The sequence below is a fragment of the Melopsittacus undulatus genome, chromosome 1 (genome assembly GCF_012275295.1).
Source record: "Melopsittacus undulatus isolate bMelUnd1 chromosome 1, bMelUnd1.mat.Z, whole genome shotgun sequence".
In the NCBI taxonomy this organism is placed as follows: Eukaryota; Metazoa; Chordata; class Aves; order Psittaciformes; family Psittaculidae; genus Melopsittacus; species Melopsittacus undulatus.
In genome coordinates, this window is record NC_047527.1 from 151,296,888 (window position 1) to 151,585,245 (window position 288,358).

Sequence of the window (288,358 nt, forward strand, 5' to 3'; positions counted from 1 at the left end):
TGAGATGTTTGATCAAGTAATTGAAAAAGCACTGTCTGTGTGTCTGGGTAAAAGGAGTTCACAAACTTGGTGATATAACCTGCACTAATATAAATGTGTGTTCTGACCATGAGTGAAACCTTTCTTCTATTGTCATCCATCAAAACTCTGCCAAACACTTTATAAGGCTGGGAGTTAAGCCTGGGGTTTATGGTTCTTAAGATTCTTGGATCTGGAAATCCCTGCATGCAACTGGGGCTATGAAACTCCTAAATGGGAAACTAAACCAGTAAGAAAGTTTATGTGGAGGTGGAAGAGTATGGGGAAAGAGGTTGATAAGATGCTGCTCTTACCTGTTGTGCACGTTGGCTTAACACAAGATAGGGCTCAAAATCCAGTTTAACAGGGCTTGATCTCAGGGCCTGAGTTCAGTTAGTCATTAACCTATGGGAAGATATATAAGAGGAAAGTTCTGTTCTGCTGCAGTTACACAAAGACCAGCCTCTTACTTTGAAAAAAGCCCTTTAAGTTGCCAGCATTGATTCTTCTGGAGATGCTTGGTATTCTAATGTGAAATGCATGGTATTGTAATGTGTAATGCATGGTGTTCTAATGTGTAACTTCACACATCTTCATGCAGATGAAAGACATTGTTATGTGAGCAGTTAAAATCACAGACAAAGTCTTTATTTTCACTTTGCCCCCTGGTATTTAAGGCATTTGAAGCAGGAAGAGTCATTTTTGAGGCAGCTGAACATTTCTCTTAGGTTTTATCTGAAAGTGACAAATCCTGGCAAGGTCAAAGATCATTTGAATTGATCTTTTAAATCCCAAATCTTCACACACACTGTCAGGATAACCATTCCCAGTTATGTGATGGAGATGGGGAAGCTTCATGACCCGCTGGCTGTGTTAAAGGGGTGAAGGGGAGCAGCAGATAGAGCAGCCTCGGGATCTGGCTGCAATATAACCCATGCAAACCACATTCAGATATGCTTCCTTTTAATCTGTATCCTTTCCTATAGAAAAAGGCTTTATGAACCTGATCCAAAGCTTGTTGATACCAACAGAAGCCTGTGAAATACTGATAACTGCCCAGTGTACTTGCAGTTGTGACACCAGTTTGCCCACGTTAGCACATTCGGTCCCATTTTTCTGATCTCTGTGAAGTGAGTTTTTCCTCCTCTAACCCTCCAGAGCTGCCCTTTGGCTTGGCAGCTCCCACAGGAACACTGCTGAGACAGGCAGGGCACTGCATTGCTTTCCAAGCCTTGCCTCTGGAAAGTGCCATGCAAGCACCAAATGCTGCTGTGGATCCATGCCAGTGCAGACAGCCCAGCGAGGAGGTGGTTTGAAGAGGAACACTGAGCTTGCAGACACACATCAGGCTCCCCATGGGAGCTGTCCCCACCACAACTGATTGTCTCTGCCTCTCTCCATCCCTTTCTCGCAGTGGGGATGTTGCTGGGTGTCCATAGGAGTATCTGAATATGTACTGCATTGCTCTCAGTAGTATCTGGGAGAAGCCAGTCTGAGTTGTCTGAGGTTTACATTAAGGATCTTTCCCCTCCTTCACCTTGCATTCTTGCACTGTCTTCAGGTTCTCTGCTTTCTCAGCACTCTGAATGCCCCAGTTTGCTTCAGCTGCTTCCTCCATTTGTCTTTTCCAATATCCTTCATGGTGCTGTCAGATGAGGAATGGTTCTGGACAAGAAGTACACCTGTCTGCTGTGTGCAAGGAGCAGTCCTAATTGCGTGTGGCACTGCAGCACAGGGTGAGATAATAGCTAGAGGCAGATCTTGTACATACGTTCATGATGGTAAATCTGCAAGTGCCTGTAATGATGAAGGAGGCAAGCGTCAATGAGAACTGATACTTGTACTCCTTTGGTCAGGAAGGTGATTTACTGGATGTCAATCATGCCTACAACCTCTATCTCTTAGGAATCTGGTTCCTGCTTTCAGAGAGATTTGGGGTGTCTGTAGCTGCTATCCGGTTGGACTGGATGAGCTTAAAGGGCTTTCCCAACCTGGCTGGTTCCCTGATTCTGTGATCTACTTTAGGGAAGGCTCAGTGTGCACTCTATGTGTATGTTGTCGATGCCAGAAATTGCCAGGTAAAAAGCAGTGTAATGCAGGTAACGGGATACAGAAGAAGGAAGATAAATCTAAAGATGCTTAGTTCTTACTTCCCTTTGGTGGATCCTTGGTCCCACTATTCCAGGTTACAGCTTTTGACACGATTCAACTTGATCCTTAAAGCTGAAAGTCTCAGGTTAGAGGTTTACTTGAGCTTTTGACCACTGGTGCTGCTCTCTCCCAGTAGTTTATTTGCCTTTTGAGGAGCAAACAGAAAAGCTTCCCTCCATTGACATTCTGCCTCCCCAAGTATCAATAATAGGATTTAATAGCTTCTTGTCTTGAGCTTTGGTGCATTGTTGCAGTTAAACTCCTGTCACGTTTCATGCCAGAGCTGGTTCTGCAGCAGTGATGGATGGAGTGTTGCATTTTGATGTACTGTATCTCAGCCACAGACTGTAAACTCTGTGCTATGCTCTGGGGGCAAAAAGCACTTGGTAACAATTGGCATGAATCTCTGTATGTAATATCTAGCTGCAGTTATTGCTGGTTAGGTATTCACCTCACATCAGAGCGCAGAGATTTAGAAGACAGGCTTAAATAAAACACAATTAGAAAGAAATCCGCCTGGTTTAAGAGTTTGCATCACTTAAAGCCATTTGCATGAAGGTAGATTGGGGTTTTCAGCTCTATAGTCAATCCTGTTTCCTGCCGTGGCTCATATGGTTTTCTTTTACCTTGCTTGTTGTAATTCTGTTTCTAAGCTGAAAAATCATTAACCCCTTTCTCCCTCCCATTGGATTGGGAAAGAGAATTAGATTGACCCCCAGAAATTACCTGAAGAGTAGTATTCAACAGAACAACTTCCAGAAAATAGGATATCCGAGGAATATTGTGGTACACTTGCAACTGATGTGTTTGCTTTGTGAAGCATAGGTTCACTGCTAGTCATCCTGGGCAGACAAAAAGCCATCATACCAGAAACAAATGATCACTTCAGCATTCCTGGTTGGAGTTTGTTGGCATGTGCATGGATATATTTTGGTGTTTGGTAAGTGACCACACAACCACAGATAAACCGAATGCAAACCCCAGAGCACATTAAAATGAATTAATACCAGATAATACTAAGTCCTGTTATCTTCCAAGCATCTCTGCACCTTGTCAAACCACTATGATTTTCTGGTGTAAGCTCATTATGAACAAGAGAAAGAATGTTCCTGGCTGAGGGAGAACCACACAGCCAGTATCAACATGTGAAAGGAGCTTCCCTGCAGCTCTCATTATGTGGTCCAAAGATGTGTGTGAAGGAGCAATGCAAGCATCATAGGAAAACTGAGGGAAGCCAGAAACAGACACTCTTTCCCAGTAAGCTGGTGCTGCTGTGCTCTCAGCACTCTACACAGCAGTCTCTGGCATCCCTGGTAAACCTGATGCAGTTCTAGGGCTTCTGTGTATAAAAGATGCATTTAAACATGTTTTTTCCTCCAAGCCTCCACATAATGCCCAAGAATGTCATGCTTGGTGTTGAGTATCTAAAAAACATCCTTGTGATGCCACAGGAGGTCTTTCCACCTTTAAAACCACAAATGGCAGATACCTCATGCTAGACCACATCATCCAAGGCTCTGTCCACCCTTGCCTTGAGCACTGCCAAGGATGGGGCAGCCACAGCTTCTCTGGGCACCCTGTGCCAGCGCCTCAGCACCCTCACAGGGAAGAACTTCTGCCTTAGATCTAACCTGAACTTCCCCTGTTTCACTTTGAACCCATCACCCCTTGTCCTATTGCTACAGTCCCTGATGAAGAGCCCCTCTCTGCATCCAATTGCTATTTGCTTTCTTCTACCCAAACCCACTTTTTTGCTGCTATTATTATTTTGTTATTATTATTATTATTATTGCTACACCTTTTTCATGGCAGAGATTTAAATGTAAGAACTTTACCAGCCTTCTCTCTAGAGCTGGAGGTAACGAAGGGCTGAAATCAAGCAGGACTGCCTTCCAGAGGCAGTGCTTTGTTACACCAGGGCTGTGTTGTCTGTTCTTTTCCCCCCCAAACCCCAGATTTTGTGTGTCTGGCAAGTTGGCCAGCAGCAAATATGCTGTAAGGGGCATCTAAAATCTGAATGAATAGCAAGACAGTGACTGGCTGGGCAAGTGCCCAGTGCTGTCTTATTAGCATGCAGGAGGCCTGCCAAGATGTTAAGAGGTAAAAGCAGGGAGAGGGGGATGCTGGAGAGGATGAGGCAGCAGTAGAGCAGGGGAACTTCTGGCTGTCAAATATGGGTGCAAGATGAAGCTGAGGGCAGAGGGTGCTCAGGCATTGGAACAGGCTGCCCAGGGCAGGGCTGCAGGCACCGTCCCTGCAAGTGTTCACACAGCTGGAGACGAGGCCTCAGTGCCATGGGTTAGTGGTGGCCTTGGCAGGGCTGGGAATGGTTGGACTGGATGGTTCATTCTGTGGTTCTATGGGGCAGACCCTGCCAGATGGGTAGTGCTTGGTCCCTGCTATGGGACCTGTAATCCAGGAGAGCAGCCTGTGGCACCCCATACCCCTCTCACCATATATAGTATCCCTGCCCCCTGAACACTTCCTAGACCCTCTGTTTGGGTAGTGGAGCTGGAGGAGGTCATATAAGGCTTTGTATGGGGATTACAAGCTCAGTGCCCCCAGTGCAGAACCTGCCAGGCTCCTGTGGCACCAGGTATTGTGTCAACATGTTACCTGGCCAGCCCCCAGTTTTACTGGGAGAGCCAGTGTGGGTCTCTTCTGTTGTTAATAATCAGGGTTATTTGGCCATCTTTTAATCCCAGTTAGGCCCTGTTGGATGGTAACACAGTGCTACACAGCATAGCAGAAGGACCAGGAACAGTGATTTCAAACAACAGTAGCTGGTGGTAAGCAGAGGAGTGGCTGTGGCCAAGAGCATCACTGCCTGTGCCAGCACAGTGTTCTGACTGCTCTTGGGCCTAGCGGTACTGTTGGGATACTGGGATGCTTATGGAGTCTGGCAACATGGCTGTCTCCTCTTTCCATTAGGTTTTGGCTGACTGATTTGGGGAGGAAAGTGGGGTTTTGGAAGAGAAAAACTGGCTGTTAGGTCTCAGGGGCTGGGAGCCTAACCTGCAGGTGTGTGGGTTCGGGCTGTGCCATCAGCTTGGAAAATCAGCTTAAAGGGACTGAAATGAAAGAGAGAAACTAAGGTATTTCCTCTATGAAAAACCAGTGTTGTATCAAACACAACTTGGATACCTTGCCTTGAGCCAGCCCTGCTCTTGAAAAGGGGGGACAGCAAAACCCACAAGCAGAGTCTATAGCGGTCCAGAGATGCACTCCGGAGCAGAGATTTGCACAGAGCCATGTGCTGTCATCAAAACCTCTTAAAAAGGAGGGCACTCTTGGCTTTATGTGTGATTTCTCCTCTTCAGATGTATTCCTACCAGTATTTCAGGGCATGCTTTTAAAAACTTGTGGCTTTGTAGCTTTGGGAAGGATAGAATAATATCTGAAATGGAATTGGTGGGGCTATGAAAGCAGTTCAGAATGGTGTATTTACTCATCTCTTCCCCTGGTGCTAAACTGCTGCTCTTTGAAGACTCCCTTCCTTACCTCAATTTACATATCATTTCAGCTTGCCTGGGATATTTGGCTGCCTTGGATTTTAATTGCCTTTCTGTGCGTGTGGAACGGTGTGTTTGAGGTCAGTAGTTGTTATTATTACACTTGCTGATGATAAATGGGAAGTTGTGCTTTCTTCCCATTAAGAAGAGGGGTTTCATCTCTTGAAAGCAGCTTTTGCTGCAGCAGATGACAAGAGGCTGTTAGGCTTTTTATTTTGGGGATGTACAACAGCCTTGGCTGAATAATGAGTAGGGCAACAGTAAAATTCATCAGCATTCATCATATACCTACCCCAGAGGTGGCATATTATGAGGGTGCCCAGAGAAGCTGTGGCTGCCCCTTCCCTGGCAGTGTTCAAGGCCAGGTTGGACACAGGGGCTTGGAGCAACCTGGTCTGGTGTGAGGTGTCCCTGCCCATGGCAGGGGGTTGGAACTGGGTATCTTAAGGTCCTTTCCAACCCAAATCATGCTATGATTCTGTGCCATTGAAAGGCTTGTGAGCAGTGTATGTGAGGTTTAGAACACCTTTGTTTTGGTGGGCTCTTGAAAACTCAGCTCTTTCCAGCTTAGGGAAGGTTGTGCCTGGCAGTTTCCTCTCATTGTCTGTGATCCTGGCTTTCCTCACTTGTGCATATACTTGAGAAGTAGCTGCTTTGGTCCTTGAACAGGGAATAATCCTCAGGAGCTGCAGCTTTATTGCATAGTACTGCTAAATGCAATGGTTGTGTCATTAGATTGTAAGAACTGTGCCTGCTTCTTCCACATTTCCTTGTATAAATCATTCACAAAGTGGAGATACATTGAATTGTATATTGTAAGGATAAGAACAGTGCCCATAGAGAGCCAGCTGTCTTTATTAACAACACTGTCAAGCAATGCTCCTGTGGCTAACCTCATCTCAGTCTTCCCATGGGTGCTTATGTTAAGAAAACAGAAAGTGGATGTGGATAGCCAGCTGACTGGGAGAACGTGAGTGACTGTCGATGCAGTGTGACTGTGACAGTGTCTGTAGGCTGTTTTTCCTGTCGCACACCTGCTGAGTTGGAGCTGTCTACAGGAGTCCCTAAGCAATGGCAGAATGTTGCCAGCACTGCAGTTCTGCATGCCCAGACTGGACAGAAATGGATTCAGCCCCTGCATGCACTGCAGAAGGCTGAATTGTTGTTTACACACACAGATTATGGGAATGGCAGAATTCTATATTGGGATTTTAACTAAATAGCCCCAAAGTGTATGAAAATGCCTGTGGAAAGCATCCTGTAATCAGAAACAGGAAGAATAACCTGCAGGCACCCCTGAATTTCTATCAGTTTCTTGCAGAAGATTCTGATATACAGGGACTTTCCATGGAAACTAAATCAAAACCTTTAGGACAGCATTATTATAAATGAATTAATTACATCTAAACATGCCCATCTAGCTAAGAGGTAAGACAAGGAGCATTACTTTGTTACAGTACAACCACCATGTTCTGCCTCTCAGAGTTTCTTGCTTATATATAAATAACTTACTGATGGTCAGCCTGGAAAGAAGCATTCGGGATGAAGGGTGCATGGGATCCCAAACAGGTATTTCATGCTCTTTGTGTTGGTTCACTGTTGATTGACTGATCTTTGAACCATCTCTTGTTGATTTGCACCTGGGGCCTCCTTTCTCCCCATTTTCTTCTTGTAAGCCCATTAGTACCTTCTTTCCTCTTTCAATATTTGATGTCATCCATTCCCATCTTCTTGGCATCTCATTGCATACTTACAGTTGTTACCCTGTGTCATCTGTCAGATTCTCTTTTCCTAGGGTAGAGACTGTCATTTTCCAGTTTTCCTACAGTGATAGAATCATGGAACCAACCAGGTTGGAAAAGCCCTTCAAGCCCATCCAGTCCAACCATTCCCCAGCACTGCCAAGGCCACCACTAACCCATGGCACTGAGGCCTCGTCTCCAGCTGTGTGAACACTTGCAGGGACGGTGCCTGCAGCCCTGCCCTGGGCAGCCTGTTCCAATGCCTGAGCACCCTCTGGGCAAGGAACTGTTCATCACCAGTTGTTGATACCCATTTCTCCTTAGCAGTATGTATCAGCATATTCTTCTGGGACAAAGCTGTAGTACCTGAGGACCTTCTGCCTGTAGTTAACCATTCTCTGTCTTTTAACAGAAGCCCAGATGTTAGTTGGCACCACTTTTGTCAAAGCCTGGTAAAGGTTGTCTCTGGAAACCTTTGGTTCTCACTTAACTATGCCTTTTTTTCCACCCTACTTCATTCTGAAGCACTTGAGAGCTGTTGTGCTATTGTGCATGTTGATAACAAGCTGTAGTTGTTGGGTTATAGGGTCTGGAGAAGAGATTTGAGTGAGGTTCTTGCCATGGAGGCAGAGCAGTTGCAGCTCCATGGACCACGTGAGGGCTCCCTGTGAAAGCACTTCTCTGTGTTCTGGTGTATTTGTGCTTTGGGGTTTGTTGTTTATCTCTTGTTTGGTCAGGGGTGTGGGAGGACAGGGGGTTAGGGGTTGTTTATTGGTTGGTTGGGGTTTTGGGCTTTCATTCCTCAGCTGAGCTTATTGATTGAAGAGCAGCATCCTTTTTCTGACTCTGGAAAGAGAGCTTCCTCTCTAGATCTAATAAACCCCCAGTTTTAACAGCAAGAACTTAGCTTTATTACTGTGGAATCTTTGCTTCAGTTATGGAGAAGTTAATGTGATAGAAATGACAAAAGGTGGTGGCTCAATGCAAGTGCCCAAAGCTCCAGTATTGTAGGATCACAGAATCCCAGACTGGTTTGGATTGGAAAGGACCTCAAGATCATCCAGTTCCAACCCCTGCTATGGGCAGGGACACCTCACACTAGACCAGGTTGCTCCAAGCCCCTGTGTCCAACCTGGCCTTGAACACTGCCAGGGATGGGGCAGCCACAGCTTCTCTGGGCACCCTGTGCCAGCGCCTCAGCACCCTCACAGGGAACAGCTTCTGCCTTAGATCTAACCTGAACTTCCCCTGTTTCAGTTTGAACCCATCACCCCTTGTCCTATCACTACAGTCCCTGATGAAGAGCCCCTCTCCAGCATCCTTGTAGCCCCCTTCAGACACTGGAAGCTGCTCTGAGGTCTCCACGCAGCTTCTCTTCTCCAGGCTGAACAGCCCCAATGTTCTCAGCCTGTCTCCATACAGGAGGTGCTCCAGCCCCTGAGCATCCTCATGGCCCAGGCGTGCCAAGCACACACATGTTTCTGTAGCAGTGGTCAACAGTTTCCATTCAAAATGAGCAACTTACTTTTTTACATATAGATTTTTCATCAAAACGGGAGCTCCCCCATGCCCTTTCTTTACCTTTCTGCTTTTAAACGGGAAATCAAAGGAACATGGATAAGTCTGGGGTTTTTTTTTCCCCATCACTTTTCTCTTTCATATTTTTCTCTTTGACCTTCTGCAGCTTTCTTATCTTTGGAGCTGGCAAAAGGAATTATAGGCCAGTCTAGCTCTGTGCTTTGGCTGAGGTCCTGACCTGAGAGAAAGGGTTGAAAGTCAACAGGAAGAATGAAAAGCAGGGGGAAAAGAAAAAGAAACCCTTGAAATAAACCCCTCTCTGGATAGCATTGCTGTATTTTCCCCCATAGAGAACCCTGGAATCTTTTCCTTCCAGCTAGATCTGTAGAGAAAACCTCATCAGTGTTTCCTTAGCAAAGATGCAGCTGTAATAAATATTAACTGAATATTGACTTCGTTGGAGTCATTGAGATGTAAATGTGATAATGGGATGCATGATAATGTCCACATGAAGTCCCTAAATCTTTCAGTGGGCATCAAGGACTACTCTGATTATGCATGAACCTGCAGCCCAGGCTCCTGGAAACAGGAGGGAGAAACAAGGGGAAAGCATCCCCCTGCTTGGACAGGAATAAACCTCTCTTCCAAAGCAGGGATCTGTCCTGTGTCCCCCCCACAGTCCAGTGGGACCAGATGTGGGGTCGCTATGTTCCAAGGACCTTTTACATCCTATTTCCTTCCTTATCTGGATAACCCTGAGCTGGCTGTAGCATCACACAGGGTGGCACTGTCTCCACTGCTCTGTGTTTGTGCCCCAGGCTGCCCCATGGATATCTCCCATCTCTAACACAGGCTACAACGAGCTCCTAGGGGCAGGGATGAGCTTTCTGCTTGGCACAGGGGGGCTGGTGCTCATCACCAGAGCTCACAGTGTTGCAGCAGCAGAGGTGTTCATTGTAACTAACAGGCAGTGACCTTCACCTCCATGGGGATCTTCAGTAGCACTGGACGTGGCAAGGCAAGGACCCATCGGCACTGGTCCCCTCAGCATTCCCGGGGTGCCAAGGGCTCTTTGCACCCATAGCAGTGACTCTCACTCCTTCCACTGTGACCCTTCATAAGCTTTTTATCTGCCCTGACCCTCCTCTGAGCTTCCTGCTTTGAAATGCCAGCACAAATGCAGTTGGTGCACACTTGGGATGCTGCTCTGAGCTCCAGAGCCAGTGCTGGTGCATAGTGCTGCAGATGCTGCAGCCCTGGGAGGTAAAGGAGGGCAGAGAGAGGGAAGGCACATGTGGAGGAGGGGGGTGGAAGGCAGAGCAGATGTGTGGTCGCAGAAAATGAAGATAGGTTTGGTGTAAAAGAACCTAAAATGCTCTTCTCTGAAGGGATGAGGTGTCTGTGTTGGACAGTTTAACTGAGAACGTTGCATAAGGTTGTCTGCGTTTATAGCGATTAATTACCAAAGAAACTGGATTTAGATGTGTTACCATCACCTGTAATTCCCACCAGTAAATAGGGATATATTCATAGTCCTACCTCCAGTGAAACAGCCATGGGCAAGTCTGATAATTACAAACCTCTGCTTGCAAAACAACCCTGCAGTTCATCTGCAGCTGAATACTCAGTTGTTGTGAATGCAAATAGAGTGGTTTTCCATACCAGCATGTGTGGTTAAGCCTTACCCAACTGCTTATCTAAGTATAGCTCTCAATATATGGTAGTGCTAGTAATAACAGGGTAATGTGATTTTCTCTCACTATATGTTAGTGTTAGTAATAACAGCAATGTAAATTCTGGTGCGTTTTAATCCTGCTTTGAAATAGTAGATTTGGCATGGGATGTGTTTTCCTATGTAATGAGCCAAACAAATTGTTATTCAGATAGAGGAAGAGGTGGGAAAAGACAAGTTCTCTGAAATACCACATGAGAGTTGTAAGTGGGTAGCATTAAATGATAGCGGGATGCTTGAATTGCTTAATTTTGAGTCACAAAGCAAGAGCTCTGCTGAAGGTATGGTTTATGGCAAGTGGTTTATCCCGAGGTCAGGAGTCGAGAAAGCAAATCACATTAGTGATGAAATCTAAAGACTGAATGTTTTTAGTGACCTCAAAGTCATTTGGATGTGAAGTGGGTATTAGTTGAGTTGCAGAATTGAGGATGCTGCCAATCCTGAGTTTCTTGGCCTGAGATACCTGGATGTGCCAGGAGCTAGCGCAAGTGCATCCGCTTGCACATCCGATAGAAGTCTTTGCTGGTATGCTACCTATAGAGCTCCCATCCTTTGAGCCTTGTCCTCTCAGAATGTCAGCAGAAGCCCTGTGAAGTGAAAGGGTGCAGGACACAGCCCTCAGGCTGGGTAACAAATAGTGCAGGGCTTGGTGTGGATGGTTCCTCCACCAGGAATTGCAGCACAGACATCCCTTTCTGCTGCTGGAGTACAGTGGTCCCCAGCAGGGACTTCTCGGCTGGTCAGCTGGCTTGCCCCAGACAAGGATGGGAACTGTGTCCTGATCCAGGGAGGCTGCCAAGGGATATGGACAGCTCCGGTATATCCTTGTTCTTCTCACAGGGAACTCGGGTCTGTATTTACTCCATCTGGCTTACCTGGAGCAATCCTTGCTGCATCAGCTTTGCCTGCATGGGGGAATCCATCCTGTTGCCTGCCTGTCCAGCTCTCTGAATAGAAACCTGACCCACCAGCATCCCACTTGTTCCCCATCTTGTGAACTTGCTGGGACCTCACTCCATTCCCCTGTTCTGGTGTTGTCAAAGGTGCTAAACAATATTGGCACAAAGATCACAGGGCTGCCAGATGGATGTTATTCTGCTTGTCACAACCCTTTGAGCAGAGAGGTTTCTACACACCTTATATTCCAGTTATCAGTTGATACCACACCAGTCTGCTTATAAGGAGACTGTAGGAGACAATGCTAAAGGCCTTATTAAGTTCAATATATGCAATATCTAGTTGCTTAATCACAGGCTATGGAAGTCCAACGCTTATGAAAAGAGCCTTTGAGCCTGGTGCCATGCTGATACAGCCACACAGCCTCCAGTTTGGCACTGGTTTGGCTGGTATTTCTGTCTGGCTTAGACAGAGCACAGGCTCCTGTTTCCTAGACAGTTATTCATGCAGCTCTCTTCCTTCCATCATCAGCCCAAACAGCCCATCCATAAACAGAGCAGACAGACAGGCAGCATGTGGCTCAACACTGACAAGATGCAAAACTGAACTGGCCTCAGGGAAATGGCTGAGTCAAGCTCATCAACAGTGTTTAAACAAGGATTACAGCTTTTAATATTGCTCTCAGTCCCAGGAAGGCTTGCAGTGATTTCTGTGAAGTCTCAATGTTGATCTTGACCATTTTTAGCTCAGATGAACTTTAAAACATATTGAAAGCTCAGGTGTGATTCCTTTGGGGTGCAGAAAGAACAGACTCCAGATAATGTTGATAAAACGTTCTGTTCACCATAGTCAATGGGGTGGTTCAAATACAGACCAGAAATCCCCACAGAGTATAAAACCATGAACTGGAGTTTGCTGGTTGGGTAGACCTAGGTTGCTGCTTTTATGGTCAGGATTTTATCTCAAGCAATTTCCACCTGGTTTGTATTCTGACTGGAAGATGCACAGACAGTGCCCAAGCAAACAGACACAGAATCACAGAATCCCAGAATGGTTTGGGTTGGAAAGATCATCCCATTCCAACCCCTGCCATGGGCAGGGACACCTCACACCAGACCAGGTTGCTCCAAGCCCCTGTGTCCAACCTGGCCTTGAACACTGCCAGGGATGGGGCAGCCACAGCTTCTCTGGGCACCCTGTGCCAGCGCCTCAGCACCCTCACAGGGAACAGCTTCTGCCTTAGATCTAACCTGAACTTCCCCTGTTTCAGTTTGAACCCATCACCCCTTGTCCTATCACTGCAGTCCCTGATGAAGAGTCCCTCTCCAGCATCCTTGTAGCCCCCTTCAGACACTGGAAGCTGCTCTGAGGTCTCCATGCAGCTTCTCTTCTCCAGGCTGAACAGCCCCAATGTTCTCAGCCTGTCTCCATACAGGAGGTGCTGCAGCCCCTGAGCATCCTCTGGAGGAGATCAGCACTGCAGTGCTGTACCTCTGGTTTTCAGAGGAAGCCTGGTATAGTCTTGCAGGAAGAGCTCTCTGACAAGCCCTGGAGTCTTTGTTCAGGACCTGCAGAGTTTCCTAAAGGTAAAAAAGAAGGCATGTACCAGCAGCAAAACACATCAGAGATGCTGGTATCCTTATGCCTATCTCAAACAATGCTGTCATGCAGGATAGATTTTAACATGGAATATTATGAGCAAGCCACGTGGATGACTGTGGTTCATGGACAGAGCTATGACATTACACAACTTACTTTGTCACATACAGTTACAACATCCAAAATACATACCAGGACTGTGTAAGGAGGTATTTTGTTGCTGGTAATGCATGAGTACTGTTGATGAGTATTTAATCAGAGCAGCTGAGTGCTGGGGACTGTATTGCAGATCTGAAAGCTGGAGCTGATTTGTTATGCTGCCCTATTTGAGTAGGAAAGCTACAAGCTGAACACAGTTCTATAGGTGAGAGCTGGGAATCTGTGTGCTATAGGAAAGCAGGATTCATTGACAGTTTAATTGTCTTCCTCTTTGCACATTTAGGTAAGGAGTAGTGGAAGGTAAGAAGATGCTTTTAAATGTTGTGGCAGATGCTTTTCCTGCAGGATAGCTGAGTTTGCCTGAGCCCTGGTGATTCCCACAGTTTCTAAGGACCAAGATGATGCTCCAGGGCTGTACCTCTTGCTGTGCCTTTGATCTGCCTTCTGCACCTTGTGGTGGAGAGTCCTGCAGCAAAGCATTGTCTTCATCAAGGCAGGACCACAGCTAACACCAGCCTAGGTACCCTTTGTAGGGGCTGAGTTCAAAGCTCTGCTGCCCTCAGGTTAAGACTTAACCTGAGTTTTGCTTAACCTGATACTGCTTAAGCTCTACAAAGGAGTTCTTAATGCAGCAAGGCTTGGAGGCCAGGGGTCATTTTGCATGTTAAAATCATACATAATTCAGTTGCAAGTCAGAGGTGCATAAGCCTGAGGGCTCCTTCCAGTGTTTAATGCAGTAGCTGACTCAGGCAAACTCAGATTTGTTGATGGTTGCTGCATTATCCTATAGACTCCTGGGGGATGTGACTGGTCCATGAGAGGACCAACATCCATGTTTAAATGCTGCAGTTTTGCTTTCTTGTTTCATTTCTTTGCCAAAACGAGGTATGTAGGAGCAGGGTGCCATGGTCTGTACTTCAGGCTCATATTAGGGTGAAGGAGCTCAGCCTTTGATTGAACAGAAGCAGGCAGATAGGACAGGTTTTCTACATAAGCACAGCACACCATCTTGCTTCTCCATACAGTGCAAGAGTGTTTCTTGCTCTGTAGCATCACCTTTGCAGAACAAGTTGAAGATTCCATCTATTCCTAACCACAATCCAGAAAACAAAGAGAAATCCTGAATTAGGAAACTGAATCCAGAGTGAGCTGATGCATATGAGGATTTGCACACTGTGGTCATCAAAAGACAAGGGCTCTGGTGCTGTAACCCTCTGCAAGCCCATGGCCCATCAATACCCGCTGCAGTCTAGGGCTTGGCACCATTTACTGCAGTGTTGTGTGTACTTAGAGGAGAGGCTGCTGCAAACAGCACCATCACATGAAAGGCAAACCCCAGCAATACTGAGTTGTTAATGGCAGTTGTGTTGTGCTGCAGCTCTAATGACCGGTTTAGTTCTATAGTGTGATTAATTTGCTGCCACGGAGGAGGTTTTGTTAATCTTGGAGGACACAGAACTGCAAGGGGGGAGGGAGTGGAAAATTGGCATTTTAAGCCTAGAAATTTAATTGCAAGATAATGCCTGAAATATAAATTGATACCTAGAACTGCTCAGAGAGATAAGCAGCACCAGTGACGGCTGTTTCTGGCAGAGAGGATCAGCACACTGCTATGAACACAGTACTGCTGTGGGCTTTACTTTATCATTTATATGGGCATGAATTTGCTTGACATCATTCTCTTGGCTGCCTGTAACACAGCAGCAAAGCTCTGCAATTGCACTATGGGCCCATGGCTTTGTGAAAGAGGTGGGAATCTGATCTGTTTGCAGACACAGACCGGGTTTGAGCTTTTGGAATGGGTGCAACTGTTAGTGTTTGCTTGTTGAACTTCGAAGGCAGGCAGCAGAACACACACTTAGCTGATAAGCTTGTCCTGGGAATAGATACTTAGTGGGTGTTTTTATTCAAGTTTGCATCTGTATCATAGGTTTTAAGGTTTTTTTGAGGCAGGTTGGGCGATTTAGAGTGTATGAGGCAGTGTTTCAATCCAATGGTATTCTCAATTCTTTTCATGTTATTCCCATGCAAGCTGCTTTAAAATCTGACTTCTGCAATTAATATTAAGAAAGAGGGGAGACTGAGCTGAGCTCTTAGGCAGAAGCTGTTCCCTGTGAGGGTGCTGAGGCGCTGGCACAGGGTGCCCAGAGAAGCTGTGGCTGCCCCATCCCTGGCAGTGTTCAAGGCCACGTTGGACACAGGGGCTTGGAGCAACCTGGTCTGGTGTGAGGTGTCCCTGCCCATGGCAGGGGTTGGAACTGGATGAGCTTTAAGGTCCCAACACAAACCAATGTGGGATCTATGAAATGCTCCCTGAAATACCCAGTTGTGGGAATCAGGTTTATGATGGTTTTTTTCCAGTTGCTTTAAACCAAGTACTGACTTCAAGCTCCTGCACTCTCTGTTCTCTGTAGCCTGGTGTAAGTCCTTGCAGCAGCTGGGCAATGCCAGGATAAGGGATGTCAATTCCTGTCTATTGGGATGTAGCTGAATTAGCTCACAATAATTAAAACCATAAATGGCAGCATGCACCTCATTTCTTTATTGCTCTTCAGTGTTTGACTTTCTAAGCTCCTGGGGTGCTGGTCCTTTGGCTGCTCCTTTCTGCTCTCTCGGGCAGTCAGTGATGGGTAAGAGACACACACAAAGCGTTTTCACATGGCAGAGCAGGGTGAAGTTTACCAGTACCACTGGAAGTCTGAGAAGGGATTCCCACAGTGATAATGGATGGAGAGTCTGTAGGAGCTGTTCACCTGCAGGATTTGACCTTTTCTCTGTTGGAAGGCTTTAAGTGGTTATGTTTTTAAAGCCATGACTTCTGAATCATGCTTAAAGTGGACAGGTTTGAATTCTCAGCTGTGTTGCCTTCTGCCTTTCTTGGGATGCTGCTGTCAGTCACCTGTGGAAACTTAAGCCTGTATCACCTTTCTGGTACCACCTGGATTTAATCCACTTCTGAAAGCTTGTCTTCTGTTTGGAATGCTGTTTTCAAGTGAGTAGATCCCATGTTGTATGTCTTTGCAATCTGTTGTAAGCAGGAATTGTGTGTTAAAGGTACAACTACAAGCCAACAAGGGGAAAACAGCTGGATTTCCAGCTTTGTCTCCTTGGGTTACCTGGGACCTCACAGTCTGTAATTCCTTTTCATTGCACCTCCAAACCCACAGTGCTGTTAAAAGTACACTGCTCTGTATCACAGAAGCCTTGATGAGGTTTGCAAGAGACCAGGGGCAGAACTGCTTGCTGTCTTCCTAGATGGATTTCCCTAAGGAAAAGGTAGGTGGTTGACCCACGTCCTTGAGGCATCTTTGCACCAAAGACTTTGGATTGCAAGACATCTGAACCAAGCATGTTGTCTGATCCCACCATATATAATCTTAATCCTACCCTTAGGAGACATCAAGAGGAAAGGGCATCATCTGGGATCAAAGCAGGGAAGTGCAAGAGGGTCTCAGATGAGCTACCTCAAGTTCTGCCCAGGCTGAGACCAGATATTAGCCGAGGCCTGATCAGATTGACTTGATTTTGCTTTCTGCCCTGCTTAATTCCAGCCATTGCACGAGGTACAAGATGCAGCTATCTGCAGGGGCTTGTGCCTACTGTGTATGTGTGTATATTCCATCTCTGCAAAGTGAATGATGAAAGTAAGGGAAGGATAATAATGTTTCACTTGTACATAAGAACTTGGGCAAGAAAATACCGTGTAAGCAAACTATTTTGGTTGTAATCTTCCTATTGCAATCACAGCCCTTTCTTGACACTGCATCTCCAGCAGGTTATGTAAAACTATTGTAGGGGGCATGATTTATTGCAGTATTCACAATACTCAGTAATCAGATAAGTGGTGTATTCACAGGCAGGAAGACATTATAGCATTCAGCTCAAAAATAGCTCAGATGTTATAAAAAGACATGATTGCAGGCACTTACTGGCGCTGGGTTCAGTGCTATGCAGTGCATTGCTGGACGATATAAAAGCCATTTGATACTTAACAAAAGAAAACCACAGTGGCTCAAACAGGCCAAATACACCCAAGTGGCCACAACAGAGCTGGATCAATAACTGCTGGGCAATTATAACTGGCACTGATTTCAGTTGGCAAGAAACTAAGGGAGGAATTGCAGTTCTTGAGCAAGAGGAAACCTCCTCAAGCTTTGTCAGCCTACCCGTGAGTCAGACACTTCATTATTGTTCCCTTACATGGGTTTAGCTGATGTCCTCTTTAACCAGCTTAGAAGCTCATGAAGAGGGAAGCATGCCAATCTAGCTTAGGCGTGTGGGCATTAGCAAAAGGCAGAGCAGAACACTGCTTTGGTCTTGCTGGGTATAGCAGGGGCAGCATGCCAAGGTGATGCAGGTTGGTATTGCTGCCTCCCATAGTGCCTGCCCAGCAGCACTGCATGAAACCCTTTGAAGCTTGCAGCCCAAGCCTTTACCTGGCCATGGACATAATCCTTCCTTCAGACCCAGCTTCCCTTTGGCATAGACTTTGTTGCTTCCAAACCTGAGGTTTAGCCCAGGAGCACCTCTTGATCCCACACTAATCCCTAACTCCAATGAAGACAGAATTCTTTAAACCAGTGTTACCATTAAAGCTAGGTTCGTAAACTGGTTTTAAGTTCTAAGAACAGGAGTGTTTGAGATTAAGCACTGGACCAGGGGCTTTGGTGTTGGTGCCTGTAAAGGTTTGATTTGACTGTGTGCAAAAATAACACTGGGGTCAGACTGGAATCTGTGCTGAAGGATGAGAGAAGAGTGGTTTATAACTGGTCTCAATATGTTAGTGGTTGTCTTTCCAGTTTGAACATGGGAATGGCACATTAGAAGTGAGGGGTTCTCTCTAGAAGGGGCAGGTGTATGTGGTAGAACACTGGGTGGGTTTAGGGCTCACTCCAGTAAGCACAAGTTCATAGGATGGAGATGACAGGGGTCTAAGGGGGTAGAGCTGATGTTGGACTTCTTCACCTCATCTTTAACCCCCAGCTGCAGCTGGAATTTTGCTCTAAATCCAGAAGTGCCTACTTGTACTAGATCTAGAAATAGAGATGAACTGCATTTTGGCCTGAGTCATAAACTTTATCTGTCAGCTTCTTTGGGGCTCCATTGAGCTCCTAACTCATCAGCTCCTGATCACATTACAAGTATTTCCCTAAATTCCACAATCCAGTATTGTTTTCAGAGGATAGGCTGCATAAGTGAATGTTTCCAGATTCCTCATTCTTTACGAATGAGCTCCTTGGAAGAAGGAACCGGGTATCTTAAGGCTCTGCTATGCTAGATGAGTCAGTTGTTGAATCACTTCCATTTTGGTTGTGCTGTTGCTGCTGTAGCTTTCTTTATTCCCTGTCACATTAATGACTTACCCCTGTCCTGAAACTGGGCATAAAAGATAACAATCTTATTACTAACTGCATGGTTTCAGTTTGTTCTTTGCTCAAGGAGCATGTAAAAGTAATGGACATGAGTGGAGGTGCCAGGAGGCACCAGATTCCTGCAGAGCAAAATAGCCTGGGAAAGAGTCTTTAGAAACATGTTTAATCAAGAGTTCTGTATCTCTGGTGATTGCCAAAACCTAGGACCAAGGCATGGCCAGGATGGCCAGAGCAACATGCTCTAGTGGAAGGCATCCCTGCCAACCAGTTCCAGTTGCTTCAGGTAGCGCTTCCCAACCATCTGCTCATGAAGAGCCTCATGTGTGTACTCCAGGTGGGTCCATCCCACCTACATGTTGCCAGATTACACTCATACATGGTAGAATCAGGACAGAATAGTCAATACCTGTGGATGCCTCTGCTAATCAAGGTGCATGGCCTAATGTGCTACTACAGCCACTTTGCAGAGGGCTGGTCAAGAAGCTTGGGGCATTCATCTTATTCCTCAGTATTCCTTTCAGTGAGCTGCTGCCTCAGATGGACACTCCAGAACCATGGAGCTGGGAGGCACTCCTGGCACCACAGCTTTGGATGAGAGGCAGCTGTGCCAGCCTGTTCTTGCTGAGCAAGCTCCATATGAAAAGCAGGTAGGATGCTTTCCCCAGCTGTTGTTTTTCTAGGCTGGTTAGCTCAGATCTTTCCTATCCCAAATACAGATGTCTCCACTTGTTATCCTCACAGGTTATATTCCAACTCAGTTTGAATTTCCTTAGCCATTTCAAAGAGCCCAGGGATGTGTCCTGTGCTCTATATGAGGCAGCAGCAGAGCTGCCTGTGCAGTACCATTGTTTCCTCCCTCTCCTAAAACACCTTTCCTGATACATATTAATTGCTTTTGGCTTCTGCTTTGTCAGCTCCTGTGTCAGCATGTACTGATTTCACTTCACCCAGGAGATGCCAGGTGACCTCCAGAAAGCTTTGGAGAGCCTGCTATGCTGGGGAAAACCCACCTTGTCCCATTGGAGTTCATGGTATCTGAGGGATATTCCAGTATTTTGCTGGTAGCCATCATTTGCTGACATGAACTGAGGTTATACTGACAGTTCAGCTGCAGTTGAGCTGTGGGAGCAGGTAGGACTTCCTAACAGCAGCAGCATCTGGGGGCTGACCCCCAGATATGATAGCACAGGCAGAAAGAAAGGGAGAAGGTTCAGCTGCATATTGCAGCAGCAATATGGGCAAAGCTAGCATGAAGGTCCCTCCTGCAGTGAAAGCTGCTCTCCTGTAGGAAACACAGTTGGTCCTTCCTTGGAAGCAAAGCCCTGTATTAGCTTATTAGCCCTATTAGCTTGCCATGACCCCACACTAGAGACACTTGCTGTTTCCTATTGTATACTACTGCAGGTTCACCCAGCTCTGCTTTGCAACCACTTTAATCTCTAGCTACAAGTTTCCATGGCTTTATAAGATTTAAAGCACAAACATAGCAGTTTGGGGTTTCTTTTCAGTGGGAAGTGGAGTCTCTAATAGCTTGTGTACCTCCCATCTGCTCTCTCTTGCTGTATTTCACCTTTACCAGTCCTGGTAGAAGCTCATGCTAGATTAAATGCTTTAAGATGTTTCTCACAACTTGTATTTGTTAATAAAGAAGCTGTCCAAGTAGCTGGATGGATGAAGAGAGGTTTGCTCTACTCTGTGTACTTCAGCTCTACTGGTGAATAAGTTATTGCAATTATTGGTCTGATAGTGTAATATGTTGTCTGAATACTTAGAGGCTGAATATTCATAGGAGGTGAACGTTTCTGCTGCCTGCAGAGTGAATACAAATGCAAACCTTAACAGCCCAGACCCATGTCTGCTAGAAACCTCTGGCACAAAACAAGAGGGATTTGAAGTGACAGCACTTTCACCCATCACAAAGGTGAAACCCAACAGCTTCATTATGCTATTGGAAACACTAAATATTAAGGCTTTGATCAGAATTTCATTCAGAATTGCAAATGAACGTGTACAAGTGGGACATTGGGAGCTCACTGCTGGTCACCCACACGGCATCCTCTTCTTTGCTGTAGTCTTGCCATATTCCTTCCTGAACGCTGATGGAGCAACTCAATGCATCCAAGTTGTTGTGATCATTCACAGTAAGTTTAAATCTGCTAGAGCAAATGGAAAACTAAGGCAAGGAATAAGAAAGAACTTCTGGAGTTTGGCTTGGATTCTTCAGTTTATTTCCTACCCCGGATAGGTTTATTACTGCTGTGTTTGATTGAACACAGTCAGATGGCACTGCTGCCTTGAAATACATTTGGAGGAAAGAATGGAACTTGTAGGGTATTTATGGAAAGATTGGGTTGAATGCTTTTGTTCTAGGGCTCCCACTAGAGTTGTTTTGTTCTGGTTGTGGGGCATGATTCTGGTAGTGAGAAGGACTGCGATTCAACTTTCATCAATGCATTTAATGCAGTAAATCAGCTCTCCTAAGAGTACAGGGGTGGAAGCATTGTCATAACTGATGTGGCATTTTTTGCCCCAAAGACAATGAGATGAGGTGAGATACTGCAGCCAGGACAAAAAGACAGAAGCTGTGCTTGCTCTCACAGATCCATGGGTTCATGTTCCGGGTTGGATGGTGTGGTAGTGTTAGAGTCCTTTCCTTAGGGACCACTGAGTTTCAGTTGGAAACTCACTTCTGATTTTAAAGGTCTCCATTATCTCCATGTCTTGAGACTTGACTTTTCCAAGCTATCCTGGCTAAAGGATGACTGCATGGAACATTTTGGGTGCTGCCTGCACTGCCTTGTCCTTATACCACCTAAAAGCCATGAACAGCATCATCTTTCATACCACCTTTAAATGCCTGACCTGCCCGAAGCTGACAACAGGTAATCTGCTGGAGTGCCAAGTTTATTCACTATTGTCTGCACCAACATCCCTTCCTCCCAGTGCTACCTCTTGACATGTTGGAGGACAGGAATCCTCTTTGCATGTTTCATTGGAGTAGTTCCTGGTGAGCAGCCATCTGCCATGGTGCTCCTCAGCGTGTCAGTGGTGCAGATGGGATGTAATGTTGGCTCAGTGCTCTGCAGGTTTGGCTCACTGCTGTAAAGATGTTTAATACAAATGAAATGGGCTCCCCTTCAAGGCATGGCTGGCTGGCTGCACAGAGGCAAGGAAAGCCAACCCTGCCCCTGCCATGCTCCTCTTCATCATCTTGGATGTTAATGCAAGAACCAGATGTGTTACTCACCCTGCTTCTGAAGGTAGGGCTGTCACAGCTTGCAAGAGAGTGGATGGAGCCTGACAAGGAGGTGGTGAGAGGTGCTGGTGGCAGGGACCAGGAGCCAGGATGTCACACTCTGTGCATGGGAGCCCGACTCACCTAGACCTGTTCTAAAGGATGGGAAGGTGCCATGTAAGAATGTAGGGTACTTCTGGGTGGAAGATGGCTTTCCTTTTTCTTTTATAACCATCTGCAGCATGGGGATTATAGAATCATAGAATGGTTTGGGTTGGAGAGGATCTTAAGATCATCCAGTTCCAACCCCCTGCCATGGGGACACTAAACCATGTTACCCAAGGCTCTGTCCAACCCAACCCTTTCATTTAGGATGGTTATTTTGGGTTGCCCTGCTCTTGGGCAATGACTCAAGCTGAGAGAGGCAGGGTAGCATCATTCTCTCCTAAAGCTTGAGAGCTGAGAGAGGCAACCTGAGCCTGCAAGGCTGAGAGCTCTGTTTCCAACTACCACCATTGTTTTCCCTGTTTGGGACATACACTACCCTGCTGGGTACGACTTTGCCACAAACTGCCCTTTTTAGGCCCATGAATTACCTTCCTCAGCTATTACTGGTATTAGTAATAGGGACCTGAGCCAAAGACATATCTGGGTGCAGAAGAACAGAGCTGACTGAAACACCAAAGATCTCCAGTAATACCAAAGGGGCTGAGGGAATACAGGAAATGAATGGGAAAGGAAATGACTTTGTGCATAGATTTTGATGGTGAGGTTTTTGTTTGCCCTGGTGTGAAAATCCCTCTTTGAAGTAAAATTAGCCGTGGTTAATACTTTGTGTTTAATCAATATTAACCTTCCAGTGAAAAGAAGGTTACATGGAAAATAGTGGTACAACCTGAAGGAAACAGTTGCAGTGATTATGTGAAGAATTACGTGACTTTGGACTTGGACAGGGAATGAAAATGCATGAGGTGCAAAGTTTACTTGTGAGAACATAGATGGGGTGAAATGCCATTGAATGACTGTTGTCTGTGTGATGTTTTGAAGAAGATAGGGGTATGTTTCTAATGGATAGAGAGCTCCAGTCTGAGAAAATACAATAAGCTGGACAGGGAACTGCAAAGCATCATTGTTTTATTCAGTGCTGAATTTGATGCTAGTTGAACCAAAAATTGGTGCCAGTGGATAGAGGCAACAATACCTTTTGGGTGGTTGGTTATAAATACTGAATTAAAGGTATAAACTATTATGGTGAAGAAAGGGAACGTTCCCTGTTCCTCATGTCCTTGTGACTTAGTTTAGCACTGAGCTAAACTAAGCTCAGTGCTAAATAGGCACCATGCAACAACCTAAGGAAACGTGTCTCTCTAGAGCATGTTTGATCTTCAGCTGGGGCTGGAAAGCAATAAATCAAAGCAACTCCAGCAGATGGCAACTGTTGAGATTCTGCTTCCTTTGCTGTGTATAATGCAGGATGAAATGCTCTTACATTTCTCCTAGCAGGAGCTAGTAAAATAGAGGGAAGCACAAAATGTACCTATTAGAGTCTGGGGTGGCAATGAGAGCACCTGGCTTTTGGTCTCACTTCTGACAAAGATGAGTTATGTGGCCCTGGGAAAGTAATTTAACTACTCCATGAGCTGTGAAGATATAACAGCCTCAGCACATAAGACACAAGTGGGTAGAAATCTCATCATGTCAGCACCTAACAATGGCAGGAGCACCAAATAAAGCCTCTGGGCACTGGCATTGCAGCATCATATTTTATTTGGGAGTAGCTCAGTCTATCTAAACAGATATAAAATCATTGACTGATCAGAGTTTATAAAGCTGCCTGGTCAGGCTTTATGCTGTAGAGAGGGTCACTACTCATAAATGGCAGATTTCTTCCTCTGAGTCTTGTATTCATTTAAGTTACCTGCATTCAACCTGCACCTCATGCAGTAGACCAAAGGCTCCGTCCCCAGGGCATCCCACCACTGACATACCACTGCACAAGGGTCTGTTCACTGAGCCTGGTCAGAACCCACTATCAAGTCATTAGAGTTGACTTGGAGTGAGGTGGGGTCGGTCTCTGCTCCCAAGGAACAAGGGACATGACAAGAGGAAACGGCCTCAAGCTGCCCCAGGGCAGGTTTAGATGGAGCTGAGGAACAATTCCTTGCCCAGAGGGTGCTCAGGCATTGGAACAGGCTGCCCAGGGCAGGGCTGCAGGCACCGTCCCTGCAAGTGTTCACACAGCTGGAGACGAGGCCTCAGTGCCATGGGTTAGTGGTGGCCTTGGCAGGGCTGGGGAATGGTTGGACTGGATGAGCTTAAAGGGCTTTTCCAACCTGGTTCAGTCTGTGGTTCTGTGACTTGCTCTGTGCCACATCCACACCTATGCGTGTCTGTCGCTGCCTCTTTTGCACTCCACGTGTGAGTGTTTTGAATGACCAATATTAGTCACAGCAGGGAAGGTGTCTTGCTTCTCTTCTCCCTCTGCTTTATCACATCTTCCCCATGGCACTGCATGTCTCAGTGCGAAGCATTCGAAGAGACTGCACTGGCATTCCTCTGAAGTCCATGGGTGGCATGGACTGACTGTGGCTGGAGAGTGACTTGCTTAATACCAGGACCTCCTCAAAAGTGAGCAAACCTACTTCTTCCGACTGTCCATGGGTGAATTCGGTTGCTCTTGTGTTGTTAAATCACTTTGGGTTTCCTGTTTCTCACTGGTAGACCAAGGAGGTCCTTTCGTCTTCATGAATTCATTTCACATTCCTGCAGAGAGAAACCACTTGTGAAGGGATGTTCAGCCTGATCTAGGTTTGGCAGTGCCCCTATAGCAACCTGAGCTGTTGCAAAGGGAAGCATTAATTCATAGCAGTTGTACTGTAAGTCTAGCTGATCCCTGATTAGGGATGGACTAGATATCCCTATGAAATGATCCTTTCCAACTCTGTTTTATCACGGTGCAGCAGCACAGTAGCTATTTAATTGCTCTGCTTAATTCTGCAGCAAAAATGGATGTGATGTCTTCCTGTGGTGTGAAATCCTGCAGGACTGAGTGAACCCTATCTGTATGCAGGAAAATGAGGTGCCTTAGGCCTGAAGGATAGTGTTTGATCGAGGTCCTGTAATGCTTTCATTCATTATATTAGTGTTGCAGTATCACTCAAAGCAAGCTGGGAAGATCACTTTATGAACTATTAGTTGGGTCATTTATCCTTTTGCCTTTAAACGATGAATACCTTCACCCTCTGCTAATAAAACCTTTCCCTCAGGGACTTAAATAAGGGGATGTTAAATGATGGTAACTTAATGTTGGAAACGTGCAAATTGGCCACGGAGTTTCCAGGTCGGAATTTCCTTCCCATGTGTTTCACACAGGTCAATGTAGTTAATGCTGTAGCAGGGCTCAGGAATGGCAGGGATTAGCAGGGCAGAAAGATGTGGCTCAACTGAATTGTTAGGTGACTTCCATGGGGCAAGGCCTGACTTCCAGAGGTACATTCTGCTCACATAGCCCTAATTGGAGACAACTGGTATTGACTGGCTTTGCTTGCACAAGGAAGTGTCCCACTTCTTCTGTTTAATGACCAAAACCAAGGGCAAGTTTCTGCTCTAACTTGCTGAGGAGGAAAGGAGGCTGTGATAGCCCTCCCTGGGTAAGGATGGCCGTGTAAGAGCGTGTGTCCCCTCGACAAGGCAGCCTTCAAGGGGCAAGAGAAACAGCCCTAACCCTTAGCTTAGCACATGCACAACCTAAAGAAGCATCCTGAGTATTGCTTTGATAAAGAAAACAGTATTTCCTGCGCCATTTTCTTCTCCATTGTTTTTTAGCTTGCACATTCTCTTTCATCTTCCATGTTTCCTCAGCATCACTGGTGTCATGACATCTGGTGAGGTGATGGATGGAAGGAGACACTTATGTGGCCTGCCATGGTGGTACCCTCTGTCCCTCCTGTGTCAGCAGTGCCCTGGAACCACACTGTCACCCTCTCACTTTGTTGCCAACCAAGATGGGGCAGAGAGAGATCAGTTTCCAGGCTTGTGGTCATTGCCTGGCTTCTTCTTTGGGTGCAGAGAGGCTGGTGTAAGGCTCTGAATGCTGAACCATGCGAGTCTGACACCTACTCCCTTCTTTCATCCCTAAAACCCCCTCAAATAACTTTAAGAGTCAAATTGTAAAGGTCTTGCCACAGTAGAGTGTGTGGGATGAAACAGACATTATTTCTCCCCTACCTTCATCCCTGTTTGATCTTTATGGCTCTCTTGCTAGCCTAAAGCCTTCTTCCTGATCTGCTGTGACAGGTCAGAACAATGTATGCTATTCAGGGAAACAGCAACGGGCCCTCCTGTCACCTTTGCCATTTAATCTGGCCCTGAAACCATTGGCTCAGATGATTAAATCAGAGCTAGAGCCTATGAAGGGTTGGGATTAGCAGTTAAACATGTCATTTTCCCCCTGGCTGTTGATGCCATGCTTGTGGACTTTCATATCCTGGTGTTCTTTTGGGCCTTAAAAGGTGGCAGTGAAACTTCACATGTCGAAGAGCTGCTGATAGAAATGCCCCTGTGTTTTATGGAAGGGAAGGCAACAAGGGTGGCTGGGCTGTTTCTTATGCCTCTATACTCTTCCAATGAGGAAATGTCCCTGCAGGGACAGTAGGAATGTTTGTGCTACCTGTGCCCTCCTGACATATGCCTCTTGGGACAACATGAACTGGGTGTTGCAATCTGAATGGGACTGAACATCACCCAACAAATGCTCTTGATGTGAAGACCAAGGACCTCAAAGTGCACAAGAGATCAGGGTACCGGTCTCCCCACGTAACTCCAGTTCCAGCTCTGATGTTGCAGAGACTTTGATGATCTAACTCAAGGTATTTGATGGGATTTAATGCAGGAGGTCAGGTCTTTGCAAGGAGGCAGAAAAGCCAGGCCAGAACCAGGGAGCCTAGAAACAGTTGTCTCTCACATCACAAGTCTGTCTTGATGCATCACATTTTGTACAGCATTTTTTGTTCAGTTCTGTGTGTATGTGTGTGTATGTATTAAATTATGCTAAATAATAAATAATGTTAAATAAATAAGTTATGGGAAGTGCGTAGGAGGGCTTTTATAATGTGTCTGGCCATAGGGGAGGGCTCTTCTTGAGCAATCCCAGCGGGTTGGAACTGGATGAGCTTTAAGGTCCCTTCCAACATGGAAATGTGTTTGCGTTCTATCTACTCTGGGATGTTGATGTGCTCCTAATCCCAGACCTATGGGTTGGAACTGGATCCAATCCTGGGTTGGAACAGGAGCAGGGCAGTGTGTGCTGGGATAACACCAAGCAGTCCTGTCTTTGGGTGGCTGTAAGCAGGGGTTTGTCATTCTCCATCTCTTATCTCCATCTGCTTTGCCTGTATTCATTCTTCAGAAATGAAGTATTTTCACTGCCTCTCACTTCTTGTTAATATTCTTACCTCTCCTAGAAAGGATTTTATTTCACTGCCAGCATCTGAGGGGGAAAAGAAAGCAAAGACTTGGAAATCAGCTTATTTTGGGGTGTTTTTTGCCTCCTTCAGCTAGCAGGTTTTACAACTGCTGCATCTCTGCAGGACAGGTTTCAATCCTCTGAGGTCTATGTGTATTTTTCCTGAGACAACATCTTCTTCCAGAGGGAAAGTAAAGAAGCAATCTATGGTCTGTGGTTGGCAGCTAAAGAGCAGCCAGCTCTTGTTGAAGCCCAGGCCATACGTATCAAAACACATAACTAATGGCAAACAGGAGTGATTCGCTTAGATTTAAACAGAATCGAAGGCTTCAGAAAGCTTTGCATACCCCTTTGATTAGTTTCTTTTCCAGCAACACGATGGTTACTCTGCAGCAGTTGAAGCTGTTGTGTTGGTAACAGATCCAAGGAAAGCTGTTTTCCTATAGATTTGGATCCTTTGGCTTCCTGTGTTTTGTGTCTTGCAGAGCCCTGCAAGTGTCTCTGGGGCAGTGGGATGTGCTGGCCATGTGTATGCTACCTTCACCTGCATCTTTCCATCCTTTGCTGGATGTGCTCTGCTGCCCCTCTGCCTTCCGCCCATCCACACACACATTGTCACAGGCTTTGAGGCATCTCCTCCTCCCTGGGATGTGGTTGGAATTGTCCTTTGGATTAAAAGTAGTTCTGTGGGTGCTCATACGCAGGTAAGACTGTGTAATACCTCCTGTCTTTGGGAAAACAGGGTAAGAGAATGTGTCACTGGCCAGCAGCATAAAGCGTTTGCATTGAGGAATGAGAACAGCTCTGGGCTGTCAGGAAAGGAAAATCAGGTAGTACAGAGCCTGAAATATAATTACAGGACATACTCTTTTGCTTGGGTTTGTTAATAAAGTGCCTAACACTGGATTTTACTGTAAAATGGGATTGCACAACTGGGGAGCATCACAAAGGCCACCCTAATGCACCATCAGCAGGGATGTGTTTTTACTGCCTCACCTCAGAGTGCCTCTGCCAGTGCTTTGTTTTCTCTGGTATGCCCCTTTTTAACATAAATATGTCCAAGTGATGGTATCTACAAAGAGTAAGCAACCAAAACTACTTAGGGTGGTAAAATCAAGTGTGTATCCACGTTCATGGGGCAATGATAGCACAAACCATCCCCAGAGGAGAACACCTCCTCTCTCACCATTTCATTGCTCTAAAGCAAGAAATACTGAAACTTCTAGTGTAACAGATGTAACCAATTTGAAAGGTTTTGAATGGAAATTGTGAGGATATTTGACCAATGGGCATCACAGCCTGGATGCTGTACCTGCCTGCAAACATCAGGTTCAATCGCTGTCTGCCAGACTTCAGGGCTGGGTGATGCTGGCTGGGTTCAGATGACTGTCAGGTTGGTGGTTGGGGTGTTAAGGGGAATGGTGGCATAGTGCTAGCACCTTCCTTATGGCAATGGTGTTTTACCTTTCATGGCTTCTTTTGACACATTATGAATTATTAGTGTGGCTGTTCTGAAACAAGAGAAATGTGATCTGGATTTTGGAAACCTAAATATACGATGATAGAGCATTGGGTGACATGGTTTAGTGTGAGGTGTCCCTGCCCATGGCAGGGGGTTGGAACTGGATGATCTTAAGGTCCTTTCCAACCCAAACCAGTCTGTGAATCTATGATCTTAAATCTCTTTATAGAAATGTCTGTTGCCATTTTGATGTCAGCCTTATACAAAGGTTATTCTTGTGCTTATGTCTAGTGTAGCCTAAAGGAGAGTGTTTGCAAATACTCCAGCACGAAGGATCTGTTACTTCTGTAAAGCCCTTGTTTTGCCACAACAGCCTTTTAATATAAGGACAAGGCATTTTTCTCTATCTCCTTTAATCTCTAAGAACAGCCTTGTTCTGGCAGCTTTGGGGCTGGTTGTAGTGCTGAGCAGCTCCAAGGAAAGGAAAAGAGGTAGAAGAGACAACAAGGTATCCAAATACCAAAGGGGCTATGTAGGGATTACCTTGTTAAAAGATGAAACAAACCCAATAGCAAATTCCACATGGATCAAGCCTAGCTCTGAACTTGGATGCAGATGAGCAAATCCAACCAGGTTGGAAAAGCCCTTCAAGCTCATCCAGTCCAACTGTTTCCCAGCACTGCCAAGGCCACCACTAACCCATGGCACTGAGGGAGAGGGTTTCACTTGAATTGGGAGTGGAAAACCAATGTGGTTCCATCTCCAGCAAAACCCATAGAAGGAATGGTCCCAGATCCCATCATTGTGACTTGTATTGCACAGACCAAATTAAAACCAGAGTTTGTGAAGTTCCTGCACGGAATGAGTCATTTGTGTGCAATTAAGAAAACACAAAGCACTTAAAAGCATTGAATTGGGCAGGCTGGGTGTTTGTTACCTCTGGGCTCAAGCAATAAAGAAGTCTGCTCTACTTCTGTGCTCTAACTGTAGGGGCAATGGCCTTGAGGGACTGAAATGCTGCTGTTTTCCAACTTGAGAACCTTGGAGGGGCAGGCAGCACACAGACCAGCTGGACAGCAACATGGTTAGTCCAGAAGGAGAACCTATGTGCTGATCTACTGCCCCACAGAGCCTGTCTAGTGGCACCTTTGGGTGCCTGCAGTCTAGCTTTGTTCACTGCAGATGCTTCCTGAAACGGGATGGGCTCTCTTTACACTACAGCTGTGCGAGGATGCTCTCCTTTGGTCACAGGCATGCTGGAGATACAGCTTCAGTGACCACCCTGTACAGCGACACAGAGGCTTTGAGCAGCTCCATCAGTTTAAATCCTTGTGGGGAACTTTCAAGTGACACTTAGAAACCTGTAGATGCTTGGAGAGATTCTTTGTTAAGATAAAATGTGCTTGTTTTGTCTATGGGTGTTCAACCTGTGTTTTGGAGTGTTTCTGTCAGTTAGGGCCTGCAATAAGCTTTTGGAAAGAACACTTAACAATTGAATGTGCCAGTTCACACCAGTGGGTTGTGCCATCCACTCTGTTCTTCTGCCAGATGTACTCACTGCTCAGGATCCAGCCCTTTAATCAGGAGCCTGTCCTCCCAGAGCTACTACATCACTGCTCTCCAGACCCTGGGCTTCATTCCTCGCCATGCCAAGTCAGATGGAAAGCTGTGGGAAGGAGAAGGTCAGCTGTATAGACACTGTGACATTATAAAAGCAGACAGGTTGGAAGAGGGTTTGCTCTTTAAGACACACACAATTAGAGTGGCTTTGCCCCTCCAGGCTCAAGCAAGCATGGCTTTGCTGGAGGAGCTAGAAGGTGGATGTAGGGACAGTGAGCTGGGCATGGCAGAGCCAGGCCACATCCACACTATCCAGCACGGGTTTATAGCCCATCCCATGTTCTTACAGAGGTAAGTAGCAATGTGTAACCTAGCTAAGTAAAACCCCCCTCTCTTAACCCCAGCCAGTGAGGAGGGCTCACAGCAGAGCAGCTTGCTAGGTATGTTTCATGGGAAGCACTGGGTGCTCCAGAGCAGCATTCAGCATGTGACTGCAAACGTGTAGGTGTGTGTGAGACAGAAAGAAGATTGTGGGGGGACCAGTGGAAGAAGATGCTGCTTTTCTTGCACTTATTATTTCGGATCCATCTGGTGTTTAAAGCAGCCTTGCCAAGTCATAAGGAAAAGATCTGCTCTTCAGCAGCACTGCGGTGGGTTCCAGTTGATTTATGTTCATTAGGGAAGGATGTGGAGAGGAAACAGCCCTTTCAGGACCTGGGAAACCCTCACAGCTTCCCATGTCTTATGCTGTGTGAAAGCAGTGCAAGGTTTATAGGGCCAGCCGTCCACTCTGACTTCACTGCTACCTAACAGGAGCTAAGAATAGGCTTCTCTTAAAGTATTGTATAATCAAAGGTGGTCACACCTCAGTGGGGTCAAAACACCAAAAGAGTCTTTACATAGGTAAAATCCACTTTCTAAATGTAATGTAGATAAGCAAATGTAGCCTATTTGTAGTGGTTTTGTTGCCATATTAAAGCTTTATCTAAGCTGATGATGTTTCTCAGCCTAGCCCAGGAGCACAGTCTGTCCAGGCTGGAACAAATGGTGGTATTTTCTATAAATCCATGAGTTGAAATCTAATTTTCTATGGAATAATTGCCTGTTTCTGAAGAGTTTTATATCTTTTGAAGAGCAATTATCTGGGGACGGTTTCTACTGTAAAGACTTGGTCCAAGGCTTCGTTCAGAATGTTCCAAGCAGTCATCGCTGCTGTATCAAATATATGGGGAGGTAGAAGTTAAATCCATGAACCAAAAAAGAAGTGGAAACATCTATCTTTAAAGACTGAACATTGCACAGCTTCTAATTTGCCCATGTGAGGGAAGTCAGCTTCAGAAAGGTTTTGGCTTTTTATCCCCCCTTTGAATAAAGAGTTTTCACATCCTTATAAATTGTAGGGATTATTAGAATAAACTAGGAAAAGAAAGGGAATGATGGAATGGGTCAATCTTTGCTGTGCTGCTCTTTCCCAAACTATAAGACTTCCCTTTTCTGTCTCCTAATGAGTGTTTTAATACCCTCAGTCACACTTTGTATCAGTGTGAGATTCCAGGGGCGTTGTCTGTGAACAGTGATTCATCCATCGTTCCTTCCTTAAAGCTTCCAGGTAGAAAATGTAATCTGGAGCATTTTGCTTGATGGGAACATAATTCCAGGTTTTCCATGCAGCAGGAGGGAGCAAATGACATGAAATCCAAGTCATCCCAGGCTGAGCATCTCTTGGCACTTTGCAGCACTGGTCATTTCAAGCCTGTGAGCAGTTCTGCTGAGTCAGACTGTGTAGCTTGATGGGGGATGCCTGTTGGCAGGCATAGAGAGATGCTTTCTATAATGGTCCTAGTGAAGAAAGGCACTAAAGGTAAGACTGGCTTGAAACATATCAGTAACCTTATATTTATGTGGCAAGCACTCCATAAGGATGTCGTAACTCTAGTTGAACCTAAGCCTAGGCTTAATTTCAAAGCATCTGCTACTTGTACTAATGCAGATATCCTGTTTTTCCAAGTAATGTTGTTATTGCTTCCAGGATGATGAGTCTGCACCCTCTGTTGTTGATATCTCCCCTTCTTTATTACCCTTTAGAGAAACAAATACTTCTAACTAATCATTTGTCCTTTTAAACAGCTGACTTGAGCTCTTTTGGCTCTCTTGCTTGTGCTCTTATTGCAGCCTTCCTCAGGCATCCACTACCAGCCACTATGAGACAGGACCCTGGGCTTGTCAGTGCTCTGGCCAGGCCAAGGCCACTTGTTCTGCTTTTTTAGGAGGTAGATATTACATTAGAACTTCACAGCATCATAGTTATTTTGTTTGTGCAAGTTTCCCTAAAATTCACAAGGTTTGAGTGGAACAGCTTCATTTCTCAGCACTGCAAGTAGTGAATCTGTCAGTCTTGAGAACCCATGTAAATGGGAAGTTGTGTCTCCCATTTATCTTAAAGCAGAAACTCATTTGAAATATAACCTAGGGAAAAGACACACAGTTTCTACCCAAACCTTTTGGTCAGTTTTCTCCAATCCAGACTTGCCTCCAAGCACAACAGGCAGGAAAACATCCAGATATCATGCATGGGTTAGCAGTGGCCTTGGCAGTGCTGGGGTAAAGGTTGGACTGGATGAGCTTAGAGGTCTGTTCCAACCTGGTTGATTCTGTGATTCTATAAGATGTGTTTGCTGGAAGAAGGTATTGTAGGCAAATGATGTGCTATGATGTGTCTGCAGTATAACTGATGAGTACCAGGTGGTGGCATCTCTACCTGAGCTCTGTAATGCTGTGGACACGAAGGAGAAAACCAGGTTGGACACGTGTTTTATTCCCATGGACAGATCCATCTGCAGGAATGAGGAATACTCTGAAGAGGAAGTAGGGGGAAGAATGGAAGAGGAAAAGAGTAATTCTGCACAGTCTGGGGAGAGGCACCTGTCACTGCTGCTATGCTTTGTGCTTGTGGTTGCACAGCATCTCAATGAATCCCTTTGTGTAATGATGAAGGGTAACATTGCAGAAGCATGCAGACTTCTTTAGGCTGGATCAGCTCCTCTTTGCACATGGGAGCACAAATCACATCTCTCATTTAAGGAAAATAGCATGAGAAATTAATGTTGCTAAGGCCAAGATTTAAGGCTCTGGCACAAATGGGGGATGTTGAATCTGCTTAAATCAAAGAAAAAACAGTGGCTGCCCTGACAGCAGCCAACTATTGAAGTTCAGTGCAGAAGGAGCAGCTCACTCCACATCCCAGCATCTCAGTCTATAGCTGGTGTGGAAAAAAGATGCGTGTAAAGAACCAGACAGACACCCAAAAGAACAAGAAACATGTCCTGACTCTACTGCACCTGCCTTTCCCCTGCTATTCCAAGCAAGCATTTTTAATGCTTCCTGCATTTGTCTATTCCCCATCCATAAACCCAGGTAATTGTTCCCAATCTGCTGCAACCAGTTATGGAAAGAACTATCAAAACAATATCAGTTTTCTGTTCTCCTCTCTGGTGTTACATGCATCTTCCCACTGCCCACCTGGGTGTCAGCATTGGCAGTTTCAGTCTGGAGAGGAGATGTATGGAACAGTCTCCTCATGCTGGGTCCTTTGTCTGAAGGAATGGGTTCTTGGTGATGGTTCCTTCCCTCTCACTTGGGTATCATTGTGTTGAGGTCAGTTTCTCTGTTTACTAATACACTCTTCACCACTCCCTTTCTTCATCGGTCTCCATACCTACATTACATCCAAATTGACTGTGTGCTGTGGTTTTCATGTGTGTTGGACACATGGTCTTTGCTCTCTGTTCTTCCCTGAGCTGGTTATACCCAACTCCCATGGCTGCATTTCCCTAATGTCCAGTAATGGACCATTAATGAGCTGTTTATAGCCCTAGGACCTCTGATACCATCCTGTGGTACTGCTCAATGTTGCCTGTACCATACAATGTTGCATGTTATTCTGTGGTCATAGACAATAACTATGTATTATCGCTATCGGTCACAAAATCAGTATCATAGTGTTAGATCACACAGTCTTACAATGCTAAGTAGGAACAAATGACAGGACAAGAGGAAACAGCTTCCTTTCCCTTCATTTCCTTTCTCTTTCCTTTTCCTTTTCTCCTTTTCATTTTCTTTCTCCTTCTCCTTTCCCTTTCCCTTTCCTTTTCCATATTTTCCCTTTTCATTTCCCCTTTCCCTTCTCTTCTTTCCTTTGTTTTTCCCTCTTTTCCATGGAGCTTGCTTTGCTTCAGAGAAGTCAAGCACATCCATTTAACCCAGGTGATTTAAGACTGACAGGTCGCATTACCAAGAACATGCTCAGCCTCATGTACCCTAGCAGCAAGGTAACATCTGTATGAGGACCTTTGCCAGTGCATCATTACAAACCTTGCTCTGGGAGACATGCAAAGGTTGGAGGTCCCAGAGGAGAGGCTGTTTGCCTGACTGTGTTCATTGCTCCTCAGCACCTTTTAGCTGAAGGATTTAAGTGCTGGAAAATGCCTGGCTGCTCTACAAGGACACAAAGAGCAAGTGAGAAGCAGATCCTGCTTTGGGACCAGAGGGGTCTCTGATGGAGAAGCTGGAAGGTAGCTTTAGTGGGGGGGAAAAACCCATCAACCCTACCACTCAATGCCTCCACACAAAGGGCATCCCCTCTTAAGAGGAACAGAGGGTGACAGACACCTTACCCTGTGCTATGGAGTGAAAGTCTCCTTATAAATAAGAGAGAGGTCTCTGCTTAGACTGAATCAATCACAGCCGAACAAGCAGCAGACTGGTGCTCCTGCAGTACAGCCTGTGGGTGGTTGAGCTCCTCTGAAGGAGTGAAGCAGAGGAAGGGGAATTTATAAAGGTGTGACTTGGGAGAGGGAGAAAAGGGACGTTTGATCCTGCAGCAACAATAAACTGCATAATGCATTAAACTGGGGATTTGTTGGCATGGGTTGAGAGGAAGGGTGTTCAGGAATAGTTGGTTTATTAAAATGCCTGTGGGTAACAAGTTTATCAAGGAACATTGGAAAGCAAGAGTCAGATGTAGAAGGGAAAAATGTTACATTGAAGGTATTTCAGCTAGGAATTGTTGTTAGGAAGGGTTTGTGTTCTTATTGCTTATATAAAATGGATAAATAGCACTGGCTTCAGCTAGACACGGGCTACTTTTAGTTTCTTTTCCAGATTCATTCTGGTATTGGCTTGTGGTTGCAGTGCTCGGTTCCTTCTGGATAGTAAATGGCTCTGAGCAAAGATCACGTCAAGTGTTTCATTCTGTAAAGAGGATTGCAGCCACTACAGTCATTTGCTTGTTCTCAGCTGATGTCTGAAGCCTCCAGGGTTGAAAGGAATCCCTGTCCTATTGCAGCAGAATTCCTTTGTCTTTATTCCCCCTGTTTTTCCTAGTGATGCTCACATTCCTCCAAATGTTTTTGTTGGAATAGTCCTTTCAGTTTTGGTAGTTGAGGGTAGGGGAAGGCTTTCTATTACAGTCAGTGCAAACACAGCGTGAGTGTCTATGTGCATATCCTTCAGAGATCTACAGAAACATTATTTCTTCTGTGCAGTAATCATAGGAACCATTTATATCCTCTTCTAGATGTCATCTGCTGCTCTCCAACAGCCCAAAATGTGATTCCTTTTTAACATGAAGGAGGTGAGGGAACTTCCATTGTTTCTTCTGGGACTGTGTGGCACACCCAAGTAGAAGACACCTCTTCCTACCTAAGCCAGCTCATCTCCACTGACACCTTGGACTTCTGGATAGGTAGGAATCAGGCCTATATGTCCACTACATTACAGAAGCAATATAAACATCAGAGGTCCATTAAAAGTCCCCAACAGATGTGGGGCTGGTTGTGCTGTGCGGATAAGCCAGCATCAGTGCTGGGTGAATTGCTGCAGGACTACCAAAGTCCCAGGACTTTGGTATCTATCTATCTATCTATCTATCTAGGAATATATATCTAACTATAATGCTCCTGAACTCCTTTCACAACAGTTATCTATGTCTTAATGCCAATAAGAAACGTAACTGGCCTTGTACAGCCTTATACTAACCTGTGGTTAGAAACTGATTGAAAGGAATTGGGTATCATCTCCTTATAATTATGGATGCCTTTTCCCTGGTAGGCAGAGCTGAGTGTGTCAGTCCTGTCCAGCAACTTTTAGCTGTAATAGACCAACTTTGAACTGATTTTAACCTGATCTTTCCAACCAAGCCCAGGCTGTGCCATAGTCTCCACTAAAGCTGCTGCTGAGGAGTATTGCAGGCAAACCCCACAAGCTGGTTGTCAATTGTGTGCTTGATTGATTAAAGAGATTGTGATCCTGTGCACGGTGCCTGTTATTATAAGGAGGGAGACAAAACTCCTGAGACTCATATATATTCCTACAGTGAAAGGGGGAAATGCCCAGGCAAACACTAATGCAGCCCCACTCTATTTCCAGTTCTTCATCTGTCAAACTGGTCTGTAGTAACTGATGAAATGTTAATTCTCCTGCTGCAAATACATCAGGAAACTGTGTGATGAAGGCAGAAGGTGCATGATGAGTATGCTGGTGGTTTTGTGCTCTGCTGGAGGAGTGGATTAGGATCCCAAGCCATGAAGTCCTTGCATTCTGACAGTCACCCAGCAGTGTGCATCACCTTCCTAGTTAAATACCTCCAGTACATCATGTGGTGACACTGGTGGCATTCATGTGGGGGGAGGAACTCCTTAAGTCTCCCTTTCTGTACCCTTTGCAGCACATCTGGTTTTAAACCCTCACAGAGGCCTTTGCCCTGCCCTTTCCAGAGCACTTGTGCCTCAGTGCTGCTCCCACTGACTGGGGTGACTTGTGGAGGGAGTTCAGGAAGTAAGCAGACAGCAAGGACACAACATGAGCACTGTCAGGGGCTGGTGGCAAGCAGCTTTAAGCCATGGTTGGAAATGGTATTGAGTTTATTTCCTCTTCTCCCACCTTGCTGCTGCCTCTTTCTCTTTCTCTTTTTCTCTTTCTCTTCTCTTTCTCTTTCTTTCTCTTTTCTTTCTTTCTCTTTCTCTTTCTTTCTCTTTTCTTTCTTTCTCTTTCTCTTTCTCTTTCTCTTTCTCTTTCTCTTTCTCTTTCTCTTTCTCTTTCTCTTTCTCTTTCTCTTTCTCTTTCTCTTTCTCTTTCTCTTTCTCTTTCTCTTTCTCTTTCTCTTTCTCTTTCTCTTTCTCTTTCTCTTTCTCTGTGTTTCTTTTTCTTTCTTTCTTTCTTTTTCTCTTTATCTTTCTCTATTTCTTTCCCTTTTTATTTTCCTCTTCCTTTTTCTTTCCATTTTCCTTTTTCTTTTCCTTTTCCTCTTCTTCTTCATCTTCATTGTCTTCATCATCGTTGTCTTCTTATTCTTCTGTTAAGACTTTGCAGTTCTGCTCAGGACTGTGGTAGCTAATGCTCCAAAAGCAAGATGGGCTGGAGGAAGCTGGGTGAGGAGAGGCAGAAGCACAATGAAACTGCTGAGAAGATGAGGTTGGGTCCAAGGCCAGGTTGGACACAGGGGCTTGGAGCAACCTGGTCTGGTGTGAGGTGTCCCTGCCCATGGCAGGGGTTGGAACTGGGTAAGCTTAAGGTCCTTTCCAACCCAAACCAGTCCAGGATTCCATGACTCTATGATCCATCACTTTGCTATGGCTGTTTGACACCGGTGCAGGTGCCATTGAACCCACAGCAGAACGGCAGTAACACCCAAGTGAGCTGCCAGTGGTCCAGGGCTGAGGTGTGCTGTGCAGACAGGGGTTTATCCAGTTTATCCAAATGCTGATCACAAGTTAAGTTCATGAGACTCGAAGTGGGTCCTTGCAGCCATCAGAAATCAAGCAGGGTATTAACCTGCAGGATTAAACATCTCTAATTGGATGAAGAGAAATGAGCAAATGGCAGCCAAGCAGGAAGCTCTGGGTATAACTTATTGTGTGCCATGGCTGTCTCCCAGGGCCTGTCTGAGCCATGCCCACAGTTCCTGCTCTCCTGGCTTAGCAGCTCACAGCTAGACACCCTGAGCACATCCCTGCCTGGTCACAGCATGTCCCTTCCTCAGGCACAGCCAGCTCCAGTGGCATTTCCCTTCTCCATTTGCAGCTGGCTCTGGATCAGACCCGCTGTGTGCACACGCTCCCGGGGCAGGGGGTGGTTTTGCTCCTCATCTCTGTGCCCAGTTGCTCTATTTAAGCACTGTGGGGAGCACAAGGGGCAGGTTTCATGCAGCCAGCACTCGTTGGGAAATCAAAGCTTTCTGCTGACTGTCTGGGTGGATAAAGGAGGATTTGGCACACGCTGCAATCCTCATCCCTTACCCTGTCTGATGGCAAAGCCACGTCTGTTCCCTGCAGCAGACTGCTGCTCTCTTGCTTCCTTACCCACCCATTTCATCTTAGCATGCAGGGATGGACAACGTGTGATCAAACACCTTGGAGGGAGCAGGAAGCTGGAAGTCTCTTTGAGCAGCCCAGGCACTTTGTTAGGACATGTCACTGCCATCCTCAAACCAAGCAGTGAGAAAGAACACAGGGTCTGTAATGAGAAAGCCTCATACCCTGGTTTTTAACTCAACCCAGACAGCTTGGTTACATTTCAGCACATAGCTGGGAGCTGGGAGCTGAGATTCTGGCCAGGCTGGGCCCTTCAGGTTTAATGAATTATCTTTAATGCAGCAATAGGAACTTCAATTTAGGAGAGCAAGGCCTGGGCTTTAAATCCCCCAGGTGCTCAGTGCAGCCACAGCCTCTATCTGCCTCTGCTGCAGGAAGACTGGGAGTTCTGCTGCATCAAGTAGCACAGGTAAAGGGAGGAATACCATGGGTCTGCAGGTTGTGATGCTCCTGAATGGCTTCCCTTGGTCCCTGGGATGCAGGCTGCCTGAGCTGCATGGGGATGGGAGATGAGGATGGGTGGCTGCAGTGCCCTGGGATGTGCAGGAATGTGTATCCCAGCATGATGGCATGGGCTGACCCCTCTCAATGGTACATGACAAGAGTCTAACCTGGAGACAGGCACCTTTGTACCTTCCCTTGCTTGTGCCTATTTAGAGGCCAAAAAGCCCTACAAGTGACAGCATGTGAAATCCTGCCATGAAGATGTGCTGTCTCACTACCTGTTTCTGCTGTTTGTGCATTGGCCACATGGGTTTGGCTGCAGCTGGGTTTTTTCCTGCCTCAACTCTTGGCTACCTTTCCAAATGGGGATTAGCTTTAAGCACTTGCTCAGCCATCCTTGATGCTGAGCTTGCTGCCTTCCTTCTAGCTTACCAGTCTTTTCTTCTTTGACAGCAAGGTTATGTGCTTTCTTACACTGTCAAGTAGCTGCTTCCTTTTCCCTGAGCTCCTCAGCAAACATTTCACACAGGTATAAACACTGGGGTTTTATGCTTAGTTTTGGTCATATTTTTATTCCCCCCCTTTATCTGCACTCAAAGCTGCAGGCTGTGGCAAGGGGACAAAAGAAAAAGCCATTAAGTTAAGCCCTGAATAACTGGGTTTGCTGAGGTTGCATCAGTAAAAGCAAAGCAGCCTGTAGTGCAGGAATGAGCTGGCTTCCCATGCAACTTGGGAAGCTTCCCCTATGGCTCTGCTCTCCCTGACCTGCTGTTTGTGTGAATGCAGTGGGTTCCTGCTGCAGGAATACAACTGCAGTGTCCTGGTGCCATGGGGTAGCAGCCTCTGGAGGAGATCATCTTGTTTTATGGCTGTGAACAGAGGGAATCAGTAACTCAGGCATTCATCAGTGGTAGACAGGGAACTTGTCAATGAGCCATGCTGAAAATCAGTGTTTCCTCTGTCGGTTAGGGAAAGGGATCACAGGGAAGATGGATATTCAGGGTGTGATCTGAGCATCATCTGTACCAGCCCATTCCCCTGCATCCCGTGGGGAGACCTATTTAAGAGCAAGGGGGCAGGCTTCAGTGTTGGCATGCTTACCTGAGTGTTGGTGCTGAAGGTTAAAGGACACTTCTCAGGCACAAAGCACGTCTGAACCAGGGATGGAGTGAATAGCTCCTTGTGGAAGGAGAGCACAGGACATGTGGTAAATGAAATTAGGGCTCTATTAAAGAAGGCACTTTTTGGCCAGACCAGTTCCTTGGGCTAGGTCATTGTGTGTACACAAAGCAGAGAGAAACATAACTGAGGAGGAACTTGACTGGCAACTTTATATGAGTTCAGCCTCCATCCAGGCTGGCTTCTCTTCAGGAAACTCCCCAAAGGAGACTTGGTGATGTTCTTGCCTTTACAATATGTTTAAATGACAGTTGTCCCTCACTTTCCCCCATTCCTATGTTCCATTTTCCTTAGGAGAGAGCAAACCTCAAACTGAGTAACTTCACTCATCACTTGACTGAGGTTCAGGATGCTGTATTAATCCTAGCATGGTTTGGGTTGGAAGGGACCCTAAAACTCATCCAGTTCCAACCCCTGCCATAGCAGGGACACTTTCCACTAGAGCAGCTTGCTCAAGGCCCTGTCCAACATGGCCTTGATTTGTGGTTAATTCTCATGCTACCACATGACTCTTAAAGCTCAAATCCCTATAGAGAGGAGGTGTTTAAAGAAGACATAGCATAAATATGGCCAGATCATTTAAGATGCTTGTTGTCCCATTCATGAACTCCAATGGCATGTGGTTCATTAGTGCCACAGAGAATGAGCTCCGGGGCCATCGTGCTTTCTTTGCTGTATTACAAAGGTCAGATATTAATATGGAAGGCCTTGAAATTCCCCATAGGAAAGATTCTGTTTCACACCAGTAGAGGGAGAAAGCAGGCCAAAGACATAAATTAGAGGTTTTAATTAAGATTTATGGTGGAAAGAAGTCCAACTTATCTCCATAGTTAGAGTGCAAGGGCAGTTGTTCACTTTGCTGTAGGGTTCTTTGCTGATGCCTTTTATTATTCCAGTTACTAAAAGGCTGATGGATAGCAGCTATATGCAACATTTGCCTGTCCCGACAGGGGAAATAAACCAATGTAATCTGAGAAGCAGATTTCTTGTAGTCAGTAACTGAAAAGTACATTTGAATGTTCAGCAAGGTAAAAAGGAACTATTTGCACGCATGAAATGTTTGCTGTGGCTCAAGCATGTTAACCTGAATGAGTGTGTAAGGTATAAAGTCACAGGAAACCATTCCAAAATCCTCAACTTTGTAAAACCTAATAATAAGCAAGCTAATAAATGTAGTTACATATAAATGTTGCTAAGTGATTTGCCAATATTTCCCAAAGGGTTTATTTCTGCTTGAAATGCTTGTTCTTATCCATGATACATTTGGTACAGTATAGGCAGAGAGGGGTAGAATAATTGTCATGGTCAGACCCTGCAAGACAAGGAATGGGGGTTTAGGATTAGGACTACCAAGGTAATCACACCTGGAGAGTAATGCAGGTGTCTGCTAGCTGAGCTGGTCTCAGCTGGTACCTGCACCATTTTGCTGTTGCTTTGTTCTTGTATTTCTCTAGTCAACCATTCATCTGACTTTAGATAATAAACTTAAGTAATCCTATATGTAAGTAATAGTCTTTCAAACTAACCCAGTCACACAAAGAGAAGTTGGACAGGCATGAGTTTATTTTCTGCCTATGGCAATCACTGACTGTATTCTCTCCCATCACTTATAACTCTCATAACATATTGGTCATGGTATAAACAGAGATGGGAAAATGAAATTGGGGACTATGTGAGTTTTCTGTCTGTGTAGTGGCTTTAAAGTGATACTGACTGGGTCTGGAAAGACAGATAGAGGTGTGCATCTCCATACATGAGGGAGGGGGAGGTATTGGTTGAGGTGCTGTATTAGTCACAGCCTACCAGGAAAAGGTTGTAAAAGTATTAGCAGATTCCCCATAAATCTAGAGACCTTCCTTTAGCCTTGTGAAGAGCCTTGATATTGCCTTTTCAGTTGTTTGATACTTGATAGGGAGATGTTTTGTTTCCCATTTGTGCATCCAGTATAGGTAAGACTAAATAGCAAGAAAGGACAATCCAGCTGCAAATGGAATGAATGAACCTCAGATATAAAAGCAAAACTCTTATAGCACCATTGGCTTAGCCATTTATTTGTTGTTCTGGTTGGGTTGGGTTTGGGGGTTTTTCTGGGAAAGAATTACAGCTCACTATAAAGCTACTTACATCGAGAACATCAACTGGGATTTGGTATTAAAGCTGTAACTGACTCTATTCCTGCTAATGTTGTTTAATACGGACCATCGAGTGGTATAGGAGTAGTGAAATCACGTAATACTTAGGGTGTACTCTGGGTCACCACTAATAGTTGCTGTGGAAACCTTAGTGTCTCTTCTCTACCACAGCAGTACATAACTGTAGTGGGTTTGTTTTCCAAGGATTATATTCCATAGCACTTGTAAAGAGAAAGGAAACTGAATGACCTTCACTGGAAGCAGTTTAATTAAAAGAGAGTGAATTCCTTGCTTTTCTGCACTAGTTGTGGGATGAGGAGGAGGGCTGCATTTCAGATGCCACTGCAGGACCACTCCAACTGCACTGTTCAGGCACGAGTCTTAAAGTTACAGAAGCAGGAGCACTGAAATGAAAAAGGCTTAAGGGTTCTCAACATGAGAAGGACATGGAGTTGTTGGAGCAAGTCCAGAGGAGGCCACGAGGATGCTCAGGGGCTGCAGCACCTCCTGTATGGAGACAGGCTGAGAACATTGGGGCTGTTCAGCCTGGAGAAGAGAAGCTGCGTGGAGACCTCAGAGCAGCTTCCAGTGTCTGAAGGGGCTACAAGGATGCTGGAGAGGGGCTCTTCATCAGGGACTGCAGTGATAGGACAAGGGGTGATGGGTTCAAAGTGAAACAGGGAAGTTCAGGTTAGATCTAAGGCAGAAGCTGTTCCCTGGGAGGGTGCTGAGGCGCTGGCACAGGGTGCTCAGAGAAGCTGTGGCTGCCCCATCCCTGGCAGTGTTCAAGGCCAGGTTGGACACAGGGGCTTGGAGCAACCTGGTCTGGTGTGAGGTGTCCCTGCCCATGGCAGGGGTTGGAACAGATGCTCTTAAGGTCTTTTCCAACCCAAACCAGTCTGATTCTAAGTTTCCAGTAAGAACTGTGGGCACCTGCTGTTCCAGAAATCAAGCCATTGAACACTGATGGCTGTAATAGCTTAATTGCATGTCAGTGGAGGCCTGATCTAAGGGTGTTTGCATACAGGGAGGATCCAGACAACAGCAACTTGTTACAGGGAATACGGTAACACATGTACAGCACACTGGTACCAACACATGGAAAACCCGGAAGGCTGTTGGTGGCCATGCTTGTGCCTAGATGTATTTAAAGTAAATAAATGTTGGTCTGCCCCTTTATATTTGTTTTATATACAGGGTCCAACGCTTGCCCTCCTGGGCACTGAGCTGTCTGCCCTGCTGAGCCCTGCTGCGGGGGTCATTGGCATCTTTCTTGTGGGCAAACAGCCGATCCATCAGAATAGTCCCTCATAGGAATGACCACAAGAAAACAACCGAGGCCTTCCACAGTGGCTGTATGTGAAAGGATCATTGTATCAGAAAGGCTGTTTAAGACTTGGCTGCAGAGCCTTCTATTCCCGGTACCACAGACCGCCTGGGCACCAGAAGACTCACATGCTCTGTGCTAGACCTTGCTTCAGTGCAAATCATCTGTAATTGTTTTAATGCCTTTGTTAATGATTCACAGATACCTTGTGTGCACTGTTGACTCAGCTTTCTTCATTACCCCACGGCCTATGGTGGAGATGCCACTGAGGAGAACAATAATAACTGGCCCCCATGGGGAAATGAACAGTTTGAGCTGTGCAATTAGAGACCAGGCTCTCCCCTTCAATTCTGAATGAATAAATGTGGGTATTTAAGGTTTTTAAATGGCAGTGACTGTGGTTTTGTGCATTCACCAGGAACCTGCATGAGGAAATGGAGTTTGGTGTATAAATATTTGTCTGGAGGGACACACCTTGGGCTGAGGGCTGAGAGTTTCAGAGCTGAGCAAAGAGGATGTATGGAAGCAGGTACTGGGTCTATCAGCAGTTTGGTCTATTCCAGTTTCCAAGCTGGAATAGTGGTTCTCATAGGAATTACATAAATGACAGCTTCCTCAGGTCTGCTTTGCAGTAAGATGATGTTGGGCAGAGCAGAAGGAGGTGAGGACTGAGCCTTAAAGGGCTGATCCTGGTCTTGTGGAAGAGTGCATCTGCGTGGTGCCTACAGCCCTGGGCGAGCCAAGGTGAAATGAATGACACGGTCCTGTCAGACACGGTACCTTTAGAACAAGATTGGAAAGTAAAACCAATGGGAGGTCCCAAGGTAGATACACAGCAAAGAAACTTGTGTGGGTTTAAGACAATCCCTGGAGGATTTGCTTTGCATAATACCACACAGTCATTGCAGCAGCTTGTGACAGATATAATCCTGCTCCAGTGCGCCCCATGCTCTTTTTGGGGGAGTTAAATAAGAAGAACTTTACTTTGTGTGTGAGAAAGCACCAAGGAACAAACTGATTAGAGAAAATCCAGGTTGGGGAATTAGAGGTTTCATGGGGTAAGCTCTTTGAAACAAGCCCAGTGTATTTTCTATGGGCTTGTATGGAACATGGCTGCAAGGCTCCTGAGCATAATCAAGGCATGTGAGAGGTTGTGCAAGAATATATCAAACAATAATGTCATTAGATGTGCCAGCATCTGACGCATCTACTTTCATAATACTTTGACTCAGTTCTTTTCTAGGAAGGGATGTTGGCAGGCAACCTTCTTTTAATTGCCTTAACTGTTGCTGCTGTGTGTTTGTCTCTAAGCTTTGGGTTTGGCAGCAGAGAAACTACCTTGATGAAAGAGGCATCCAGGAGATAACTTTAGCCCAATATCCGCTTCTGCTGGATGCACTGTGGAGAGAGGCTTTCACAATAGCTGTTCCTAGGTATTTTTATGCAGCAGTCTTATATCTGAGTCCCTACTTCTGTGATACCCATCTGTTCAGTCACTGCACATCTGTTCAGTACCACATCTGTCAGTGCCATGTCTGTCCTTAGACTGGAGCTGAGGAACAATTCCTTGCCCAGAGGGTGCTCAGGCATTGGAACAGGCTGCCCAGGGCAGGGCTGCAGGCACCGTCCCTGCAAGTGTTCACACACCATGGAGATGAGGCCTCAGTGCCATGGGTTAGTGGTGGCCTTGGCAGGGCTGGGAATGGTTGGACTGGATGGGCTTGAAGGGCTTTTCCCACCTGGTTGGTTCTGTGTCAGTGTATCTGATTGATGTGCTTGGCTTCCAAGGCTCAGAAACATCCATGAACTCACCTGTGTCATCTGCAAAGAGCTTGCCTCGCTGTCACCAGGTGTTTTTGCTGTTCATTTTTAACTCATCCATGTGGTACTGACTCTCAACAGGTGAATGTCACAGAAGTAGGGACTTAGATATAAGATAGCTACATAAAAGTTTTGTAAATGCGTAAACACTTGTATGGATGAAATTGTGCCTATTTCCATCCAACAGGCTAATGGGATGGGGGGAAAGTGAGCAAGCTCACTTTACTCTTTACCCCAGAAGTGGTTCAATCTTCAGTCCCCTAAATAAAAGCGTGGAAAACGCTGCTCTGCTTTTGTGTTGACCCCATTTCCATGCAGAAATTGCTGTCAGGATTAATGTTTCTTTCAAAAAAGGGAAAAAAAGTCATTCTGAAAACAACTTTGCTCAGGATGTACTCAAATACAGGACGTTAATAGGAAGTATTCTAATCAGTATTTACATTTTGACTAATGGTGCTTAAAGGAATTCCCTGGTTTCATACTGCCCAGGATTTTAAGACTCTCTTCATGAGGATTTGTTACTTTATTGCTGTGGTTTTGCTTGTAAAAGATTAGCAGAGAATTATGTCCTGTGTACTTGCTGCATGTGAGGACAGTTCGTCTGTATAGAGTTATAATAAGGGGGAAAGAAGCTCTTAACACCATCACCTTCATTTGTCAGCTTTAGCCCAAGGCAGTTGGCTTGATGACAGCTTCTAAAATGTGATTTCTAATACTTTCAAGTAATGAAAAAGCTCAATTTATTTGAACAAGGCAACCATTTAGATCTTCCTATGAAAGAACCTACTTGACTGTAGGCTGGCTTTAGGCATCAGAGGCATTAATAAGAGTTAGATTTGAAAGCAAGTATTGGTAGTGCTAGAGAATTGAACCAGTAAAAACACCAGAGAGTAACTCTAGAAGCAGCTGCAAGCAAAGTGGTTTTAGTTGGGTTTGTTTTAACCCTCAGACATCACAGCCACCCATTGATTCTGGTACAAAGAAACCAAGTGAGGCTGAAAGAAAGTACCACTGAACACAAGACCTAAACCAACAAGTGCTCCTGTTTGTTCAGCACTTGAATCTGTGAAGTCAAAGCTGTCTTGACACGAGCATTTTCCTGTTTAGCTGCAGTCTTGCATGGGTTTTATTAGTCCTCCCCTGGGCACCAGGCAGCTTTTCCTTGCCTCTTTCCCAGTTTGTAAATAAGAAAGCACTGCTGAACCATATAAAAGATGCTCCCACACTCTCAGTGCTGCTTTGCACAGGGCAGAAATGAAGGTCTAAAGCAAAGCTTCAGTGGACCACATCCCTCCTGCTGCTGCTTGTCCTTGGTTTGATGAGCAACAGGGAATTACTGCATGAAAGGTGGAGCTAAGCGGAGAGAAAGGCTGATATGAAAGAATCCACTGGGAATGAAAGACACTTCCTTGTGTGTTTGAGCCACTGTTAGGAAATGAAGTTCATTCCTCAGGGAAATTGAAGACCACATGTTTTTAAGGATTTCCTTTTTACTTTGGATCTTGACCTCACCCATTTGGTGGCAGGCGTAAAGCACTGAAAGAGCCTTCATTTCCCTGCAGGCAGCATCTTCTGCAGGCACCTTCAAGCTTGCTTGTATGCACCGGGTGTGAATGAGATCTGCAGTAACAGTGGTACAGTCAGCAGCACGTTCTCTTCCGGAACTTACTCCCATCTGGATTATTCTTTCTAGTAACCATGGGTAGCTCTCACCACTCACCACCATGGTTTTTGTTCTCTACCATCTCTCTTACTATCTCTTGTTCCCATTGTTATCATCTTTCAACTGACCACAAATCCACCACCACCAGAAAACCTCTGCTTGCCTTCCCCTCAGTGACTGCAACAAGTCATTTTTACTGCATCCCTTACAGTTTATCTGCTGATGCTTCCATTCCAGTGGTGAGATTTTGGGGTGTTTGTTTGCTTTCAAAGTACCTAAGTTCTGCTGCTGGCTAAATAGCAAAATGTCTTCAAGCTGTTTCCTTTACTAACACATGTAGAGGATCCCAATTCTGTCTTCTCCCAGATTTCCTTTTTCTCTTCCCACTTAATGTTTGTCAGAGCTCCTCCATACATTATGGGGCTTCTGGGGCACAGAACCTGACTTGAAATCATTGAATCACAGAATGGTTTGGGTCAGAAAGGACCTTAAGATCATCCAGTTCTAACACCCTGCCATGGGCAGGGACACCTCACACCAGACCAGGCTGCTCCAAGCCCCTGTGTCCAACCTGGCCTTGAACACTGCCAGGGATGGGGCAGCCACAGCTTCTCTGGGCACCCTGTGCCAGCGCCTCAGCACCCTTATAGAAAAGCCATAGCAAAGTGCCATATCACATTGTATGCTATACATGTTAAATACTGTTAAAAACTGTCCATTCTTCTCAGCTCTTTCACCTCTTTCTCAGTTGCTGATGGGCTATGAATTACTTAAATGCTTTAAGTGATTTATCACAGTACTCCATGTTTTGCATAGGCACTTATTGAATTATTTGTATTTAGGAAGTTCTTTGAGAGGTAAAAGGTTGCATTGACTTCCAGGTTAGTATCAGCAAATCATTGTTTGCTACATCTTGTGGCAACACTCCGGGGTCTTAACAGATCAGTTGAGAGACTTAGTCACCAATTACTGCCTTTATGTTTTGCCCAGTTACTGCCTTTATATTTTGCCCTGAGATAGCAGTAGGCTGCAATAAATTCAGTTGATTCTGAATAAATAGAACTTTATTCTGAAATATTTTCAATAGAAATGTAATAAAATGTAATAAAATGTAATAAAATTTAATAAAATTTAATAAAAATTCTAAATAGACTTTTATTCTGAATAAGTAGAAAGAAACAAAACTCTGGCAAACCCAGTGGCTTGTGGCTTTCCAGCAGGTACTGCCCACCTTTGCACATCCAATTTCCTCCCTAAAATCCCCTTTATTAATGAGGTTGGGACAGTCAGAAAGCAAACTTTGCCAGGTCCTTCTGGAATGATCTGTGATAATCATGGATAACCCACTGTGACTGGGACACTTGTGCAAGGAGGGTTTTAAGTTGGTTCTGCAGCACAACTCAGGGACAGGCTGAGGAGTCACCCATTGGTCACCACAGCCCTGCAGCCACATGTAGTTTATGGCACAGTGGGATTTAGTGCTGAGCTTTCCAAGCAAAACCCACCTGCTTATTTCAGTCTATATTTGGATGGCTTTTCTGTATGAAAAAGGCTGCATTGTGACAAGAGAAGCTCACCATCAAGAAAACACACATTTTCTTGTCCTGCATCCTGTTATTACCAGACCCATCATCTTTTTCTTTACAAGACTTTTTCCATGCTGCAGCTTATTTAGCACTACGTGGCAGAATGGTTTCATACTGGGGGGCTGACTTCTTATTTGCTTGTCTCTATTCCCGAGGTTATTATCACTGGAAGATTGCATGGCCTGCAGTTTAACTGAGCTCTGCCATGTACATAAGGACTGGGAATGTCAGAGCTGTAGGAAGTGAGATACACATAGAGGGCATTCTCCTTTCCCTGGTGACCACCCCACTGTTGCTAGCATCCCTTGTACCTCTTGGTGCCCTGCTGCCCTCTGGTCACCAGGCACTGGGTGGGAAGGTGTTTGGGCACATCTCAGTTTCACCCATCTCTGCCTGACGAGTTTGCCTGTAGCTGTGCAAAAGAGACTGGAGTCTGTGTTTTCTTTGACTGTGAATAGCAGCCATCAGAAAGTGCTTGCTATGGCTGCAAACAGAAGTTGATCTCTTTCCAAGTGAGACAACACAAGCTGTAGATGAAGACAAACAGAGCATCCAACAAGTAGGGAGGGGGATGCAGGCAGAGAAGTCCAACATAGCATCCATAAGGCCATTACAGTATTTCTCCACTTATGCACTGTTCTTCTCTTTCCCCTATCTTAGTTACCATTCTGAGTTGTTAATGGTTGGTTTAAGCGTGCCCTAAGTTAATACCTTCCCCATGGGGTACTGATGCAGAATAAAAACATACTGATTCCTGTCTGGTGTGGAACAAAAGAGCCCCAAGTCCAACTCTTTGTCTCCTGTAGAGAAGAATGTGAAATACAACAGAGAAAAGCATAAACTCTCTATGTACCTCAATGCACAGGGCTGAGGCAAGGATGAAACCTCACTTTTGAACGTAGCATTAGCTTATTGAGTGTGAGGAGCAGGGCACAGGCAACCTGTTTGATCTCGTGCTTGTGTAACCAGAACCATTATAGCTAATTGGTATTGACAGATGATTTTAAACCATGTTATACTTGCAGGGTTTCAGCAGCAGTAGTAAGGCTGAGAGGGGGTTCTGTATGGTTGGTTCTTCACTCATTGGCAATGCTTGGTGCATGTTACTTCTAATCGAGGCAATGATGACCTTTAGTTTGAGTGAGTCCTTGCTTTGCTGCCATGGACAGGACTGCTCCTTTTCCTTGTTTTCATTTAAAGAAGTTTTTCCCTTTGGGAAATGTGTTATTTGTTTTATAGGTGCATTTGGGACATAGGAATCAATATGGGATGCAGAACACTTCCTAAAGCTGTCCAGGGTTTTGGTATCAAGGTGGTTTCTGCCTCATACAGCAGCACTCATTCTGCACATGGGTGGCACAAGGAATAACCCAGTCTGTTTATAACACTACACAATCAGTGTAAACAGAGGTGTTGCAGACGGCATCTCCCTTGAAAACCTGCCAGGGTGTATTGAACACATGTGCCTTGACAGAGCTCTTCAGCTGAGATCAAACAAACCCTTCCTCGCACCCAACAGCTGCAGCTATTTTAAACTGAAGTTAAGCAAGCCTGAAGGGGGAAAAACCCTACAGAACAGGGATGAAAAATAACACTTTGGGTAAAGTAATGATGTGGATGCAGCACGATCTGCAGGGACACAAGCTGGCATGGTCACTTCAGCCTCACTGGTGATGGGAATCACTGACCAGGCCACACCAAGCGTGCTACATCCATAGGGATGCAATTCCCATCCTTTAGCATCAACCGGCTCCCTTTTACCTCCGAAGACACCGCGCCCGGCCTGCATCCAAGGCAAGGTCCGTCCGGTCGCTTCTCCTCTCTGTTGGTGGCCGGGCGGCTCCGAGGGACCCCGCTATGGGGATGGATACCGGTACCGGTCACCCCGCTATGGGGACGGGTACCGGTACCGGTCACCCCGCACCGAAGCCCGGCCCCACCACCACCCCTCGCACCGCCCTTGGCCCGGCCCCTCCGAGCCCATTGGCCGCCGTTGGCCGGGCAGGTGCCGGTGCGCGGCGGGGGCACCGCGGCAGCACCCGGCGCTGAGGGGAGGACGAGGAGGAGGACACGGCTTCGGGCTCTCGCCTTGCCCCGGTGCGGAGCGGGGCACCCTCGGCTCCACGCAGGTGTGTGGCCGTGGGGCGGCCGCAGCCCCATCCCTGCATGAGGGACGGGGCGCTGGGAAGTTACTGCCCGCCTGCCATTTTGGTGCAGCCCTCGTCTCTGGCTGAGGGTGAGTACGGCCGCGATGGGCAGGGGGTGCTGGTGAAGGGGGTTCGGTCGGTGCTCGGTTCCCCCCCACCCCGACCGGTCCCTCGGGCCTTGAGGGCTGAGGGGCCGCCGCCTTCCGCCGCTGCTCCTTGGGCACTTGGTGACGGACGGGGCACGGTGCGAGGCCGCTGTAGTCAGCGGGGTGATGTCTGAGGAGCTTCATAGCCGGCGGCGTGGCTGTTGCAGCGCTGTCTCTGCAGTGCATCATCATCATCATCATCGTTGTTATCGTTATACCGGTTTAGTTTCGATCAACTTCCCCGTCAGCACATGGAGGGCTTCATCGCGGCTCTGCCTCTGCCCCCTTTTACCACAGGAGCATCCCGGCGCTCCGCTTGTAATGTATGTATGCCTCAGACAGACAGACACAAGCAGTGTGCGTTTCCTTAGTATCAAGGTCAATTTGTCGTAAGGGCTGAGGAAAATACCAGCTGGCTCGGGCTGACTTTGGGGAGGGAATCTAATTACAGGAGCGTGTGTTGTGCTGATGGTTGTGTGGTGGTTGAGGCGAACGTAACAGAATTAGATGGCAGAACGCATGAAGAGCGGGTGTGCATCCCTCCTGCAAGGATGTTAACTGTGTCTGACCGTCTATTTAGACAAATGGTGGCTTTTGCCTTATACCGACCGTCTGCCTGGTTCCTGTGCTGCTGGAAATGCGGGCGGCTGGCTTGCTGTGGAGCATGGAGTTTGTTAGAGCAGCCACAGCAAGGATATTGGCAAGGGAAGGTTTTGCTCCTCTGATAACCCTTTTCTGCAGAGCTACAAGGAGGAAAGAGGGAAAGTTAGTTTGGTTCTTCCATTACCAGACGTTGTTCTCACTGTCATCAGGCTGGATGGGGTTTTATAGCCGCTTATTAATGGTGATAGCGGTTCCCTGTGAGCCGCACTGAGAGCACTGGCTCTGTCCCTGCAGTGAAGTGTCAGAGAGGAGCGTTTGCTGCTTGCTTCTAGCTTGGGAAAGTGAGCAGAGCTGTGTAAGAAGCAGAAGGTGCTCTATGTTGTACGTAATCCCTCAGGCTATTGCCTTACCCATCCTTACTCAGGACCTGGATTGCATCAGAGCATATTCACTAATGCATGATGCCTAAATGTCCAAACATGTACTTGGTGATCCTGTAGCCTTCCTATGGAATTTGTCAGTGAACTTAATGCAATGCATGTAGCAATCACAGTGTAGCGTTTTCAGCAGCTGTGATACATTAATTGCCATTGAGAACTCCCAGAAGTCAATTTCACCCTAGTAGCCCCTATGAGCATGAGGGAGCACTGCCCCCATGACAGGATGTGTGTCTTAGACCTCCTGCTGATTGCAATGCTACAATATTGTCCTTTCAGACAGGTTAATGCTTTTTAGCAGGTTGTCTTCACCCGAACCACTGCCATTCAGGAGCAATATGAGACTGAGAAAGCCAAGCTAAAACTCGTGTTTATTTTCCTGAGTCGGCTTCCTGCTTCCACTCTAACCTGATGAATACAGCTGAGTGTGCTACAGAGGGTGTACCCACGTGTTAGGAACACAGCAGTAATTCACCTTTCTAACTGAACAGTTGCAGTAAACAGAACACTTGAAGAACTTGTGCTTAAACAAAGCAGTTCCCTAAACTATGCATGGGTGATGCTGAAGAAAAGCTGCAAATACCAAATATGCTATTGTGCATAAAAGTACATCTGTATGAAAATGGGACTCCTTTGTGTTGCTGCCAACATTAACATGCCCTATTGTTATCGGACTGCAAACTGCTGTTTGGCAGTGTGAACTGCCTTAACTTGCCCATGGAGACTTGGACAAGTTAAAAGAAACTGGTTGAATGTAGTTCCATGAAATCCATAGGAATAATTTTCTGTAGGCTAAGTCAGCCTTCCTATGGAATTCTTTATTCACCTTCCTTTTGGATCCAGGTAGGATATTAACAGATTCTTAGAGATATTAAAGGCTTCTGGCTTACCTGTCAACTACTGACAGCCAGAAAATAAACCAGCCCCAAGTTTCTTACATTCAGAGGTTTATATCAGCTTATTTTCAAAAGAAGCTTATTGGAAGAGGAAGATAACTGCTGTATTTCAGTGTGGAGTGAAGCATACCAGACTGTTGCTGAGATTACCAGGGAAACTTGGCCTTTATCTATGGTATATATAAGGAATTTTGTAGAAGGGCTAAATGTGCTGTAGTTTGATAAGATTTCAAACCGTGGTTTAGTTTTGTCTGTCTCTGAGATCTGGCAAAAATACCTGTCTCCAAATTTGATGTGATTTGGCAGACAACCCAAAGAAAGACCCCTGTTATGTGGCTAGCCCACTAGTAAGAGTCCTATGGTACAGCCTAGTGATTGTGACCTGCTTGCTAGTTAACATTCAGTTGAAATGTGTTACCCTATTACTTGTTTTAAACCATCTTACAGAAAAAGATTAGGCTGCAGGTCTTAAAATTGCATTTTCAGACAAGAAACAGGATGTTTGATATGTTGTGTCTTGAAAATAAAGACATAAAGCACGCTATAGTGGAAAGCTTTAGCATAGAAGAACAGCATAAGGGCTGCAGTGGCTTGACTGGACAAAAGCTAGTCTCAGCATTATTGCAGTAATGGCACAAAGTTCGATCTTATGGATGCTATTCTGGAAATAGGAATACATCAGGAAAATATCAGTTTTCCAGGCCAATAAGCATTGAATTTCAACAGCAGTGCAGTATGTTTATTTATTTATTTAAGAATGTTACACTGACAAAACCCCATATCTTGCAAATTTTTACTGACATATTAGTCCCTGAGCTGGGTGAAGGAAACAAGAGCTCTTGTTACTTCCTCTATGCTTCATTTACTTATTGATCAACTGATGAGCATGAAACTAATATCAATGTTTATTCAGATCATTGCAGTTACTGCTGTCTACTGGTTGACTTTAGATATAAAGCATTACCGCAGGAAGTAAATGTTGCATTCTTCAAGGCAAAGTACAAATATAACCTCACCTATTCAAGTGGAGGAGCTAACTGCTGTGGAGATTAATCTTCAAGATGAGATGCTTTCAATGGCATTGTCTCAAGTTGACTCATGGTAATCAATTAAATAGTCTCCCTGGGTATTGCTGGTACTGCTGGCAGGCAGGAAGGGAGCTCTGGTACTGCTGAAGACCCAAGCTCAAGTTCTGCTGTGCAGTGCTTCCAAAAACCTTTTCTGTCTGGATTCTTCCTTACAACATATGCTGCTTTTTGATGGAGAAGAATAAATGGATAAGTGACCTAATGCAGCCATCATTTCTGGATCAAGTCTGTTTAAAGGGTGCTGAGGTCATTTACTGTAGAGAGTGAGATGTAGTCTCTTCTTGTGATAGCAATCTGAAATGTTGAGCCTCATTCAAAGGCTGTTAAAGACTGTGCATTCCCATTGGCTTTAATGGGTCTTGAATCTGGGAAACAGCCTGAAATCTTTGGGGTGTTTTAGTAACAAAACTGTCCCTTCTCCAACACCCTCCACCTGCCTCTATGTGGAATAATCCATGGCTCTGCTGTTATAAACCAACTTTCTATCCTTGGAGGAAGACAGTACAGGATTTGTTTGCCTTCAAGAGAGGAAAGAAAGCAAAACATTTACAACTTGAGGAGTAAATTTTATGCTCTGCTCTTGTGATGAGGAGTTTTATCTCTTCTGAAACTAACTCAAGAAGGACTTCTGTGCTTATCAGGCATTACCTTTGATGCAGAAGGTAATTCTAATGTGGTTTTCTTTTGTTCCCCGTTGGCTGTATGAACAGGATGTTGTGTCACTGGCCAATCCAAACACAGAAGTGCTGGTTTGTGCCATTAGCATTAGTTGCTAGGACATGGATGCTCAGTGCGTGATTTATGTGCTGTTTTCAAAGATGCAGCTAACACTGCCCTCAAATACCTCGAGCTGCAGAATGTACCTGTTTTTCTAAGCATCATTAATCTTGCAAGAGGTTCGTTCCCTTTTTTCCCCTTTAAGAGAATGGATCTTTCTGCCCCTCAGTGGTCATCCCTGGGAGTGCTTGGTGTAGCTCTGGAAGTTACCTCAACACTTGAATCTAGCGGTCATCAGTGCTTTGATATTTGTTTGATGGAGCATGAGTTGGATTTAAATCAAACTGTAGTGCATGAATTGGAGCAACACTAGGCTTTAAAAACAATGGAAAGAGCTTTGAGGAGGGTTGTAAAAGGTGTCTTCTGGTGATGCTGTTTTTTACAGCCTTAGTTGGGCTTGACCTAAAAGGCAGTGCTAGAAATTGTCCGTAAATTAATTACTGCAAGCACAAAGTCATGGTTTGAGTTCCAGATAAGAAGAAAACAGTTTTCCTCTAGAGAAGATCAACCTGCTTCTTCCAGCTCCTTACACTTTTAATGTTTAATGATGAGGCTTCAGGTTCTTGCTCCATCACAGGTAAAAAGAGGGGAATCAATAGATGAAATACGGGGTCCCACACATGCTTAAATGAACTCTACCTCTTCCTTGGAGATATGTCATCTATGGAGTTGTGGCAGATGGAGAATAGCTAAGATTGTGCTTTCAGTTAGGGGAGAAGTTGCTGTCAATGTCATATCAAGGTCCAGAAGCTAATGTAGAGCAATAGAGACAGGAATTTTCTTGGTTTATGTAGGAGCTTATCAAAGGAGTATGCTATGTAGTGTACTGGTAATGCCACTTCGATCTTCAAGATTGGGCCCTGATAAAGGGAACTGCCTTGGAAAATGAAGGAACTAAGCTACAAATGAGTCCAAGCTAGTTCCTAATGATAGTGGCTTAGCATAAGCTTATCAAATAACAGCTTCTGTGGGACCCAAAAAAGGTGTCTGTGCTGGCTGGATGATTCTCAAAACCTGTAAAAGGATGAACTGCTTTGGTTCTCTAGTTTAAATTAAAGGAGCTCTGAGGCTGCTCCAGTTTGGATTCAAATATGAGTGAACCAGCAGTCAAAAACTGGTAATAAAGTTGGCCTTTGAGCTCCAGAAAGTGCCTGGCTGTGTCTTATGCTTGAATGCAAGTGTTCCTTGTTTGTATGAACTTGGGATCCAGAACTTCAGGTTCATGTTTGTTGGCCAGGGCTCAGATGCTGTTTTTATCTCCGTGTTGTGCAGTGTCAATAGAGGAGGAAGAAAACCTAGTAGCCAAGCTCAGGCCCAGAGCACTGTGTAGAGTAGCTCCCAGTGTCAACAAACTAACCCATTAACTCCCCCCACCTGAGAGATTAACCAGCTCCTATTTGGTTTCCAGAGGCTTTCTACAGGCCTGGCTGTATGTTACTCTTGTTCTATGTTACTTAACAAATGCTTATCTAAACAACTGAAGGACAACCTGCTCCTGAAACCCTTTTTTCCCATGCATGGGGCTCAAGTTGTGTGCCAACCAACCACAGCTCATCACTAAGTCGTAGTGAAATAGGACATGTGGCTTTACAGACATCACTCTTTGTTATTGTATCTCTTATGATTCTTGCTTGTTCTAGCGTAAGTCAGGGTTAGAAGCACTTTGTGGGTGTCAGAACGAATGCATAAGGCACAGTCTTATGAAACTATTTTGGGTTTATTTTGTTCATTTACTTGCTAATCTAAATGGGTCCCACACATGGGACTAAAATGCAGTAATTTGCAGTGGGGTTTCCTGTCAGTGCTTAGAGTTAGCAGTGATTTACAGCATGAAGTTTGTTCTCACATCTGGCAGCACTAGAGAACATGGTCTCATCGTGGCAACTGCTGTTGGGAGAATTGTCTAACCTCTAAAAATAGTCTGTCCTAGTCCTGCAGAAAGATTCTCACAGCCAGAGGTTAGTTCTTGCATTAAACTTAAGGCTATGCTGAGTGGTATTTAGTAAGTGGGATGCAGAATATCAATTAGTGCAACATATGTTGTGGAGGGGGAAAAATCCATTTCATTGTGTAGGATACTTTAGTTATGGCTGTGGTGTGTTTGCATATTGGTTGGGGTTTATACTACGGATGTTTTGGTAGCAGTCAAGCAATCCACTTAACTGTTTACTTTTGTAGCTTGCATGGGTTGATCACAATATGGCTTCAAGTAATGATGAGATGCTTAATATATTGTAACCCTTTTGCCTGTATTACTGAAATGCAAAATGAAACTTATATGCATATCTAAAATGTAGAGTTTCCAGAGCTGTTTGAGGTTTTAAAAATGCTTCACCTCTTTTCTCAGTGCTTTCTTCCCCTAAATAAAGGTGTGAGTAACTTGGATGAGAAGCCTTAACCACCACTTTATGTAGTAGTGATGCTTTGGCATCTTGCACTTGGAAGAGTTGGAAGGACCTATATTTTCTTGCTTAGTTTGTGGGATTTTATCTGTAGGATGCTCCTCTATAGCTGTTTGTACAAATAGTGACTGCTGTGGTACTGGGGAAGACATTTAACTGCAAAACACCTCTTGTCATGTGCTGCTCCACCGCTCGTGTGGTAGTGGACCTTTGTTTTGTTCTTCAGATAGTACAAGAAGATGGGATGTTGGCATCTGAAACAGAGGTCTGCACAGGAATATCCTGAGTTGTGTTATCTTATAGACCCTTCCACAAGGAGGGAGATAGATATTTGGACATTTTCAGGCTTAACATGGCATTGAACCGGAGCTCTTTTCTGGGTGCATGTGTCAGACTGCTGCATAGATTAAAGCGAGTGCTCCCTCTGTGCCTCTTAAAATGAGATGGAAACCACCATCAGTTCTCTGGAGGAGCAGAGAAGGATTTGCTGTTTCTTTCGTCTCCCTTCAACCTTTCATCTCCCTTCAGTTTGGGTGATATGGTTTAGTGTGAGGTGTCCCTGCCCATGGCAGGGGTTGGAACTGGATGATCTGAAGGTCCTTTCCAACCCAAACCATTCCATGATTCTGTATTTAAACTGTGTAGCTCATTTGAGGGCCATTGTTTGTGAAATGCAGAGACTGGCAGGTGTCTGGGGAGAAGCATGTGGTGTGTGTAGTGCAATACAGATGGGTGAATGTGATTTTTGCAGTCTTTGAGGTAATGCTGAGCAGAGGTAGCAATGCAGATGTGCTTTTTGCTTAGTGTTTCCTTCATGCTCTCTCAAGCTTAGAAAGTACAGTGAAGATGGGTTTGCCAGGTGTGTTCTGCTGTGGGTTGTACCATGGGAAGGTGAAAGAAGGGATGTTACTGTTCAGTGGCTGCTGTTCTTTCTGTACATGGAGCCTGGGTATGAAGCAGAAAGCTTTGAGCCCCACTTTGCAAGTCAGGCATCCAAAGGAAAGCCCTTGCAGTCTGGTGCTTAAAGATGTGGAATTTTGGGTAGTGTTGGGCTCTTCAGATGCACACCCTAAGCGCATGTATGGGCTGTCATGGTTCACCTTGGGGGTTGGTTGACAGTCTGTTATAGAATGAGCTGCATGAGTGCTTTAAATGGAAGGTATGTGGAAAAGAGACCAGCTGCATCATCCAAGATGCAGTTGCATGTCAGCACATCACCGCTCCAGTTTTGTGTTTGTCTCCGAGCTGTCTTCCTCATTCTGGGAAGCGTAACAGTCAGTCTCACACAGTCAGAATACTGTCAAGACCCATCATCTCCACTACACATTCTCCCATAAGACAGTTGCTACTAAATAGAGAACACAGAGTTGCACATGATTTGACTAAATCCTGCATAAACAATGGAAGATGAGACTGAAGTAAAATGAGAGCATACTGGAAAACAGTGAATTTCCTGCTCATTGCAGGGGATTGGACTAGATGACCTTTGAAGCTCCCTTCCAACCCAAACTATTCAATGACTCTATGCAATATGTGCTAGCAGTATCTGCCAGATGACCTTTGATCTTTAGCAGCTGTAGAGCCAAATCTTGAATAAGCCTTTCCTCTAAGGAGTCCACTGTTACCAGTGGGGAGATTATTCTGGTCAATGAATTTGGCTTTTGAATTGCCAATGGGGTTTATACTTGTGTGTCAGTTATAGGCCTGATATGTAGCTATAAAATGGTCATGGTTTATTATGAAGATTCTCTTTTTAATGTGACCTTTTTCTTTAATCTGTCAAACATAGATGACAAATATTTCCTCTCTGTAATCTTGAGGCTTTTCTGTAAAAGTAAAGTTTACAATGCAAACAAAATAGCTCATTTTTTTTAGTTACAGTTTAATATGTTCTGTTCTGCCTCTGGGAGAGTGCTTAGATGAGAGATGCCATTCTTATTAAACTAAAATGTGACTTTCGTGGAGCTTTTCTGCTTCTGCTATTTCATATTCATAGTACTTAATGTAAACTATAGAAGCAAGAAGCCTGTGAAACTCCTATTTATTTCCTAAATAGATTAAAATTGAAACCCGCTCAGCACTACCCTTTGGACTTGAAGATGTATAAATTCCCCCACTATAGTATGTCCTGGCATTCTAGATAAGAAGCGCACACAGTTACTGCAGTAACATGTATTAATGAGGACTATTTATCCCAGAAGAAAGTGAGTGAACTTCATGGTCCTTTTAAAACCTCCTGCTTCACCCTGTGCATCCCCCCGAGAAAGAAACCTGACTTGGTCCAGGCAATTGCAAGATGTTTGCTTTTCTAAGCAAATCTCATTGGTACAAGGTTGACAGGAGGAGGATGTTCTTCTTTGGATCTAGTACAGGAGACATGTGCAGTAAATATCAGGTTGGTACAAAGAATAACATCATCTTTGAGATCCTGGTCTTGCATCTCATTTAAAAAGTGGATGCAGGTCCTCATGTTAAAGTCAATGGGGCTGTGCTTCAGTTTTCATCCAAAGAGGTGGCTTTGTATTCCTGATGAGTATATTTTCCCTCTTGTTATTTTGGGGCATAAGTTTATTTCCAGTGAAAAGGGATGAATATCCACAGTGATGCTTACTGCAGCTTCTAGAATTCCTTAGAATTAAAAACCCTATGAAATTTGTGACCAATATTAATTATGCCTAATCTTAGACTTATGGATGTGCTAGCTCTAGTAGAAATTACTTAGGATGGTAATGCTCTTTAAATGTTGTCTTTTGTCTAGTCTGTTTTGTTCAAGTGTGTTGACATAAATCAAAACACAGGAATTCCCTTTACAGTTTCAACACTAGGACCTTGTTTTTGTCACCAAATAAATGCTGTGACACTTGATAATTTCTATATGATATGTATTGTGACAATTACATTAAAAATGAGTGTGATGGCCTCTTGCTAGCAATAGGATTGCTTATTTCAGGCAGCCATAAACATAACTCTTTAAAATACAAGGTATGGTGAAGGAACTGTTGTGGACAAAGTGCTTGTCTTCCTTTGTGGCATAGAAAGATGCCAGTCTTGTCTGATTTAAACAGGCAAAATGTTCATCAGTAAGATTATAGAAAGAATGTCTTAAGGAACTAAAAGACTCCTGCAAAAGCTGGTCAAATGCCAAGTCATAATGGCAAGGCAGATCAAGCAGTATTTCTTAGGGCCTGACAGGCTGCTGAAGGAAGTACAGATGAGTTGGTTGGCAACAGAATCGAAAGATTACTAGCAGATTTTGTTTCTTCTTGATTTTTCTACCTGGAAAATACTGGAAGTTGTAGAGTAGCAGAACAGAGCAGAAAAACTGGTGTTTGGTTTGGTGAATAAAGCTGAGAGCATCTGAGGGAGACATATTCTACATGAAATACTCGAATTGAAAATAGCTGGGTTGAAGGTGTCTGTGATACTGGCTCCTCAAGTACCACATTTCATCAGTGGGCTTCAAGGAGCAGCATTTTATAGCAAAAATGATACTGTGTTGTGGAATCTTGATTATAAATCTACTCAGGAATGGGAAGAATGATAGGATGTTCTTGTTTGTGGTGCCAGGGGATTGGAAGCATCTCTACCAGATACAAACTATAGTCCTGCCCTGAGACTTTGCAGCTGTGGAGATCCCAGCATCTTGTATGGTAAAGATGCTCCGGTCCCTTAACTGTGGCTTTGAGCTGAAGGTTCTCTCTTAAGTCTGTATCTTGTACTGGGGAGCCCAGACTGGATGCAGATGCAGTCTGGCTAGTGCTGATTTCCTTGCTGCAACATTAAGATGCCCGTGTTGTACAGTACTCAGTGTGGGCACTTGCAGAATCAGCTTCAGAGTGTGGCTCACTGTCAAGCAGTAAATCTGTTTGAAATGTTAGTTGGTGCTCTGTGGGCTTTCTCCCCACCCTCCTCGAATGCTAATCTTCTGCTGAGGCTGCAAGTCTGAACAGCTCAGCTGTCATATGAGTGACTAGGAAATATCCTACTTGCCCTCATTTCTTGGGTGGATGCTCTTGTCCATTTTAATATTCAGAAGCATTTGAAACTTTTCATTTGCTCATCACATTGTGGGGATTTTTTGGGTGTTTCAGTGTTCTGGTTTTTAAGGTTAAATCCAAGAAATGTTTTTGTTGTGGAAGTTTTAATTTTATTTGAAAACCGACTGTAAGAAGCATTAAGATTGCAGTATTACTCAAACAATAATTGTGTATTGCAAGCTTAGGCTTTCCTCTTACAGTGGGTTAATTTGTTGAGCAAAAGTTTTCTAGAATCCCAGACTGGTTTAGGTTGGAAAGGACCTTAAGATCATCCAGTCCCAACCTCTGCCATGGGCAGGGACACCTCACACAAGACCAGGTTGCTCCAAGCCCCTGTGTCCAACCTGGCCTTGAACACTGCCAGGGATGGGGCAGCCACAGCTTCTCTGGGCACCCTGTGCCAGCGCCTCAGCACCCTCACAGGGAACAGCTTCTGCCTTAGATCTAACCTGAACTTCCCCTGTTTCACTTTGAACCCATCACCCCTTGTCCTATCACTGCAGTCCCTGATGAAGAGCCCCTCTCCAGCATCCTTGTAGCCCCTTCAGACACTGGAAGCTGCTCTGAGGTCTCCATGCAGCTTCTCTTCTCCAGGCTGAACAGCATTAGAAACAAGTATTTATTACTCCTGAAAGCAAACACCTAAAAGCAAACGTATGAACAGCCTCATGTAAGTTATTTCAGTTGAGGCCAGAAGTTATTTTAGGCTGAGAAACTATTTTGTTGTCTGTTTGTTTTTTGGTTTTTAATGTAACTTGTTTCCCTTCCTCTGGAGGATTTACTGTTGTGCATTTCCAAATGCATAATGAGGATCTACTGAAAAAGAGACGTCTGAGCATTGTTTGTAAGTGCTTTTAAACTGCTGTGATATTCCCAGATCAGAGATATTATTTCCTGGGGGGAAAAACCCACACAAGTTCCTTAGAGGTTTATGTACTGTTGGAATACAGGCTGAGTCTTACAGGTAAGTAAGTGTGAGGTGTCCCTGCCTATGGCAGGGAGGTTGGAACTAGATGATCTTAAGGTCCTTTCCAACCCAAACCATTCTGTGATTCTAAGTATACCACATGAAAATCAAATTAAAGTCAGTGGTGATTTCAAAACATGTTTTTACGTCAAATTAAGTCGTTTCTGACCCCAAAAATCAAAGGTAGTGGGGCTGCATGCTTCCCCCTTCTAATACATTTAGGGTTAATTTTCCCTCTTCTAATACATCCTCATTGGTAGTGGCAGTTGCATCAATGGGCTGGTTTTCCTTCCAGGTTTGCAGGTGTGAAAAACCACTATTAATTTTGACAATGTTTCCCAAAGCATCTTGCTGAAGACCTGAAGGGAGAGCTTATTATGACAGTGCTCATCACAGTTGTTATCTTGATGCTCAAGAACAGCTGGAACTACATCTTTGATCTCTTCACTGTCTTGTGTCTTGGTCAGCTGTAGCCATACCATGGAGGTGTCTCCATTGGCTCCAGCAATTGTTTTAAATAGATGTTTTGTTCCTTTCAGTTATATCCTGAGTTTTCCCTATAAAGTGTATGGGTGTGAATAAAAGTAACTGCTTGTGGCAGCAGTGACATCTGCATCTTACCAGTTACACTGGGAAATGCATCTGAAATGATATCTGTGTACTTTTAATGATGATTTTAAATCCTGGTTTCTCTGCTGGAGGTATTCAAAAGACCTATATATGTGGTGCTTAAAGCCATGGTTTAGTGGTGGACTTGGCAGTGTGAGGTTACTGGTTGTGCTCCATGATCATAAGGGTCTTTTCCAACCTAAATAATTGCAGGATTCTATGATGTTCTTCTCTGATAGCAGGAACTTTTTGTTGGGCAGCTGTGCTTGTGATTTCAACACACTTGGGGAAAATACCAGTGCTTTCAATTGATTTTGCATTTGGTTGTTCTGTTTCTGATTTCAGATAGTCCTCATCGCTGTTCCTGTCCAGGACAGAGTATACAATGGGGAGAAAGCTGGATCTTTCAGGCTTGACTGATGAAGAAGCAGAGCATGTGCTCCAGGTGGTTCAGCGAGATTTCAGCCTTCGGAAGAAAGAAGAAGAAAGGCTAAGGTAAGAATAACAACATGATTAAAAATACTGGTCTCTCTGGATCATTACAAACTGTTCTTGGGGGGGAAATGGAGAACACAGCTCTTTTATGGTGTTCCTGTCACAGAGGCAATAAACATCCAGACTTCTCTACATGAATTCAATTATTAAGTAGTAATTCAGTTTTGTTTAGTCTACCCTGGCCTAAACCACAGCAGTGGTCTCTGAATCATCTGTGTATGTCAGTAGGTTAGAGACTATAGTAGTAGTTGGCTTTAAGAAACACAAGGTTAGGAGAATTTTTTTGCTTGCTATAGTCAGTTCCTTTTATTCAGAAACTTAATCTATATGGAGACATCTGAAGGTGAAGAAGTTCAGTGCGTTTCCTTCCTCCAAAATAATCAGTGGGACACATTATCCATTGTATTGAGAAGTTAGCTATGCTTTCAGTAGCCTCTATACAAAATGATTGCAAGCAGAAACAACCCAGAAGCAATTAAATGGAACTTGTTGGCAAGGTAGCTTTCTCGGTCCAGGGACTTCAATATGTGCCAATGGGACTGCTGAGAGAGACCTGAATTGGTAGATGCAGTATTTCTCTTGTAGTTTCAACAATATTTCCTCAAACTATTATATCTGACTTTTCTTATAGTCTTTGAATGTATTATTTATTCTCTAGAACAGTCTGAAGACTCTCTTTCCAGTTGGCAAATGCACATCTTACTAGCCTTATAGATATCTATTTCTTTATCATTTAGCATCAAGCTGATGTCAACAGAGCAGGAAGATGAGTGAAATAAGCACAAAACTAGGCATATATATTAGATGCAGTTGGAACTGAGAGGAATCCTGTGTCAATTTTATCTTCCTGTTTTCTGAAACTACTTGAAACGTTCGGAACAAGAAAGGCAGCTTGTGGCATAGGCCTAATTCAGTGTTGGCATGCTGTGCAGGCTCTTGCTTGGGTTGGTACTACAAGCTTGCCACAGGGAAGAAGGACTGGAGGAGGATGGCATGCACATTACTTATTTGCCTGTTTGTTTTGCTGTGGGTAGCACTGATTCCTTTTGGGTCCTTCACAACAAAGCCAGGAGTTTAGAACCAGCTTCAAGTGTGGAGGCTTTTTCCTTATGTGACTGGTTGTATCTTACTGGAGCGAGTGTATCACAGGTAGCAAGTGCTGGGGCATCTTGCCTATGCTATACAGAGATGCTGTACTGAGGGGAGGAGGGGGAAGGATGTAAAGCATGCCCACAGAAAATTGACTGGAAAGTTCTTGCTGGTGTTTGTGTTTTACCATTCTGCTGCTAAATCTGTCCATTAGGCTTGATAATTGAGTGATCACAAGTAGAAAACTGGTGTGGGAAGGGAGATGAAACACTGGAAAGGTAGGAAAAACACATAGACTCAATGCAGCTTGTATTGTAGTATCCTCTTGAATGTAGTATGTTATGTAAGCGTGCTAAGCTGGAAATAATGAGCTGTACTGACAAAGTCCAACTTCTGAAATGTAGGCTGATACTGAAATGGTTTTAATGTCCTTAAAAATGACCAGTGCAGTTTAAAGCTTATTCTCTCTTTTTCTTCTTTGACAAAATGCAAAGCTAAAAGGATGTAGCAACACATCTTTTTGTCATACTCTGTAATAGAAAATGTTGTTGTATAAAACACTTGAGCCTTGCTCTAGATGAGAATTTTCAGCCTGTAGCAAAGCAGATCAGTACTTGTGTCTGCTTGGATGTTCTTGGCTGTTTTGCATTGGGTTTTAGAAAGCTATCAACTGCAGAGTCTCCAGTATATAGTTCACTTCAGAAGTATTGTCATCTTTTATATGTATTTGTATTGTATTTGTAATCTTTTTGTAAGAGAAAAAGCTGCTTTATATTAGATTGCCGTTAATACAAGTATTTTATATATATATATATATTTTACATATCTACTATTGTATATGGACTGCTGTTAAGAAACTGAAACCCAACTTGTATTTGTGGGTTCTGTCCGCCCCTCCCCATAATTAATTCCAGGTAGCAACTTTAGTCTTTGGATGGAACTGTTGAAGCTTTAATGTGTGATACTTTCTTAAAATAGTGTTTCTGAATAAAGCTTCATACAATAGTTCTATTTTGGGGTGGTTTTCCCCACACAGATTTAAATAGCTGTTTGACAGATCTCTCTCTGGATAATTCCTACTGGTACCAATTATTTCTAAAGATCAAGAACTACTTAAAGGACTATATGGCAGATTTCTACAGTATTGGCAGAGCAATGAAAACTAAGAAACCTCCAGGTGGTTGATAGCTTCAGTTTCGCTTTGTTAGCAGAAGCTGAAGAGTTAAGTAACATACGACAAGGAATGAAGTTTATCTTCACTCCTCATAAATGTGCTTAAGATAGTAAAATGTCACTTGTTTGAGAGCAAACATGCTGATGTCTGTTATTCCCTGTTAATTTATTGTTCCATATTCTGAAACCAAAATGACATGATGAATGTATGGAGAAAAGCTGTGCTGATCATCTGCATTTTCTGCTGCAAAGCTGTCTGGGATCCCTCTGCAGTGAAGATTCTTAGCATTGGTTCTCTAATCGAAACCTTTCTTCTAACTTCATGCTCCTGTTAGCAGACAGGCTGCTCTTGTATGTTTTGTGATGGTGTAGTGGGCTAAAAATAGATGACAATAAGATATAACCATATGTAAATAGTGATTAGTGTGGCTGATTTATTATGCCTTATTGCTTCATATTCAGTTTCTTTTTTGCTGTCTCTTGGCCTGATCCCAGATGAATAATATTTACTGTTCTTTGTTGTTTGTTCACCCATATTCTATTTTGATTGTGTTGGTTCTGTTCTTTGGCAGTAGTGTTGTGTTTTTATTGACTGCAATGTTAGTGTAATCATCCGGAGTCACTGAGGCTGAAGCGATAACACACACTTGTGAATAGATGGGCTTGGTGTTCTGTGAATCAATGGAAGCAGGCAGATCAGACAGACTTAGGAAGGGGATGGCTTTGAGTTGCTTGGCATGTGTGCTCAGCTCTACAGCCTTGTGCCCATCACCTCTGCCATGGAAGCTCTGCAATAGGAAGGATTGGGTTGTTTTGTGGGTTGAGCTTCTGATGTTTTGCTGTGTCTTTGTCATATCTGCAGTTTGTGTTTTGGTTTTTAATGTTTTAAAGAAATGGCAGAAGAGAGCTTACAAGGCAAATATGTGTTCGTGTTCGTGAGATAGGCCTCTTTATGTAAGCAGATGTGTAAAAGAGAGTGCTGCTTTGTATTTGTTTCTATTTGCTGCCTGTGTATTCAGTTTTCCAGACAGTCTAAATGTGCCACTGTTTATCCTCCTCTGCCCTGGGCAAAATCAATTCCCCCTTTGGTTTTCTTCTTGCTACTGTCTTTATAGAGATGCTTGCCCATTTATTTGAGGTCAGGAATGCTGAGAAGTCAGGGTGTGGTAAAATAGTGAAATCAGAATTTTACAGATCATCTTATTGTGGCAGATGGTCCTGACCTGCTGTGTTTTAGCCATGTAGGCAGTAAGGAGATGGATGCTCTGATAACTGAATCTAATATTCAGAATGACTGCAAAAGCCCAAGGGGGCAGGTATAGAAAAGGCTCAGTGCTGACCAGCTGCCAACAAAGCAGACGCTTTACCTGTCAGCAGCAACTTTACTTTAGGAGGCCATGGCCTAAGTGACTTGAGCCCTCTTCCTATAACCATTAACTAAAGTTTCCATCACCGCAGTAAATGCTGAGTCAGCATTTTAAAGGAGTAAATCTAGTGATAAACCTTAGAAATTTGCATTTCATTTGCATTTGTGCAGGGATGAAATGTTTCTCTGCAGGGACAGGGTTCTCTTTTGTTCAAGCCACTGCTGTTTATCACCTGGGAAGATGCATTTACAAGGAAAAGCTGCTGACCTTCTGGTACAACACGGACATGTGATCATAGAATCACAGAATCAACTAGGTTAGAAAAGACCTTTAAAGTCATCAAGTTCAAACCATGTCACTAAGGGCATGTTAAGCACTTAATAGGGTTCCATGGAGTCACCGGAATAGCACAATGGAAGAGTTGGGAGTTGACTGTCACCCACAGGCAGAAACATCACCATGTCTTGCCTGATGTTGTGTCTTTGGGAGCTTGGTTGGTGAATATCAGCTTTGCTGTCTGTCTTTATGCAGTTGCATTTTTAGTTGTGGTAAAGACAAACTGCAGTGATTCAGGTTCAGATCTCCAGCAGGACTATATCTGCAGAAAAGAGATGTGTGTTCTTACTAGAGGGTCCTCTCCACTTTGCTTCTTGTTGGTAAGGGGCTAGAATAGAGCCTTGCATAGAAGATGAAGAAACGTTGTAGATTAACTGAGTTGTTTTTGCCTGCTTTCTCCTTGCTGCTCTTTTTACATCATAGCCCATTGCAGCATTAATAGACCTGTGAAGAGGCTTCTTAAGAAACCAGTTCTCATACCTGACAAAACCCAGAAGCCAGTTTGATGCTTTTTTCTTGTATTTACAGTCTGTGTCATGGGTCTTGCCCTGGATAAAGTATTAAACTCCTTCCAGCTTCTGATAATTGAAATACCTGTGTGAATCCCATCGAAGTGGCAAAATGCCATGTCAGCCATTTGTTAGCTCTCTGTTGATTCTGCATATTGGTTCTTGTTCCTCCTTCCTGGGACAGGTATATATCAAATACCTTAAAAAACCCCAACAAAACCCATCCCAAAACCCCTGTCTTTCCTCTTCTCCTCACCTCCAAATGAAGCTGTTTTCCTGCAGAGGAAGGAATGGGAGATCAGCCTCATCTTCACAAGCTTCAGAGTTCCAGCAGATGAACTTCTGATCAATACCTTATTGCTCCAAGTGATTTTATAAGGTCAGCCTGCCTGCCCTTCCCTCTGATGAGCAGCATGGGGAGAGCACAAATATTCCTGTTTATCACTCTGCTTTTGGTTTGTTGTTTTGTTTTAGCAGGTAGGCATCATTCTGGTTCCTGTACTCAGGGGATCCAGAGGAAGAGGCTGTAACATACCACTTCATACCCTGCTTCTATGCCCATGAGGCTTGAGAGTGCTAAGGAGAATGGCCAGCACTTCTTGATGGGCTGTCCTGACACATGTATTCTCTCCCTGTGATGAAAGGTCTTAGAGGGGTTTGTTCCTTCTCAACGAAAGGTGCTTTTTGTGATCCCAGTGTTAACCTAGCTTTACTCTTCTCCAGTGCAAGGCTCTGCTGAGCTGTCATAAGTTTAGCACTCACATGTCTAAGCTTATTTTTGAGTGCACTGCATGATTCAACACAATCATAACTGCAACTTCATAGATTATATTGCTATTTGGCTTATGGAACAAGAGTAAAATATATCTGAAGGAGGACAGCTGTTTGTTGGAAGTAAAAGTTCATTAACAAGATTAGGAAAGAGCAAGACATCTTTATTTGTAGATAATCACCAATTTTGTTACATCATGTTCCAAGATGGAAAGAAACCTGTTTCTTAGCTCATGCAAGCTGTCAGGATTGAATTGACAGTAGCTTTGCTTGTGTACTAGATGCTTTACACTGTTCCTGTGCAGCCCTCTCTCAACTGCAATGTTTAATGTTTTAGCAGATATCCCTTAGGCATCTTCTCAGGTCAGGGTGAATGACTTACCAAAACCCAGTTAGTGACCTGGATGAATTCTGCATGAGAGCCAGAGCTAATGGTTGGTTTTGCTGCAGTCAGTAAGGATGCACTTTAAAATGCAGCTAGAAACTCTTCTTTGCCTCTGATTTCAGGAAACACTGATGCAAGAATGCTGCTTGCTAGCAAATAATGCTGTGTCTGGGGTAGACAAGGAAGCAGGTATTCCATCCTGCATCATGTGCAGTGCAGCAGTTTAGAGTCCTTTTTTCTGTGATTTGCTCCAAACTCCCAAATCCACAGGAACCAGGTACAAAGTTAATGCATAGGTTCTGCTGACTCAGAATTGGTCCACCTATAAGCAGAGAAGGTGACTGCAGCTTCTATGCTTTACAGGAGAGAAATCTGACATTAGTGTTCACATCCCTGTGTAAGCACTTGCAGGGACGGTGCCTGCAGCCCTGCCCTGGGCAGCCTGTTCCAATGCCTGAGCACCCTCTGGGCAAGGAATTGTTCCTCAGCTCCATCTAAACCTGCCCTGGGGCAGCTTGAGGCCGTTTCCTCTTGTCCTGTGCCTTGTTCCTTGGGAGCAGAGACCGACCCCACCTCACTCCATCCTCCTGTCAGGCACTTGTAGGGAGCCATCAGGTCCCCCCTGAGCCTTCTCTTCTCCATCTGAACCCCCCAGGTCCCTCAGCCGTTCCCCATCTCTCTTGTGCTCCAGGCCCTGCACCAGCTCCATTGCCCTTCTCTGGCCCCGCTCCAGCCCCTCAAGGTCTCTCTTGCAGTGAGGGGCCCAGAACTGAACACAAGATCCGAGGTGCAGCCTCACCAATGCCCAGCACAGGGGCACAATCCCTGCCCTGGCCCTGCTGCTGCACTGGGATGCTCTAAATTCATTCCCATTAAGCATCCACTAAGTTCTAAGCAGTATGTGCCAAGTCTCACAGTTTTGGAAGAAGTGTTATATTTAAAATGAGCTTTGTTTCTGTTTTATGCCAGAAGCGAATGGTTTTACTGTGAGTTTCTATAGCAACATGCTGTAGACCTGTTCTTGGCTGCATCAGTCTGGATGGATCTGTCTGAAGCTGTCTGACTTCCTATCTTGAATATACTCACCTTTGGCCTTCAAGGAAATAAGAGGTGCTGCTCATCAGAAGGAAGTTTGCCAATCTGAAATGCTACTCAGCACTTAAATTTGAAGTTTGACTTGTTAATACTTTTTTTCCCCCATAAGCATATGTATAATACAAGTTTAAAAGCACTTTGAGAATTTAAGAAACACTGATGTCTGTGAAAGGAAAAGATTTCTGCTTCTCCCTACAGAGCTGTTGCCATTCTTAAAAAGTATTGTTGTATTTCATAGTTACTACATTTAAGGCAAATAATATTGATTGGAAATAGGGTTTGCTGATGTTTTTATTTCAAGGGTTAGTCTTTGCTTCCTTACAGGATTTTATGTTCTTCATAGAAAATGAAATGACAGGACAAGGGGTGATGGATTCAAAGTGAAACAGGGGAAGTTCAGGTTAGATCTAAGGCAGAAGCTCTTCCCTGTGAGGGTGCTGAGGCGCTGGCACAGGGTGCCCAGAGAAACTGTGGCTGCCCCATCCCTGGCAGTGTTCAAGGCCAGGCTGGAGCAACTTGCCTATTAGAAGGTGTCCCTGCCCATGGCAGGGGGTTGGAACTGCATGATCTTAAGGTCCCATCCAACCCAAACCAGTCTGTGGTTCTGTGTTCATGGCGAGTTCAAAGGACAGCTTCCTGAAGTGAAGGGAGCTGCCTGAGTTCAGAGGTGCATGTTAGACATAGCTGATCTGTGCTTCACAGATGGCAGTATTCTCAGCATTTTTCCTTCTAGATGAAATGGAACATTTTCAGCTAGAGGAAAAAGGGGTATGGGTGTGTGGGAGAGCTCCAAAGATGTCAAAACACTTTGTCAACACTTCCAAAGTGGTGCTTTCAGAAATGCCTTTGGAGATACTTTCTAACTGTAACAGTTTCTAGCACTTGTTGGTTGCATATATGAAATGAAATGGATTTGGTTTTGTTACCCTACTGAAAATAATAGTATAAATGAAGATGTGAAGTTTTGCATTTGTAATGTTTTGGGGATGCAAAAACTATCAGCTGTGTCTCAGCAAGTTAATATACCATAAACTATTGCTGGAATGGGTGCTAACAGATGTGTATGATCCTACCTTGTCATAAATGTGAGCTAAATATGATTTACCCTTGAGGGGTATGCTAAGGAGCTTCGTGTTTGCTTAGGGGAAGGAGCTAACATATGGGCAATTGCTGCAGTCATACTTTTCACTGTGAGTAAACTTGGGGTAAGTTCTTCATCTGCTATTACCTTTATTTTGCGGTTGGTGTATATTTGGCTCTCTGCCTGAGGCTGTTTGAGCTGCACACCCAAGAAGACTGTTTCTTTGGCTTTGATTGGGATGGATAATATTGGTTTATGCCTCTCTTCCCTTATTGCTTTAATCCTTTGTTTCTCTTTCTGGTTATGACTTTAAATTCTCGTGAAAGCAACAGAACTCAAACATAATGCAAACCTCCTGCAGCCTTACAGCAAATATGGTGTGGTTCTTGATACACATTAGATTATAATTTGGCTAGTGAATATGGGGGGATATAGGCTGCAAATGGTGTTTCTGCAGCACTTCCAGCTTGAAAAGGGATTGTGAAATTACCTTGTTTTTATCGAGCACATTGAAAAGAAAGTCATTTGGAAACAGCACAGAACTCAGTGTTTGCATCTCAATCAAAAGGACTTGAAATCAAGAAGCAATTAAAAGGGAAGCCTGTTGGAGTGACAGGGATTTAATCAAATGTTACTGCTGCTCAGAAGCACTTTGAGACTTAAGAGTCTCTAGAAGTGACAGGACCACTGTGTTGTGATAGAAGATGTGTCAGCACAGGATGGCAGTTCATTAGTGTTGCCACTGTGGTTCCATGTTTTCATTATGGTTCTTGAACCTGCAGGAGGTGATGAGTTCCTTGTTTCCATTTTGACTGGTTTGGGGTTTTTTATTTCCTTTCCCATTTAAGAATATGAAATAAACTTGTGTGCTTCTGTTAGGAGGGTTGAAAATAAGCTTCATTTTAAAGGCTTTTTTGTAGCTGCATCTAAGCTGTCAGTCATCCTGGAGGTCATCCTATGCTAATCCTTCCATTACCCCAGTCACACAAAAGAATGAACCTGTCTCTTCAGTTGATGTCCCTTCAGTTGATGGCAGGATGTCACCTGTCATTCTGCCTTTTGAAAACAGTCTTTGAATGCATTGTGGCCCAACACGGAAGTAGTCAAATACTTGTATGACAGGTCTGGAATATCTCTTGTTAGATAGGGACTGTATCCTTAAAAATGTTGTCACTAGTAAAGAATGATGGGTTCAGACGGAAACAGGGGAAGTTCAGGTTAGATCTAAGGCAGAAGTTGTTCCCTGTGAGGGTGCTGAGGCGCTGGCACAGGGTGCCCAGAGAAGCTGTGGCTGCCCCATCCCTGGCAGTGCTCAAGGCCAGGTTGGACACAGGGGCTTGGAGCAACCTGGTCTGGTGTGAGGTGTCCCTGCCCATGGCAGGGGAATTGGAACTGGGTGATCTTAAGGTCCTTTCCAACCAAACCATTCTGGGATTCCATGATTATATTATAAAGTTATATATAATACTAATAGTATATGATATATATTATATAACCTTATATAATTGAATACTAATTATATATTAGATTATATATTATATTTATTGTTATTATAATATATATGTATTATATAATTGAATACTAATCAGCACAACAGCACTGGTGAATATGCTTTCAGAGTGCCAGGGCAGATAAGGAATTTGAGGAAGTCAGCCTTGGGAATAAGAGGTTTATAACAAGTCAAACATATAGAATCATAGAATGAACCACACTGGAAAAGACCCTTAATATCATCAAGTCCAACCATTCCCCAGCACAGCCAAATCCATGACTAAACTGTGTCACTAAGGGGCTCATATACATGGTTTGTGAACACTTCCAGGGATGGCGACTCCATGATTAATACAGGCTAAACTTGTAGCTCTCCAAAGATACAATCTTTAGATTTGAAATGCTAGGTTAGAACCTCTACAGAGGCTGGACACTTGGACTGAATTAACATTCATGTGTTTGGGATAGTGTAAAACATAGAGTCTTTCGGATGGCAGTTTTGTCAGCCAGCTGTAATAGAGGATTACCTGGCTTATAGTGTATCTGTTGTCTGTGGGTACCTGCTGGAAGAGGGTCTAAGGAGGAATAGCCTTTACATTTCTTTACCTTTACCATGCTCTTAATTTAGTTCCAAGTTGGTATCTTCATTTTGTTGCATTCTGAATAGAACTGAGGACAGAAAGTAAATATTGGTAGCACAAGAGTGAATAGTTTTTCATTCTAATCAAGCAAAATACTATTGTAGTCCTTAGCACAGTCTGTGACAATCAACAAGTGTTCTGCCCAGCAGTTCTCTCAGGATGGTCATGGGGAGTGTTGGGCAGGGAATTCCCAACACCACATCTCTACACAGAAGTGTTCTACACATACAGTCCTGGCCAAACACCACCTACTTGGAACAAATTAGCAAAGAGGAAAGGGTTGCAGAGAGTGTGCCCATCCGATGCGATCCCTTTGAGCAGAAATGGTGATCTTAACCACACGTTTCTCTTGGTATTGCAGGCGTTGCTGCTTTAGCATTAGTTATTAGCATTGCCATTAACGTGATGAGTAAATGAGCAGTATATAGGTGTCTGTGAACAGACAGGCATTTTGGACACATCTATGATGCTTCTTCCAATCAGTGAAGAAATCTAATGCTGATGTTTGCTGCAGAAGAATAACCTCAGAAACTGGCAGACCATTTCAGGTGTATCTGATGTCTCCACATTTAACTTGCTTAGTGGGGTGCTACTTTCCTTTGGTTGCTTCAGTACTTTACAATGCTTTGTAATGGTGATTGGGGTTATGTGAGAGAAGGGAGGTTGGGAAAAGGGGGGAAGAAGAAAGAATGTCACAGAAGCCACTGTTATCTGGTGAAATGAAAGGCTGATGTTCCCTTTATACTGCTTATGCTCTCATGGTTTGGCTGTCTTTTATATGGTTTATGACTGTAGTTCAATTGGCTTTGCATGGATAAAACTTCAGTACTGTGGATTTCTTTCTTTGCTCATAAGCAAATGCTTTTGGTTTAGGTAATAGCAGTTAGCATGGAGGATTGAAAGTCAAGGCTTAGTCTCTGTCTTTCAGAATAGGAAAAACCAAACAGCAAGACACTACAGCTCCAGGATACAAATGGATTTGAGTCTTTGCTTTGGGAATCTGGTCCTATCTCCTACTGAACTTTGTAGGTGCTAATGTAACAAGACTTGAGACAGAAACAACTTGCCCTAGAGATGCTGATGGATATTGGCTTCTGTGAAGCAGTCACAGATTAGATGAGAGGAATCATAGAATAGTTAGGGTTGGAAAGGACCTTAAGATCATCCAGTTCCACTGTATCTTGTTATATGCTGCCAGTCATGGAAAAACAAACATCCTCCACAGAAACTTGTCATTAGAAAATACATCCTGGCTTAGGAGCAGTTATACTTGAATGTGGCCATGTTCTGAGCAGAACATCACCAGATACCTTATGTCCGAGTATGATAAACCAACTTTAACTATGACTTTTCTATTTGGGAATGCAGAAGAAAAGTTGGAGGCTACAACGAACCTCCCAGACCTCCCTCTTTTCATTTGAGCAGTTTTCTTAGGGGACAGATGAATTCAGATCCTTTATTGCTGCTGAAGTATGTGTGAAGGAGAAAAAAGACTGCTACTGCTGAACCCAGGACAGTCTCCCCCATCTCTGTTCTTCCTTGGGGAAGAAAGGGAGGTAGCTCCATGTCTTTGGACTGCAGTTGAGCAAGGTGCATAGGGTATGATCACATTTGGGTGAAGAAGAACCTTTAATGTACACCTAGTTCAAAAAGCTTAAATGTAAAAATGCTTGTTTGAAGTCCCGTAGCTCCTGTTTTTTGGTGTTCTCTTCCAAAATGCCTCCTCTGTCCCTTTAATACTAACTGTCCCTTTAATACTAACTGCAAACTTGACTCCTGTTGCAGAAGTTAAGCTGAGTTTTTTCATGCCTTATTGTCATCTTCAAGTCCCTGCAGCAATGGCGAGATGGAAAGAATGGCTTATGCAGCCTTCCCATCACTAGTAGTGTTGCATGATTGTGAGTAAGGAGGGTTTTTGTGACAGACTGCACAGGAAGCAATAAGCCCATCTGTGTTTCAGTTTAGCAATGCTGTGTCCTCAGGGCTTCTAAGGAAGAAGAATTTATATACTGATTTTTATCCAACAGGTATGACTGAATACTTGGTGGGAGTAAAAAGGAGAGTTGTGTTTCAGTTCAGGTTACTGATTGTGGAAGCATCACCCCACAAAGCCACCCCTGCAGTGCTAGCGCTTCAAAGGTCAAAACTGTAGACACACTGAGTCTTTTAGTTAAGCCCTGTTACTTACAGGTGTCTTAATGGTTTTAGTTTCCATGGTTTAGATGCAAATCAAATACCATTTCTCTGTCTGTCAGCTAAAATGAACCTTTTGTGTGAAGGATTTTAGCTTTCATTACAGACCTGGGTCTTCAACAGTTAGAGAATTGGGATTATTGCTATTTGTGTTTTGCCCATTTACAACTGGATGTTAAGTAAGTGTCCCTTGAAAGGTAGATTGCAGTTGATTGCAGACATGCATGTAGTGAACAATGCTCAGATTTCCTCTCCATCAGCTGGTTTCTTTCCCCCTACTGTTGGTGGATAATCAATCCATTATTAGCTTCTGTTGGAAAGGTGAATTTGTTATTACAATGGTAACAGTGAAGTAGGCTTTGGAGGACTTTGCCTGCTCATGTTTGTCTAGGGCAAGAAGCAGAATAGACAAGACCCACATGACATTGCAAATAAATGCTTTCAGGAAGTTGCTTTTTACTTTGGTTTCTGGACTCCTCACAAGGATGTGGTAAGCAAATATGTGAAACTTCAGTTTTGTTTCTGGAGACCTCAGAGCAGCTTCCAGTGTCTGAAGGGGCTACAAGGATGCTGGAGAGGGGCTCTTCATCAGGGACTGCAGTGATAGGACAAGGGGTGATGGGTTCAAACTGAAACAGGGAAGTTCAGGTTAGATCTAAGGCAGAAGCTGTTCCCTGTGAGGGTGCTGAGGCGCTGGCACAGGGTGCCCAGAGAAGCTGTGGCTGCCCCATCCCTGGCAGTGCTCAAGGCCAGGTTGGACACAGGGACTTGAAGCAACCTGGTCTGGTGTGAGGTGTCCCTGCCCATGGCAGGGGTTGGAACTGGATGATCTTAAGGTCCCTCCCAGCCCAAACCATTCTGGGATTCTAACATTCAAGTGGATGCCTGTCTCCTGTCAGAGCAGCGAGGGGATTGTAGCTTCCAAGTTTTAAACTATTTCTTTTCTATAAGCAGATAAACTGATTCAAACATTCATTTGCTGGTGAGGATAAACCTTTGGCCACCTAAAGCTGCCTTCAGATGAGCTATTAACCTTTTACCTCCTAGGTAGGTAAATACCTTTCCAGATGTATACAAGGGACAACAGTAAAAATGTATTCTATGATCAGATGAGGAACTGCTGCAGAATACAAATTCTGAGACACTTTCAACCTTAAGTCATCGTTTGTACTTTCTCTACAGCAATTTACTGCATGATGTATAGAGAAATATGTAATTATGGATTGCACGAAGTAACAGTCACAGTACAGCTCAGTGCTCAGAACACATGGAATCACAGACTGGTTTGGGTTGGAAAGGACCTTTCAACCCAGGGATGGGGCAGCCACAGCTTCTCTGGGCACCCTGTGCCAGTGCCTCAGCACTCTCTCGGGGAACTTCTTTATGTCTAACCCACATCTCCCCTGTTTGAGTCTATTACCCTTTGACATGTCCATATAGTACCTAATGAAAAGTCCCTCTCTGGGACTTGAATGTTCTTGAAGCATTGCCATGGCCAGTTTTCCAGCGCTATGGAAAGATGATCGGGACCAACTTCGTGGGCTCAGGCGCTCTTCCAGGGACAAATCAAAGCTCCATTCACCCAAATGCATTTTCCTGTACTTCTTTCCAGCCAGTCTGATACTGTTCCATTATCTCTGAACTGAAGAGAATGGAAGATCATAATCAATGTGGTAAATAATTCCCAATAATGAAGAGAGTCTGCTTGTCTCCCATCTGTCTCTGCCTACTGCTGGGAGGTTGAGAAAACTTGTAGGGGAGAGTTCTTTTCTTGCATTGAGTGACAGATGCTCCCACCTCCTTCCAAAGCTTTTCTTCTTCCCTACAGACCAGTGCATGGGTTGCAGTGACTGGAAGATGTGCCTTGTTATCTTTAAGCCCATCAGCATGCTTGTGTGTACTTGCTTAGGGAACCCATCCTCGGAACAGTAAAGCTAGCAGAGACTGCAGTCAGGCTCTGGAGTAATAGCAGGTCCTGCATTGTTTTTGGAGTTAAGCCAGATCTTTGTGATACTTTTACTGTGCTCCAGTGTAGATGCAGTCCTAACAGAAACATGTGCAAAGTGCCTGCAGTCATAGAATGCTAGCTTGGTTTGGGTTGGAAGGGACCTTAAAGCTCATCCAGTTCCAACCCCCTGCCATGGGCACAGACACCTCACACCAGACCAGGTTACTCCAAGCCCGGTCCAACCTAGCGCTGGAACAAGAACAAGAAAAGGCTTTGCAACAGAGTGTAAATGGTGTTTCACTGCAGTTGCATGTAAAGAGAAGTTAAAACATTTGGTGATGTCAACCCAGGTATCAAAAATACAACCCACCTTCCAGTAAACAGTTTCTTAACACCTCTGCTTAAAATGATAGATGCAAAATCCCTTTTACTTGCTTTCTGGAAGGCAAGAGTTATTAATAAAAACCCACCCTGTTGTCTGTCCCTTGGAGTATTTGGAGCTGTACATTACTGGACTTCCCTTCAGACAAGTGGGGCTTTGCCTTTTGGGAGTCTTCCTGTCATCCTTTGGAAACACTTGGGGATAATCAAGGAATATAATGTAACTTTCCAAGTTTGTATTTGTCTCATTCTATTAGAGCTTGAAGTGTGTCACATCTATTCCTAATCTACTAAAAGTGAATGAGTGTGTAAATATTAAACCATGGCTGATGGTTTTAAAGCATGTTTATTATTGTAAGCACCATATGCAGACTTATGTCCATTGCTTTAATGTCGTTATCTTTATGCCAGTTGGAAGAAGAGACCTTTACAGTGGGTCAGGGAAGTCTTTGGTGAATTCATCACAACTGAAGCAGTGCAGTAATGAATTGGTTCCAATATATTAAGCTGCCAAATATGTTACAGTGGTCTTTGTGAGTCACACATACCCCACAGGGATAAATGCAGGGTCTTTCAGGGTTAGTTAAGTTCTATGAATTCCCTTGTCATGGATTTAATGGTACTTGAGGGTCCATAGGTGACAGTGGCACTGGTCAGAGAGAGTTCAGAAAGGTTTCTTTGTTTGGGGGGGGGATAAGCTTAGTGAGCTGAATGTGCTGTTTGTTTCCCCCATCCCCTGCAACTGATTTCTAAACCAGAGTTTAGTAGTTACTGGAATCAAGTATTTCACAGGACAAATGGAACCTTCATGCTTCTTCAATGTCAGTGTGATTGCTTGTATTTGCAGGGCTGGTTTCTGACTGCTTTGGCCTCATCACTGCAAAGTTCTTCTGAAGGTGCAAAGTTCACGCTGAAGGTCTAATTCTGACCTGTTTCTGATTAATCTTTGGGTGCTGTCAGTCTGACTTTCTACCACTTAACTTGCAGGCTCACAGCTTTTCTTTCCTTTACCTTTTGGCATGAGTCAAGAAGCAGAAGACGACTGAACCTGTCCAGGAGCTGGGTGTACCTTTCTGACTATAACCAGCAGCTCTAGTACAGCATAAGTAATGTTGTTTCATTTGAAGTCGCCTGTTCTATTAGATTCCACATTTCTTGCACCAATCCAATACTGGTTTTAACTTTGCTCTGCCTTAGGGGAGTGTGGGCTGAGGAACCAGTTTGCTTTTGTGTGTCTTTGGTCCTTCTCTGGAGCTGGCAGCCCTGTCTGGTTCTGAGCTGTGCTGCTTCCTGGAGATGTCCTGCCTGGTTACTGACCCTTCATACAGGGATTTCAAACTGGGCAAAGATTGTTGTGAATAGAGGAGAAGCTGGGAGCCAGTTTAAGCACCCTGGGAAGTGAAGCTGATCCTTTCCTAATAGACTTGCAAGCTTAGCTGAGCACATACTCGACCTGAGCAGCGAGGCCAGAGAAGGGCAATGGAGCTGGTGCAGGGCCTGGAGCACAAGAGAGATGGGGAACAGCTGAGGGACCTGGGGGGTTCAGATGGAGAAGAGAAGGCTCAGGGGGGACCTGATGGCTCCCTACAAGTGCCTGACAGGAGGATGGAGTGAGGTGGGGTCGGTCTCTGCTCCCAAGGAACAAGGGACAGGACAAGAGGAAACGGCCTCAAGCTGCCCCAGGGCAGGTTTAGATGGAGCTGAGGAGCAATTCCTTGCCCAGAGGGTGCTCAGGCATTGGAACAGGCTGCCCAGGGCAGGGCTGCAGGCACCGTCCCTGCAAGTGTTCACACAGCTGGAGACGAGGCCTCAGTGCCATGGGTTAGTGGTGGCCTTGGCAGGGCTAGGAATGGTTGGGCTGGATGAGCTTAAAGGGCTTTTCCAGCCTGGTTTGATTCCATGATTTTATGACACCATCACTGTTCTGTGGGTACCAAGACTGTAGCTGGGCTGACCTTTACTTAGCAAGGGATTAGCTGGGTACAGCGTCCTGGGCTCCAGCCTCAGCCTTCCTGAGAGTGTCTTGGGTTTGTTCTTCATTAATTTGAGTTTAAACTTTGGCATTTCCTGAAATAAGCTTCTGTGTCTGCTTGAACAGGGGCTTGTTCTTGCTCTTTGTGGTACTAATAAAAGCTAAAGGCTTAATCTTAAAGATGCAAGCTCTCTGGAGCCGTGCACCCAGGGAGATTTGTCAGCTTTAATCCTGTGTGCAACCTTCTCAGCAGAGCATAAGAGGACTGTTGTTGCTGCTTTGGCTGGTGCTGTTTGCACATTATAACAATGGTTCCAGTGATTTAAACCTGAGGTTATTTGCCTTTTTTTAATGTATTAATTATATCAATAAGCTGTCAGGTCTCTTTTAATGGTATTGTATAGAAATAAGTACTTTCTGTTTGCATTGCTGCTCTCCAAATGAAGGATGCTCAGTGAAGAGAACAAATAAATGAGCATTTATGAGGCTTCTGGCAGAAAGACAGACCTTGTCAGGCCAGAAGAGTTTCTTTGAGGTGATGGGCAAGGAGGAACAAGTAAGTTCTCCTGTGTTAGGCTGCACTAGAGGAAACAAAGCATGACAGATTAGTGTCGCTTACAGATTTACCCCTCTGGAACATCGGTGTGTCTTACTGCGACACACTTAATATTGGTGCTGAATGCTAGAAGAGCTGTGACAGAAAAGCTGGGTAATAATCATACGAAGCTGTGAAGTTTTTGGTGGGGTTTTGGTAGACCGACTTTGAACTGAATAATGGTTTATGTCTATTTTGCTACTCTCTTTATCTCCATCCTGTTTTGTTATCTGAATCAGTTTTGTGATCTGAATGAGGGTTTTATCAGTTGCAGTTGTGTATTGCATTGACCTTGTCCTTTATCATCTATTAATTGTGGTTCACTTTAAAAGGAAGTGGTATGTGCATGTAATAGAAATATAGTCAATTCCACATTATTTGTGCTTCTGTTTAGTGTGTTTTTATTCTGTTTTCCATCCTCTTACTAAGAATTGAAGTTAGTTGCTGGCACATACCCACAGGTTCATTCCCAGCTGGTTTCCAGCATTGTTTGCTCCAGAGTATTTCTAAACCCTTAACATTTCCAGAGGTGTGTTTGTCTTCTGTGTTTGCAGCTTCCACCCTCAGCTAACAGCTTTCAACTACAGCGTTTCATGGGCTTGACATGTAGCGCTTAGCAGATGCCTGTGAACTTGAAGCATCCAGATCCTGCTCTCAGAACAGATATATTACAAGTGACAGCTTGTCCATAAGTATATATGTTGTTCCTTTAAAATCTGCTAGGGACAGGTTCTCTGCTGGGCTTGGTATGAATACCTGTATAAAACGCAATCAGAATACAGAGCTGGAGTATCAGCTCTTGTGAACAGTAGATGGAGGACATGAGTTTGGGATTCCCTTCACAGTGTTCCACTAAATTTTGGACCTTTAGTTTTTTAATGCTTGGGAAATGCTTTCTAGCGTATCAAAGACTGTCAGTCCTTTGTGATCTCTGTAGTAAACTGGAGTGAGTGCTGCAGTAATTCACAGCAGGCAGAGGTGCAGCAATGTATTTGATGGGCATTTAACCTTCTGCACATCCAGTAGCACAGGTGTCTGATTTCTATTAAGACTTTAGCCTTGTTACTTATGCACAGGGTGGGTTTCACTTCCTGTTTTTTTCCAGTATTGAACCTCATGCCTTCTTGGTTATGGATCCAAGTTTCCAGACCTGAAGCCAAACCTAACTGTGTCGTCCCACATGATCTCATTTCACAGCATACTTGGTCTCCTGCTTATGTGGTAGCAGTACTCAGGTGAAGGTTCATTTCCTGCAGAAACACTCTTACCTTGTGAGTTGCACTAGCTGGGGCAGTAATGGCTGCACCACTCTCAGTGCATGGAGTAGCTCTGTCAGCAGAAGCTCACAGAACCATAGAATGGTTTGGGTTGGAAAGGACCTTAAGATCATCCAGTTCCAACCCCCTGCCACGGGCAGGGACACCTCACACTAAACCATGTCACCCAGGGCTCTGTCCAACCTGGCCTTGAACACTGCCAGGGATGGAGCTTTCACAACTTCCTTGGGCAACCCATTCCAGTGCTTCACCACCCTTACAGTAAAGAACTTCTTCCTTATATCCAATCTAAACTTCCCCTGTTTAAGTTTGAACCTGTTACCCCTTGTCTTCTCACTGCAGTCCCTAATGAAGAGTCCCTCTCCACCATCCTTGTAAGCGCCCTTGAGATACTGAGAGACTGCTATGACCTTAAGTTCATCCAGTTCCAAACCTCTGCCATGGGCAGGGACATTTCACATTAGGCTGTGTCATCCAACCTGGCCTTGAACACTGCCAGGGGTGGAACATTCACCACTTCACATCACCATGATGGCTTGTGCTTCTCCTTAGCAAGCCTGGCTATGCAGATTACCTTTTTCTGGCCTTTTTAATATATGAATGTGAATGCATATCCTCCTGGCTGAAAGTATCAGGAAGCAGATCTGTTGAATAAGAATGTGCCTTTTTTTTTCCCTCCTAGAAGTAATTTTGCAGAGAGTAACTGTTCTTTTGGTCTGTCTGAAGCTGGCATGTATTATTCATAAAGGCTAGAGTGGTTTTAATAAAGATAATTCTCTTCAGATAGCATATTAAAAAGACTTATTTATTAGGTTGAGGCTCTTCATGTTCCTAGGGCACTGGGCATGAACACTAACTCTGATATTGTAAGTTTTCTCTTTGTGTTAGGTTCGGTGGTTTGGATTTTGTTTCTTCATTTACTGTTTGAGTTTTTCTTCTGTTTAGGTAAATCCCTTCCATAATGAAAACTCACAGCCTTCCTCCTTCAGTATGTTGGCAAAACAATCCAGAAAGTTAGATGAAGTAGCATGGGAGATACAGGTTTCTTTGTCAGATCCTTTTGGGAGACCTTTATATCGGGCTCTATCTTTTTAAACTTATGAGAGTTCTTTTCTTGTAAGCAAAGTTGGTATCTTGGTTCTGCCCTATAGAAGAGTTGCATCAGGCTTCTGATAGCAATGGCTTCTGACAACAGAATGGGATAAGGAAAGCTTCATACTGTAAGTATCTGATTCAGGAGTCAAAATACTCTGAAGGCCATCAAGACTGTGTGAATCAGTGGGAGGTTTCAAGAGCATCTTGAAGCTGTAGCTTGAGATAATGGAATTGAAAGCTGACTCCTAATGTGGAATTAATTTATCATAGAATGGTTTGGGGTGGAGGGGACCTTACAACTCATCCAGTTCCACCCTCTGCCATGGACAGGGACACCTCACACCAGACCAGGTTGCTCCAAGCCTGTGTCCAACCTGGCCTTGAGCACTGCCAGGGATGAGGCAGCCACAGCTTCTCTGGGCACCCTGTGCCAGTGAACATGATACATTCTGTATGAACATCTGTATTTCCTGTCACTTGCTGAACAGTTCAGTTGTGGCATGTTGTGGTGCTGCTTTGTTCAATGAAGTTCTCATCTGTTCTTAACTGGAAGTAAAACTCTGAGACGTTATAATCAGAGAACACGTGAATAGTGTTGTCCTTTACAAATTGAGATGGATGTTAGAGCTAGTGGGTTTGAGCCTAAGCAATATGCTTGGAGTACTTAAGCCTAACTAGTGGCTTTGTGAGCTTTTCAGTAGTGCTATATCCTTGTTAGCTTCTCTTTGTGTTTTGGTCTGTAATTCTGGAAGGTTTTTAAAAGAATAACAATATATTTACTATGATAGATGACTGCTGTTGCAGGCTGGAAAATGTATGGAAAATATGCTTGTAAAAGCAGGATCAGTGGTTCTCCTGAATCCATCTCTGATGATGTCCAATGTGACATCCTATTCCTCTGCATGAAACAGCACAACCCTCTTCACAGCGCCCAGTGGGGAGAAATATTGACATGATTCAGAACATTAATATAAGTTGGGTTTAGGCCAAGTTAATTGCTGTTAGTTATTGCATTTGTATTTATAGGTTGTAAAGATGTCTTATTATTGCAGCAAGTCACCCTGGATACTAATGCACAGTGACTGAAGGTCCTAATGGTGAAGCTATTATAGAAAGCAAAAGAAAATGCATTCCTTGAGTTTGGATTTGGGTAGACTTGTTGCTTTGGTTATTTCTTGCTAACCAGCTGTGTTTCTATATTGAAACAAGCCAGGTTTTTAATCTTGTGAGTCATCTTTTCTTGGCAGCAGAGCAGTTGTGTTCCACCGAGTGTCAGAGGAACTGTCTTTGGGGAGCTCGTTCTTATGCTTTCACAGAGCTATGTGTGCCACACAAGTCTGGGGTGTAGTTCAGATGGCAAGGCTGAGCCTGAGAGGTCACTGAGGAAGTAGCAGTAAGAAGGGTGAATAAACTAGAAGCTTTTAAATTGCATATTCACATAGTAATGGGGAATTCAGTGACAGCGAAATGTAGACAGTAACAAACCTGTGATAAATAAGTAAACTATTAGGCTGTAGAAAATGGTCTTATGTGTTTTACCTAATTTAGCAAAACAATATCAAGCCACATACGTTTGTCTTGTGGTTTGCTTGATTTTTCCACTGAGTGACTCCCATTCTGTAGTGATTTAAGACATTTGCTCTGATCTTTAGAGGCAATGACTTAGCAAACTTGACTGTAGAGGAACAGAACACAAAAGAGCTGGAACTTCCAGTAACCTTTCTTACGCATAGAAACGCATTGCATTGTGAAGTCTGTAAGTAACCCTGGAATTGTGTTATCAGGACACAGTTATAGAATCATAGAATGGTTTGGGTTGGAAAGGACCTTAAGATCATCCAGTTCTTACATGTGTTTTGCCTGAGACTGATGATGCTGCTGAACTGAAAGGCCTTTTCTTGTTCGCCAGCAGTTTCTGCAGAGGATGGCATGCTGCTGGACCACCCTGGCTTTACTTTGGTCTAGTGGTTAGAGTTATAAAAAGGGTTTTAATACAACAGAAAATCAAGGGAACAGCTCAAAGTGAGAGTGCTTGGAGTCAGGGTGAGTGATGTTGAAAGGTAGAGGCTCAAGTAGATGTGTCCCACCAAGGAAAGGGAAAAACCTGAAAAGACCAAAAGGGAAAAGTGTTAGGAATAAAGACAGCCATAAAAAATGGAGAAGGAAATAAAAAGAACATAAACTTTGACATTTTAAAGATAAAACCACAAAAAAGAATTCAAAGCCAAATTTGTAAGTGCGTAACAGCTAATAATAAATACAGAATAAGCAAGAAACAGCTTTGGCAGGGAAGTCATCAAAGCTGATCATTATTAGGATGTAAAGGAAGCATTACTAGTGGATGATGTGACTGCAGCACATGTAAATTAAGCAGCTTTTCATTGGAGTTCATGTCTGAAGAATTCAAGGATGTTTCCCCCATTGAAACGTGAGACAGAAGGTTGATATGTTGTCATGGCAAAAGATTCCTGTGAGTCTAAGCCAACTATGGAGACTTCTGAGGGATCTTGCGGTTTTGGTAATTAAATGCAGACAAGCTTAAACTTTCCTAAGTGCTAAGCAATGTACATAGTGAACAGGAAAACAAACCTTAACTTTTACATTAGTAAATTACCTGTTACAGAATCCCAGACTGGTTTGGGCTGGGAAGGAGCTTAAGATCATCCAGTTCCAACCCCATGCCATGGGCAGGGATGCCTCACACTAGACCATGTTACCCAAGGCTCTGTCCAACCTGACCTGAAGAAGGACTTGCAGATAATGTCTTAGGAGCTGGTTCAGTACTCAGTGGTACTGAACGACTGAATCTAAAAGCGCTGACAATATAGTAGGAAAGAAATGGAGACCAAATCAGAAAACATGACTTGCATGAATGTGTAAATCTGTACCACATCCACTTCTCAATACTATATGCACTTCCCTAATGGTATAGTTATTTTTAAGCTATTAAAACAGTAGTGAATGTACAGCAAAGGCTGCTATGGTTGATCAAAGGTGTGGAAAATTTTCTGTTTAAAGCCAAATATTTTGACTAAAACTTTTCAGCTTAGTAAAACCTCAGCTGTATGGGAGTAGCTCAAATAGGTTTTTAAAATCCTGAGTGGAGTAAAGAATGTGAATATAGACTTGAGCTTTCACCATTTTGCATTAATGATGCAAGAGAGAGTAGACAGTTGAATAAGGAGGAAAAGGTTTGGGTAGAGCAAATGAATGAACAAACCGAAGAGTGTCTTCTTTCTAAGTCCTTAACCTGATTGTACTAGCAGTGTAGTCCAGACTGTCTGCAGAAAAAACAAGATAAGGTTCATAGCAAGAGAGCATATTCTTTATTACACCACGAGATATGGTTATTAAAAGCAGAGTAATGTGAAGAAAGCCCCACGTGCTCACAAACCATGTGTTCCCTCTTCACCTCCCCTGCTGCATTGGCTGCTCACATAACCCAGTTGTGGAAGTGACCCTGGATTCAGTAATCATATAAACTGTGTATAGCTGTGTAGCTGAAACAAAGGAAAAGCATTTCCTTTGCTTGCAGGTTTTCTTGCATCTGCAGTTGATTCTTTAGATGACTCCTTGCTCTCCATGGTGGTGTAAGCATTACATAGAATCATAGAATAGTTAGGGTTGGAAAGGACCTTACATGATGTGTTTATGTCGAAGGCCCAATTGTTTCACTTAATCTTTGTGGCAACTGTTTTGACAGGAATGTATTTTATTATAATCTTGGTTTTGGTAGACTTTTCCTTTTAAACTGAACCAAGTTTTAACTGGATCATCCCTGTTTCCAAATGTGTGGCCTTGCTGTTCCAAGCCCACAGGTTTTTAATATGGGTGATGGTGAAATGGTGTACAACGCTGTACAATGTGTACCAAATGATCAGATCCATATTTACGGCTAGCTGTGGTCTGGCAAAAGGTGAGATGCATCTCGCTTTGCTTGCATCTCTTCCTTGAGAAAAGCCACAGTCTGGTCTGAGTCTAGACTGTCTCCGTTTGATATTGGTTTGCTTTTGTGTAGCGTGACTTCAGTGTATTTGATGGTGGTCAGTTCAGTTTTAAGTGTTTTGATGGGCATTTACTGCAGGTTTGTTAGGTTATTTAGTTGCTGAGGTGCTAAAGAAGAGAAGGGAACTGAAAGATAACCTCATTGTTATGCCTGTTAGAGAATATGAAGAGTCGATTTTGAAAGAGAATTAAAGGAGACCTATTAAGCAGGGATCTGTGGATGTGAATCATCTAACCTGTATATCAGACAGAAACCCTGCGACTGTTCCAAGTGGCAAACAGATCTGCACTCTCCTTAATATCTGTGAACATCCTGAAGCTGAACCTTTCTTCTTGTAAATGAGACTGAGCTAGTTCCTGCTGCTCCCACAACCTTCAATGAATGCTCTGTAATCTTTCAGTCTGGAAATAAGAACAACACTCTATGTAAATGCAGCAGTGATGTACAATTAAAGTAGGGAACAGATAACCCACTGGCTTGCCAAAGTATATTCATTAAATGTGGATACTGTTCAATAAAAGGACAGCAAATTTCTTCCCTTCTCTTTAAAGTTAAAATCTGACATACTCATTTCCTAACAGAAAAAGACAAGAGAGCATTTTAATACACAACACATCCCTTTATCCCAGTGGGTTTGTGCCCTGCCGGATTTCAGTTTAACTAGTTTTTGTCCACTTTTTCTGCTAATATACATAGTTTTGCTCTAGTTGATTCTGCTATTTAGTTGGTCTCTTAAGCAGTTACTGTTTTGTTTCTTCCTCCTCCTTAAAGTTTTCAGCTTTTTGGCCTCAAATGATAGATGATTTTCCTGGTTCAGAATTGTACCGTTCTTCTGCCTTACAAGAACAGCTTCTGACTTCTGAAATGTTGTGCCTAAGCATTTCCTTCCTCCAATTGTTGCTTACCTCACTGAGCAATGAAGAAAATCACGGCTAGGAAATTACTTGACCCTTTCAGTCAGTCACAGTTCACAGTTAGCCATATTTCTCAGGTTGGAAAATTACAGCAGCAGTCATTCTTACTTGAATACAGCATTGTTCTATTTGGAAAATCCCATAGAATATGAAGTCAAATAAGCAATCATACACTTTGAGAGAGCGTATTTATGAGTTTAACTCATTCTCTCGGGTGTCACTCACCATTTTAGTGTCATTTTCATTTCTTTTAGCATTGATTTTCTCTATTCTGGTCTGCTCACGCCTTGAACTCTGCATGGACTGTGCTGTGCAGCAGGGGCTGCTTGAGTGGCAGTTATTGCTGTGGATACTGATGGGGATCTAGTCACTCAGGAGGAGATAACAAATAATATCCGCTGCTTCAGGAGGCCTGAAAGGCATGGTTCAGAACCAGGGTGCTGAAGCACTGTTTTGGTTCACAGCCACCATGGTGGGAGCAACTTGTTGGTTGGTTACCTTGTAGCTAGAAATCTGTCTTTCCAATTGAACTGGATGGGCATAACCCCTTAAAGGGCATTTAGGGTCCTCCATCACCCTCAGGAAGAAGCCTGTGAGGTGGGCTCTGTCATGCTGGATGTGCAGAACTGCCAAGCAGACACAGAGTATACACAGCTCCTTCCTTTCCTAGTGCACCATGTGCAACCTCACCTCAGTATTCAGTTACAAACCTGCTTTAATCTAATAGGAGCCCTTATACCCTATTAAGGTGTCAGAAGATGAGTTATGCTTTTACATGGCTAACATAGATAAGCTCCTGTTTAATGATCTCAGGGTGCAGATGGCCTCAGATGTTCTGTGCAGAGATGCTTGTCTGGATATGAAGATGCTTTGACTGAGGCCAGAATGGATTCTAACGGTGCCCTTAATGTAATGGCTTGATTAGAAAAGACAGGCTTATTTCAGCTGATACTTTCAATTGAGACATGGAACTTTTAGTGTTCTGGTTAGTTTTATTTGTTTGCTTTCATTTTGCTGTATCTGGCTCTTAGAGGAAGCAGGCTCAGTGAGCAGTGAGGCTGTTTAAAACAGTGACTGCTGTAGCTTGTAATAAATGTTTAGTGGGGCCAGGATTGGAGTTGTTTGCAAAAGTGATCTGAACTGGGGCTTTCTGCTCCTGCTCCCACCATTGGTAAGCTTGTTCCTTGTGGTAGTTAACTGTATTTAGGATGTCAGGATTATGTGTGTGTCCTTGTGTTACATGTCAAACAGCGTGGACTGCATTGGATTCACTTTTTACTGCAGTGAACCCAACCCATAGGGAAGCTGGTGAGTTTGTAATGTGTGAAGTGTGAGAAGAAGAAATCATAGACTCATAGAACCCCAGACTGGTTTGTATTGGAAAGGACTGTGGGGAGGGACACCTTCTGCTAGATCAGGTTGCTCCAAGCCCCTGTGTCCAACCTGGCCTTGAACACTGCCAGCAATGGGGCAGCCACAGCTTCTCTGGGCACCCTGTGCCAGCGCCTCAGCACCCTCACAGGGAACAGCTTCTGCCTAAGATCTAACCTGAACTTCCCCTGTTTCACTTTGAACCCATCACCCCTTGTCCTATCACTGCAGTCCCTGATGAAGAGCCCCTCTCCAGTATCCTTGTAGCCCCTTCAGACACTGGAAGCTGCTCTGAGGTCTCCACACAGCTTCTCTTCTCCAGGCTGAACAGCTGCTCTCTCATACCATCAGACTTGTACCACCATCCAGTGCTCCCTGAGGTACATAACAGTTCTGGTTAAAGACCATCAGAATTCACCAACCAGATCTCACCAAATTAGCTTGATCCTGACCTAAAGGATGATGAAGAGTAAACTTTTGTCCTTGTACTGACAGCATCTTTTCAAACTGGAATTTGAGCCAAGCATTAGTGCACTTTGTTTGTTCTCCTTTAGAAAAAGGAGACTAAGTTGCTGTTATTTATATTTAATCAAAGATATAAAGACACCCATTGTGTCTATTTATAAGTGCAATGTTTAAATATAGTGCGAACTGATTGCTTCTTGTCTTTTTGAGTACCACACAGTAACATCTGGGAGTTTATTTTTGGAGGAAAAGAACCCTAAAAATCAATAGAATCTATAAACTCAGAACACAAGTGGCTCTTAATAGAGGGTGATGGTGCTGACTGGTAGTTCACAGGACTACCAGTCTCTGTGGCCACTGATGTCTGAACCCTCCAGGAGCAACCTGGTCTAGTGTGAGGTGTCCGTGCCCATGGCAGGGCTTTGGAACTGGTTCATCTGAAGGTCCTTTCCAGTCCAAACCAGTCTGGGATTCTCCAAGCAAATACTGGTGGCTTTTGTAACTGTCAAATTCATGTGTATTTCCAGTAAAGCAGCTCAGCTGATTCAGTTCGGATGGGTTGGGTTGTGCAGCTGGCAGTGCTGAATGGGCCTTCCATCACCCTGCTGACCCAGCTTAGCTGGCCCAGCAGTTAATGCACAGTCTTCCTACAGTGACAGTATTTGGTGATGCTCTCATAGAATGGGATAGGAAATCATCCTTGGCTCTCAGCAGGTGGTGTACATTAGAGCAGCCTAAATTATGGGAATGAAGGAGAAGTGAGAAGAGGGGATAAGCACAAAGAGGGATGTATTCTTGGAATGGGTTTGAAGCATGTGCCCTGCAGTTTGTGAAATACCGTGAGTATTGTGATGGCAAAATACACATGTGAATAGCAGTGCACACAATGCAAAGGACTTTGAAATAAGAGCATTTGCTTGTAAATGGATGTAATAGTGCAGCATGCAAAATGCTGTTTATAAAATAGGCAGGAAGCTGTTTCCACAGTAATTGTGGGAATTTGGTAGTGTCAGGTTTGAAGAGTGGTATTAGAATTTGCTTGGCCAATTCTCCACTGGGTTCCATTTGTTTTAGAAGTCAACAGGAAACATTTCTCCAAGGTTTACAGTAGCTGATTCATTTATATTCTGATAATGCATTGATAATGAATGCAAACTACTTGTTTTCTTCAGTGTCCTGATATTTTTCCATAGTCCTTATGGAAACCAAAGCTGGTTTGATTCTCATTACTTCCTTAGCTAAGATAGCGAATTCGGACTGCTGTTGCCTAGTTTGGGTTTGGGTTTTGGCTGGGTGTTCTTGCTTGTTTTCCTGTGCAGTGTGTATTGTAATGAACACTCCTGCTCAAGGCTGCAGGTTTTTACTGCATTTAGGGTGGAACGAGGCTGTACAAGGAAGGGATGTTCATTAAAAGCCCACCACTGCACCTCCAGTGCTGGAACCAGGGCTTAGTGTGTGTTTGAGACATGAGTTTACAATCTGTAAAGCTGGTGGAAGGTGGCTCACAGGAACTACTCTTTTATTAGCCCTTTCTGGAGGTTTGCAAGCTTATGTTTTTTAACCTTGGGTTGAGTCTTCAAAGGGAACATGCATCTTTCTGCATGTGGGTACATGCATGGGGAAAATGAGCTCATCTGAGCTGTTTGGTGCCTGGCTGGTTCCTTGTTGTGCTGGAAAAGGGAATGTATAGGTGCTTTTGTGGGGAGTGTGATTTATAATACAAGAAGACCTCATAGCATGTGAGACCTCATATGGAGACCTCAGAGCAGCTTCCAGTGTCTGAAAGGTGCCTATAAGGATGCTGGGGAGGGACTCTTCGTTAGGGACTGTAGGGATAGGACAAGGGGTAATGGGTTGAAACTGAAACAGGGGAAGTTTAGATTGGATATAAGAAGGAAATTCTTTACTGTTAGGGTGCTGAGGCACTGGAATGGGTTGCCCAGGGAAGTTGTGAATGCTCCATCCCTGGCAGTGTTGAAGGCCAGGTTGGACAAAGCCTTGGGTGCCATGGTTTAGTGTGAGGTGTCCCTGCCCATGGCAGGGGGGTTGGAACTGCATGATCTTAAGGTCCTGTCCAATCCTAACCATTCTATGATTCTGTAACTGTTGTGCTGCTTTGAGCAGCACTAATCTCACTCTGCATTGTGGCTGGGAGAGCAGAAGCACACTAATGCCTACTGTAATGGAAGGCCAAGAACAGCCCCATGCACTGCTCCAGGGCTGGGGCAGAGTGGATGGAAAGCTGCTTGTGGAAAAGGCCCTGGGGGTGCTGATTGATGGAGCTGAACATGAGCAGCTTGTGCCCAGGCAGCCAAGAAGCCCCCAGCATCCTGGCCTGTATCAGCACCAGTGCGGCAGCAGGGCCAGGGCAGGGATTGTGCCCCTGTGCTGGGCACTGGTGAGGCTGCACCTCGGATCCTGCGTTCAGTTCTGGGCCCCTCACTGCAAGAGAGACATTGAGGGGCTGGAGCGGGGCCAGAGAAGGGCAATGGAGCTGGTGCAGGGCCTGGAGCACAAGAGAGATGGGGAACGGCTGAGGGACCTGGGGGGTTCAGATGGAGAAGAGAAGGCTCAGGGGGGACCTGATGGCTCCCTACAAGTGCCTGACAGGAGGATGGAGTGAGGTGGGGTCGGTCTCTGCTCCCAAGGAACAAGGCACAGGACAAGAGGAAACGGCCTCAAGCTGCCCCAGGGCAGGTTTAGATGGAGCTGAGGAACAATTCCTTGCCCAGAGGGTGCTCAGGCATTGGAACAGGCTGCCCAGGGCAGGGCTGCAGGCACCGTCCCTGCAAGTGTTCACAGAGCTGGAGACGAGGCCTCAGTGCCATGGGTTAGTGGTGGCCTTGCAGTGCTGGGAATGGTTGGACTGGATGGGCTTAAAGGGCTTTTCCAACCTGGTTGGTTCTGTGCACCAGAACTATTATGGGTTTTTCCACAGGATGTTTCCCTGAAACCTGGGAAACACTTTTCCACAGTGAGGGTGACTGAGCACTGGCACAGATTGTCCAGGGAGGTGATGGAGTCTCCATCCTTGGAGATAAGCAAAAGCCATCTGGACACAGACCTGGAGAATGGACAATAGGCAGCCCTGCGTGAGCAGAGGGATTCAAACAGATGAACCCCAGAGGTCCTTTCAAACCTCAACCATGCTGTGACTCTGTGATATGTAAGTGCTATTCTTGTCATAGTCTCTAAAGGTAGCAGGTTTCATTGCACAGTGTTAGAATAGTGAGTAATGGTAGAGTGTGAGAGGAATTTGTAGCCCAGCCTGAAAAACCACTGGGTTTTGAATTTGAGAGCCACTGTAGGAAAAGGCAGGCAACAGTGAGAGGAGTCTACGTGGTCTTAGATGTAGATGGAAAAGCACAAAAGAAGAGGTAACAGCCTATTGTAATGCTGTTGCATGTACTATGATAATATAAAGGACAGTAGCAAACAGATGTGCATACATGTGTCATATTCACTCATTCTGGGGATTTATTGGGCACACTGCCTCATTAAAATGAATTGCAAAATAGAAAAGTTGACAATCCCATGTCATTTGTCACTCTTTGAATATGAAACTCGTGGCAAGTAATGAAGCTGCCAGTCATAAAGCAGTACAGTGGTTAAAAAAGTCTCACTTTAATTGGGTAGGATTGTATTTTGTGATAATCAGTAAAATATGAGCCGTGTTTGCTCTTTAATCTTTGGGGCTGAAAAAGGCAGGGTGCATACATCATCTGTGTTACCCTATGGAGGGAGCCGCAGCTAGCACAAGGATAACAGCAGCAGAGGAATAGAGTGACTGAAAGGGATGTTGCAGTGCATCAGGCTTCATGGCAGTGACTTTACAGACCCCTTCCCATTCTGTGGATGGCCTTTGGTTATATTCGTTGTGCTCCTGTGCTTGAAGAACTAAATAGTTTTCCTACACTGCTGACAGGATAGGAAGCCCTTCACCTGGAGATCACCTGTTCCAATTCACATACAACTGGCAGTGACACAGTCTCTGCCCTCTGCTCAGCAGCCTGTCTTGCAGTGAGGTGTTGGTCCTAGCCTCAAGCTCTGTGCATACGTGAAAGGAGGATGGAGTGAGGCTGCCCAGGGCAGGGCTGCAGTCACTGTCCCTGCAGGTGTTCATACACCGTGGAGATGAGGCCTCAGTGCCATGGGTTAGTGGTGGCCTTGGCAGTGCTGGGGATGGTTGGGCTGGATGGGCTTAAAGGGCATTTCCAACCTGTCTGTTTCATTCTGTGGTTCTGTGTGGCTGTAGCACATGGCATGGGAATGATGAAGCTTGCCAGAGGGTAAGAACTGAATGGGCATCTGGACATGTAATTATTCTTTGACTCCTACAGAGTTTTTACCTTGGCAAACAGGTGGTCAGACAGCAGTCAGACCTCACTGCCTTGCCTCTGAGCATTTCCTTTGCTTCAGAAGTCCTTCAGAAGCTGAGATACACTGCAAGCACAAGTTCATTGATGTGTGCATGCTTCTTTAATGTAAAGTGTAAATGGGTGTATTAAATAAGATCTGTTTAGGGAGGTTTAATTCTTCATGTGGTTTACTTGAACAGAGCGGCTTCACTAATGTCAGCTGTAAAGCTGTCCTGCCTCTTAATCATAAATAATGTCCTCTTCGTTATTATTCATAACTTTAAAACCCAGCCAGTTGTTTGGATGAGATGAACTGGTTTCTTTTTAAGTATTAATGAAGAGGTTTTTGCTTTTACCAGGCTTTTCTTGGTAAATAACAAAGTAATGACCATTACTTTGTGTCTGAAATGTGTGCCTGTAAAAGGCCTGTTACCCACTTCTGAATCTGATAAAAACATCAACTGGCATGATTGAGACCCACAGGGGAAACCTGGGGTTAAAACTGGCTCTTTGTGCTACAACTGAAATCTTCAAAGAAGATTTTAATGTTGCCCTTTTTTGCCTCTTGCTTGTATTTCAAAGCTTTATTTTGTTTGAGGCTTTCTTTTGTTTGGTTGGTGGGATTTTGGTCTTGCTGTTTAAAAACCATGCCATGGTTTAAACAGAACCATTCCATGCTGCACCCGGCAGCGCAGCAGTCACAATACCCAGGGACAGGATAGAAGGGAGCCTCGTGTGTCCCCTGGCAGAGATGGCCCTGGGCAGCCCATAGACATCCAAGAGCAAGTCCTCTGAGTTCTGGTGAGTTACTTACAGGGGCTGGGGCAGGAAGCACAGCTGCTGGTGGTTCTGGGCTACAAGGGCAGCTCCTGGTGGGACCAGTTTGTTAGCCCCTGGGTTGGATAGCAGTCCTTTCCAGCTGGAGAGCCATGACTACACCATAGGGATGCCTTCTTGAGGAGCACTGCAGAGCTCCCTTTTGAATTAATACAGATAGCAGTGGTTTTGTTATTGTGCTGACTTAGAAGGTTGCAGCCCTCATTTGGTTTAGACTCTAGCCATGGAGACAGAAAAGGTTCTCATCCAACATTTGGATTTCCAGCATGAAACAAATGACTATGGACACATTTGTAATATGCAAAGTACTGAATGCAGGGAGGTACATGCTTTTCTGCTGATTACATGCTTGGAACTGGAGAGCTAAAGGCACAAAATTAGGCAGAAAGTAAGAGCATGGAGGTTGGTTTTCCTTATGCCATCAGGTTTCCAAAACACTGGAAGCAATGACTTGGAAATTAAGGGGGTTCATTTCTAAGGTAAGGTCACGCTGCAATAATGCAGTTCAAGTGGAATAGTTTATACCACAAAGAAAGTCCTCCTTGTGCACAAAAGCAATAGCTTCTAAATGGGTGTGCTTTAGTCTCTGATATTTTCAAGAGAGAATTCAGCATCTTGATACTTCTCTGGGAGGATTCATCCTCCCAAGAGCTGCTGCTCCACCACTGCCTGCATCCTGTATTGACACAGCCGATTGTCTCCCTGTCGTCAACCTTGCTTTGTCCCTTACTGAATTTCTCAGAGGATTCTTTTCAGATGATTTATCAATAATCCTGATCATTCTGGGTTGCTTCTGGCTGCCTTTGGCAGCTGGGAATCAGCATATGCTTCCTTCAGCTTCATTAAGACTGACTGGAACAGCTTGCAGTGCCACTTGATACATCTTTCCATTTTGAGAGGTCCATTGACAGACAGCTTCTCTGTAGTTCTGCCAAGTAGTTCAGCATCTACATTAATGGGAAGACTCCAGCACAGTTTAATTTGTCTTGATTTTGTTAATGCTTTTATAAAGGACATCTAAACACCTAGCTTGAGAGGCTGTCTGTGAGGGAAATGAGAAGCTGTTTTGAAGATCACTGCAAAGCTCAGACTTGTTTCTTGCTTTAATAGAAGCTTGTGAAAACTGTTTTTTCTGGCAGATGCAGTTACTGTAAATTACATAAGGGAAGTTGGTGAGGTTGGATTTTGCTGTTGGTTGATTGAACTTAAATAGGACACAGTGAAAGAACAAGTGTTGCCACAATTTCTTGTTCTCTGTTAGACTGACTAAGCTACATCACCTGTTCACCCAAATGGGCGAGATGCTGGATTGTGTAGTGAGGTTCTATGGGAGGCCCTATGAACTAAAGTAATTTTGTCCCCATATTCCTCACTCTAACAAAAACTCCTCAGTCCCTACATCAGCTTTATCCAGCCTTGGTTTGCACCCAAAGTTTCACAGAAAAGCTGGGAAATCCTGTGACCAGGACTGAACTGGGAGTCTTCCCTATAAACTTCACTGAGTGAGCTTGAAGAAGGCAGTTGATCCCACCCTTTGGAGGTATCTGAAGTCCTTACTTCCATTGATTTCCCTGAGTTAAATGTCTAAACACCTTTGAAGTGCCAAGCCTGACAGTAGAGTTTGGCTTGTTGAAGTCCCCTGGATGATCTTAGGGTCCTTCCCAACCCAAACCAGTCTGGGATTCTATGGAGCTGATGTAATCAGGCAGTGATTATTAGTGATCCCATCACCATGCTTAGCTAACTAAAATCTGACCCTCCAAACCAGAATTAGCTTTCAAGTGTCTCTTCATCTTCACAGCACCTCTGAATAATGCACTAAAGAAGATGGGAGCCCAGATTATCCAGGCTATATAGTCCTCTAACACCAAAGTTAGTAAGGGGAAGATGCTGAACAACAGGCAGGTGCCAAGGTTCAGAGAGAGCTAAGAGAGATTCTGGTTTTTAAATGTACTATAGACTTTATTTCTTCAATTGTTTCATACCTCTTAAGGGATATCCAATATACTTGTATCTTGTCTTGACGTTACAGAAGAGCAGATTTGCTCACAAAGGATGAAGCTTGTTCTTCCCATGGAGTTATTTTGTCATCTTTTGGGGTTTTTTGGTTTTGCTTTTATTTTTCTTTCTTCTTTCAAACACTTTAGGGATTTTTGGGTAGAGAAGGAACTATCTTGCCTCAGTCTACTGCCCTTCAGAAAGCTTTTTCTGGGGGAGATAATCAAGCTTGTGTAGTAGTAGATAACTTGTAATACTGGCGTGAACAGCCTTTCTTCACTTGGACTTCCTTCATGATGTTGGTAACCAAAACCCACAGAATCCTTCCATCTTTTCACCATGGAGTTGTGTTGAGCATTTCCTTCATCGTGTAAAGAATGAAGGTGCTTGCCTTGTGTCCTTGTGTACTTCATGACATTTGCATTTGGTTTGAACTTAGATCTCTTGGGAGGTCCTACAAAAGCAGCTTTCTTCTGAAGCTGTTTATGTTTCCTGCTGTGTCTGCCACTATGAGACAGATTGAAGACTTGGATGAGTTCTCTGTAGTCCCTTTCAGGTTCAGGAAGTAAAGCTTCTGTGTCTGATGAGTTTTCAGGTGTTTGTTGATGGATCCTGTATAGGTTGTAACTTTACTGCAAGCCAGTAAGGCTGACTTTGCAACAGGCAGTTTCCTCCTGTATCAGCCTACTCCTGATGAATGATGTCGGTTTGAGGTATCACCTTTATGACTGAGAGAACACAGCAGCAGTGAACATGGATGGTTTTATTTTTGCAGTGGCTATTCAATACTATTTTAGTTAGTTATCATTAGGGAAAAGCCAACTTGTCTGCAAGCACAGTTCTACTTGTCTTTATGGTTTAATAGTTAATTCTATTGGGATCCCTATGGAATTGTGAATTATGCAACCACATCTGTGTGTAAATGACTCCTTATGACTGACACTTTAACATCGATATAGGCTGAGGGTGATAGGTGTTGTGCTAAGGGTGATGGGTGTTGTGTTGTGCTGTGGGTTTAAGGAAGACAGTTGAAATCAATGTGTAGAGCCCTGGTGCAGAGATGCTGGGATGCTGGTTTTGAGTACCAAGTGTTGGCAGCAATGCTATTTGTGCAGGGACTTGGCTCTTCTCCATTCTAGCACCTGGGCCCCTGCCTGCATTATGTTTTCTTGCTTTCTATTAAGGTTTTATAATCTTCAATACAAGATTTTCCATCTATCTCGCTTCAGTATTTACTTAATCCTTAATCACTGTAGCATCTGGGTACTTGAATCTTTAGGCTGTGTGACCTTTTATGCGGCCCTGAGACCTTAGGATAGGTAAATTCTGGGATATAGGTGGGACCGAGAGGCCAGAAGACAAGCAGTGACTTGTCAGATGCCTCAGGGGAGCTTTCCACAGCACAGGTCACTGTTTTTCAGCTATCATCATAGTATGGGGAGAGATAATAATGAGGAGAATTACATCTCATGTTTGGGGGGTCCCTCAAACTGCAAGTGATGTAAAAGGAGATGGGCTCCAGGGCAACAGTGTTCACTTTTGTCTTCTTGTTTGCTTGTTTCTCCCCCATGCACCCATCCACATGTTGTTTAGGGCTGTGCAGGCATGGAGCAAGGATGGGATCACCATGGGACAGCTTTAGGTGTTCCTCCTCTCTGTCCCAGGCTTTTTGAACCGCTTCTGAGATTCCTGTTACAGAAAGAGTAGCTGTTCTTTATTCTTGGGTCCATAATGTACTTGGAGCTATCTAGCATCAATATACATTATTCAGACTATATAATAGCAAGCAACCAGCACATACGTAACCATAAGATCAAAGAGATTTGGAAAAGAGCAGAAAATGAGCTTGTTCCTTGTTAAATGTAGAGGTAAGGCAGAAGTTGAAGGAAACTTTTTACAGCCAGGGGATCCCAACTGCTCTGATAGTGCTGGGCTTCAAAGTGCTTGCAGGGTTTGTGTTCTGCATGCCCCTTTCATTCCTAATGCGCCTTCCCTGGAGGCTATAATCCCTGTGAGAAGGGGACAATGTGACCCAGAAACAAGGCAGCTGTGGCCTTGGGAAAGCTGGGAGAACATTGTGAGCTCTGTGACCAGCTAGGTGTGAGTCTTGGCAAGTTAATTCTCTCTTTGTTTTGCAGTGCTTTGCCCAACTAAGCAGAGCAGACAGCACCAGTTACTGGCAGAGCGAATGTGTCTTACTGTACGTATGCGTACTGCCTAGTACAGCACATCCCTAGTTAGAAAAGGCCTCAGTTTCAGAAACAACGTGTGTTGTAAGCTGTGCAAAACACACACTGCATGCTGAAAATCCTCAGGAAAAGCAGAATCAAACTATGTCAGCCCACCAGATTTCTTCATCAAGCAACAGAACTTGGATGTCTCGTTTGGTGAGATCATAGAATCATGGAATCCCAGACTGGTTTGGGTTGGGAAAGACCTTAAGCTCATTCAGTTCCAACCCCTGCCACGGGCACGGACACCTCACACCAGACCAGGTTGCTCCAAGCCCCTGTGTCCAACCTGGCCTTGAACACTGCCAGGGATGGGGCAGCCACAGCTTCTCTGGGCACCCTGTGCCAGCGCCTCAGCACCCTCACAGGGAACAGCTTCTGCCTTAGATCTAACCTGAACTTCCCCTGTTTCAGTTTGAACCCATCACCCCTTGTCCTATCACTGCAGTCCCTGATGAAGAGCCCCTCTCCAGCATCCTTGTAGCCCCTTCAGACACTGGAAGCTGCTCTGAGGTCTCCACGCAGCTTCTCTTCTCCAGGCTGAACAGCCCCAATGTTCTCAGCCTGGCTCCATGAAGTGAGGAAACTAATTTCTTTGGAATATTTCCATGCTCTTTGTTTCCTCTGTAATTAGAACTCAGTGAAATATTTGAAGTGGGTTCCAGCCCCTTTGGATCAGAATGGAAATGCTTGCAAAAACTGAGCATAATCAGGATTTAAGCTCCCGTGTCTTCTTGTTCATCATGAGGCCTTCCAGGTTCTCCTCCTCCCCAGGGAAGTCTTGAGTTTATCCTGCTGAGTATTTGTAAAATTAATTAGCCCTTTGTAATTTGACCTTCTCTGTTGCAATTCAGTTAACTGAAGCTGTCAGGAGTAATTAGAGATGGAGATATGTAAGAAGGGAAGGAAAAGCATTTCCTCGTTGCCACTTTGTTGTTGGATGTTGTGAATCTAAAACAAAAGATGCTTGGTTTTGATTTATGTTCTGTAGTTTGCTGTGTAATAATTCAAGCAGCATTAAAACTACTAAAACAATTGTTAGTCAACTTCTGGAGACAAAAGGAATATGGGGAAGCAATGGAGCTGGTGCAGGGCCTGGAGCACAAGAGAGATAGGGAACGGCTGAGGGACCTGGGGGGTTCAGATGGAGAAGAGAAGGCTCAGGGGGGACCTGATGGCTCCTACAAGTGCCTGACAGGAGGATGGAGTGAGGTGAGGTATAGTGTGTATAGTGTTTGCTTGAGTCAGAGGTGTTAAACTGTCCTAACTCCAACATGGCTAAGATGTTTATCATGCACTATTAGCATTTGGATAGACCATGAAATAGACACAAATTGTTGTGCATTCCCTTTCCATTGAGCAAGTCACCAAGTGGGGCAGGGGAGAAAGAGAAGGTGGCATGTGGTAAGTTTTGTGTGTTATGGACCTGATTGGAACACTTACAGAAAGCAGATAGTTCTCCAATCAGACTTAATTCACTGTGTCTCCCAAGACACAACATACAAGCTGCTACTTTACAGTTTCTTAAAGACAAAGCTTGTTTTGCCTGACAGTAAGGTGTGAAAGGCATTGTGTGAACTCCTCAGGGAAGGATGAATGATCCTGAACCATCACACGGAAAGAAGGAAGGTTAAAGTGTATTGAATTAGAAAACATGAGCATGTGTGGTCTTCCCATGTCCTCTTACGTTCCCCCTGTTTGAGCATTTGTGATGTACTGTGAAAGATGTGGGAGCTGTCCTTTGGTAGGCTTAGGTAGCTCGGGTAGTCCCTGATGTTAGAGCTAATTCAGGTATCTGCAAAGTAGCAGAAATTGCATGGAATGTAGTGTCAATACACCAAAGTGTGTATTAGCATCACTTCATGGTGGGGGGATCTGGGCTGCCCTGCGTGCAGGGATGGTATTGTCTGCCCTGCTAAAGCCAGCTTGGACACTTCTTAGTGTGGTGGTGATGAATGTGGTGCAGCCTCCACCTAGCGACATGCTCAGTTTGTGTGTATCCCAGTGTGCTGGAGGTAGTAGCAGGCAGGGGAAGTGCTCTTGTGGCAAGGCTTAACTTAAGGTAGCCCAGCCCTTGTGGACACCTGAGGTGAAGCCAGGCTTAAGTGAGCCGTGTTCTCACTGCTGGGCAAGCAGGGAAGTGGTAACTGACAGGCTGAGAACATTGGGGCTGTTCAGCCTGGAGAAGAGAAGCTGTGTGGAGACCTCAGAGCAGCTTCCAATGTCTGAAGGGGCTACAAGGATGCTGGAGAGGGGCTCTTCATCAGGGACTGTAGTGATAGGACAAGGGGTGATGGGTTCAAACTGCAACAGGGGAAGTTCAGGTTAGATCTAAGGCAGAAGCTGTTCCCTGTGAGGGTGCTGAGGCGCTGGCACAGGGTGCCCAGAGAAGCTGTGGCTGCCCCATCCCTGGCAGTGTTCAAGGCCAGGTTGGACACAGGGGCTTGGAGCAACCTGGTCTGGTGTGAGGTGTCCCTGCCCATGGCAGAGGGTGGAATTGGATGAGTTGTAAGGTCCCCTCCACCCCAAACCATTCTGTGATTCTATGTTTCTGTTAGTTTCCTTGGAATGAACACGTTTCCACATGCTCTCCTAATAACTAAAGCCAAAGATGTTACCCCAGGTATTTAATTAATCCTCCTCATAGAAAAAGTTTTCATATGTATTGAAGAGACCTGTATTTAGGAAAAACACTAGGCTTAAACTTGCAGCTTGTGATTTTTGCAAGCTTTGGCACCAGCATGCTGCCCATAATTGCACTGACCCATCTGGCTGCCTTCCCTTGCAAAGGGTAAGGAGGTATTGCTGTTTTCTCCTAAAAGAGGTAGGTTATGTTCTGTTAGTTCATGTATCCTTCTGCTCAGAATATACTCATTGAGTGTGTTCCTCACTGTTACTCAGCAAAAGCTTGTAGTGCCATCTACTTGATACAGTGACAGATCCCAAACCCAGGAGCTCTAGGCAGAGTGAGACAGGAAGGTGGCTGGATCAGGATCTGTGGGTGTTCACTGCAGGTTTGCATTCTGGGCTGGAGGCTTTGCTTCTGCTGGCTTCACATTTGACAGATGGCATTTATGGAAGCAGTGCACATCGGGGTGAAGCAGTGTGAGTCACGATCCAACCTGGGGCTTTGAGGGAGGGTGTCACCACTGTCGGAAGGAGAAGCCAAATGCTGCTCCTGTGACTTCTGCTCTGCACAGCTCTCCTGTAACATCATCACTTGGTGTCACCTGCTGAAAGCAAATGAAGCTGGGTTAGCCGCAGGTTCCCAGCACAGCTCTCCCCTTTAGTAGGTGTGCTATGATCAGTTGCTATCCCTCTTCACACCAGCTGGCTTTCGAGTTAGTGACTCTCAGCAAAGTTAACTTCTGTATAATTTATTTAAATCATCCCAATGATCCCCACAGAAACTTCCCAAATATCCTTCTTTTCTGCATGAAGGGTGTTTTTCCCATCTGAAGTCACAAGAACATGGAACATCTGGCAGCAGTGGTGTCATCCTACCCATAAGGAGTAGCTGAGGAGGAATGGGGCAAGACACTGCAAGAGGGCACCCTCAGTACTTCCCAAACAACTGGCCAGGCATGGTGTGCTCTGCTTTTCTCACAAGCCTGTTAGTAGCTCTCTTCTATCAAAGGTGCTTAAAGCCTGAGTTAGGGTTAGGTTAGAGTAGGAGTTACAGGTGTACTTGTGTAACTCGGACCGTAAGAAATCTGGATGTCCCGTTGAGCATGTCAGTGGTATCTGGGTTGATGTTGTAGACATGAACTTTATGGTTACTTAAAATAGGAAACTTTGGTTTTAAAGCATTAGGTGAAGTTTTTTACGAGGGTCTGTAGTGATAGGACAAGGGGTGATGGGTTCAAACTGAAACAGGGGAAGTTCAGGTTAGATCTAAGGCAGAAGCTCTTCCCTGTGAGGGTGCTGAGGCGCTGGCACAGGGTGCCCAGAGAAGCTGTGGCTGCCCCATCCCTGGCAGTGTTCAAGGCCAGGTTGGACACAGGGGCTTGGAGCGAGTATGGTCTGGTGTGAGGTGTCCCTGCCCATGGCAGGGGTTGGAGCTGGATCAACTTTAAGGTCCTTTCCAACCCAAACCAGTCTGGGATTCTATGAAACTTACTTTTTCCTACTTTGAGATCCTTTGAAGAACCTTCTGGGTTAGAAACCATAGTTTGTATGGGCATAGTCTCAAGGGTCACAAGTTGTGGTTTGGTGAGTGTCACATTACTGTAGTATTTGAATGTCTTTTCTGATCCTTGAAAGGAAAAGGAGTACAGTCTTTCCTCCTTCTCCATTCACAATTGATTTGCTTACAAGCAGATTTTCACTTGGAAAAGCTGTGTAGAAGTCTCACCAGTGCATCAAAACAGCTGAACTACTGTGAGACTGTGGGAACTGATCAGGTGAATTGTGCTTGATTTGGTAGGGGTTAGTCCAGTGTTATTCCTCACGGCATGTAGAATATCCAGGCTCAAGCTGTCTTTTCCTGTTTCGGGTTACACTCCTCCTCATACTCAAGAAGCCTGAATGTTCTGAATGCAGAAGCCCACAGCAGGTTGAGTCAAGCTTTGATTTGCCCTGCGTGGTGCTGGAGTGTTTCTCAGTCAGAGGTGTTTTTCTCACTGAGAGACAGACCCTAGCAGTGAGAAGCAGCTATTCCTGCAAGACATCAAGGAACCAGGACCTGCTGGGAAGTGCCTTTCCCTTCTCTCCTAGGGCTCTGTGTCAGGAGCTGAGTGGGAGGGTCTGCATCTCAGTGTGTTTCTTATGGCTGGGATGGGGACCTTGAGCTGCCTACAGGAGATCTGAAGAACCTTTGAGTGGGATATTGTATGGCTGGTTCTTCTGTTTTGCTTTGATATTAAGGTTTTCAGACATAGCCCTTCATTACAAAGGGGCAGGATGGAAGAGGGTTGTGAGAGATATGTTGTACTTGCCACAGGCTGGAAGTGTACATCTGGGAAATGCTTTCCTTGCTCCACAGTAGATGGAGCTGTTTATTACACGCTTGAAACCAGCTCCATTAAAAATGTGGTTGTGAAACAGTTATTTGCGCTGATGGAGTGCCATGTCCTAGCATCCTTAAGATGCTAATTCATTACAGATGCATCAGGTTAGAAAGAAGATGTAAGTAAACTGGTTTTGTAAAAAGCACTACAACTTCTTGAATGCTGCTTTATCTCTAGTTTTTATTCTGGCATTCATGTAACTTTCCGTACAGATCAAACAGAGCAGTCCTGTCCTGTTGTGCTGCATGGGACTCTTCCAGTTTTCTGTCTTCTTTTTGCAAGCTTACATAGCTGTTTGCAATTTAAAAGTATATATTTCTAATATCATTCATTCTGTTATCATAGAATAATTTGATATTGGTCATATGAAGAAAGGCTGAGAACATTCAGACTGGAGAAGAGAAGCTGAGTGGAGACCTCAGAGCAGCTTCCAGTGTCTGAAGGGGCTACAAGGATGCTGGAGAGGGGCTCTTCATCAGGGACTGCAGTGACAGGACAAGGGGTGATGGGTTCAAACTGAAACAGGGGAAGTTCAGGTTAGATCTAAGGCAGAAGCTGTTCCCTGTGAGGGTGCTGAGGCGCTGGCACAGGGTGCCCAGAGAAGCTGTGGCTGCCCCATCCCTGGCAGTGTTCAAGGCCAGGTTGGACACAGGGGCTTGGAGCAACCTGGTCCGGTGTGAGGTGTCCCTGCCCATGGCAGGGATTGGAACTGGATGAGTTTTAAGGTCCCTTCCAACCCAAACCAGTTTGAGATTATATAGCTCACACCACTTACAAAGGCTTCTATCTGCTTCCCTGTTTGATGATCTGCTCTGTGCACTGCAGGCCTGTTGGAGGTTTCCTAGGAGAGCTTTCTCAATACCTTTTGATGGTGAAGTCTCCTATGGCATTACAGTAAATCTGTCCAAAATGTAACAGAATGGCTTAATGGAAACCAGTACTGGAGCTGAATTTAAATTGAATACTTTGATAGTTAAATTAAACTTCCCAGGGCAGGGCTGCAGTCACCTCCCTGCAAGTGTTCACACAGCTGGAGACGAGGCCTCAGTGCCATGGGTTAGTGGTGGCCTTGGCAGGGCTGGTGAATGGTTGGGCTGGATGGGCTTAAAGGGCTTTTCCAACCTGGTTCGTTCCATGATTCTATAAACATTTCTGTTGTATTCCTGCAGGCTCAAATAGCAGAGCAAATGTTACTGCATTAAGTCATAGAATACTTAGTAGTAAGATACATTCATGCTGTTTTCTTTTGCTGATGAAAGCCAGTAAAATGGTAATTGCAGTATCATTTGCCAAGCTGTGCTTAATGATAGCCTTTGGTATAAATGAACTTCTTTCATGTAAGGGCCTTCTTTGCACTGTTGGCAGGTGAGGAAATTCATGGAGTAAGCATATAATGTGACTTTCTGGAGCAGGTAACGCAGCAGAACTTCACAGTACACAACCAGGAGCACATGCAAGATACTACTTTCAGTCTTTATTTTCTTAGTGTTGTACAGGACCTTAGTTAATAAGGTTTAGGGGTGGAATAATCAAGTTTGCAGGAGAAATAATAACCAATAAGCAGCAGTCTGTCACTTACAGACCCCCCTGGGTTCTTGCTTTGTTAATTGTATACTCAGGAAAACTATTCTTGGAAACCAGAGGGATCTGCTTCTGCAGGATTGCATAACGAAGGCTGAAGTGAGGTATGTGAAGCACCAGATCAGCAGCTCGTTTTAAACAATATGAAATTGCCTAATGACTTTGAAAGTGAATTACTCAGTAATGAAAAAATCACAGTGCAGCGTTCATTATTGCTGCTGCTCATCTTAGCATCAGCTCTGGAGGAATTCAGGAGGTTTGACATGGCTGAGAACATTGGGGCTGTTCAGCCTGGAGAATAGAAGCTCTGTGGAGACCTCAGAGCAGCTTCCAGTGTCTGAAGGGGGCTACAAGGATGCTGGAGAGGGGCTCTTCATCAGGGACTGGAGTGATAGGACAAGGGGTGATGGGTTCAAAGTGAAACAGGGGAAGTTCAGGTTAGATCTAGGGCAGAAGCTCTTCCCTGTGAGGGTGCTGAGGCGCTGGCACAGGGTGCCCAGAGAAGCTGTGGCTGCCCCATCCCTGGCAGTGTTCAAGGCCAGGTTGGACACAGGGGCTTGGAGCAACCTGGTCTGGTGTGAGGTGTCTCTGCCCATGGCATAGGGTGGAACTGGGTGAGTTTTAAGGTCCCTTCCAACCCAAACCAATCTGGTATTCCATGATTCCATGAATAAAGGGTTATATTTTATTCCAGACATTTAAAAGCTCCTGTGTAGGTGATGGTGCCCTTTTGTAAGTCAGTGATAGCAGGTCATGTCTGAAATACTTTTTGGCATGTCATTGGGATGTGGGTTTTTTCATATAAGAAGAATTTCACGCAGACAGCTCCCCTTTTGATTTTGAAAATCTGAGTAAAACATTTGACTGCAGCTTTAATAGTTCATACTTTTACAAGGGAAATGTCTCTCCCCATCTTTCTTATAGGCCCCTTTTAAGAACTGGAAGGCTGCAGTAAGGTCTCCCTGGAGCCTTCTCCAGGCTGAACAACCCCAACTTCCTCAGCCTTTCCTCACAGAGCTGCTCCATCCCTCTGATCCTTTTGTGTCCCTCCTCTGGCCCCTCTCCAACAGGTCCATGTCTTTCCTAGAAATCATGGTGAAAGATAACATTGATAGTGTCACTGTTCTACTGTGCAAACTGAAGGTGCCTTCTTGTCTAAAGTAGTTATTGCTTCTGATGAGTAAAGGAGCTAATAGATAATCCTGAGAGCTTTCATTAGCAGCTTTCTTGTTAAAAGAAATATGAAAGTGAGTTTGCCTTATAGAAGAGACAAGAGGGCACAAGGTAGAGAATGGTGGTTGAGAATTAAGTGCTCTTGCAGTTCCTTTTGATGATAAATCATAACATTATTTGTGCATGGTTAGGCTAGAGAATTGATTTCCCAAATGATGCTGAGGTTCAGATTTAGCAGGGTTTTCAAACAGACAAGCAACAAAATCCCATGTTACAGCTCATCAATACAGGAGCAACTTTAGCTCTTTGAAGAATAAGGCTATTCCTACAGCCAGGGGCAGGGAAGGATGTTACAGATAAACCTTGCTTGTTCCAGTAACTCCTGCCCATCTGGTCAGACACCTGACCCAAGTGTTACATTGACCACAGCCCATCTCAGAGTTTACTTTCTAAGCTGAAGTCCATCACTTCTCAACTGTAGCCACTAAACAGCCCATGATGCATCCTTGACAAACCATTGTAATGCTGATAGCAGGTTCTGATGACATGAGTTTCAAAGGAAAAAGGTGGTTGAAATGTAGTTCTAAGGTTGGGTTTTGAAGTGAAGGCTGACTGAGAAGCTGTTGAGGTCAATTGCTCACTATTGTTTCACCATAAGTTAGGAAAAATCAGGTTTAAGAAGTTTAAAAGCTTCCCAAGCTCAATATGGGTGAAAATCCTAATTCTGAGTCATATAGACAACCAGAGGAAGGGAGGAAATGATAACATGACTGAGTAGCAGCAACAAGAGCACTCTGTACTGTGTGTAGTAAGTAGTCTATACATCACCTGCTTTAAACAAGTGGGTTTGGGCTGGTGTGGGAAAAGGCATGGCTTATCACAGAAGCATATTGATTATCTATTTAATAGACAATAAAGTGCTGTCTTAGAGGATCTTTGCAATATGATGATGAATTCTTTGGGCTCTGGCAGCAATTAACAATGCCAGTGCTCTAGAGTTAGTATAAAGCAATGCACTGGATGCTCTAATCCTCAGCAGACTGATGGAAAGCCCTAAGGGAGACAGGGGGTTTTCAATTGACTCAGATTGCTGCAAAAAGATTGTTGGAAATCTAAAAAAGAATGAAATTAAAAACTTTGGTGAATCCCAAATGAATTTCTGCTCTTAAAACCCCAAAACTGAACAAACCAGATAGAATTTTGCTGTTCCTTAAGGAAGTGGAATGCAGGGTGTTAGAAATCAGATGTAAAGTTCATAAGGGTGAAAAGTGTGACAGAGGGACAATGTGTTGAGTGGTATTTCGGTGAATAAGCATTTTGCAGTGGTGAAATCCATTTTCAGAGGGCAATACTGCATTGACACCCTCATGATTCCTTTTCTGTTAGCGACATGGAGTGAAATGGGAATCGTTGCTGTGTAGTTTGGCCTAATGTAAGGAGGTAAATGTTACTGGGCACACATCTCCAAGGTGATATTCATTGCTGCTCTCAGAAACGCATCAGTTCCCATGACTTCTTTCTGGATGCTCGAGCACAAAGTCCCACCTGAGAGCGGTTGTGTGTGGAGTTGTCTCTTGGATCCGTTATGGGATGTAGCAGGAGGTAGAAACACAGGAGGGGGAAAAGAGAGGCAAGAGGACTGACAGCAAGTAGCTGTAATACAGAGAAATAACACTTAAAGCAGCTTCTCCCTTTGGTTTCCACTTGTTTGAATGAGTGGAGGGATAACGTGCCTCAGTCTTTAGGAAGGCACAGCATCCCTGTGATCTCTCAGAAGCACATGGTTGAGACCACTGATGTATTGATATGAAATCTTCCTCGCATCAGATCTGGTGGAAGGTCCATTGGTAGCGACAAGCTTACCTGATGTAATAGGGGAGTAAAAGGTTATTTAGTCAAATACCTGGTTTTAAAGGCAGATTTGAGTCTTTGCTGTGATTTGCTGAAACAAAGGCTCAAGCTTGTTTTGGACACTGTCTTTATGCTATTATAATTAGGATTGATTTGGGATAGGGTTGTTGGGGGGGGGCAGGGGAGGGTGCAGGGAAGTGGGTGTTGGAGTTTCTTATGGCAGTGTTAGAGCATATGTACTGTTAGCTGATGACCTGAAAACATGCAGATGAAGGAAAAGAAGCCACAGTGGTTGTTAAAGCAAGTATAAATTGATGATTTAGGAACAGTATCCTGGGTAAAATGCTGAATCTTAAGTAGTATGATTTAATGTGAATATATGTGGAAGATGGGGAGGGTATTTTACAGTGATTTAAAGGGAACTTGCATAGCTTGAGCTTCTGAACAATATAATTACCCTTAAAGATACACTTTGAATGGCTTGGTAAAACAGTACATACCAGGAGAATTGGCACTGAGGTGCCAGAGACCTCTTAGGAATACCCAGCCTGCTAATGAAAATCAATGCCATTACTCTTCCTTCTTTCCTTCCCTCTGTTACGCTTGCTGTATGTAATGTACTGTGTAATATGAAAGTACTGAAATAGGTGAATCTTGTGCTGACAGCTCTCAGGTCACCTGCTTTCATGACAGAGTGTTGTGAGCTGTGCTGAATGGCTTGAATTGCACTCTTATTTCAGTGAAGGGCAAAGCCCATCTACCTTAGAGGTGCGGATCAGGGCTCAGATTCAATTTAAGTGGTTGGGGTTGGACTCTTGGTTGTTAGAATTGGATGCACACAAACGTAGCAGGCACATAATGTGTATTTCAGATTGCTTATCCAAATCATGGAGCTTGCTGCTTTTCTGACTGCATCTCTAGTTCTTTGCTCTTTTACAAACTGCCCTTTTTGTTCTTCTGATTCAATAATACATCTGGGGATTTCTGCCCTGTTGTAAATAAATGTTTAAGAGTTAAGGATTTTGAAGAACTTAAAGTCATTGGAGACACTTGAAAAGATGCTGAAGTTTAGAGGCAGTTTGAAGACAGTTGTTTACTTCAGCATGTTTTCTCCTACTTGGATATTTGTAATGTGCTTTTAAGATAGCAAAAGGATGCAGATATTGTGGGTAAAATAGAGTGTGTTGGCTATAACCCATGGTATGAGGTGTGACAAAAAGCAAATCAGATTAACAGTAGAGGGTAAAAATCTCTACTTGAGCTATGCGTTGGGATGGTTCAAATTTGAGGTATGCAAAGGGAGGAGAACAAGGTATTTAAGGGATGGATTTTCAAGGGCTAAGCCATCACTAAAACCCAAACTCCTTAAAGTACCTGTTACTCTGCATCCACAACTGAGAAGCCAAAACTCTGACCTGAATCGTCCAGCTCCATATATGAAGTGCATAAAAAGTATGATTTAATATTCACATCTTTATCCTGATATATAGATAAGGTAATAGGTCAATAACAAGGAATGAGAATTGCTTCTTTTGATATTAATGAGCAAAATCATACTCCGCTAAGAACTGAGCATTTGTGTTTTACTTGGTGAGCTTGTCCTTTCAGACTTACCCAGTGTGAAAACATTCAGCATGGGGTTTTGAAAGACTGGTGCTGAGAGTGCAGATGACCAAACCCAGTGGTGAGGTTGTGCTGGGTTGGTTTCCCATGCCAATGGAAAGGTATTGCTATTTTCATAATGGCAATAACCCAGGGCAAAGCCAAAGTGGGTATGTAAGCCCACTGATGCTGGAGGTTTTCCTTGTTTTAGCATCTGTGGCCCAGGTATGATGCAGATCATCCATCTGTTGTACTGCCTCTGGTTTCTGTAGACCATCTCTAGCAGGTGTCTGGCTTTCTTGGCCTCTCTCAGCAGACAAACAAGAGTAAGGAATATGAATGATGATCTGGTTTTTGAAGGCCTCCTGTGGCTCTCATGGAGGTTTCTCAGTTGGTGGAATATACCTCCTCCAACATCAACGACATGGAAGATGTAAGGAAATGAGGAGAGCTCCGAAAAAAGCTGCATAAGGGTGGGAGGTGGGAGAGCAGAAAGCTTGGGAGAGCAACTTGAGCTGTAACTTCATCACTTAAATATAGGTGGTAGAGTTGATGACATGAGGGATACAGCACTTGGTGTTTGAAACTTCTTGTGCCAGAACACAAATCTTGAGGCACGAGTTGGTATTTCGGCAAAGCTAGAGATAGATTCAGCTATTTAAGTGAGCTGGGAAGCTTAACTGGATGTGTGGAATGGTTTAAGGACTTCTTGGACACATTGTAGCTTCAGTATTTCCTGCAAGGGGGAAATCTGTCAGGTGAAACAGCTTTCTCAGCCATTGATTGTGTGTTGGACAGCCTGTGCGTGCTTCGCTTTGACAAGCCCATGCACAAGCCTTGTGACTTGTCTACTGATGTGCTCCTGGTGTGCTCTGCCAGTTCAGATGGAGCCAGGGGGGCTGTGCAGAGTACATGAACCAAGTCTAGAGTCTGACTGTGCCAGGAGCTCCCCACAAGAGACATTGAATCACAGAATCCCAAAGTGGTTTGTGTTGGAAGGGGGCTTGAAGCTCATCCAGTTCCAATCCCCTGCCATGGGGAGGGACACCTTCTGCTAGCCCATGTCACCCAAGACCCATATCTCTTCCATCTGCTCCTCTTCAAAGAGAGAAAATGCAAGAGGGAGGGAAGAGGAGAAAGCCATCAGCTATCTGAATGGCACTATCCACAGAAGGACTGAATAATAGTATTTCCAACTCTTTTATTAGCAAAAACTCAGAACAAAAGTGATTCTGGGTTATTTCAGTTGTTTTACCATGCACCAAAACCATCCTACTGAGGCACATTTGCTGTAGTTTAAATTGATAGCTACCTGCTTGGGCAGAGGCAGAGAGTACATGTGGACTGAGAGGAGGCATGAAAACTGCAGGGGTCTGATGTTCCCTGCATCCTATTCCCCTTGAGAAGGCTGACTGTGATTAGCCTTCTGTGTCAGCAGTGAGGCATATGGTCAAGAATGGGATAGATGGGAGCATCTGCACAAGTGGACTTCATCACTAGTTCCTTACTATCCCACTGCTCTGGTACCCTGGCTGTGTTTCCTCTTCTCTAGCTGAACTGCCTTTTCAAGGACAGCCTTTAGGACTGTTTCCATGGGGATGGGGTATGGAGAGTGCTAGGTGGGTGAGATTCCTTTGCAAGGAATATGGAATAATGCAGTTTATCTCTATGTGTACGCATGCATGCTCGCACAGATACACTGGGTAAAGCTAAATAGCTGCTCTTGTAGTCACAGCTACAAAAAAAGACCATTATTTTCTATATCAATTCCATATAATCAGTGGTTTACCTCTGTTGTGGTTGCTTGATGATTTCCTTGCCTTCCATTAATGTCTATCATATGTTAACATAGCAGTATGTTATTAAATTTGCAGAAAGATTCCCTTAACAAAAAGCTTCTGGATTAAGTTCCCATGAACTGTGAGACATCAGAAGGATTGTAACAGTGCTAAATGAAGATTGTGTCTTTGTTAGCGTTACTTCATCAATAGCATATGCCAACACCTTTTAATACATGTGTTTGCTGGAGAGGTAGAGATGCTGTCAGTGTTTTCCTATTTGGATTGCAAGAAGGAACACGATGCTGCTTCCAGAACGTGTTAATATTGTTGAGATAAAAGGCACCAGGGTAACATATCACGTTAAATATAAAACACATCCTGTGAAAACAGATTCTTTTGTCTGTCAAAATACTTCCTTGTGTATAATCGTGTGGTAATTTGAAGCTTTGAAGGCTGACTTTGAACCAAGCAAACAAAGCCTACATGGATATTGCAGTTTCTGTACTTAAGAAAATCATTGTTTATAGGCTTAAATTGACTTAAATATGGAGCTGCTATTTCTTGACTCATATGTTGGTTGGAATTTCAGGGCTTGCAGTGTTTAAGCTGCTTGAATTGCAGAGGCTATGTGGGATATCTAAGAGCTGTATTTGCTATGTGTTGAGAGCATGGGCAGCATGAAGAGCTGGGTTAGGGAAGTGTAGTTATTCAGTGCAATTCTATGGGCTTCTCTGTGTTTCTGGGAATTATTTGGAAAGGGCATTGAAAGATAAAGTTGTACTGAAATTAGCTAAGAAAAGAGGCAAGAAATATTGATATATTAGTTATAGATACCGGACATGCAGTGAGAAATGTGCTTCTGGGAGAACAAAATGACATTTATTGAGCAGGAATGAGATAGAGGGGAATGTAGCAAGTGTTTATATAACTATAAATCACTATCAAATATGGGAAGGAGGAAATCAGGGAAGGGATGTAAGAAAGGGGCTAAGCTGTAAGGATGTTTTGCTGGGTTGTCAGGATGTTTGGTAGGGCAGTATAATACAAAGTAGTGCATCTTCATAATCTAAGAGGAAGGTGTCTAAGCTGCTAATGTAAATGATAATCAAAGTTTACTATGTAGTCGCAGTGTAGGGCTGTATAAAGGGAATGAAAACTGGCTGGGTGTGTAGGCTCAGATTGTCATGGTCAATGGTTCAGTGGGGATGTACTAAGTAGATACACTGGGGATGCAGTAAAACTGACTGGGTGTGTAGGCTCAGATTGTCATGGTCAATGGTTCAGTGTGGATGTAGTAATGAGCAAAGGGGAAAACGTTTTAGCTTATCATCACTTGTGGTTGATGTCCGACATGGTGGCACACCTTTTGGCCCTTCTCAATGGATCAATTAAACCCAGGATTAACCAGAAGGTCCTGCCCCAGTATTGGGGAAGTATTTCACCTCAGAACACCTTACCTGGCTGCACAGTGGTCTTTGAGATAGAAGAGCAGATGCAGAAGAAGAGTGAAGGGAGGAAACTATCTTAAACCACAGATTCTTTTCTCCCATGGCAGTATTAGAACTGGAGGGCAAAGGAGTCTGTGCTCACAGCACTGCTGCTTAGAACAGATCATTGCAGCTTCCATGTGGAGGTTTCTGATGTCCCTAGAGCTCCTTCCATATCTGCTGTGTAATTCCAGAGCTGCTGCTTCCTCGCTGCCTCATCTGCCTGCTTGATTTCAAAGCCTTCAGTTAAACATGGTGCAGTCCAAGGTAACAAAGAAAATGGGGTTAAATGCAATGCCTTTTGACAGTTTATGTGTTTACAAAGTGAGAAAAGGAATTGAATTATACTGGTATATTCTTTATTTCCTTTATCTACACCCTGACACGTCAGTCAGATCCAACTGATGGTAGACACTGATTGACAGCGCTTGTGCCAGCAACAGAAGAGGAAGCTTCCCTTAAGAGCCACTAGCACAGGCCTGTAGAGTACTATAGCATCAATCATTCCTTTTGTGAAACAGCTTCACCTGAGCATGAAATTGTTCTCAGATTAGAATAGAGCCTGGTACAAGTGAGGTGCTGGCCTGGGGCAAGCGAACCACGATTTACTTCAATGCTGGCTGAAGCTGTGCTCTCTGGAACAAATGCAGTGCCTGAGATGGGGTTTTTAGTATGTTGGCTTTTTTCTGCTTCTGCCAGCACTTGAACTGGTTCAGCACAAAACTACCACAGGTTGGGTTTCACAGCCTTTATTTGATGGTATTTAATAGGAATTGACACTTTCGTCTTTCTTAGTATCAGAAATGGCTGCAAATGTAAACCCATCTCCCTGGTTTTTGGTGAGTGACTTCCTCATAACTCTCTGTGAGCCTTAGTGCTGAATGCTGAGGTGCTCCATCTGTTGTCCCCCTCTGAAGACGTTGTGCTTTGCTTTTGGTTGGCTTTGATGTTAGTTTCTTGTTCCCCCCTCCTTTATGATGCACTCCCTGCTGACTGTCAGCTACTGCTGCAGCAGCAATACCCCTCAGCATAGGTTCAAGTGATGTGTGTTCCTTGAAGGCTCCCCAGCTGCAAGCAGTGTGTTTGTATGCATGTAACCATGGCTTTTTGACAGCACCAGTATACTAATACACATACTAAGTGTTAAATACAGCACGAGGCACAATTGTGGCTGCATTGATAGGAGCTGAGGAAAAATTTGGCCATCATTTTGAGGTAATGAATTAAGTTAGCATTGCTATAAAGGGACATAGTACTATCCTGAGCTGTGCTTCTTTAAGAGAACAAGTATCACCAGGGACAGTTTAGCAAAGACATAAGAGAAACAAAAGGTGTGTGTGGTGATGGTGTAGCACTGCCTGGGACTGGAGTTGTGTTACATGTCCATCCTGATGGAAAAGAATAAACTGCCTGAGAAGAAGAGGCATCTAAAAGAAATGAACACTGAACCCTTAGAGAGTAAATCAGTCATCGTGCCATGTGCCTGCTGGCAGCATTTGGCTCTTATTGAATATAGTGGGGGAAAAGATATGTGTTAGGAGGAGAGAGGAAACAAGGGCAGATGTGGGAACCACTTCTGATAATCAGTCTGCTGACTTTGAACATCAGATTGAAAACACATGAATGGGAGAAGAAATCATGGGTGTAAACCAGAGCCTACTTTTCCCTTTGCTTATGTAATTTTCCTCAAACCAGACACATTGAGTTGCTTACGAGTGTTATGCAGCACTTTGCCTTCATATGGAACCTGTGTTTGATTTCCAAGGAGAGAGTGTGGAGTGAAGCCTTTTGGCTGCCAAGTCCTATGGACAGTCTCTATTGCCATTTGACTCCTGATAGAAACTAGAACAGCCTTTGGCAGGTGGTGCGTGAGGGCCTTGATTTGTTACAGCCATCACAGGGATGTGCATTGCTTTCTTCTCTGTTCTGCCTGGCTTCCTCTGGAAATGAGGCCTTTTCTGTCAGGCTGTCTCTGTGCCAGCCTCTCCAACCCTATCCTATTGACTTTCCGAATCATTGGCCCATTTTAGCCCAGTTTAACAGCGAGGCAGATGCCTTGATGGTATTAAGGTTCTACCACTGTAATGAATGTTGGCAGCCAGAGAGAGAAGAGAGATGTAATTAATGCCTGTATTGATGAAAAGGCTTCAGTGTGTGCTCAGCTTTTTGTAGGTATAGGGCTTTATTAGCTCTGTTGTGAAGGAAGCTGCCTGGTTTTATATTGTGTGAGCATTGGTTTAGTGTCTTTAATAGGTGGCTTTGCTTCTGTCGTTTATTTCACTGTCATTCATGAAAACCTAATGAAGGTTCAGATGTCATTGGGCGTGCTGATGTTGAATGTGCTGATAGTACCAAATACCAGTGTTACTAACTGTGGGAGATAACAGCTGCATGAGAAGGAAATCTCTTCTTTATCTGCTCTTCCTGACCTTGACTCCTTAGCTGTCCTCATCTTGGGCAGGGAGAAGGGGCAGCATCTGCTGCCTGGGGTCCCCAACCTGAAGCAAAGGTTGCAGCATCTTGGTCTGCTGGCACTTGCCTGTGTATATATATATATATGCATATATATATGTATACTTCTGTTGTATAGCACTTGCCTTCACCAGCTTCTCTCCTGGGATCTGGGGTTCCTGCCTGACCTCTGTGCTGCAGCATTGCGCTGTATTGTTCCATTGCTGTGGAGCAGGATGGGTGCTGTGGATGGAGGAGTGATGTGGGACCAGCCCACTTCCTCTCCTGTTTCCCTAGAGAGGTTGTCTGTGTGGTACCATGGTAGGAGGGAGTAATGGGGATAACATAACTACTCTAACCATCCCATTTAATGTGTGGGATGGTTTATCAGTTTACCAAGGAAGCCAGTTTGACTTGCATAGCTCAGACTTCTTCTCTTGCATGATAATCTCACATTTTTCACCTTCAACATTCTGTCAATATGCAGAAAACCAAGTGAAGTTTTGCCATCTGGACAAAAATCTTCAAGAAAGATTATTTTACTTGAAATTCCAATGAGTATTTCCTTGGGTTTGAGCAGCTGGTGTAAGAAACCTTTGTACAGGGGACAAACAACAGCAACGTACATTGGTTTCAAGTTTATGATTCATAAAAGGGGTACAGCAGGAATATGGTTAAATATGATGTATATGCAAGTTCAATAATGATATGCTTTAGAGCACTGCCTTGATAACCCTTTAGACCTGAGGTTTAGAGTTGACCTGTATAAAATGGGCTGTTTATGTTATGAGTGATGAATCTGAGGCAGAAATTGCAAAGAAGAAGATGTATAGGCCAGCAAGGCGAGTCGTTTTAACATTCCAGGCTTGGCTCATGCGGATGCTTATAGATGATCTTGCTTGAGCTCCTGAATAAGTATGCAGTAAGAGTATTCCTTTCCTTTTTTCCCCTCTAGCAAGATACTTCAGCATTAATTTGAGTATAAGTCAGCATGTTGAGACTCTTTCCTCCTGCAGAATTTAAATGTACCTCGAGATACAGCTTACTCTGTCTCTTGTGGTACCTTTACATTCTGTTTAGAGTTTTGTGCTACTCTACTAAGTGTTTCCCATCAGCAATGGGAAATAGTAAGGTGGCCACCACTAATTTAGAGAATCATAGAATAGAATCATAGAATAGTTAGGGTTGGAAAGGACCTTAAGATCATCCAGTTCCAACCCCCTTGCCATGGGCAGGGACACCTCACACTAAACCATGGCACCCAAAGCTTCATCCAACCTGACCTTGAACACCGCCAGGGATGGAGCATTCACAACCTCCCTGGGCAACCCATTCCAGTGCCTCACCACCCTCACAGTAAAGAACTTCCTCCTTATATCCAATCTAAACCTCTGCTGTTTAAGCATGAAGATGTGTATGTTCTATAAGCTTCTGCTTCACATGATTTTCATGAATTAAGGGGTTTTTTTTGGTCTCTTAATGTAGATCCTAGTTGTACGTGCCAGGAACTGTGTGATGTAGACGTGTCTACTTATACAACTGTTCTTTCTGCGTGTGTTTTATTACTCTTACCATGGAATATATATTCCCTTGGTTAAAAATATCAAAGGCAGTGTAAAAGGAGGTAGCAAATGGCTCAATACCACGCACACACAGAGCTCTATAATTATTGTTTCTTCATAAATGAGTTCTCCTGCTGGAATACAGAAGACTTGAGGGGGTCTGCAACAATTGGCAGGGGGCTTAGTATTGGTCCTGACTAGTAAAACACCCAAATCTCTCTGAAATGAAGTATGTGATTAACCACCCATGACAAATTGGAGCTATTATGAATAATATGACCCCACTGGGTAAGAACAAAGCAAACTTGGCACTTCTGTTTTCAAACCTGCTCATCAGTAGCATTTTCTGCTGCTGTGCATTGAGCCTTTTGACTTTCCTAGATGGAGCTTTCAGTTGTAAAGTGCTCTGAAAGCAGCCCTGAAGCCTCAAATGGTGCTGTGGCTGTGCCCAGCTGGAGTACCTGGAGCAGCTCTCCTAAGGGTTCCCTTGCTGGAGCTGAATGAAAGGAGATTGCTTTCCCTGGTTCGTGACTCAAAGCATTCAGATGAATTGCAGTGGGTAACTCCAGGGAATACAGGAGGTTTTGCTCCCATTCTGCATTCAGAATACACATTTCCTCCACTTATTTCACACCTGCACAAGTTATTTAGAGTGTAACATGAAGATGTGCAAAGAGAAAGGTGAAGGGGAGATATCCTATTGAAATTTGCCTTGTTCTTTTGCTTTTCATTCCAGTGAAATGAAGCAGAAGTTGGATGAAGAGGGTAACAAGTGCAGCATCCTTTCCAAGCAGCAGAAGTTCAATGAGCACTGCTGTATTCGCTGCTGTACTCCTTTCACATTCCTTATCAACAGCAAGAGACAGTGCCAGGACTGCAAGTACAACATCTGCAAGAGCTGCAGTACTTACCAGAAGAAGGAGAAGGCTTGGATTTGCAGTGTCTGCCAGCAAGCAAGGTAAGGGCTTATTGTTCAGCAACCTGTGTAAAGGAGCTGTGGCCTGACCTGAGCCTTTCCTTCTGTTTGTCAGCAGTTAACAGTGGTGGGCTAGGACACAGAGTGCCTGTTTGTGTAGGGATTGATTTGTTCCTGAGGTGTGACGTGCCTCGTGTCTATAGAGGTTAATTTGTTCTGAGAGTGTTGGGTTACCTGGTGCACTTTGCAGGCTTGCTTAGCTGGCCTGGTGAATCAGCAAGCAGTAAGTGGATTTAGCCTGAGCAGGGCTGGGGTCTGAAATGGGTTACTCATGGGACCTGGGCACAGATGGTGGGAAGGCAGTCATCCAGTTTGCAGCAAATCCCACTGAGGGGTAGGGATGGGAAGGGAAACTCTTGGTGAATGGATCATCCAGCTGCAACTGTGTTTTGGAGTGCTGTTCGAAATGCCAGCTCACTGACAGCAATGCTTTGGGCTTACTGGCAAGTAACCAATGAAAACAGCAGTGCAACCTGTTCTAATTCTTAACATCTATTAAGAATATGTTGCCAGGCTTCCATTTGTAGAGGGTGTCAGGGTTTTGCTGTGTCCCCTTTTTGAGGCTAACAGAGCCACAATGTTTAAAGGCAGTACCACAAAACCAAAGCAAATTCAAGCAAACACACAGTAGCAGCTAAGGGGTCATTCCATGGATGGTGACTGTGACAATGCTTCTTGTCTGCATTGCAGGCTAGGTTCCAAAAGCAGCCTTAGCTGTGCTGATGTAGCACTGACCAAGGCCCATTTAGACAAGAAGGGTGAATGAAATCACTTGATTCCCAGTAGTTTAATTTTGACCATTGTTGACTAAAGCAGCTGAGCAAATGTAACAAAGATGGCAGTTTATTCTTTGTGGCTCCCTTCAGTGGAGAACACAGGATGAAGACAAGAGCTGACTCCCTTTCCAATGCTATATGATATTGCAGTGCTTGTCACAGACTCATTGCTCCCACTTGTTCCCCATTCACACTCACATGAAATGTAAGTTTTCACGCAGTATCTGTGAATGAAGTGTGTTCCCTTTCATACAGGGCCTTAAAATACTAGCGATCCCAGATGGATGAGGCCATGTTTCCAACTGGCAACCTTAGAACCTCAATGAGGTTGTATTCTGCAAGGCACCTGTGCCTTCTCTGCCTTTTACCTTAGAAAACCTATACACACATCCTCTTTTCCCCCAGTGAGGAGGCACAAGAGCAACAGGAGCATCTTCCCCAGCAGCACAGAGAGCTGTAGAGCCAGTGCTTGTATCCACTTTAGTCATTCAACCATTTCATTTTACACCTCTTTCTTCCCCTTCGCCTGAGTTCACCCAGGAGTGAGGATGCTGATGAAATGCACTTAAAATAGTTTTTGCTGACTCTGCAAAACAAGTCTCAGAAGAACTTAGTTCCAGCAGAAAAGTCTGTAGTTGTGTTATAAAAACACTATTTCTGACCCTGGAAGTCAGTGCTTTGCCCACAGTCCTATGTAGACCTCAGAGCACCTTTGTTGTTGATGATACCTGACACACGGCTTGAGTTTCAGTGAATACATTAACTAACACTGCTGAAAATCATTTCCTGATCTGGTTTATTGATTGGACTATGTGAAAGCAGGGTTTGGCATTCCTCAGGGGCCATTGAGGTGTTTAGGTTTGGTTTTGGGGGGCTTTTGGTCATAATCCTCAGTATTGCTTCCAGGGGGAAGCACTGCAGTGTGTTGTGAGTTCCTGTTGCTTTCTCAGTGACTTACCCTCCCATGGAGCATGGACTGTGCTCTCCTGTCCCTCTGCACCTCTCCTTATGTCTCTGTATTTGCCTTTATTAAGACAGCACAAGTAGTGGATGTGATTGTCATGTTAGCTTCTGCTTGTCTGTACACTTTGCTGATGGTAAGCTAGAAATACCTCAGGTAATACTGCATTTTCAGGTTGTTCTCCTTTTTTCCCCCCCTTCCACTATGTTTTTTGGTTCTACAAGAGTTAATGTTGTCATTCTCTGCTGGGCAGAAAGAGCTTAGACGAACTGGATAAGTACAGGTATCTATAGTTCAGACTTCCCATAGTAACCTGTTTGTGCTCTTCAGCTTTAGATCAGGGCTTGAATAATCCTGCGCTTTATTTCTAGCCTGTATTTAGAATGTGTCAACGAGTTCTCCAACATCAGAACCATTTTCTTGCTGTACAAAAGGCTTTTAAAGCATTCTCAGCATACGTTATGATTGTAAAGATGGTCCACCCCATACATTAGAGCTTGAGACTAGCTGAGTTACTTGGAAGATGCATTTTGTTTCTCTGCACATGTGAAAATGCTGAAAAGCTCCCATATGGTGTGAGAGTTGGAACCAATGACTTGGGGATGGTTAAGTTTGTTTTGAAAGCAGTACATGGTAGAAAGATCCCTTGGGTTTGGGTTGAAAACCCTTCCGGGAGCTGTACCCTTTTCTTTAGATCTTATTTCTGATAATCTTCTGGTTATTTCTGATCTTCCTCCAAAAGAGGAATAATCAATAATCAAAGAAGAATAATCAATAATCAAAGAGGAATAATTGCCAGCTTTTGCTGGGTTTAAGTATTCTTGTATATTGCTGTACCAGAGTGATATTGACACTGGGGAAAACCTGACCTCTTGAGTTAGTCTCCCAAGGCATGACCCTAAGGGAGATACCTGTTCTACAGCAGTTGCTTTTCATCTTCCAAGGCAGAGATCTACATTGACATATAGCAGAGACCAAATATGCAGGTCAGTGTTTGAAACACAGGACATTTGTAGAGAATTAGACCAAAAAGTTAGTCTGTGCTTCTTCCAAAAGCAGAAAACTCATAAGCCAATGAAAACATTGGTGTCTGAACCCCCTTACAGCACATCTCCTGTTGCATCTTTTAAATGTCAGAAGGTTCAGCTCAGTATGGAATCTCACTGCTCAGTAATGTCTTCACAGCAGTGTCTGTATAGACCTTGTGATGAACTGGAGAACCTTCCTCCAATTCTCTGATTTTCCAGATCTAGCACATGTTCTCCTCATGCATTTTATTCTAGATTTATCTCAGGTGCCATTATTAATGTTCTAGGGGTTTTTTTCCTCTCATATATGTATCTTCTCTATTTTAAAGTATGTTATGATAAAACTGTGTGTTACTAATTTCAAGCTCTCAGTTGGTTTATAGGGCATTTCTGGTTCTTTCAAAGCTTTATACCCTGCCCCTTCAGTAGACACCCATCAGACAATGTGTGTAGGCAGCTTGCTGAGCTCTGCACCCCTGAAGTCCTCTTGACTAAGCAGATTCCAGGCACTGTTTCTTTGTTCTCTTAGTCTTACTTCCGGACTAGAGGAGGAGTATGTGGAGTCCCATCCTCCAATGATCTAATTCATATTGTACTTAAAGAGTTTCCTAGTTCCAAGTAGGCAGCAGTGACAATTATTTTCCTCATCCTTGTGTCCTTGTAGGAATTGATGTAATTCCATCAAAAAATGCCTGCTGCTCTGTTCCCATGTTCTTCTCCTCCTTCTCCCACCCCCGTCTCTCTGGTTTATACCCTGTCTCTTGATCTCCTTTCCCCATACATGCTTTAACATCACAGACACTGTACCTTTTTGCTTACAGAACCCATAAAGGGCAAAGTCAATAGCTTGGATTTTGCTTAAGAGCCAGGAACTTTGGTTCATTCACTGGAGCAGTTGAGGGGGAGCTGTGCAAACTGGTTGCTTTGGCAGGTTGATCTCTGCTGGGTTTTCTGCTATCCTGATCTCTTAGTTATTCCTAAAGCATGCACTGTGAAGAATCCCAATGTGCTAGACAGAATAAAGCTGTACTTGCATAACATAGAGCAGACTTCAGTGCTGCACTCCACTCTAGGAAATGTATCTGAAAGTGGAATTGAAGAGGAGAGTTGCAAAGAGGGGTCTATTAAACAGCTAAATACAAGTGCTAATGAGGCGCTTTCCTAGCTTGAAGTAGCCTCAGATGTCAGTGTGTGGTTGGGTACCTGGAGGACTAATCCATGTTTTAGGAGCTCTGGATTCCAGTTTTAGCTCTTCACCTGGTTGTCAAGTGACCTTGGGGAACTTCTGAGGTTTGCCCATGTGCAGAAGGGATTTAATGGATTTAATCCAGGCTCAGGGGGATCACATCGCAACAAAGTGGGGCAAGAATGCCAGGATGAACAAGGCGCTCCTAGACAAACTCCAGCAGGAAAAGGAGATCTACAGAGGGAAGAGGCAAAAAGGGGAAGCCTGGGAAGAATACAGAGAAATAGCCAGAGCAGCTGAGGATCAGGTTAGGAAAGCTCTGGTAGAATTTAGTCTGGCCAAGGGCATTAAGATAAACTCTATAGGTACGTGGAGCCAGGCTGAGAGAGCTGGGCTGGGGCAGCCTGGACAAGAGAAGGCTCCTGAAGGGGAGACCTGAGAGCAGCTCCAGTGCCTAAAGGGGCTGCAGGAAAGCTGGAGAGGGGCTTGGGACAAGGGCCTGTAGGGACAGGACAAGGGGAATGGCTTGAACCTGCCCAAGGGGAGACTGAGCTGAGCTCTTAGGCAGAAGCTGTTCCCTGTGAGGGTGCTGAGGCGCTGGCACAGGGTGCCCAGAGAAGCTGTGGCTGCCCCATCCCTGGCAGTGTTCAAGGCCAGGTTGGACACAGGGGCTTGGAGCAACCTGGTCTGGTGTGAGGTGTCCCTGCCCATGGCAGGGGTTGGAACTGGATGATCTTAAGGTCCTTTCCAACCCAAACCATCCTGTGATTTGATGCTGAGCTCTTGGAGGTCAGTGGCGGAAAAGTTAAATGATGTGAAGTGTAAGTATTCCTAATGCTCTGCTATTACCGAAGTTTTGCTGCAGTCACCATGGTTAAAACCTCTGCTTTGTGTGTTGCAGCAGCACAGAAAAGTAAATGCTTGGATTTTCATAGGAAATCAATGAGGACAGGATATCACACTTCATTTTCAGTGATAATATGTAAATACTTGGCCCCACCTCCCTTTGGCAAGTCACATTAGGAGAAGTTATCAAACATTTTCCCTAGTAGGAATAAAGTTATATAAATAGTGTGCAAAAATATTGGGACTGCTGAACTGGGAGGAGGGGAATCTGGTAGGATCTAACAGTTTTTCCACATTATAAGCAGCAGAAGATGTCTAGATTGGACTTACTTAACCTTTCAGTTCTGCAGAAGCAGAGGGGCTTTAAGTGATGGTTATAAACTGAAAGCTAATGAAAAATACAGAGGATTCTTCATGTGTACGCATTTAAGTGGCAAGTACGAGCATCACCCCTTACACTTGCTGAGATAGGAGATGTTAAGTATCAAGCACAGCTTAGGGAAGAACTTCTCTTGTGTCAGTTCTGTAGCTAGGACTTCCCATGCTGTCATGGTTTAAGCCCAGTCGGTAACCCAGAACCTCACAGCCTCTCGCTCACTCCCTCCCCTTTCTCCCCCCACTCCTGGAGGGATGGGCTGGAGAATGGAAAGAATGTAACTCCCATGGGTTGAGATAAGAGCAGTCCAGTAACTAAGGTATAACACAAACCACTGCTGCTACCACCAGTAATAATAATGATAAGGGAAATAACAAGGGAAGAGAATACAACCGCTCACCACCCACCAACCAATACCCAGCCCGACTGAGCAGTGATCTCCCCCTTCCAGGTAACTGCTCCCAGTTCATATAGTGGGCATGACATGCTGTGGTATGGAATACCCCTTTGGTTAGTTTGAGTCAGGCGTCCTGGCTCTGCTTCCTCCCAACTTCCCCTCCTCCCTGGCAGAGCATGAGACTCACAAAGTCCTTGGTCAGAGTAAACATTACTGAGCAGCAACTAAAAACATTGGTGTTATCAGCGCTGTTCCCAGGCTGAAAATCAAAACCACAGCACTGCACCAGCTACTGAGAAGGAGAAAACTGACTGCTGCTGCTGAACCCAGGGCACATGCTCTTCACCCTATCACTGATGACAGCCCCTCCATTGGGCTGGTGACAGTCAGGGAAGATGTAGAATCATGGTGGTCACACAAGGGAGGACAAGAGATGTCAATGTGTAGTTACAGGGTTCAAGTTTACAACTGTGTGAAGTAGTAAAGGACTGCAAGGCAAGATTTTCCTCCAAGAATGAAGGAAAAAAGGTTTGTCCTGTCAAACCCCAACCTGTCATTCTCATTCCTGGATGGCTGATTCATTAGTGCTTGTACCTCTCTTTATTTTTCAGTATAACGTCAGATTTGTGCATCCCTTATCAAAACAGTGATTCTGCCTAAAACAAGTCCACTCCAGCTAATTCTTGGTATTAGCAGTATTGCTGTTCTTACTTTTTACATGGAATAGATGTTTAATCTGCTGTGTTGTTCCCTGGAGGAGAAAGGATTCTTTCCTTTCATTGGCCTTGCCAATGAGTTGACATTTTCATGTGCTTGCAAGTTGAGAAAGTTGTTCCTGGACCTCTGTAGTTTAAGTCGGATGATCATCCTGTGTGTTGTGATGGGGGTTTATTGGTTGATGGAAGGGATGAGCTTTGTCTTTCTGACAATGCCTCTCCTTCAGAAGGCTGAAGAGTAAACTGAGGCAACCATGAGGACCAGTGGTTATAAACTCAACATATCCAAGCACTTTTGGATTCTGATAAACCCCTCTGATTACCTCGTGCTTGGTCTTCTCTTTCTCTCCAGCTGGTGCTTTTGGGTGACCTTTAGGGTGTTTTTCTGATCCCTTACAGAAGGTCACAAACCAGCTCTGTTTGGTTTTCTGTTGGCTCTGCTCTGTGTTAACTGTATCTGAAATGCAAGGCTTCAATCTGTGCTTCAAGCAGGAGTTTCTCAGTCTAGCAAAATGCAGGAGGGAACCTTTACTGCGAGGCATTTCAGCCCTCACCATCTCCCTTCCAGGCTCATGTGGTGGCATTGAACTATCTCCTGGCCTTGGAACATACTGGATGTCCCTTGGCTCTGGTGAGCATCAGCCTTTCCTCGTCCTCTTCAGGAGCATTGGATCTTTACTTGTACAAAAGAGGCTACTTTCTGATTCGTGTTTTTCCCTTTTTTGGTTAGGTTTCTAAAATCCTCCTGCCATAATGTTGTGGGAGAAATGGTTTTCAAAACATGTTAATCTAAAAAAGCTGTTAACTTTTTTATTTGAAACAACTGAATTAGTGCCCGTGGGGAAAAAAAAAAGTGGAATTTTAAACTAAATCTACTGATTCTTATTTTGAATAGAATCTTAGAATGGTTGGAAAGGATCTTAAGCTCATCCAGTTCCAACCCCCTGCCACAGGCAGGGACACCTCACACCAGACCAGGTTGCTCCAAGCCCCTGTGTCCAACCTGGCCTTGAACACTGCCAGGGATGGGGCAGCCACAGCTTCTCTGGGCACCCTGTGCCAGCGCCTCAGCACCCTCACAGGGAAGAACTTCTGCCTTAGATCTAACCTGAACTTCCCCTGTTTCACTTTGAACCCATCACCCCTTGTCCTGTCACTGCAGTCCCTGATGAAGAGCCCCTCTCCAGCATCCTTGTAGCCCCCTTCAGACACTGGAAGCTGCTCTAAGTTCTCCACTCAGCTTCTCTGTTAAATGTTGTTTTTAAGAGGGAAAATCCCATTTTGCTTGTTAAGTTTCATTGTGCTGTCTTACTTTTTCACCCCATCATAAAATGCATGTGGTAAAGTAAAATGCCATGCTGTGGGTAACACTCCTATGGTAGCCTTTAAACAGAGCAGAGTGCACTTTCCTGTAGGCATACCATTGAACAGCTTTTAATGATCAATAATGAAAGACTACTAATTAGCTTGATACAACATTTGCTTCAACATTTGCTAAGGTTCAGGTTTGCTCTTGCTCTATTGTGCAACCATTGAGCTTTAGTGAGGTACAGAAGTCAGTGGCGTGCTCCAGCCAGCACTGACACTGCCACCTCCAAGAGTGAAGCCAGCTTCTGGCCTGTCCCCTGCCAGTCCCAAAGGGACACAGCACCTTTATGTCCTTTGCTTCTTATTTGCATGTTCTTTGCATTTTCTAATGGGAGAGTCTGACCTTGAAGGTGTTGAGCTCATAATGTTTGGAGCCTGCTGTGACATTGAGTACCAGGGCATCACAAGGGAAGGTCTGTACACTGAAGGAGGAGGCCCACCTAAGCACCACCTCAATTTAGCTCCCATATGCTCATCACAGAGAGAACACTATATCTGCATTATATACCATGCTCTCTGCTATTGTAAGCTGTATATAAAGATGATTTCTACAGTTCACAAGTAATTCAGAGGGGGGGTTTTGCCAAATTGTATTATTCTTATCCCACTTCTTATGGATCAAAGACCCTCTGTGCTTCCTCAGTGCCTTTTTCCTCCAAAAGCTTGATCCTGTTAACCGTGAACTGCTGCCCAATTGTGTGTGGGTACCCTCAGAAGCATTAAAAACGCTGTGGTTAGCACAAAGGTGTGTTTATTGTCTTGGTGATAGAATTGGAAATCCTGCAGACTTGTAGCCACTAGCTGAGAATGGCCATAACAAATGTGTCTTTCCTGCAGCTAACGTACTTTGCTATCAGTAGTACCCTCTTAAAAGGTCCTTGTGTTACCAAAGGAGGTAAAGGGAGAATTGAATTTGTCATTTTTAAAAGGCATAACCACATCAGTAAGTCCTTCTATGCTCTTACTCTTCAAACCCACCATGAAATACATCTTACTGCTAAGTATTTTCAGTCAGATACTGTAAGATCATGCATACACTTATATCATCACGCAATAACTCATCCTGCTTCTGTGACCTGGGGGAAAAGGAAGGTGGGAAAAGCCATTGCCCTGTCTTTCTACCACACACAAGGCTTTCTGAGTGTGTGTGCAGAATTAAGTCTATGGCTTTCTTGTACTTTTGCTGTATCTTTTCTGCACCTTCTGGAGCTTGTCACTTTTATAGCTTTTGCTATAGCTGTCCAGGAAATCTTGTTCATTTTAGCTCGAGAGCTAATAGACAACTTGTATTTATCTTGTATCCCCAAATACAATCATGTTAACACAGGGGGGAAGCCAGCTGCAATCTCAAGCTGTCTTGGAGTTTGCCCCCCATTCACTTCAGCTTGTATCAGAAGTAACTTCAGAAATGAAGTTCAAATCTCAACATAATGCCCAGATAAAAGCTGCTTAAAACCAGATCACTTGTGACTGTAGGAGTTGGGAACCATCTGAAAGCACTGTTTGATCGCAGCAAAAGCAAGCTTCCTGTTCAGTTTGAGATGAGCATGGGCTTTATAGTGTGCTTGGGAATGACTTTGATAAAATGTTTTCATCACAAAGCTACTGTAGTAAAAGTGGGAATTCTTTACAACTTATATTTGCTTTGAATGGAAAATGATGAGAAAAATGAGGAAATTCTCAAAAAGAGCCTCTGATAGATCACAGTTCACTCACCTGAAACATGGGAGCTGAACTTGAGACCTTCGCTCAGAATCGTACCAAATATGACTGTTGTTTCCCCCATAGCCCCCCAAAGCATTTTAAACCCCTGTATGTTCCTGGGTATGAACATGGTGTGGTTCTGCAGTTTGATTTGTCTCTCCATAGACTGTTGGATGCCAACAGGAAGATGCTAATGCTCTCCTGAAGCAGTTCTGTGACCAAGTGGTCTTGATTCCTCAACTGAACACTGTTACTTCAGGGACCCCATCTCTGTGGGTAGTGAGATGCTGTTTGCTGCTGGATCTGTAGCTGCCTGCCCTGATCAGTTTGATTTGAGGTTTAATATGTGGTGAGTGATGTCTCTTGGCAGTAGGTGGGACTCCAGGGTCTGTATTGGTTCCTTTGAGCTTTCATCTCTGCTTCTGTGCAGTGATGTGAAGACCGAGGGGTGCTTCTGCAGTCCCCAGCTGGAGAGAGCCTTCTCCTAAAGCTCCTAAGAGACAATTAGTGGTGAATAAATGAGTTTGTTCCTTTCATTAAGAAGTCCTATTTCCCATCATCTGTCACACTGTGAGGTTGTATGTGAGGTTAACAGGCTAACAAAGACATCACAGCTCACATTGTCTTCAATTTGCTGTTGACAGATTTGCTTTGTAGTCATGTTTTCCCTTCACTGGACAGTGTAGTGGCTTGTAGAATAGTACTTAGAGTATGGAAACTTGATGGAATAGTCATGCAATAGGGGAAATCTGTGTAAAGGGTGATGGAAATAGCATCAGTACTCACAGTTGTAATTTGTCTTGCTGATGTCTGTTTGGGGCTCTGTAACCTAGGGGACTTCTTAGTTTCTATCTCAGCTACTTGTAATTGTCCAAAGCACTTTCAATCTCTAGCAAGATAAGAAGCATTAATATCTATTAGAGGCAAGGAAGAAAGTTATGATAACTCATCCTAATCCTGGTACCTCACCGGTTGCCAGGCCTGTGTGATGGCAGTGGTACACACTGATTGCTGATCACAAATGCTTTGGAGATTGTCCTGATGGGGGCAAACAAACTATGGAGTGGTGTTCTGTGGGAAAGTGCCCACTCTGAGCTACATTTTGAATGCCTCCATCTCGTGTGCTTTGGAAATCCTGAGCCATTTGTTATGGGGGGACGTATTTCAGTTACTTGCTTAAAAGAAACCAGCATTGCAAGGGGTGCCTTTCAGCCTTAGGCTCCATGGCCTATACATCAAAAAGCCTTTTAGTGCTTTGCTCCTAGGATCAAAGGGCTGCTAGATATAAGGGAATTTGAGGTTAGCATTGCAGAACGTGTTGGTATCAACATTGCTCCTTGAAACATTGAGTATCAAAACTAGACCACTCGTACAGAAAGCACACTTACCCACTGTCTCTGAGACTCCTAAACATACTGTGGCAATAGTTACTCTTCTCATCAGGGAAGTTTTCCTTACAGATTGAATATGCTTGGGAAACACCACGTTTTGAAGCAGTCTTACATAGAGTTTGGGTAGAAAGGGTTGGTTTTGAGACCCGCGAAAGCATCGTTCTCTGGGTCCATTCTGTGCAGTACATTTGGAGACCATATCTTCCACTGTCAGAGTTTTCCTATTGCTACCAAAGAAGGTGGTTCTGGCAAGAGAAACAACATAGAGTGAAGGAGATTGACAGGGGAAGGAGGAGGAGGAGGAAGGGGAGAACAGCACGATTAGAGTTTGAAAGATTAGTCATGTAACGTGTCATCGTAATTCCTAACTGGCAATTAGACAGCACATATCTGCATAAAGGATTAGTAACACTAGAGGGGAACGTTCAGGAGCTTGAGCAACACTTCCAGTGTATAATTTGCACATGGTTTGACAGATACCTGCCATACACACACCATACGCTACAATATTCCAGTGCTTAATGTAATTACTCCTAGCAAAGCCAGACCTCCAGCTCCATAGCTGGATTTTCCAGTCAGGTTTTGAAGGCCTTCAAGGATGCAAATCCCACAGCCTTTCAGGGCCTCTGTTCCAGTGTTTGACCACCTTCATAGTGGGAAAAGTGTTTCCATGTACCTCATATGGATTTCCCATGTCCTCACTTGCATCCACAGCCTCTTGTTGTTAGCAGCAGCTCGCTTTTGATAGTAGGATTGATGGATGCCAGATACATTTGGACTGGCACCTAGAGGAATCTGGGTGTGAAAAAGGGAGTTTCAGGACAGAAATCCCCTTTGCTCTAAGCAGGACCCCATCCCTGCAGGCTCTTTGGAGTGCTTTGTTTAAATGTGCTGACTCTCAAAGGGGCACCGAGTGTTCAATGAGCAGATATATCAGCCCCTGAAGGCTTTGCCCTGCGTTTGGCAGTCTCCAGCCACAGCTGCAGTTGTTCAGGTGCACCAGTTCCTGATATTAGAGAGTCAATGAGGGAATTACTGCCTGCACATTCTGAAAGTCAGGCCTTGGCTCCCAGCTTCCCTTCAGCTCATCCCTGTTCATCATTGCATGCACCAGTCCCTTTCTGGTGAAATGCAATAGGTGATAATGGAAGTCCCTTTACGTTTAAGTGCAGAGCTTATCCAGGAAGGGGCATCTCTGAATTCAGGTACAGTACAGCTGATGGTGCAAATACAGCAGCACTTCTAATCTCTTTCACTTCATATAAATGAGTGCCTTTCAATATGCAGCTTATACCTGGGCTTTGTTAACTCTTGTCCCAGGAAGTTTGTGCTTCTCTCAGTTCAAATGGACTGCTCCAGTTGTTAAAAGGCACATTAAGAAGTTGCTGACCCGGACTGCTTAAGCTGAAAAGTGTTAGCTGACAGAAATGGTTGTTAAATAGGAAGTGAATGTCTGCATTCTCACTGATAAACTCCTGAATCGTGCTGAAACTCCTGAGCTGTCGGTTGTGTTCTCACATTTCCCATTTAGGTTATGAAGGCATCATCGTGGCTTCCAAATTTATGTGGATGCTTCCATTTTGCTGGATGATTGCTGATGCTGATTCTGTGCATTGCAAATGTTCTTGGATGGTTTATGAAGCATAGAACTTCAAATCAAAATGCATATTTAAAGGTAGAAAAGGAATACACAGATCCTGCTACAGAAGAAAAGAGTGTTTCCTTCATGTCTCTTACACAACAGATATATATAAGGGCTTGTTGTTATTCTTATCCTTGTTCTTTTATAGTCAATGGAGGGAGCACATTTTTTTCTTACTCTTTAGGTGACAGAGTTCATCAGGTGAAGAAGTAGGAGGTGGACCTGTATTCTGCTTCCTACTCATCACTCTGCTCACCACCTGGTGCTGAGGTCACCCTGCCTTTCCCTTTTTTATTCCACTGTGAGAGAGACATAATCCTTACCTTGATAGTGAGCTTCGTATAATTCTTTTATTGCTTGAGGTCATACAGACCTGCAGTGTCTGAATAAAATCATATTCACGGCAAGAGATTATATATAAGAGATGAGCTCTTAGGCAGAAGCTCTTCCCTGTGAGGGTGCTGAGGCGCTGGCACAGGGTGCCCAGAGCAGCTGTGGCTGCCCCATCCTTGGCAGTGTTCAAGGCCAGGTTGGACAGAGCCTTGGGAGACATGGTGTGAGGTGTCCCTGCCCATGGTAGGGGGCTGGAACTGGATGAGCTTTAAGGTGCTTTCCAACGCAAACCATTCCATGATTATATGATGCCGTGATGCAGTCAAGGCAGTGCAATTCAGCCTGAGTGGTAGTATGAACCTGCAGAGGATTCTGAGAAGACGTCATTGTGTCCTTTCAGTACTTAAAAGGGGCCTATAAAAAAGATGGGGAGAGTTTTTAGCAAGGCCTGTTGTGACAGGATGAGGGGTGATGGTTTTAAACTAAAAGAGGCAGATTCAGGCTGGATGTGAGGAAGGAATTCTGTACAGTGAGGATGGTAAAACACTGGCACAGGTTGCCCAGAGAGGTGATGGATGAACCATCCCTGGAGACATCCCAGGCCAGGCTGGATGTGGTTCTGGGCAACCTGATCTGGTTGAAGATGTCCCTGCTCATTGCAGGGGGTTGGACTGGATGAGCTTTGAAGTTTCCTTCCAAACTATTCTATGATTCTTTGATTCTGTTTCCTGTCCAAGTGACTGTCAAGTGTAATCTGAGGAGAACTCCCTGGCAAGTTCTCTTAGTTGCTAACATAGCAGATGGGAAATCTTGATCAGAAGAAAAACACCAAAAGACCACAAAACAAAAATAAAGCCTTGCATTTAGTGAAGGGAAACACCTCCTCCATAGGAGCTGTCTTTAGATCCTAGGTTTCATGATCTTAATGGCTTTTTTAATAGTGAGAGGAGAATCTAAAAATGATACTTGTGCTTCTCATGTAGATGGAGATTATCATGCATCCTCATTAAAAGCCTGGTTAAGATTTGTGTCTGAGGCTGGTTGAAATCACACAGCTGATAAAATAGACTCTGAATATTATCTTCTGATGAGATTTGTCACAGATTACCTTGTCCATTGGGATGGGATTCCTTAAATCACAGCAGATCCCGTTCCTAGAATCAGCTAGGGGTGTACTAACACAAACAGCAGTTTACAAAGAAGATGCAGCTGAGGGAACAGGGGCAGGAATAAGAACTTCATATATGTGAGAACTGGGATTCTATAGATGCCCCATCCCTGACAGTGTTCAAGGCCAGGCTGGACAGAGCCTTGGATGACATGGTTTAGTGTGAGGTGTCCATGCCCATGGCAAGGGGTTGGAACTGGATGATCTTAAGGTCCTTTCCAACCCAAACCAGTCTGGGATTCTATGATTGTGTGATTTTCTTTTGGCAGGGATTGTAGAGATACAGTGAGCTGACATATATTGAAAGTGGTTTGTTCTGCATGTTAGAGCCTATGGAAGAGAAAACCAGCATGTAGCAAACTGAATGATGCCCTTCATTGGTAAGATCTGGATCATTCTGCAGAGGTGCTTTGCATGCTGATACTGTTATTTAAGCACTAGAGATGGAGCCTCCCAAATTCTGTTATCTGTGTTTTGCAACAGAAGTATGAAACAAACACAGTATCTGGAGGGAAAGAATTAACTTCTTAAGGAAATACTTTCAACTGGGATTCTGCATTAGAATTTCCTCAGCAGTGGGAAGTTTCTGTTATGCTGGAAAGCATCATTACCCTACCATGGCTTTGTGAAGGTTTCCTCTAGCTATAAATGTCTTTCCCAGCAGAGATTCTGGCAAATCTAAAGCAGGCTGGGGTGGGGACCCAGGTGCTGAAGAGTTTTATTGCTTCTCGATGTGACTTCTCCTAATCCCAGCAGAACAGCAACATATTGGCTGCTTGGCTTTTTTCCCTATTTCCCCTCTTTTCCTCCTTTCAAATGACTCGTTTTTGTTAGCGCATCACCTTCTGAGATGGAGTAGGATGTTCTGTGGTACCAAACCCCCAGCCAGCACATCCCAGTGCAGAAAGGCTTCCTCCTCACAGACACAAATCTCACACATCTCTCCTGCTTTTAATTCTTGCCTGGATAATTGTCTCCAGATGCCTCCACAGGTTTGTCTCTGAGCTGGATATTACCCTTAGGATACATGGAGCAGTTAGTGCCTCTGAGAGGCCACAGGAAGTTCTGCCTTTATCCTTACTGCTGGGATTTATTAAGACTGCTGCTTTTATGCCTAATAATTAAAGACCTGCAGTGTTGTGGGATATTGCCGTGGGTCTAGGATAAATTCATTCAAGCTGACATCAAGATTTAAATGAGCTTGGTTCCTTTTCTAACAGCTGTAGCATCCCCTTTGGGGGGTTTAAAACCAAACTGCAAAGTCCATCTGTATGGGTGTGCAATAGATAAGCAGCTCCTCCCGTGAGGCAGAGTTGCTCAGCTTTCTCCTAGTACAACATTATCCCTATTTGAGGTTATTTTTCTCCACTTACTCCTTATAAGTTTTGAATCTTGTAAGATTGAAAGATCAGAAAATACTCAGATGCCTTTTCACTGGTTTAGACAAAGCCTCTGCAAGAAGTCCTTTCAGGTTCTGTCTTGCGTTTGATGCCAAGAGGTTAAGTTGTGCTTAGCAGCACCATGTCCGTATGGCTTTGCTGTGTATTTACAACCTGTTTGGTCTCGTTACAAGAAGGACATGAGGAATGTTAATCTAGAATGTTTTAAAAGCCACAGTGATGTTGTCAGAGGGAGGCAAAGCCACTCTGAAACCAAATCTGCCTTCCAGAGTCAGCATCTTTGTGTCAAATGGGATTGTGTGGTCCTGGTCTGGTTTATATAGATAAATACTCACTAACATCATCTGTGAAATGGTGATGTTGTTTTGCCAGTACTGTTTGTGCTTCCAGAATTGAAGTTAAAAGGAAGTTAATACGTGAAGCAGAGCTTCAGAAGAGGGATGCTTCATATTATTTAGAGGCTTCATCTATTCATCTATCTATATTCTATATCTATTCATCATATATATCTATATTCTATACATATTCATCTATTTAGAGGGTTGAAGTAAATATTCTGAAGATTTTATGAGTATCTTGATTAGTTTGAATCTAATCTAATTTCAGAATCACTTCTGTCCATAATACAATGCAGTGACAGACCAGGGCATGCGGTTCAGACTTCCCATGTCACTAAATCATTTAAACCTTTTGGTAGACTTGGAGAATTTGCTCTTAGGTCATGATTTTTCTGCCATTCTCTCTACCTGAATGTTTCTCTCTCAGCAGGGAATTAAATCATAATGATTCACTGTCACAAACTCTTCAAATCCCTTTGTGCTCTCACAATGACTTCCCATCCTTGTGTGCAGTCGGACAGTCTTTTAAAGGGCACATTGCTCACTGAGCTCTTAAAGGGGCTAAATCTAAGGTAATGGCTTTAAACTCTGTTCAGTATCAGCATATCCATGCTGCATTCCCAAATAAGCACAGCTGTGTCACAGTACAGGATTGAGTGGGAATGAAAAATGTTCCTAAGAATCTTCCCAATCTAACCTAGGATTATGAGGCTTGTAGAATTAGAGGCTCTGATTGTTCCTGCTTTTACTTGCCTGAGTAATTCTGCTTTGCAGTTACATACCTTAATATAGCAGCATCTGTTTGAGCTGTAAGTTGGCCTTTCCTTTTGCTGCCTTTGGGATGGCTGGCACCAAGTGACAGATATTTTTGTGCCATATTTGATGCTGCAGACTCTCAGCTGCAGTGCTAGATTGAAATAGGCTGAAAAATTCAAACCAACCATTGAAAGTATATCAGGGGTAAAATATCCTACATTTCCCAGTAAAAATACCAGGAATTCCAGCTTGCAAATAGTCCAGGTACTGAGAAAACTCAAGGCAAATGAGCAGGCAAGTGACTGTATGCAAAGGCAGATGCAACATGTACTCTCCTGTAATTGCTTTCTTTATGCTTTTGTACTTGTACTGGATACCTGCTATCTAAAACTTGATCCCTTTTCCCAGAGACCTTCCATTTGTCTTCAGTGTCAACTGTTTCCATGGTAACATTTCACTTTCTGTTTTCCCTTTCACTGGCTTTACCTTGAAATACAAGAGTTGGTTGGTACTGAGAAAAGATGCAGTTCAGGTCTCTCATGGTGGTCTTATGTATTTTAACTGACATCGTGTTCTATCAGCTAATGCAATAGATTGACTGTGTTCATCAGCAGAGATCCAGTTGTCTGGTTTGGTTGTTGGTTTCTTAAAGCTTTCTAACATTCTGTAGCACCCTGAGGGCTACAAAAGAAAATCCCTGGGATAGGTTAAAGGTATTCTGATGCTCAAAGTATCTCAGTGACACATAGATATTTAAAGAGTATTTAAACTGCAAGGTGTGTATTGCAGTGGTTGAGAAGACTATGAAGAGATAACTCAGAGTCCTGGAATGGTTTGGGTTAGAAGCATGGAATCCCAGACTTGGTTGGGCTGGAAGGGACCTTAAAGCTCGTCCAGTTCCAACCCCCTGCCACGGGCAGGGACACCTCACACCAGACCAGGTTGCTCCACGGCCCTGTGTCCAACCTGGCCTTGAACACTGCCAGGGATGGGGCAGCCACAGCTTCTCTGGGCACCCTGTGCCAGCGCCTCAGCACCCTCACAGGGAAGAGCTTCTGCCTAAGAGCTCAGCTCAGTCTCCCCTGTTCTGGCAGGTTCAAGCCATTCCCCTTGGCCTGTCCCTACAGGCCCTTGTCCCAAGCCCCTCTCCAGCTTTCCTGCAGCCCCTTTAGGCACTGGAGCTGCTCTCAGGTCTCCCCTTCAGGAGCCTTCTCTTGTCCAGGCTGCCCCAGCCCAGCTCTCTCAGCCTGGCTCCACATGAGACGTGCTCCAGCTCTCTGATCACCTTCATGGCCCTCCTCTGGATTCACTCAAGCAGGACATGCACAAGCATGTGTCTGTGTCCATGTGTGTGTTTTAAGTTGGTTTTCAATCTGTGATTTCATATGGGTTTGTCTACAGTACATCTGCTTTATTGTGGTCCCACTGCAGAAATGGAAGAGAACTGCCTGGAGGCTGAAGCACTTGCTTTGCTTGTTTCAGAAGCTGAGAGTAATGTGGTCAATAAGCCACAAATCGCCCTGGAGGCACAGCTTCTATTGCTGTGCAGGAGTTACAGCATCTGTATTCTTTCTGCAGAGAAAAAACAAACCAAACCCAGTCTTTCCTGTGTGCTGATAAACTCTTCAGCAAGGGTCTTCCAGCATCTTCAGCAAGGTCAGCATCTCTCAGCAAAGCTTGCAGCATGAGAGGAAGATGGGATGCTCTGTCAGTTTGCCCCTCAGAGGTGTGTCAGCAGTAGGTGACTCAGGCTCTGCTCCTGCCTTTGCAAGAGCTTGTGCTTTAGTGAGTGGATTTTCATGATGCAGACTGTGCCAGCAAAGGTTGCAGAGTCCACTCTGCTGAGCCTCTGTAAACTCCACAAAACCTCATCCTCTGGCCAGGTTTTGTGTGTTGATATCACAAAGATGCACAAACGTGCTAGTGTCTGTTTCAGGTGTCCTCCACTGCGTACAAGACTGAAGTGTTTCAAAGAAAAGAGCACGTTTTGAACTACGTGGAAGCATTCCAGTATCTGAACGGGGCTACAAGGATGCTGGAGAGGGGCTCCTCATTAGGGACTGTAGTGATAGGACAAGGGGTGATGGGTTCAAAGTGAAACAGGGGAAGTTCAGGTTAGATCTAAGGCAGAAGCTGTTCCCTGTGAGGGTGCTGAGGTGCTGGCACAGGGTGCCCAGAGAAGCTGTGGCTGCCCCATCCCTGGCAGTGTTCAAGGCCAGGTTGGACACAGGGGCTTGGAGCAACTTGGTCTGGTGTGAGGTGTCCCTGCCCATGGCAGGGGTTGGAACTGGATGATCTTAAGGTCCTTTCCAACCCTAACTATTCTATGACTCTGTGATTCTATGATTCAGCCGTAGAAACTGCAGGACAACATGGGTATTTATTCCCATGTATTAATGTAAGGCAAATTCCTGGCAGAATGCACTTCGAGCTTATCAAAGTAATGAACAGCAGATGGAGACGTGTCAGGTAATCTGTGGAGCAGCAGTGAATTACAAACCAGTTTACAGTACTCACAAGCCAGTTTACAGTACACTTCAGACCTTACCTGCCCACCTCCTGGCAACCCTGTAATTAGCTAACTTAATAAGAACATGCTTCCTACTGCTGATTAGTGGTTTCATTTCTTACTGCGTGATAATTCATAGATGATGCTAATAAATCTGTTTCTGATCATTCTACCCCTTTTATGCTTCGAAGCTAATTGCATTACAGTGTGTGTTCGTCTTTCCCTACACTGGAGCTGGTTTCAGCAAGGGAACCACCATGCAAGGGTGTTGTGCTGCCTTGAAGCCATATTACTTTCTATTGTAACTCTGCCAGGTTTTGCAATGCAGTTTCATTTGCTGGAGCAGCATTAAGACACAGCAGGTGCTGGGAAACAGCAGGAAGCAAGAGCCTTGTTTCAGTTACAAGCATTTTCCATTCACGGAGTGGGGATCAGGGATTTAGTCAGGGTTAGAAGATGTGCTCTATGAAAACATCCATGTTTCTCATCTGCAAAAGAGGGGGTCAAAATGCTTTCTTAATGCTGGTGTGAAAACTTGGTTTCCAATGGGGAGTGAGGTTATATACAGGTATAAAACACAATCTCCTATGTACAGCACTTGGGCCATGGGGCAGCAGACCTGGTGCTGCTCATTTGGCCGCAGCTTACTCGAAAGCTTGGAGCATGTTGCTGCAGTTGAGCCATCCGCATGCTCCAGTTAGGCTTTGGTAGATCAGCATATTTAGCTTCAGTCTCTGTCTCTTATTCCCCATGTTGGCAGACTGCAGGGATAGGTTTTTACACTTGGGTTTTGTTGTCACGCATGGTAGGGCCTTAATATTGATGGACTTGCTGCAGAAACAGCAAATTCTAACCCTGGCTTCCTTCAGGTCTGGAGAGTGGCTTGCTGCCTTCTGTGGATGTTCCTTTAGAGGCTGAACATCAAGTTATAACCTTTATTAACAGAGGCAGGACTTGTTCCAGCATGGATTATTGGACAATGTGAGCGTGGCTTCTCTTGTCGTTGCAAGCCAGGTTGAACTCGGGCTCCTTTTCCTGCTCCTGGTGATCAGTGAAGTGTTAACCATGAAAGGGAAGATGTAGTAGCAGGGGAGATTGCCTTTTCTGGCTTTAAAGGTGACATTGCAAGCAATGGACCACATTGAAGTTTTAATTAAAAGTGTTGCCAACTTCCCTCTAAATTTTACTCTCTGGGTTATCACTTCTCCTCATCTTTCCCTATGGAAGTTTAATCAAAGAGCACAAGATCGATACTACCCTAATGTGAAAATACATTGACAGAGGGGTTTTAACTCATCTATATAGTGCCATTATGTAATAATTTAAAACAAATATTTGTGCATATATATTCTTACATGTATATAAAATGTAGGTTAAAAATATAAAAGGTTGCATGCACATTCTAAACCCCTTTTCACAAATTATGGGAGCCAACATGGAAGCTTCCTATCAGCATTACTTAATGCAACATGTCCTGCAGAAATGCATATTTATGCTATTTCTAGGCTCCCGGGAGTGATTTTGATGCAATATATGTACAATATATGAGCATCTTCAATAATGATCAGATGTGATGTCAGAGCTGGACTTGTTCAACTTGCAGGCATGAGTGTTGATTGTTTTGGAGCCATTGGATTTAATAATTGCATTGCAAAGGAGGCCTCTTTTAGAGATGTATAGAGAGAAACCATTCATTTACTCAAAAGCCTTTTCCTCCACCAGGAGGAAAAGTGCTTTTACTTCATCTCCTTGCATTGTTTGATCAGAAAGACACCGTTGGGAACTGCAGCATTGTTAAAATCTGGTTAAGTTGTGGCATCATTCCCTTACATCTGATGCTTCTCTGGGGAGAAGAAACCTCAGTTGAGTTAACCTATTGCTCAGGGGCTTTAATACCAGTTGCTTCAAGCTGCAGGTTACTGGGGGAAATATATATAGGTATATATATATATATATAAAGAAGAACTTCATTGGGATGATCTGTAAGCCATAGACATTTACCTACTGTATTTCTGTCTTTCCTTTCTGTTGCTCTAATGGCAAGTGAGAAAGTTGCCTTTCAGTGCAGAGTTGGCAAGCCAGATGATTCTTTGTCTTACTTAGGACAAGTTATCTTACGTAAAGCCTTTGGCTTGCATGATCAACCTTCTCATCTGAGGCTCTTTTATTTCCTATGAGGAGTTTATAGTCTGCTGGCCTCAAGGGCATTGTGCTTTATTGGAAGGATATGACAGAACGTTTCTGGGAAGTTCTTACACAGGGCTTTGTGTAAAGGATGGAAAGTTACAGCTTCATGTATGCATTTTCTTCATAGAACATACAGTTGTGGTCATCTTTTTAATGACCTCCTATGATAATGGGCACATCAGTTCACCTCCAGGTAAACATAATTAGGTACATTAAAAACCTGTTGTAATTACTACTGTGAAAGCTTAATCTGAATGTCTCTTGTCTTGCTGGCAGACTGGGTTTGTGCCTAGAGCGAGTTTCTTTTGTTGGAAACTCCTATTCCAACAGAGAGCTGCATATCCAGAGTTCCTCAAGAGCTCTGTTTTCATTAAGCAAGTATGCCTGTCCCCATGCTAAGTCTTCTGATAAACTAGCCACAGAAGTCTTCTTGGTTGCATAAGAGAAGTAAGATTTAGATGTTTGCTGTGTGTGCTCTTTAGGTGGTAAATCTCTTACTTGCTTTCTTTGGTTACACAACAGCCTTGACCTCAAAGGGGCAGATACTCAGGGTCTGAACTCTACTGAGCTACAGTCCATGTGTAACTGAACTACATGGTGGATGTCAGAGCATAAAGAATGGGAATCACAATTTCTGTTTTCTTACTTTGCTGCTGATCTCTGGTATGGACTTAAGCAGCTCCAGAAACCCCCAGTGTTTAAATGTTTCCATCTTCCTGAGGTGTTTGCATTCCTGTTTCAGGGAATTATACCCCATTGATTTCCTGAGCTTGCTTTTTTTAACTCTAGTTTGATAATATTGTGCTCTGAAGCATCGTTGTGCTGTGGAGATCACCACGGGAAGCCAGGGTTGCCATAGCCACAGGCTTTAGCATCTGACTGTCGAATCTTAAGACCAGTTCCTATACCAACACTCATCAGAATACAGAAGCCAATGTTTTAGCTTGTAAGATGCATTACTTTGAAAGATAGTCAGATTCCTTTGGGGGAGAGGTGGGGAGATCTTTCTGCTGCTGTCAAATGAAGTCCAGGTATGAATCTTGGGGATTTGCTTGTCTGAAATACTACAGAATCATGAGGGTTAGAAGGGACCTATGGGGATCATCTGGTCCAACCTAAGTGGGCTGGGACCAAAGCAAGGCCACTCAGAGCAGGTCACACAGGAACATGTCCAGGAGGGTTTGGGATGGCTCCAGAAGGGGAGGCTCCACATCCCCCTGTGCAGCCTGTTCAGTGCTCTGACAACCTCAGTGTAAAGAAGTTCTTCTTCATGCTGAGGTGACACTTGTTGTGTGTTAGTTTATGGCCATTGCTCCTCATCCTGTTGCTGGACACCACTGGAAGGAGTCTGGCACCATCCTCTTGGTACCCACCTTTGAGATACTGATGTGCATCGATGGGATCCCCTCTCAGTCTGCTCTCCTGTGGACTAACCAGGCCCAGCTCCTTCAATCTCTCCTCATAGCTAAATAGATAATACCTAAACAAGAAATGAGAGCTCAACTCTTTGGTTTGCTATAGCAGTAGGAAGCCCCACATCCCTTCTCCAATCTCCCCATACTAATTCTCAGATCCCAGAAACTGCTCTTTCAGAACTGTATTTTAGGAATGCAGAGGTTCTAAGTAATATTGTCAGTACTGCTCTGAAGTTAGCACAACTTCTTTATCTCAACTCTTACCAAGTCCCTTGTATGCATTTAGGAGTTTAAATGTCTCTGACTTTAAAAGTACACTTAAGCATAACAGCAGAACTTGTACTCAGAAATCTGGAGTGTACAGTGAGTAGCTACTCACAAAGGAAACATATTAATTCCAATGAAGTGAATCTTTCTAATCCTCTTGCTGATTTAAATGAGAAGAGGATTCTCCTGGAAGAAGTTGCAACCAGTGGTACTTATTCATGAACTAATGTATTATTATACGACAGTCAGTTGTATGCATAATTGGTTTGTATAATTGAACTTCTGACATTGTTCTGTGTCTTTGTGGGTTATTGAAGAGCACTCCATTCCCAGATAGCAGTGGAAATGTGGATGTGTGGAATTAAGAAGCTGCTTCTCCTCTCTTCCTTCAAATATGTTTTGTATTTGGATATCCTAGAGATCAAGTCCATGTTACAGACATCTGGAATTATTGGTTTCCCAAGCAAATCTAGGAATAGTGACATTTTTACTACTTCAAATTATGGTTTTCTTACCCTTTTTTCCCAAGAGAGGAGCAAGTACTGAATGTCTTTATTTAATAATGCATTGAAACCTGTCAGCTTATCGCTTAAGAAAGTTGCAATGCTTTGACATTGGTAAACAAAGGATATAAGCTATTTTCTTTCCTTCACTCACACTATGGTACCCTGACATGATGCAGTGTCTGAATGTCAGGCTCTATCTCCCCTGTGTTAATACTAGATTGCACTATCTTTATAAATTGGATGATTTCACTTCTTTCATGCGTTTCACTGGCTTTTCTACCAGACATTATTATATCTTTTAAAGCAATATCCTCTGCTTTGTGTAATGAGTTCACAGTTCCGTATTTGCCTCCAATATGAGTTAGTTTCTACATCCTGAATTTAGGGGGAATGAGGTGCATGAGTGCAGTTCACATACATGCCAAAAGGTTAGAGGTAGCAGAATCCACACAGCAGCTGTCAGGACACAAGCTACAAAGGTGAATCAGCACTGCTTATTAAGGAACTAATTGCTCATTGCACTTAAGACTAGCACTGAGTTCTCTAATTGGATGTGATTTGCTGGTGGCAGGAGGAGAGAGACACCAAGAAACCATGGTGAGATATGTGCATACACCTGCACTGACTCTAGTTTGGTCATTCCAAGCAAATTGGGCAATCCCCAGCACAGGCACAGGAAGAGGGAGAATGGATGGAACAGCTCTGAGTAAAGGGACTTGGGGGTGCTGGTTGAGGAGAAGCTCCCCATGACCTGGCTTCAGTGTGTGCTTGAGCCCAGAACAGCCCCCTGTGTGCTGGGCTGCACCCCCAGAGTGTGAGCAGCAGCTCAGGGAGGGAATTCCACCCTCCTGCAGCCCTGATCCAGCTCTGGGGCAGCAGCACAAGAGGGACCTGGAGCTGTTGGAGCGAGGCCAGAGGAGGCCATGGAGATGCTGCGAGGGCTGGAGCAGCTCTGCTCTGGAGCCAGGCTGAGAGAGCTGGGCTGGGGCAGCCTGGACAAGAGAAGGCTCCTGAAGGGGAGACCTGAGAGCAGCTCCAGTGCCTAAAGGGGCTGCAGGAAACCTGGAGAGGGGCTTGGGACAAGGGCCTGTAGGGACAGGACAAGGGGAATGGCTTGAACCTGCCCGAGGGGAGATTCAGATGAGCTCTTAGGCAGAAGCTGTTCCCTGTGAGGGTGCTGAGGCGCTGGCACAGGGTGCCCAGAGAAGCTGTGGCTGCCCCATCCCTGGCAGTGTTCAAGGCCAGGTTGGACAGAGGGGCTTGGAGCAACCTGGTCTGGTCTGAGGTGTCCCTGTCCATGGCAGGGGTTGGAACTGGACGAGCTTTAAGGTCCCTTCCAGCCCAAACCACTCTGGGATTCTATAATCAGCAGCAATAGTTTATGCTTGGCAATGCACAGGACAATGTGCCCTGCCAGGTTTGAGTTACTGCAGACACCCTTATGATCCTAAACCCTCTTGTGCTACAAACCCTTCTGCAGAGCCAGATCCTTTCACAATTCCTAATGGCTTCTGCCCTTAGCTGCACTTCTTGTCCAGGGTTTGCTCTGATAAAGGTGTTGTTGCTAATGATCTTAACCTGCAGTAACCTTTGTCTTCAGTGGCAGAGGAGTAGCTGGTGATCAGGATGTGCTTTCCAAAGCCTGTATCCAGGGGCTTTGCTTTGCTCTCTTAGCAAAACTTCTCCATGGCATTGCTGCTATAAGTGCTCATGTGGCCTCGACTGCAGCAGCTCAGTACAGACATTGCCGTCATGTGTTATTTTTAACAGTGACAGCAGCAAAACAGAAATACCAATTGAATGTCACATCCACCATGGGATATTCGGTCTAGTGGAGAGAACAATGGGCTGACAATCAAGGGGTCAGCCTCTATTTTTGGGTTGCTGTGTGGCCTTGGGGAAATTGCTTTCACCTCTCTGTGCTTCTGCTTCCCCTCCAACTCCCTGCCTGTCTTTTGCATTTAGATGATTACCTCCCCTAGGCAACAGATGCTTCTTGCTTGTAAAGTTCCCTGGGTTCTGATGGAGGCCTTGGGGTCTCCGGCCCTGTAATAATAGGGATTCAGATCAGTTTTACTACTGGTCTCTCATAGACAGAGCTGAGGAGTCTCCTCTTCACAAAGGGATGGATGTTCCTGGTCCCTGCATTAACAGTGTACAATAGGGAGCTGGAACAAGGCTCTTCTCTTCTTGAATGCTGGAGAGGGGCTCTTCATCAGGGACTGTAGTGATAGGACAAGGGGTGATGGGTTCAAACTGAAACAGGGGAAGTTCAGGTTAGATCTAAGGCCATGGGGACACCTCACACTAAACCACGTCACCCAAGGCTCTGTCCAACCTGGCCTTGAACACTGCCAGGGATGGAGCATTCACAACTTCCTAGGCAGCCCATTCCAGTGCCTCAGCACCCTTATGTGATACTGTTAAGGGGTTTCTTCTTCACATGCTGTGTGAGGTTGCTGACAATGGTTTTATTATGGATCTTGTTGTGATTTTCCTTAAACCCTCAGTTTCCACAGTGATGGAAAGCTCAGGCTTCCTTTCTGAAAACAGTTGTGATACTTAAGAACAGAAAATGGGAATCTTGAGGGCTGGGATATTGAAGCAATAAATAAAAACACATTGGTTTGTTCTGCATCTTGAATTCTCAAGTTTTAAAACACCAGGATTGACAGTATTAATTACATAAGATGGGAAAGAAATCACAGCCTGCTGCCACCCACTGTCCATGCCATGTTAGTGGGAGTGAACACCCACCTCCCATGATGGATCTGGATCTCATCCCTTGTCGTGGCAACAGTGCAGGCTGGGACGTGTTCTTCTTCCAAAGCATAATAGGAGTGCAATGATTTCACCAAATACATGTATAAAATGGACAAGTATTATAATGGGATGTGTCAGTGGGTTTTTAATTTGCATAGGAATTAGCATATATAAACCACATGGGGATGAGAATTCTCCCTGAGAGAAACTCCTCTGAGCTATTATTACTGGATTACAGCATAGTCATTACTGTATCATTGTGAATATTATTAATACTATTACTCTTTAAAAACAACTAATTGTAAGTAATATTGTGGTCTTAAAATGGTGAGTGAGGTAGAACTAGGTTCCTGTGGCTTAGAGCTGGTAATCAAAAGCAGCAAGGGCAAGAGGAGTAGGTAAGAGTTAGAGTTCCCTTAATAAAGCTGCTGTTAGCACTATGTATGTATGGGAGCAAACATTCAGCTCCTGTTGTGTAATGTAAAAGGTGCCATTCACAGTGTGGGACCAACACGTGCAGGATGCCTGGGATCCATTCCTGGGGAAGTGGCCTGTGGGAGCAGTGGGAAGCACCAGCACACCAAACGCTGCTGAAGCTGCCAGGGAGCTGCAGGAAGGGATGCCAGATGAGTAAGGCTCAGTGGGTTTTACACTCAAGTTACAGGGTAGATGGATGAGCCTTGCACACATCTGAAGCAGGTCTGGTTTCCTCTGTTCCCACCGTATGTGCTGTGTAGGTTTGCTGGCACAAAATAGGTTTTCATCTGTGTGGTCACTTCGGTTACCATCCAGCTGCAAACAGAGCTAAGCACGTTCAGGGGTTAAGGTCTTAATTTTGCTCACAATCAGAGGGGAGAAAATAGTAAAGAATACAGTGGGGGAAATGGTATTTGTAAATTCAAAGACAATTCTTTAAGTGGCAAGTGAGTCTTGAGTAGGGCTAATAAAGCAGGACTGATTTTGCAGCCGGATTTTGGGCCAGAGGTGTTGTCTAACACAGTATCTCTGTCTCAAAATGTACCTTCCGTTACAGGAGCTACACCAGGGAAATGTTGATGTTGCTATTGGAAACTTAATATTTCGCATTCCCTACCCTTGGTTATTTTAGCCAACAGTGTTGGGTCTCACATAGCATCTCAGAGCCTTGAAATCTTCGGTGTGCCTATCCTCACAAGACCCCAGTGAAGGAGGGACAAGCAGCATGCCTCAGCTGAAGACAGAAGCAGCCTCCTGAGCTTTTCCTTCCCTTGCCTTCCCTCACACCCCCTCCTTTGCTTCCACTAGCACTTGAGAGATTCTCTTGTGATTCTACTGCAGGCTGTTCCACAGTGAGTGAGCTGTGTGTGCTGGGGAGAGCAGCGCTGCTGAGAGCTGCATGCACTGCGCCTTCCCTCCAGCACAAGCCTTCTGTCCACCTGCAGCATCAGGAGTTCAGTTGTGAGAGCTGGGAATGGGGGGAGTTCTGTTCCCTTCCCCTCTGCTTTCCATCTGAAAACCTTTATAGGTCTTCACTGTATCCTGAAGAGCGCTCACGTTGTGAATCAAGTATTAGCACAGAGTGGGAAATACACTTTGGGGGTGTTTATTCTGGAAGGAGTGTGAAACAGATCAGGAATAGAGCACAGTAACTACTCCAGGTAAACCTTACTGCTTTGTTTCTTCTCATTTGTAGTGGTGATACCCATATCTTTGTCGTGCATGATACTACGGTGAGATGACTTCATGCCTTGTGCTGTGCATCACTGTCCTTGCAATGCAGTTCTCTCAGCTACTAACATCGGGGTGGGATTTAATCACAGGACTGGGAGTACTTTCCAATATTAGATGCTGTGATGCAGCAAACATGACAAAAATGTTGAGTTTTGGTTGTTGGAACGTGTGACAAATGGATCTCTGCACAGAAGGTGTCTGGATTACCTGATTACCTAGAGGGAGCTTTGTTCTACCTGAAGGTGTTTTGATTTATCTTTACCTTTATAATGACTTCTGAAAGAGCTTAAAAAACTTGGCATTGGAGAGGTTTACCTGAACAAAAGGATGTTACTTCCTAAATGTGTGAGTAAATACAAACGTTTCGGCTGTGTTTACTGGCACTGCTGAAATCCCAAGCAATGCAGTGCTGTGTGGCTGCATAAGGAAGCGGACACAGCCATAGCACTAGTTTCCTTGGACAAATAGCTATGCTGAGAGCAAAGTAAACTACTAACTGGTTTGGCAGGCTGCTGTGATGATCCCCTGTGTTCTCTGCACCCGAGGTAGGACACATTTCCTTCAGCATTGCATGTGGTTTTTCGCCTTGACAGTGTTTTGACAGAGATGCTGTAGTGCTCCTGGAGATACGCTCTCTTAATGCCTTCTAACTGTGTTCCAGGAAAGCAGCATTAACATTAAACACTGTTTTCTACTGCTGCAGTCATAACACAGGGTTTACAAGCATCAACGGGAAGCCTTGCCAGATGCATCCCAGCATCTGTGTGGTGACAGAGCAGTGGTGTGTTATCCACTAGCACAAGTTCAGAAGTGAGCAGGAGCTGAAACATTAGCACACTGCATATACTGAAGCGCAGGTAATGGAAGTGTAATTCTCTCTTCTGTCTTGCCAGCCTGGAAATCATGGGTATTTCTGTTGTAGGATGGACAGCAAAAGAAGTCAGGCATGTTCAAGTAACCGGTTTGGTGACTGTTAAACACATTCCTGCCCTTCTGTATGCGCCGATTGAAAGGATGTAATGTCTCTCTATCAAGCATAATCTATTAAAACTGCTACAGGGCATGCCATTAGAGACTGTTCCTTGAGCTCGTTGTTGCTGCTGACCTGTTCCCATCTCTGCTGCCCATGCGATGGGGATGATCTGTCTGTGCCCATCAGTCTCTCTCTGTGCTCTTCACTGAAGATATGCCTGTGTGAATAACTGGTATTTGTGACTCTGGGGGCAGCAGAGAGCATAGTTCTGGCTGCCAGGAGGAGAAGTTATGACAAAGATTGCTCGGTGTTAAAGAAACCCCAGTCCTGGGATCCCAGGAGTTTCCTCCCTTGATATCCAGCTTGGGAAAGCAGTTCTGACCTGACTCCCTCCATGGTCAGGAGGCTAATGACAAGTTTCTGCCATCCCCGTTAATGCTTCTGCAGTTAGAAGGGTAGACTTTTATAATGGAAAACTATATACTGAGTAGATGATCTCCAGAGGTCTCTTGCAACCCTAGTGATTCTGAAGTGTGTGAGCAGCTAGAGAGTGTGCAGCAAGAAGGGAAAGCTGAGGGAGAGACCAAGAAACCAGATATACCTTTGTGTGCACAGGAGGGACTTCTGGGAGGGACAGAGAATCATAGAAGTATTTAGGTCTGGAGAAGAAAAGGCTCAGGGGGGACCTGATGGCTCCCTACAAGTGCCTGACAGGAGGATGGAGTGAGGTGGGGTCGGTCTCTGCTCCCAAGGAACAAGGGACAGGACAAGAGGAAACGGCCTCAAGCTGCCCCAGGGCAGGTTTAGATGGAGCTGAGGAACAATTCCTTGCCCAGAGGGTGCTCAGGCATTGGAACAGGCTGCCCAGGGCAGGGCTGCAGGCACCGTCCCTGCAAGTGTTCACACAGCTGGAGACGAGGCCTCAGTGCCATGGGTTAGTGGTGGCCTTGGCAGGGCTGGGAATGGTTGGACTGGATGGGCTTGAAGGGCTTTTCCACCCCGGTTCATTCTATGGTTCTGCGATCGGAAATATTTTGGGGTTTCCTTATACTCTAACATTTAGGAAAGCAGTGAACAATCTGAAGCTTCAATAGTATAATCATAGAGGACCAAATCCCATTGTGTACCTTGGTACAATGGTGAATTCTTGTCAAGGCCAAAATGTTTATACCATGGCAGACTTAAAGCACATTTGCTGTTCTGCTTTCAGTGGAGTTCTCAAGTATGTCTCCAACTGATAAAATAGTCTTTTTGCTGTATACAGATTTAAAAATACAAGAATAACTTTGATGTATGATGCTCATGTCCATTCATACAAACAGCAGATTATTACAGAAAAATACAATTCATGCCTACTTTCATCTTTATAAATATATATATATCTAAAATATGAATGAGAAAATGACATTGAAGAGCAGTCATTCTAATGATGAAGTGTGTCAGAGAACATTTAGCTGGCCACATACGAAATCTGATTTCAAGCATTATAGTGACTTCCCACCAGCTGACAAGATGAAAACCTGTTCATTTTAAGAGCTGGGTAATAAATTTGAAGAAAGGGAGAATAAGCATTTTCCCAGCACTCTCTGAAGAACGATGCCAAGAACACAATTAGGTTTGTTGCACTGCTCCAGTTAAGTTTATGAATGATGTAGAACACAGAGGTCCCTCTATGTGGGGATTGGGTGCGATGTAACTTACTGGTTAGTCACAAATCCATTTCAATAGTGCCTTGTTGTATTGCGATAGACTTTTGTAATCATAGGATCCCAGACTGGTTTGGGTTGGAAAGGACTTTAAGATCATCCAATTCCAGCCCCCTGCCATGGGCACGGACACCTCACACCAGACCAGGTTGCTCCAAGCCCCTGTGTCCAACCTGGCCTTGAACACTGCCAGGGATGGGGCAGCCACAGCTTCTCTGGGCACCCTGTGCCAGCGCCTCAGCACCCTCACAGGGAACAGCTTCTGCCTTAGATCTAACCTGAACTTCCCCTGTTTCACTTTGAACCCATCACCCCTTGTCCTATCACTACAGTCCCTGATGAAGAGCCCCTCTCCAGCATCCTTGTAGCCCCCTTCAGACACTGGAAGCTGCTCTGAGGAAGCAATGTAAGGAGAGTTAATCATAAAGTCAAAAGCATTTCAGTCATTTGGTTAGTTACTGTTAGAAGGAGGTTGATGACAGCCAGAAATGAACCACAGTATCCAACATTCCTATTAACAGCCTCATTTTACGCAGCTACCATCCATGGCAAACCTCCCACAACATTTAGTTGTTCCCATTTGCTCCCTAAGTGCCTTTGAGGCCTATGTTCTGGCTGCAACATGTGGCAAGGTAGATGAAAAGGTAAAAGTGCATAAAAGAATGACATGAAAATGGATTTTCATTGTGCAGTCTCCATGACCCTGCTTGACATCCCCTTCACTTTGGCACAATAACTAGGCTGAATATTCCTAGGCACTGCATTTCTGGTCACTCTGAGCCCTCTAAAGAGCTTCCCTGTGCTGAATGGAGGGATTTTGATGTTGGTTGTTTTTTGCAGGCAGTTTTAGGGGGAGCAGGAAATAACAAGGATCTGCCTGTTTCCTTTGGACATTGAAATGATGAAGTCTGTAAGAATTAATGGGTTTTATCACATGCATAGCTCAGAAGTCTTTGTTTTGCTCTAGGAAGACTCCTGAGCAGGAAACAAGTCCCATATAATTGCATGTCCTCAGTGTCCAAGTATTAAAAGTAAGGATGCCTTAGGACTAAAGTGCAAAATTCATTCCATCACCAAGGCAGAGGAACCAAATATGGTGCTATCATCGATCTTGAATTCCTCCATATCCTCTGCCCATGAAATGTATGTAAAGCAGTAGCAGTTCTGTTCAAGGGAAAATTCTCTCTGTATCCAACGATGAAGATTTGTGGCTATTTGGGTTCAGTTGTTTAATTGAAGGATCCAGCTAGATTAAAACCAGAGTTAAAATAGAGCATGAAAGGTATTAGGAAGCAAATTGCTTGAGCTCATAACAGGCTCCTATGAGGGTCTGTTAATTTTGTGACTGTAAAATCTGGCTTGCGTCCATTCTAACCCTCTGTGTCCTGATTCTCCCCTTTGTAAAAGTGGGGAGTAGTTTTCCCCACCATTGCAACGTAAGTTGTGCTTCCCTGGAAGATGTCATTGTGCAGGATTAGAGATAACGCTGCCTTTTCATGCCTGGTGCTGCCTGTGTGTAACTCAGGCTACTTTCCTGACACAGGCTTTACAAAACTCATTAAATTGATCCTAGCTTATTCCTTCTGAGCTGCTGGTTGGTAATAAGTGTCAAATATCCCTGCTTCATGCTACTTGAAATGCAGCCTGTGTTTTCCTTCCCCCAGTTTATCAGCACATACATCTCGCCTTTAAATTTGTATGAATTGACTTAATGAGAACAAAAAATGTTAACTGTGGCTTATTAGATTTATCCTTTTAATGCGAGCAGCTCCATGGGCCTAATTACAATTATTGAGTTCTCCAACCTCCACTTTGGCCTATAAAATGTTTAAATACTCTAATGATGAATAGTTACGTGCTCAGAGAAGAATAAACAACCTTGACTTCACTAAGTGCAAACTTTCCCCTTGAGACATGGAGAGCAGGAATTACAACAGCACTCGGGTTTGCTCCATGTGCCAGCTCTGCATAAAGCTACAACAGCATTAAAAGTACACTCTAAAGCAGACTAAATCCCATAGTTGCCCCTTGGCTGCAGTGCTTAGGTCCATCAAGCTGGAATGTGCTGATGGGGAAAACCTCACTTCTGCAGCGGATCAGCTTTGTTATGCTTTTAGCCTCATCTAAAACATCCCTTGGTACACTTGGGATGTAATAGGCAGCAGGGCACAGCTTGGCAAATGGATGCTGTCTTTGGATATGGCATCTTGCTGCTTCCTCATTGAAGTCAAGCACTGTCCTGGGAAACTCACTGTTGATACCTTTTATGAAGAAGAAATCCCAGTTGTGCTTTTAAGGCAAAAACCAAACTACAGGAAACTAGACCAATAGAACCTTCAGAACACAAGATGATTTGGAAAGGCATTTGCCCTTTGTGAACAAGTTAATTCCATCTTCACTTCCTTGCTTTTCTGATAGCCCAGCAAACCTGGTGCAAATAGGGCATCAGAAGAGGAAAGATGCAGTGAGAAGAAGGTGAAGAAAGAAACCCCAAAGCACTTGGCAGTAATAAGAAATTATCCCTTTTCAATACCTGGAAAATATTTATTGAATTTAAAGGAGAATTCCCTAAACTAACTCCAAATTGAATTGCAATATGACTGTTTCAGAAGCCTGGGGATGAAGTCACTTAATCATTTACAAGAAAAAAGCAGAATTTGTCCAAAGGACAGTTTATTTAAGTGTAGTTCTATGTTTCCTATGTCAGTATAGACTTTTCTATAGATCTTCTCATTATTAATACCTATAGGCATTTCAATTCAGAATATGATCTCATCCTGACAAAGATGAGCGAGTGTCATCTGATGCATTACTCTGAAAGGCTCTGAGATACAGTTTGTGGATTCACAATCTTGACTTTGAGAAGAGCCAATATCCCAGTGTTGATAAGGGAAGGAGCTTATTACATGTGTTGGTGGTACTCTGTGTTTCTCTGCAGTAATGTGTTAACATGCTGTGATTGCAGTGCTTTTCCTTGGTGATAGCTCAGGAGAAAGTTGGGGCTTCGGTGTTCTGTAGGTGGGGGGCTTTTGGTAACACTTTGCTAGAGGAAGTGATGGCAAAAACGGCTTTAGCAACAGCTTCCAGGTTTGGATGCTTGTAGAGGCCACTGAACTGCAGTGTAATTCCAAGAAGGAAGAGTTGGGAACTGACAGGAGGGATTTTTATTCTGTGAAGCAATTTACAAGCACATTTATTTTCTGGAACTGAATACCCTCTAAATATGCCTGAGAATAAATCTTTCTGAAGTGACACAGAAAAGGTTAAACATGGTCAATGAAGGAAACATCAAGTGAAGCAAACAGAGCTTAAAGCTAAGCATGGAAGGGAAGGGTTGGAAGGGACCTTAAAGCTCATCCAGTTCCAACCCCTGCCATGGGCAGGGACACCTCACACCAGACCAGGTTGCTCCAAGCCCCTGTGTCCAACCTGGCCTTGAACACTGCCAGGGATGGGGCAGCCACAGCTTCTCTGGGCACCCTGTGCCAGGTTACATTCCGGGTTCCCATTCCAAGTAGTTGTGTGCTTTTGTATCAGGAACCTTGTTTCAAATGCACTGAAGCTGTGTGGTTTTGAAGTGTTCTTGAACAGATCCTTGTAGTGTTTCACAGTGCTGTTATGAGGTCTATGGGTAATGCAGAGGAAATCCTGACCTGCTATGCAGTGCTTATGAGTTCAGGAGGTGCGTTTGTATCTCCCAAACTGATCCAGTGTGGGAAATGCATGACACATTGCTTGACTTTCAGACATGCATGGAACAGATGAGGTATTCCTTCTGGGTTTTTGCCCAGTTCCCAAGATTTAGCATGTATCAGAAATTGCAGAGTTTTAATGATCCTATTTGATCCACAGGGTTATGGTAGCTTAGTCACTCAACCAGACTGGAATCTGTACAGGAGCAGTGAGACAAGTTCTGTAGCAAACAAGTGGTTTTAGGGAGAGAGCTGAGGCTGAGCTTTCTGTGCTACTGATCACATTAACTACAGAACAAATCACAGTAAGAAGATTTAAAGAGAAGTGGGAATGAATGCAAATTGTGTTTCAGGTGTCTGTGTGGCCTCTGTAGCGCAGGATTTCATCACCTTTTATGCAGTTAATGTCAGCAAAAAGGGAGTAGTGGTAGTGTTTTAATTAGACCCAGTTAATAAAGAGAGCAAGGTCTAGAAACTGTTGAGTCAGTCTGTAAGCCTGTGGGTGTTTTTGGGAGGAGGACTGTTGCTGTATTTAATATCACAGCAGGGATGGGCACTCATACACTAAATGTGATTCCATCATTAGGCTGGAGAGAAAGAGCTATATTTCATTCTCTTACAGTAATGCTTCTAAGGAGCTTGGCACACTTGTTGCATACTTCAGTATCACCCAAGTTGCTGCTGTATATCTTTCACCCTACTTTGGTTGTTGTTTCTTAATGAAAAGGAAAGCAGCATCTCTCTGGGAGAAGAGAGGCTTAGAAGACTGATATGTCTTCTGATTAGATTAATGAAATCAGAAATTATAATATAATATTATAATATAAATAACAAATTAATTGCAGTCATGTTGAAAACGAATATCAGAACATATGAACTCAGATGAGAAGAACCTTTTGTTAAATAGTCTGCTGGATCTTAGGTTTCCTTTCTGTTAAGTAGGCTTTTAGCAATGACCAAGAGATTCCTAATGGCTAAAAGTGCACATGAACTTCATCCAAACCCTTTTTGGAAAGGTTAAGGCATCCGTTTAGTATTGTTTCATAGTAGGAAACACTCAATCTACCAGTATTTTACCAGTGTAAGGGTAGCTTTTGCGTTCAAAGCATAGTTCTACTTGGGATCATCCCATGGATGAGTTTGTACAAGAATGTGTGCACTTAAACCCCTTCCTTTTCTGGTGGAGAATTGAGGGCAGCGAAGGTAGCACCATTCATTCCTGAAGAGGTTTCCATCCAGAGGCAAAGTAAGTGCCACAGGTTCTGTGGGTGCCAGTGGCACAAGATGCTTCACATGGCTTGTTCCCTTGGGTGTCAGAAGATGGTAACATGGCCCCTCTGCTCACCTGGGTCACCTTTTAATCTGAACTGTATCATTCAGACCCTATCTCTTGTCACTCAATGTGTTGATCACTTGGCTATAGTTGATACTGAATTTGGAGGACCTTGGCTTTGTCAGACATGAGAAATGCAAGGCAGGAGGCCTGATGGCTGACATGGATTGAAATCCTGTGGGTTTGTGGTGACTTTATATGAACCTTTCATGCCAAAGATCTTAACTACTGCTGAAGCACTCCTCTCTGTGCTTAACACTCTTCATCCCATCTGTAAAATGGAGGTAAGGGGTGGACACTTGCACAGCCAGCTTCTGGATCTGCAGGTCAAACAGTGCTGCACAAGTCTTGGGCATTGTTGGTATTAGTGTTCTCCTGATAAGGACAGTGAGTGATGTTCTGGGATGTCAAACAGCCCCTAAATCATGGTGATGGAGCCTAGGACTTCATCCCATTTAGCTGCTGGGCTCTTAGGTGGAGTTATAGTAGTTACTTTGGGGCCTGTGCGAAGTGCTGACCTGGGTTTCGGTTGATATTCATGCCCTCCCATGTCTGGCTGGTGGAGAAAGATGCTCCATAGTGTTAGGTGTTGCATGTGTGGCTTGGAGGAGCTAATGCTTCCAGACAGCCTTAGTTGTGCAGAAAGCTTCTCAGCTTCCCCAGGGGAACAAGCAGTACCACTAGAAGAATGAGCCCCATTTGATAAGCCTTTAGCAATCACTTTGTTTCCATTTCTCTGGGGGAAGAAAGTGAAAAAAGACAGAAAATAAACTCAACTAAGTCTGTTTCTCTTTCTTTCCCAGCTGTCTCGTGTCACTTTTTATCTCTGGCTCAGCCTGTCTCTGGAAGCATCCTCTAAATTGCATTGCAGGCAGTGAGATAGGAATCATACACTGTCAATAAGCCTCAGTTCATTTGCTTCTTGCGTCAGTGGGGAACACAAGTCATATGAATAGCCTCATGCAGCAGTGTCTGTACTTTCATAATCCCTGTTACTCACTTGTTACTCTGAGCTGGTTGGTAAAGACTCAGTCTGACTCATTTTTAGTGGATTTGCTTGTCTGCCCCTTCCTTCCCCTGCCATGCCAGCAGCAATACAGAGCTGGTGAATGACTTGGCCAGGCTCCCATAGCAGTGACTCGATGTTTGTGAACCAGAGGGTCACACAAGGGTACCAGCTTCTCTGCTTGTCTTCCTGCTATAGCACCTGCTGGGGCTCCTGTTCTGGCAAATGCCAGATGACTGGGTATGAGATGGAGGAAAGAGTAGTACATGGAAGGAACATGGGGTTTCCTTCTCCCTGGGTAATAATGAGCCGTGGTGCTGCTGCGGTTGGCAATCCGTTGTCCTGCTTGGCTCAGATGTGTGGATGTGAGCAATGTCCCCATATCCCTTTCAGCTTAGTGACTACTCACTGATAAACCTATTGCATCAGCAGCATTAGAATGAATGCACTTGAACATGTTGATGTGTAAGTCAGGAAACTGGGATGAGTTTAGTCCTGTTCTGATGTTGCTGACCTCATAGAAAACCCTTTTCCACTCAGTTTTGAGCACTAGAATTACAGAAGAGTTGGGGTCCAGTTCCTCCAAATCTGGTCCTTTTTGTGCATCAGTGTTTGAGGACACTGATGAATTTAAAGTAAAATGGTTTTTACCTTTTAATATCTCTGTCCTGTGTTTCTCAATGATGTAAGTGTGGGTCCTAAGCAACCCGGCTATTTGGGACTGGTTGTGTTGATGCTGCTGAAGGACTCTTTATGTCCTGGAGGCAGAAAATAGCATGAAACTGATTTATCTGATGCTCTACCTAGAAATTAGTCTGTGTACAGGTGCTGTGCATTTGTAACACTGACTCTGCTCTCTCCTTTCTCATGGCTTTATGGGAGCTCTGGCTCATGGAGAGTTCATCTTCTGCCTCATGCCCTGTGGTGCTCAGTGTGTGAATGCATTCATAGTTAGTGTGTCTGTAGGAATTCCTCCACAAACAACAATGCCAGTGTTTAAGTGCCACAGCTGAAAGGTTGGTGGCCAAGCTGAGCCACCAGGTTTTGTATGTGAAATAACACATTTACCCTTACATTATACCCTTTCAATGGACAGCATGAGTGAAGTAAGGAGCTAGAACCTATTGTTTGTGTCATCCCTATGTGGTACTCCAGGTGTGGAGAGGCTGGAGACTGCAGTCCTCAGGGGAACTCGGGTCTAGGAGTTGTGAAAAAGAAAGGAAGCAAAAGAGAATACACAAGCCTGAGGCTAAAAGGGAGAAGTGATGCACCTGAGAACAAGCATCATCTCTTTGGTACAAAGGCAGCTTCATCTGAAACAGAAAAGGCATTGTCAGACACCAGTGTTCGTGTTATCTATCTGGTCCCTAAGTTGAAAACAATGTTACTGTTAGTGAAGACTTTGTAAATGGATGTTTCTCATAGTAAAAAGGAGGTGCTGTGCTAAATGCTAAAGAATCCATTAGATCTTGTACTGAAAACTAAGGAGAGCATCATGGTTTCTTTCTGGGTTACTGATAGTACTCTGCAAAGCAGTAGTAGCCATGTTCCTCCATTGCAGGTCTGAGTGCCTATTTAAGTAGTGACTGCCACCCAACCTAGATTTCAACATGTTTTCTGGAGAAGGTGCCTCTTTGGGGCTTGCATTACAACTGCCTTTGTAATCTGTGATTTAAGGGTCACTGTCCTCTTCCTACACAACTCACCAAACACATTATTACTCATCAAAGACTCCGATGAAAGTCTCGGTGAATTTTACACCTACCACAGCTACTGTGGTAATATTGTGCAGTTCCAGGAATCCAGGTCTGATCACAATAATACCAAGACATATATGGTATAGTGTCAGTGCAAAGAAAGATGTTAATGTAGAATAAAGAGGATAAACCTACATGTAACTTGGAGCATCTCATCATAGTGACATTCCATGTTACTTTTGTGACTATGTGTAATTCCTCTAAACAGGCAAACTTACATTCTGACTACAATGAAAGCACAATGAGTGGAATAAACAAAGATTCCTTAATATTATCGCTTATACTCCTCTCACAACATTCTGGTTAATCCTTCATCTTTCCCTGCATCTGATACCAAATCAGTTTGAAAAAGCATTCTAGGGCTAACTGAAATGTGTAAGATGTTGGCGTGTGCAATCTTGTGGTCATGTTTCTTAATCCAAAGGTACATGCTAAGGATAAACTCCTTCGGTATTACGTGTTATGTGTATTTGCAGTCTGTTGGTGTCTGGGGCAGAGCTGTCTGTAACACAGACTGTATGTATATGTATATATAATGTATATGACTCATTAACTTTCCTTGGGCCTGCCCATGGACAAGAATCCCAGTTTGTGCATTAAAAGTGGGGCTGCTGTAGCTTTGGTTTATCTATTTGTGATTATCCATAGAATCCCAGACTGCTTTGGATTAGAATGGACCTTACAGCTCATCCAGTTCCAACCCGCTGCCATGGGCAGGGACACCTCACACCAGACCAGGTTGCTCCAAGCCCCTGTGTCCAACCTGGCCTTGAACACTGCCAGGGATGGGGCAGCCACAGCTTCTCTGGGCACCCTGTGCCAGTGCCTCAGCACCCTCACAGGGAAGAGCTTCTGCCTTAGATCTAACCTGAACTTCCCCCATTTAAGTATTGGAGCCACAAGTGCCTGAGGAATTATACAAGTGAGTTAGCTGAGAATTCACATATTAACTTCAGAAGCTGCTGCTACAAACTGCTTCCCATCAAGTCTCATGAAATAATAATGGTCCTAATGCTATTCTGAACTGTCTGGCTGAACTTTGACTTAAAGCATGGAAATGACATTTAACGAATGGATGCAATCATTAACTAGTCTGTGATAGTCCTCTCTGACCTCTTGTTCAGCTAAATATGCACACTGTTTCCCATAATAGTGCTTTCATAGGGTATGTATGTGTAAAGAGCTTCTCCAAGACACTAATTCTATGTAACTGTCTGAAATACCTTAACCCACATAAATCTGCAGGTTGTATAATGTTTAATGTATATTGTAGACATGAATGCATAATGGAACATGTTACAGTTGGCAGATTCAGTGCTGAACCAAGTGCAATCACCTTTCTCTCAACAGAAGGAGGAAGGGTTTGGTGGCTTCCTACCCTTTCAGGGGGACCTTATATAGAGAAAGCATTTTGCAATCAGGTAGCTTTGCATTTCTTAACTGCCTTTGAAATCTGATAGATAAGGAGAGTATAAATACATGCAAAGTGCCAGGCAGACACAGAAGAACCGGCTGTTGAAGCCAAGGTTGGGAGGCGGCATTTAATTATACTGGGGCTTGCTAGGCTTGGGGTGCTGGTGGGCTGAAGCGTTGATGTGGATCTGGCAGAGTGGGTGTAATGCACAGATAGAAGACTTCAAACACATGTTTTGTTTTGAGGAAGGACTTGGGATATTTGGACACCCTCTTCTGAGTAAGACAGTCAGAAAAAGGATGGTATGGGGCTGGAGGAAGAAGTGGAGCACAGGTGAACCCAAGCCACTGTTCTCACCCCTCTGATCCTTTGTCCCCAGAAGCTGTATCATACTTTGCCCACACACCTGCCGCTTGGTGAGAATGTGGTAGTCTCATTGTGAGAACAGGAATTAGGTCCAGGTGGAAGCATCAACATGAGTCAGGCCTTTAAGGAAATCCCAAGTAAGTAATTCAGGTCAGTCAAAGAGGGTTTCTTCACCTCTGGAGTCAAACCTTTAAGTCTTGTTTCTTGTTTGCACAGTGAACCTATTTTCTTTGTTACATCCCAAAAGAAGCTAAGGTTCTTAACATAGAGCTTTTAGAACAGAACATATAAGCATGCAGAATTGCCCAAGATTAGGTGAATGTGAGTGCTGCTTACTATGTTTTCTCCCAAGGGGAAGGGATTGTATATTCCCATCTTTTGCACTAGCTCTCATACTCTGCAGTAGCTTATGGAGATGCTGACAAATAGTAAGAATGTACAGCTTGGTTTGCTCTAAATCTTCTAGAGCAGGGATGCACAATAAGCAAAAGCAAGCCAGTTTGGATTGCATCTGTCATTCTTCCCTATGTTTCTACCTCCAATATGGCCTCATGCTCCCTGTCTTATACCTGCCACAAGACTTCAGCTCTTGCAGTGTTGGTAACCTGTTTGGCTGGCAGGCAACCTGTTGTGCATGTTGGATTCCAGTCTAGGCTTGATAGCCAAAATTGGGCAGCTTACCTGTTTAGATGAACCATCTGAGCCCTGCCTAGTTGCCATACACCAGCCCACCACTGCCAGTAACCTGCTGGGCAAGCCAAAAATAGGTGAGCAAGCCCACAGAGTTTGGTGGTCAGTGGCTAGGATGTGCCTGGCTGAAGTGCTACCAAGTGCCAGTGAGACTCTTGGCTGAACAGAACTATAAGGAGAGGGTAAAGGGAAAATTCAGGAGAATCACAGCATCCCAGACTGGTTTGGGTTAGAAAGGAGCTTAACATCACCCAGTTCCCACCCCTGCCATGGGCAGGGACACCTCACACCAGGCCAGGTTGCTCCAAGCCCCTGTGTCCAACCTGGCCTTGAACACTGCCAGGGATGGGGCAGCCACAGCTTCTCTGGGCACCCTGTGCCAGCGCCTCAGCACCCTCACAGGGAACAGCTTCTGCCTTAGATCTAACCTGAACTTCCCCTGTTTCAGTTTGAACCCATCACCCCTTGTCCTGTCACTACAGTCCCTGATGAAGAGCCCCTCTCCAGCATCCTTGTAGATGAGAGAGAAACCTTGCACACAGTGATAGTATCACTCCTTTAATTAAGATTTTTGACCATTCTGTATCTAATCATTCTTTTATCATGTACATTTTAATGTTTTGATATAAATACCATGCTCATTGGGAACTCTTTCTTCCTGAAAGACATACAAATGACTGAGTAGCCAGATATTAGTGGCTAACTGTCCTGAGTTAGTGTTTCAAATTCAAATGTCATCTCTTGCTAGGAATGCACAATGTTTTCAAAATGCAAATTTGAAATGTTACTACAAAGACTATAATTAAACTTTCTATTACTTGTGTATTCTCTGTGGGTTTTAATGTGCTCATGAGTGCTGTGTGAGCGCTCTCATGGCTGTTTGTGACATATCAATGGCAATTCTCACCAAAGATGCCCAGTGGAAAAGGCCCTGGGGGTGCTGGTTGATGGAGCTGAACATGAGCAGCTTGTGCCCAGGCAGCCAAGAAGCCCCCAGCATCCTGGCCTGTATCAGCACCAGTGCGGCAGCAGGGCCAGGGCAGGGATTGTGCCCCTGTGCTGGGCACTGGTGAGGCTGCACCTCGGATCCTGTGTTCAGTTCTGGGCCCCTCACTGCAAGAGAGACCTTGAGGGGCTGGAGCGGGGCCAGAGAAGGGCAATGGAGCTGGTGCAGGGCCTGGAGCACAAGAGAGATGGGGAACGGCTGAGGGACCTGGGGGGTTCAGATGGAGAAGAGAAGGCTCAGGGGGGACCTGATGGCTCCCTACAAGTGCCTGACAGGAGGATGGAGTGAGGTGGGGTCGGTCTCTGCTCCCAAGGAACAAGGGACACGACAAGAGGAAACGGCCTCAAGCTGCCCCAGGGCAGGTTTAGATGGAGCTGAGGCACAATTCCTTCCGCAGAAAGGGTTGTCAAGCCTTGGAAGATGTTGCCCAGTTAAGTGATAGAGTCACCATCCCTGTGGGTATTGAAAAGACCTGTAGATGTGGTACCTGGGGACATGGTTGGATGGGGCTTTGAACACCCTGGTCTATTGGAAGGTGTCCCTGCCTGTGCCAGAGGGTTGGAACCGGATGAGCTTTAAAGTCCCTTCCAACCCAATATGGTTTAGTGGTGGACTTCACAGTGTTGGTTAATGGTTGGACTCAGTGATCTTAAGGGTCTTTTCCAACCTATCCTATCCTGTCCTATCACATCCCATCTCACTACTCACAGCCATGTCTGGTTTTGAAGAACACCTGAATTCAGTGTATGCTCACCTACATTAAAACAATCATAGTGGCAGACTGTGTGTCCCACTATAGCAGGGCAGTGTGCACTCCATTCTGAGTTTCTCTTTTCTTCTTACTCTATTCCCAAATTGCTAATGGGAGTCAGCCAATTGGCTGTGGAATACAAGACATCCTACAGCCTGCCACAAGGAGTGGCTGGCATCCATGCAAACTGGGCTCTCATGTGTTTGAAGACTTAATATTGAAAAGAGCTTTCAGTGTTCATCATCCCTGTCCTCCTACTGAAGTGACTCAGTTCCAAAGGCAGCAACGTATTGCTCCTGTGCTGTCAGGTTAGAGTAATAAAATGAGCTTCTCCATGAAGAAATGTTGTTGTCTACTGATTAAGTTTCATTGCTGTGCTAAGTAACCAGTGAGAGCAGACCCTACATGGTGGTAATATGGACATAACCCAGCTGAAGTGTTAAGATAATGATTGGCTTGGCAAGCAGAGGGCTCTTGAATGCAAGACTTCTGTAGCTCCAAAGCAGCATATGTAGACCTGTGGTGCTGCATGTGTTATACTGTGTTTGATCTCTGGCCTGTGCCTTACAGTATGCTTATGGGTGTCTGAAAAAGACTGTTTAGAGTGGAGGTAGATATCCCAAAACCTTTCTGTACTGTATGGCCTGGCAGAGTCATAGAATCAACAAGGGTGGGGAAGACCTTTAAGATGATCAAGTCCAACTTTTTACCCCAGGTCTGCATGTGACAGTATCTGTGCCATCACTTGCTATCTTCATATCCCCACATATTGACCAGTCGCTTACAGTGGCTTTACATATTATTATGAAGGCTCAATCAGAACCCTAATGTCGATTGCCCAAGTATGTTTTTACTGGTACAGTGGTGGGTGCATCCACCTGTCAAGGATATACAGCAGTTTGTGCATGTATCATTTTCTAATAGGATTGAAGACAGTTATGAAAGCTTTAACCCAAAATAACATGCTACAAGTGGATTCACAGGCAACACTTAACCTGAGGTTGGTATCAGGGGAGGCAGCAATTCCTATGGGCAGGGACACCTCACACCAGACCAGGTTGCTCCAAGCCCCTGTGTCCAACCTGGCCTTGAACACTGCCAGGGATGGGGCAGCCACAGCTTCTCTGGGCACCCTGTGCCAGCGCCTCAGCACCCTCACAGGGAACAGCTTCTGCCTTAGATCTCACCTGAACTTCCCCTGTTTCAGTTTGAACCCATCACCCCTTGTCCTATCTCTAGGTAGGGGCACATAGGTTTCTGTGTCATCCTAAATCCGGGAATAAAGCCAGTGTTTGCCCCCCAGGGAGTGCAGGCTTGCACAAAGGGGTTTATATAGTGGGAGTTGACTGAGACATGAGAAGTGTTTGAGGCTCATTGGCTGTAAAATGGGAATATCTTATTCCTTTGATCCATTTCCGAGCCAAGCAGCCTAGCTGTTGTAGTAGAAGCAGGACTAAATAGGCTTAATGCAGATAGCGCTTTTCAAGACGTGCAACTGTCATCATTGTGTACAGCCATTTATAAGTCTTGCTGTATATCTTACTGAACCAATCTGCAAAATCCTTGGCTACAGGCTGTTTCCAGGCTCACATGTGCTGCTGGTCTAGTGGATTTGGAAGAGGATTGCATGCTTTGTCACAGTGCCTTATTCGACCCTTTGATCTCGCTCAGTTCTCCATGAGTTAAGATATTGAGAGGGTGGATTCCCTTTTCTCTTCCACACAAGTGTTTAATCTAAAATACTTAATTTGAGCAAATTGCAGATATGAAAACAGGGCTTTAAGGCAAACGTTTAATGCAAGGCAAAAAGGATCAACTTGAGTCAAAACCACAGGCTTTTATAGTCAAGATACCTGATTTCCTTCCTCAACATGCAAGATTTCCAAAGCCACTGGAATAGTCTTTGGCTGCCTCAGTATTTCACCTGTAAAATGGATGTAAAGGGTATTTGACCATTTCTGTTATTTACTTGTTGAGATTTCAATCAGCTGCCTTTGAAAGATTTTAATTGCTTTAGGATAATAGTATTATTGTCAATGAGCTAGTAAGTTTTAAATAACTGTGATGTCTGGTATGTACTTACTGATCATAAAGAGTAGCAATAATCCATAGGAAAATGAAGCATGAAATAGGATATATGTAAAATAGTTTTCTTAGCTGCTTCACCTACTATAGGATTATGGCACTTTGTCCCTTAAGAAGCTGGGAGTTGAATCATCACCTGTGTCACAGGATTTGGGAGTTAGTTCCAAGCTATAGGATACTGCTGTTACTGTTAATGAAATAAGTTCTTGGTTTTAAGTCTGTTTCTGGTCTTTCTCTGGAAGATGTCTTTTTACTACCTGTGGTTTTGGTTGAGGGGTATCCAATAAATAATCCCATTGTTGCAGCTTGCAGAGTACTTGATATTAGCATCTCAGGTTGTCTTATTTAAGCAATATTGTAGATGGACTAAATGTATAAATCCCAAATATTTTTCAGGCAGTAGCATTGACCTGTCATTATTCATGATTCATGATTCAAATGTGAGTGTAAGTGCTTGTAGATACTTTATCATATATAATATTTATAATATATATTGTATATATATAGTGCTTTATATTGGTACAACCTCTTACCTTTGGGGGCTGGGAAAGAAGAAAGTGGGTTTTTTTCCCATCTTGAAACTCAAGTAATTCTTGTTTTCCCTGATTTTTTGTCTGGTTTTCCTTCTTCCCTGGTGTTCCTACCCCTGGGGTCTCTACTTCTGTTCAAAACAGTTCTGAAGAAGATGAGGAGTAGTTTCTTCATCATAACTAAAAGAATAGTTAGACTCATAGAATCACAGAATCATATGATACAATAGGATTCTACCATAACTAGCAGAACAGTTGAGGGTAAATACCCTTGAGTAGCCGGTATACATACTTTTGTTTCACGTCTGGAAGAGATAATTGTTTTTATCATTCCACTTCCCATTACACAAGTACCAGATTTAATGTATCCATCTGACTCCATATAGACTACTCCATCTTCTTGGAGACTAATCTATGTCTCAATTATCTGATTCTTTCAATGGTTTTTAGGGGTCCAAAACAGTTTTGAACTTATTTGGGTTGAAAATGTATTTGCTCTATCCATAGCACCATCCTTAATAACGGCCACCCAATTATTTCCCTGTGGATCTGTAGGTAATAGACGTTTCTTTTGCACCTACACTGCTGTTGTAACAGATCAAACACAGGACTGCAGAGGCTGTGTGGTAATGTTTTAGCTTCAGAGGTAATAGGCTCTTTCGTATCACTTGGTCTGCTGGACAAGCACTAGTGATTTGTTGTAGACTGACCTCCTGGAAGAGGGTCAATACGTTAATGAAGCAGCACATCCACTGATGCGCTGCCTTCTGCCTGTGACCCCAGCATTCTCCAAACGTGTCTTCATGTCTTCTGAAAGGAAATGAAGAGTTGAGAAGAAAGAATGGCAAGAAGAAGGGGCCAGGACAGCGTGAGGTTTATCCACAACGCATGGCAGGGGCTTGGGACTGGTCTTTTCCAACCCAAACCAGTCTGGGATTCTAGGATCCTTTGACTGCCCTATTTTCATCTCAGTTTAATGGGAACTAGAACATTCTTGGTGTGTGTTTCTCCTCTTAGTGAAGGAGGGGCTCTTCTCAGATGAGCATTGCGGCTGTATCTGAGGAGGGCTGTGATGTTTGCACTCCACTCACTGCCCACAGTGGGAAGGGACTCCAGGACCCACTGCACACTGTCATCACCATGTACATGACCCGATAGCTTTGCAGCTCTTCCTGGTTTCACCCTTTCTGTTCATATGGTGTTTCTTCTAGTTCCTTCCATTCCCTTGACTGCTGTTGATCTAACTTACTGATACCACACATCTTACCACGACTGGGTGGCCCTATAAGGATACCCCTTGTCGTGCAGATGAAAGTAGCTTGCCCTGGACAAGACAGGCGGATTGCTGGGCTTTGAAGCTTTCTGTTTGTTAGAGAAGTGAATCCAGCTCTGGACAGCAAATCAGTTTTACCCAAGAGCTCTGAGCAGGGCTGGGTTTAGAATCATAGAACCATAGAACAGCTTGGGTTGGAAGGGACCTTTCAAAGCTCATCCAGTCCAACCCCATCAATGAGCAGGGACATCTTCAACCAGATCAGGTTGCTCAGAACCACATCCAGCCTGGCCTGAAATGTCTGCAGGGATGGTGCATCCATCACAACTGTATTTCCCTGACAGCCTGGCTAATCTGTGCCTGCAGCACTGTGTGGGGTGTATTATTGTGATCCAAGTATTAACAAAAATAGAAGGAGGGTGAGGGGGTTGTATTTTTCATCATTCAAATAGCTGAAAATCCCCACAAGCAGTACATCTGTGTGTGTGCCCAGATGTGGAGCCCCCGCTAGTGAGGCCGGCTGGGATTAAGGTCTCATTTGTATAATTTATAAAGGCTTTGGAATATTTCTGATGGTTTTCAACCATAATCTGGAATTTAGCTTTTGTCCAGCTGCTGGGCAGCTTGCACAGTAAAGCTGCCAACTAAAGGTATTTCCTGGGCAACAGGGAAAACCCCACCACTCTACATGCAGTGCTGAGGAAGTGGCTTGACAAAATAAGAAGGGAAAAGACCCATGCCCTGCGTGTTTTAAAGGCTGCATCAAAGAGAGCTCCATGGATAAGGAGCACAACATACAGGAGGCTCATTTTCTGCAAAGGCAGCAATAGAATGGTAAGGAACTTCAGAGCTCAGGATGCTCAGGATGCTCACTTGCGCACAGCTGTAGAAAGCAGCATTGTGTAGCATCACATCCCCTCGCTCAGTCCTCATTTGCCCTTCCTTGGTCCATGCTCAAAAGAGCAGCTGAGGTGTGCTGGTTGCCTGAGCCCACCTTCTGGGGCTGGCCTGCTGGATATTTATATATAAATTCCCCATTTTCCACTGTAATTCAAGGTAATCTCCTTGCTTGAACTGCTGGATAAACATGTAAAGCACAAATGGGTAGGTTTATTATATGGAGAGTGCAGCATCACTCCCTCTCACTCCTTCTTCCTACCCCAGTGGGTAGATGGGCAGCAAGGAAATATGTTCCTTATGCTTCCCAGCTAGGGACCTGCCTCAACATGGATCTGAAGGTGTCTTGCTCCTGCTGGATAACATGGCACTGAACAGACAACGTGGGTTTTAAGCTGTTCTGTGGCTGTGGGATGGCAAAGCTACAAGGATGTGGTGTCTCAGCCTATGTGCACAGCTGCCAGAAGAAAGCCTCCTTCAGAAGCTGGGTTTTGCAGGGCAAGCTTCACCACTGCCAAAGAGGAACTGAAATCACATCTCTTCACTCCCCAGTGAAGTTGTAAGGTTTTGGAATCATTTTTCTTCCCCCTTTCTGTTTTAAATAACCCTGAAATGAGCCCAACGTTCTCCCTGGCTGTACGTGGTGATGAATCTGCTCATCCTTGCTGGCGTTTCACAGCTCTTTGTTCACAGCTTTCTCCCCAGAGAAGAACAGAAACAGCCTTCAAAGCAGAGGATTGTTGTCTTTTTGGTGTGCTGGAGCTCTGTGTTAAAGCTCTGTGTATTTTCTAATCAGGATTACAGACTTAATTTGCATGGTTTATCCTCGGGTATCTTTGATGGAGCAGAGTTCGTATCTGCCTTGTGATGTTCTTTATGCTTTATGGACCTTCTTTGTGGTGTTCAGCTGCTTTTCAAGAAGCTGTGGATTAAAGATGAAGTTTGCAGAAAGCAAAGCCTTCACTTAGGTAATTAGAACAATTACTCAAAGCGGCTTGATGTTGTGTGGGTTCATTTGATATCTGCTGGCACCATGGGGAGCGTTTCTCATAGTTGAAGGGTGCATTTGTTTGTAGCCGTTTACGTTCGGTTGTATTTTGACTGTAAATACTTGTGTTTCCTTCACATGAGCACAAAGTTTAGGGACCAAACGCTCCCGAGAGCGTTCTGATGTTGCTCTCTGCATCCTGAAGTTGCTTTCCACAAGGTTTCTGTGTGACTTTTCCTTCCCTTCGGCAAAGGGTGCATTGGGAGTAATAGCTCAGCAGGGAATGAACGCCTCTCCAAAGAGAATTTAGGAGTATCTCTTGCTGTTGTTGTGTCTTAAGAAAAGCAGCGGAATGTGCTCATGTTGAGGTACTGTCAGGGTGGATATTTGTTCTTTTTGCCTGTCTTCTATTGGAAATAAGATGCAGGAATTACATTGATGTGTGGTAGCAAATAGAAACAGCTGTGACAGTAAATGACAACTTCTCTGCGTAATAATTTGCTTTGATTCCTGTGTATTTGTACTTTGCTTCAGGATGGTGGTGGATGTGAGTGCCATCTATTCACTAATGCTGCAGTGGCAATCAGTTCTTAGGATTTGCCTGCAAAACCATTTAGCACTGAACGACCAGGAGATGGAATTTCTGTTGTTTGAATATACTGAGACACTGAAAATGTATTTTACTGCAAATTGAAATAAGAGAGGGGATATCAAAGGTTTTACATGAAATGAAAAGGGATTCGGGAAGGGGGAAAGGGATTCAGACAAAGTGAAATATTTCCATTACTTTAAGGGAGAAAGATTTGTTTCAGTAGCAATATTATTATTGGTATATTTATGCTTTTTATGTCATAGCATAAATCCTGTAGATCATATACAAATGTCATGAATGCAGCCCGTAATCTAAACTACCCTCATAAAAAGCACTTGGCAGTGAACACGTGGAATGTTTCATTTTGACAATACCAAACTGTTGCAGCTTTTAGAGATGTGTTTGGATGTGGATTCATTTTGATTTGGTTTCAAATACTCAATAGCTGCTTATTACTTCCTTTCCACCTGGGCTGACAGGTCCTGTTCATCAGCAATGGAAGAGCTTCATGGAAGGCTTAAGAGGAAAATCCAGTGTGGTGCGGCACTGATTGCCAGCCATTGAATGCAAAACCTAGAAGGGCTGAGAAAAGAAGCTCTTGGGCCCCAATACACCATTGGTGATGAGGACCACAGACTGCTTTTGGCCACTGAACGATCCACAGTGGTCTCAGTAACATCTGGGGCTTGTTACGTGCCAACATAGAGATGAAAGCAGTAAGATAAAGAGAGATGGGCTGTTTTGGGCCTGTGGGGTGGAAGTGGAACGGATATGACCACAAGGCTTCTTGTGAATGACAGGCTTCATGGTTGGATTATGTGGAAGAGTTCTTTGCTGGTTGGGAAGGAGGTGTTAACAGTTGTGTGCTGGAATTTCTCCCATGAAAGCAACATTTTAGCCTGTTGGTATATCTACCAGCTAGTGTGGAGGTGCACTTAAAACCTCATATCTGCAAGTGGCATCCATGCAGCTGTGAGGCTAAAGAAAAGGTGGAGTGAAAATACCCTGGGCTTAGTTCAACAGGAACTTCCTTTTTAAAGAGTTGGAGGTTTCTATGGGAAGACTTTGATAGGAAGTGGTGAATGCCCCATCCCTGGCAGTGCTCAAGGCCAGGTTGGACACAGGGGCTTGGAGCAAGCTGGTCTGATGTGAGGTGTCCCTGCCCATGGCAGGGGTTGGAACTGGATGAGCTTTAAGGTCCCTTCCAACCCAAACCAGTCTGGGATGCAGTGATGTGTGACTTGCAGCATTGCATAGCCCAGATTCAGTATCATAGTGACATCCATGGTGCTCTCAGTGGGACCTCATTCATAGGGTCTGCACTGCACTGTTGTATCCTGACAGTTACATTTAGCCTTCTTGAAGGAGTACTGGTAAAGCCTTGAATTACCAGTTCTGGGATTTGTATTTAAATAACAGTATAGGACACTTGGGTCTTTTTTTCCTTGTCCCAGGAAAAAAACCCAAACCAGTGAGAATGATCTGTGCTGAAACAGAGAAAAAGAAGGGAGAAAAGAGCAAACAACTTCAACTGTCTTGTTTCAATAGAAACAGGGAGGATTCAGCTTAAATGTTAAGAAACCCTTTAAGTGTTAGGATAGGAAGCCACCAGTGGATGGTTTGGGAGCTCTGCAGCATTGGCAGTCAGGAAAAGCTGTATGTCTGCTGGCAGTGATCTTGGTATTGCTCATCGTGTGGGGACAAGGGAACACCGAAATGATCCCATTTCTTTCACAGCCTAAGGCTCTGCCAGGGTGGCTTGAAAGCAGCAGTAAGCTTGTACTGCAAGCTCTCTGCAAGCTCCCCTGCAATGCAGCCTTCTGAACTTGGAGGTTCAGAAGTCAGCACTGAATAAATAAGCATCCGTCAGCCGATGCTCACTTTACAAAGCAGAGCTGAAGGAAGAATGTTCACTAATGGCTGTAAGACATGGCAAACATCCTCCTGAACATGTTGTTGTGGCCAAAGTTTGTTAGCTCTTGCTGAGATACCGTCAGGAGCTGTATTGGATACGGCTTCTGACATCTTTTACTGCTGGTAGATGTCTGAAGGGAGGTCCTGCCCCTTCTTAAGCTGTTGTTTAACTGCTGGTAACTCTCCACAGTCAGGATTTCACCCCTAGTGTTTAGAGTCAATGAAATTACAGTTTGAAACCCCTCTTCTTTATTAAAAAGTACTTTTATAACTGCTACAAATCTCTGTTTTCACTTCAGTTACCCTAAAACACAATAGGTTTCCTGAAGGCAGCAGGTCAGATTAATATGCCAGTTACACATTCATTTGTGAGCCAGGGGTTCCTGACATTCAGCTTCACAGGAAAGACAGAAGGCAAAATAGCTCAGTTAAATGCTGACATGTTGTACTCTTACGTGTGTTTTCCTGCCAGAGGATCAAACCATAACTACAATCATACCAGTGTTGTTTCAGTGCAGAACACTTATCTTCTGGGGAACAGACCTGAAAATGGTCCCTCCCAAACTCACCCTCACAGCCTTCGTTCACAAACCAGAACGATGGCTCTGTGCCCAAGTTAAAACAGATGGTTTTAGCCTGACCATTTGTAAACAGCAAGATTAACCCAGGAGGAGGTGCAAAAAGCACTGAACCTGACCTACATCCAGCCTTATCCTTTGCAGAAGTCCTGAAAGGGATGTGACTTGTTGCAATAAGACTGTGAAAGGAACTCTTTAATTCTAAGGAAATGTAATTGGAAGACTAAGATGCAGAGAAGACTCAAATAGCTTCATAGGAAAAGTAAGTTAAGTGTGCAGACTACTGCCAAAAAGGAAGGGGGATGTAGTGATGGAGCTGCATGCACATGGGGCTGGGTAAGTGAAAATCTGTTGTTAGATGGCAACATGGGTGGGTATAAGTGGCAAAAGGGTATAAATCTCAGCTGAAAGTGGTATAGAATCATAGAAAGGACCTTAAGATCATCCAGTTCCAACCCTCTGCCATGGGCAGGGACACCTCACACCAGACCAGGTTGCTCCAAGCCCCTGTGTCCAACCTGGCCTTGAACACTGCCAGGGATGGGGCAGCCACAGCTTCTCTGGGCACCCTGTGCCAGCGCCTCAGCACCCTCACAGGGAACAGCTTCTGCCTAAGAGCTCATCTCAGTCTCTGCCCTCTCAGGTTAAAGCCTTTCCTCTTGTTCTTAGATCCAATCTGAACTTCCCCTATTTCAGTTTGAACCCATTACCCCTAGTCCTATCACTACAGTGATACACCTCATGTACTGGTGGTCCCTGATATAAGAAGGACATGGAGCTGTTGGAGCAAGTCCAGAGGAGGCCACGAGGATGCTCAGGGGCTGCAGCACCTCCTGTATGGAGACAGGCTAAGAACATTGGGGCTGTTCAGCCTGGAGAAGAGAAGCTGTGTGGAGACCTCAGAGCAGCTTCCAGTGTCTGAAGGGGCTACAAGGATGCTGGAGAGGGGCTCTTCATCAGGGACTGTAGTGATAGGACAAGGGGTGATGGGTTCAAAGTGAAACAGGGAAGTTCAGGTTAGATCTAAGGCAGAAGTTTAAAAGCCCAAATTGGGGCAGTAAATGGTCGAGAGGATGTGTGTTTTTAGGAAATGCCTTACATAGCACCATCCTTTTGGTTGAGCTCTGAATAATGAGCATAGGCTGCAGTGCAATTACCAGGTCAGGTTCATTTCTTGCTGGTGCAGCCAAGTCATGGTTTCAGTGTGAGGGAGAACTGCTTTGTTCTGCTTGTGGCTGAACTTTCTCAATAGATGTGTACATACAAAGTCTGATATTCAGGAATCTGAGCCTCGGTAGGATATTCATGTGTGTGGTGTTTGTGTGCTGTAGTAATGGTTCATCCCAAACGGAATGAAGGTGAAGTTACATTCTTGAGCTGGAATTACATTTGATTTCCCTGGGACTGAAAGGAACTGAAATGCTTTAATTCAGCAGTTTACAAGCAGTATGTTACAAGCTCTAAAACATTAGCCCAAGGGAAAAGGCAAATATTGCTACTGGCAGAGAAAGGGTATTTCAGGATGCTGAGTTTAAAGCAGTTTTACTCTGAAACTAGTAAATAAGTGATAGGCTAAATCTCATCTGTTTCTATGGGCACGAGGCTGAGGCCTCTTCTCTCCATTAGGAAATAAGAGCCTTGAGCCTTGTATGTGAGGCCAGGACAGGGAGAGAGCCTGTGTCGGGGTCCTGTGGCAGTGCCTGAGACAGCATCACATGGATTAGCTGGAGTTTCCCAACCAGTGATGCAAAACATGGCACCAGTGCAGCAAGAGGGTGATGTGGGGGCTTCAAGGAGGTCATCCTGTGGCAATCATCACCTATCTGGGGGGGACACATCATGGTTAGCACTTAACTGCTGCATGTCTCTGCCTCCAGCCCAGCAGCATGGCAAAGCAGGTCTGCTTTGGAGAGGTCCTGGCCATGAGTGTCCCAGCTGTGCCATAGTTCAGCCCTTATGCCTCTGCTCCTGGCTCCCAATGGTTGTGTGTTGCATTTTGGAGTCTTCCACAGAGCAGTGGTCCTGAGCTGTGGATGGATAGTCCTGTATTTCAGAGCTGGGATTGTTTGGCTTTTTAAGTTGTCATTACTTAACTTAAAGAACAGTCACATCCACAAAAGGAAAAAGGTCCAGGAATTGTACAGCAGCAATGGACCTGAGGCTGGATGGAACACCAGGCTGCAGGAGGGGTTCTCACCAGAGCACAGCAGAGGGGGAGAATCCCCTCCCTTGACTGCTGCTCATGCTCTGAGGGTGCAGCCCAGCAGTAATACCCATTCAGGTGTTATTGTTATTAATCCACAAGTGTTTGCCTCCTTGCACACTCTGGAGTAAGGCAGAATCATAAAATCACAGTATTCCACTCTGCCAAAAGCACGTCAAAATGCAACTCAGCTGCACTGCAATATGATATAACATATATAATGCCCTTAGCAGTTAGGACTGTTTAGCAATAAAGACATAGCAGTCTTTTATGGCACAGAGAAAGAAGATGCTACAACCATTTCTGCTTCTTCAGAATGCATCCAGCTTGAAGTGTGAACTCCCACTTCACAGAGGGGCCTTGCACACTGTTAGAGGCTCAAAAGCTTTAGAGAGGGGGCATTGTAATCTGCTGGACCAAAGCACAGATTTGGAGGTGTTGGTAGCTCTCCAACACACAGGAGAGAAGCATGAGATGATTCGATTACTCACAAAGTGTTAATCCTGCAGCAATGAGGAAACTAAGAGAGAAATACTGATCCTGGTGTTTACACCAGATTAACTAGTACAGAGACAAATCTCTTCTTTCATTGATGCATAATCTCTTTTCCTTTTGACTCTTCCAAAGTTTACATGTGGAAAATGTCATTACAGATACAAAGCTGTGTTATTGCAAAGCACTCTCCCCTCATAGAGAGGTCAGTGCTGCTTGTTTTCAGTTTTTACAGAAACAGTACTGATCAGACCCCATAAAACCATGGTAACATGGGGAAAGAGCCTTGCAGTGGGTCCCATCCCTTTGTGTTTCCCAAGTTGCCAGGTCAGCATTTGTTAACTGCCTATCTTAATTCATGCAGTGTGTGTGCAATGAGATAGATGACTTTTTGGTAGTGTTGCCTGGGAATGGTGCAGGTTCTGTCCATCCATTGCCACTTGGAAAAGGATGCAGACCTGGAGAGTATCTCCTGGCTTTATTAAAGCATAGGAGCTCTGGAGATGAATCCATTAGGATAAGTTATCAACATAAATGATGCTAAACATTGAAAGTGAGAAACCAAGCTGCACTTGTGAGTCCTGCCCTCCAAATTAGGTTTTCCACCTACTGTTCTTTGCTCATTCCACTTTGAGGTCCTTTAATCATGCTTTGTCTCCTCTCTTGGTTTCCCCACATAGACACAGGGATATATCCTTATGAGAATGTTATTTTTTGCACTGCATTCATGGGTTAATGTTCTGACCTTATCTGTAAATAGGGGTAAATAAAGGCTGGGTTTAAAACCTCTGTGTGTTGTTCCAAGGCCTGTTGGTGGTTGGTGTTGGTGTTGTTCCAGGCTGTAGTATTGGGATTATAGTGTAAAAGGGGAGAGCACCTCTTCTGAGAGCAGCCAAACCAAATAAAACCATGAGTAACATGAATCAGATACTTGCTCATGATTGACCTCTTTGTTTTCCTCTTGCTTCAGTGTAACAGATACCTGGAAAGTATAAACAGTGAAGAAGTATTCAAAATGTATATGGTTATGCTTTGAAGCCTAAAAGATCCCTTTTAACATAGAGGGATGGTGACTGTTCCTGTTTATTTGTTATGGAAGCATTTCAAAGATGTCATTTGCTTTTCTGGTTTAGGCTCCTAAGGACCCAGTCTCTGGATTGGTACTACAATAATGTCAAAAGCCGCTTCAAGTGTTTTGGAAGTGCCAAAGTCCTGAAGAACTTATACAAGAAGCACAGACTGGAGAGTGGAGGTTGTCCTGATGTAATAGGTGAGATTTCCTACTAGAGAATCATAGAATCCCAGCCTGGTTTGGGTTGGAAAGGACCTTAAGATCATCCAGTTCCAACCCCTACCATGGGCTGGGACACCTCACACCAGACCAGGTTGCTCCAAGCCCCTGTGTCCAACCTGGCCTTGAACACTGCCAGGGATGGGGCAGCCACAGCTTCTCTGGGCACCCTGTGCCAGCGCCTCAGCACCCTCACAGGGAACAGCTTCTGCCTAAGAGCTCATCTCAGTCTCCCCTCTGGCAGGTTAAAGCCATTCCCTCTCTGTTTACCTACTTCAACACACAAGCTGAGACTGTGGAAAATCTGAGATATATTCAAAAGAGATCTTTTTAAGGGTTTTTCTTTAAATCAAGTACCTCAGTGAAGAGAGAAAAAGAGGTGAAGTGTCTGGAGATCTGTTTCTGAATTCAAAGAATGTTTAATCATAATTATGCCACCGATACAGAAGAACTGTTATCTTCAGTCTGGGAAGTAAATTGCAGATTATATGCTAGCCTGTGTTCCAGAACTTATCACAGTGCTGAGCAGTCCATGAGTGAGAAAGTAGTTTTGCATCCAACATTTGGCCTTAGAGCACATTTCCATGGGGTTTGAAGCAGGTTTTGGTTAAATGGGATACAGTCAGTATCCAAGTTGACCAAAACTTCACACTGTCCTCAGAGTTTTGCATGCTTAAGAGTCTGAAACTGGCCACATCTTATTTTTGTACTGATGTTTGTCAGTGGCTCAAAGATGCTGATTAAATATCGATGTCACCCTTTTAAATGAAGAGACATGACACGGTTCTCCCTTAACTATAGTGTTACAATGTCTTGCCCATAAAAGTAACTGGAGATATGAAATGGGCTAGAACAGTGGAGTTTGCCTTCTAGGGAGACACAACCCAGTTCTGATTTGTTAGTCTCTTTGCTTTCTCTATATCAAATCCATTTTCCTAGGGAGGATTCCTTAACAGTTGAGACCAAGTATGTCTGAAGGCAAGGAAATCAGTGCCAGTGGGGGCAGTTGTGGCACATGGAATTAAAAGCTGTGAGGATGGATCCTTTGGAATGCTAACATCATGTGTTGCCTGTACTTAAGCTATAGTGTCACTGAGTTTGTCCGGTAATGGAAGTGTGAACAGTGCAGTGATGAGTTGCAGTGGCATGTGCGCTCTCTGTGAGACCTTTCTAAGGAAGGCCTTTGAGTCTAAATGTCATTGCTAACTTGCTTTTCCTCTCCGTGTGAGGGTTAGGTAAACCTTTTGTTCCCTTTGAAGATAAATACTAGTATATGTGTCTAGGGATTGGCTTATTTATACAGCGTTGCCCTTTAAAATGTAGAATCTATTTCAACCCCAAATGTCATATTAAAGGCAAACTCCCTGTACTTAACTTCGGCTGTGTTTTATACCTGGTAGCTTCTTCCTCTCTTTTTCACTGTCCAAGTAGTTTTCTCCATCTAAAATGAGAGCTCTTCCATATAAAAGCAGTCCTGGTCTGTCCAAAAGCTGCTGCAGTCATGGTTTATACAAGAAGTTGGAGGAATTTTCAGCCTATCCCTCTTTGTGTGCAGTGCCACCATATCTCGAGTGAATATTCTGGCCTAATTCTATTCTAATTCTATATTCTAATCCTAATGCCTCAGCTGTTCAAGGGTATTTCTTAGAGCAATTCACAGTACTGTCTTCTTTTGGAGCAGAAGGAGGGTTCCTTGAAGGCAGCTTTGAAAATGAAGGAAGCATTTGTGGCAGCGACTCTACGTTCTACCGACAGACAGAAGGTATGCTGCTCAGTATCTTTCACCTCAAGCATTCAGCACAATGCTTAAAAGCCTTTATGTAACAAGCTGTGATACCTTGTTTTGGTATTATAACCAATGCTAGTTTGATATTCTCAGTGTTCAGGTTTTGTTGCTTCTCTCCTGTTTCCTTTCCTATGCTCAGGCATTTTCATCTATTCTGTTGGTGTTAGTAGGAACTTTACAGATTTTTATGCTGTGATTCCTTCTGAACCCTTTTACTGGATTCTAAAAGAAGGGACATAAAAATCCCATGGGTTTTTTGTATTTCATATTTACATCTCAGAAGTAACATAAAGATTGAGACCAATTTCTCTGCCTTCCGGTGTTTGTTATCCTATACAGAATTATGGATTAAGGAAATGAACTTTGTCATGAACAACCTAAGATTTGAATGTCTATCCAGAATATGAGTCTGAATTTTGGAGCTCATCATGCATAATGTGGATATGTAAAGAACATGGTGTTTGTATCTGATTCTTCACCTAGGACACAGCATGATGGATACCCTTGCTGTGGCCTTACGTGTTGCAGAGGAAGCAGTGGAAGAAGCTATTTCGAAGGCAGAGACCTACAGCGACAGCCTGGTAACATTTACCACATATGAAATGTAGTAATTTGAATACAACAGTTATGTTTCTCTTAATTTGGGTAGTGGTACAAAACCAAATAGATACAAAAGCAAACATAAAGAAGCAGTGGTTATCTCATGCCATATCTAAAGAGTTGGGTGTGAGTTTCATGATCTTGTACCCAAGATGCATGTTGCAGTTCAAAGGTGACATGCGATGTAAGAACCTGTAATTTCTTTCCACCATGCCAATAAGGGCATTTTACCCATTTCCTGATCTGTACCATTTGTGTGGAAAAGCTGTTTTTCTGTGATTTTAGCAACAACAGATAACCGTTTTCATGCAGGACAAGCAGAATGAGGCTTGTTACTTGCAGGAACACAAGGAGGACCTCATAGAAGAGCTGGCCACAACCATCGTGCAGAAGGTATGGCATGCATCTTTTTTCCCTAGCTTGTTTAATAGCCAGAGTCCTGTGTCTATTTGTGTGGCTTTCTCTGGAAAGCTCATTCTTCTCCCTGTGAAGCTGCAGTTGGCACTGATGCAGCACAGAAATGGGGGTTAGTGGGAACAAATACCCCTTGAGTTTGGCTGGACAGTTTGGAGCAAGGAGGGACAAGCATGGAGAAAGTTCCTCTGAGCTCCCATGGTCAGTAAAGTAACCACTCTGCTGTTCTGGTCTCCCTCCATGCGAACTAAGCCAATTGCCACACCTGTGTATGGGATGTGGTGTTTAACAACGGATGGATCACATATCAGAAGATGGATTTCTTGTTTATTAGGCTTTAAGGAAAAACCAGAACAACAGCAGCAGCTCAATGGAAAATGATCTGCTTTCTTTTTTAATAGGGATATTAGAAGCTCAATTCTGCTTATCAAGTCTGATAGTCCAGAGCCTATCTCAGCCAAGCTAGAATTGCTACCACTTCAGTCAAAAGCTGCCTAACAAGGTATTCTGTGCCACAGAGCAATATTCTGTAGGTGTTTTAGACTGGAGTCAGTAAAGTGGCAGAAATGAAGTGTGGCAGGATGTAATCTGTCAGTGTAGGGAGACAGGCAGCTTGTGTGATCTCTCTCTCTTAAGGCAGTGTAGATTTACAGAAGCAAAAATAGTGCCTAAACACCCAGGACCACTTCAGTTTCAGCAGAATCCCATATAGGTGTCATGAGAACCTTTGAAATCCCCTTCACATCTGGTGCTTTGTGTTTCTCTGCAAACACTCTTGTCTGAGGCAATACCTGACGCTTTGATGCTGTTGATGTTTAAAGTGTTACTGTAGGAACAGGTTTCCACCTTCGTTTAATTCACCTCTGATGTTTCTGCAGGCATTGATCGTGTTTTATTGTATCAGTGCTTATGTGCTGACAAGTAGTGTGGCTTCAGATAAGAAGAAATGCATGCAAGGTGCCAGAAACACCTTTGCATGGACTGAAGTAAAAGCAAAGGGAAACTCAAATGCTCCTCTCCCTTCCTGCCTACTTTACAGATTATAAAGAAGCAGAAAAGCAAAGCTGAGCAGGCTGAAGCTGACTTTGAATGGCCACCATCCAGGAGCAGTGGCCTGGCATCAGTTGCTGTCTCAGATCAGAGCATGCTGACTTTCCCAGGGAGCCGCAGGGGGTCCTACACGTTATGGGTGAGTGATGTATTGATGCTTTCTGCGGCACAAGAGTGCAAGATTAAACTCATGGCCAAGTACACTTACTGCTTGCAATGGTGCTTAGATGCTTTGAATCAGAGACTCATGGAATGATTTGGGTTGGAAAGGACCTTGAGGTCACCCAGCTCCAACCCCTGCCATGGGCAGGGACACCTCACATCAGACCAGGTTGCTCCAAGCCCCTGTGTCCAACCTGGCCTTGAACACTGCCAGGGATGGGGCAGCCACAGCTTCTCTGGGCACCCTGTGCCAGTGCCTCAGCACCCTCACAGGGAACAGCTTCTGCCTTAGATCTAACCTGAACTTCCCCTGTTTCACTTTGAGCCCATCACCCCTTGTCCTATCACTACAGTCCCTGATGAAGAGCCCCTCTCTGACATCCTCAGCATCCTTGTTCTTGCAGAGAACAAGCATTAAACCTGTGTCCAAACAAATTGTGGCTCAGTTGCATTATTTTCTAGCACGTAATGGGCTATGGAAGTACAGCACAGACATTGTGTTGTATTGGCAAGTGTGTTGGGAAGGGCTATGATTGTGATACGAGCAATCTCACTGCTTGATTTGAATGCTAACAGCACTCAATACTTTGGTGTTTCTTCCTTCAAACAGTTTTTATGCTCACTTAGCTTTTATTTGGGTTTTTTTTGCTGAGTGTTATATTTTCTTTTGTGCAATATTAGATTTCTGTAATGCTTCTTTTTCTCCTTTGCCATCTTAAAGGAAACAGCCATCAACAACAGAAAGTAAAACCAGCTGTAGAACACTATTTATGTCTTACACTAAAGAGTGTTTCCTCTTTCTTTCACTTGCTTCTCAGCACAATGCCTTTAGCTCCTGCTATAAAGCTGAAGAACATCTGACAAGTTGCATTAGGAACATTTTAAGAAGAACAGCAAGGGAAAAGAAGTGAAAATAAGCTATAGGCTTGGATAAGCTGCTTCACAGTAGGAGAGGGAGAACAGGCACAGATGAGTTCCAGTGCACTTTGATACAGTGGTTTAAGCTGCTGCTCCCAGTATCCACTTCTCCCCCACTGAGCAGAACCACCAGAACTGAATGTGTGCTTTAGTTTCCAGCTAAGTTTGCTAGTGTACACTGCAGTGAAAATAGATTGATGCCAGCATCTAAGAATGGCTGAGATACAGTCTCACATTCTTGTCCCCACCTATTTCCAGATCAAAGGAGTAATGTCTTTAAGCTGCTGCCGTAACCAAGTTGATCCTTGTTACCAAGTCAGGGTGAGCATGTTTAAGTGCTTTGCTCTGTAGCTCCTAGGCAATTTACTTGTGGAACTTAAGACTCAGAAGAGGGAGAGTTGATTTTCTGTGTGACTCAGCTGAGTTTTCTTTCTGCAGTGTAAGGACAGGACCTGGGGGAACACACTGCTCAGATCCTCAGTTATTATACTGGAAGCCAGTTGTTGTTCTGCGTTTGGAGAGATAAGCTCCAACTCAACACACTTGAACAGGTTGCCCAAAACAGTGGTAAATGCCCCATCCCTGGCAGTGTTTGAGGCCAGGTCGGATGGGGCTTGGAGCAAGCTGCTCTGGTGAAAGGTGTCCCTGCCCACAGCATGGGTTGGAACTGGATGAGCTTTAAGGTCCATTCAACCCAAACCATTCTGTTCTGAAGGAACAAGTTTCAGTGCTTTTCTTTTTGCCAGAGAGGGCTCATTGGTTTGAGAAACAGCAGTCATTGTGCAAAATACTGCCTTAGCAGGAACGTTGTGCTAAGGGAAGAAAAGCTGCAACAAAGAGCTTCAAAACTCCTGCAGCCATCAGTCAGTACTATAGACACAGATGTGTTGTACAGTGCTTCATAAGGATTTTCCTAGCTCTTTATTGGGTCTGTCACCACATTTCTCACTGTTTGGTTCAGTTGTCATCCCAAGTTGTGTTAAGAAACAAGAATGAATTTGACCATTTGCCACAACACCTGGCAAATAGATTAGTACTTTGAGCAAGAGGGAGCAGGGTAGATTAAATGAAAGGGAACAAGAAACATGATGAAGGGAAAGATAGATGTACAGAGGAAAGGGAGGTAAGGATAGCAGATCTTAAGGCAGGTAGGATTTCATCATTTAGAACTGGAAATCTATCTGTCTTACGTGTAGGAGATAACACGTTTGGTTTCTCTAACATAGTAAACATGCAGTTACTTATGGCAGTTGCATGCTTTAACTCTGGCCTTTAGAAACCCATGTTTGTTGCCACATTGCATTTGGTTACAGTGGGAGCTGTAATAATCCCAGCTATAACTGTGTGGTTATACCTGCCAGGCAGCTTTTCTTCTAATCTCTATGTGCAGCTCATCCGTATCAGCCAGAAGTTTCCAGTGGGCTCTGGAAGCCCCACATTACCTCCCTGCTCATCCAAAATCACTTGCTTTGAAATCATCATTAACTAAGTTAAAACTGCCTCTTTGTAGCATGTAGGAAATGCTGCATGCAGGGAACTTGGGCTGTGTGACTGGGAGCAGCACAGAGCCAGGGGACCAGCGGCGTGAGACCTGCTTGAATGGAGCAGAATCTGTTCATCTTCATATGAAAGAATGCACACACCCAGTATATTACTGATTGCTGAACTGCAGTTCTGTGGTATGATAAATAATCTCTTTTCCTTCCCCTCTTTGAGATCCCTTTGCCCATGCTAAAAATAGTGATACAAAGCTGAATTTTTTAGTTCCCTATCCCACAAAAAGAGATGGATGGAGCCTTCTGTTCCTCATTACCAATAAGCACAAGCTGTACAAAGTTGGGATAGGAGGAGCTTAGAGCAATAGGAGGATGCTTCTCTGCTCTCTCAGTCCATTTACCCCCATAGATCACTGCCAGGGAGAGCAAACAACCACTTGGCATGTTGTAACTCATACAGACATTGGTGGAATGCAGGCATCCTGGTGTGTTCTAAGTGCTGTATTAGTGGGTTTTATTTTACAGCTGAAAGATTGCATGTCTAAACAGCAGCTCATCCATAATTTATAGTGCATAAACCAGCTAGGGATATAGGGAAAAGGAGGATTTCATTAAACACACGTTATGGTGCACCTCAGAGGAAGCAGAAATTTACAGGTTAAGCTCATTATAAGATCCACAGTGCACTGACAGTGGTTTATTTGTTCTTTATGGTTTCCTTTGATTTGTGCTGAAGAGAAGGAGGGCTCCGCATGCCTGAGGTCCAGCACTGCCTTGGAAACCCCTGGGGCTCTGCAGGTTCTCTCTGCCTCTGTAGGTTTGTCTGAAACCAGTCTTGGACAAAAACCCTTTTGGAGGAGGAATCCTATCCTACAAGGCAGGGGCAGAGCTATTTCACACGAGGGAGGCACAACACTGTAGGAAGTTGACACGAGCCAACATCACTTCTTCCCTGTCAATAGCTGTGTATCAGAAATATGTCTAGTTAATAATGTCATAGGGAAGATGGAGCTTTTAGCTTTTATCCATGAGCTGGGATCAGAAGGTTGTCACAAAGTCCATTGCTGGGACCTACTTGCAATGAGGCAAACATGAAGCCCATCAACTGGATCCTGATGGGTAACTTAATGTCTTGTTTCCTTCCAGAAGAAGCCAATTGCAGCACTGCCTTCTCTGCACAGAGAAAGAACAGTCCACTTTGAATGGAAAAGCACTTGGTGGTTTATCAAATGATGGGTCATTTTGCATTAATATTTATCATGAGAAGATCAAACTATCTCTGAGTACACTCCAGGTTACAAATCTTACTGTCATCTGCTGACTTTGCAGGTGTAACACTGTACTCTCACTGCAAAAGTAATCTGGATTTCAGGTCAAGACAGTCCTGTCCATAGTAATGGGGCTGCTTTTCCTCCTTCCACTGCAGCAGAAGGATACAAGTGCTTTTCCAATTCTCACTGTGCAGTTAGTGCCACACTTTAAGACTTCAGGTGGCCCAATAATGAGTACAAGATGAATGACAGCACTATCCTTTTGGACTTGTCTGTGTAGTGTGAGTTTGGTTGAGATGTATCTGTAGCAGAAGATGACTGGGGTTTTTGTTTCGTAATACTATTCATACACTTGACAAGCATCCAAGAAGACAGTTTTGGATGCTGGGTATATGATCAAGCCCATGCAGGCCTAAATTCAGCTGTATTGCACTTACTGCCAGCAAACCAAGGTAGGTTTTAAGACATGAAAAGGAGTAGAAGAGAGGACAGAGAAGGGTGGTCATTCTGTAATGTTCTTTTCCGAATAGTTTAGGTCGTGGATTGTTCTTTCCACTTTAGTTTGGTTTATTTCACTGTAAAGATGCTACTGTAACATACTGTTGGGTATCACAAAGCTTGAAGGTCTGACTTCAACCCTGTGATGCTCAGAGCTGGGCTGCCTGACAAATCTGACTTGCTTACTTCCTATTTAGATGAAACCAGGGTGTGTATTGTCACAGTGAGAAGCAAGTAAACACAGAACACTTCAGTTTGTGTGTGGGGCTCCAGTTAGACTGGAGACCAAAAGGCCAGCTCCCCTCCTTCCATTCCCCTTTATACACATGCATTCTCCCAGTGGGGTAGACTTAGAATCATGCCATCCTACAGCAGACCCAGGGATATGGCCTTTGCAGTTGCTGAGCTGTCTCATATGTAAATAATATGGTAATACTGGCATAACTGGGTGCTGAGTGAGCTCTCATGGAAGGTGTTACACAACTGGGAAGCATCTCCCATGTTTGGGTTTTGGTGGGGGTTTTTTAAGAGTTGTTATGGAATATTCCAGGTTAGGGAGGAGGGAAAAAGAATTGGCCATGGGGGAACGTGAGAGGAGCATTAACAGCTAAAGGAATAAGGGTACCATGTAAAGGTACCACTTAGATTACAGTTGCATTGGTACATCTGTCCTCTACTCCTAAGAACCCAGTAACTGATTTACCACAAGCTTCTATAGACTTGTTCACATAAATCCATTGCATTGATTGAACTATGCTGTTTCATGCTCCTAGCACTGCCCTAAATGGTTAGCCCCATAAGTGCCATAAATGGATGCTTATATTCTGGAACCATTATTTAGATATCCCATATTATTGCAACTAAAGCAATAGCATTATCACATGTGGGGCCTGCTTATTACCTGGGGGAAGGAGGGAAGTCCCTCAGACACTGTGCATTATACTTCTGTAGGGTGATGGGTAGAGCTGCTCATGTCCTCAGCAGCAATGGGTTTGCTGGGGAATAACCTCCTGCCTCTCTTCATTGCAGCCCATCTCTGGATCCTCAAGGTCAGCTAATCCAAACTGAACCAAAGTAACACAGCCAGATGTGGCTCTACGTGTTGTTAATGCAGCTGCACAGTTCATCCTCCTGCTGAACTGAGCATTAGTTCTGAACTCCTTTTAAAGGAGCTTTTAGGGGGATCAGCTGTCTGAGAGGCCAGTAGAAGGATGGCAAAGCATTCAATGCAGCCAGGCTATGTCTGGGTCCATAGTGAACAACAAGCCAGCTTGTGCAGACAGTGGAAGGAGAGATGCTCTAAGGCTTTCACAGGAGAAGGAGCAGTCCTCTCTGCTTTCTCCCAACCTGCTGTCCAAGGGTTTGCCCTGATGGATGGGATATTCTAACCAGGGCTTAGGTCAGGGCATGAAGGAGGGAGTTTTCTTTCAGCTGAGTGTGAAAATCTCCTATTCATCTGCCTGGTGTTGGCCTTTTCCAGAAGCCATGGGGTTGTTAACATAAAGGATTAACTAAGGAACAGATGCTTGAAACCCTTGGTATTTCACTCACACTGCTAAATGTCTGGACTGCATACATTTGAGCAGAGCACAAATCACTTGCAGGGATAAATAGGCTGTGGCAGAGTGGCACCATTCCCAGGCTCATACTGTCTCTTCCTGGTGTGGGAGTTTACTTAGCAAAGGATGCATTTGGTGGTGATGCTTAGGGACTGCGACTGTATTTGCTCAGGTGGGTGGGATGTGTTGGTTCTGTCTGTGTATTAATTGCATTCACAGTGTTTCTGCTGCACTGCTAGTATGGCTGTAGAATTTGTGAGTGAGAAGAGGGGATGGATAAGGTTGCATCAATTCATCTGTGTTTTGCTGTCAGTTCTAGGCTGCTTCCCCAGAAGAAAACCTACTAAGGGCAGGATGAATTACAGTTTTACTGGTTAAACCAGACTGAAAAAAGAGGATGAAATAGGAGGGAAGTGAGGAGAAAAACATGGGGGATCCAGAATATCCTTTCTGGAGTTCAGTTGGTTGCTTTTAGGACCTATTTTGAATTAGCACTTGGGCTTCTCTTTAGAAGAAAGAGGAATTCCCCATCCTCCTTCATCTTCTGAGGGAGAATATAAAGTCTGTATCTTGTCCCTCGAAGCAATACACATACATATAAGAGAGTTATTCAGGGTAAAGAATCCATAGATTATCAACATTAGAGTTAATATTCACAAGTGTGTTAAAAAGTTGTTCTTGCTTTTGGTTCCTCATTTGGATTGTCTTTATTCAGTGTTCAGAAGCATGAGCTTGTACATTTTTATAGGCAGAAGATGGAGCGTTTATGGAGTAATAGGAGACAGTGCATGTGATTATGTTTTATCCACTCCTTCAGTCTTTAATCTTCAGAACCCCCATAGTCTTTTTCTTGTCTTCACCAGCCAGCAATGAAACAGGACTGCGTAGCCTGGGCTGCATCCCCAGCAGTGTGAGCAGCAGGTCAAGGGAGGTGATCCTGCCCCTCTGCTCTGCTCTTGTGGGACCCCATTTGCAGCCCTGTGTGCAGCTCTGGTGTCCTCAGCATGAGAAGGACATGGAGCTGTTGGAGCAAGTCCAGAGGAGGCCACGAGGATGCTCAGGGGCTGCAGCACCTCCTGTATGGAGACAGGCTGAGAACATTGGGGCTGTTCAGCCTGGAGGAGAGAAGCTGCGTGGAGACCTCAGAGCAGCTTCCAGTGTCTGAAGGGGGCTACAAGGATGCTGGAGAGGGGCTCTTCATCAGGGACTGCAGTGATAGGACAAGGGGTGATGGGTTCAAACTGAAACAGGGAAGTTCAGGTTAGATCTAAGGCAGCAGTTTTTCCCTGTGAGGGTGCTGAGGTACTGCAATGGGTTGCCCAGGGAAGCTGTGGCTGCTCCATCCCTGGCCGTGTTCAAGGCCAGGTTGGACAGAGCCTTGGGTGACATGGTCTAGTGTGAGGTGTCCCTGCCCATGGCAGGGGGGTTGGAACTGGATGATCTTAAGGTCCTTTCCAGCCCAAACCCTTCTATGATTCTATGCAAAAACAATTCCTTCTAGTGCTGGCCCAGTACAAATTGAAGGCTAAATTCTTTTCATCCATTCATGCAGCAGAAATCCCCTGAAGAGGGATGAGGAACAGAGAATAACAATAATAACGTGTCTTGTATTTCTTTAGAAACCAGCATCTCACAGCAGATGCCAGCAGGCAGGATTCGATGGGGAGCTCATCCAACTCAAGCCTTTGAGGGTGCCTCTCCATACCTAACTGTATATTGCAGGCTGTGCTGTGCTGCTCAGCAGTCCGGTGTGCAGGGACCGAACCCGTGGCATGTTGGGCTGCAGTGCCACCTGCTGATGCCCTCACTCATTGCGGAGCAGCAGTCACTGCCTTCGTATCTGCCTGCGAACATCAGGGCAGCCTTGTCATTAATCACAAGTGAATACAGCCAGAATAGCACCAGCCTGGCAGGGTTTGGTCTGTGAAGGAACCAGAATTTCTGGTTCAAAAAGGTGCCTGTGTCTGTACCTAGGAGGGTTGGGTCTTCTTAAGCTTTGGTGTCTTATAAATCAGCACCAAAGCTCCCGCACTCCTGCCTTCTTTTGATAATCACATTTAGGCTGCTCTGTTATTGGGATGCTTCTGGAAAATAGACTGCAGTAGTTCTTTGGGCCCTAGATCTTGTTGCTGTCCAAGTCTGCAGGCAAATGGTAAAGATTCAGGGTCATGGCTCAACCATTTGGGCAGTAAAGATCCCTTGTTGCAATGCAGACCGATCCAAGGGTAGCTGCCCTTTCCTCCAGGACTTCTCTGCATACACACATAGGGAAATGCCATGGAGCACGAGCCCACAAGCAGGTTTCTCAATCCTTACATTCAGTGTTTTGTTTCTTATACAAATATCCACAAGGGAAAAGTATTTCCTATGGATCTACAGGTAGGCTGGTATCTCTTTGTGCAAGGGAGGCACAATTCATAGCATCATAGAATCCCAGACTGGTTTGGGTTGGAAAGGACCTTAAAACCATCCATTTCCAGCCCCCTGCCATAGGCAGGGACACCTTCCACTAAAGCAGGTTGCCCAAGGCTCTGCTCAACCTGGCCTTGAACACTGCCAGGGATGGAGCTTGTGCTGCCTGCCAGAGGTAAGTGCTGCAGTGAAGTCAGCAGCACAGCCAGGCGTGTGCATAGGTTTGTAGCCTCTGCTGAAGCCCATGCTATAGCTGTACGGCTGTTGAGTTAGTGGCGCCAGCTGAGCTGACTCTAATCTAACCCAGATTTTGCAGTGTAACCTCACACCAAATAACTAACTTTCTAGTTTGCTCTTAATTGCAAAAGCAGCAAAGGGAAGTACCCAAGTCATTTGCTTTTCAGATAGAGTCATCAGTCAAGCTGATAACTGCTTGGAGGTAAACTTGTGGGCAAACATTTGCTTTTGTGCTCTGAAAACATGGCCAGTTTCTGCTAATGTAGACTGATCTGTTCTCAATGGCAGGATGTGGTTCTGTCCTGTTTGTACACTGGGCTTGGCTATTGACATTCCTGGTTTTGTTACCAGTCATTTGAACTGCCCTCAGAGGTGAATTCTTACACTTTCTTTCCACCCATACCTATCTGTGTAAAGCACAATTCTGTCTGCCCTGCTGTCCCTATCTAAAGCTAACTTTCAGAACAAGAAATAACCTAATCTTCTACTTTCATTGATTCCTTTTAATTCACACTTACTAGAACACTGTCACTTCTTGAGCAGTTAAATCCCTCCTGATACAAGAGCCACAGAAAACTACAAAAGCAGTGCTGCTTAAAGAGCCTCTTCCAGGAGCATCATTTCACCCTTTGTCAGGAGCTGAATGCAGGGGTGCAGCCAAGCTATTTTAGCTTGGTATTGCTTTTGTCTCCTTCAGCCTTCTCAACCATATCCAGTGGGAAGTGGTTGTACTTCTAACAGAGCAGTCCAAGATAGATATCATCAAAAATCCACACAATATGTAGACAATTGCTGAGGATGGGCTCAAATCAAGCTTTCAAGGTACCAAAATCCTTTCTCCTTGCTGCATTTGGAGGGATTTTCCCAAGAATTAGCAGTAGTTCCTGCCTAATACCAGTTCCCTGCTCTCCACTGAGTTGATAGAAACTGTGGAGAGCCATTTTCCTCTGCCCTGACCTAAAAGTTTCAGCTTGGTTTAGATCAGCTTGTTTGGATAAGCTTCTTTGGGATCCTAAGCTGCTATATAGCACATGGACTCTCTCTTTTCTGTGCTTCCTTGGTTTTCACTGCTGTTTGTCCATCAGGCTCTTCATGCTCATCTTCTCCTTTTTAAACCCTTCAAGCTGTTGTGCATCTTCTTGTCCTTCTGAGTCATAGAACCATAGAATGGTTTTGGGTTGGAAGGGACCTTCAAAGCTCATCCAGTCCAACCCCTGCAATGAGCAGGGACATCTTCAACCAGATCAGGTTGCTCAGAACCACATCCAGCCTGGCCTGGGATGTCCCCATGGATGGTTCATCCATCACCTGTCTGGGCAAACTGTGCCAGTGTTTTACCACCCAAATTCAGTAGTGTAGATGCACCTGATCTAGCTTCAGATTGGTCAGGCAGTGCTGGGAGCAGCATTCCTGTTGGAAACACAGGTTGCTGAGCTCCTTCCATGGGGTTTGTAGGCCATACCAAGTTCTGTGTTGTCAGGGCTAACCTGCTCTCTCAGGTGAGCTGGGAGTTAAGTGCAGACACTGCATCCCTGTGCTGCAGCCTTTACTATGATGTTTATGAAGCAGTGAGTAGGCAGGCAGGAAGCTGCCATTTAAACAAAACACCAGGAAAGTTGTCAAATCTACAGATTTTACATAAGAAAAACATGTCATTTTCATTCTCTGAACCCAGGTTTTTATTACACAAACTACTTAAGGTTTTCCTGGGGTTTTTCTTCTTATGATTCAGTTCTTTAAGTAATAAGGGAAAATAGGTACTAGTGGTTAAACTGTAGGATATCCCTTCTTCTGGGTTCTTCAGCATCTCTTATCTCTGTGTGCTTGCCGTATAAGTGGAAAAAGAATGTGCCCTGAGAGAATAGTCCTGGTATTGTGACACCTCTAACAACTCACTGCTTTCAGGACATAACAATAGCATACAAAGATATCAGAGGGTGAGACCAGATATCAGATGGCAGATGTGAACTGGACCCCATTTATTGGAAGGATGGGAAGTTCAGTAGTTCTGGCTTACAATGAAGTGAAAGGTGTCATAGTTTGGGCTCCAAATTTGTGGTGGGATTGCTTATGTTGTCCATATATCCTGTTACGTGTATATATATATGTATATAAATAATGATATATATATCATTAAGTTTGATATATATATATCAAAGTTAATGAACAACTTCCTATAGCAAAACAATTTATGTACCTCTTTGTATTAAATTATTAACCCTTCTAGAGGGTTAAGGAGGATTTGGATGGTCTTGATCAGGTGAAGATCTATTTGGAGGTTTGAAACAACCTAAATACACATGTGAATGTAGCTGGTTTGTATAAGTGACTCATCTAAAAGATTCCCTATGATAAAATCATACAGTGCTATGAACTTATTGTTAGTAGTTTACCTTGCTGAACTTGAAAGGAAAGGCTCCAGTGCATCACATAGGAGCATTTCAGATGGAAGAGCAGCCAGTAAGGTGGTGTAGGGGCTGCTTTTAAGCCAGCAAGACTCCCAGCAATGCCTGTGCTGCCCTGGGAATGGAATGGACTTCAAAGAAGAAGCTGAAGTTATCCTTTTCCTCATCTGCACCAGTGCAGAGCAGGGCTCTGCTGCAGGCAAGGACTGGCCCTTTTGACATTAACAGGGTTAGTTAATAATTTATAACACATAATTTGAAGATCAGGTTTGAGAGCACCAACTTGGCCTGCAGAAAGAAGCTGAGCCACTTGAAAGCATATTTCTTAGTGAAACTCTGGCCCATACAGGCAGTGTTTTACCCACTTTGTTATGAAGGCCAAGACTGAGGTTTTGACCCATAAAGAGTTATGGGGAAAAAGCTTCTTAAAGCTGGTCAGGTTTAAATGTGACTTCTGTAACAGACCAAGGTGCTTCAGTCATAACTATGTAGATCCAAAGGAAAGCATCTCTCCCTTAGCATTAGTCAGGGCTCAGTAACAACCCCACCAGTAACATACCTCACTTTGACTTGAAATGTCACCCTCCTAGGGATAAATAGATGTGCCCAGCATACTGTGTGATCCATATGTCCTAGCAAACAAAAGAATCCTGCATTAAAATAATGTGTTTCTGGGGAACAGGCTGTTTGTTTGCTTTATCTTCTCATTTTTAACTTGTGCAAGTTGTTAACAGCAGATGGGCTGTTGAGCCAACAATAGATCATCATGTCTCACCACGATGGGATCTCTTTCTGGCCAGCTTGAGTCGAAGCAGTTAGATACCAATCCTCACCAAGTGCATTCCTATCAGCTTCACCTTAATTATTTCTTTCCATCTGGTCCATGGTGGTATAAACAGCTTCCTGCCTCCTTGCATCGCATCACAAATGCACGTAAATAAGCAATCTAGTGCTGAAACAATTCTTTTGAACACATAAATTCTATGTGTGCCAGCAGATGCCCCTTCCATGCATAACTGAATACTCAATTCCACTAAAGAGTTTGAGAAGTTATTAATTCTATCTTTACATGATGCTTTTTGACTTCTATTCCCACAGAGGTCTCAGTCTGCGTTCTCCCTTGCTAGTGAAGATATATCCAGTAAAGGACTCGACCCTGCATCATCTGTGACCGAGGCTCTTTGGAGGCAGCAAAAAGGCCACTTGAGGAAGCAGAAGGAACACAAGCTCTCTGCGTTACCCAGCTGGAAGAGCGTGGACAGGCTAAATGAAACAAGTAAATATTTCTAGTACGAATAAGATTCTTTTCTTTGGTTCTTGATCACATATGGAATAAATACAACTTAAACTAAGGACCTTCTCCATGGGATTCCTGCTGATCATTGTGCTCACAGGGGTTACCTGTGGAAATGTCTATACGGTGATGCTGAATGCCCTGGTTTCATTTGGCTGTGTCACTGCTTATCTTTACCTTTTTCTTTCTTTTCCTCCAAGAACAGATTCAAAAGTTGGGCCTTTGGGGACTTTCTTTTGGACCATTAGGAAACATGAGGCATCTCATTTGGGTGAATTTCAGAGCTTCTAAGTCACAGGAGCCCAGTAGCCCTTCTTTGTCACTTGGTTATCTGTCCTCCAGTTGAAGGAGTTTGCAGCTGCCCATGGGATCCCTTCTGTTGCACCAGTTAACTGTTCATGAGGTTACATGGTGAACCCAACAGTGAAGTAACTCACATTTAGGATTCCCCCTTTCACCTTTATTTCCAGTCCCAATGAATTCACCAATGCAGTGTTCTGCACAGCGCTGCTAGCTGCTGTTTCCACACAGGTTTGAGGAAGCTGTATGAGTAGGAACTTCACAGACCAGAAGCTTCCCTAGATCTGTCCTCTCTGCATTAGTTATGGATGTGAATATGGAGAATGGCTGGTAAGCAGCTTCCTAAATCAGCCCCATTCCTGAATCAGAACCCTGGGATAGAATGCAATTCCCTGCTTGCTTCAAAATGACGTAAGTACAGTCTGTCATCAAAGAAGGTGGTTTCTGCTCTTGCAGGGGTCCCATTTCCACCACCTCATATGCTCTGGTTGTAGTGTTCATGAGGCCACAAGAGTGTAGCACCAGGCAGTGACTGCACAGGAGAGTTGTTTAGTTTTCACCTACACAGCAGCACAAGGGAAGGCTGCTCACTGCAGCAGCAGCCCCTGCACCCAGGTGATGGAGAACAGCAGAGCTATCCTATCTGCTGCTGTTGTCCTCCCATGATGGACTCTGCTTGTTCCTGCTGTTCCAGCTTGCAACAGCTGTGGAGCCCATCTGATCCTTGTAGCAAATTGCTTCATAGAGCTAAAGAAGCAGAAAACTTCTCTTTTGCAGGATGAGTTTACTACTGCTGTTGTGCTGGCACACTAGGCAAGCAGAAGCAGCCCCAATATGTGTGTAGATACAGTGGGGAGCAGGGATGAGTGCTGCCCATCAATTCAATTCAATTTGTTTATCTGTAATGCTAGTTGATAACCTGGGAGACTGCAAATTAAACAGTGTCAGTACTCCTCCTCCCTCCACAAAAGAAAGTAGTTGTAAAGTAGTACTAAACCTGACTTAACTAAGTATGCATTACTTTGTGAACTGCTCATTCAGAAGTGTTTTCCTGGGTGGTTTAGTGGAAGGCCTATTTCCAGTAAAGCGGTTTAATTGGGTACTTAAATCTAAGAACCCACTTCATTGAATTGGACTGTTGAGCAATTTCATACTTAACAATTGCTTAACCATAACAGAATGACAAATTGACCCAGTTTCCTTTCAGGTGCTCCATTCAGAGGATTTGTTCTGCTTCTTTCATCTGAGAAACACATTTGTGATGGAATTGTGGTGCCCATTGAGCTTATAGTAAATAGTTGATTGTGCTAGTATGTGTAAAAATGATCTCACCTATGCAGTAGTAAGCAGGATGTTAGGATACAGAAAATGAAAGAAATCACAACCCAGAGTGTGGAGTGGTAACATCAGTGAGACTTTTTATCATGTAGCCAAAAAGCAGCTCACAGTTTATTTTGGCTACCATTTGCACTGGTTTAAATGATGGTTTAAGAGCTAAGTCATGAATTTGGGGGGTTTCCCCTTTACCAATCACTTCACAATGATTCTGATTCATTTTCATTTCCACATGGATAAATCATAGCATATGCCTGAAGAATTGTGGTGCAGAAGCCGTTCCTTCTAGTAGGTGACTTTGTTTTGGATAATCAGGAGGGAACACATGACATTGCTTGAAGCTGGGATAAAACTGAGTCAGCTTTCTGACTATAGTGTACTCAGCTTCTTTCCTTTCCACTCTGCTGAGTAACGTCTCTGAGTAACTGTTGATGTGATAAACTACACTCCTGTCCCTTCTTCAGTTAACTTGAGGATGTTTGAGCAGTTCTCATATGGTGTTGCTGCACAAAACAAGGGGATCTGGTTTGGGAGAGAAAGAGACTGTGGCATTCCTGAGGTACTGCACTGCATTCCATGAGGGTAATGTGGTGCAGCTGACTTCAGTTCCTGTTGGGGAGTTAGAACTTGCAGAAGTGTTTGCTTTGATTGAAGGAACAGTGCTTCAAAGAAAGGTCTTTCTCTCAAGGGAAACCTATGCTTAGCTTGGTGGGCATAGTTGTATAAGGCAAACAAGCAGAAGCTCCTTATGATTAATCGCTTGTGTTCTTTTTTCCTCTCCAAAATCAGCTGTTACAATGAAGAGCTTTTAGTTCTCCCTGGAAAGCTGACTGCAGTTGTATCCTCAGCTGGTCACTGCTGCAAGAAATCTGTTCCTATTTTGCTTTCTTTTGAAGCAGGAGTAGCAATGGTAGTGATGTCTTTTCTCAAGGTCCCTTAATCAGCGTGAAATTTAGGAAGTGAAAACAAGCCAAAAAGACTCAAATGAGTAATAAATACAAAACCTGTTGTAAGTCTTTCATAACTGGTGTTTAATTACCTTTGCTTTATTGCTTCACTTTTCTGAGGGTGTTTTGGTGGTGCTGCTGCACCACGGACCTTTCTTCTTGTTATCTTTTAAACTAAGCTCACCTTCTCACTGCAGATTGTTCTTTATGAACAATTCCAGCAGGCCAGTCATATTCATGAGCTCCAAGTATTTGCCACTATGTGATGCAAGATACAACACAATCCAGATTTTACTGTATCCATTTTTACATAGTGATATTCTCTTTATAGGTCTGGAAAACTGATAGTTTGGGGGTTGGAGTAGAAGAGCTCCCCCTTCCAACCCAAACCCTATTCCATGGACTATTCTAGGATTCTATAATAAGAATATACATTTTATATCATTTATTTTTATTTATTTATTTTATTTATATAATTTATTTTTACAGTTCTCTGGAAGTGGCAGATTTGAACCCTTGGAAAGAACCTGCAAGGCTGAAAAGCCATTCAGGAGGTTGAGGTTGCTGTGTAAATCCATAGCATTACATATTCTTCCTGCTGCTGTGGGAGTCATCACACATTCACATTTCCCATGAAGGGACATTTCAAGTTTGACTGGAAATTTACTAAACTTGGAAGCAAAACAAAGCTGAGCAGCACTTTTTGACCATATTTGTGCCATTTAATTTTTTTCCCTGTTAGAATTGTTAAACATACTCTGAACAAGTGTAAGAATATGAGAGCAGCAGTGCTTGGGTCAGACTAAAAGCTCATTTACTCTAGAGTACAACAGCAGAAGCAACTGTAACTGTAAGCATGAGCCTAGGAAAGGTTAGAATAGACTCATAGAATGGTTTGGGTTGGAAAGGACCTTAAGACCATCCAGTTCCAGCCCCTGCCATGGGCAGGGACACCTCACACCAGACCAGGTTGCTCCAAGCCCCTGTGTCCAACCTAGCCTTGAACACTGCCAGGGATGGGGCAGCCACAGCTTCTCTGGGCACCCTGTGCCAGCACCTCAGCACCCTCACAGGGAAGAGCTTCTGCCTTAGATCTAACCTGAACTTCCCCTGTTTCAGTTTGAACCCATCACCCCTTGTCCTATCACTGCAGTCCCTAATGAAGAGCCCCTCTCCAGCATCCTTGTAGCCCCTTCAGACACTGGAAGCTGCTCTGAGGTCTCCACGCAGCTTCTCTTCTCGAGGCTGAACAGCCCCAGTGTTCTCAGCCTGTCTCCATACAGGAGGTGCTGCAGCCCCTGAGCATCCTCGTGGCCTCCTCTGGACTTGCTCCAACAGCTCCTTGTCCTTCAATGTTGAGGACATCAGAACTGCACACAGGGCTGCAAGTAGAGAAGAAAGCAAGTATTTTTCAGTCTTTCTCTGTGTAGGCTCTGAACCTCCATGTCTTTCAGCTGAATGATTGTCTCAGCTAGAAGTGGTTTTCTCTATTTAGTTAGCCTCAGTGGATAGACTTCCAGGTCTGTAGCCATCTCTGCTTTACCCCAGATTCATTTCTAGCATCCATTAACACTGTTAGGCAAGAGGCTCCATAGGCCCATTACCCACTGCATCCCACTTCTTTCTTTTGTTTTGAACTTTGATTTCTCTAGTTTCATGCAATGTCCTCTAGTAGTTAGGTTGGAAGAGATTCCCTCATCTCTTCCAGCATGCATCATCCCAGTCTCCTTCAGATGGCAGAGCTCTGGCTTATTTAGTCATTCCTTGAATGGAAGATGTTTCAGAGCCTGGTGAAACCTTTGTTGCTCTTCTCTGATCCTTTTTCCATCTTTCCTTGTCAAGATGGGGGACAAGAACTGCACACACAATGGAAGACATTTGCAAAACACAGGCTTTCTACATGTCTATGTACTAGTGTTCCCTCAGCCTTTCCAAATAACTCCTTTAGGAAGAACTTTGGTCCACATAGTCTCTATTTGGTCCACATAGTCTACGAATTCATGTAGCAGCACTACTTGTATTTCTTAGCTCTGTTGAACCCTCCAGTTTGTGGTCAGTTGATCACAAACTGGTAAGTAAAATGAGCTTTTCACATTGTGATCACAGTTATTCTTGTTTTGTTCTCATAGATCTACCTTCTGTGTTTCAAAGCACTGATGGGAACTGGGTGGCTTTGCAGAACGTCACTTTGCCTCGTCCTCGGATGCTCGCCAAACCAAAAAGTCAGGTGTTTGAGGCTTTGGAGAATGAATCCAGCATTGTGTCTGCCTATGACGAGATGGGCTCAGACAGTGAGGATGACTACGACTGGAATGTGGCCTTGAACAAGCTGCGTCGGAGACCTCGGCAGTTACCAGGCGATTTCTATTGTACCAGTTCCCAGTATGGCACTGGCTGGGTTTATGGCAGTGATCAGTACCAGGCAGTGACCTCCCCTTCCTCTGGGTTATACACCAATACTGAGACACTGTTCTCTGATTCGGAAACATCTTCACTCAACTCTTCCCAGGAAGCCAAAGGAACTGGCAGACTTCTTTGGTTACAAAGCAGAACTCAAAGTGATGTGCCCAGAATGGAACGAAAGCATTTCCATGGGGAGCTGGATGTGAATTTCAACCCACAGGCAATGAGCCTGGAGTACTCAGACAGCAGCGAGACTGAAGAGGTCCAGTATGACTTAGAAAAGAGAGTGAGAAGGTGGAGAAAGAACAAAGCAATCTCTGAAGAGTTCTGTGAAGAGAAAGACTGCACAAAAGGCGACAAGATGAATTCAAGTCAGGTAAATCAGCTTAGAAAGAGCTGGGCACCACTACTTAGGTGATGCTGGCAATAACATGTGAATTGGGAGTGGGAGGTAGTGTTCTTCCAAGCTTGATTTTCCTCATGCCTCCTAAGGGAGAAGAAGCAAAGGTAAAATGTTCCACATCCCGTGGGCAGGCTTTGCCTTTCTCAAGTCTGCCACTTCCATCTGATCAGTGGCATTGTTAATACTGTAAAATACAGTGTTGTGGGACTTGCCAACAGCCACCACTGTTGATTAATCACTGTTTGGTTGCATTGGGGTTATTTTTAACTGAGAAATCCCTGCTATGCCTGGGAATGTGCTGTTTGCAAATGTCCTGCTAAGGGATAAAGTGAATGAGCAGCAAAAACTCAGAAGGGACCTAATAAATACATGGAGGTAACTCAAGAAGAGTTACTGCAGTAAAGAGAGACACCAGTAATTAGCTTAGACTAGATACCTAGCTGTAAATAGCCCCAGTTTAATGGGATGCATCTCCACTGATCTGTATGCTCCTAAAGCACACGTATCCACTTTAGCTGTGCTTTCTAGCCTGTAAATCTCATCCGTTAGGATTGGTTCTGTCGTGGGTACAAAGTGATGAGCTGATTCAGCAGCAGCTTGCAGATCTGTTTGCAGCAGTTTAGCAATATGTGAGTATTTCTCATTAGGTGATAGTTGGGCAGGGCTTGGCATGAGCTCCTCAATGACATGCAGGGGATGTTGGAAAATAAAGCTCTTCTTGACTGAAGGATGCTGGAGAGGGGCTCTTCATCAGGGACTGTAGCGATAGGACAAGGGGTGATGGGTTCAAAGTGAAACAGGGGAAGTTCAGGTTAGATCTAAGGCAGAAGCTGTTCGCTGTGAGGGTGCTGAGGCGCTGGCACAGGGTGCCCAGAGAAGCTGTGTCTGCCCCATCCCTGGCAGTGTTCAAGGCCAGGTTGGACAGAGCCTTGGGTGACATGGTCTAGTGTGAGGTGTCCCTGCCCATGGCAGGGGGGTTGGAACTGGATGATGTTAAGGTCCTTTCCAACCCTAACTATTCTATGGTTCTATGATTCTAATTTAGTTGTGTAACTGATTCACAGACAAAAATTGTCCAGAAAGCTGGGAGAGCGCTAGGTACTAGAGTGCAATTTACTGCATGAGAGACTGGCATTGCCAACACCATGTGTCAGTGCATTAAGAGCAGTTTGGTGCGGAGAGCTTGCGAGGGAGCTGGCACAGCTAAAGTTTCCTGTGAGCACTTGAGGGAATTGGTCCATCCATAAACACTGCTGCTGTGGCCCTTTCCCAAAGCAAATCCCCTCTTTACCTATTTCCAAGTGAATGGAAGAGAGCACAGCATTCAGTCTCTCCAGCAGTGTTTGATCCTGTCACAGTAGGAGAGTGTAAGGCAAATAGGAGTCATTTCCTAACTGAGAATTGTTCCAAATCATCCTCTTAGACCCGCTGAGATGTGCCTACCACTTCTGGTCTCAGGCTGCATTCTTTATTGCCTCCTTCTGCGTGGTTTGGTCATGATTATGTTCCATTTCAAGGAGTTCAGCTCTTCTAAAACCACCTAATTGCAGCTTATTTTATGGACTAGACTGAAAGCACTCTGCATAATGAGTCAAAACTTCCTCTTAGCAGTCAGCAGGGAGAGAAGAATGTTTCCTGAAGGCAGTTAATGCTGTAGGTGCTCTGGGAGATGCTTGTCGCTCCCCACAGACTATAGCAGAACTCAGGTCTAATCAGCGCAGGAATGAATTGGTGTGTGGACATGAGGGCTTGGAACAAACATGAGATGGTTACAGATTTCCTGCAAGGGCTGACAGAAACATCCCTATTTACACATTAAATGTTGGGCTTGCACCCTGTGAAACAGACCTGCACAGAGATTGTAGTCTTCTGTTCAGCCTCTGAAGGCAGGAACGTGGGGTCAAGTCTGAACACCCACTGTACTTCCCTGAGCCTCTGAGTCCTTCCCACCTACATGCAAGAGTAAGTAAAGAAAGTGCTCTAAAAGACAGAACTTGTTGCAAGGAGGTTGGTGTTTGGAAAACAGTCACTGCTGTAGAGATGCACCTATGCTTATAATCACTGGGGAAGCTGAAGATCTTAAGGAGCATCATATAATGAGAGACTTCTCAAAACATGTTTCTTTAAGCCAAACACAGGCAATGCTCAAGCCAAGCAGCTGAAAGCTGGACACAACTGCCAGGTCATGAGTTATTTCATTCCCTAACTACACTTCCTTTATCTGCACCATGCAGTGCTGGGAATGGGAAGTGCCATTTAGGCATATTTAGTTGGTTGCACACAGATGCGTAATGATTTTGATAGTTCCCTTTTACATAATAGAAAAGTAAGCAGGAATGATAAATATAATCCAAGAAGCGTGGGTTTGCTGGCATCCCTCTGTAAAGACATGGTATGTTTTATCAGCAGACACTTAGTGGGCTTCATTCTGGCTTCCCTGCAGAGTGATCATACCTATACTGTTTTCCTTTCTGTGCCTACACAGTAATTACACTGTTCTTCTAATTTCTTTGCAGGACTTGGATGATTTATCTGAAGCAGATAGAAGCAGTGAAGATCAGCATCATAGCAAGCCTGACCTTGCGGAGGAGGAACTTAAATCCAGGTTATTTCAGCTTGCTGCTAAAATGAGTGACAAGGAAACATCTTCTGGTGAAGAACAGGAGTCGGAGCCTAGAACAGACCCTGAAAACCAGAAGGAGAGTTCATCCTCAGAGGAAAACGGTGGCAGAAGCATTCAGGAAGAGTTACAGAAGGTAAGTGGTCACTGGAGGGAAGTGGGGACAGTATTGTGAAAGCTGGAATCCACAATGAGAAACTTGTGGTCAGAAAATCAAGCTTAAAAATAACCCAAGGCTCTTTAGACTGGATCTGAGCCTGCAGCTCTTGTGCCTGTGAACCTTCAGTTAGGGTGTGTGTTTCTCCCTGTCAGCCTACAGCATTGATTCAAAACACTGAACTTAGCTTGTGTGATAAACCTGTGTGACTGATGTTAACAGAACTATGTCAGTTTATACCAACTGGGAATCCACTTATATGGTTTTATTCAAGTAACATCCAGTTCCTCTTTTATCTTCCTTGCTAACTAGCTGGTTTAAGTGGTTTTTACAGTCCTTTTATTTGCTTCTCTCTTTAGAGTATCATGTAGTTCATTCTGATGTCATAGGTTCTTCTTTCCCTCTCCATTTGAACAGTCCATGCCTCTTTCCAACCCTGTTACTCTGCCAGCTAACAGGCCTCTGTGAGTAGTAACATACTCTAATGAAGCTCAGTGTCAGTTCTGATAATGTATGAGATCCTCTGTCTGTGCTATTTCACCTTTACAATGAGATACTTGATTTCAGCATGACTCCACAGGACTTACCACTTGCTCTCTTCTCTTCCTACCTCTGAGTTTAAATTCAGATGATGTGGTGTGCTTGAATCTGGTGCTGTAGAAGCCCAGCACTGCCCCTTGCACTCAAGTAATCTTATCCCTTAGACCCAGTTAGGCTCATTCTTGCCTGCTGTGTGTCTTGATTCACCTCCTGGGGTCTTGTCTGCATAGCAGCTCAGCTTTGGCAGGGGGTGTAGACAGCTCTCTAAAGGAAATCTACTCTTCATCATTTGGAAGGTGTTTCATTCAAACTGTGTTAAAGGCTAATACACCAGGAAGTGGAAGCAGGATCAAGTGACCCAGGTGGACCACAGAGGTGCTGTCCAAGTGTCACGAAAGCCAGTGCCCACCTGGGGTTGAATGTGGGGAGGGATGAAGGGAAATAAGAAAGGCTTCTACAGGTATATCAGCAGCAAAAGGCAGATAAGGGAAAGAGGAGCTCACTATTTCAATGACCTGATGACACAGAACATGGAATAGGCTGTTACATGACATTGTTTGCACCTCAATTTACAGGCAGGATTTGCCCTCAAGCCCCTGAGACCTATAGGAAAGTTTGGAGCAGTGAAGAAGCCCTCCCTCTTTTCTGTATGTGCTGTGGGGGATGCTGCTTGTCCCTGCATATGTTGGGCCTTGAGCAAGGAGTCCAGCTCCCTCTCAGCTCCATACTGAAGTGAGTCCAGTTAAGGCCACAGAGATGCTTAAAAGATTGGGTATGTGAGAAGAGGCTCTGAGAACTGGAATTGTCTAGCCTAGAGAAGAGAAGGCTCAGGGAGGATCTCTTCAATGTGTATAAATACCTGATGGGTGGATGAGGGAAGTTGGAGATAAGAAAGTGAGAATCAGACTCTTCTCACCGTTGGCCAGTGACAAGACAAGAAACAGTGGGCAGAAAGTGAAATACATCTAAACATGGAAAGCTTTTTTACTGTGAGGGTGGACAAATGCTGGAATAGGTTTCCCAGAGAGACTGGAGAGTCTGAATCCTTGGATGTAAGCAGGATTTCACTGGACACAGCCCTGGGCAACCTGATTTTGTTGACCCTACTTTGAACAGGAGGGTTGGACTAGGCAGAGGTTTCTTTCCAAGCTTACATATTCTGTGACTTTCTGGTTCTGACTTAGTTAGCCATGGACTACACAGCAGTGTAAGTACATTTGTCATCACGTATGCAAATACCTCCAGGATGTACACACACACAGCCTTCCTAAGGAAAGGAAAGAAAAGCTTTATTGCCAGTGCTTGTTAGCAGCATTCAGTTCAGCTTGTCTTTGGTTTACAAACCAGCAATATCAAATTATTCAACAGGATATATAGGCTAGATAGGGTATAACATGATGCTGTTAATGTCCAGAATTAAAGGCCGTAAATAGGATATTTACCTATATGGTGAACTGAGGGCAGAAAATAGAAAATGTATGGTTTGGGGTGTGCTTATTCATCTGCATCTACAAAGTAAAATCAGTTGGTTTTCCTCCTCTAATTGTATTATTTCTTTAAGATTTGTATGTCAGTTATTTAAAATAAAGCAAAGACTAATATTTTCTTTTCCTCAGTAAGAATTCCTAAAGTTTAAAAGGGATAGGAGACATACCATGCTCAGCATGTTTGGAGTTCTTAATCCTTGATTGGTTTGGGATAGGAAAAAAGTCATTCCCGGTTGTGGTATGTATTCCTTCTGTCTGTAATAAAGAAACCAAACTATCCCAATACTATTCACAGTCATGACTTCAATGGAACTGATAGCAGAACTTGCTCCAGCTCTAGAGAAATAAGGAGGCTGCTTTCATTCTTATTCTTGACAGCTGGCCTTAAAAGTGATATAAAACCTTTTGCTCCGTGCCTTCTCTTTGGAAAGGTGACTGACCAGCATCTTACAGTGAAATACTGAAGATGGCAGTGTGTAATACCTGTTGTGGCTATGGTAACGTGAAGACATAGCGGAACTCATAAAACATGCGGTAACTTAAGATGAATCTATAGCAGGTCTCAATGGAGACAAGCATAGAAAACGTATTTTCAGGGAACCAGCAATTTTAGATGCCTTAAAAGCCACATGTCCCAATATGCTCTCTCCTTAAGAAGTGTGATTTCTGGAGAATGCATATGTAGTGAATTAGAGATCTTTCAGACTGGCATTTAACATTCTTGGCCAGAGACGCAGGCTTCTGAGCTGGCTTTCACATTGGGTCTACAGAAGCACTAATTCTGGGCCATTAAAACAAAAGCTTGAATGCCTCCAATCTGCTTTGAGCTCCTGAACACAAAATACTGTATTTTAGCCATCTTGCTTAGCTTTTAGCCTTGCTGCTTGCCTTTGTTAGCCTTCAGTCTTCTATTCTCACTAAGTTATTCTGGAACAGATTAGGAACCTTAAGGAATTTCTAGCTATAGTGTACCTGACCATGGAATAAGATTTCAGAATCCATGGATTGGTTATAAAATCACTGGAAATGAAATACCTGGTGTTCCTGAAAATCTGTCTTTCATATGTCTGCACCTTCACAAATCTGGACTTCTGTTTTTAATGGAAGCTGGGCATCTCACATGCTGAACTGGTCCTTAGGAAAAGGTATTTAGTGTATTAAGATCTGAAGCAATGGCAACAATTGGCATGTCTCGAGTGGGGAGTTAGCTGAAGTTGGGCATTTGCAGGCTCTCACTTCAAACTGAGCTTTCGAGTTGTATGTCTGCCTTTAAGATACAAGCTTGGAAATGCTGACCTATGGGTTCATTGTTTCATTCATGTGGGATCCTCAAGGATTGAGGTGGGTGTTCATTAACATCAGTTAATTTAACTCCTTAGACTTCAATCCACTTAGACCTTCAGCACAACAATTTAGTTCAGCAGTTCTAACTTTGTGCTCTATGCTCAGCTTTCAGCCCCTTTAGACTTCAGGAGTGAGCTAACCAAAAGTCACATTGTCCGCCTGTTGTGTTAGTGAAACAGCCTGTGTTGTGGGTTGTTTTTTGCTTCACCCCTCCAAATCCTAACCAAATACCTAAAGAAAGAAGCAAAATGTACGTTCCCTTGGAAGTATTTTAATGATGCTGATCCTGAGAGTGGCAGGCATGATAAATGGGATAAATGTATTTAGTTCTCCCTCTCCTCTATCCTCTCTCCTTCTCCTTTAATGCTTTCATGAAGATAGGCTGGGTCTATATCTCATGGTATATCCCAGGATTACATCCTAGAAGGCAATTTCAGCAGTACCTAATGCAGACTGCTTTTTGAACGTGACCACTAAAACCAGCATATCCCTTGCTATTTTCCACGCTGTCCTACACAGCATAGAACCTGAAATCGTTGTTAAAACCTTACTTGTGTTTCTCTTTTTGTCTCCATCTACTCTGTACTCCTCCTTGCTTAAGGTGTGCAAAAGTTAGTCTTGAACTAATAACGCTGAGTTTTTCTCCTCTTTGTATTAACCTGATGCAGTGTGCTTCATTTACTTCTATTCAGACACTCTTACAACCAAGGCTTAGTGACTTCGGTTAAATCCTGCTGCTTTCTGTTGACGTTATTACATGACTAGGCACACAATAGCTCTTTTCTGAATGGCAACCTCTTAGTAAGTTTGCGAAGTAGCACAGTGGGATCCTGTTCCCTAGGTGAAACCTCCCAAGTTCCTTGACATATGAATAACAGCAAAGATACTCTTTCCATTAAATATTTATGCCTTCATTCTCTGGAAACATTCATCTGAGGTGATTCAAGGTTCCTAAAGGAGTAAGAACCCCATGGCTCACTCAATTAGGAAAAGGATAGTAGCTTTACTGCATTGCTACTACTGTGTTAAGAAAGCTGAACAGTGTAATACAAAGACATCTTCCTGGCTTAACAACTCAGGAGGTATTTGTGTGGCTGTTGTCCCATATTTTTGTGTGCAGGATGCTCAGAATAGTTCTTGTCTTTTGGTGGGTCATGGATTCTATTGTGAGGTTAGTTATCTGGACACTTCTAAAGACCAAGATGGAAAACTCTATGTGAGCACCATGGTAAAAAGGGATCTTTAAAATGTACGAAGTGTGCATAATCTATGGATAGGATTGGGATGATAGCATTACAAAGAAGATTTGGGTTAAGGATGTTGAAGCAGTGGCTTTTTCTTCTAAAATGAGGTGTGAGACTTTAATCTTCACACTGGCCTAATGGACCCAAAGTTTTAAGTTCTGCATTCAACAAAGCAGTCAAGTATATATTCAGTTTTAAATGGGATTAAGTTGTTTGCTGGACAAAAATCCCATTCAAGAGATTGCTCCCCTGTATTTCCTATTATTTATGAGTCTAGTATATAGAAAATCAAGTTGAAGTTCATCTTGACAAAATATGAGTCTTCAGTTTTGAACAAAATAGTTACTTCAAAGCCATAAACATCCATTTTTTGAAAGTTTCCAAAAATGGGCAGTGATGTTTGTGTTCCTCCCATTCTGACACTTTCTGGCTCAATACAGTTGCATTAGTATGGATATGAGCAGTCAGTCCATCTCAGATGCCCTGGGGCATTCCACAAGGCCATAAGCTGCTATTCCAGAGGAGAAGTGCATCTCCCAAGTCCATGCCATATCTGACAGTGCTGTTTGAAACCCCTCAGATATCAAATTGCACCTTCTCTGCTTGTGTTTAAGCAACTGAATCAAAGCCTGGAACCCACCTTCAGCTGTCTGATCACCAAAGATTTACTCACTTAGGAAGAGAATGTAAATGCCATTTTACATATACAGGACATGGGTGAAGATCAGTGTAAGCTGCTGCCACAAGGTGGGGGAAATAGACTGTAACAAAAAAGGTACCACTTTCTTGCCTGTTTTCTTGCCTTCCTTTATAAGCAGCCCAGAGACCTGGCAGTGACAGAGGAGCTTTTTCAGATCTAGCTGGAATTGCTCCAAGTCAATGCTGCTCCTCAGCTGGATAATTCTTCTGTCACAGCACAGCCAACAGGATACTTGTGGTTTGTGTCATTACCTCAAAGCAAAGCCAGGCAGTTTAGTTTAAATAGTTAAGGTAAATTAGGGGGTTTAAGGTAAATCTCATGACTTGACACTGGAGAGTGATAGTATGAACCTGGAGAAGGGAAGGCTCTGGGGAGACCTTATTACAGCCTTTCAGTACTTAAAAGGGGCCTAGCAGAAAGATGGGGAGAGACTTCTTAGCAGGGCCTGTTGTGACAGGATGAGGGGTGATGGTTTTAAACTAAAAGAGGGAGATTCAGGCTGCATGTGAGGAGGAAATTCTGTACAAGCTGCCCAGAGAGGTGATGGATGCCCCATCCCTGCAGATATTCCAGGCCAGGCTGGATGTGGTTCTGGGCAACCTGATCTGGTTGAAGATGTCCCTGCTCATTGCAGGGGGTTGGACTGGATGAGCTTTGAGGGTCCCTTCCAACCCAAGCTATTCTGTGGTTCTATGAAGGGGTGTACTCATTTGTTTTGGAACAGTGAAGTCCAGGAGAGGTAAAGCAGCAAACAGTAGGACGTGATTCAACACAAGACATCTTACAGTGAGCATCTGTCTGTGGCATCAGTGAAGTACAAACCCTTTTGTAACTAGAATGTACAGTGTCCAAACTCCAGTTAAAACCTGAAGATAGCTGGCTTTTCTTCTTCTTAACACTGCTGCACAAGTCTTCTTCTATTGCTAGTGCCACTTTTGTGATGGTGGAAATCAGTATTTCCCATCTGCTTCCTGTTATTAAAGATGGTGTTCAAGGCCAGGTTGGACAGAGCCTTGGGTGCCATGGTTTAGTGTGAGGTGTCCCTGCCCATGGCAGGGGTTGGAACTGGATGATCTTAAGGTCCTTTCCATCCCTAACTGTTCTATGATTCTATGGTGTATCATTTGCAGTATCTGTCTTAATGAGATATGTTATTCTCAGATCCCACAAACAAATATAAATTAGGCATTGCTTTGTTTTAAATATTTTAGGAGCAAATGTAAAACCTAAGGTTGATGGTATATTATATTTGCTAGTTTCTTGATCCTTGTTATTCATCCCAGAGTTCTCTGTAAGTCTGAACCTGTGTAAATGTTAACCTCTGTAGCTGTTAATATAACTTTTCTGCCTTTTTATTTAACTGCTTTCCCACTATCTAGGAAAAACAAAAGGCTTTTGATCTACATTTAAAGCTGCAGTTTTTATCCACTGTATTGCAGCAGGTGAGAATGCTTTGTTTTGTCCGTGTCTTCTTGCATCTCTTACTAAGTAAGAGATGCTCTAAAGTGATATTGAGGGTTTCCACATTTCCCAAGCAAAAGTCTCAAACTCAAAACATTTTCCTGCAAATATCAGGCCTGAAAAATCATCATTTTGGCCACAATCAGTAGTCATTTCAGAAAATCATTCTGTAATCAGAGTTAGCCCTGTGTTACAAAACCCTTAATTCATTGTAGTGATTGCACATAGTGAGTAGGCACTTTCTCACTTTGCTGCTAGAGTCTATTGCTTAGCATTTGTCTAGCTGGGAAGAGGTTCCATATTCAGTGCTACTCAAGTTTCAGCTTATGAGAATCAGCTATTAAAACAGGTTGTTATTTATTCCCTGAGCAAATATATACTTCTCTTGTATATTTACATACATGCTATTTTAATATGTTGTGTAGCGATAAGAAAAATAATTCTATAGCATTTTCTCAGTCCTAAAATCACTTTTTTTCTTTCAAAAGTTATGCTTGATTCATCTCTTCCTCTCAACATTTCTTTTGTCCTCACCCTCAGTTTCATTTTGCACTGAGTTTTAATCACCTTTCAAACACCTTGGTTTTCTTTATCATCATCCAGGATGGTTGTAAAGAACAAGTAGTTGCCATATGTGCAATGTCATCAATCTGTGCCCATTGCAGATCCAACATCCTGCATGAACTTTAAGATTTAAGTATTTCCAACTTGGCCCATAGCATTTCAACTGTGGCTGCCCCATCCCTGGTAGTGTTCAAGGCCAGGTTGGACACAGGGGCTTGGAGCAACCTGGTCTGGTGTGAGGTGTCCCTGCCCATGGCAGGGGTTGGAACTGGATGATCTTAAGGTCCTTTCCAACCCAAGCCAGTCTGGGATTCTATGATTCCATACAAGGACTTAATGCTTACCTGCTCACAGCAGATTGGGCAGTTAGGTTGCTTCAGCTTTGTCATCCTGCTTTCCTTCTGTTACTCATCCTTTGTGCTAGGATGCAAATACTGTTCTATAAAGTACCTTCCAATGCAGCATCCTTAAGTAAAACAACAAAGGAAATATTGTCAGCATCAACAGGGAAAGGAAAAGGGACAGCAGAAGGGAAGGAAAACGACTGACAGGTCAGCAAGAGCTAGCTTAGACCACTGAAACATAAACTTCAGCAAAACATCTGTCCAACCCCACGTAGAAATGACAGTGAAGATGTTTTACAAGATGCTATTTGTGATAGCCAATGCACCCATATATGTATATGTGCTTGCATACCCACACTTTCTTAGTATTCCATTAAAACTCACCCACAAAGAACTCAGGGAAACTGAGCATCTCCTTTTGTCTGTGTCTTTAACATACTGGTGAGTGTGGCCATTCATTAAAAGTATAAATCCATGTTTTCCTCATTTCACTAAACTCATAGTCTCAAATTCAGTAAAAAATGAGATTCTCATAACCACTAGAAACATTCAAATTGGATCAGCTGCATTGATCTGGGAAGGCTGGTGTTAATCCAGCAGTAAAGTAGCACAGCTACAATCCAAATGCATCCCAGTGTTTCAGGAGTAGTTGTGCTCAGCTTTTCTGCGCTTGATATTTGTAACAGAGATTGCTTTCTGCATCCATCACTTCCATATTAGTTCTTTGACTTGCTTGACAAGACAGATGGGAGTGACTTCATCATGGCATGGTAGCTATCTCTTTGAATCACTTATAAATGTTAACAGTGACCTTTCCTGCAAGATAAATTAGACAGCCAGGAGGTCTTTGTAACAGTTGGAGATGTCCACCTACAGCGATGATCTTGGTGTGCATGTGTCTGTGAATTTTAGGGGATTGTTATAAATCCTCATAGATCCAACCATTGCTGTAAGTGCAGGGAGAGAATTGGGAAGCACTACAACTGCAGGACACCTTTTCTGGTTTGCTTCTTTCCCCCCTTTATACATGTTAAGTAATTCTATCTAGAGTCCCTGCTAGGTGTGCAAACTGTTTGGGAGCACAAGCTGGTTCAACAGCCTTTGGCAGTTACTCAGAAAGAGGTAAAAGCATATTCAAAACCATTAACTGAGTATCCAGTTTGTCCAATTTCAGAACCCTTTGGACCCCCCACATGTTGATCTTTTCTCTTCCTTAGGCAGACATTAATCTCTTCTTGCTTCTCTATAAAGGGCCCAGGGCAAAGCTTAGTTCTATTCATACTTCAGGAGAAAACTTCACTAAAGCTTATATTTAATACACTGATACATTGCTTGTGCTCTTCAGCTGTGGGAGATCTGCTCTTCAGGTAGATACACTCCAAGGAAAATCACTTTTGCTTGCTGTGTATATACCATGTTTAAACTCTAGTGCTTTATCCTTGTTACACTATAAAAGTACACATTTCACAAGCTGAAAGAGAAGATTAAACGTCGTGGCTCCTGTGTCTAGATACCCACAGGCTAAGATCAAGGTACATTCAGTGATGCACATGCTTTAAGAGCAGCCATCCATCTGCCTTGTGTGACATTTAGTGGGAAGCAGATCTTTGGTTTTCAGAATCAAACAGAATCTGCCATTAAAAACTGCCCTCAGAATGCTAGAAAAGCTAAAAATCACATTTCTGCATGAGAGGAGGTTTAGGCTGGACATTAGGGAACGTTGTTTGACTAAGAGGGTAGTCAGACACTGGAACAGGCTTCCTAGGGAGGTGACCAGTGTTTAAGAGGCATTTGGGCAATGTCCTTAACAACATGCTTTAGCATTTTGGTAGGCCTGAATTGATCAGGCATTTGGATTAGCTGATCATTGTAGATCCCTTCAAACTGAAAAGGTATCTTATCCTACCCTATCCTATCTTATTCTTTCTCATTGAACTATTCTTCCCTATCCATTACCTATGGAAAAGATAAGAGTATTTTACCCAACTCTTGATTACATAAAGCTTCGTATCACAGAACACTTTATGATGAAAACAACAACAAAACATCTTTTGCAGTGATTGGGCTGTAATAAATGTCAATGTGGATTCTCATAGTCTGGTGCAAGAACACTGTTTTTCTAACGGAATATAATCCTCTTTGGAAATCCATCATTAACTACAAAGGATAATAAAAAGCTTAAGGAACACTGAAGTGAGGCTGCAGCTCTTGAAACGTACATCAGTGAAGATGATGAAGAGAATGTAGTGTCTGCCCTTTGTCCTTTTTTGTTTTACTCATAGAATAGAGTATGAATTAGGTACTTGTAAGAGCAAATAATAAAACACAATAACATTGATTTCCTCTTCTGTCCTATAAAATTATTGATCTGGTTTTAACCTAATTGGCACTTGTGAAAATAAATGGAAGAAGCAGTAGGCTGTTCCTGGGGTTCAAGTATCAGTTCTCAGTAAGGGAGTCATAGACCTGCTTGTTTGGGGCTGTGTTGGCTGTCCTGAGAAGCTGAAGGTCTGAGTGCTGTACTGTACTGTATTTGCTTTGTTCTCCTTCTCTTTAATCTCATGTTTCTAATTATTCCTTGTAAATGGGAGAACTGACAGTGCTAAAGATGCCTTAATGTATCCATACCCAGCAATTGAGCATACACTGCTGAAAAAAGAGGGTTTCAGTAAGTCTTATCTAGCATCAAAATGAACAGCTGGTTAAAAGAAAGAGATACTAAAGTTGTTTTTCCAGTTACAGCCACCAGTCTGTGTGGAGCAAAGGAACGTTATTTCTCCTGTATCCTGCCTAGGAGCTCAACTGATGTATAGGTTGTATATACCTATACATCTATAGGATGTATAGATCCACAGGCTTCTGTATTTGCAGGTTTGAGGAATTAATTCAATGTAGGTCCCACACTTTCTCTTAGGCAAAGCAACACTAAAGGTATCACACATAAATTCAGTGGCAGTATTTGTATTGGCTTCAACTAGCTTTAGCTCAGCCTCCAAGCTGTATAGTCTGGATGTTGAGCTTGATGCTTGAAGGTGCATCAGGTACATCTTATTGCTGTCAGAGTTGTCCTGAAGCCTAAAGCTCTGGGAGAATCAGCAGAATCAGGATAGTTGGTTGCAAGTTACACATCAGGGCCATTGATAAAAAGGTTTAAGGCTGATGAAACAAACCAAACACCATGGATAAACCTGCGTGCTTTTCCTTGGTATGTGATCTCATTCATTTCATAAATAGGGAATGAGGTAAATTGAGATGTGATATAACTGAGGATGTAAATGCTTACCCACTGAACCTTCGGTTTTTGGGGCTATCACATAGTTCACAGCAAAAACCATTGTAAAATGCTGTCCTCCTGCTGAAAATGACTCTCCCATGTTTGCACTGCCATGCGATAGCTCCTGTGGATATGGAGACAGATGATCCCACATCTGTTTGCCAGTACCCAAAAAGGAAGATTGTGTTTTAAAGCCTTTTTAAAACACTGTTGCATAAACAACCTTATCTAGCTCGCTCCTTTGGGATAAGGTTTGGTCCATCTCTTCAGTAGTAACTGTATTGTAGAGGAATTGCATGTGTATGTTATTTTGCATGCTGTAGCAGTGTGCATATGGGAAAAAGGGAGGAAGAGAGAAGTAGATTTGATTTCATTCCCCAGTTCTTGTGTTTGTTCACAGCAGTTAGCCAGGTGTGTTGTTTTAGCACAGCTAAAGCTGCAGCTAGGAGCAGCGAGGTGATTTTACATATTACCCCTCTGTGCTAATGTGATGCTGTTGTTCTCTCTGTCTGCTCTTGTAACCAAACAGAAGTACTCTGCTGTCTCTCTCTGCAACATATCCACAGAAGTCCTGAAAGTCATCAATGCCACGGAGGAGCTGATAGCAGAATCCAGTGGTCCCTGTGATTTCCCAGCTGACATTCAGGACAGGGGGAAAGGGACCTTCCCATTGGGGACAGACCCTATCAGGCTCGATGAGCAGCTCACCACACTGGAAGAGAACGTAAGAGCATGGATCAGTATGTGAAAGTGTCCCATGTGTGAGTAAGCACATCTGTGTGTGCCAGTATGATGCGTTGGCAGCAAGAGTGGATGTTCACAGTTAATATTGGGTTAACTAAATACACAAAAAGAACAAGAATTCCTATTGGAGTGTTCTGGTCTCTTGCTGGGGGTTTTTTCCTAATGTGTACTTGAAAGTATTTGGGGAGAGTTGGATGTTTTGGGGTTTACAACTGATTTTAGAATCTCTATCTCAAGTTACCTTAAGCCTTCCAACCCTCTGTGGCTGTGTGGCTGCACCATGCCCGGCTGAAACCACACTCCCAAGTCCCAGCACAGCCTCATGCATGTAAGCACAGGTAGGAAATCATGTCCCCAGTCACACAGAGGAGGAGCTCTTCTCACCCACATCTCCCCAGCGTACTGCATTGAGCTGCACACTTAGAAAGAGCAGGGCTGGAGATGCAGAATTAAACACTTGTTTGGCCACATCTGAATCATCTGTCCCTTTTCATGAGTACCTCTGCAGGAAAAAGTGCAATGCTGAATCATAGAGGGAAGTCACTGCTCATTGGAAATCCTTTTACATCCACAGATGGGAGCTGGTACACTTGTAACTTCCTTTTTCCCTTCTTCCCCCATGTAACTGAGCACATGTCAGTGATTTTTTGCCCTTCATTAAGAGCTCTTCAGGATCTCATAGAAGTCTGGACATGGTTTGCTTTAGCCTCAGAATATTTCCAGGCAGAATCTACACTAGTGCATCTTTCTCTGCCCCACACAGGATATGATGAAGTAGATGGCAAAACCTCCATGGTTTCAAGCACCCCATAGTAAAGAGCCTTTAGGAATCCAAGAATCCACCCCAAGAGGATCTGTGTCTATAGACACTTCATTCATTATTGGTCTCAGTAGCATTTCAGAGACTATGCATCAATGTGGAGATTGTGGAGGCATCAGCACAAGGTTTTACTGTAAGATGTACATACCTAAATGATGGTCTTCACAATCTCAGTGTGAAAAGGGAATAATGACTTTCCCTTCCCACATTTTTCTATCAGTTCTATTTTCTTTAGGGTTTATTTTTCCCTCTTGAAAAGTACAACCTACTGTGCAGAGAATCTTGGAACAGCATTTGAATGCATCTTTTACTCTCTAAAGCTGTTTCTGTTCATAATGTTCCTTTTGCTTCTTTCTCTGAGCTTTTAGATGTGATAGGGCAATGGTAAAATCTGAAGGGGCTGTGGTATGTCACACCACAAGGATGTATCATTTAAATGAATGGAAAGAAGAATCAAAACCCACAAAAGCAGGAGTGTTTCTGTTTAAATCAGCCTGTTAACTTTATGGCCCACTGGTGCCTCCAGGTACTTCAGTTTAGATGTTAAATCAGATCACTTTTGTGTTCTAGGTACATTTGTCAAAGATTTCAAGCCTTCAGTTAGATTATGGTCTTACAGGATGCAGTTTGTTCAGGATGTAGTGACTTTGTTTCTTAGCAATGTCACATAGAATCCCAAACTGGTTTGGGATGGAAAGGACCTTAAGATCATCCAGTTCCAACCCCTGTCATGGGCAGGGAGGCCTCACAACAGACCATGTCGCATGGGAACAGTCTCATGGCTATGTTGCAAATAAGCAGAAGGTGCAGTATTGTCCCATGGGTCTGCACAATTTTAGGCCAAAGCTAACACTTGAAAATCACCCTTTTCTATAAAGCAGGGCCCTCCATCTGTCTGGGTACCTTAGATGTCTTTGTGAAATCAAAGAAACACATAAAACACAGAGTATCATGAATTACTGCTCCAAAGAGCTGAAGGGGAAATGAAACCTTTACCTGCAGGTGCCAGAGGTACTGTACTTGTGTCTTGTATGGCACACATAAGTCTATTGACCCTCCACAGATTCACTCCGTAGGGCCAGGAGGCAGGATGCTTTTGGCTGCTGTGTATTTGGGTGAGAATGAAAATGGGAAACTGTGTTGTACATGTAAGCACAGTTACTCTGTAAGAACTTAATAACCATGTGCTGCTGAACTGCTCTTCTTAGAGTTCTGCTTGCCAGAAGGCATTAGGCGTGTTTCACACCTCCTATAAAGCTGTGTTTGTTATGAACCATGGAGGTGTGATCTGATGCCTTCACTTGCAGACTTTGTGTTGTTGGGAGGTAATTGGAATATCAAAAGTAAAGCAAACTTTCCAGCTTTTATTATCTTTTTGCTGGTGAACCTGGAGCAGATACGGTTTGGAATACCATTGTGGCACCTGGGACATCCGAGCGCAGCCACCTCGTGTGAATGTGTGCATGCAGATTAGGATCGTAGGATCCCAGAGTGGTTTGGGTTGGAAGGACCTTAAAGCTCATCCAGTTACAACCCCCTGCCACAGGCAGGGACACCTCACACTAGACCATGTCACCCAAGGCTCTGTCCAGCCTGGCCTTGAACACTGCCAGAGATGGAGCATTTACCATTTCCCTGGGCACCCTGTGCCAGCACCTCACCACCCTCATAGCAAAGAACTTCTTCCTTGTCTCCAACCTGAACTTCCCCTGTTTCAGTTTGAACCCATCACCCCTTTTCCTATCACTACAGTCCCTGATGAAGAGTCTCTCTCCAGCATCCAGATGATTCCCCTATGGCTTTCCTCTGCCAGGTAAGTGTCCCTCTAGTGAGTTAGCAAGGAGGGAAGCTCAAAGGTATCATGGAAGATGCAGGCTGCTTAAACCTTGATGCCCCCAGAACAGAAATCAATGATGCTCTCCCTGCCTTGGCCCTGCAGGTGTACCTGACAGCCAGCACGGTGTATGGGCTGGAGGGGCAGCTGACCAGCCTGGAGGATGCTGCACGCAAGATCAACAGTGTCACTGCAGAGTCTGAGCTAGCCCATCTGGAAGACCAAGTGGCCACAGCAGCCGCACAGGTTCATCACGCAGAGCTTCAGGTGAGGACAGCAGCTCCTCTCTATCTGCAGGGGGACGTTGCCTTGCTGCATGCTTCCCTGTGGTCTGCACATACCTACTTTTGATATTGTTTTGTCCCATAGTGGACTGATGGTCTAAGGATGCTGACAGCATCATAGGAGCTGAGCAAAGTGTAGGTCAAATGTGTAACTCAGCCTAAACAGATGTACTGTCTAGGCCAGGGCAGGGATTGTGCCCCTGTGCTGAGCACTGGTGAGGCTGCACCTCAAATCTGTGTTCAGCTCTGGGCCCCTCGCTACAAGAGAGACATTGAGGTGCTGGAGCGGGGCCAGAGAAGGGCAATGGAGCTGGTGCAGGGCCTGGAGCACAAGAGAGATGGGGAACGGCTGAGGGACCTGGGGGGTTCAGATGGAGAAGAGAAGGCTCAGGGGGGACCTGATGGCTCCCTACAAGTGCCTGACAGGAGGATGGAGTGAGGTGGGGTCGGTCTCTGCTCCCAAGGAACAAGGGACAGGACAAGAGGAAACGGCCTCAAGCTGCCTCAGGGCAGGTTTAGATGGAGCTGAGGAACAATTCCTTGCCCAGAGGGTGCTCAGGCATTGGAACAGGCTGCCCAGGGCAGGGCTGCAGGCACCGTCCCTGCAAGTGTTCACACAGCTGGAGACGAGGCCTCAGTGCCATGGGTTAGTGGTGGCCTTGGCAGTGCTGGGAATGGTTGGGCTGGATGGGCTTAAAGGGCTTTTCCAACCTGTGTCTGTCTCTTCTGCTCATTTGTTTTTGCCATGGGAGTGCAGTGCTAATGCTGAACCTGCTCCTTGCTGCCAGGCAGCTCACATGCTGTGCTCCATGTCCCACCCGTGGCTGTGGCCAGGCTGCAGCTACAGCCTTAGGCAGTTTATCTAGACAACAGGTTGTAAAGCACTTCCCGAAAGAAGCACTTGGCAGTTCTAACAAGGACCAAGGGCAGCCAGCACCTGAGCCAAGCATGGAGCCTAGCACTTGGGATTTAGCCTCTAAGCAGTGCACATCCCAGCCTAAAGGCAGGTGCTCTGTGGGCTGTGATCTAGCATCTCTCTAGAGGCTCCAGATAGTCTGGAATTATTAATGAATTAGGAAATGTATCCCACTAAGCCATTCTTTGAATGCAGCCTTTGAAAACCATAGCTTAAATGCATTTGGGATTAAGCAGCTAAAGGTAACTGGGAGATGGCAGATGCAGGTTTTCCCTCCTCCTTTCTTATTTTCCTCAAAAGGAGTGAAATGCCTCTTGTTTGGGGTCACAAGGTAGGTTGGATTGCTCTCTTACTCCATCTTTACTAACAAATTAAGCCCCTTTTAATGTCAGGACTAAAGAATGCAGGCAGGCGTTAGAGTGCTGAAGTCAGCCATCTGTTTGTATCTTCTGATTAAAGAGGGTTTGATTTGGGATGGGAGATATTTTAGTGGTGACATTACAGTAATCTGAAAACCTCTTTTTCCCCCTCCCCATCTGTCTGTCTCTCTCTTTTATTTCCATTGAAGATTTCAGATATTGAGAGCAGAATATCAGCTCTCACAGTTGCAGGCTTGAACGTGGCTCCATGTGTTCGCCTGACAAGGAAACGGGATCAAAAGCAAACAAACCAGGTGCCAGAACATTCTGTAGTATTCCAAAATACATTGGAATCTTGCCTCTTTTTCTGTCATGGAGTAATGCTTATGTGTTGTTTGCAGATGCACACAATAGACACATCAAGACAGCAGAGGAGAAAACTTCCAGCTCCACCAGTAAAAGGTGCACATCAGTTGTTACATACATTAAAGAAAGAGATCCTCTCTTTGTAAGACTCAGTATAATGGGCAGTTCAGCAAAGGAGGGGTAAGATTTAAGTTACCAAATGAACAGTTTTGGTTTATCTTCTTTTTAACCCCACGGTGTCTTATCTGGCAATTTTAGGGCATGCTTTGCCTTTCATTCCTCTTGTGTAATTCCACTGATTTGACATGACCTCAGGCTTAACTTGGAGTATCACAGCCTGACAGCTCTCATTTACATTAAACCCACCTTTCATCATGCAGCTTAGGGCAAGTTTTACCTCTCCAGAAGCTGTGACTCTGCAGGAGTATTGGTACATCTGCTTCGATCTGCTCTGTGAAAAATGTTCCCTTTTTGTCTGTTTCCCAGGTGAGAAAATAGATGGGTCTCCAGTTACCACTGTCAGGACGTTCAACAGAAACTTCATGCTTCAAGGGTCTCTAACACAAAGAACTAAAGAGAGGAAAAGCACTGCCAAGGACTTAATGGTAAATTGGTAACATATCATACAATACCAGAGTGGTTTGGGTTGGAAAGGACTTTAAGATCATCCAGTTCCAACCCCTGCCATGGGCATGGACACCTCACACCAGACCAGGTTGCTCCAAGCTCCATCCAACCTGGCCTTGAACACTGCCAGGGATGGGGCAGCCACAGCTTCTCTGGGCACCCTGTGCCAGCGCCTCAGCACCCTCACAGGGAAGAGCTTCTGCCTTAGATCTAACCTGAACTTCCCTGTTTCACTTTGAACCCATCACCCCTTGTCCTATCACTGCAGTCCCTGATGAAGAGCCCCTCTCCAGCATCCTTGTAGCCCCCTTCAGACACTGGAAGCTGCTGAGGTCTCCACGCAGCTTCTCTTCTCCAGGCTGAACAGCCCCAATGTTCTCAGCCTGTCTCCATACAGGAGGTGCTCCAGCTCCTGAGCATCCGTGGCCTCCTCTGGACTTGCTCCAACAGCTCCATGTCCTTTTTATGTTAAGGACACCAGAGCTGCACACAGGGCTGTTAAAAGCAGTAAATAGAGAGCGGTAGATGTGTATGCAGCTGCATTTCATCATCTTCACAAAACTTCTCTTAATAATTTGAGGAAAAAGAATAGAGAGCATTGAGGCATCTCTGAACAATTACAACCATTGTCCTGTCTGACTATATGCCATAGTCAAGCAGCTCCTGAATACCAGCTTGTGTGAATGTACCCTGGTGCCAGGTCTCCAGGAGTGTGCTAACCTTATTCATTAAAAAACCTATCAAATCAAATCAATTGGTGCTCCCCTGCAAGTCAGACCTGACACAGGCCCTCACAGAACCAGCTGCACACTGTAACTCAGCAGGTGAGAGCCCCCTTGAATCTCAGCAGTGTTTGAGAAGTGGTCAGAGGTTACCTAAGAGGAAAAGCTTGTCTTGTGGTTTGCTCATTTTCTCTCTTTCCTGTCCCTTTCTGTTGTAGGAACCTGCAATAGGATCTGCTGTGATGTACTAAACTTACTCCTACTGCCAGTAACACACTGCCTAAGGCTGTACACTAGAGTGCCTTTACTTAACAGCCATTGCATACGTCCAGCTGAAAATGGACCCTCAAGAACCTACAAAGCCTCAGTTACAGGGCTTTGTTTGGATACCTCACTGAGAAAGCTGTCCAAGTCTTCAGCATTGTGGTCTGCTAAAGGAAACTCTGCCTTAAAGTTCTCACTAAACTCCAGACAGGATGCTGAGTTTCAAGAGCAAGGCTCCACGTTTTAAGATGCACTTTTTCTCCTTATTGATTGTATGGAAGTATGTCATCTTTACACCGCAGTATGTTTTTGTACACACAGTCAGTCATAATGATAGGCCAGTTAATCTGCCACACCAGACCTGTGATCCATGTGTGCTGGTTACTAACATCCATGTTGTCAAGCAATAAGAACAACTCTGTGCAGTGTATGCTGGGTGGTGGGAGTGGAGAACTGGTGTCCCTCACTCTGGGAGTCAATGGGAGGTTCTGACAGGGTTCATAGGAGGAGGTGGGATGTGCCAAGGCTTCTCTGCTCACTGAAGGTATGTTGGGCAGTCACTGTTGTAGCTCCAGAGCGAGGTATTTTGCTCGTGGCAGCAGAGGGAACATGGATGTCTGGTAGCAGCACATGTGGACCAGATGTCTGTTATGATCCTGGTGTCTGGAAGCATCTGAGCACTGTTGTGAAACCAACACCTCTGTATGTCTCATTCTTCTTGGTAGCGTTGTCTGCTTTGGTGGTGACCAACCACGTTGTAGCTCAGAATAAATTCTGACCAAATCTTTTAAGGTCAAAAAAGGAATTGTGGATGGGATCTCTGCTGGTGGTTGCAGGGTGGCTGCAGTCTGTGAGAGACTCCCTTCTGCTATTTCCTGGCTTTTCTGAGGAGGGGGCAAATGTAGCCCAGAGGTCTCTTCCTTTAGTAATCCAATGTAGAGTAGCTGGGACCTGCTGCCATGTGCACCCCACTACCATTGGACCACTCTGAATTGGATTGTGAATGGTAGAGTTTCATCTTTCATTGCTTGAGACCTTCAAAAGGTAAGCCCTCAAAGGTGGAAGGCCCTTGGGCAGATGCCTAGGAGGGAAGATGCTGCTTACAGGGTGTTACAGATGTTAACCCTCTCTCCCTTTCAGGGAGGACCTTGCCAACCTGTGGTACTTCTTGCTCTGAAGAATACAAAGGAAGTAGTTAGAGGAGGTGATAAGCCAGTGAATCTGTTACCTTCCATGCAAAGTACAGAGCAGGTCCCCAGATGCAGAGTGGGTTGTTGTGAAACATGCCATGAAGGAGGGCACAGGCTGGCAAGTTCCCCCTCGCATCAAGGAGCAGTGGGTACCAGGGCAGGAGGAGAGCTGCTCTTTTCCCTGGGCCCCCAGCAAATACCCAGTAGTAGAGTGCCACATGTTACGTGCTACATGGCAGGAATGCCATCCCCTGGAACAGCAAGCCATGAAGTGGCTCCAGTTGGGCAAATAGGAGGAAAACTGGGCAAATTTCATGGCTGGATGGGTTTTAATGGGGCAGGTGGAAAGGTGAGGAATGGCTGGATGGAGCAGTTGGAACAACAGTGCCAAATCTGCCACCCTCAGTTGACATCTAGCACTTGTCGGTACCCTGATGTCCAGCTGCATGTAAGGAACCATTGGAATAAACACAACCATCTTCCCACCTGGAGTATGTAAGCATCACTCCATCCCTTCAAGGAATTCCCATCTGCCCAAGATCTGCCCAAATGTGTTGGTTCTGGGTGAAATTCTGCCTTCTTCTGCTCTCACACAACCCTAGTTCTCTGAAATTGCTTTTGCACAGGTGTGAGGGCAGAATTGGGCCCACTCTGTTTAATATATAAATATATATATATAAAACAAATATATTTTATTTATATATGCAATCCAGTAAAGGAGATTGAACAGAGTAGGAAGCCTAGGGATTTGTTATCCAGTCTCCTCCTCCTTCCTTGACTGTTCCCTTGTATGTATACAGCACATTCCCAGGTTCCGGTTTACGCAGGTATGCGTGTTATGAAACATCATTAATGGTGGTTGGTCTACATATCCATCTACTAACTAATAACTAATCTTGTGTATGTAATATCAATACAGAAATGACTACTTTTAATAGAATTAACTCTTTGGCTTTTGTTCTGTTAGTGCGATTTAAACAAGCCAACGCCGTTCGGAATAGGTTGTTTTTTCCTTAAGAGGCATGAAAAGCATCTATTATCGTGTTACGATGTTAAACTATTCAGTCTTTGACAGAAAAACGTGTACTGTGTAGGCATTGCAGCAACAAAATAGAAAAACATAAAAAAAACCCACCTGCTCCAAGGCATTTGACTTCTTCCAGGTGTTGATTGTGCCAAATACGTGCAAAGATATAACCCACTGGTTTAACCAAGTCCTCAAAGCGTCTGCTAGAGCACACAAAGACTTATTTTGTCATCGAGTGATTTCAATCTTCAGTGTTAAGATTTCTATTTAGATTGATTTTTATAAATGAAAACTATTTTACTGGGCAAAATGAGGACTAGATGATCTATTGGGTGCAGTCTGAGTGAATGTTAAGCTTGCCTTCTTGTTGTTGTTATCTGCATACTCACCAAGAGCTGTCGTCCAGAGGAATTATAAGAGTAAAAGTGGTTTATGAACAGAATGCCTTTGATTCATAAAGAAAACCAAAAGTTGCTCTCTGTTGTTTGCATTTCTATGTGCTTGGGCCAGGAAGCCAGCCCATGGGGCTGTGGTGGGAGGAATGCCATTGGGAACGTCTGATGGTGAGTCTTCTCCAAGCCTCCAAGTCTGTTGGGTGAAATAGCATCTCAAATGGCATGATTGCTCCCAAAGGGAGCAAGGAGCCAACCTAGATAACCATAGTGTGGTGTGTCCAAAGTCTCATGTGATGAATGCTCATCAGGACACTTTTTGGTTAGCATCTTTTCTCCACTATGAGTGTGTTCATTTAAACCTGCATGTTTTAAGTGATACTTTGGGTCAGCAGGTAGTATCAGAAATAGTAGCAAATAGCAGATAGTCATAGAAATAGTATTATAAATAAGCACATGGTATTCTGAATAGTAGTAAATACCCTATTATAGTAAAACTCCAAAGAGAACAAAGAGGTTTAAATGACCTACAGTGATGAATTCAACCCCTTTTAAACTGTAGTAGTAATTCCACCAAGGCACAGCTAGAAATGCAAGTTCATTCCAATGTCCCATTTGCAGAATGGCTGTGGCCTGGATTTAACTGCTGGTCATTAACTAAATTGCCCACTATCTTTTTTTGGATATAAGCTGTAGATTAAACTACATTAAAGTATTATTGCTGGTAATAGATATTAATCAAGATTAAACATACTGTAAATAACACTTCTCATTATAGTTAATTACCATGGCAAACGTGAGTATTGAGCCACAGCCCCAGGCTCGTAGATATGGACTAAGGTAGCAGCAGCACATGGCTTGTGATCCTCCAAGAGTGACTTTAGCTTCACCAGGTAACCTGCATCGTTTTAAAGGGGATCAGCTGGTTTGGGCACTGACCCTTTTTGGGCAGTGGTGCAGTAGGCACAGAATTAGTCTTCAATCGGCCTATGTTTTTCTTCTCTTCAGCAGGGAGAAAACACTTATCCTTGATAGGAGCAGCTTTTTGTTCAGGGAGATACCTCTCCAGCAGTACAGAAACAATCATGAAGTGCCAGTGGACAGTTCAGGGCAACATTCCTACAAGTGGATGTTAACAACCTATGTAAAAACTACACAGAGAGCACCAGCATCACTGGAGGTACCTTACAAATTAGTGAGAGCCTTTATTCTTTCTTCCAACCATTGCCTTTTATTTTCACATATCAACAGCCATTTACTTTGGAATGTGACAGGAAGGTTTCATGATAGACTTAACACTGCAGGGTTGAAATCCCAGCACAAAGGCTGTCTGTGTTTTGGTAAACCGAACGTTACAGTGAACAGCATCAGGAAATGAGTGGGGACAGAAGGCAAAGAATAAGCTATGGTGGCACTTAGTTCTAGTGTCCATGCACAGTCCTTTACCTACACCCTGAACATGGTTCTCTTGGAAGGAACTTGCACAAGGAGCAGAAAGAAGAGCAGGGTGGGATTGCTGGGCAATAGCAGAACTGGTGCCTGAGGTGCAGAGGAGGTGATTCCAAGCACAGAGGTTGGGTTGCCACCTCAGGAAACAGAGGTCACCAGTCACTGTCTTGCTCCCACATTGTGTTCAAGGTATAACCCAGGTGTCTGCTCACAGGCCTCAGGCTGTCAGGGTTGCTCCTCAGCTGCCTCTTCCCAAAGCGACCGATGGGACGCACACCACGGCCCACATACCAAAAGGGATCGATCTCAGGACCTGGAATTGAAAGCAGTCAATGAAGCATCTACCACTGCACTAACAGGCAACATTTCCTGAACATGTGGAGAGTACTGGATGGCTTAGCCCAAGAAAAAACACAAGGGGAAAGGCTGCAGCCGAACACACCACTTGGGGGTGTCTTTGGGGGTTGCTTTCCATGTGTAAAGCCCAAAGGAAGAAGATTCAGATGCAGAAATAACTTTCATCTCTCTGGGCTGCAACTTGCAGATCATAGAATCCCAGACTGGTTTGGGTTGAAAGGGCCTTAAAGCTCATCCAGTTCCAACCCCTGCCACAGGCAGGAACACCTTCCACTAGAGCAAGTTGCTCCAAGCCCCTGTGTCAAAAGTCCCACTCCAGATTCCTTGTAATCTAATGTAAACCGAAGTACCCATCAGATTCAGGAGGGCACAGGATGCTTTAAAGCTGATCTGAACCTTGGAAGAGGTGTCGGTGCAGGGTACAAACACCCCAGTACCTCCACCATCTTTAAAACTCTCTTCTCTTAGCTAAAGACCTGAAGTCCAACCATCCAGCTCCATCGCTGCTATATGCACCAGGTACACTATACAGACTAACAAATCCACTGGACTGCAGGAGGGTTCCTGTGAGATGAAAGCATAAAATCCTATTCTTGTTCACTTAGGAAGTTGTTTCCAGGGATGACTTTGTTTCTTTGAAAGCATTTGAAGTGCACTTATACCTGACTTACTTTGATAGCCTTGTCTAGGTTCAGAGCAGGTGTGGAGAGGGGTATATGTTATGCTAAAAGACTAAGATACAACAAGAGGGGATATCTACAAAGTGATGGAGATTATGCTACCCCAAGGAAATGCTACATCATTCCAAAGGACTGTCAGGAACAGGGACACATTTGAACTGAAGTGCATTGTAGATCATCCATGTCATAGGAAGGTTTCAGGCAAGGCAGCAGGATTTCCCCCTGTGCATTTCAATGCATGAACAGAGAAAACAAAACCCCCTTTGGCTGTACCTTTTTCTCCATCAGAGCATGTTTGAAGTCTTCCCACATGTTTAACCCCCTCCTGGCCACCAGCACCCAAACAAGGTCACTTTCTTCACCTGGGTACTTAAAAACTGACCTTCCCACTATTGCTAATGCTCTTTTATGGGGAAAGGTGTCCCACTGAGAGCCCATGTGCCTTACCCCCTGTGCCTGCTCTCCCCCACTCCACATACAGTTACCAGCCTTTGCTCCTTGGGGGAAGATGAGATTTCCTGACACAGATTTCCCTCAAATACCTTTTGGCCTGTGTGTTTGTTAGCTTATACTCAGATGATATGGGATTGTGTGTCCCCCTCCTTCAGCCTCGGTTCCTCACAGCATCTCCAAATGGAGACCCTTCAACCATTGACTTGCATTTTGACTTTGAGACAACTTGTGGTTCCAGGCAGAAATGAAGATGTCCATAGAGCAAACTTAAGCTTCTGGCCCTTGTTTTCTTCCTACTGTATAGAAGTAATTGTGAACTACTGAGGCTCCATAGGACACAGCTGAAAACTCAAGCCCACTGCATTCCATCAAGTGATGCTCATACTTACTCCTGTTGTCTATCTGGTGTTTAAATGGTCTGCTCTGTCCTGAAGCAAAGCTGAGCAATACCAGGAGCACCAGCAGGTAGACAGTGACCATCTTTAAGTGCTTTGGTGACCACTGGGCACGCGGTGTCCACCGGATTGGATGCCACATGATGGAGCAGCAGTGGGAAGGCTGTGAGGAGGTAAGTGAACATGGGGAACACATTATGGGTTAAAGCTCAAGGTGAAGGAAGGTATTGACTGTAATGGGGTGTTTCCATCTATCAGAGCCATGTCACAACTCAGTTCTGTGAAACACTGGTGATGGGGCTGTCCTGGGTGTTTCTGTTTGAAGGCAAAGGCTATGCAGTGAGCCATCTACTGAGGTAACTGCAACCAGAGGGTTTTGCTCACCACCACTGAAAGCTTCTCTCTTAGCTTCACAGGACACTGGAGTCCTGGCCCTGAGCTTGCTTCTGACTTTCTGTGTAGCCCCCCCTGTATGAACATAGGCACTGGGCACCAAAGTATGTTTTAGCCACAGCCTTTCACCCTTTCCTCACTTGCAAACTATGTCTAATGTTTGCATTTTACACGCTCTTTGTACAGCTTGATGTGTTTCAGTAGGGACAGGACAGGGGAATGGCTTTAACCTGACAGGGGAGATTGAGCTGAGCTCTTAGGCAGAAGCTCTTCCCTGTGAGGGTGTTGAGGCGCTGGCACAGGGTGCCCAGAGAAGCTGTGGCTGCCCCATCCCTGGCTGTGTTCAAGGCCAGGTTGGACACAGGGGCTTGGAGCAACCTGGTCTGGTGTGAGGTGTCCCTTTGGAACTGGATGAGTTTTAAGGTCCTTTCCAACCCAAACCAGTCTGGGATTCTATGAAAGGGAACACTCTACATGTGTCACCACTGCCTTGCTGACCCTGTCAGTGGCAGTTTGTAGGAGCTTCCTCACAGCAGCATTCCCGCATGCCATGCAAGGACACTGCCTTAAACACACAAGGTCTGCCTGCATGTTTGGCAGCATGGAGCCTCTGCTTACAGAGTCAGCAGGAGCCCCTTTGCTTAAGCATCGCTTAGGGCAGATACACAGGTACAGAACTATAGCAAATCCTCTTGTCAACACCTGCACAGAGGTTTCCCCTTGTGTTCAGCTGGGTTCTTCCCCCTGTGGCTGCCAACTTAGCCTGCTTTCAGTAGAGACAAGCAGGAATGAACATCATTTGATGCGAGATGCTCCTAAGCACACCACACAGGCAATGCAACAGCAGCACGTGGAGAATGTGCTTGTGTTTCTCATTAAAAGCAAAGTCAAATGCTCCTCAAGCCCCAGTTATCATTGAAGTCTTGTTTGGGGTTTTTATCCCACATCAACAGTTACTCAGCAGGCAACTCAGAGAACACTGGTGTGCTTACAGGGCTGCTCACAGGCTTTCCAGCTTACCCCTGCCTGGTTTTGCCTGTGAACTGAAGAAAGGAAGAGCTTGCCTGGAGCTCATTGTTGATGACAGACAGAAACACAGGGGAAAGCTTTTAGCACTAGCTTTCTCCTAAGCAATCCTGTGTCTCAAGTCCCTACCATTATGGCTGCTTTCTGCAGTGCCATTACTTACTTACTGCCATTCTTTGCTCAGGGCTTCCAGTGCTCCTCAGTCTGTAACACCCCTAAATAATGAGGGGGCTCAGCACCTCCAATCCTCCCTAATTTTTGCCCCTCCTAATCATCCCACCCCATCTGTATGGGGAGAAACTGAGGAAGAGATGCCACAAACTTAACCCCATGTGCTGTTGAGCATCTCTAACCCCAGCCCTACATCATCAGTAGGCTATAAGGATAAGCCCACAATCTGGTTATCCACTCACACTCCTTCCATAAGCAATGGGGCTGGAGGTGGTCTGTGAGCAGCTCGGGTCCAGACCTGCCTTAGCCCACAGACCTGTAGCTTTCTTCCAAAGAGAGAACTGCAAAACCAGACCTCCTGCAGTCACTGTGTGTGTGTCCTCCACTTCCAACTGGTGAATGAGCCCCCAGAGCTTGGAAAACTGACTAGTTTCAACAAAGCACAATGAAGTTTCAGGACCCATGTTCCCCTGGAGCTCAGAGGCAGGCAGCATCACTGCCTCTTAAGCAGTCTGCTGCTTCTGCTTTGTCCCTGAGCAGAAGGAGCCCTTACATTTTGGCTGAGCAACATCTATGAGATTGATCTAGCAATTCCTATCAGCAGGGGAGGGGAAAGGTAAAGCCATTAATAACACTACAGTGAAGCCACAGCATCACAGCTTGCTGTGAGTCTGCCTCACACAAGCCACAGGACACCAGCCTGGCACACAGGGGCTCTCAGCACACCAAACTCAAGCTCTGCTGCAGATCATGAGGTCTAAGCCTCCCATGGATGCCATAGAATCCCAGACTGGTTTGGGTTGGAAAGGACCTTAAAGCCCATCCAGTTCTAAGCCCCTGCCATGGCAGAGACACCTCACACTAGATCAGGTCATTCCAAACCATGTCCAACCTGGCCTTGAACACTGCCAGGGATGGGGCAGCCACAGCTTCTCTGGGCACCCTGTGCCAGCGCCTCAGCACCCTCACAGGGAAGAGCTTCTACCTTAGATCTAACCTGAACTTCCCCTGTTTCAGTTTGAACCCATCACCCCTTGTCCTATTGCTACAGTCCCTGATGAAGAGATGTCCTCAGAAGATAAGGTGCTACTAACACTTTAAACCCTAAAATAGCATCTTCCTCAAGATCAGCACTGTGTATACCCCCTCCCAAGCAAACACAAACAGCTTTCCTGCTCGAAGGCAGTGCTGGAGATCCCCACATGAGACCAAATCTCTGCTGAAGCCAGGCCTGGGACCGTGGCTGAGCAGCACAAGATGCACACTGCTGTGCTGCAGGCTCCTGCATGTGCTCTCCATGCAGGGGCTAAACACTGCCTGTAGTGTTTAGCATGGTCCCTTCAGTGCAACACCTGAGGTTAGTGAGCACAGAGCATGGCTGATCACATCAGAAAGGCTGAAGGAACAAAGGAACAAGAGGACATTGAGGCAGAAAGAGGCAGGACAAATACTAAAGCAGACAGCACAAGGTACTCACCTGCTTGCACCAGAGCCACTCAGGTAGCCACTGCTCCAAGGAGAAGCAGGGCAGCTGCTGAGGGCTTGTGCCTTTTATACTGGGAGGAACTGGGCTCCAAGGAGTGCGGGGGAGCCAAGAGGGGGGCCAGGAGCACGTCAGCAGCACCGGTGAGCAGTCTGAGTTTGCGGAAGGAGGGGTTGAGAACTGTGATAGGAACCCTCAGAAAGCCATTGATCAGGAGCTGAGGACAGCACCAGCACATAGCAGGGTGCTGAGACCCCCCCAGCACACCAGGGGGGAGGCAGAGAGGAGGAGACCGCTGCCACATCCCTATGGATGTGGGGATACAACAGAACGGAGCAGCACAGGCTGCCTGCTCCCTGCACAGCAGAGCCAAGCTCTCTGTGCTGCCTGGCTGAGATGCTCTGCCTGAAGCTGTGTCTGCCGGGGGAAATGCTTATGGTGGGGATGAGGTGTGGGGAGGAGATGGACAGTGGGGAGCTCTCAGCTGGAGCAGTGACTCCATGCATCCTTTCCCAGCCCTTCCTCCTCTTGCTATTGTCCCACCACTGCGTGATCTTACTTGATGACAGCTCTAAGTCCCTAACATATGACTGGGATCAGCTAATCCACACATGAGTTTTAGGCCATACTGCAACACAGCACCCAAGGAGCTGATGGGATCAGTTGTGATTCAGTGCAGACCAACTTTGTGGCACCTGCATGAGGCTCATATCCTGACCAATACTGTATTGCTACAACAGCAGTTGAACTGGCAGGTGCCTCCCTCAGCACCATTCTGCAGGGGCTGAGATGGGCAGTGTCACACAGGCTCTCTCGCTGACACCCTTGCAGATGCAGGGGTGCTCTGCTCCTGTGGGACTGATGATCAGATAGAGACTGAATAAGGAATGCTGCAACCCCATTAGGGTAAAGTGTAGGTTCAATAACAGCTCTGGTGTTCAGTTTCTCTATGAGGATGCTTTCAGTCGGGGAGCAGCTCACTGTGCAAATGACACCATTTCACTGCAGCAATACTCTTCCTTTCTCTTGTTTCCACCTAGTATCAGCTCAAAGTGTCTTCCTCATCCAAGTTTTGAAGGGTTTACTCAGACTACTCATGATTACAACTCCAGAATGTGAAGAGCACTCCACGTCTGTGCTAGCACAAAAGGTCTTTCTACAGCTAACACAATCAATAGTGTATATACATATTTTCCTCAGCATCCTCCTTTTAGCGTGTTCCCTTTGAACCTTGCCAACGCTCCCTGCCTAAAAATCAATCTGCATCCAAAAGTAGGCAGTGACTGTGCCTCTGCTGTGATAATTGTATGTGCATGCATGGAGAGGGTACCTTCTTAGTAAGTAAAACCCTTCATGGGTTTGCATCACACATCTCTTCCCTTACTGATCTTCACATTGATTTTGAGTGGGAAATGTGGGTATCCTTCCCTGATCTCCAGTGGAGTGGGGGCTTATCCTCTTCAGGATACATAAGACCCTGTTTTGTTTTGCTGTAAGTGATCCTATAATCTTAAAACAGAAGTAAAAGTCTTTTCCATCCCATTTACTCTTTCTAGTCTCTCTGGCAGTGCAGTGTGAGCCTTTCAATAGCACAGAGCATCTTCGCCCACTGCCACCTCCTTGGAAGTTACCACGTAAAGAAAACTGTGCGAAGCCTTCATGGTAACAAGGTTTGCCTATTGGCAAATGCTGCCTGCAAAATAATGTGCCACAGGGTAAAAAACCCTCACTATTATGAGAGCCAGCATTTAAAATGCTCTGATACAATCAGCTGCCTTCATTCTGGCCCAAGCTCCACTTACTGCAGAACTCTGCTTTTGGCAGAGTTGCTTTTTTGTCCCTCTTCATCAGGGACTGCAGTGATAGGACAAGGGGTGATGGGTTCAAAGTGAAACAGGGGAAGTTCAGGTTAGATCTAAGGCAGAAGCTGTTCCCTGTGAGGGTGCTGAGGTGCTGGCACAGGGTGCCCAGAGAAGCTGTGGCTGCCCCATCCCTGGCAGTGTTCAAGGCCAGGTTGGACACAGGGACTTGGGTGCCATGGTTTAGTGTGAGGTGTCCTTGCCCATGGCAGGGGGTTGGAACTGGATGATCCCAAGGTCCTTTCCAACCCAAACCATTCTGTGATTCTTTTTTCTCTATTTCTTTTGCTTGTAGGAGCCTCCCACAAACAGGAGCAAACACATCTGAATGCAGTTGCATGGGAAACAACCTATTTTCCAGCCCACCACTCTCATTGTTTCAGGTGAGTAGCTGGCAAATGGCATGAACTGCTTTGCCTGACCCACTTCACAGCCTCCTGCAGTGGGGTAGAACATGACTTCTGTTTGTGAAATGAAGTAAAGCACTTCTGGTCAGCCTTCAATGAGAGGTGGGTATTAACACTGACACTTGAGCTGCCTGGAGCTGGGAATGCTTCACTGCCATCAACCAGGAAGTGTTGGAGGGTTGGTAAGAGGCCCATTGGTACTGAGTTTGGAGGAATCGTGAGCAGTTGAATTCAGTAGGGACTGTAGTGATAGGACAAGGGGTAACGGGTTCAAACTTAAACAGGGGAAGTTTAGATTGGATATAAGGAAGAAGTTCTTTACTGTTAGGGTGCTGAGGCACTGGAATGGGTTGCCCAGGGAGGCTGTGAATGCTCCATCCCTGATGGTGTTGGTTGGACAGAGCCTTGGGTGATATGGTTTAGTGTGAGGTGTCCCTGCCCATGGCAGGGGGGTTGGAACGGGATGATGTTGAGGTCCTTTCCAACCCAATCCAGTCTGTAGTTCTATGATTCAGAACACCGTGTCAATTCAAGCAGCCAGACCAGACTGTTAATTACACAGAGCTGGATTTTGGAGCTGTTTTACGCTGGTAAAGAGGACCATCTAGTAGTTAACAGACGTCTCTCCTCTTCTTCCCCTCTATGTAACCTTCCCCTCTTTCTCACTGCTTACCCTCACCATGTGTCACTGCCCAGAAGATGCTTTGAGATGCTGGTTGTGCTCCCCCTTTGCCCCACGGGTGCCGAGGCACTGGGAAGGTAGCCCTGGAGGTGGCAGTGGAGGTGTCAGAGCTGAGTGAGGGTTTCAGGGTGCCCAGCATGTCCCTATCACCCCAATGGCCTCACCCCACACCCTTCCCCATCGGCCCCAGCTCAGGTCAGGGGCTCTGAGAGCAGAGGGGCCCCAGTAGCTGCAGGGTGAAGCGGTGCTGCAGGCACTGGGAGGCACTGGGCGGTACTGGGAGGCACTGGGCAGGAAGCCGGGGGTCACTGGTTGGCCATAGGGGGAGGCGCTGGGCCGGACGTCGGTCACCCGGCGGCTGGAGGCGAGGCAGGACGGGCTGTGGGGCCAGAACGAACCCGGGTTGGGGGGTCTGACCCCCAGATGTGCCCATAGGGGCTATGGTGTTGTCCCCTCGCATCACCCCTCTTCGTGTCACACCCCCGGGTAGCATCCGAGCCCCTCAGGGCTGGGGCTGAGTCGCTTTGCCCCTCAGAACTGTTGGGACAGGGATGGGATGTGGCATGCTCCCCTTTGGTGATCAAGTACCCCCATCTCATGCTGTCCCCATCACCCCAGAGTGTCCGTGGCTGTCCCCATCCTCACAAGTTCAACCAGGAGGTCACCGAGATGCTCCAGGTAGAGGGAACAGGGACATGGAGTCAGGACAGGGCTGGGGATAAGGACATAGAGCTGGGGGCAGGAACTCGGTTAGGACAGGGCTGGGGACAGGGGCATGGAGCTGAGGAGATGGACATGGAGCAGGGATGGGGCTAGGGCTCAACATCCCCCCTGCAGCCCCCCCGCAGGCCCCCGACTCCAGCCCACAGCCGAGCACCCACCCCTCCAGCCCGGCCTTGACCTCCACCATGTTACGGGGTGACCCCCGGCCCCCCCGGCCCTTGTTCTCCGGCTCCATCCTCTCCTCACCGCAGCATCAATCGGGTGACTCTGTGGTGAGGGGGGCTCAGGGGGGGCAGGCGGAGGTTGGGGGTGATGAGGGGAGCTTGTCTATTGGGGGGCTTTGGTGGGGGCATGGGATGGGTATTGGGGGGATGGAGCTATTGGAGGGCATGGGGGGTACTGGGGTGTTTGGAGGGGGACACTGGGCCTGTTGGGAGAGGTCAGTCTGGAGGGATCCCTCCACCTTTCCCCCCCATTCTACAGCATCTGCAGTCTGATGGTGGAAGAAGAGGAGGAGCAGGAGGAAGAGCAGAGAGGCGAAGAGGAGGAAGAGGAGGGCAGGGTGAGCTCTTCCTCCCAGGACCCCCTCCAGCCACCCTGGGGTGCCCAAGCTCATTGGTGTGTTTCATCCCCCCCAGGGCTGCAGTGGGGGGACACCCATGGGAGTCCAAGCCAACCTGAAGAAAACAATAGGAAAAGGAAGCTGCATTTTCCATAGTCCTTTAGGTCTCAGCTTCCCAATAAGGAAGTCATTGACATCTACACTGATGATGACTTATATGGTGCAAATAGGCCTGTGCTGAAAATGGGACTGAAACAACGTTTCATGCAACACATGAAGACAGACATGGGTTAGCACTGGTGAGGTTTGACTTAAGAGAGTGGGCCTGGGGTGACTTTACTGGTGGCTGTGGGGCAGGGACCATGTCCAGGGGAGAGGGATGAGGGCAGTGGTACTTCTAGAACCGGGCTCAGCAGCATGGGTTGGGATGTAAGGTGCAGTGAGTGCAGAATGGCAGTGTTTGATCTGAGACACCCACCATCTCCAGCGTGCCCAAACGTGGTTCTGGACACGCCTAAGCTCATCTCTAAGGATCCTGCCTTACACAGTCAAACGCTTTATTGAATGACTGTGGCTGGGCTGGGAATGCCCATGGACACCACTGCTGAGGCATGGAAGTGATGGGTTTGTAGACCTGGAGTTTAGAATTCCATGGAACAAGGGATTCCTTCACGCTCCCAGAGCTGGAGGAGAGGTGGAAAAGTGCTCAGTGAACCCTTGGGATAAGAGGAAACAACCGGAATGCTGTGATGCTCCCGCAGCGTTTCCCTGCTCCCGCACCTCGTTTCCCCTACACGTCCCTGCAGTGCTGCCCTTTCCCCGCTAGGCGGCGGCACAGCACCGCTCCAGTGCCCTACGGTACAACCGGCCCCGGGTGCAGTACCGCTCGCAGCCACCGGGGGGCGCAGCGGCGGCAGCAGGCACTGCATGGAGCGGTCTATGGGGGAGCCGGCTGCACCTTCGGAGCAGAGCTGGGGGGCAGAGTGAAGGCACAGCCCCGGTTCCACTGTGGTGTCCATCAGGAGATGGCTCCTCTCGGCCCCTTTAACCCCGGCCCTTTCATCGGGACCCATCACTGCCCCTCGCGTCAGCCGGAGCCTGGTGCTGGGCAGTGACCCCGGCCCGGTCCAGAGGTACCCGTTATATTCGTTGTTATACCCAGGGTGAGATGAGGCACAAACGAGGTAAAACGCTGCTAATCAAAGGGTTTTATTACCTGAAACAAGGTGCTGGCATCACCTACACTAGGAGACCTCCGTGGTGGTACCAATTCACTCTTCCTTTGCCATCAAAACCTCCATCTGCATATGCCTCTGTAGCAGCGCTCTCAGGCATCGCAGGAGCCAGCTCCCAAGGTGCACATATCCAGTCCCTGTCACCCTGCCTAGACAACCAACACTGACAACCTCAGATGAAAAGGCTTCACATGGAGATACTTACTGGTACAGGAATGCTTCATACTAAGCTGAGTAAATTAACAATGCCCAACACTCCATCTGTGTTCTACCACTCTGGGCATCAATCTCAGGCACTCCAGAAGCCAACTCCAAAGTGCAAACATCCAGCCCATGCTCCCATACCCAAGGTGCCAGGACACAAAGGTGGTGCTGGGCATCACCTGCACATGGGGCAGTTGGAGTGCTGCAGTGGGTGGCTATGGGATCTTCAGAAGGGATAGGCAAGGAGAAAGAGGTGATGGGTTGTGTTGTACATCAGGGAGTGCATTGGCTGCCTTGAACTCAGTGTTGTGTGGGTGAATAGCTATATGTGCTGCTAGGTGTCTGTTATAGACCACCCAGCATGGATGAGTGGCCACGTTGTGAAAGGAATGTAATTCACCTGCTGTATGTATGGCAAGCACAAAAAGGGTCTGAGAGAGCTACCAGGGACAATCATCCTCTTCTTAAATGAGATGGAGCTTGAGATACTGCTGAAAACAGAGAGCTTAGAGGCTCCTGTGCCTCTGCTTTGCTCTTTCTACATCAAGAGCATTGAGAGGTGCCAGGGGCTTAAGTCAAATCCAAACCCCACACATGGTGGGGTGTATTGTGACAAGATAAATACAAGAGATCCTCAGGCTTTAGTGACCCATAACCCCCACCTCCCTCATGTGGGGTTTTGGTTCTTAACCTGGGCTTGCTCATTCTCCTTTAATTGTGGGGAACTGGTGATTTACATCTGCCTCAATAACAGCCTTGGTCCTAGGCAGGTTTTCATCAGGCTGATATTCCCCTTTTCTCTGTTGTAGAGAATACACCAACTTGTTTGTTAGCATTTCTGTTGACACAAAGCCTGGGAATGATTAAGTAGTCGGGTAATGCATTAGTTCCTGTATGGGGAACATGCAGAAGTGCCCCTGTTGACTGTCACTTCAATAGACACGCTTCCCAAAGCTCTGTACAAGGACAATGTTGCCTGTGCTGATAGCTACTGGAATTGATGCTCGTGTTTCCTGGCATTGCTCTTTTGCTCCTGCATCAACAACATGACTAGTGTTTTTTCCAGCCTCCTATAAAAAGAGGATTAAAAAGCACGTTTTGGAATAGAACAACATTGTTATTGCCTGCATGCTGCAAATCCCAGCCTTGCTTCATGTAATTAAAGAGTTTGCTTGGTTGGTTTTTCCCTATTAAACTCTTTGAGAGTGGGTTTTGCTTTTCAGCTTCATTTTGCCTTCACTTACATATACACGTCTTTAGTGGTTTTGCTTTAAAACAGAGGGCAAGATACAAGTGCAGGTGTCTGGGTTGCAGGGGTGTGAAGAGCAGCACTTGAGGATATGAAAAGGCAAGAAATGAATAGACTAAATGTAAACCCAATCAACCTCCCAAAGCCATGTCCACCGCCTGAGCCTCAGTCTCAAAGGGAAGAATTGAGTGACCCCATGAAAATCAATAGCAGCTTCATTTTTGTAATGGATTCTATTTCAAAGCACTCAAATATTGTGGTAATGGAAGAATAAACTCTTACAACAGAAGTGGTAGAGTTATACTTTTGGGATAGGAAGGAATTGATTTGGGCAAGATGGGTTGTGGTACAAGGGATGGAGCTTAACCTGCTTGTGACAAGTATTACATGATGCAGTTGATGCCTGTGTCAGCAGAGGTTCTTGTCATCCAAACCAGCACAGGATTCCTTGTCATCCCTGGCTTTGGCACAATGAAGAAGAGACTTACACAGTGTGTCAATGGAAGATCAGCTATATAAGAAGCCAGTATCCTTGGTCCCACCATCCAGGGCTCTGTGCTTAGTGACTGGGATGGTCCTGTCTGGTTCCTTTCACCACTGATGGACATGGAAGGGGTCTGAAAACATGCAAGGTCCAAAATTAGTGGAGTTGTGCTTTTTAGCATTGTTTGAGCAGGCTGATGTTGAACCTGGATCTGGGGCATGGGGCTGAGTCCTTTTTGAGTCCTAGGTGAGCATTGTTCTTAGTGATGCTGTGCAGCACCTGTAGTGTGTTGGGTCTGCAGAGGGGTGCCTTTAACCCAAATTGCACATCATCATTGATGTTCCACTCAAAGGCATCAGACCAGTGTCTGTGGCAGCTTCTTACTGGTTCAGACTGAATGGGTAAGGGTGTGTATGTAGGTGGGGAGAAGTTACCCGAATCAATGCATCTTCCCCTTTTTTTGCCTTTCATCAGCTGTCCAGTTTCCAAGTAATCTGTGCTGTGTTTTCATCTTGGCCATCTTCTAACTCACAAGGCCATTGTTGTTGCTGTTTGGAACCAGTTACACACAGTGGTGAGCAAAATTACCCCTTTGCACTATTCAAACCCTTGTTATGCCATGTTTATTCATTAAGGACCAGGTCTTCATCTTTAAAGTAAGTGGTGAATGGACGTTTCCTGTTCACTGTGACTATTAAAAGGAGCTTTTTACACTGATGGCCAGTCTTCATCATTGCAATTACCCAACAGCTAGATTGCACTTCAGCTTTCTAATAATACCTGGCAGCAGGAAACAGTTCTGAGTGCTGGGTAAAATCATCCTGCACACTGGGTTTGTCTCCTTGGCTGGCCCCAAATGAGCTGGAGTTAGAGATCTGCAGGGCTTAAAGTGAATGAGCATTAATAGATGTCTATTGTATGGAAAAGTTATAATGCTAATATTTGCTAAAAGGTTCAGTGCAGCTTGGAAGCTGTTCTATACATGTATTTACATGTATGTGTATATGTTGTCTGTGTGTGTATAAACATATATAAACATATAACACATGCATGTGTACATATATAGGCATGGTTTCTATCTATATACATATAAAGAGATCTGCAAGGCTTAAAGCGAATGAGCATTAATAGATCTCTATTGTATGGAAAAGTTATAATGCTAATATTTGCTAAAAGGTTCAGTGCAGCTTGGAAGCTGTTCTATGCACATATTTACATGTATGTCCATATGTTGTCTGTGTGTGCATATATAAATACATAACACATGTACAGGTACGTATATATGCATGGTTTCTATCTATATACATATACATGTGCCTGGATGGAGGTAAATGTGATCTACCTCATTTTTCCCTGTCTTTCCACACACTCTAATTACCAAAGGAGAAAGAATGATTAGATTATCTTTCCTAGTTAAACAGAAAACAAGATGAAAGGAGCCTGGGTTTACTGTGGTGCCAGAATAACCTCATAGCTTTCCTTCAATGGGATAATGGGTTTTCCAAAATAGAAAAGAAGGTAAATATCATTTGGACCTTAGCAAAGCACTTGATACACTCCTAAATGGGAAGATGCTAAGGAAGCAAAAGAAGACAGAGGTTAACAGAGGACTGCTTAGTCTGAAAAACAAAGGCTATGGTAGGATACAGGTTTCTTTGTAAGGATATATTGGTTAGCCCAATACCAGGGACAGAGGGGAACTGTTTAAGGAAAACACAAAACTAACCCCAAGGAACCCACTACATTTAGGCTGGAAAGCAAGAGCAGGTTCTCATTATTAGATCGGAGGAGTAGAAACAACCTCCTCGCCCCAATAACTCCAGCTACTCCTAGGACAAACCCTATTAAGAGAACAGATGATGTGGCATGATCCCAGTGGAAAGCCAGCTTTCTGCTGAGCTAATGTAGAGGTGGCCTCTTCAAATACTGTAGTTGGTCACCCAAGTCCCTGTTTCCCTTGAAAAATCTAACTTACCTTGTGAAGTACCATTTTAAATGGAATCCTTGCTTGCTGTTAGCTTGGAATCCCAAAGTAAGGTAGATACAGCCCTACTTCCCAGTGAGAAGCCTTAAGGTCTCATGGAAGTAATGCGAAGTTGGTGCAGTTCCTGTCCCCAGAAGCAGATTCAAGCATTAATGTCACCTAATTGTGTCCCTCCCCACTGGCAGAGCATGAGACTGAAAAGTCCTTGATCAGGGTAAGCATCACTGAGCAACAACTAAAACATCAGTGTATTATCAGTGTTGTTATCAGACTGAAACCCAAACACAGCACTGCACCAACTGCTAGGAAGGAGAAAAATGACTGCTACAGCTGAACCCAGGACAACCTCATTTTCAGGGTTTGATGTTCTCAAACCTGCCACTCATTTCTCTGTGTAGCTGAAATGATAGGAAAAGATGCCATCAAAACTGTCACAAGGAAGGGGAGTACATTGCTGCTTAATGTGAGATATTTGAGGTTTATGTGCTATAGAAAAAAGAAAGATATATTTTCAAATAAAATGATGATTAAGTAGCTTATTTCAACAATCCAGATGCTTTGTTTTAACAGCTGAGAGTGTCTCTTTGAAGAGTACAGCTCATTCCTTGTTCTCTTGCTGTAAATAAACTCAGCAATGCCAGGCTACATATTGGAATTCAAGGCAAGTTTTGCTTCTGGTTATGCAGACCCATAGGGAGGGCAAGGTGACCTGTCTGTGTGTCTTGTCATGTCCCACGTGATATGTCTGGGGTTAATTCAGTAGCCAAATTCCACTTGTTTCTAGTTCAGCTTGAACTTGTGAAAAGAATTTGCATGAAGTGAACAGAATACGAAAACACTGCTCAGGTCATAGAATCACAGAATGGTTAGGATTGGACAGGACCTTAGCATCATCCAGTTCCAACCCCCTGCCATGGACAGGGACACCTCACACTAAACCATGGCACCCAAGGCTCTGTCCAACCTGGCCTTGAACACTGCCAGGGATGGAGCATTCACAACCTCCCTGGGCAACCCATTCCAGTGCCTCACCACCCTAACAGTAAAGAACTTCTTCCTTATATCCAATCTAAACTTAAGTTTCAACCTGTTACCCCTTGTCCTATCACTACAGTCCCTAATGAAGAGTCCCTCCCCAGCATCCCTATAGGCCCCCTTCAGATACTGAAGAGGTCTCCATATACAGCCTTTATGATAGATTCCTACTTTTACTTCTAAAGGGGTCTTTTGGACCTACTTTTTCCTGTTAACATTCCCAAGTCTCAGCAGAGCATGTGATGTTTGTATGGACGTTTTGCAAACCAAATACTTACACTGTTAACCTTATGCTAATCTAAATATTGTTTCCTACTCTTTAACATTCACAAGCCCACGAGGGGAGTTAAGATTAGAAGGTAGCTTCACACCTAGAATTCCCAGCCCACATTTGCACTGCTTTTATGTGAACGCAATGCTAAGATTCCTTAAGGCCTGTCCAGGATTTTTGCTTCCTGCTCTTTATTAAGTGCATTGATGTATGTGGAGAAGAAATGAACCATCATTTGTATAAAGGATAGAAGAACTGAGGAGTACTTCTCACTTGCACCAGGCTTCCATTGCATTACTCCTCACTTCCCTTCATCCTAAACCAAGGGCTTCTCCCCCATTTGTGCCTGAGCCATTAGTCCAGCACAGGACACATCCCTCAGGATGCTAGGGACAGTCATTCAGCAGCAGTTTCTGGACCACAGGACATGCTGACACTCACAGTGTGCTGAGAACCGGTTGCATCACCTGTGCAAGTGCTGGTACCCCAGTACCACCAGTGTCACAATGTACAGCAGCTTACTGAGAGCATTCCATAACCTGCAGTGATGGTGACAAAGGGTGTTGTGTGATCTCCTTAATGCACTGGAGTTTCAGAGAGCTCCTCTGTGTGCTGAGGGAGTCTGGAGCTGGGAGCCAGCACAAGCAGCAGCTGCACAGGTGTATTGGGAGATGGTTACCATGGGCTGTTATAAGTCTATGACTCCCCAAATTGCTGATGGGGAATCAGATGTTAGTATTTTCCTCATAGAAGCCTACCAAGTGGCTTCCATACAGCTTACTCACAGGTTGAAGGCTGGTTGGCTCTCCATCCATCTGAGCTTTGACAACACTGGAGAAGGAAAAAGCCACATACCAGCAACATTCCAAATACCTGGAAGGAGTGATGTAGAATTAGGTGGGTAAGGAGGTGTGCAAGAGCATTGTGCCTTTAGATGTGCCATGGGAGAGAAGAAAAACAACCTTTAGAAACCCTAAAATGACCTACAGTGCACAAACAAAAGCTAATTCAGTGCTATGGACTTGTGAAGTACCAGCTGCAAACTGAATGCATTGTATCCCCTAGCACAGCAGGCAGTCTTGGCTATCTAAATGCTATAAAGCAACCTGTTCTTGCCTTAATGCCTCTGAGGGTCTCATCCATCTCAGTGCTATGGGCTTGCTCTCTGGGGGCTGCTGGCAAGTGGAGGTTTTGGGCATTAAATCCATGTTTTAGCACAGAGGAACCCTTTCTGTGTTGTTGCTCAGTGCTGTACACTTGTAGCTGCTCCTTGTAAATGTGGCTGTGAGAAATCATCATGTGGTGTGGACTTGCTGGTGTTCATTGTGTTCCTGGAAGCCAGGAGGCCAAAGGGGCATGATAAATGGAGCTTATTGGACATTAAGTCTGCTTTTGGAGCTGAGTGTAACTGAGGGTTCCAGTCTCCTGGACATCTCATGGTTAGAACTGAGTACTGGGCTTTGTGTACCATTAGTGATGAAATAGCTGTTGTGAAGGATGTCAGCTCCTTCATCACTACAGATTAATGTTCTAATTCCCTTCTCCCCAACAATGTGGGAGATTTTCCTGTTCTGGAATAAGGCAACTAAGCAATAGCCCAGGGTTTCCTTGATAACACACATCAAGAAATAAAGAAGTAAAGGGCTTTTACATAAAGCCCTTCATTTAGATGCTGAGAAAGGGCAGTAAGGCACACCATGCTTCAGAAACATGGATGCTCTCCACAGCCCTGGCAGTAGTCTATGGGATGATCTCACATCAGCTATTTCACTTTTGGATTTCAAATACTTCCTTCTGTTTTCTCTTGTTTTGAAGAGGTTCCCCATATCTAGTGACTGAGAGAGGAAGAGTTGAGATTCCATATAACTTATAATATATGTAATAATAATGTATATAATAATATATAATAATTATATAGTCAAGAAGAGAGACAACTACTCTTGATTTCAAGGCTTTCCTTGAGCCTGCAGGAACACCAGCCTGGGATTTGGAGACACAGACTAGACTTTGTAAAAGCATTTACTAGTAGTATTAGGTCTCATCCAAAGTAATTCATTGGCAAACACTGTGTACGCAGCAAAGAGCCTCAGACATGACAACGTTTCCTTTATGCTTTGATCTTTGGTTTTATAACCTGTAGGAGCTTGTGTGCCATTCAAAACACCAGCCAGTCTCTTATGGAAATCTGGATTCTCACAAGGACGAGCATGTAATGATTGCAGCTTTTCTGTCCCATTGTTCCCTATAGTCCCTCACTGAGGTGCTGCAGCTAAAACCTTTCTCCTCTTAAAGCACTTTGACAGCTCTTTCCTTCTGATGTTTGTGATTAAGACATCTGATAGGAAGATGCCACCGTACAAGAGAAGAGGCTCCCCCCTGGGTTATCTTCTATGGCTATAAACAAGCAGTGATGGTTTCTTCCCCAGAGGTGAGGGAGACCAAAGGAAGCAGAGGTAATGATTTCCCCACTAGCAAACCTGGAACTGCAAGAGGGAACATTTACAAGGTTTGAGCACAGGAGATAAGTAGCAGACTTCAAAACTGAACCCAAGACACCCTGAAATCCAGCCCCAGCTGTAACCATATGGGCACCTCCACTGCCTCCTTGTGATTGCCAACACAGGGGTGTAAATCCAAGTGAACAGTCCAGCTTCTACCTAAGTAAGCAGGACTCAGAGGCAGGAAGGTGGCACTGGACCTGCTCTAGGTTCAACCTCTGCCACCCCCAGGCTCTGCTACCTGCCTGCGTCAGCCACCTTCTCCTGTTTCTCATACATCTCTAATCCACCAAACACATGTGGGAGTATTGGAAGTAAAAATAGCAACCCAGAGAAAAGGAATTGCTGTGCAGCCGGAGAGTGGATCTGCAGTGATTTATTCATCCCTACTCATCCCTGCTCAGGTGGAGCCTTGTGGGTGTCTGTTCCCTTGGTCAGCAAGCCAAACTCCTCACTGGTCACATATGTCTTTGCATACAAGCTGCCACATGAAAACACCTTAAACCACCTCCTTGCTCCCCTCTATACCACCTCCCTTCACTTTGTACTCAATAACCTGACTAACACTCTCACAAACCCAAACAAGAGAATCAGTCCAACCTTTTAGAAGGTTATTGGAACATCCTGTTCCATTAGCATCAAACCCGAGTGGAAAGACACATGAGAAAGCTGCTGCCATGCTTTTGTTGGCCAGGGCGCTTTGGTGGGTTGCCAGCATGTGGAATTGCAATTAGCAAGAGACCACGAGTGTATCTGCAGGGGTGGCCCTTGGTTTCCATCAGCATTGTGATGGGCATAGCAAAGATTGCTGGCAGCTAATTGTCACTTGTTTGCAAGGGGTTGTTGTAAATAACGTTTTCACCCCCACAGAGAATCATTCCATTACCAGAGCAACCATCAAACCCTCAGAACACCCTGAGGCACGAGAGAAGGACAAAAACAACCCTAAACAGACTTCACTTCAAAGTAGTCTTCACTGTTCCTGCCTGGCATCCTGCATCTCTTGCCTTTTGTGGTGTACTTGACATGGCCTCTCACTGCTGCGGTCCTGAGCTGGAGCCTTGCAGGACCCTGCTTAAGGGTTAATCCAGCCCAGCTGTGAAACTCACGGGCACATGGAAGCTGAATGACATAAGGAGAACTAAAATGGAGGTGTTTGGCAGTGTCTCTCTGCTTCTGGCAGACAAAACCTCCCCGTTTAGCTGATAACATAAGCAGGATGTTAGAAGCTTGTATTGCACAAACAGACTGCGCTGGGCAATGGCTTCCATGTCTGTGTGCTTCTCTCCATGGGCTCTCCTGTCTGTGGGATCCCAGCCCCATTTGTTTAGTTCCATGGCTCCTGTAGGATACCTACATAGATATTACCTTCCCCATCTTATTCCTGCAATGTGGCATCACGTACCACCAACTCATTGACAATCCAACCGTGGCTGCTTTGGAGGTGGACCAGCATCTTAGCAGGCTAATCCTTCCCCGCAGAGCTGCACTCACTTCATTCTGAATCACAGCAAATCATAGTCATCAGAAACACATAACAGAGGCATGAGTGTGTGGATGGTCCCACCTCACTTTGCTGCTGCAGGCATCTGAAAAGGAAGATGGCAATGGCTGCAGTAACACGTTGCCCTCTCCTATAACCCAGCATCTTTCCAGCTTCAGAGTTAGCCTGAGGCTTTGCTTAGGTGGATTCCTACTTGAATAGATGCTACAAGGCTAGAAATGCTACAGTCTGTCTCTTAAGATTCTGACCTACTTTGGTAGCTCAGAGAGGCAGGAGACTGTGCCAGACATCAATCTGGGCACTTGTCTCATGGCTTCGGTGTTGCTTTCTTCTAGTAGCTGGCACTCAGCACCATCATCCCTTTACTGCAGGAGCCCATTTCTTCCCTATGGGAGCTGCTGGGAACAGCTCTGGTACTGGTACCCACCCCAGCATCCTTCTCAGGGACATAAATACCCAGGGCACAGACAGAAAGAAGCCCTCTGGTTTTCACAGCTCTCCATTGCTTTGCTGGGTTTTATATCCCCTTGTCTTTAGCTGATGGATCTCAGCTGGGAAGCAGCTGGTCACTAACCACTGAAATGGGGCCGATTTCTCCAAAGGCACAGTCAGTGGCAGTCCTGCTACTTTCTGCACTCATGCACATCCTCCATACACTTTGTTTGAAGCTAAATATTATCTTCTTGTGAAGATTTGCTGAGCAATGAAAGATAAAGCAGTCTGGAGAGAGAAGAGAGACCAGGAATGCTATTTATGTGGTGTCAGAAAAGCACCAGGTCTCACTGTTATGTATGATGAAATGCTGAAGGGCAAGGTGAAAGAATGGATTTGTTAGCACTGATCTTAGGTTCCTTCCTGTCTGGACTCACAAAAGAGCGAGGCCTGAGGAAAAGAGAGTATTTTGAGTAGCATTCAACTGTATATTTAAGCATGAATCATCCTCCACTTATTGCAAAGTCTGTTTCATTTTCCTTTTGGATGTAGTTGAATTTTCATGCAGGGATGGATGAACTTTGGCTGCAGCAGATGTCATCTTGGAGGGGTCTGGGGTCTGACTGCAGCCCAGTATAACAGGCAATACTGGGCTTTCATCTTCCATCACTACTAGCTATAAAATCCAGAGGAGATGATGCAAGAGGAAGAGTTTGCTGGGAATGCAATAGCCAATGGGAACACGGTTGGTGTCTACAAGGGAAGCTCTAGTAATGTGCTGCAATGGGAGCAGGGTGAGGTTGGATGGGGGGAGCTTCCAGCTCCAGGCTTGGAAAAGGAGCTGAAAATAGCCAAGGTGGAGAAAGGACAAGAGGTGGCCAAGCACAGGGCAATGCTGGCACCTTTACACAGGCTGCTGGGGAGCAGGCTCCAGTTTCCATAGCCCACCAGTACACCAGTAAGTACCCAACCACCTCCAGCAGGGTGGTGGACTGTGTAGTCTGCATGCTTGGAGACACATAGAGAAGTGCTATGGCAGCATCCTCACATCCCGTGCACTACTGAACCAGAGCCCTTATCAGCTCCCTGCATGACTGCCCTGCTGAGCTTTCCTTCACAGCATTGAAATCTCTCCTAACAACTGTGCTGGTGGCAGGGCCTAACCTCTGCCATGCTTTCTGGATGCTCTTTGTGGCTATTATTATCCACCCTGCCCTTTATGCAATGCCAACACTGCCGCTGATGTATCTGCTGTATTGCAGGGCCTTTTTCAAGACCCTGCTTTCCCATGAGAGTGTTTTGCACTGATTTACATCATCTGTAGTGGAGCAGGGACTGAAATGGCCACATAACTGGCCTCAGCCTGCTGGCTGCATAGGGAGCTGTGCTGTGACATATTTATGCCCCAGAGGTATGGCTTCTGGGGAGAAGAAGAACAGCCAGAAGGTCCAGGCAGTGCAGACCATCTCTTTCTTCACCCAGAGCAGCTGTAGAGTCCAAGCAGGCAGGACTTCCTACCACTTTCTTTGGTTAGATCATCACCTGTAAAGAAATTCTCTTTGACAACCAACCATCACTTTCTACTGCTGATTTTCCATGCATGTCACCAGCTCTCTCTGTACTACATCATGCACTTGCTCTCTAGTTAAGTTCCTGTGGCCTTCACGCCTTTTGTATCTTGGGCAAGTCACATAAAGCAGCCCAGACCAAAACTATCTGAAATCAGATGAATTTGAAAGCTCAGATTCTCCCATCTCATGCTCATACCCAGCAAAGCTGCCACTAAAGCCCATTCATCAGTGAAATAGCCTGAAGGATGCAGTGCCTGGAACAGAGCACAGGTAATGCACCAGGACAGCACCTTGGCTGGCTCTACAGTTGCCTCTGCTCAACAGACTCCCCTCTGCTTTGCTCAGAGTCCTGGTGTGGAAACTCTTCCCTTTTGGTTTATTGCATTGACTTTAGCAGGTATCTATGGGCAAGAATGACAAAAGATGGGAATTGGTTTGGTCTGGCTTTAAGCTTTTGCCAATGGGACAGGGAGAGGTGGAGCAAGGGAAGATGTTTCTCTGTTTTCAGTACCAGCAGCAATTACTTCTCCCATCTGGAAGTCCAAGCAGACACTATTAGAGAGACATCATTTCTTAGAGGCAGGGTTGGCCTGGCCTTAAAACAGGACAGGAGCCTTGAAAACCCTCTCCAGTGGTTTCCTTCAGCCAAACCAGCAACCAGGCACTTTTGCAGTGAAAGCTTTCATTACATTGTCACACTGAGACATAGTGACTCAGAATGACAATAGGAATAGGGGGTTAAATGGTGGACTATTCACTGGTTACTGTTGTCACCAACTATAATTAGTTGACCTTTTAATTCCTGCCCCATTTCTGGCCCCTGCCTCTGTGCCACAGGTCTGTGCCCCCTCAATTGTGACAGTGAATGAAGCAGTGATCATTTTATGGCCTGTCTCTAACAGAGGGGACACAGATCTCCTCCCCTTGTGGGTCTGTGGGAAGGCTGGTGACTGGCAGTTACTGTTTGTGCCTAATGCATTACTGCTAGGCAGTGTTTACATAGGTAAAAACCCCATCTGAAGCTAAAGCAGGGGTGCAGCTCAGGGTGATGAAAGCCCTGTCATTAGAGCAAGGATATTAAGAAGTTGATGTCAGTTTAATTGTCTCTTTCTTAGCACAAGAGACCCAGTTCTAAGAGAGAGAGAAGAGCTATCATATGTTCCTTGGCTGATGATAAGCTTTGATTTACTCCCTTGGTTAGCAGCCTGCAAAAGAAGGTGTGTTGTGCCATACAGAGGATGCATGGAGGCTTTGCTATCTGCCTAGGTTGGTCCTATGGGATAAGGAGGATGTCTGATATTGCCATTTAATCTGACCTTTGCTATCTGTCCTTTCCAATCTCAGTAGCTTGGGTGTCTGTGCCATTCCCCTGATGCTTCCTATTGCAGCTCCTCTCCAGTGTGTGCATATAAGGCAGGTTCATGCCCCTCCAGAGGTGAATGGAGCTGGGACCCTCAAATCCTTCTGAAGGAAGGTCTTTCTCCATCCAATGGTCCCAGCACTGTTGTGGGCCAGAGGTTCAAAAACTGCAGTTGACCTGGGAGGGGATTAGCACCTTGCTCCATCCCCATTGTGTTTGCCTTACAGAACAGTCAGAGATGTGGGTTATTTTCTGCTACTAATTAGAATGGTTTTAAAGCTGTCTCTTTCCTTGGTCACTTCTAAGAGACAGTGCTTATTTCTAGGAGAAACTACTCACCAAAAGCAGGTTTTCTGGTCATATCCACGGATAGAAATGTCTGTATTGCAGATGGCAGCGTGTCTAATCCTCAGGAGACAGATTTCCTGGAACTGAACAGAAGACACAGTGTGAATCTCACAGCATCATTTAAGTAACTGTGCCTGTTTAGGAGGAAACCAGTCAGCAATACAACACAGTTATTTAAAAAGCAGCGTCTCGGACATCCATTTCAGGCTGTGCATAAACAGCTCAATCTTTCTCACACTGGTTGTGGCTGCAGAATCAAAATTGGGTGATAAAAACATTGGCTTGAACTGGGAATTGATGAACAAATTGCTCACTGATCACGGACGTGTTTCTTCACTGGCACAGACAGATGCCCTCTGGTTTCTTTCCCTTCTTGAAGCACTATAACAATGAGAGAAAATAAGTTTTTACCTTTAAGGGGGAATTACTGCCTCAGAACTAGCTTGTAAACAAGTGGAAGAACAGGGTCTTAAAGGGCCTCCCAGGGTCTTAAATGTTGCTGTCTTGGTTTAAACCCAGCTGGCCATTCAGCCATGCAGTTGCTTGCTCACTCCCCCACTTTCCTTCTCCCTGATCCTGGAGGGATGGGGAGGAGAATGGAAAGAATGTAACTCCCATGGGTTGAGATAAGAGCAGTCCAGTAACTAAGGTATAACACAAACCACTGCTGCTAACACCAGTAATAATAATGATAAGGGAAATAACAAGGGGAGAGAATACAACCGCTCACCACCCACCGACCAATACCCAGCCCGACTGAACAGTAATCTCCCCTTCTAGGTAACTGCCCCAGTTTCTATACTGGGCATGACATGCTGTGGTATGGAATGCCTCTTTGGTTAGTTTGGGTCAGGTTCCTGGCTCTGCTTCCTCCCAGCTTCCCCTCCTCCAGGCAGAGCATGAGACTCACAAAGTCCTTGGTCAGAGTAAACATTACTGTGCAACAACTAAAAACATCAGTGTTATCAGCGCTGTTCCCAGAATGAAAGTCAAAAGGACAGCACTGCATCAGCTACAGAGGAACAAAATGACTGCTACAGCTGAACCCAGCACAGTTGCCCATCAACTTTCTCCTTGTTCAAGCTGAGTGGAGCTATAAGCTTTCATAGATGGGCAATTGAACAACCAGAGAGAAACACTCCACATGCTTGCTAGTGAAAGGTGATGCCCAATGAACACAAGTCTTTCAGATCAGCCTTTGCTGTGTGAGGATACTGTAGAACAAAAAACATTGTACAAACAAGTTGAGCAAGAAAAGTAGCAATGAAATAAAACCAAGGTTTTGACTGTCCTGAGAGACCAGGACTTTAATGCTGGTGCAAAAGGCTTTCATATTTACCTTTTAATATTGCTTGCTAACTACAGACTTGAGAAGAGTAGGGAACAGGAGTACCCGCGCATGAGCAGTGGGGTTGAGAATGAAGTATTATCCCAAGTGATGCATTTCAAAGTGATCTGATATTCAGGGGGGATTTACTAATGCAATAAAAAGGGGGAGAATATGAAATTACACCTGAGGTAGATATTTGTTGTATCTCCAAAAAGACTGTCTCCTAAGGTGAGTCTAGAATATAGACTAAGCCCATGAGCAGAGAATAATAAAACTCATGTTCTTGCCTCCCCATCTGCCCTTCCCACTCTCCCTGCCTGCTTAAGTCTACAAAGAAAGACAATCTGCAAACATTGATAAAAGGAGATTCAAGACAGAAGCCCCAAAACTCTGACAGAAGGAACCGAGACCTTTTCTGTTACAGAACTCAGCAGGGTGGTGGAGGGAAAGCTTTGCTTCATCTCCTGTCTCCATTTCAAAAGGTTGGGCATCTGCCCTTTTAATCCAGCCTTCCTTAGTGGAAGGGGCCTAAGATGTTTCTTCCTTAGCTGCATTGCTCGATATCCTTTCCCATCCACCAAAGCAGGAGATGTTTGGGACAGAAGCTGCTCTTATTTCCATTACCTTGTCTTATAAAGGAGATAGCAGCTTTTATTACAGCTTTCAATAATGATTCATGCTGTGAGTTACCAAATGACTGAGGCCACGTGGAGCAGGTAGGAATTGCATGAGCCTGAAGTTACTGACCCTTCCTCTGCAATATCACTTCAAACATCCCTCATACAGTGTTATGCCCTCTGTCACTGCAGCAAATTGCAAAGGTTTGTAGATGTCTCCCTGTGTATGTCAAGGCATCAATTTGGGTATATAAAAGAACCATCTCCAAAGGAATTGCTGCTGTTCAGCAGTTGTGGCTATGGGCCCAGACCAGAGCGGTGGTGAATCAAAGTTGGGAGAAGAATTCATAGTTTTAAGCATAAATCTCTCTTCTTGATGGTTTCCATCACAGGGTATCTCACATGTTAACATACTGTATCCTCTGTTGGATGAAGGCAAGGAGACACAGGAGAATACTCCCTTGGTGTAAATCACAGCGCGCAGGCAGGAATGTGAAGGGTGTTTGTTCATCACACTGGCTCTCCTGGAAGATGAACATTGAGTCAACAGAACACTGACTCTAAAGGAACACTGTCTCTTTAACAGAAAATACTCCATCCAATCCTTCTGTATATGGAAAAGGATCTCTTCTGACCGATGCAAGTCATCGCCGTCAGCAAGAATATGTATTACACCTTATCTAGATACAAGCATCAACTGTGAAGCCCTTTTTAAACCTCCTCTCTGAGACAAAAAGAGCAAATGACCTTTTTCCAGTCTCTTGCATGGCACTTGCTCTGTACTTCCCCCATCTCTTTCCCAGGCATTCGTTTGACCTCCAAAGGGTTTACTCAGTGTTGCCTCCACTGACCCACACAGGAGTATGTTGTGGAAGGAATTCCTCACTTTTAGTTGAAGTTAACAACCAGAAGAGGGAAATGCCTTTTCACACTGAATTACCCATCTCAGGGAAGACTGAAATCATTCTGCTTTCACCTGCATTGAGTTCCTTTCCCAGTTGATAAAGAGGAAGAGCTTCAGCACATGATAGATCCATTTCCATGTTTTTGCAGTCATTTGAAATGCAGGTCCCCTCTTTACTGTCCAAAAGGCAGAAACATACCATGTGTAAGGAGACTATTTTCTTTGCCAGACCAAACCTCCTATAGGCAGAGCAGACCAGCTTCCCACATCCTTCTCCACAGCCTTTGCTGGGTCTCATCCATGATGGGAAGAGCTGCATTTTCACCTACCCTGATGAGAAACCTCATGCCCTCCCTTCACATTTCTTATGGAAATGGTGAGCTCAGACCATGGCCTTTCTGAGGCAGAGTGTGTCACTGCTCTTAGATAAATGAGATACTACAAGGCAGTGTTTCCAGAGGAATAGCAGCTCATCTGGTCCACAGGTTACCTTACTATGTATTAATCATCCATGCTTAAATTCCCCTGGCAGTTTGCATCACTGTGTGACAGGCTCTGGAAATGAAACCTTTAGTGTCAAAGCAGCCCCAAGCAACCCTCTGCATGCCTCTGGTGAGTGAATCCAAGTGTTCAGCAAGAGAAATGACTGCAGGGCTTTTCTATGAGTCCTAAGCACCAACTGCTACTGGGAAAATTCAATAGGCAACAAAAAAGACCCACAACTGATGCCACACATAGTTGCCATAAGGATACTAGCTGGCATTTGAGTCTCATTGGCCAGTTAAGGATAGCACCACGATGCTGGAGAGGTTGCCATACCAGGCTTGGGATTTAAAAGCAAGATTAGAGGCAGCTGTTCCTTTATCAGTGTAAAGATAAAAGTTCAGGGTATAAAAATAAAATGCAACCCATCATCATTCCCTTTGGAGGCTGCATCACAGCGTGCCCACACTGCCTTTGTGGGGTACATCCCTCCATCCTGTGTGATGGCTGTTGGCATCTTCAGGGTGATGTCCTGGTTACCTCTGCTTTGCAGCTCTGTATGCCAGGAGGGACAGGCTTTGTTTGGGGGAGTTTTACTATTGAATATTGAATATTAATTTACTGTTAATAGTAAATATTGAATATTTACTATTGAATAAACACCCATGAACACTGTTTGGAGCAGGGATAAAACGCACTTCCTTTTGTTTTACTGTCACAGCATCATGTTTCTGTAGCGAAAGCATCCATGTAACTTGCAGGCTGGGGAGAAGAACCTTCCTTCCTACTTCCAGCCTTCTTGTTGCAGGTGAACAGAGTGAGGCAGAACTACTGCACACCCACAGTGATCTCACCTGAGCCCTCAGCACTGGGACACAGCCACCATGGAAACGCTGATAATGGCTAAAACCAAAAATGCAACTGACTGTCACAGTGCAAACACAAACTGGTTTCTTCAAAGCATAAAGTAAGCTGGTTTCTTTAGAGCATAATAAATCAAACTGTCTCTGTATGAGGAGATTGTTCAAACCAAAAATGTTTTCCCTCTGTGAACATATCACATAACCATCACCGGGTTGTACAATGGAGCATTTATTGTTGGCCCTCAATATTTGAAATGTTGAGTTACATATGTCCTCTTGATTCTCTATAAACATACTTTTTTCACCAACACATACCAGTTAATCATACAAAAGAGGGTGCTGATATGATTCATTCTCCAAATGTAGATATGAAGCTAAAAGGAATCATCTTTGGGAAGGGACCAAGCAGTGAAAAACATCATTCCCCAAAGTGATGGCATCAGAAGGTTCAAAACTGGGGACTTTACTGACACCTTCCTAACTACCAGTGCCTGATTTGCTTTATGTGCAAGCTGATCCTCTGCCTTGAGGATGTATCATGGCTAATCATAAGCCATAAATACTTCATTGTGTAACTGGGAAGTGCTGGTTTTCTGACAGCTTGGTACACGATGACCAGATTTCTGGGTAATTGACTTTCTTTTAGCTGGCACTTAAGTGATTTATTCAAACAGAAAAGGCAGAATTGTGTCAGGTAATTGAGAGAGTGAAACTTAAACCTTATTTTGTTTGACTTCTTTTGTATCATCAGATCTTTAGTTCCCACTTTTAGCAATATGCGAACTGATGTGGCTGAAGTTATGTATTTGATCATGCTGTAAAGCTCTGGAGCCCTCTGCTCTGCCACTGTGTGTGCTATTGTCTGGCCTGAACATCAGAACAAGTAGGGCATCAAGCAGAAAACAAAAGGAAAATCTCAGGAGTGAGGAATCTCAGACACTTAATTCTCCATAGGCTCTTGCTCATAAATTAGATTTATCAGTGTCTTGGTATGTAAAATATACATGAAAGAAAAGTCTCCCAATGGGATCAGCAATTGTAATCGTCCTCATTTACTTATTGCTTTCAACAATAGAAAGTTGCAGGCAGAACAGGACTGTTACTAGAAGACAGGCAGATACCCTGTGCCCTTTGGCCATGACAGTAACTATTATGTCCCAGGACAGCTATCCTATCACAAAGCAGACAATCAAAATGTGCCTGTGTAACTCAGTGACCTTGTGCAGTGCAGAGTGGAAATCCATTTGCTTTGCATGCACAGCATGTATGAAAAGATGCACCCTAACCCAGCCGAACTCCAAGGGTTTGATTTCCAATTGCACATCCCTGCTCATCGCCCCAGTGATTGCTGTGGAAGTGACACAAAGCAGAAAGGTTTCCTTCAGTTCATCTTGGAAGGAGGGTGCTTCTTGTCTTATCATCCCCAATAGGTGAGGGTACCACGGCACTTGTTGACAGTGGGGTATATCATCTTTCCCTTTGGACTGTGCCTGTCTTAATGAGTGCCTGCTTGCTCTCTCTCTGCAGAAAATGGTCTTCCTTGTGCCAAACAGTTAATACTAACAGCCATATGGAGCCTTGGGAATGTCAGCTGGATGCTCTGCCTCTGTTCCTTTCCTGCTAGGTAGACTGGTATATGTGATCAAGACTGCACATCTTAAAATAGCATGCTGGAGACTGTGCTGCTCAGTACTCGCCAGTGTTAGCTAATTGCCACAGCAGCCCAGCACAGCTCTCACCAGGGACCCAAGCTCTGCACTGATTAGGAATTCGCACACATGGGGAAGAGTGTGGGGGAGAAGAGCAATGATAAAGCAAAAGAAGATCAAATCAGATGGCAAACCAGGAAAACAGGGAGAAAACAACCAATAGATGGAGTTAGGAGTGTCAGGGATGAAGGCAGTAACTCACAGAGGATACACCAGTGTCCCAAGCTGGGGGACAAGAGACAAAGGGTTTGATTTCTCCTTGTTCACACTAGCTACTGCTGCAGTGATGCTCCTGCTGATGTCAATGCACACAGTGAAGAAAAAGACCAGGAGACAAGACTGTCCTCTTCAGCACATCCTCCAATCCAGGACAGGACTTCCAAGCAACATGGTGGCTTCCAGGGAGAAATGGACAAGGTCAGCTTGGGGTAAGAAAGCAGGAAAGATGCTAAATGCACCTGCAGAACCCCAATAGGAGTCAAACACACACAGCCATAGCCAGTCACCTGCCTTCATGCCCTGCCTGTCTATATGGGCAGAGCTGCCTAGAAAGCCTTCAGATACACCACATTTTGAGTGTGCATCCCTTCTGGGTTTAGGAATGATGATGCATACACCCTGCAGGCTTTGTTGAGCACAGGTTTAAGACTATAGCCTCTCAAGACCAAGCTTGTTAGATCTCTCACAACTCTGATACCCTGCTCATCCATCCCAAACTCACAACAGCATATTTAAGGCATCTTGTTGGAGAAGCTTTTCTCATCTGCCTTGTCAAAGGTGTGCTACACACACTTGTAATGTCACACATTTGGTGTAACCAGACTCCCACTAATAAATACTGAAGATAGGCACAGAGTTAGTATAGAAAGGAGCATAACTCACAGCTTCAGTCCATTTCTGGCACATAATGTTTGGCTTTTAGTGTTATTGACAAGCATAATCACACAACACCCACTTTCATTCTACTGAGTAAATCATCATTTTGTTCAGATGCAGGCAGTAGAGTGGCCAACAAAGATGTCTGTGTTTCCATAGAGTCAGCCCTTGAACTGGTGTCTAGAAGGTAAAAGAGGCCTGAACAGCTCTAATTCTCCCCAAAATCACACTTTCAGAATCCCTGGTCAATTTTGCTTTATTACAGTGTTTTTCAAGAGTTAAATGAGACATAAACACAATGGGGCAAGAAGTTTTGCCTCACTGAAGAACTCCCCCATGCATCTGCCCTTATAAGAATGGATTGAAAACATATAATACATGATATAAAACACAAATCTGACGCATGACAGCATCAGAAGCATCTCCATCACTCGCAGAAGTGATCAGCAGGTTCTGGTTACTTAGCAACTCCTGCAAGCGGCTCACTTCAGCAGCAAAGCATTAAGGGGTAAGTGGTAGACACGTACCTGGCTCTAATGCTCTGCTCTATTCATTGGCAGAAGCAGTGGCAGGAAGCAGGAAAGGTTTGGAATACTGTTAAAGACCTCCATTGAGAACATCTATGCAGGCCCACCCTGCTGTGGTACCGCATGGTAGGTGATGGGCTTTGTCTCCAACACTCTGAAGGCAAGGTAGGACATACTGGGGAGAGGAACAGGTAAGCAAGAGTACAGTGAGTGTCTCATAGATATACAGGGGTTGCTTTTAGAAGACACTGGATGTCAGTAAATTCTCCTCTCCAGCTCTCTATTGATCTTAATCACATGTCCAGCTGATGCACATGTTCCAGGAATGCAACTGGTTTTAACTGGGAGGCAGCAAGCAAGGGGAATTGCTTGTCTCCCATGTTCTGCAGCAGGATGTCTGCAACCTTCCCTTGGAGCCTCCAGCAAGAACAGTGCAGAAAGGCTTGAACAAAACAACTACCAGCAAATCACTCCATAGATCTCAAAGCCATCAACACTGACTTGGTCAAGTGAATGTTGTATTAATTCTACTTGCCTTTTCCCCTGCGTTTTGGCATATCCCGAGCCATTCACAGTCAGGATTTCACCCGGATGTGCCACATATATTGGCATCTGCAGAGAAATGAGACAACCTCCCACTTCTGCATGCTGGTGTCCAAACTGCCTCATTTATGGGGGAGCTAAGAGAGAGCCAAAGTCTGCAGCAGATAAGGGGTGAACTGATAGCAATCTATAGTGAGGAGCTGAGGAAACACAAATAGCGTGAACATGCTGCAATGCAATATAAGGCATTATTTATAATCTCATCAGGTTTATCGTGCCCTCAACTGCTTCCTCTTCAGATTGCCATAGATTTATTTCTACATGACAGTCACAGCTTCTACTTAATATCACAATGCTTTTCATTCCTCCTGTTGAAGCACTGCAGTTCTAGGAACCCCATCTATCATCACTCGGATGCCTACCCCTTCTGATGGACTGCTCTCAGGCAATCCTTTCATTAAAGAAAGAGGTGAGTCGTGACGTTCCTGCCCACAATATTTGTCTCACACTCTCCTCTGTTACAGGATATTGCAGTCTTGATTAAGATAGGGCCTGCGATGGGGTGATAAATACAGATAAATAACTCCCCAGGGCAGGGCAGAGCAACTGGGAGAGGAGCAGCAGTACCTGTATAAGAGAAGCTGTATCACAGAATCCCAGACTGGTTTGGGTTGGAAAGGAGCTTAAAATCATCCTGTTCTAACCCCCTGCCATGGGCAGGGACACCTCACACCAGACCAGGTTGCTCCAAGCCCCTGTGTCCAACCTGGCCTTGAACACTGCCAGGGATGGGGCAGCCACAGCTTCTCTGGGCACCCTGTGCCAGCGCCTCATCACCCTCACAGGGAAGAGCTTCTGCCTTAGATCTAACCTGAACTTCCCCTGTTTCATTTGGAACCCATCACCCCTTGTCCTATCACTACAGTCCCTGATGAAGAAAGAGGACTATTCTATGATTCTAAGAGATCCTCTCCAGCATCATTACAGGGCTCTAGTTTGGACTAAATAGAGGTAGATAAAGAGGAAGGAAACCTCCCCGTGACCACAAAAACCTGTGTATCTGCAGATGTTACTCCCCTATCTACTGCTGTGGCATCGGTGTATCTGAAAAAGCTTAGTCCCCCTAAAAAGGTGTTGCATAGGTTTATACAAAGAGCCTGCAGCCCAGGAGTGAGGTGAGCTATCCATGAACACACAGTCTAACCTTTACCAGTTTTCCTGTGTCCTGGGTACCTTCCTAGGTGATAATGCAGGAACTGCTGTCAAGGAGCAGGTGAACAGTCCACCCTTTACCATGCAACTGATTTGCCTGCCAGCAAGAAAGACAACTTCTTACCCTTATGCTACTAACTTGACTTCTCTAGAGACACCGAAGCTTATAACCTTACATTAGATGGGTGAGATCAAATATTAAAGCATATTTTAATAATTTATACAAATATCTAATCCTTTTCACAGCCTCACTAAGTTCTTGGCTTCAGTGGTTATTGTAAGAGGTTAACTGCACTCTATAAAATTGATTACCTTTTCTCAGATTACAATTTGTTGCTTTTAACATCTTGTTGCTCTGTTATATGGAAGACTAAAGAGCAGCACCTGTTTTACCTTCTCCATGACGTGCATAGGGAGGTGGAGGTGTTCCTGCCAGTGGCCGGGCATTGGAACTGGATGATCTTTAAGGTCCCTTCCAACCCGAACTGTTCTATGATTCTATGAGCCTATGATTCTATGACTATCACATCCTTCTTATCCATGCCCTCTCCAGGTTCAGTGTTGCTAATTGCTCCAGCCTCCTTTCCTGCAAACACTATTGCTGTGTGCCAAGGCAGGCTATCAATATAGCAGCTTCTCTTTTATCCATCGTGCTTCTTTCTGTGTCATTGTCAGAGCTGCAGGGCACTTAGGGGAGGATGTGTCATTCATGTCTCACAGTTAAATGCCATTGGGCCACCTAGTTCTGCTCAGCTGCCTTCTCCTGGTGAGCCTGGCAGCAATTCTGCTTCATAGAATCATTGAACCATAGCACAGTTTGGGTTGGAAAGGAGTTTCAAAGCTCGTCTAGTTAAAATGATGAAAGTCAAAATGAATGCTGCTGTCCTGCCTAAAGCCTTCAGCAATACTAGAGAGGAAAGGGACTGATTGTTCCTAAGCCTTCCCTTTTTCTGCTCAACAGTTAGGAAAGAGTAGGAGCTGCTAGAGGGATAACAAGAATAACAAAACTGCCTGCAGTGCAAGATGTGTGGAGGCTCGGAGAGTCGTGGTACCATCTGTGCCTGTCTATTTACAGCCAGAACAACTAACGCCCAACTAATGGTGAAGAGAAGCCAAGCATCATGTCATGGAGACAGCTCTCTAATCTTACATAAAAGCAGCTCTCTGAAAAGCCTCAAGTGTTCAGATGGAGAGAGGAATGGTCACAATTGACACTTTGGGAGATTTATTGATGGAATGGTGGAAAACACCTTTGTTTCAGCCACATTCTCTTTATCAGCAGCACAGATTTCACTACGCACAAACCAGGGCATTATAGGTCCATGGTTACAGCAAAAGGCTGGTAAAGCAAGTCAGTTGTGAAAGCAACCTCTTGCTTAGGTTAGAAAAGAACGATTTGTGTCTTTGGTCCAGCTGCTGTGTGAAGAGAATAGGTATTGGTTAAATGGAATGAACAAGTCCTTTTCTTCATCCTTTTCAATGAAAATAGGGTTTGAAAACTTGTAACTTTAGACTGAAATTTGAATAAATAATAACCCTTGAAATATAAGCAAAAACCCAGAGTTAAACCCACCATATTTACCTCCACAGAGCTATCCTTAGGGATAACGTCAGACACTGTGACTCAGTTTGACTCCAGCTGGGATAAGAGAATGGACTTGGATAAAGTCTTGTTTTCAGGCGAAATGGTTGTAGTCAGTTATTTACCTAATGAATGGAGCTGGGCACAGAGGGAAGAGGCAGTGACATGGAATATTGTGAAGCAGAGGACACAGACAGAGAAAGGAGAACTTGAGGACCAGGGAAAGTCCTGGATGAAGGAAATACAAGGTAGAAAGGAAGGAAAAAGCAGTCAGACTGTGGAAGTTGCTGTATCAGGGATGGAAAGTCCTGTCTATGGTTTAAAAACAAGTATATAGAAAACCAAACTCGATTTCACTCAAACCTTAGCTTCAGAGTAACCGACACATGTAAATAAGCCTCTAAAAAGCAAAGGTTTGTTTTTCAGATTCACAAATGTATGGGTTTATGTGCTTTTGCCATTGGAAGTTATAGCTGCTAACAATAGAAAAGTCCATGTAAGTAACATCTGAAGTGATGAACACTACCAGAAAGTATGCTAAGCTTTCTCACTGTCCTGTCTCCACTGACTTCAGCAGAGCAGGGAATTGCTCTCTCTGACCCTCCATGTAGTTTTTATTGATTTGCTTATTCCAGAACAGTTATTCAGACCTCAAAACACTCACAGAAGGTATAATAAGAAATGAATCAAACCCACAACACGAGAGAAGAGCAAAATGGTCACAACTGAGACTGGATACACTCAAATACAGTCACATTTCAGTGAATAGAGGGAGTTTGCCATTCCCATCATTCTGTTTGCTCAAGGAAACAGGCTCCTGCAAGAGGTTGGTTCTTTCCCCTTCAGACTGTCAATGATGAAGGAAAAAGAACTCATTTTGTTGAGATACTGTGAGACTACAGATACGTTCTGTGACCATCCAAATCACTGCTCAAAACCCCTCTGGAGACTTCCACAAGCCTCTTGGTACTCTTAATACGTTCAGCCCAAGCCTTCTAATTACAAAAGTGCCTCTGAAGATTGCACCACCAAATAGATGCAAATTACTCCTCTAATTCCTTTCTTCATTACATTCCTTCTTTCCTTTGATGCTGTAACGCCTTTCTCTCCCCATGACAACACACCAGTGGTGGCTGGAAACGTCTTGAAAGGAATTGCTAACATCTGAGATCTGACTTTTCAGCTGCAGGCTTGGAGGGACCTTGCTTTGACCATGGCTGGGATTGCTTCCTACACCTCCTTCAGCTTTCTCCAGTCCTCAAGGAACTGATTCCCCTTTCCTTTGGAATTCCAGGACTCTTTGCTCTTGTTCTCTGCTTTCCCCCACCCCTGCTTTCTCCCTCCCCTGCATTCTCCCTTTTTGGCCAGCTATAGCAAATAGTTATCAAACCAAAGCATGCAAATGGGGGAATGCCACCAAATGCAGTGGAATTGAAGCATGGCTTCACACTGTGTTTTTTGTGAGGGGTTTATGCCCAGCTCCGTGCTATTTTAGGTAATAAATGCCATAAAATGACAAATAAATGCCAATAAATGACACTTCTTACCTAAATACCTTTGATGAAGTGAACCTCTGACAAGCAAGCCAATGCAACCTCCCTGCACTAAGAAAATGTCTGTTTGTTAGAAAAGGGATGGAAATAGGATTAAATGCCCAGCAGCTAATAAAAAATGAGTTTATCTATAGGATAAGATCACGTATATATAAATATATAGATATGGCTATTGCACATTATAAAACCAGTAAGACTTTTTAATCATTCTATGTGTTCTACAGTTGCTTAGTAGCAACAACATTTTCATCTCCTACACTTTTTTACACAAATTAAGCTTCTAATAATAGGAAAATAAAGACATTTAGAATAATCTGGTTTGATGTGAGCTATGAAAAGATGTCCTTGACTATTCCATTGTGTGCTTTTTACATCCTTGGGGCCTTGGCAGTAATACCTTTGGCACCCAGCAAATTTCCCTGCTTTTGGCATTTCTTGGATGGTTCTCCTTCTGCAAGCCAAAGATAACGACTGTAAGCACAGGAAAAGATTTGCACCTTTCATTTAAAGCCCAAAACTCAAGTTTGTTCCATAAAGCAGGCACAGGACAAACTGTTGTGGCACAGCTACCCAGATCCCACACAGGAATATGGTCAGAGGAACTGAATGTCCTACGTGGGCTAGAGAGAAAGAACGTCTCAAAAGCAGATGCTCAAATAGAGCTATAATTTGTCTGTTGAAGGGGTTGTGAAGACATTCCTTTGTTCAATGGACCAGAATATATCAAGGGTATGTTATAAATTAAGCAACACTGACTTAGGTTTCAGTGTCCTGCCAAAAATAAGTATACCGAGTACCATTAGAATGGAGAAACAAAAGCAGGACTTCATCTGATGGTAAAATGAGATATCCCTGAATCCCAGAATGGATCGGGTTGGAAGGGACCTCCAACCAACTTAATTTAAACACTGAGTAAAACCAAAGTGATTGGTAACACGTACACTAAATAGGTGGTTATGCATGTACACTAAATAGGTGGTTATGCACACTACAGAAGGGGTGAAGGCAGGAAGAGATGTCACAAGTATCTGGACTGCAGGAAAACATCACAGAATTGTAATAGAGATCCATTCAGTGTTCAGCAAATCCCCTTAAACACTGGCAAACATTTCTGTTCTCCTGAGTATAGCTATACACATGTAATACAGTGTGAAGGCAAATCTCTCTCTTTAGGAGAATTATAGGAAACTAGTCACCTTGCAGCGCTGAAATCACAAAGGAAGGTTTTCAACTCATAGCACAGGCAGAGGAAATGGGTAGGCTAAAAATAAAACCTCAATCCTCCTTTTATTCTTCAGACATCCCGTAAAAAGGCCATAAGGGGAGAGCAGGGGGTGTCATTGGAACAGGGCAGTCTTAGTCTTGGGTTTAAAAAGCAGAATAAACTCTTAACCCTTCTGCACATTCAAGTGGACTGAGTTCAGAAAAAGGGCCATTGTTTGACTGTGGCAGAAAGAGCCACTTTTACAAGGTACCAGAGGTGAGTCTGCTCATTGCAGACCACAGGCTCCTTTTTCTAAAGGAGAACTGCTCAGGCTATAAGATAGATATACATACACATATATCTATGCACACAGAGATCCATTTTACAACAGCTGTACCCTTCCCAACTGCCTGTCACCACATCTGTGTTGGAGGTTGCCACTGCCCCAGCTCTGCCTGTGGAAGGGAGCTTGTGAACATCCTGTCCCCTGCTTCAGGAAGAGCGATGTTGGTGGGATCATCTTGCTTTTAAGGATGAATATGAGGCAATCCTCACAGGGTAGATCAGACAGAGCTGATGCAGCAGCGTGGTGGGCAGACAAACGGGTACCTGCAGGTGATGGGGAGCTGAGAGCCTCAGGAGAGCCATGACCAGAATCAGTGCTGTCCTCGGGTGGCATCACCAGAGCCAGGAGAGAACATCTGCCCAGAGCTGAGGGCAGGTATGGGTCCCCTTGGTGCAGAAGGTGACTGTGAGCTCCCTATAGAGCTGGCAGCATCTTGACATCCCAACAGCAATGCCCCTGTTTGGAAAACTTCTCTAAGTTAAACCTGGAGGATCTGTAGTGATCTATTCAACCAAATTGCCTATCCCTCTATGAACAGAGACAGAGAACTTGCCTTCACCTCACCAGTGGTTCTGAACAAAAGGGTGTAATATCTAGTATGATACTCCACTCGGAAAAAGGATGTAATGTAACTATTGATATGGCTTTACAGAACCAAGTAAACAGATCCCAGTAAACACAGTAAACTAGAGCGAACAGACAGGCTTTCACTAGTTTTGTTATGCATTATCTCCCCTTCGATCAAAATCAATGTAATTTTAGATTTGATTCCTCTGTTTTGCTGTTTACATTGTTTAGAACCCACTGTTGAATTACAACGTGTGTTGCCATGTAGGTTTCTGATTTACTAAACTACAAATAGAAAGATTCCCTTGCTGTGTGCTGTGCAGTAACTGCTCGAGGTTGGATGTTGGTGGTGCTAGTGGGAACTCTGCAGGGTTATATAAATGTACAGCAGATGAATTTGGTATAAATTTACAACAGGAGAATCACAGTGTAGGAAATGAGCACACCAAGAAATGCACAGATGTAGGCATTAGATTAAACTAAATGTAGAATTAGACTATTTCTTTGTGTCGGTCCTGATGGGATACAAGCAGGCATGTCCAACAGCAGATATGAAGTTGTGTTTAGTATATATATTGTTTCCTCCTCTGAAAGAAGAGATTAACGTTTATAAGTGGGTCTAAAGAAAAATAGCACTGATTTAAAATGAGAGCCTGAATTCATCAGGAGGTTTGACATCAAGGTTAGTCCATGAAGGCTATCTTCAGTTTCACAAAGCCTTCCCATATCCCAAGACCAAAAGTAGGGACTTCATAAAGCCATTTGGTTTATGAGATTCCTAAAAGCATCTGCATGTCTTTGATTACACCCTGTTATGAGCTTCACTTGAGGTTTCAGCCGCACGTGTCTAAGAACTGGAAGTGAATGGATCACAGATGATACCTGCTCTTTGCTCTCACACTTGCTAAGGATGCATGCTTGAGCAGTGTGACATCACAACCCTCCCGCTGCTACAGACCCCCTAACTTCAGCAGAAGCTCTGGATCATCAACTGGAAATAAACCCTGCTCTCCAGGAGCATCTCTCCTAGCACTGGTGTCAAGAGAAGCTCTTCCAACCATGAGCCTTGTTCTCCATCATTTCTGGCCCAAATCTGCACTCAGGAAGCCACCCCCAACCAGAGCCCTGCGTGGCTGAATGACTTACCCTATGGTAGCAGAGGCACCTCCATCCCCATGAGCATCCCTCCTGATGCTCAGAGCAGTGCAGGGCAAGGGCAGCGCAGGTCTAGGCTGTGACTGTTGGCTCAGCAAGTGGGAAGCCAAGCTGCAGAACATCAGACAGGCAAGAGGAGTCGTAAGCATTTAAAAGTCCTTGGAACTGTTCAAGGCCAACTTGGGAAGGTCCATGGGTGACATGGTCCAGTGTGAGGTGTCCCTGCCTATGGCAGGGGGTTGGAACTGGATGATCTTAAGGTCCTTTCCAACCCAAATCATTGTATGGTTCTGTGATTCTAGGAAAGAAGCTCTCAGCTCTTCCATTTTTAGCAGGGAGAGAATTGCACACTGTTATCTCCTTCTTCCTCTCATGACAACAGCATGACATGAAGATGCCTACTTGTACCACACCTGACTCAGAAGTGAAGATCTAGTCCAAGCACATACAGTAACTGGCAACAGTGTGATCTGGTTTACTTCTTACCTCCTCAGCCCCTTCAGTTTTCCCCTTTAATGATTCCCTAGAAATGGAGCCTCAGCCCCAGATTGGTGCCCACTGAAAGGCTGCAAGTCTCAAGCCCTGAATAACTTTCTTGATGGGCAAAGACACAGGAGGGTCTTCAGCTCCAGCTTCTTTCATCTGACCCCTCTGCAGCAACAAAGTCATCAAAGAAAATGAGGTGACAGCAACAAATTTAGATCATGAGGTTTAGCAGGGATAACTTATTTAATGGGATTGGATAGAGAATCCTGCACTGTAATGGGCTGTGTGGAGGTGATAATGAGTCCTAAATGGTGGGCAAGAAGCCATCAGAGAAAGTCCAGCCTGGCCAGTCTGCTCCTCTGCATTTCCCATCCAGGTCTTGAAGCATTCAGCATTCATTGACCTATTGATGGAGAAGTGAAGAGCTGGAGGAAGCCAGCTCCCCTTTCCAGTCAGCCCAAAATACTCTGCTGCTTCTGGGAGAACTCCTCAGTCTGTACAAACAGCAAACTCCAATATATAACAAATTAGCTCATGGTGAGCACTGTATTGACGTGACTGGTTCATTATCTTCTTGCCTAGGGCAGAGGGTTGATGAAAGGAAGAAAAGATCCAGAGATTTTCTGGATTCTTCCTTGGGATAAGTTACAACTTTAATTAAAAACACTGCCTGGGAAGATGGCTGAAGTTCAAAGCCTCTGCTTGTGCCCAGAATGGGAAAGCCTGTGTCCTCAAAGGAGAGCTGGTGCGTGTCTGCACGGTGCTTTCTCTGTCTTGATGTGCAACAAGAAACTGGAATCACACCTGGTTATAGTCAGTTAGCCTAAGAAGCAATTGTGCCTCCCCATCAGGAAAAAACAGTGCTGAAAACCCAATGAGCATTCACTGTCATTTGGCCTAAGTGAGTGTTCCAGGTGCTGAGAGCAGTCCAGGCTGGTCTACAAGCAGCCCCTACATCACCAAGGCCACAAGACAAGGTTCTGCCCTTCTTTCCCATCCCAGCATGAAGGGCAGAGATGAAACTGCAAACTGGGAACAGGGTTCAGAAGAATTCAAGATCAAATTCCTTGCTTGGGATATCACTCCAATTTATGCCAAACCCCCTTTAAAGTGGTTGAGTTACAGAGTATCAGTAATACACCACAGCTTAAATCGTAGTTTGAACTGAATCTGGGAGAGGAAAATCAAGGAGCAGAGAGAAGAGTCCTTATTTCATGGGAATGTATTCCTCCATCTCTCTGTAAATCACAGAGTGATTGAGGATGGAAGTGCCCACAGGAGATATCTGGTCCAACTGAGCAGGGTCACCCAGAGCATGTTATTCAGGACTATATCCAGATAGCTCTCCAGGAGAACCTCTCTGGGCAGCCTATTCCAATGCTCAGACACTCTTATTGTCAAGATGTTCTTCCTCATGTTCAGGTGGAACTTCCCATGATTTATTTTATGCCTGTTCCCCTTGTCCTATTGCCTGGCCCCAGCAAGGAGAGTCTGGCTCCATCCTCTTGCCACCCTCCCTGCAGATACACTTATACACATCTCTCAGATGCCCCTACTGAGCGTTCTCTGTGCTGAACAGACCAATCTTCCTCAGCTTTTCCTCATAGGAGAGATGCTCCAGATCCTTAATCATGGGTTCATAGGCCTGAAAAGAGGCTCCTTCTCTTTGTGGTCAGTTACCTGCTACTTTGCTGAGCAATACATGTATTAAAGGCAGCTCTAAACCTATCCATCTCTGACTTCTGAACAAAGCTTCAGGTCACAACATGCATTAAAAGTGGAATAGATACCACATAATAAAGTGTTGAGATGATACATATGAGCGACTGTAAAAGCAGTGTCATCATCTTTAACCCATTAAACCCAGCAGGTTTCAAATAGTACACTGAAGAATGCTACTGGAAGCTAACCCACACCACATCAGTGCTTGCCCTTCACCCTCTGCATTGCTAAGAGCAAGTAAGATAAATCTGGGTTGGTTTGTCCATAGGATGATAACATGGGCCTTAGGTGAAGCATGCAGAAAACACCCATTTTATGCAATGATTTGCAACATGGCTAGATCCAGAGGAAATGGCACAGCTCAGACCATGTTTCTGGATGACCTGGGCCCCACTTTGCAGCCTCCACTGGGATAACAGCTCAGTGATGCATAATTCATTTTTATCCTGCCCAGCTGCATGCAAAGGTTAAGAAAGATATAATTAGTCTCCTTCTCTGTTCCCACCTCTGGCCCACACAAACCCTGTCTCTTGTTCAAGCTGTCATTGTGAGCAGCATTATCCAGGTCTCCTGAAAAGAGACAGCAACGAAAAGAATTATGGTAATTTAATTCAGAATGATCTTTCCTTTGTAGTTTGCACATTACTTTTGCAGCTATATCTATTAATAACCTCCAGGAATCAGCTTCTATTTACATAGCACATTTCTTCCCAAAGAGTCTCTGAGTGCTTTGCTAACCTTAGGGATCATTTCATTCTCTCCTGACATGTTTCAACTTGATGTCAAACTTCAGGCAAAGGATGGGGGGAGAGGAATACTGAGCCCACACACTCTGCAGAGCCCCCAGCTCCCAAAGTGGGCTGTGAGGGTCCAGCAGAAGGTCTCCTGCCCCATGCAGGTATTATAACTCCATTGCCTAAGCCTCACTTTGTTGTCTCCCTGCCTCACCTTTGGGTGCACAGAAGGAGCTCCAAGAACCAAGGAGGTTGACACAGTTCCTGGCTGGTGGTACTCGTAGCTCCCATTCCATCAACAGTGAGGTCATCTCAAGCAATGTCTATGGTGTTGTTCAATTAAGAAGTACCTGAAGCCTTTGGGAATGCTGTGGAGATCCTGAATCCTGGATAACTTACTGCTTATTTGAAAGCAGTACTACTTATTTGAAACCCTGAATAACTTACTGCTATTGCTCTGTGTTTGATTTGTACTCCAGGGGCACCACCAAACCTAGTTCTTATTGTGCCAGGTGCTGTAGTGATATCCACTGAGTTGTAGCTCAGTTAAAGGACAAGAGGCAACAGAACACACTGAATTTAGGATATTCCATTTAAATACGGGGTGGCCAAAGACTGGCACAGGTTGTCCAGAAAAGCTGAGTCTTTCTCCTTGGAGATATTCAGTACCTGACCAGACATTGCCCTGAACAACCTGCTGCAGTTGACACAGATTAGAGCAGGAGGGCTGGATACAGCGGTCCCTTTTAACTCAAGCTGTTCTATGCTTCTGTACACTTACATAGAGCAAAATGCAGGACATAATCCCAGGTGCTTGCAGTTGAAGCTGCAGGAAGCAGTGGCAGAACAAAGCACCCTCTTCTGTCTGGTGACCAAAGAGGTTGATCAAAGTACTGGGATTCATGCCAAGGGCCTCTTCTGAGGGCCATGCACTAGACTTATGATGGAGACAGGATATGGAGAGCCAGAAACTGCCTCCTGTTAAGGTTACAGTGGGCTTCAACACTGCTCAGTGTATGTCTGAGACTGGCTTTTATAGAAAACTCAATGGGAAATGAAAGAGAAATGGTCATGGTTTATATTATCTATATATAATACAGATGTGTGTATGCATATATATATGCATATGTATCATCCTGCCTCAGGTACAGGCTTTCAACACTTGGAATAGTTTTGTGGACTACCTATATACAAGAACATTGCCAAAATTATCATCCATGAGTTTTTTCAGCGTTAATCATAAGGGCAATGCTTGGTGTGGAAATGAGCCAAAGGCCTGGCCTAAAGGTTGGTATAATCTGTACTGTGTTGATATCAACCCATTCTGTGACAAGTTACCACTTTCCACTTCAGTTTTCAATGATGCAACCCTCTCTCCCTTTCTAATTTGTTTGTGATCTTGTAGAAAGGCTTAGTTTAATAAAATACAACCCCTTTTTATGTTATTGCTTGATATTGGCTTTTGTATATATGAGGTTCTGTGTTTGTATTACATACTATCATATATAAATGCTATATAAATATTATAAAATATATAAATGTTACAGATAGGTAACATATAAGACATCAATGTGATGAAAAGTCTAAGCAAAATGAATCAAGATAGTACGGCTGGCAGAAAACAGCTTTTTGATACTTTAAAATGCAGACAATAAGAGTTTGGAAACAAATTTCCTTAGAATTTGAAATTCCTCAGGAATTTCACCTTTCAATTCTACTTCAGAATGGTTTTATAGTCACAGAATCCCAGAATCATCAGGATTGGAAGTGACCTCCAGAGATCATCCAGTCCAACCCCATTCATTCATGTAATGACAGAACTGCCTGTGGAAGAGGCTTCAGTTCAAACCAGTGCTGATTGTGGTAAGTAAGAAGCTCCACTGCCTTGAAACTGCTTTTGGACTGTCCCAAGGACTGTCACAAGGGTTTCTATGTCAGTTAAGCTTCAGATACCAGTTATGTGGACAGTTTTGCTTACATGATATAATCTGATTTTACCACTAGGGAAATCCTTATAGTGGTTTTTATAGTGTTTGATGCTAAAGATGCTACTTTGAATAAGAAAGTAACGCTAAACAATTCACCATATCCATCTTCACTAATCAGCAGAGCCTCAGTGAGTCCTGTTTATTAAACTCAGTTTTGTTCCTTATGTGTGTGCTCAAGGGTATAAAACTGTGGGCCAAAAATAGCACCAGCATTTGTTAAATCTCTAGAGAAAAACAGCTACCGGGGTACTTGACAACAGGGAGAACAGCTGGAGAGTCTAATATCCACCTCCTCCAACCTCATGCAAAGCAACAGTTCTGGCAGACTAAGGCTGATGCTCTGTGTGTCTTCCTGATTTTCTCCCTGTAACGTGATTTTCTCTGCAAGACACCAATATCTTGACTTTGGGGGGTTTGGGGTTAACATGTGTCACTAAGCTCTGTATTTCCTCTTATTGAATTGCCAGTTTAACAAGCAACTACCTCCACTCAACATCTCTGCAGCATCCTTCTTATCACCGCCAACATATCAAATCTGTCTTCCTATTTGCAGGCCAGAAGCAGGGAGAATAGAAGTGAGATGAAAATGTCCCTAAACTGAAACTGTGCTTTCAGGACCAGCCATCCAGTATGTCCATTTAAGCTGGCAGGAAGTGACAACAAACTATAATGGTCATTCTACATAGTGAAAGGCACTAACTGGGAGTTGTGCTATTTCAAACTGGTGGGTACAAGACATAGAAGAGGAGGACTTGCAGTACCAGTTCAGATATTGCAGGCAGAAAACCAATGCTGCCTGGGGAAGGCTCTGTAACTTCTAAGTATATAAGTAAAGGTTCAGGCTTCTGAGGAAGGTTTTGACATCAGTACAGTAGAAAACAAAACTGCACATGGATGATAACAGACCCTAATAGAAAACAGATGAAAATCCAAGATTAATGATGGAGGTTTCTTAAAAGTCATATTCATATTGTATATACTACATGGCTCTGGGTGTAAAACTTAAGTCTCTGACATCAATTCAAAGATACATTAAAAGCCATGATCACTGGATTAGCATCTATCACTCTGTAGCACAAAGAAGCCGTCTGTGTAACTGTAGGCAGGGATGTGCGCCTCAGCAGTGTCAAGAGATACAAAATCAGATGGCAAAAGCATGAACTAATGTTAATGGAAATTGGAGAAATTCTAAACCAGGATATTCAGGTAAACCTGAATCCTATTTCTGAGCATTTCTGCTTCCCTGTGCTGAGAGATGAAGATACTCCTTTCTCTTCTGGCATTGTACATATTCAGCAGAGCTGGGAAAACAGATTCTGATCTAACCTGCTGCTTGCAGATGCTGCTGATCTGGCATGAGGAAGAAAATGTAACCAGTGAGTATTTTATGGCAGGGATGAAAGTTAATTCAGATACACAGTCAATACAATAGGAATAATATTCTCATAGGGCACTAGGCTAGTTAAGTGCTATAAACTCTTTATCAGATTATCCTCTTTATTCTAGTGGTCAGCATCCCTGACTGGCATTTGCACATGGAACTCTCATTGAGACCAATGCAATTTTCCTGACTTGCAATAAGAATTCAGGGGATTATTTAAAAACCATAGTTTCACCTCTGTGGTGTTATCTGGGTACAATGGATGTGACCAAAAGCACAAACATGCCTATGTCACCTTCTCATAGCTGAGTCTTCCCATAATGTTTGGGACGTGTACATCCTGGAAACCAGGGGACTGTGGCATTTCTACCAGTGCAGTTTGTCAGCTGCAGCAAGATTAGTCTGGATAGACCATAACACATGGGTATAGGCGAGAAAGGAAACAATAGATTCATTCATAGCTAGAACTCGAGAAAAGGAGCCTGAATATGGTTATGACAGATTACCACCTACCAGTCTCTCTGAGAACATAAAAAGGCTGGGTGCTTTACGGTGACATAGTAAAAAGGGCTAAGGGCAAATGCAATGATGTGGGTGATGGATTCCTTTATAATATTAGAAACAGTAGCATTTAATGTAATGGTCTGAGCAAGAAATCCCGGACTAACTTAAGATGCACACCTGAGGACTGATATGCAACCCCCTAATCTGCAGAATCAAGATCTAGTAAAAACCCAGGCATACCTTCTAAACCTGGCCATTTCAGTGCAGAAGCAGGCACATAGCATCAGAGGCTGTATTTCCTACTTACTTAGGATTATTCATGTAAAGAGTAAGCAATGCTGAGTGGATATCGATCTCTTAGAGAGAAAGCTGTTCATACTGCATGTATTAGCTAAGCATCTCCTTCTGCTTTGGAACACTGGGAGCATTTGCATGAGAATAGAAAATCACTGTCTCTGAAGAGCCTGTGTTCCTCTGCTGCTTGTTCCAGGAATCAGTTTTAAAGGCTGAAACAGTATTTGTTCTTACTTATGTACCTCTGCATTAAGGACTCAGTCCTTGATACCATACAGAATAGCATATGTGAATGCAATGGTCCTGCTAAAAGCAATCAGTCTCCTTGTTCAGGTGACTTGGCTGGATGAGGACAAGAGTGCTTTAGAAGTTAGGAACTGCAGCTTTGATTCCCTTGGCTTTTATGAAGCTACTCCAGCTTAGCAGAGGTATAACAGAGATATCCGAGCATCAGTCTTGGGGTTTGAGTGCCTAATATTGGCTCACACAACTGTGACACTGATTGTGGCCATTGCTGGGAAAACAAGCAGTGTGAGCTACCGAGGTCCCTAGAAAAAAGGCATATTCTGATTCTTTCCCAGCCTGGTTCCTATCTAACCCAGAAACAGGTTTGTGAATCCCTCAGTAGAGACTCAGCCTGTCTGCTGGCTTGAAAGTAATTCTGATGCTGGACTGCAGAGTGGAATGGGAAATGTACCCACCTTCTCTTTGACACTTTAGGGCTGCTTCCCAGCTGGAGGAATGGGTGGGCATGAGGCTGCTGGGATGACTCAGCCCCATTCACTGGCATTGGCACTTCCAGGAAGTGTTAATGTGGTTCTGCTGACTCACGGAGGCAGATAAATCTCTTTTCCTGTTATGATATTTTATCTCTCACTGGAGAAGGGACACAGCAGACAACAGTTCTCAAACAGGGGCATGCATCGTATGCAGACCACTGTAAATGGTACCTGGATGCTCCCTGAGGATACAAGGGTCTCTGCTTCTGCACACCAGCAGCTACAAGCAGCTCTGGAAGCCCCCGTCTAGGGTGTTGGCACAGTCTGGAGGCAGGGAAGAGTTCAGTTCTTACTGATAATGTTACTGATGATGTTGATACTGCTGTGCTTTAGATGCTAACGATTTGTTTCATGCATGTGCATCGACTGTGCAAGTATCATTACTTGTCCCAGCCAGAAGTTCTAGGCAAGACCTGCGCATCTTTCCTATTGTAGTCTCTTCTTTGGCCTGGCTACAGCACCTGGAATCATCCCAGGTTCATTCATTTGGGCACATCACTGAGTTTTCCACAGTTCTCCTCTTTTTCCTCCTCTTCCACTATTGCAAACGCAAACTCCTTGTTCTCACTTCCAAAACCCTTCACAATTCAATACCATACCATACTCATATCAGTCCTGGTATCTGTTACCCTTCCACCCACCTCGCTTTGTCGCCTGTAGCCTCCATTTCTTCCTCTTGATTCTACATTTCCCTTTATGACTGTGAACAAAAACCTACACAGAAACCAGTGCAGCCCCTGTGCAGACTCCAACATCTGTCATGTATCACATAGCACCAAAGCACCAGCTAACAACAGCAAGGCAGAGGATGCTCAGGGCTGCAGGCTGGCTAAGGCGCTGCACATAGGAGCTATATCACACCCTCTCCTTTGAACTCTGATCCTCCTGTTTTCTGGAACAGTTCTTTAGGGTACAGACTGTCATTGACAATGTCTTGTTTGTGTGTCTTCAGTGTGGTACAGCAAAACAACTCTTAAATGACCCTGGAACCAGCTTGTCTCCCTCTCCTGTGGAACAGGATTGCTTCACAGCCCAAGCATCTTGCAGCTTCCTAGGGGGAAGAAGGATGTTGTATTTTATACCTGGGTTTTAAACCTACAGAGAGACTGAAGCCACATTGGAAGCTCATGGGAATGCCAGACCCACATCTGCTTAGTGCAGGCTAATACCAGAGTTCTCTTTCCTATACAGAGACAAATAACAGCAAAGGCAAGCCCTAGGGCTGTGTTCAGAACAAGCTGGGAAACACTCATCGGATGTGCACAACCAAATGCTTTCCAGGGAGCTGTTTTTCAATGTCTTGTTGTACTAAACATTTAGATCTTCCAATGACAAACTCACAAACCACTCATTAAAATGCTCTTTCTGGGTAAATATTTCACAAAGCAATTTAATATGTAATCACACTAAAGGTTTTAGCATCCTTAGTACCTCCACAGCATTGGCATTAAACAACTACTGCATTAGCTGACATCCCTTTTCCTTCCAGAACACCTGGGGCACGTCAGGGCTTGCTCAGAGCCCTGAGGATCATTCAGGTATTCAATACATCTGGTTTTCATGCACACACAAAGGTTGGCACCTCATCAAACCCACCCTGCAATGGTCTTTAGGAACCTGGTAGAAAGAGTCCTGCAATGTGTATACCCTGGTGGGAATGAAGGTGTTTGATGGCCCTTTAACCCCATCTGAGGTTTCTTACATATGACTTATTGTTGGGCTCTCAGTTCTGCTCCACACACCATGTAATCCATCTAATTTGGATTCATTATCTTCATCCACAAATCAGATCTAAATTTGCCAGTTTCAGCCAAGCTTCAACTTTTGATAGGTTTACTGGTGAAACAAAGCTAATGCAAAGCAGGTTATAGTTACAGTGTGGTAGTTACAAGACAAAATAAGCTGAAACATGCCTAAGCTTTAGAAGTTCAGCTGGAAGTCTCACATGAGTGAGTGTCTTATTCAACCTGCAAGTGGGAACCAAGCCAAGAACATGAATTCAGTCTTTCTAGAACACTGCTTCAGGACAAAACCCATTTTAAAGACCTCATTGTATATAGAGAAAACATGAAAATACTGCATTCATCACTCTTAGGCTAACTGGATCTCACCAATCTATATTATAGGGGGGTTAATGTTCTGTGATTACCTTAAGCCCGTCTGGTTTTGTTCTAAGATCACCTTCAGCTGTGGAGGCACAAACTTTGTTCTTTGTATTACTTCTCTTACACCCATTCCTACAGATTCTTTGTTTCCTTGTTTCCTTTTAATCTTTATCTAAAAGCCTCAACTTACAAAAAGCAACCTACAAAAAAAGCTCTGAAAGTCTATTAATACATTCCCTTTAGCATTCTCTGCATGTATTTCACACTTATCTTTAGATTTGAAGCAGTCTTTTTAGTCTGTTCCAGCATAACACACAGGCTGATGGAGTTCTGGATGTCAGCTCCCGAGTACTCCTCAAAGCTTGCGGAGCCCTCATCCTGAAGGCCTTTTATCTTCCTATCCCATCCCATCCCGTCCCGTCCTATCCCGTCCCATCCTCTGTCACCGCCCCGACGGGGAGGAAGGACGCGGCTTTGCAGGCTGCGGTTCCCAGCCCTGCCAAGGCCACCACTAACCCATGGCACTGAGGCCTCGTCTCCAGCTGTGTGAACACTTGCAGGGACGGTGCCTGCAGCCCTGCCCTGGGCAGCCTGTTCCAATGCCTGAGCACCCTCTGGGCAAGGAATTGTTCCTCAGCTCCATCTAAACCTGCCCTGGGGCAGCTTGAGGCCGTTTCCTCTTGTCCTGTGCCTTGTTCCTTGGGAGCAGAGACCGACCCCACCTCACTCCATCCTCTTGTCAGGCACCTGTAGAGAACAATGGTCTCCTAAATTCTAGCAACCATATGTGCAGCTGTATTAGATTCTGTAGTAATTGCCATGAATAACTCCTTCAGTACTTCTGTTGGATTCCTGATGGCAGTGGCTTTCTCTTGGTCCATGCTCTATCAGCTGTATGGTTTGCTGACTGTAGAAGCATCACTAGAGCCCATCTTGACATGCAGTGGCTAACCAGCCCTACTGCTTAAACCCTCTCCCCTTCCCTGCTGCCTTGCCTCATACCCTCAGCTACACAGGTACAGCTCTTTGCAGGTGATCTGGATAAGGGGTTAAAGACTGGGGTTAAGGCTGGGCTGAAAATGTCTTTGATAACTTAATGAAAAAGGGCATGTATACCAAAGGCATTTTAAAACAGCCGTCATATGTCCCAGATCTTTGACATGGGCTGTTTTATGGCTTCAGGGATGTCTGTTTGTATAACTGAGAGGGTGGTATGGAAGTAGTATCTGCTGCAGAGAGAAATGCATGTAAAATGACAAGCTTAGTGTCTTTGCTGAGACAAATGTGTTGACTTCTCTGGAGAGACTATGCCCTTGTTGTCAGCCTGCTTGCCAACTGGCTGTTCCCTTTGTCTGGGCTTCTGCTATTCATATAAAGGGTGATGCAAAACCCTGACTTGCTCTGTACAGCGCATGATCTCTGTTCTCTGTGGATAAATCTTTCTGACATGATGCAGCAGTAGCAAGCCACTTAGTCCAACCGGCTTCTATTATTCATTTCAGATGCATCAGTAGCCTTTAAGTGTTCCTTCATGAATAATTTCTGGCAAATAGAGAATACCAAAGCAGCCTATAAGAAAGATGGGGAGAGACTTTTTAAGGGTAGGATGAGGGGTGATGGTTTTAAACTAGAAGAGGGAGATTCAGGCTGGATGTGAGGAAGGAATTCTGTACAGTGAGGGTGTAAAACACTAGCACAGGTTGCCCAGAGAGGTGGTGGATGAACCATCCCTGGAGACATCCCAGGCCAGGCTGGATGTGGTTCTGGGCAACCTGACCTGGTTGAAGATGTTCCTGCTCATTGCAGGGGTTGGACTGGATGAGCTGTGAAGGTCCCTTCCAACCCAAACCATTCTATGAGTCTGTGGTTAAAAGGAGAGAGAAGGTTCTGATTATCGAGTTCCCAATCAAAGCAACACATCAGTTGGCAGTATGAGATATCCCATAGCTCCTTCCTCAACCAGCAACCCAGTGATTATTAATGACTCTTCAAAGAGCATATTCTACAGCCATCATACGATCAGCTCACTCCCTCACATTACTCTGAGCTTCTCCCCACACATCAGCTGTGAAACCATTACCCAAACAGGCCTTGTAGATTATATGAGAGAAACATTTTCCCTTGGCTGGGAGTAAATCTGTCTCTTAGAACAATCCCCAGCATGACTGGATCCTACTTCCTTCACAGAACTGAAACTGCTCTGTTCTGAGAGGACTCAAATACCAACTTCTTTCTCCTGACCCTGCTTCCCTTTTCAGCTGTTGACTGTCAAATCCTCCCTATTTACCTGGCACTTCCACAGAGGTCAGCAATGCATCACTCTACCTATTTGCTCCTAACATCTTTTCCCCTGTAATTGTCAGTAGGTGTCTTTCCATAGGAAAATATCCCTGTGATGCTAGAGCTGAGTATTCAATTCTTTACTGCTTTCCATCTTCTCTCCCTCATGCAACTCCCTTCGGAAATGACAATGTCAGAAGCACATCTTCTGTTAAGAAAGGTTCCAGTTACTCCCTTTCCTCAGTGCAGATTGACTTAAGTTTGCTGAATTGAGAAACATCACTTGAGGATTACAAGCTTTGGGCTTGAATGCAGTTGTATGTTTCCTTCTGGAATCTATACCTGCTTAGGGTCAGTTTCTATAAGCTGCAGTGAGACTTCAGGATCTAAACCAGCACCCTCATTAGAAGCCATTTTAATGGCACTTGGGCAGAAATACTTATTCCTGATTTCATCTGACTTGAAGTATTTCACAAGCTACACTTTAATAAAAAGGTTCAGTTCAAATGACATTAAAACAACTCTCACAGATCCTGATTGCCCCTTATCATTAGTCTTTATCCTCCCCGGAGCTCTGCAGTCTGTCTCATGAAACTCCTACTGTCTTGAAACCTCATTATTCCCTTCTCAAATGTTATCCTCGTAGCCCACTTCACACCTCCTCTACCACACTGAAAAATGCTGCTGTGACCTACGGTGCATATTAAAGTTCCAGTTATAGCTATAGAATCAAACCTACAAACCTAAGCCCTGATCTGCCTGGCACTTGTAGGTCACCTTTAGCTGGCCCCTGCTTTCTTTATGCTTCAGCTTCCCCAGCCATGAAACTGCTTTGTTCTTTGAGATTTATGGCTGGAAAGCACAGAACAGAGCTATGTATTCATACTGCTTCTAAAGAGTTTCAAGTGTGCTGCAACCTCTTTGAACGACTGAATCCATGTGGAGATTAATTATATCTGATAGACCTGTAAATGAAATCTCTCCAAAGGGCCCTGCTGGACAGTGGTGTTCAACCAATAATCCCACATACTTTCCACTTCTTCTACCCACTTACTCAATGATTCCTTGATGAAGAGGAATAGATATGAGGCACCAATGCCTCTCCAACCTGAAATACATTGCCCTTCTTTAGTCCTTTGCTAGGGCAGTCTCAATAATGCTAAATGCATTGAACCTTCCTGTGTCCAGTTATTTTTCCTAGCTCCACTGTCTCCAAACCCCCCTGATTACATTCAACCAAGTGCTGGGAGTTGAGACCAGAAGAACTGAAGCTCTGCCTGGGAACATTTGCCACCCACATACTGCAACAGTGTTCAGGAGCTAAATCTTATTTATGAGGCTTAGTTTCATCACCAGGTTCTTTGTGCCAGAAGCCCCATGCAATGTTATCTGTGCCCATGAGTGCTGCACAGTTTTGGCTTGATTTGCTACAGACTGGTCCTCTCTTAATGTGGGTTGGGGTGTGCAGACACAATACAACAGGAAAACTTACAGCCACACCAATGCATGAGTCTGTGGATGTGACAAAGGACATTAGGAGGTGCGTGTAGAGACACATTCAAAGGACAGTAAAAAGTATTAAGGAACTCTTAAATAAGAGATATTGAAACAGCACTAAAAGATGCAAAAACTGTATTGTAACATCTAAGCATTGTTAGATGGGAACATGTCAACTTGCTTTGAACACTTCATTAGGCATGTTTCTCTGTGCCCAACTAAAACACTAGCCAAACTATAGGCATCTGGTAGACTAACTTGGGACCAAACACAAGTCCATTTTGGTGCTCAGATCTCTTAAATAGAAGGCAAACAGCTGTGACTTTTATTGTGGCATGGGTTTTGGAAGAAAACCGACTCTCTAGCTTCATTTTGTTGAATTATAGCAAGTCTAAAACTTATTCTCTACCCTCATTTACCTGAAAGACTTCAGAGTGGTACTACAGGAACTTATTCTCCAGGTGAGAACTTGTCCATGTGTTGCTTGATGTGGGACCATGTATGATGTGGGACCAATGCCAGCCTCAGAGGAGCACCTTATGGAGTTCTTTACATTGATTGTCCCACATGTACTTGGGAAAGGGTAGCTTTTGCATTCACATCTTCCTTTGCAGCTCATTTTAGACAAATACAGATGCAAAAGGCAAAGAGAGTCTCAGTTATGGATGCTTGTCAGGAGAATGTAACTCTACCCCACCCTCTGCCCAAGGTAAAGGCTAAGGAACGTTTACCATTTGTCTCATACACTTCTGTCCCTCCCCGAGGCTCCACGTGTTGCAACACCGAAAGCCTCAACCTGTGTCTATAGCACAAGCTGGAGTACGTAGCTTGATTGTAAACCGCCATGCTTATAAAGCAGCCTTCAAGCAGCCAAGTCTCACAGGGCTCCTTGTAATAAGCTTCCACGTTCCCATCTTTGCTACGGGGACTGGTTGCGGGATGCCTTGTGCCTCAGCCCAGGAGCAGATCCCGGCGCTGAGCCGGGACTTGCAGGAAGAGCCTCTCCACTGCACCCTCTCTGCCAGCTTCAACTCCTTCCTCCGCCTCTCCCCCGTCGTTTTCCCTTCCTATCAATTCAAGTACATGCGGTCGGTTCCTGGATGCTCTCCCACAGCCGGGCCGGCCCCTCCCGGGTCGGGGTAGGCGGAGAAGGGGGAGCCGCTGCCGTCACCGAGGCTCCCGTCTCTCCGCCGCGGCAGCCCCAGCCCCGCTCCCACCCCTTCGCCTGCCCACACCCTCCTTCCCTTTCTCTCGCTCTCTCGGCGAGAGCATTGGTGCCTCCCTTCGCAGATGGCAGCCGGCAGCGCGATGCAGCCTTCCTCTCCTCCTTCCTCCTCTGCCTCCTCTCCGGCTCGAAGTTAATGCCATGCTGCCGCTGCTCCTGCCGGCGCTGCTGGCCGCCTGCCTGCCGCCCTGCCAGGGCTGGAGCCCCTCGCCGACTGCCAGCGGGCAGGAGGAGCCGGAGCAAGAGCTCTTCTTGCCCGCTGTCAACTCCTCCTCCAGCTCCTTGGCCAGCCTGGAGATGGACCTCGACGGGGCAACAAGCAAGGAGGAAGGCAGCACCTCCAGCTCGGGCACAGCGGCTACCCCTAGCCAAGAGCCGTTCCCTTCCTCTCCCACCTCCTCTGGGCAGCAACAGCAACACCAGCATCAGCGTCCCCATCCGCAGCCCTCCGAGGACCCGCACTGCAATATCAGCGTGCAGCGGCAGATGCTGAGCTCGCTGCTGGTGCGCTGGAGCCGCCCGCTGGGCATCCAGTGCGACCTCCTGCTCTTCTCCACCAACAGCCACGGACGGGCCTTCTTCTCCGCCGCCTTCCACCGCGTTGGACCCCCGCTGCTCATCGAGCACCTCGGGTTAGCGGCCGGAGGAGCCCCCCAGGACTTGCGGCTCTGCGTCGGATGCAGCTGGGTGCGGGGACGGCGAGGAGGGCGCTTGCGGGGCTCAGCACCCCAAACCCCCGCAGCATCCTCTTCCTCATCCTCTTCCTCCTCCTCTTCCTCCTCCTCCTCCTCCTCCTCCTCTCTGACCTACCCGCCGGCTGCAGAGCCCGGCCAGTACTGGCTGCAAGGGGAGCCACTGAATTTCTGCTGCCTGGATTTCAGCCTGGAGGAGCTAAAGGGGGAGCCGGGCTGGCGGATGAACCGCAAGCCCATCGAGTCTACCTTGGTGGCTTGTTTCATGACTCTGGTCATCATCGTGTGGAGCGTGGCCGCCCTCATCTGGCCCGTGCCCATCATCGCCGGCTTCTTGCCCAACGGCATGGAGCAGCGCCGCAGCACCTCGGCCGGTACCACCACTGCCACATCCAAGTAGCCTCTCCTCACCTCCCCTCCTCTTCATCGTGTCCCGAAGGGCCGGACTGTGTCGTGTTTTTCTTGTTTCCTTGAGGGGAGCAGAACCTGCTCCTTTGTGCTCGTTTTGTATCTTTAATACCAGTTTTAAACGAACCTTTTGGTAAAAAAACAGAAGAAAAAGAGATAAAAAGCTGCCAAAAATCAACGCAGGAAATAAAAGACCTTCCCACCCAACCACCTTTGTTGTAGTCGGGGTAGCTTTTTGTATATGGATGCAGTTTGAATGGGGTTTTTCCTTCATTTACAGAAAAGGAAGTCACTTTAGGGCAGGACGGAGAACTGGAGCGGTATATGTATCGTTATTGCTGAAGCTGAACTTTAATGAACCTTCTACACTGTATTTCCCAGTTGAGATAGTGTGTATTATTGTAGCTCTGCGTCATTTGGCTTTTAATACAGAGGTTTTCTTTCTGGAGTCACCGTGGCCTTTTGTTGGTCTGTTTCTGCCAGGGTGGGATGGAGGGCTTGGCTAAAAATGGGCTACAAGACTCCTATGAGGTGATGTTACCAGGGTTGATGGTGGAAAAAGGGAATCCCAACCACTGTCTGAATGGTGTTTACCTTATCCATACAGTAGATTTAGGTCTATACACATGTATCCAGTTTGTGTGGGGTGGAATGGGGAGCGCGTTTGTGCAGACACCTTCCAAGGTGATTTACATCACAGAGCTCCACAGACTACAGCTTTCTCATTGATGGGTTGGCTTCAGTGTGGGGGCAAATCAATGATTTCCACAGAGTTTGTCCCTCAAAAATACAGGAGATAACATTGGGGCTGTTCAGCCTGGAGAAGAGAAGCTGCATGGAGACCTCAGAGCAGCTTCTAGTGTCTGAAGGGGGCTACAAGGATGCTGGAGAGGGGCTCTTCATCAGGGACTGTAGTGATAGGACAAGGGGTGATGGGTTCAAAGTGAAACAGGGGAAGTTCAGGTTAGATCTAAGGCAGAAGCTGTTCCCTGTGAGGGTGCTGAGGCGCTGGCACAGGGTGCCCAGAGAAGCTGTGGCTGCCCCATCCCTGGCAGTGCTCAAGGCCAGGTTGGACACAGGGGCTTGGAGCAACCTGGTCTGGTGTGAGGTGTCCCTGCCCATGGCAGGGGTTGGAACTGGATGATGTTAAGGTCCTTCCAATGCAAACCAGTCTGGGACTCTACTTGGATGCAGTGTATCTGTTGGAGGTATGGTAACATCATACCTCTCCTTCATCTACCAGTCCATGGGGTTGCTCACAGAAAGCCTGTAGGGTAGAGAGAAGGCAGGAGGTGTTGATGGAGAACTGTGCAAATGTGCAAGGAAGAAAGATGCACAAGGTTTCTTCTCTCTTGTTCGAGCAGACAGCTACACAGCCTGAAATACCATTTGTTGGGTACTTCAGACTGTTTAGCCTGACAACAAATTGTTCTATCTGCCTTAGTTATTGTTAGTCCAGCTGAAGTTTCAAACCAAAACGTGAGCTAAATGAGAAAGATTTGCAATAGGAATGCTCATTCCTTTGTCTACATCAATGTATTTGATTTGTTAGGAACACACAAACTCACATGAGGCTAATTTGATGTATTTGTAATGTTTTCTTCCCTATGGAATGGTGGAAATGACGGGATGAAGTGTCCACGAGGATTAAATTCTTAGGATTCCTATTGTTTTAATTGAGAACAGCATAAAATAAATGCATGCTTTATGTGTATGCTATCTGGGAACAAAAGAATGCAGAGAGAAAAAGATGGACAAACAGCAGAAATAAATCAAGATGATAAAGTGATCCATGGTACTGGGCTACCTACCTCTGCACCCGCTGTTTTCCTATTCATCTTAATGGGCACACCACTTGGGTGAACACTGCAGTAGTGTTGCTCTCAGAAAGCAGAGGATCCAGTCACCGTGAGAAGTGTCCATCTGACCTGTTGATCCAAAGGGCACCTTCCCTCGTACACTTAGTTTACAGAGCCCTGTTTTTCTTGCCTTGGTGTGAAGAACAGAGCATCATTTCCACCTCGTGCAAGTCCTTCTATGCACAGACATGCTAAGAGAGTTGCTCTACATGTGGCATAAACCTCAGAGGAGCTGCCATGCTAGGGAGGAATTTCATCTTAAATGAAGATGTACTTAGGGGCAGAGCTTCTCTTTTTGGATGAGATACATTTAGGCAGAGGGTTAACTATTGTTGTTGGAGGGTTAGCTGCCTTTTCAGTGCATTGTGAGCAGGGAGCCTGTGCTTAAACTCAAGGTTGGAATCTCTGCTTTGCTTCTAGCTTCACTAGAGATGTGCTGTCGATACTCTGAATTGCATCAACATAAGAATCATAGAATAGTTTGGATTGGAAGGAGCTTTGGCAGGTCATCTAGTCAAGAGGTGGTGTTGCTGTCTGAAACAGGCAGCTTCAGTTATTAAAGGGTTATTATTTGCAGCTCTTGCAGATACCTCCCAGCTGGCACACCAAAACTGGCACACCATTGTTTGTGTCTTCTAACGATATCAGCTTGAATACAAACCTTGTGAACATGCAGTGCCACACACAGAATAGTTTGCTACTTCACTTAAACAGCATGATAGAAGGGACAGATAGAGAGGTTTGCTCATAAATACACTTTGTTTATAGTGGAGAAGTGGAGCTACTACTAAAAATCTGCTTATATATGAAACGTTTATAAGGGATGGCATTGAACAAACAAGCAACAAACCCAAAAGGCAAATCTCATCCAGAATACAACAAACTGCAACATTTCCAGTTCTGATCTCAGACACAATGTGCAGAAAGCACTTCTAAGCTAGGGAAGGTGCTTCCTTAGATCACAGTAACCATCGGCCTAGGGATGTTCCCTTTACATGGAGTAACCCTGCTCCCATAGCTGTGGCTGCTACTATGACTTTAAGTAATTCTGAGTAACAAAAGGTGCACACAGCTTTCGCCCACATCCATGGGAATTGCATCTGAATCAAACCCAGGAGAGTCAAGCCCAGTGCAATGCGGAGTGATGTATCTGTACCCCAGCTGGTTTTAGATGCCAACTTCAGACACTGAAGTGTCTTCTTTCTTTGCTTGTGGACTGGTGATGGAGCTTGCTTTGCTGGGGATGATCCTAAGCCTTTTTTATTCATTTGGATTTATTCCTAAAACCAGTTGGTAGCAGGGTCAGTGCGAGAGCAGGTTAGTCACCGTATATAATCCTTCATATTATTAGGCAGAGCATATTTATGCTTATATATACATACATTTATGCTTATAGGTGCGTACATCTGTACATGAAGACTTACTATGTAGAACTAAGTCAAAAGAAAAGGGATGGAAAGGATGGTGAGAAACAAGTCATACTGAATAACACTGGTTTTCCCTCAGTGTCTGGTGGATCATGTTTCCTGGTAAGTGATCCTGACTTTATCTATGTACGTTGTTGGAAAGCAAGGGGTACCTAGAAACGGGAGAACTTGCTTGATTTCCTTTTATATAGTGCAACCATATTACAGCTTTTTATTTCTTTTATTTCATTCCAGGAACTCTTTCCAGAGAGAGGTTGTTATAAAGTGCTAATGTTAGATTGGCACATAGTCTTTCTGTATATTCAGACCTCAGAATTGAACCTCTTTCACGTATTTGGTTATGATTTATAGATGTATTAGAAGCAAAAGTATACAGACAAATAGGTAGTTTTAGCATGCAAACAGTGTTGCTGTTACTTGGTGCCACATTGCTTCCCATAATACACATGATAAAAAGCAGCACTATATGTTAATAATTGCATATTACATCAGCACACTGTTGTTCAATAGGTTATCAGTAATCAAGAGCAATTTCGTATGCCAGAAAGTGCAAGGATTTAGGGCAAAATTGCCATGCGTGGATTAATGTGAGAGCTGTTACTTATTCAGGACTTAGTTCATTTAGTGCTCTCGATGATTAATACAACAGCAGCAGTGTTTGTGCAGTGAATAACACTCAATATGAGTAAGGGGTATTGAATCAGGCCCTAGAAAAACCTAATTAAAAGATTTGGCTGAGTAATTATTACTCATTGTGACCTTCGCTTGCTGAATAAAGGGACCCCGAGGGCTGACATTACACGATCCCAGGGGCTGAACAAAAACCCAGTGATATCTAATAGGTAATTGAAGTTTTGTGTGATTGAAGATCAAAGAATCTCTATCTAGATATAAGAGTAAGCATCACATTCTTGTTATGCTCTGGTATTTATACAAGCAGTTTATAAAGCCAAAGCCTCACTCCAGTGTAAGGCCTTGTGAGTCTGGGAATTAGCTTCGTTCTGATGCTAGTGTGAAAATACCATTTATTTTTATTGAATTTTACTGAATAAATGTGATTTTTTAAAACATAGTTCAGAGAAAGGTCTTAATTTTTCAAAAACCATTTTTAGTAATTGTGAAAGTATCAAATCTCCAACATATTTGGACTTCCAAACATAAAGTCTTTGTAGCCAGTAGCTGATATATAAAAACACCTTTTAAAACAAAACCATTGCTTTCCCATTCTCCTCTCAAAAGCAGAACATTTCAATCAAGATCAGAAGCATGTTTGAGTGTTTCACCTTGCAAAAGTGATTTTGTGGGGAAAATAAATCTCTTCCATGATTTAGAACTGATAACAGCTTGTGACGGATGAGGTTCTGTGTTTCTTGTCCCACCTTTGTAATGATGCTCATTCAATAAGTTGCCCCAAACAATTGTAAATTAAACCCAAAACAATTAAAAGAGTAGCTTAGCCCTTTTTTTGTTCCTATTCTCTTATGCCAAGGCAGAAAGCAGCCTGGTCTAAAATTTGGGATATTAAAGTTATTTATTGGATATATCGGAATGGTGTTCCATGGGATTTGTGGCCAGTTGTCACAATGTCTTCCAGGATATGGATCCAGACTCACATGAAGTTTGATCATTTATATGACAACCAAACTCTCTGGATCTGCATGTTGGAAAACCCAGGATCTAAAACCTTGTCTCTTGTTTTAGCTTGCTTATTATCTCCACAAGTTAATGTCAGAGCACAACGGGAAGATCCAGATGTGCTATGAAACACTGTGTTGCTGTGTATTTGACTTGTTCTTAGCTGTCATAGGAAAACACCTGGTTAATGAGACATGGATTTGAGATCGATGCCATTACGAGGAGGTGAATTCACTGGGAGTGTGAAGTTAAACTGTATTTTTGTCCCTTTTGTGGTGAGACTCGCTAGAAGCAGTGGGACCTTACCTTGTTGGTGTCATTCTGGGTGTTGCTAAGCAACATGAAGTGGTTAAAACGGAGCTATAGAAGAAGAGCATGGAGGAATAAAAGCAACAAAAGACATAGAAAAAGCATAAAAGAGATGAAATGTGCCAGCACATTCTGCGATGAAGTTGCTAAGTATCAAGTGGGAAAAAGGCAGTGATTAAGATCATAGAGAAAACAGAAAGCTGACACAAGATGAATTAGGGACTTGATTCCCTACTTCACATTCAGTCAATTTTTTAGTGCTTTGCTTGAATAGTTGATTGCAGTTTTGGTCCCATATGGCAAAAGTAATGGCAAAAGAGAATGAGAGCCTGGGAAGACATGGGAGGCTTGGGAATAACTGCAGTGGAACCTCTATACCATAAACAAAGAGAGAAAAGGAATCACTCTATATGTTGCTGGAACCCAAGCAATGAAACAGCAAGGCACTCTCCTGCATACACTGCATACACTGATTTTGCTTCAGATGCTCTCTAAGGTTGTAAGAAAAACCTGCTAAAAGCTGTTTTTATGGGACGGATATGGATCTTCCATCATATCTTTCTGTGATCTGTGCCAAATGCACGTTCCTCATTGTCCAGCACAGGAATGCTCCACACAACTGTATTAAAGCCTTTCAGCTGAACTGAAGTAATGCTGGTATGACTGTGTTTCCCAGGCTGGGCCACTGCTGCTAACAAAACTACATGCTGCTATGCTGCTTATAGCATCCTTATCTGTCTTGCCAGTACTCTGTCACTCATACATTTTAAAGACTACCTACATCATTTTCCTTTCTTGTCCCTATCTTCATTGTCTCCAAAGCTTCACACCATTTGTCTTCTGTCACTGAAAATCAATCATGTTAAGCTTTGTTCTTCCTTACTATCTCCCTCTTCCCTTCTCTCTTTCCACACCATGTTTTTAGCTTGACATTTTCTGTCTGTAGATTTCTCACTTCTCTTTCCCACAAGTACATCCTTATTATCAACCTATAAAAAGTACTCCAGGAAACTGTGCTATCAGTTTCTTCTGCTTTTCCACTCTGCTTTCCACCCATTCAGACTGTACCTCTCAAGCCTTTGATCTGTGCCACCTATAAGACAAAGGAAACCTTGTGTTGAAGGCAAAACCCAAGTGTAGAGTTGTTTCTGTCTCACCTTATAGGACACCTAACCTGTGTCCTATGGTCAGGACTTCTTCCACATCCTGCCTCAGGCATAGAGCAGGGGCCCTAAGCTACTGTGTCTTCACCTGCAAAATGAGAAGCAGATGAATTTGAAGAGCTTCCTTCCTCCTTAATTCTTTAAAGTCCTGTATCTGAATAACCCTCTACTCATGCTCCTGCCCAAAACCCTATCATGTCATGGATCGTGGGAGCCCTCACATGCCACCTTTCCCAGGTATCCTTGATCGCAGTGTTGGGATGCGTCTCACCCTGCCTTTGCTAACCAAAGGTAGATGTCTCACACCTTGGCAACCTCTGCACAGTCAGAGAAGCAATGATCTCATTTAGGAATCAGTGATTACAGTTACACTCAGCTAAGGCATGCAACTACTGGGTCCAAAACACTACTTTTCAGCTAAGGTAATGTGGAAATGGAAGGTCCTGAATGATGGCACATGGAAAGGTTGTGCAAGCAGAGGACTTAGCAGATGTTTCAAGTGCTGGTCTAGTAGCAACCTGGCTTTAGTAGTAAATGGCTGAGTGGCCAGGCCAGCTCACTTCAGCCTTGCTTTTATAAGCTTATAAATGTGTACAGGTCATAGTTTATGAGACTCAAGCCCTATGAAAACATGTCTGTGTCTATCTATGGAGGAAATAACATTTACTCTTCCCACACTGGTAAGGAAAGGATTAAAGAGCTAAACCCCATATGGCATTTTAAGCATGTGAAGCACAATAAAAATGCAGAACATGAACATCATTTTATTCATTATCTGTTCTTTTTTGCACTTAATGCTTGTGTTGCTAAATTAAGCTATTCCACACAGTTTCGTCCACGATCTAGCCAGGCAATATCTGTAGTCTGGAAGTGCTTTTCCCATTGGAAGGTGCTGCTGTGAGCTGGTATATTAAAAACAAATCATTACTAAATGATGAATGTTCCTGGAAGAGATTCTCATTAATCCAACAGAATTCCCCAAGGTGTAAGAAATACTTTCTAGAAGGTGAATATATGAAGGAATCACTGCGGTGGGAGCCGGTGGAGATTTAATCATAGGGCTACTGCATTTATTTCCTTGCACGGCGTGTTTTAGCACATCTTCCCTGAGGAATATGAGCTCTGCCTAATTATGCCAGATATGTAGTTGCTTCTAAATGGATACAGGAAACTACTTGCTTCAGGCAATACTTACTGTGGATTCCTGAGGTCTTTTTGTTTCCTCCAGGACAAGTAAAGCGCTTAACAATGCAGGGTCACATCATTTTCTTAACCCAGAGAAACCCACTTTGAGGCATGATGTTTACATGCAACACCACATCCCTTCCCCGAGATGGTGATTTCCCATATCACCCCAATCCCTACTACCTATTCGCATGGGGTTAGGAGCATGGAGACAGATGTCTTATGCCTCTGTGCTCTACCCTGGCCACACATGCCCTTTCCCACTGCCCTGGAAGCACAGCTATGGTGGATATTACTGTGAGCAGATTTACATCAGGTTCACACAAGCAGCAGTTTCTCACAAAAGCAGACCTTGCTTTCCTCTTGCCCTCAGTTGACTACACTCCATGTCCATAGAGATGCTTACCTCCAGTTCTGAAAGAGACTCATATCCTCTCCCCATGACACTGCCATCATAACACTTACAAGCACCAGCCCATGCTGGGTTAAGACAGAAGAAGATAGCTCTTATTTTCCTCCTACGTGTGGAATGTTTTATGCCTGTGACAATTTTGAGTTCCCTGGATTCAGCCGGTAAGATGGATAATGGTGCTGCCCAATGCTAACTGAAGTGTTGTGGGTGGAATGGGTCAGAGATTTACTCCCACATAAAGTACAGAAGAAAACAGCATTTGCTAATCTGTTTTCCTACATGTGCAGAGAACAGTGAAGCAGAAACCAATTGCTTTACCTGTGTAAGAAGAACAAACTCCCTGAAGCACAGATGCTGAGTGATCCAGTTCTTCAAAACCAAATGCAAGAACCACTATCTGTGCATGTAACTCCTGCTGATGGTGATGACAACAGCCCCAGTGGAACTGTGTGACTAGAACAGGGTCACTTTGTGAGAATCTCCCAATTAATTTCATCAAACTGTGTGTGATTCAGATGACAATTTGCTATCTTTAGTATCTTCATGGCTACCAAGTTGTCTCTATTCATAGAATCATAGTATGGTTTGGGTTGGAAAAGACCTTAAGATAATCCAGTTCCAACCCCCTGCCATGGGCAGGGACACCTCACACTAAACCATGTCACCCAAGGCTTCATCCAACCTGGCCTTGAACACTGCCAGGGATGGAGCATTCACAGCTTCCCTGGGCAGTCCCAGTTAAATCCTTCTAACAATGATACTCAGACTGCTCTTAAGCTGGAAAACATCAAAGAGTTAATACATTTCTTTAATATATTCAAAACATCAGAAGCCTCAGTGCTGAGGACTACAGCAGCAGAGCATTCACAGCAAGTGCCCAAGCACATGTTGTCTGCTATTACTTGGCAAATAATTGTTATACTTTATCTACTTCTTTTTATATCCCAATCCCACATTCACAGTAAAACCCATTTCTCATGACAATGCACATAAACCATTCTCAAACTCCCACTCTGACTCCCTCAATGCCACAAGCATACTTCACCTCTCCATTACCCTGTCTTGTATATTAGGGCTTAAAAGGTCCAAAATGTTCTTTCCTTTTGACCATCTTCATTTACTTGCCTTTATTTCCTACAGCTGCTGCACTGCCTGGTTTTACTCAGCATGTTTCTAGCTGCAGTTATTTAGCAAGCAATGGAATATGTGAGCAATTCAGCTAAAACTTGCTGCAGGCAATACTAATACTTCTAGGCTTGGACTTAGCACAGGAACAGAGAGTGCTGGAGGCTTCCTTACACTGCCTGCTGTAAAGTGTGGAGTGTGGCTTCAGAAAAGGATTAAATCAATGTTCACTGCAGTGATTTTAAGAAATTGATCTTTATTTGCCAGTTCAAAGCATTGAGCAGTCAATGTGGATGAAGAATAAGGAAAGGAGGATGTATCCACTCCCCTGTTCTTAATTTAAGCTCTGGTGGGTTTGATGAAGTTAATAAGTAGGTGTGTTGAGGGGTGCACGTTTCTACATTACTGTAGGATTTTGAGTTACTTCAGAGAACTGAAATGTAGAGGTCTGATTTACTCCTGAAAATATAAAGAAAATAGACCTATCTGAAGGAATATATCACATGATAACTGATGGAAAGTACTGCACAGCAGCACAGCTTCCCATAAGTACCATGTATAGACCCATCCCACAGCATCATTACATGCCAGCTCACCACACTAAGCTGAACCTTATCCTCAGTGGGCAGAAGAGTGAAACCCCTAAGAGAGTGCAAGGCAAGGGTTGAAGGCAGCATCACCATCACCACTATCAGGTAAGCTCTTTGGAGACAGAACCCTATAGCCATGGGCACAGGTCCATGACCCATTAGCATGGAGCAAATAGCTAGGGCAAATCTGAGAAGCTGCTTTCCTCTTGTGGCTGCTTGGTGAGAGTTACCTCATTGTGCTAGCATGGCTGTTGGCGTGAGAGCTGCTTCAGAAACAGTGGCAAAACCACCATGTGTTTAGGGTGGTGTGAAGATGCACTTAGAGCTGCTCTGACTTCCATTTCCATGTGCTCAGTCATGCTTTCTTGGCCTTTGGTCTTCTCTAGCCTTAAAGGTGGCTGCTCAAGGAATGCCTTGGGTGTTCAGCACATATTAATCACTAAAACAAAGTCTTTGGGTTCATCCTTAAGATGCTGAGCAAATGGAATCCAAGTGTCATGGCCGAAGGGCATTAATGTTGACACTGCCTGCACCAATACTCCAGTACTCCATGCATTTTCACTTCCTTCCCCATGCTGTTTTTCCCTGTGGATGTTCTGGCTCCTAGACCCAAAGACAACTTGGAGGGTTTCCTGTTTTCACTGACTCACTCATCAGAATACTCGGTGCATGATGGTTTTGAATCAGATATATTCTTAATCATGTATTTAATTGCATATCCTGAATTCCCTTTGGAAGATGAAGGCAAGATAAACCAACTACTGCTGTTCTTCTCACAGATGAATTCATTCCTCCTTCTAACACTGTTAGGTGAATGCTGCTGATGCCCAAAGGTCTGAATGATTAGTGATAACACAACTGGTATTTTAATTCAGCAGTGTGCTTAGTTAGAGTCTCTGTGCATGGATATTAATGCTTCACATCTTTAATAACCAGAAACTGTGTCTAATAAGGTTATGCTTCTGTGTAAGTTACCCAGAAAATGGCATTTAAAAAACAGGCTGTGCCTTGTCTGAGAGGTCAGAGTTGTACTCAGATTACCTCCTGCATAGTAAGAAGTGCAGAAAATGAGTGCAAAAACGTATGAGATGGATGGTAGCAATTGGAGGCAGTAGTAATGAAAACTGGGCTGCTATGGTGAATGACACAGTATCTGAATGGTAACATGGAGTACACAGAATTGACCACGATTGTGAGAAGGTGTTGGTAGTGACTTTACTACAGACTTTGCAAATGTATCTCTCTGTATTATGAGCTTCAGCCAGCCCATCCTGACATGCTGCAGGCACAAGTCAACACTTAAGGCCACAGCCCAGCAGCATACACAGCACATGGACCCATGTTCCAGGATCCCCATTGAGTTTCCATCTCTATTGCACCTTTCCAGCTTAGCCACAGTGCAGCAGACGAGGTGCAGTGCCATTGCTGCACTGCTGCTTCCCACAGGATCACAGAGTCATTAGGGTTGGAAGGGACCTCTGGAGATCACCCAGTCCAACCCCTGCCAAGGGAGGGTCACCCAGAGCAGGTCACATAGGAACGTGTCCAGGAGGGTTTGGGATGTATCCAGAAGGGGAAGCTCCACATCCCCCTGTGCAGCCTGTTCAGTGCTCTGACACCCTCAGTATAAAGAAGTTCTTCCTCATGCTGAGGTGACACTTGTTGTGTGTTAGTTTATGGCCACTCTTGCCCTGCTTGTCTGTTCTTGACCACTTCACCTCACCTTGTTTGATCTCAGACCACATCCTTCACTACCCCTGACCTGACTTTTGGGACCCAAGTTCTTCAAGGGAGACTTGGGAAGTGGAAGGATCTATTCCTTTAGTGCAGATAGCTTTTCTCCACCTCATCATGGCTCATTTTGGGTATAATTCACAAAGTTAAAAGGAGCAAACAAAAAGTTTAGGTAGCCACATCAAGAGAAAAATGGGACTGAATGGTTTAGTGTGAGGTGTCCCTGCCCATGGCAGGGGGTTGGAACTGGGTGATCTTAAGGTCCTTTCCAACCCAAACCATTCTATGGTTCTATAAATATAACCTGCACTCTCAGAGAAAGTGGAGACTCAGATATTCCTGTATTCACAGGGCACATCTGTGTTCTACAGAGCTGGGGATCTGCTTTAATAGCAGTGTGATTGATGATGTAATGATGCTACCAAACACTGCCCTGTGCAATGAGCCAAAGTGACTCACTGGCAAGTTAAACAAAAGACAGGGAATGAAAATGGACATTCACCAGCCATCCCATTAGTGCACAGTGGTGTAGGGCACTATTAATATCTCAGTACACACAGGCTAAACAGACTTACCCAAAGCAGTGTTATGACCTCAGTGTGTGTGTGCTTTAGCCTGCAAGCCAAATCCTGGTGCTGGTCCTGCCGTGCCCTGCTGACTGCCTCTCATATGGCTGTGCTGGCTGCCATCCACCCCATAGCCCTTGTGTACCTATCCATGATCACCAGGGGCATCCCCTTTCCAAGACAGCAAGAGCAGTTTCGTCAATAAACCAGTGTCAAGAAAGTATCACCTATTTGTCTTTAAAGACCTTCTTTTAACTATTTATAGTGAATTAGGAAGTGATAGATGTTGTGTGTGCAGCGCTATTAGGTGTTAAAAGAGGCCATAAATCACTTGTTATTCAGTCCCTTAGCCTCTAGAACAATCTGCAACGTTTATTTCTTTAATGAAAAGTCCTTTCTCTGGTCAGCTCTTTGTAAGAGCAACAATCATATCCTCTGTGTGATCAATAAATAATGAGGAACCCATTCCCTTGTAACCACTCTGGCCCTAATGCTGCAACCCCTGTGGTTTCAGCATCATTTCACCTGTTTTACACTGGGGAAATGAGGTCAGGACCTTTGTTTCTCTGTCAGATAAGAGAAAGCTTTTCCCTGGCTATCCCTAGCAATTGCTAACAAACAGAGGGGCAAACTGGCCATGAAATCCAGAGCTGAGGAGGCTGGAAGTGCTCCTGCAACCAGCTACCCATTATCCTCCCACCACAGCGCTGCCTGACTACCCACATCTCTATCCATAGGCTGGAGAAGGACTCATGACAGCATGAGAGGTGCAGACAAACCAAGTGACTCCCCACAGCTGAGCTATAAATCAGGCTCTGCAGCTTGCCAGCATCACCTGCCTGCTGGTAGCTTGTAAGTAAGTAAGTCAGCTGCAGAGCAGGGTTAATATTTACCTACATGTCTCAGGCGGGTGGTGTTCTGAAGCTGGAATGTGGTGCAGAGTAAGTCATCATTAAGCCTTTACACTGGTGTATTTACTCACTTCTAATAGCTTCCAGAGGTGCAGAAATGCAATTAAACCAGATGATATCTATAGCTACTTGCCCTCTGCTAACACCTCACCTTCTCATGTATTGATTTAATGCCTGTGCTGATGGTGTAACATACGTTCGCTGTGTTTTACAAGTACTGCTTTGCTGATCTCATTTCTGCATACAGATCCTGCCTGTTTCTTTGTTCTTTTGGTTGGTGATTTTATTGTATCTGCCAATATATACAGGAGCTTGCCAGAGTCTCAAAGCCTGGTGGCTTAGCCATGGCTCTGAGTGTTTCTGTAAGTAAAATGTGATGCAGGGTCGGGGTTTGTGGGCAGTAAAAGTATCCT

The 288,358-nt window shown here is 44.6% G+C and overlaps 2 protein-coding genes across 2 annotated transcripts; both read left to right on the top strand.

Annotated features, from left to right (window-relative positions):
* The first annotated feature begins 51,116 nt into the window (after nt 1-51,116).
* LOC101875134 (rab effector MyRIP) lies at nt 51,117-218,730 on the top strand. The gene is made up of 17 exons (XM_034068325.1): nt 51,117-51,178; nt 63,397-63,546; nt 118,359-118,580; nt 173,721-173,857; nt 175,560-175,640; nt 176,148-176,245; nt 176,577-176,657; nt 177,718-177,867; nt 189,785-189,962; nt 194,692-195,341; nt 197,885-198,124; nt 209,633-209,827; nt 212,607-212,768; nt 214,270-214,374; nt 214,462-214,522; nt 214,913-215,031; nt 215,994-218,730. The coding sequence occupies exons 2-17, from the start codon at nt 63,437-63,439 to the stop codon at nt 216,024-216,026; spliced, it is 2,622 nt and encodes an 873-aa protein (XP_033924216.1). The 5' UTR covers nt 51,117-51,178; nt 63,397-63,436; the 3' UTR covers nt 216,027-218,730.
* Nucleotides 218,731-273,953: 55,223 nt separating this feature from the next.
* On the top strand, nt 273,954-275,478 carry TMEM158 (transmembrane protein 158). Its single transcript, XM_005144811.4, has one exon. It carries the CDS (start codon nt 274,071-274,073, stop codon nt 275,019-275,021), a length of 951 nt encoding a protein of 316 aa, XP_005144868.2. The 5' UTR covers nt 273,954-274,070; the 3' UTR covers nt 275,022-275,478.
* The last annotated feature ends 12,880 nt before the right edge of the window (nt 275,479-288,358 follow it).

Bases quoted from the DNA above. Each gene is read 5' to 3' on its own strand.
- LOC101875134 (XM_034068325.1), top strand. From the start codon at position 63,437: ATGGGGAGAAAGCTGGATCTTTCAGGCTTGACTGATGAAGAAGCAGAG. The intron at 173,858-175,559 runs GTGAGATTTCCT...CTTTTGGAGCAG, and splicing joins AGGTTGTCCTGATGTAATAG to AAGGAGGGTTCCTTGAAGGC. The intron at 214,523-214,912 runs GTGCACATCAGT...TCTGTTTCCCAG, and splicing joins TCCAGCTCCACCAGTAAAAG to GTGAGAAAATAGATGGGTCT.
- TMEM158 (XM_005144811.4), top strand. From the start codon at position 274,071: ATGCTGCCGCTGCTCCTGCCGGCGCTGCTGGCCGCCTGCCTGCCGCCC.